Source organism: Sitophilus oryzae, unplaced genomic scaffold (genome assembly GCF_002938485.1).
Source record: "Sitophilus oryzae breed Bouriz unplaced genomic scaffold, Soryzae_2.0 scaffold_1658_pilon_pilon, whole genome shotgun sequence".
Lineage (NCBI taxonomy): Eukaryota > Metazoa > Arthropoda > Insecta > Coleoptera > Curculionidae > Sitophilus > Sitophilus oryzae.
Genome location: NW_022146345.1, coordinates 655,789 through 883,255, shown reverse-complemented (window position 1 = coordinate 883,255; position 227,467 = coordinate 655,789). Strand labels below are relative to the sequence as shown.

Genomic DNA, 227,467 nt, shown 5'->3' with positions numbered 1-227,467 from the left:
ATTATTTGGTACCACACAGTTGGTATTTCGAGTCAAACTGTCGTTAAAATTTAAGATGCAATTTTGGAAATGTCAAAAGTTATATTATACTATGTTATTCTATTCATAATGTCATTTTCTACCAAATGAAGTAAAAAAAATACCAAGGGTGTCATTTAAAAATCAAAAGTTGTAGTCATTTCCTGTGAAATAGGAAGTAACCGAAAATAATTGAATACGTCAATCAATCCCTAATTTATGTCATATACCAAATATCGATATTTTATCTGAAGTAATAAGAAAGTTATAGATGTGAGTCACTTTTGAGACGCACCCGGTATAATAAATTTTACCTATTATTCTTAATACATTGACAAATACATTGTTACATTTAAAGTAGTAAATAGCTAAATACTGATTGATTAAATTTTGAAAAACTCTAATAGTTTTAAATGAAAATTTAATTTAATTACAGGGTTATAAATAAAAAAGGAAGTAAAAATTAAAAAAAAATGTTTAACCGACTTACTGCCAAAACGGCTCTCATTTTTAAAGAAAATAACCTTAGGTTGAGTAATTAGAGAGAAAAATTTATACAGGGAGAGTGTCAAATGCAAATAGTTTCAGGGCTGGTACATCTCGATAAAAGAAACATATATGTTATCTACCGTTTTTCAATCAAGTCGAAAAAAATCGAGTCATTTTAATTTAAAATTAAAAAAAAATATTTTTTTTGCTTAAATTTTGAGAACCACTGGATCTTTTCTGGGTTTTCTTTCTTGTAAATTTAATCTACTACCTTCAACATTTAAAATGACAGCGATTTTCATTTCATAGCCATCGCTGACGCCAGTTTCTTTCAAGCATACGGTATTATATAATATAGGTACATATCTATACTAATATATAAAATCCTTAAGTAACTGACATACATTAATCACGATCCTGCTCAAACCACTCAACGTAAGAAGCTCAATTTTGGCATACAGGTTGATTCTCGGGTGTTAAGATCGGTTCAATAAGAAGGGATTTTTCGAAATTCCAGTTCCAAGGGGGTGAAACCTGAAATAATGTAAAATCTGAAATAATGTAATAATATAGAATTGAATTTTTTTTTGAATTGATTTGTATGGTATGACATTTTTTATTATTTGTATATTTGTTTTCGTGTTTTTTTGTTTTGTGAATGCTTTGTCGATGAAGCTGTTTTGGCTTTTTGTACAATAATGCGTAGTTTTTTTATGGAGGTGAACGCACAAAAATTTTACTTATTAGTAGATATACGAGTTAATCATATAAAAGCGCAATTCTGTTAAATTTATAAAACTTACATTATAAGACTAATTTTTTCTTTCTAATACATATTAAGACACTAACATCTAACATTTCGTTCATTGTTTACGCATAGAAATACGAAGGCAATTCTTCAGCCGTCCGGGAAATCCCCTTCGTGATTCAATCAGATCATATCGAGGATCATATGGATCAGATATGATCCATTCTTTTTTTTTCGACTTCGGACGAGTATTTTATTCATCCACGCATCGATAGGTGATACACTCAAAATAAGCAATTCGACGATCGTGAGCAGCCTCGGCCGTGGCCGATAATCTCGGCCTTTTTATGACGAGAACGAGACTGAGATATCGACCTGATTTTTAGCCGAGAATGTCTGTAACCGAGACCGAGACCGAGATCTCGGTCGGACCTTAATACACATGCCAAATTTGAACAATTTTTACAAGCCGATTTTAAATAATTTAAGAAAAACTGCACTATTTTTAAATTAAAACTGAACAGGTAATAATGCAAAACCAAGTACCTGAAGTTGTCATCCTATAATTTTGTAAACCAAATCACAAACAGTTTTAAATTACAAAAATACATTTCGGGGATACTAAGCGTACCTACTACATTATAGTACCTTAATGTGGTAGTGTAGACAGCACAACAAATTACATTTCACAATGATAAAATCATAGGTTGATAACTTAAGGTATGTTGACATTTTTGTATTGTTACCTGTTTAGTTTTAAATTAAAAATAGATGTAGTTTTTCCTAAAATTACGTAAAAAAGGCTTGTCCAAAATTGTTTAAATTTGGCATACGAAAAATATATCACCTAGATGGCTGGAAATCGATATAGATACTTGTGTGTAAAATTAAAAGAACACTTTTTATAATCATGTTATTTAAAAGTTGACCAGGAAATATATTTTTTAAATATTTATGTTATGCTCATCTCCTACTCAAGCAACAATTTTACAATTTTTATTTTTTTATATTTTTATGTACGCTCTGTCCAACGAGAGGATATAGTGGATTGCCTGGAGACTTTTACCTCGGAATTCAATTACTGTAAATATATTAATGTGAAACCTTCTGTATTGTGTTTTATAGATAAAATACTAAAATGTTTACCCATTTTTTTTCGTTGCTTTTAATTTTTTATTTTAGTAGTTTTAGTAAATTCTTAATTATTTCCTTCTTAATTTTTTGATTTTTTTAATTCTTTTTCTAAGTAAATTTATTGAAAAAAATAAATCTAATGCATAAGCTTTACCTATTCTGCTTATATTCTAATCATTGAAATTTTGATTGAAATCGAATTATACAGGGTAGCGCGTCATATACGACGCGGTTTTTGCAAGGAGAACAAAAGTTTGTATTGAAGTGAAATCTTGTGAGCTCATGTAAGTCAATTTAAAGCATATTCTAAAATTATGTAGAGTTATACAGGGTGTGCCCAAAAAAAGTTACACATCAAAGTTAGGTTTTTTGTAATGGAACATTCTATATATTAATTGATTTTTGGATTCTAGTAAAAAAATAAAAGTTTGTTTCATTAGAAAAGTATATGACTAAAATGTATAGTTTTTGAAATACATCCACCGGCACAAAAAATAGGCACCTTAAAACTTTGATGTATTTTAAAGGTTAATATATTTTGTTTTAATGGGCCGATTTTGATGATTTTTTAAGCAGTGTGTAGCCAAATTATTTGACTTTTTAGTATCTTTTTCTAAATTAAAAATGAAACTACCCATCTGTTGATTATACGAGGGAAAACAAAATGTTGATATTTTGGTGAAAGTTTGAAACACCCTGTGGAATATGTTAAAACAGCAAGAAATTTAAAAATAATTTTATCATCTAGATACATCCTTTCTCGATGGTCTATTTTTTGGTTCATCTCATTAGCTTTACTTTTGTTGGAAATATTCGCTTTTGAACATTTTTTCGTAATTTTTACATTAACACCATGCTTTTGATTTTGGACCTAGTCAACATATCTAGTAAGTTCTGGTCCCGAAGCAGGCCTGCTTGACATGAGATTTGCTTCATTTAATCTTCTTAGTTAATGTGTAGGTTCCTTAAGTGCAATTCATTATCAATTTGAAAAGCTGGCAAACGCCGGTATCTTAGCGATAAACTTACAAGAAGTCGATCGTTTCGATTAGAAATTCTCATACGAAGATTCCTGGACGTCTGGATTGATATCCTCATCGACGTAGTCATAATTCAAAAACCACTTAGTATACTCTATAGTATTAAGGTATTTTTGGGACCGGAATTTTATAGCAAATTCACTGAACTAAACAAATATAGATATATATTTCACTCACCCTGTATATCTATAAAAATATTTTTGAAATGTTAATGTAATGTTTGTAAAAGGCTTGGAGTGAAAATCTCAAATAGGAATCCTGATACAGAGCTTTTCCGGAATACGGAGCCATCTTGTATGTGTGCATTTGTATATGTGTGTTTATTTAAATACTAAAGTGAAAGCAACGAATTTAAATGGGTAAATTTTGTAATATATCATATTAATAATACAATGCAAAAAGTTTTATAAAAATTCGTTCACAGTAAATGAATTCCGAGGTTTGCATCCCGGAAAGGCTTAAAGCGCTTCACTAATATATGACGGTGACAGTTGTAAAATTTTATTTTCTGTCATTTTTTTTACATCGTCAATCAAAATTTTCTCTGTCATTACATGTGCTAAGCCACTATTACTAGTTACTAGAATGTATCAGTATCTACTTTTGTGACATCCCAAATGCATGTCTCAAGCCTCTAGCATTACGTTGGTTACGGTCCTTTTTAGGTACAAGGATGCGACTTATCGGTAGATAGCGAAACATATAAAATGTAATGTGTGTTCTCGGATAATAATGGGTAATGAAATTAGTTTTGTTCTAAATGTCGCAGCTTAATAAATTGTCGAAGGAGATGTGACAATAAGATTTGCACTAATATTATTTTTCAATGATTTTTATCCATATAAGTATGTGATAATGCATAAATCCTGTAAGAATAGCAGAAACTTCGAAGGGCAAAACAATTAGATATTTCTTAAAAGAAACTGATGGCTTTTGTTTTCTATATAAAGATGAGCTGGATTTAGAAATCTATAATAAATTTAATTATACTTTTTACTTTTTACATATTTTTGCTTATTTATTGTAAAAAATGTCTATACCTATGTGGCGGATTCATCTTTCATTTTATTTCTAAACCAAGTATTTCTGTTATTCGGTTAAATCAAGATTGCGATCTAACCTATAACTAATTTTTAACAATTAAAAAGAATTAACCTCTCGAGTATTTTTAATGACGTTCTCGATCGACAAGCAGAAAAATGTATAAAGTTTATATAAATTGGTCTAATTGAATAATCTAGATTCGACGCGCATCACTCCTGTACATCGCTAATTGACATTTTTCCGACCTTTTATAGATATTAAGTAATTATTGCGCTAGATCAACGAAGATTCGATTGATGGGTTCATTCTTCTAATTAAATTAATAGATTGTTGAGTAATCGAAAAGGATTCGAGCAGAATTCATTGATCCAATCAATTAATTTATTTGTTTCAATAACAAAATTAAAAAAGGAATTTACAGTTAAAACTGTCAGATTTAAGTCTATTGCTTGCATAGAGAAAAATATTTTTTGTATTAATATTGCTTATTTTTTATAGCATTGAAATACAATAATTGAACACCTGAAGTAAATACCGGGTGCGTCTCAAAAGTGGCTCACCCCCTATAACTTTTTTATTTTTTCAGAAAAAATAACGAGATTTGAGATTTAGTATGTTAGTATATGACATAAATTGGGATTGATTGACGTACTCAATTGTTTTCGGTCACTTCCGGTTTCACCGGAAATGACTACAACTTTTGATTTTTAAATGGCACCCTCGGTATTTTTTTACTTTATTGGATAGAAAATAACATTCCCAATCGAATGATATATCATATGTCAATTTTTGACCAAGTCACTCAAAAACAAATTCTATTTTAAATTCCAATCTAGAGTGCCAATTGTTTTTAGTGTCTTGTCCTGGCCGGTTAAAAGATGCCCAAATCGTATTTTTAATCATATCTCAATTTTTTCAAATGGAACGAGGGTGGCTCATTAGCATATTTGGAAAAGGCATTTTTTTACGAATAATTTGATACCATATTATTTTGAGTCAAATTGTCGTTATGAACCGCATGTTACAATTTCAAATAAACCATATGCCAAAATGTCAAAAGTTGACATATGATATGTCAATCGATTCAGAGTGTCATTTTCTATCGAATAAAGTAAAAAAATGCCGAGGATGCCATTTAAAAATCAAAAGTTGTAGTCATTTCCGGTGACACCGGAGTGTGAGCAATTGAATACGTCAATCAATCCCAACTTATGTCATATACTAACATACCTAATATCGCTGTTTTAACTAAAAAAATAAAAAAGTTATAGCGATGAGCCATTTTTGTGACGCACCCGGTATATTATCCGTGTTCTATGCAAAAACCTTCTTTGTTTATATTTTTATCAATGGAAACAATTTTATATGCGCAATTTATTTGTACCTATAATAATTATTATTTACATATTAAAAATAACATGTAAAACGTTTTATTCAAATATTGTGGTTATTTTTTAATATTGATATTTTTTTTCTGTCAAATGATAGACTTGGTTATCAAACCGTGTTCCAGTGGATTACCTAAATACCTACAAGTTTTGTAAAAAATAAAAACTAATGCACATTTTTTGAACAAAACAAAATAATATTAACTAAACAAAACTAGAAAAAGTTATTCTTACTATATCATAAGCAAATAAAAATTAATATTCTGCTAGTGTCATCATTCAGTCAAAATTCAAGATTTCTCTGGGGGGTGCCCAGCGATACGTGGGGTGGGCCCGGCACGCCCAGGTCCCCCTGTAGTTACGCAAATGAACAGAAGTAGCTTGCCAGTGGCTTTATTTAATTTTCTTAAGCAATTTTCCTAACGAAGATAAAATTCTTAACACAAAAACAATAAAAAAAATGTTTTAACCGTCTAAATATAACTACCTACTCAGAAAACACTTTTGGTTTTTGGCCAATCATGTCTATTAAAAACCGTTGACGAAACACTAACCCCGCCATAACATTCATTAGGTAATAACTTTTCTTCAACCATTGGTTTGGCAAAATTGCTAAAATGTTTTTAATATATTAATGCTGGATTGTCTGAGTGTATAGTATAGTCCTAAATAGTAGAAATTACTTCTAACTGCACTGCATAGATATTCATTAAAAATTGTTTACAATTTCTTAAACCTGTAAATCGTCTCTAATTGCTGCTGTTTTATTTAGCACTGTTTATGTACTGATTGTTGCTACATATTTTATTGTTTCTCCAATCTCGATACCCGATATCGTCGCGTACTGTGCGAATACTGATGATATTTCGCTCGTATCGGCATCAGAAAAAATCATATTGAGTAAAGCGTTCTATTTCCATACGATTACGATCATTTAGGTCGAACGAACCAAGAAACATTACCTAATTTTCGTTTTCGCCAAATGAAGATCTTCAATTCTCATAATATATGATACATAACTAGGTTTCGATATCAAAATTTTTTATTTTAGGCATTAATACATCTGTTTTGACATTTCTGTAAGATATATGACGAGGGGCTTGCGAAATTCAGTAAAAATTACTGCTAAAAATATATTAGTAATATAGTAAGTATTTTCTGGAAAAAGTGGGCATTTCGTTCCTGAAAAAAACTCTACAAAATAAAAAAAATGAAATGGTCATTTTTAGTACTAAAATCATCAATTTAAATAATATTTATCGTTTTAAGAAAGATGAGTATGTGTAATTATGTCAATAAAAATAATATTATTGAGAGTGAGAGGCTAAGGTAATTTTGTCACAGTAAACGATTGTGCAAACCAACACAAATATTTTTTTGGGCCTTGGGTTGCGATACAATTTGCAGAAAAAGAACATTCAAAAGGGGAAGATGGTCATCTGATGAGTTAAAGGCCACTCTTAATGTTGTTTATATGCAACAGTTGATAACAAAAGTTTCAAAGAGAATGTATATTAGCCAAACCACTTTTAATATTACTTTAAAAAATACTTTCGAAAAAGATGTCGACGATAACGACATTGTTATATGTGCATACCGCAATTTGATTAAATCTTATCACAAGAATTTAGAACCAAAATATAAAGCATCATATCTCAAATTCCTTTTTAAAACAGTTATAATATATTAAAAGCAGATAATTAATTTCAATTCATTCGGAAGTTTAATAACAAACAGTCTGGACGTTTTTGATTGATTTTGAAAATTCTCATAAACACAGTTTTTTTTCTGTTTCATTTCAATTATTTGCAGGCTTTTAATTCAGAAATTGCTGCAATATTAAGTTACCATGTATAAATATATATGTATTTATAAACTAACTATATTAATGTGCATAGTGTAAATAGTTTAGAATAATTACTGCAAATAAATATTTTCGTAACTATTAATTTTAAGGATCAGACCTACTAATAAATCACAATGGATAAAAAACATTTAAGTTGTGTAGTTTGTAAAAAATACACTAGTGATAAAGTGATTATTTCTGAAGGCAGACTAGAAAAATGCAAACAATTTTTAAAAGTGCGCCAACAACATGGCGTAAAATTCAATGAAGTGGTTTTACCAGAAAATGTATCCCCGACAAAAATTCCTGTAGCACTGTGTATGGTATACACAGTGCTACAGGAATTTTTCAGCTGTTATGAAGAAACAGACACTGAAATCTTTAAAGTACAATTCCTAAACCATCAACATCTTCATCAGGTAAAGTCCACTATTTTTCATTTGGTATTTATATATTAGAAATAATATAGACAACGCTTATTTTATAAGTTTTTAGTAAAACTGGAAGTGTTGAAAACAACGATCTGTATTTTAGGCGACCCTTTTTTTTCTTATCTGACTTCTGTGTTTTGTCAGACTTTTATTATACATTATTGTCACTATTTTATTATTCATTATTATGTTTATTATACAATAATTGGCACATTTTCTGTAATACTTATTTCTAACATATTAAAAAAGTTAACTGTAACAAAACAAATTAAAATAAAAGTAGTTCAAATTTTAGTTTTCTATTGATTTAAATTTGATTTTTTTTTGTGAATCAATAATTATTTGACTATAATTTATAAAATAACAATTAAAATTCAGATATTTGAATATGAATGTTAATATTGTAATTATGACGAAAATATTGTTTTTTTTAACTCGTAGGAGTTAGATGTTCACTCCTAGGAGGAAGAAAAAGAAATATCTTGTCCCCTCTACAACAAAAATTCCTATGTATAATTCCGCAATAAGTTACAGATTAACGGGACACAATAGATCTATAAGGTCGCGGTAAGCCCCCCTCCCACTCATTCTACATTCTGCAGTTAAAATTCAAATTTACCTGACCTAACCAAACCAATCCAAGTTTGTTCAAGTTCCAAATTAGTTCGGTAAAAAACAATGGAAAGTCGGTCTGCGTAATTATAAAATTGCCACCCTATATATAAAACTGATTTGAATACCCTCTATATACAACTGTTAACTATACTCATGTTGTACACATAGATATTTATAATTATTATAAGGTATACAGACACTTGATCCATTACGTGCATCAACGTGACATCGTATGTCATGAAACGACCTTGCCTTGCTAAGCAAAATGAAATCTAAAAAAAAATGTAACATAATCCGCTAGGTGACGTAGTTTCTCAATGGTGAAGAATCACGAACTATGCGTAGAGTTTACCTCAGTGCTGATTTTTATTTTTTATATTAGCAAATATCGATCGTTTATTCCATCGGAATTGTTTGTAAAGAATCGATGACGTTACAATGTTGCATCGACGATTAATAATAAATGACTTGTGGATTTAAATTGAAGATTCTCTTAATTTGTATTTTAATCACGATCAGAATTAGGTTTCGAATAAGGTATTGTTTAAAACAGTTATTTAAATGATCCTCGATATACTTTGAATTACTCCTTAAACTTGATATTAAGATGAATGTATTTTAACAGCATTCATTAATTTTAAGTTTGCTGTGATCACACCTTATTCATAACCAGCCTGTAGAGTTACGATTTTTCGCGGCTCTTAAATCATGCCTCATCAATATCTGGTTTATTACTGCTTTGGCGACAGAATATACAGGGTGTCCCAGGCTGAGCGTGCATTAGAACTTTCTAGAGAACTACAATATCTAGCTCGGAAATTTCTTGCACATCACAGTTTCACAACGAGATCTATCGATTAAAAATATTTTCAATATGGCGGTACTTCCGGAAATACCGGAAATTGACAGTAACTTTCTTATTTTAAATGGGTGTTCCCATTTTTTATTACATACTTAAATTATCTGTAAAATTTTATGAATGTTGATATTAAACACTCTATATCTAACATTGACCGTTTTTGAGAAAAAAAAATATTTAAAATTTTGAACGAAAAAAACTGTCTGTCAAAAATATGTGTATAGCCAAAACGTCAAATTTAGTGATTACCACAGCCACTGTGTCATAAAGAAATAACATGTGGCTATCTGTTTCAAAAATTAAATTGTTCGAATGTCATATAAGAATGGCCGCAGCTGTCATAGTATTGAGCGATTAAAAAATTATCGTACATCATTTTTTTCAAATGGAAACCCATTTTTTATTTCACTAGTGAAAAGGCTTTGCAATTCGTTACTTTTTGATTATACATGTTCCTATACCTAAAATAAATCGTTTTTTAAGTTATTTGAGATTTAGTTTTAAAGCGTATATTTTTCTTGGTTTTAACAAGTAGCCTATGACTTTAAACGTCAAGTGATGTAAAACAATAAATCTGGCCATGTCATATATTGTGACGCTTTGTTCAAAAAGCAGCATCATTTCCGAGCCAACTTTGCGCTGTTTTTTTTTCGATCATACGGAATATTATTAATAATATCAACTATTGGATATCACTAAACAGCGAAAATACGAGATATATTTTTATAAATACACTTTGTAAACTCTTAAGGCGGGCAGTATTTATAATATAGGAAATACAAATAATTTGTTTTCTGTCAGATGGAAAGAAATTGTCTGACCGTTTGACACTTAATGTCAAAAGAACCTAGGTAAAATCAAGAAAAATATACGTTTCCAAATTAAATCTTAATTAACTTAAAAACGATTTATTTTAGGTACAGGAACATGTATAGCTAAAAAGTAACGAATTGAAAAACATTTTTATTAATGAAATAAAAAAGGCGGCTTCCATTTGAAAAAAATGATTTATGATAATTTTTTAATCGCTCAATTCCATGACAGCTACCGCCACTATTATATGACAATTTAATTTTTTAAATAGATAGCCACATGTCTTCTCTTTATGTCAAGGTGGCTGTGGTAATCACTAAATTTGACTTTTAGGCTATACAAATTTTTTTGACAGGTAGTTTTTTTTCGTCCAAAAATTATAATTATTTTTTTTCTCAAAAACGGTTAATGTTAGGGATAGAGTGTTTTACATCAATATTCATAGAATTTTACAGAGAATTGAAATATGTAATAAAAGATAGGAGCACCCATTTAAAATAAGAAAGTTGCTGTCAACTTCCGGTATTTCCGGAAGCGCCGCCATATTGAAAATATTTTTAAGCGATAGATCTCGTTGTAAATCAATGTTGTGCAAAAAATCTCCGATCTAGATATTGTGATTCTCTAGAAACTTCTAATGCACTTAGGGACACTCTGCCTGGGACACCCTGTATATCCCTTGTGACTAAGTCCATCAAGAAGTACAGTAATAATCTAAAATGTATTTCAATAAAAAGTACCACGAGTGTTCGAGAAAATAATACATATCAAAAATTCTTTCTAGCTGTGCATATGTAGATGACTTATGAAAAGTAATGTTGTATGTCTTGAGGAAATGTAATTGATAATGTGTAATTTTTCCTCAAACTAGAGAATTTTTCCTTAAATTCCACATCCAGAGGTGTCTCACCGATGGAATTACATGTACATTTTCTTGGTAGTCGCTGGCAGTTGGCTATAGTTATATGGCAAACATGGGCAGTCTTCTTCGCAGTCATTGACAGTCGCTTGGCCGTAGAATTATATTTTGGCAGTTTATTTACTTTTTTTACCCAAGTGAGACACCCTTCGTTCATAGTTAAATATCACTTTACTTCTAAAAAAACCGATATATAATTTATTTTTGTTATTTTCAACGACAAACAAGGCAACATTGTTTAGACAAACAATGTTGCATAAACATTACCTCTGTATGGCTGTTCAAATTGTACCTGTACGATTTAGGGAAATAGCAGCTTTAATAGGATAGTGGAAGTGCAGCATTTAGTCTGTAGGCATATGTATATGTGTACATAAGCTGATTTGAGGTATAAGATTACCTGCAAGCAGAACTGATAGTAGTAGTCGTAAAAGCCTATAAAAATATTAACTAGGCAGATGAGTTGTTTATGGTAACCCTTTCGAACATATAGAGCAGTAGAAACTAGTTTATAGAAGTTGATTTATTTATAATAACTACGATTAATATTATGAATATTATTAGATCGGAGACTGAGATTCATATTCACAATTCTTTTCACAAGTAATTCACAATAAATTCACAATAAAAAAAGTTAAAAGTAATATGTTTAAATTGCTGACCTGGATATTATTTATTTGAATCTTTAAATTGGCTCGATTTTCCTTATGCAATTACCGCTAATCAGTATTGTTGCAATGAATATAATCAGATTAAATAGTTTAAAAAACCAGAGTCGTACTTGAAATATATTTTTTTGAAATAATGCTATAAAGAAACTATAAGAGATGTGGAATAGATCAAACTAACAGTAATTACACCCACCCAGTACGGAAAATGTTGTAAATTTTTTAACTTTTAGTTTATACTGCTCTCCCGTAATTATATAGATATTCTCTTATGTAGAAGTATAAGAAACAAAACGATTGAAACTGGTGCTCCACTACCGACATGTAGGCGAGGGTTTTGTAGATTACGAAGATAAAGTGAAGTTTAAATGTGTTTTATTGAAAAAGGGCAATTCTTTTGTAATAAGGATCTAACGTGTTAACTAAGTGTTATATTTATTTTGTTCTATTATGTGGAATTAATCCTGGACTTTCAAAGTTTCTAGAATGAGGAAAATCGAAGCCTTCAAAATCTAGTTATTTCCTCGGATGCTCAAGATATACTAAACAGAGTACACATCAAATCAATCCGTCTAACTTCACACGAACTTAGAGACAGAGAGAGAGCAAAAAAAGAAATCGGCATACTTTGAACATACTCTCAGGAGTGACTATCAACCAGGAATACCGCCTACTACACCTTAACGTCACAGATAAAATTGAAAGTAAGCGAGGTCCAGACACAAGACAGATGTCGTGGATGAAAGAGAAGACATTAAAGAATGGACTGCATTGAGTAACCAGCGAGGTAATCACACACTCGTTAGAACAGCGGAAAAACAGTCGGCAATATTCATCAAAAGAGGCACCTGAAGAAGAAGATCATAAAGTAAACAAACTTTTTTGACAATGGAAAGCTTTGTATACAGTTTATGGAAAATAAATGTTTTAAATTTGTGTATAATGCAAGAAATACTTATAAAACCAATTTTATAATTATGACAAGAAAGAGTAGTGCACAAGTACCCGTGTGCCTAGAGGTGTTTCAACTCTCGTCCAGCATTTTTACAGTCGTTTCTTCGACTGCTGCCGGCATTTGATCAAACGGTAATTTTTGATAAAAGTAAAACTAACTTGGGCACCTAGATCAACTCTGCCTGAAACCAGTAGGTAGATAGGATTCATAATCCTAAGGTAATAAGAGGCAGTTAAAGTGTAGTGCTAGCCACACCATTTTCCTAGTATATACAGGGTGTTTCAAAACAAATGCGAAAAACTTCAGGGGGTGATTCCTTGTTAAAAATAAAGGGTAGTTTGCTTTATAAACGTTGGGTCAAAAGTCAACCATTAGGGAGATATCGCGGTTCAAAGATGGCGGAAAAATAAAGTTTTTATTTTTATCTTGAAAACGAAAAGATATAGACTAATGAAAACTTATGGAAGCATTACTGTTATGAAAACATACTTTCTGGTAATTTTTCACTTTTTAAAATGAAAATTAATTAATTAATTTTTTCGCATATGTTTGATAAGATTTTTTTCTTTAAATTTCGTTAACAAGAATGATAGGGGTAGTTTATTTATACCCCTACCACTCATTTTGAAAAAGTGAGAAAATTACCAGAAAGTGTGTTTTCATAACAGTAATGCTTTCATAAAATTTCATTAGTCCATCGCTTGTCGTTTACAAGATAAAAAAATAAAAACATTACTTTTCCGCCATCTTTGTACCGCGATATCTCCCTTCTCTCCCTTCTCTCCCCTCGACTTTTGACCCAACGTTTATAAAGCAAACTACCCTTTATTTTGAACAAGGAATCACCCCCTGAAGTGTTTCGCATTTGTTTTGAAGCACCCTGTATACAGACGACTATATACAGTTATACAGATTATAGCAAGCTGTACCTTGCTAGTCCCAAGGCATGTAAACACTATATATGGAAGAATTATTATGAGAGGGCAAAAATAGTTAATCTTATTAAAAACATACATCGCAAATTCGAGAATGATTTTTTAAAAATAATGGCACTATTAAATGTTACGAAATTTATACAATAATCATTAACATGTCACACCCAAATAGCGTACCAAATTAATAAACAAATAAAAGACGACTAAACATGGCGGCGAACGATCGCGCCCTAATGCGCTTCCAATGACCAATTAACACATTTTTATGTAATTGGAGATTTTCAAACGGGCCATTAGAGAAGAACGCGTTTTTTGACATTTCGAACCGAAGAGCACCGTGCGACACATTCGGAGACATTGACCATACCATTCTGGTACACGATTGAAATAGTCCCGTACATGCCGTATATTGCAGGTTGCCGCAAGAAGAAGATCCATTTTTATTAGATGCCTTGGAATAAAAATTAGACTGTATCGATAGTCCGGGCAAAATAGACTTAATATCCATAATATGGCAGTTAATTATAATTTTTGTTACTTTTTTTTGCAGTCTTTTTTAATAAAAATAAAAAAAAGTTTGGTACCTAAGTCGACTCAGTCTTAAAACACAAGATTGATTATTTATTTAGATTTATAGCTTAGGATTCAACTTTAGGAATTCAAAGCTCCTATTTAAATACACAAAAAAAAGCAATGTCTTATGGCGCGCTCAGAGGACTGGCAGAGGAGGTTTACTTGGCAAACATTTGTTATTAGTATACAGAGTCTGGCAATAGTGCGACGGCCATCTATACAAAATTGCTAAATTATTTATTATACGAACTCCGACGCACTATCACCGGAACCTGTATGTCAATAAAAAATGTTTGCCAAGTACACGAGTCGTAAGAATGCGCAATAAAGGCCGTATTTCATTAAACGCAGTATTTCATTTTTTTTCTCAAGGAATCTTTATTTTAAGTTAACAATTTTAGTTTGATGTAATGTTTCCATTTAAAAATTGTATTACTCCCGATTAGAACAACAATTTCTATTTTAATATTAAATTCAATATATTAAATTAATATTTTTAATAATAATATATTAAATTAATATTTTTAAATAAATTAAATTTAATTTTGAAATAAAATTATGGAATCTTTATATTAAATAATGATTTCCTCAATTTTAAACTATAATTATATTTGGTTTAAAACGGTTGTGTGTTATTTCCAATGAAATATTATTCTAAATATAAGAATTTCGTTTATACCTTGGACGAAACTTCATACTGCCTTCGGCCACGCCGCATAATATTTGCATCATTGTCATCTGTTTAATAGAACACAAGGAAAGGTTGTGATCGTTAATAATAATAAATGATGGGTGATGGAATAGAAAGTGCCCTCAAAGAGAATGGGGTTGTTGTCAAAATATTATTGAAACATTTAACAGTTCTCTATATATTGGTCTATTTCCTATTAGCTGACCCTAAATTAAGAAATGCTTTAAAGAATATAGTATACCGAGCGCGTCTCAAAAGTCGCTCACATATATAACTTTTTTATTTTTTTACATAAAAAAACGAGATTTGGTAGGTATGTTATATAATGACATAAATTAGAATTGATTGAAGTATTCAATTGTTTTTGGACCCATCCTGTTTCACAATGACTATAACTTTAGATTTTTAAACGGCACCCTCGGTATTTTTTTACTTTATTCGATAGAAAATGACACTTTGTTTAGAATGACATATTATATGTCAACTTTGGACATTTTCGCTTTAAAAAAATTGTATTTTACATTTCACTCTAGAATGCCATGGCTGCGAAAAACACTACTTTTTAATCAACGAGCCTTGGAAAAATAGATTTGAGCCTCTAATGTTTTTATTGTCTTGTCCTGGCCGGCTAAAAGATGCTCAAATCGTATTTTTAATTATATCTCAATTTTTTTAAAAGGAACCAGGGTGCATATTAACTTGGGCTCATTAGCATATTTGAAAAAAGCATTTTTTTACGAATAATTTGGTACCACACACTTGATATTTCGAGTCAAATTGTCTTTATAAACCGCATGCTACAATTTCAAATAAACCATATGCGAAAACGTCAAAAGTTGCCATATGATATGGCATTCTATTCAGAGTGTCGTTCTATTCATAGTTTTCTGTGGAATACATTAAAAAAATACCGAGGGTGCCATTTAAAAATCAAAAGTTGTAGTCATTTCCTGTGAAACAGGAAGTGACCGTAAACAATTGAATACGTCAATCCATCCTAATTTATGTCGTATACTAACATACCAAATCTCGTTTTTTTATCTACAGAAATAAAAAAGTTATAGGGGTGAGTCACTTTTGAGACGCACCCGGTATATTATGTTTTTTAAGACAAAAATAGAGCTTAAGGTGAGTAAAAATGTAATTTTTCGTGAAATAAAAGAGAAAAATGTTCTAACCTCAAAATATTTTTTTGAGGTAAGATGCGGTTTTTTTTCTGTTAAAAATAAATGGTTATAGATACGTTGTTTTATTTATTATATTTATATATTTAAATTTCTGGTAAAAATGTAAATTTTAAGAATAAAGAGCACAAGATTATTATTTTTGCTATAATAATTGAGAAAAAAAAATCAACTGTATACTTGCTTTCAGAATATCTAATCTATCATTAAATAATATCGGACTTTTCGATTTATGCTCTGAAAATTCAAGTTAAATTTGCCAAACGCATACTTCATTACTATATCATTTTGGGGCAAGCAATTCCATTTCTCGAAATGATGTAGCCAGATCTTTTCGAGACAAAATATATATTTGATCAATTTAAGCAATTCTGATCAAGAATTCCATGCTCTACATTTAAAAAGATATCTATTTGAGTATATTCAAATCTAACATATGCTCAAGGTTAATAACATTAAAACATGTATTTTCTTTTTTGTATTTTCTTGCCTATGTAGGAACATGGAATTCCTAAAGTTGAACAGGAGCCTATATGAATAGGATCCAGTAAAGTTGAATAGGAATGTGTCACATAATAGAAATTCCTATTATGGTAATATCTATTTCAACTGCAAAGCGGTGACATACTAAACAATATTGAATAGAAATTGAAATTGAAATAATAGAAAACAATTTAGAAATATATTGAAATACAATAGAAAATACTATATCATAATAAAATTTACTGCATTATCACTGTTATTTTTTTTTTAATAATTAATTTAACTTAACCACAATGGTGTTATTTTAAAAAACGAAAATGTAATAGCAATACAGTGCTAGCATCTACAAATGCCTGAGCAATACATTTATTTATATTGTATTGGATAAGAAAAAGCATTTAATTTTCGGTTTGGGAGCCGATCGGTTCTTTCATAGTAATTTTTTCATAACTGATTTAAAAAAAAAATAAATAAATTACCAAGATTGAATCACATTTATTCAAAATACGCACCAAGAAATAATTCTAAATAAATTTTGAAACAGAAAAATAAGTATTTTTAGAGCAGTATTGAAATTTATTTTCCAAAAGTACCATACTAAACCGTGTGAAAGCAATAACGTATCGATTTCAATCGTATAGTACGCTGAGGTACCTTCCATACTCGCGAAATTCTCAAAGGGACGACAGATTCTTTCCCCCGCATTCATCCTCTAACGACAAAAATTATTGCACAAAAAAAATCGCCTCGACGTCTCTTCTGATCTAAATACATGATTGTGCATCACGACCGTCAATGTATATAAGAGGAGGATCGTCTTCCGAAGATTCATTCAGCGGTTGACAATTCTTTAGATACATACATACATTACATATAGTTAGTTAGTAGTTAGTGGTATATGGAATTAGCTTTATTCAATCTGGTATAGTGCAAAAATATAAGTGCAAAAGATGGAAAAAGTAAGTTCAACTTCTAAGAAGCTCCAAAAAAAACTTTAATGTCTTTTTTTTCTGCATAAGCATCTGTACTTTTTCATTATTTATTATATTAGAAAATAATTACAGTTAGAGGTTGGAACCTTTGGTGTTACAGCAAAATTAAACACTAATTTACCACAATATACAAAAACACTTTACTTTTGCACTGGAGACGCATTTCGCTAACTAAGTTAGAATTATCAGCAGATGACTAAAACTGAAGAAAAGTACTGAGATTTAATCATCTGCTGGTGATGCTAACATGGTTGACGAAATGCGCGTCTAGTGGAAGAGTAACAAATAATACCATAATATAGTCATTACAGCAGTTTCAAACATTAGTTGACAATGTACCTAGACAAATATTGTTTTTTTATGTTGTGTATATTACTTACTTTGAAGATGCAACTAAGTCCAGCTGGTATTAAAATTTTCAGCACAAAAATAGTTATTTCAAGTAGATTTAATATAAAAGCAACAACTTTTATATTTCCAACAACTTTGTCGTTTTAATAACCTACTTCAAATATATTCATTAATGTTATTTCTTCCACAAATCCTATAATTTCTAAAGATTGACATTAACTATAAAAAATGGTTTAACTTCAATTTCAAAACTTTACAATTTCCCAACTTCTTTATTGAAGTTTCTTTATTCTACTGTAACTTTTTTGCATCCAAATATTCTATATTGACTTGTATCTCAATCCAAGTAAAGCAACTAAGATATTTCCAGAATAACAAAAATAAAAAACACTTCAGTTATTTCTTATTCCAACTTACCAAAAGTAAATTTTCATTCCTGCATTCATTTTCTTACGACAAAAATTATTGCACAAAAAAATCGTATCAACGTCTCTTCTGATCTAAATACATGATTGTGCATCACGACCGTTAATGCATATAAGAGGAAGATCGGCTTCCAAAGCTTCATTCAGCGCTTGACGATTATTTAGATACATACACACATTGCAAATAGTTAGTTAGTAGTTAGTGGTAAATGGAATTAATTTACTCAATCTGGTATAGTGCAAAAACGTAACTTCAAAAGATGGAACAAGTAAGATGTACTTCTAAGAAACTAAATATACAAGAAAATCTTAAACTTGTTTTTTTGCTTACATTATCTAATACCATCACAGAGTCATTACAACAGTATCGAACATTAGTCGAGAATATAGACAAATATATTAATAATAATTATATTGTGAATATTACTTTCTTTGAAAATATAACTAGGTCCAGTTGGTACTAAATTTCCAGTATCCAGTAGTAATTTCAAGTATTATTATTTACTACAAAAGTTACCTTATTTAATTTGAATCAGGCTTTACATCTTAACAAACATAACCAAATAAAATTCTGATTTATTCTTTATTTTCTCATTATCACAAAGAGATAACATTATACAATATAAATAAAAAAAACTTAATAAAATAGCTCCCGCTATATAGCGTTAATGCCGTTGGAGTAAGGCAAGCATGCAGCTTGCCATGCAGAGCCGTTCGGTATACAGGAAGGTAATGTAGGCATAGCATTACGCTTCAACCGCCTATTTTATTACCTCAGGATTGTCACAATCCCAAGTACTCATTAAGGCTGAGTCGACCAAGTACCATGACTAAATTTATTTTATTAAAATAGTCTGCTGATGAAATACCGGCTGTAGGAGCCGGAAAACACTACAAACTTAGTAAGAGCTGATAAGCCTCCTACGCCCCGGGCACATATTTAAAAACTCCCATACTCATAAATTCGTTGAAATGTTTAAGTATTGTAACCTTTTCAATTAAATCATTTGAGCTAAACTGTAGATTCGATTTATTTCACAATTGGATTTTTTTTATGAAATAAAAAAGAAAAAACAATTTAAAAAAATATATACTATTACTGATACTATTTTTTCGTTATAGCCATTATTTAGTTAAAACATTATTAAATAATTACAAGTAAACTGTTCGCATAACAATGGTAGACGACATCTACAAATCACAGAACCCCCCCCGCACTCTATCTAAATAAATTGTCTCATAAAGACAATGATTCAGTGTAGTTAGCAAATATTAATCGTCTAATAGTACGACATACTCAAAATGGTATGCTAGTCATTGAGCTCTAATACCAACATTCGTAATAAGATACATAAATCGGATTAAGATAATATTTTTTAAATTAAGAATTTAATTAGAAAAAATTTGTATATGACCATAAGATCGAAAAAAAGATCGGTGAAAAGAAAGAAACTCAAAAATAATATAAAATATATAATAAAATTCACAACCCACATTTCAACCAAGCCAATTGGACGCGGTTTTTTTTTTTTTTTTTTTTTTTTTTTTTTTTTTTTTTTTTTTTTTATTTATAAAATAAACTTTATAATGAAAACTTTTTAACTGTTCTAACTTTAGCCATATATACATTAATACTTTTCTATGCCAATAGCTGATACCATGAAGAAATATCACTTGTTAAAAATAATTTCATATTTCAAATTCTGCAGATACTTATTAAGATTACAGTTGGGGAGTTTGGAACCTTGTGGTGTTAGAGACATCAAAATAAAACTAAATTTTAAACACGCCAAGTATTCTAGTTTAGTTCAAAAAAATCAAATCATGTAATCTTCAACACCTCTTATGCGTTATGTTTGGTACCCAGGGTGATAAGTTGCGATGGTAGGATGTTTCGCGCGTCCCAGGGAGTAAATCTAACAAAGGAATTAACGTAATCAGAATTTTAAATTTAAAATGGAAATTCTTTCTTCATTCATTTCTCGGCATTTTTTTTCTTTATTTTTAAATATTAAGTAGTAATACCTGTTGTATACGTTACATTACATCAAAAGAAAGGAATGTTGTTACAAGAGTTTACTTTAAATATCGCCTAATTTACGAATTGTTCTTCAGGAATATTATTGTACGGTATGCCACTAATCCTGATTTTATTTTACAAATCTCTGTTGCTAATGACATTTTAGCATAAAAAATATTAATCTAATTTAAACTTGTTAAAGTGTGGATTTTAAAAATGTTGTAACCTTAAATAAAGCAATTTAGAGATGTGCAGAAGAAAATTGTTAAATATTTTATCATAATAACAAAACAAGATTAAAAAAATGTCCACTGTATTCATAATAGCATATATTATAATTCTAGTAATCTTGTATATCAAATTAAATTTTATTAATAAAAAAAATTGTATATAACATTATTATTTTTTTCTAATTATACCCTGTCTTTTGTTGGTTTGGACCGCTGTCCGAAACAACACGAACCAAGTTAATTCATATTTAACCGCCAAACGACGGAAAGGAATGTGGAATGGAAACGGAAGTAAGATATAACAAATGTTGTGTTATCGCTGTATCTATTTTATTTTCTCCCTCTATTTACGAATAGATGGCGGCCCAAGCTCGAGATATGGACCACCAGGCTACCAACCAGGTATTCCATTGGGGAACGGAAATGGAAACGGCAACGGAAACGGAAATGGTAATGGATATAATGGAGGACCTCCGGCTCCTGTTTATGGAGCTCCAGCAAATGAAACGGTACGATATTTTAATGAAAAAAGGTATTAATGTTTTGTCTAAACGCTGGTTTTGTATTGATCACCGAGTTTAGCGACCCTAGACGATGGTGAAGTTTGAACTCTCACATCGTAGATCTGTTGTTTCCTATGTAAAAGTGTCAACTATATTTTGACACAATATCTATTCACACTGGTTAGAGGCCGTATGAGATCGATATTTTGAAAACTAAAATTTAAAATAAATAGAAAACAATCTTCGAGTGATTTACAACATTTAAACTCAAGAAACATCTGAACCGTAGTTTAAATGATCTCTTCATTCAAGAGCATTTGTTGTGGATCTTTTACCCTAAACAGAAAACTATTAAATTTATTTTAATTTACCTCTTTGGTATTTATACAGAAAATAAATTTAAATAGAATTTAATCCAGAAAAGATATCTGAAATGTATAAGAAAAATTGAATAGAAAGTCAACAATGACAAATAACAATAACTGTCAAGTCGATTGATCACAATCTATCCAGATTATTCGATCAATCTGTCATCCGTAGGTACCACAGAGTTTCTCAGACTCCTACAAAGTTCCCTTTTAAATAACTGATGATTTTTTTTATTTGTTTTTCAAATCCGTTTAATATCGAACTAATTTAAATTAAGAACACGTAAATGTTTAGACACAATATAGACTCATATCTTAAAAAGTTATACTTGTTTTAAAGTGTATATTGGTAATTTTAATTCTAAAAAATAAGTAACAACTAAAATCAAATATGCACTTAAAAATTAAGTCCAAACATTATTTCAGGAAATGGTAATGGCAACGGTAATGGTTATGACGTAGACAGTGATCAGCAGCCTGGTACCAGTTACCTTCCTCTGAAAAAAAAAAATGGAAAACTTTTTTTTTAATAAAAATAATTACTTACCACCAGCCATGAGCTATGAACCTTCTACATCATATGGCGTACCAAATGGTAAGTAAATGATTTTCGAATGTATACCACAAGAAGTTTCGGGATTACGAAAAAAATAGAAAAACTTTTTTTTACTGAAACAAAATGCGTTACCCGGCAACACTACCACTCCGAAGGAGGAGTAGTGTTGCCGATATCGTATTGAGTGTCAGGCAAAAGTATTATGTAATCCGGAATCATCAAGTTTTCAAAAGATTATACAACAATAAAGTACAAACATCCTTCCTTATTTAAAACATTTGCCAAATTTTGTAATAAGAATTGACGGGATATTTGTGGAACTGAATAGAATGATTCTGAATTAAATTTTCAAAAAAGATGACAATTACAGTATGGCCACCAAGCGATAATAACTTAAATTGAAATCACTTATTGCAATAACAATAACTTCTATATTATATACCAAGGGTGTTTCAAAACAAATGCGAAAAACTTCGGGGGGCGATCTTGTTCAAAATAAAAGTAGTTGCTTCATAAACGTTGGTCAAAAGTCAACCATTATACCAGGGAGATATCGCGGTACAAGATGGCGGAGAAAATAATGTTTGTCTATTTTTATCTGAAAACGAAAATAAATAGACCTAATGAAATTTTATGGAAGCAATTACTGGTATGAAAACACACTTACTTTTATTTTTTGTAATTTTTTTTTTTTTTTTTTTTTATCAAAAAAATACACAAGAGATAAAAAAGTTTCTAAACAAACTAAACTATCTAAATGATTTTTTTTGCATAAATTTTATAAGATTTTTTTAAATTTCGTTAACAAGAAATGATAGGGTAGTTTATCTTCAACCACTTCCATCATTTTTAAAAAAGTGAAAACATTAACAGAAAGTGTGTTTTTCATAACAGTAATGCTTCACTCAATTCATTAGTCTATCTCTTTTCGTTTCAAGATAAATAGATAAAAACAATTAATTTTTGCCGCTCTTTGTAGCGCGATATCTCCCTAATGTTTGACTTTTGACCCACGTTAATGAAATAAACTACCTTTTACTTTGAACAAGGAATCACCCCTGAAGTTTTTCCGCATTTGTTTTGAAAACACCCTGTAATATAGAAAAAATATACATAGAGTTGTGTATAAATCTTATTATTTTTACTAATTATTATTTAATTAAATCTATTTAATAGTAAAAATGAAATGGTAAACAATGGGCAACGGTAATGGCAAACGGTATACTCGAAGGAAATGGAAGAAATCATTGCCTCCCAAGGCATGGTAACGGTAACGGCAGATGCAAGGTAATGGCCGTCTAAACAACATAGAGTTCCCCGATGGTAAAAATGAAATGGAAATGGAAACGGAAACGGAAACGGAAACGGTATAACCATTTTCTTTGTTTTAATATAAATCGGTAAACTAGCTGACCTAATATATGATTTATAATAAATTATAATATTTATTTTTTTTTTTTTTTTTTTTTTTTTTTTTTTTTTTTTTTAGATATATTTTGGTTTAAATATTGTATATTTATTAGTACTGACATCTTTGCTAAAGAGTAAGTAATATGTATTCAGAAATGTATATAACATATGCGATCATTAGTTTTTGGCCAGTTCAGTATAGAGAATTTAAAAACAATATATAAAGATCAATTTAAAAATTTAGAAGTTTAAAAACAAGAAAAAAATATATACAAAAAATATTCCATTTTGATTTTGCCAACTCTACTTGCAAAATAATCATTTCAACTTCACTGATCTCAGTATATAAATAGTCTAGAGTAACCAAGGTTAAGTCAAAATGTTACCATTAATATCAGAAGTCGCAGTAAGAAAGCTGACCAGCTACAATCCGAAAAAGATAACTAATCTATCCAATGAATTAAATTAGTTAATCTAAAATATTATTAATATTTTCAAATTAAGATTTTAAAACACAATTTTTTTTATTTATATAGGTATGGCAAACACGCAAACCAGTATATGGTGTCCCTACAAATGGAAACGGCAACGGCAACGGAAACGGATACTCTAACGGCAACGGCAATGGCAACGGTAGTCAATAAATATATTAATAATTTAACCCAATAATTGAATTTTACATAATTTAATACAGGATATAGCAGACCAAGTTCAACATATGGTGTTCCAAACGGTAACGGAAATGGAAATGGCAATGGCAATGGTAAATATATAAAATCCTTTTTAAATAAAACCTAATTTTAATAAGGAATATAATACTAGGAAATGGAAAACCTAAACCAACATATGGAGTACCCAACGGAAACGGTAATGGAAACGGTTATGCCAATGGAAACGGCAACGGAAATGGATACGCTGCGAATGGAGGTTATGCTAATGGAGCGCCAGAAGAAAGTACTGTAAGTAATTTCTTTAAAACTTATGAATATTGTCCAAAGAATGCTTCTGCGTATTTCTATACTCGCACTGTAAGAAAATCAACAAAATAAAATAGCTTTTTCCATAGCAACTGTTAAAATTGTCTTATATCTATCAAAAATGGTAGATAAAATAGTACTTTAACCCCAAGTGTAAATAAAATGATACTTTAACAGCGAGGATAGATTAAAACTTTATTTCTTCTCGCACGTTTTTTAATTGCTTCCATTTTTTGAAAATTTTTGTATTCCTTTTCATAAGTTATTCGAGATTTAAATGGTCAGCCTGAATATCTGTTGGTAATTTACTTATTTCGTTTTGAGCCATTTTTGGCTCCAATTCAAGCAGCAATCGACACGAAAAAGAATTAAAAAATATTGACTCAAAACTAACAACTAAAGAGACAGCTTTATTTATTTGTCAAATTACATAGAAACCAACGCCAACCCAGCACAATCTTTTTTCTACTCGTAATAAATTCCTTGAAATAATAATTTCTGAATATTTTTTAAAACGTAACTCGCTATGGAAAAAAAAAATATTTTCTACACGACAATAAAATTGCATTATCGTCTTGTATAAAAAATAAGTATATTTTTGTTAATACCAGTGCATGACCAATGTTGACATGGGTATTTTACTAATAAAACAAATTTGCCTAACGAACAAAAAAATGCTTAACGTTTCAGGAGGTTATATCTCCTCCTGTCATGGGAAGCAAAAAAACAAAGAACAAAGAAACAATAACTTAAAATATCTAACTACCACTATTCAAGAACACTTTAGTTTTTTTTAACAGATACGTCTATTAAAAACCGCTGACGTTCTGTTAAAATTACATATTAAGTTCACTTCAAAATTAACAATTACCTACTACCTGATAACAATTAATTACTTAAGGTAAAACCAAAAAGCTTCAATCTTTCTGTATATGATATACCGTATGATCGAAAAAAAAAACGGCGTCAACGATGGCTATAAAATGTATATCGTTGTCATTTTATATATAAATTTATATAGGAAATGTCATCGATCGCCATTTCCCAGCCAACTGCACGCCGTTTTTTTTCGATCATACGGTAAGATGTTATGTTTATTAAAATTAAGGAGGCAGCGATAGCCATACAATTACTAACTTCTACAGCTGCCTGAGCGATACTTTTGTTTATATTAAACTGTATTAAAAAATCCTCATTTATTTTTCGCTTAGAGACTATCATCGTTAATAAAATTACCTCCAAAATAAACAATTACTACCTGGTAATAATTACTTTTACAATTACTTATTTTAGTTTGTATGAATATTGGTCTATATATTTTTTTCTAATTTAAAATATTTTTGTCTGGAAAGTAAACGATACAAATTCAAATTAGAATTTCTTTACATTGCATCTTAACTCTAATATTTTAACCCGTTAATTTGAAAGTATACAATTATTATTTAAATGTAATTTGTACTAAATAGGAACCTGCGAAATACCAATTCGAGTATCAAGTAAGCGATCCAGAATCAGGAAACGAATTTGGGCACAAGGAGGAAAGAGACGGAGATTTCACTACCGGCGAGTACAACGTCCTTCTTCCTGATGGTAGAAAGCAAATTGTAACGTACGAAGCCGACTTGGATGGGTACAAACCGGTAGTCACTTATGAAGGTAACTAATGAACTAAAATTGAACATACACTTAAACTTCAGCCGATATTATTTATGGCTTCAGTGTTAAAAAATTATGAATTGCTCTTTTTAAACTTACAACTTTCTTTTCATAAAGAAAAAAATCTCCAAATTAAGTTTTTACTTCTTTCCCTTCTTTCCAAGCTATTTGAACTAACACTTGGTTTTTAGTTTTCTAGACATATTCAGCTTTTAAAGTGTCAGAGCCATACAGTAAAATACTTAAAATACTTACTTTTTTGTTGTTTTATCTGCTAATGTACTAATTCTAATTTTTATTTTTAATATTTTTAATGTACATTTCTCTACTAAATGGGCTCAGTAGGTAGGTAGTTTTATACCGCATATTGCATGTGAATAATATATTTACTTCATATTATCCACTGTAAACATTCCTAAAAATAGCAAAAAGTCCTTAAGATAATTTATTGAATTGTTTTGCTATTACATTTCTTACTGTAAATATTCAGAGGTATTTTCCTCTATTCCTGTAATTACTAAACTCAAATTCGATTAGTAGTTTGCTTTAATTCATATCTTTTAATTAATCTTAATTTATATCTAGGCACTTAATTCATATCTTTTAATTATCTTAATTTATATCTAGGCACCTATATACTAGCAGCAGGTGCCTAGTAGTGCAGATACGATTGTTCTTCTCTGGTGCAGAGGTACAGCAGTCGTTTGAATATCCAGTCGAATCAACATTAAATAAATACTTGTTATATTCACAATTCTAAGATAACAATTATTGTTGGCTGAAGCGTAGTATTAGCAGTATCTACCTAATGTACTTACGGCTCTACTATATCAAGTTATACCTTGCTACTCCTAGTGCGTGTGAATAGTATACATATGAGAAACTACTATGACAAACAAATACTGCCTTTATCAATTTTTAACAACTTTTCGTAACCTTCTTATTGGTTTCAATAATACTATTTTGGAATCCAGATTAGAGTAACACTATTATGTTATTTCAACGATTTCAGAAGCTGCAATCTGAGGAATTTTGGTTTTTGACAAATTCTACTTTTCCATATTGGTTAAAAGTTAATCTGATTAAAATACCTGTTATTCTGATTATACTATTAAATGGTTTATTTTTTGAGTATTTCGCGTAAAATTAACTATCGGCAAAAATATCTTAGTTGCAACGTGGGACATTTTGATTTTTGACAAAATTTGCTGAGTATCTCTTCTATTTTTTTTTTCAAAAAAAAATATTTTGCTTCAATTAAAATATGTTGTAGTACTAACCGCCTACTTACTACGACTCATTTTCTGATTAACAGTGAGTACTAGAATTCTTATGTTTTTAATGTATATCTGTCTTAAAAATTTATAAAGATATTCTTGTACCAACAAAATAAACTTTAATGTAACTTAGAACAGTGGAATAAATTAGGCGTGGCGACCAAACCAACCAATATTTGATGGTGCTACCTACAGTTTTTATTACAGCTATTTATTTAAAAAAAAATTTGTTTGTTTCTTTTGTTTGTTTTTTAATATAATTCATATCTTCTAAGGTGGCAATGGAAATGGAAACGGTAATGGAAACGGATACTCCTATCCCAACGGCAATGGAAACGGTAACGGAAACGGATACTCTTATCCAAATGGCAATGGAAACGGAAATGGAAACGGATACAGCAACGGAAACGGCAATGGCGGTAATGGAAACGGCAATGGCAACGGATATCCCGGGAGTAACGGAAACGGATACTCGTACTGATTGCAGTTTATTTTCCAATCTAGTAATAAATATTGCAAAGGATGCGGGTATTTGTCTAATGGAGTGATGAGGACTGACAAATATATTAGTATCTTTTCCTAAAAATGCCAAGGATTTCAACTTAACTCTCACCTATATCTATAACTCTTACCTAGTCTTAAAAATATTATTTTTCAACAGATATGTACACAAATCGATATACTTACAATATATCTGTTTAAAAATAATTCTATTTGTCACCGCCACTAACTGCATTAGCGTTATACTTATTTAGTTTTTAATTTTTAATTTTGTATTATATTACTATAATTTCATTTATATGTGTTTAGTTTTAGTATTACTTTACACACATTTGTACTACGACCATTCTTTCAGTATTTATTTCATTTGTGTAATCATTTTATAGTGTTATTTGCCTATGATGTCAATCGACTGATGACGACTGCTATGATAAGGACCTGATCATTAAATCGTGTTCAATTATTATTTGCGGACACTGTATATATTCTGTAATGTAAAAGTAAATCTTTTACGTATCTAGTATTTATTTATTTTTAAATAAATGCTGTTTGTATGATATCTGAAGTTTTAATTTTTACTATTCAACTATTATTGGTATATCTAGCTGAAAAAATTTTAAACTTAAACTATAAACTGCCACAAATAACGATCATATTATAATTTAAAATAGGAAATTTGATATAATAATAATTTCTAATGTGATAAATTTTAACTTGAATGCCAATCATATACTCTACAGAGACATATGGGTGGTTAATTCATTTATGGCGAGTTTACAATATAAAATAAATTATCTGTGTATAAAAATACAAATCTGACTTGTGCATAGAATGGTATAATACTTTAATTAAAAAAATATATATATTTAATTGATGTATGAGAATATTATAAGTATAATTGGAAAACAAATTTGCACACTTATGCATTATGTTAAATATGGGAAAACATGTTATAATATAATCGAGAAACATTACTAATCAAATGATCAATAATTTGCGAAACATGTCTGTAAAATAAAGCAATTTACTGACAATTAGTTGAAACTAGAGCGGCTCATGTTTTTATTTGCATATGTTACATATTTAAAGATATTTTTAAGGATATTTAAGGATTTAAGGCGGTTTTATTTTATCCTTGGACATACTAAAAGTTCCTATCGTTTCTAGGAGCTTTGCAAATTTCCTAGGTTGTACTATATAATATGACCTGATCCTTTTAATATAGACTAGAATGGTCTGATTTGTATTAGGACATATTTGATTTGAAATGGCCTTATTGAACTATTTTGCATCTAGTGGTTTCAATAGACAATAATACTATTTCTGTTGATTCTACATCATGTATCATACCCCGTCTTGTAAAATATGACACAATTAACGTGGAAATAAACCTTTATGAAGAAAACGTTGGAAAGGGAAACTGAAACCTCGTCATGTGTAAATGTATTGACATATGATGATCAATATAGGAATTTCATTGATACAATAATTCAAAATGCCGCAAAACGAATTCTTGCTGAAACCAATAAATGTTGTTTAGTTGCTATCTTTTAATGAAAAAGTGCACCTTTTGTTTTATAAAAACTGCGTTATTTCTTAGGTAAAAATATTGCAATTCAGTTTACATCGAAGTTTACTCGTATTTATATCGAGGTAACTTTGACCTCGTAAAAATTGTGGATTTTGAAAAACTTTTTGCTTGGCTTTATCCTTCGACTTCTAAAACACATACAAATTTAAAATATCCATTTTTCAATACCAACTTGGCGTCAAATTTTTATTATTTAATACAAAATAGAGTGACTTCTGGTCTTCTGGGTTGAAGTTTTCCATAAAGCAGGTCAAATCTGATATTTCCTAAGACAAATCAGACCATTCTAGTTTGTCGTAAAAAGTATCAGGCCATACCAGTATGGCCTAGGAAATTTGCAAAGTTCCTATTAATATAGATAGGACGCTAAAAAGATGTTCAGTTCAGAGTTCACATTATCAAGTTCACTTAACGGTCAGTGATACTTCTGGCCGAAACGTTGTGTAAACATAATAAATAAAGACAATGAAAGTCCGAAAGTCTTTTTGTTTCAATACTGAATCATTGTCTACCACATTCAAAATAAATATAGATATGAATTGTTGGTAGGTCCTAGCCAACAAACTAAAACGGCTTAAAATCAGATATTTCCTAAAACATATAAAATGCGTGTTATACCTATATCTAATCCAAAATGGTTTCCAGCTTGGAACAAAAATTTAATTATTAATAAAATTATTCTAAATATTCTTGATTCGGTTGTGCGATAAAATAATTATCTGGATGGCATGGTGTAAATTTTACAAAAAGCTCCAGAACATGTAAAAATTAATAGGATAAGAAAACAGAATTATAAAATAAATTTGCGTTCACCTAAGACAAAAAAGCAGTCCTAATTTTAAGAGTTTTATTATTTCTGAGACCCATAAAAGCGTTAGTCAGAAAATAATGCCCTGAGGGTTACAAGAAACATCTCCTTTGGCTCCTCGCCTTTGGCCTAAGAGATATTTTTACACGATGAGCATTATCGTATTACTAACATTGGTAGTGCATGCAAAATTTCATAATTAAATATATTTCCATCCTTTTTGGATAATTTTTATTACAAAATCATTTAAGAAAATGATTAAAGCTGTACTATATTATGTATTATGTCTGTGCTTTGTTCTATCAAAGTTTGCCAGGGACTTTTATTATGCCCTGTGATATTGTCATAATGCCCATGTATTATATGTTTGCTTAAGTATTAGGAAGTTAATTATAATAATATTTCAAAAATAATAATTGTTAGATTATTATATACATAATTAATTTAACCATTATTATTAAGAAATTACGCATAAAGCTGAAATAGTGGAAAAGTAAAAAAGTATTATTCGAAAGAATCACATTCTTTTTTATATTTATAAAAAAAGCAAAGTGTAAATAATTCAGTTATTATTGGATTGTTTTTTTTTTATTTTTATATTTAGTATAATTATTATTAGTAATAATAGCTTTTAGTCATTTAAGTCATTTAGATTAAATTATTTCTTACTTCTTAATGTATTAAGCTCTTTTTTCGATGTTTTGATGTTTTTTATTAACTGGCAATTGACAACAATGGAGGGGGGGGGCTATTTATCTAAATTAAATCATAGATTCTATTTTTTTTTGTTAATTCTCTTTAAACCATTTTAATTCTATACAACAAAAAAAAAATAAACCGGTGCGCCATATTTAAAAAATCTGTTTTTAAATAATATTCCATATTATAAATATGTGACTGTGATTTGTGTGTAATAATTTAGTACAAACTTTTTTAAATAGGTAACAGTTTTGCTATAAGAATGAGTTATGTCTATTTTAACAGTTACGCTAATTATAAATACACTGGTGTAATATGTATTTCATTAGGATTTATGGAAGTAATATTATTTTTTATATTAACTTACTGTGCCCTGATCTTTGCATTACAAATAATCATTCATCATAATCTTATTAGTTAGAAAACTAACCAAGAGTGCAAGTAGCCAATATTTTAAAATTTGCATCAGAAATCAATCCAAATTTGTTTGGGATATTCTTGAATCGAATATGTATATAATAATGTGTGGATAAATGTTATATTTTGCACCATAAAAAATAGGTTGTTTAAAAGTATTGGTTAAAAATGAACAAGTTAAAATAAATATTATAATAACATTTATATCCAAGAGTTAAGCCATAAATGGTAATAAATAAAAAAAATATGTATAATATATAATATACTGGTTAAATAGTTTCAAAATCAAGAATTATGACGAAGAAGAATTTGTAATATATATTCCGCAAAATATGTGACACCGGGAGAACTATGTAATAATAAAAAGTTAGGATAGCTATAATGACCATCAACCTCCAAAGGAGATTACTGCAAAAAAAAAAGAATTCAATACCAAGCAAATTTGATTTTTTGTTGAAGAAGATACAATTTATTGTCACTGAGGCTTATTTCATATTTGAGACACTGGATATTAATAGATTGAAATCTATATAATAACGATTTATATACATATAATCTAACTAAGACAGAGAAGCAAAGTTTGTGTCATTCATATTAATATCTACAGACGCAGAATAAAAATTTTATAAATTTCTATTAAACAGAAATATTTTTGTTGTTCTTGTATCGTGTCCACCATTGAAAAGTGATTGAGCTAAAAAGTAAAAATATGTTTCTGATTTCTGTCAAAAAAAATTATTCATATATAGTTCGTTTAAAAAAGAAAAGCAAATATAAACAAAAATAAACAGTGCCTAACATAGTATTTAAAAATTGATATCTAAAGTTTAGAAGAAAAACTGCAGTATAATTTATTAAAAATTTAATATAATTTTTAATAGTTGACAAAGTTGATATTTAGAAGAAAATTAAAACTAGAGTTAACTAGAAAATATTGGTATTCATATTATATGTGTAAATAAATTAATAAAAGAACCAATATACCCCTATTGTTATAGTTTATCTATATTTAACTTCGTATTTAACAATAAAAATAGCAGTTCTAGTGCCAACTGTCGGTAAATGTTTAGACCTACTTTTTTCTAGTAAAACAGGTTTATTCTAAAAGATGTCGCTAGGTAACATTCAATGATTCAAAACAAAGAATATTTTAATTTTAAAAGCATGATTTATTTGGAGTATATTATTAATAAGAGACTAGTTCATTTTTGTTTCCTGGAAATATAAAGTTATACAGGGTCCGGCAATAGTGCGTCGTGCGTCGGGCATCTGTAGCTCCTAGAATAAAAAACTTGGGAATTTTGTTTAAGTGCATTACCCAAAGTTTGTACTAGGATGTATTTCAGGAAAATATTTTAACTTCTATAGGGTGGCTCAAAAAAATGTGAGTGGATCGGGATGATTTTTTTTAAACGGAACACCCTGTATATTTTTGCATTTTTGGCTTCCTTTCAGATAACTTCACATAATCCTAAGACATGAGTAAATATATTTCGATATTTTCAGAGCTATTAACAAATAAATAAAAATTATATATTTTTGAGCCCTTCTTAAAAAAATTATTAATAATACAAGAACTGTCCTGAAATCAAAACTGTTATAGATATTTACTTTAGATGGCCTGTTCTTACTTTGCTATAAATATGGTAATCGTAAATCATACAGGATGTTCAAAATTCGACGCCAAACTTTCTAAAATATAAAATAATTTTTCTTTGTTTTTTTAAATGGAACACCCTGTATATTATTTTTTCAATAAATGGATAATTAAAAAATGAAGTAGAGTATTTTAAAATTTTTAACGGTTTTACAGATATTCCCCGTTTTGTATTTCATTTGGCATTTTCCACAGTAAATTTTCATCAAAGCCACCCAATGATTTTTCTCTCGTATTTTACCATTGAAAGCGCCATATGAAATAATACTGCGTGTATCCGAAAAACTATTAAACATTTTGAAATACTTTAAATACAAAAAATGGTCATTTTTTAATTCTCAATCTAATAAGAAAATAATATACAGGGCGTTCCATTTAAAAAAACTAAGACAAATTATTTTATATTTTGACGAAAGTTTGACGTAAAATATTGAACATCCTGTATGCTTTACGATTACCATATTTATAGCAAAGTAAGAACAGACCATCTAAAGTAAATATCTAATATAGTTTTGATTTCAGAACAGTTCTTGTATTTTTAATATTTTTTTAAGGAGGATTGAAAAATATAATATTTTCGATTTATTTTTTAATATCTCTGAAAATATCGAAATAGATTTACTCATATCTTAGGATTATGTAAAGTGATCTGAAATGAAGCCAAAAATGCAATAATATACAGGGTGTCGCATTTAAAAAAAAATCCAGATCCACTCACACTTTTTTGAGCCACCGTATAGAAGTTAAAATATTTTCCAGAAATACATCCTGGTAAATACTTTAGGTTTGCACTTAAACAAAATTCTCAAGTTTTTTATTCTAGGAGCTACAGATGCCCGACGCACTTATTGCCGGACCCTGTATACGTAACCAGTGGTTCAAGTGTTCCAGAATGAGACACATTATTTGTATTACAATGTTTTGGTGCAGTTTAACTACAAACTCTAACTACAAAAAAGATAATTTTTTTATGAATGTGAAAATGAATAATAACCTTAAAATATTTTACAAAACAATATTTTGTTCATCATCTATAAAACAATCATATTTACACAGTGTAACTAATTAGAATAAAAAAGCATTTTCTTTTTCTGCGGTAGTGATTATTTTTAATATTTCATAAAAAATTACTATAATGATGTTTATAGAAATTAAGAAATGAAAAAAATTACAAAAATGAACTAGCACGTTTTGCTTTGGCTAAGATCAGTGATGGGCAAGTATACTGTATATTAAAATTTGGGTAAATACCCAAGTTTTTGCACTCGGTATATGTACAAACGGTCAATAAATGGTAGGTATATTGAATTTGAGTAAATACCAGTATACCCAGTATGTACCCAAGCATACTCACGTTAATTAATTCAAGGTATTCTAAAAATGTTAAAAACAATTTGTAGTTAAATTAAAATTAATGAATTACTAATATCGCTATTAAAAATATAGGGGTTAATGGTAAAAGGGTGAACATTTATGTTTGGTTGTATTTTAATGCCACATCATAAAACAAAAAAAATAAAAAATTTTGTCCAGAAAATAAAAAAAAATGGGGTCAATTAATAAAATCGATCAAGCCGTTTCAGAGAAGTATGGTACAAAAAAAAATAAAAAAAAAACTATTAAAAATAGGGGTTGATAGTAGAAGGATGAAAATTTAGGATGGTATGTATTTTTTAATGCTACATGAAAAAGAAATAAAAATAAAAAGTTATGTCGAGAAAGTAAAAAAAAATTGGGGGGACTACCTTTATCACTTAGGCGCGGTCTCTTCAGTTATAAATAAATAACTTTTATCTAACAAATAACCATCTAAAAGATAAACAATCTAGAGCCTGATATCTATAGGATATACATTTGGGTATTTTCATACAAAATAATCCAATAGATAACAATTTGGAGGACGGCCGCCTACGGACCGGTAGACACTCCGTAGAGAAAGTGTTGCCAATATAAGATATCTGAAAATGAGATGGTTATATATGAAAAGTCGATACAACAGACAGAGACAAAAACTCGGAATTTCAAATCGTAAGATTAAAAAGTGAGGTTATTGTTCAGTTGTCAAAAGATCGTCAAAATGAAAATAAAAACAATAAAACTCAACTAAAATATATTTTTTGTTCAACTCCAACTAGTCCTATTATGGTATAAGCTATTTAAATTTACCTTTATGGAAAAAGGGAAAGATAATTCAACTTCAGCAGTGGTGCTGGTGCAATAGATCTATTGATGGAATGCGATTTATAAGAAATTAAAACAAGAAGAAATAATCTGTAAGTAATTTATAGTTTAATTACATGATATTACTGTTATATTTATTATATTAACATTTTAGTACAATTGATAATAGAAAATATGGAAGAAGCTGGTGAAGTGCAAGCAGAGATTTATAAACCAATCCTAAAACCACCATCTGGTAAGTTATTAATATTGAAAATTAAAAATAGCATAAAACTGTTAGTAATAACAGATATGTTGTTCTAGGGCTTCTCATAGTAAAGAAATAGGTAGGATAGCACCAATGATAGTAATTAAGGTGAGTTTTTATTTTACAAAATAGATAAATGCACTTATACTTTTGTCTTAATAATAATAAATGAATAGTATCTATAATAATTGTTACATTTACACATTATATGTACAAATTAATTAATAAAAAAAATTAAATAAAAACAATTTTGTCATATTACTTTCATTTTTAAGAACTCAAAGTGATGGCCTAAAACTTCAAAAAAAAAAGAAAAAATAAAGGAAAAATCTTGTCTAAACAAAGTTGAACTAACTGGAATTCAAAGGACCACAATACAGATGTTTTAGTAAGGTTTAGTTAGAGAGTTACTTAAAAAACAGCATGGAGAAGATATGTACCGTATGATCGAAAAAAACGGCGTCAGCAATGGCTTTGAAATAAAGATTGCTGTTATTTCATATGTAAATTTATATGGGAAATATCATCGATCATCATTTCCCAGCCAACTGGACACCGTTTTTTTTTCGATCATACGGTATGAGGTAAAAAAATAATAACACAAAAGAAAATAAAAGCAAATGTGAGTTGAATAACAGGTTTGATAAGGTTCCTGTTATAATATTAATGAATTAAGATATGCGAATTAAAAAAGAAATAAATAGTTTGATTTAAAAAGTTTTATTTATTTTTTACCTACTTTAGAGATCAGGAAAAGAAATACTTTTTTTTTTTTAATTAAATGAAAAACAAAAAATCCGGCGACGACAGTTTTTAGAAGAGTCATTTAGCTATCTTTTAGTAAAAAAAGCAACTTTCTAGAGCAAGTCGTTACTTCAGTAGAGACGACACAGATAAACATTAGCATTTTATATAATATGTAGTAATGGTTTATAATTGAAAGGATTTAAATAAAATAATTTATAAATTACTGTTTTATCACTATTATCCTAACTTAATGTATTCTCTTCGTTCTGATGCTCTAACAGAACAGAGACTCTCTTTATTTTGTAACAGTCCTTATAAAGTCCGGCACTAGCAACAATAGTTTTTTGCACCATTTCAATGTGTTTATTGGTGTTTATACCCCATACGTTCTAAAATGATTATAGTCTACATACTCAGAATAAGTAAGTCTTTTCCAAATAATCTAAAATCGAATTTATTGGAATAAACGAAATCTTCAATAATAACAATGTCTTGGTTATGTTAAGCAATTTTGTCAAATATCAAATAAAATCAATATCTCCTCATGCCTTTGCTCATGCGTCAAATTTTTATCCGACAAATAAAGCACTATTTGGCAGTTCGGGCGCCAAATAGGATATCTGGGAGATAAGTTTAATTTATCTGATAGATACTGTTATCTATAGGTGAAGATACGCGTTTTTCTGCTATCCCTCAAATAAAATATATCTGGCAGATTATAACACGCTATCCGTACCTGAAAAAACCGGTGGTTAGGGGTATAAAAAATAGACAACAACCTATTCTCACACCTACACTGAATATACATATAAAAGTTCATCAAAATCGGTCAAGCCGTTTCGGAGGAGTACAGTCACTAAATCTGACAAGAGAATTTTATATATTAGATATACCAATATTTCGTATATACAATATACACGCGTAAACAAACCGTGGTAAATAAATTTATATTAATTAGGGAAATCTTAATCTTGTAACTGTTATATAAGGATGTCTAAAAGAGAACATATTTTCATTTTAATTAGGTACCATAAATTAAATAAAAAAAAGCGTATCCTATAGCTTGAACGTGTGAAGAAGAGATCTGTACAAATTGCCTACATACGTGCAAAACTTTTAACAAAGACCTTTGTTGGCACAAGCTTATCTAAATATTCCATGATGGGTCAAGTAAAAGTAAATAATGTACATTTGATTAAAATAATTTAACATTAACGAAAAAAGTAACATTAACTAAAAATATTTACAAAAAACCTTAATAGGTTTACTAACCTACAATGGCGTGCGATGAAAATTTTTTGGAAGGAGAAGCGATTCCATAAAGGTAATAATAAAATCTTCTTAACCTTTTATTATGAATTTTGTGGCTAAATTGTAAAGGATTCTTCAATGTGATAATATCCGAATGTTTTTTCGTTAACTGTAACAATAGATTGAAACTACCAAAAACTGGAAATAGCCATCTTATCCGATAGTCAAGCAGCACTGAAGGCGATCAACTCAGTAACCATCAATTCGAAGTTGGTCAAAGAATGCCTAGAGAAACTCAACAAATTAGGCAAAAAAAATAAAGTCCTCTTACTCTGGGGGTCTGCTCACCAAGTAATAGAAGGCAATGAACAAACAAATTATCTAGCTTGAAAAGGAGCGAACACTCCGCCAACTGGATCAAAACTGTTCTGCTTTCCAAGTGGAAATCAACTTAAAGCAGAACTGAAGAACCTGAAAGACTTCATCCGTAACCTGGAATGGGTGTCCTCCAACGGTCTAAGACACTCGAAAAGGTTCCCCAGAACTTACGACCGAGAAAAATCAAAGGTTTTCCTTGATTTAAGTAAAAATAATCTTCGGATTGTCACGAGATATCTAACAGGACACTGTCTCCTCCACGAACACCTCAGTAAGCTGAAGCTGATAAACAACGGCTAATGCAGATTCTGTGGGGAAAATGGGGAAACAACAGAAAGAGACTGTATAATGAGTAGTATATTTATGATAGTTATAACTAGTTATAACTCAAGAAAAGGGAATACACAATAGATCTGTAAGGTCGCAGCGATTAACTCTCCTCCTAAATATTCTACATTTCTACAACTGTAGCAATTAATGATATTTACTACTTAAATGCCGTTTTTTACACTTTTGTGAAAATTATTTAAATCTGTAGGTAATACCTGGAGAGATACAATATTAATTTATAGTAAAAGTTAAGCAAGGCTACTAAAATAATTTCGATACACTTTTGCAGCAAGTTAACCACTCTCAATACTTTTCATTAAACCCCACGTGAAAATACCTAGTAAACTTCTTTTAAATTAAATGTAAATTCTTTTAAAAAAATTAATACACACAGAGCAAATGCAGTTTTCTGTATTATTGTTGTTCACAAGCACAATAGGTGGTCCCTCCATTGTAAAAAATATATAGAAGAACTTTCCAGAAAATAAACTATTTAAATTTTAAGGAACAAATAAAAAAGAAAGGCGTCCAAACAAGGGATTCCATGGAACTGTTTTTTTCTGGGCATTATTTTGTCCTCTGCTTCGTAGCTATACAAGAGGCAGTGTTTATAATAATCTCAAAGCAAGTCTACTCCGTCTATTTCGAGTCACGATTCACGAAAAAAGGAGATAAAAAAACTATTTGGGCATCTTTTAATCGACCAAGAAAAGATACGAAAAACATTAGACGATCAAATCTATTTTTCCAAGACTCTATTAAATTTCCAAGGCTCTCAATTAAAAATTAGTGTTTTTAACACAGTCATGACCAGGGTCATGACACTCTAGATTGAAATTTAAAATACGATTTTGTTTAAGCGAGAATGTCAGAAGTTGACATATGATATGTCATTCTAATCAGTGTGTCATTTTTTATAAACTAAAGTAAAAAATACCGAGGGTACTATTTAAAAATCAAAAGTTCTAGTAATTTCCGGTGAAACAGGAAGTGACCGAAAACCATTGAATACGTAAATAAATCCTAATTTATGTCATATACTAACAAACAAAATCTCGTTTTTTGCCTAAAAAAATAAAAAATTTATAGGGGTTTGAGAGGCACCCGGTATTTTATGTATTACAATAGCAATAAAATATTTTTATATGTAATTATTGCAAAAAATAGTGTCATATTTTTTAATATTTCGAAATATATTTCTCAAATTTATCAATACGAATAATTAAGAAAACAATGTTAAAGAATCTAAAACAGATAGGATTTTACCTTTGCAATAATAGTAACAACTTAAATACGTAAAAATAACCTTGCATCACACCACATACCATCCGTATTTGGATCGGTATTCTTCTCTAATTTATTTCTCTGATTATTCATTTCACGTTATTACTCGCTCAGATGCCTTAAGATAAATTAACAATTTAACGAGTATTCATTAATAAAAAAATATACTTAACCTAAATAACAATCAATAATCAACGTATCAGTTTCCAATACTTTTATTTTTTTATTATTATTAATGGCTTAATACCATTTTTATAGTACCAATATACAAAGAGTAGAGTGTCATGTCAAGGATTTGGTTAATAAATTTACAGAAATTGTAAAATTTTGTAACTCAATTTATAGTAGGGCTAATAAATGTGGTTAATAATTCGTATACTTAGTATAAGTATTACTAATTAGTAAACAATTAATTATTTATTATTTAATGGTTTTAATGCCATTTTTATAACAACTATACAGTGTCCATTGCTGAGTTTGCAATAAAAGTTTATAACCAGATTACCAATATCTAGATCAGAATATATTTAGTCTCCCTCCAAAATATCTTCAATATTATGATGAATAAAAGCTAAATTCAATACGTCAATCAATCCTAATTTACGGCATATACTAACATATTAAATTTCTTTTTTTCATCTGAAAAAAAAAGTTATAGGGGTGAGCCACTTTTAAGACGCACCCGGTATATCATTTTATAGGTACCTAAAATGAATATTTATTAAGAAAAAAAACATTTTGGATCAAAAGAATTGTGTATTAATGAAATTATAAAAGTAGAACTTAAATGTTATATTATTCAAAACAAATATTTTTTCGTGTAGTTTTTAGTATACAACAATTAAGAATATTTTTGTTTCTTTACCTTAGATGTCTATGTATTTTTAAAATTAAAGCTTTGAAAAAGACTTTGGTAGCGAAAAATGTTCGTTAAATAATCGGTACAATAAAATAAGTAATAAACTCTGCCCCATAAAAAATAAAATATTTCGACAGAAAACTTTCCATATTTTTAATTATATTTTTATTTGGAATTTTGTTAAATGACTTGAAAAGAGGCAGTCTTCTTGCAGAAAGGTACAGAAAATATCGTCTTTATTTAATATGCCTAATTCTGATTAGGCTTTTTGCAAAACTTCTGAAAATAGATAAACTTTTAGTAAAAATTCCTTCTTTTGTGTAGAATGCCGGCGTTTTATAATATGCCTAGCCCTTTTAGAGAAAGCCGGATTATTCTATACCCCTGCAACATACAGACAGATTAGGAAAATATCATCCGCCAAATAATGGTCAACTAAATTGAAAAGGAAATTGCTCACATTAATGCACAGTTGTTTGAAGGGCTTTTTCATATAAAAAATTTTGATATCAACTATTCTTACAAAGTTATTTGGTTAAATAGGCTGACCCAAAAATCATAATATTATCCAATTATAATTTACAAACTGTTCGCACTTGGAAATTTGGTGTGTGGATGGCTACTAGTCAAACCAAGTTTTTAAACTGAATCATAGGTAACCTCGTAGGTAACATATTTTTATGTTATCTACTATAGAATTCTTATTTAAGAATATTATATTCAAACAGCTACTCGTCTTCGCGATATTGTATTTTTTTTATTCTACGACTAATTTTAAAATATTTTAGTATACAACAATTCAGGATATTTTTGTTTCTATACATTCTTTTATATACCGGGTGGTGCATCGTAGTTGGAAATATAGAAAATTGCATGCAAATTTCTATAAATATAAAGATCTCGATAAAATGACATATTTTCTCTATCATTTTTCAGATAAGTCCAAAATAACCGAGTTATTTAAGTTTGGTTTGGTTTGGTTTTAATTTAAAAAAAAAATGATTTTTTTTGAAAAAATGTTGAGAGCCACCGGATTTTTTCTGTATTTGCATCCCTTTTAGTGCCGTAACCATAGAGTAAAGCCGTAACTATGGTAATATCAGACTTACCAGAGATTAAGAAATTATACCGTGGGAAAATTTATGGTGAACAGGCAGCTCTAAAAAGTTTTCGAAAAATATACAGAGAAATTTAAAAGAAAGTGCACGATTTTCAACATCTTTTTTTGCGAAAAAAACCTCATAGACGTGTTCTTGGGGTCGAAATATACCACCCCTGAAAATATTTGCACTTATTTAAGACTCACCCTGTATAGTCTCAACCCTCTCTCACAATTTTGGGCAAACCGATTTTAAGTAATTGAAGAAAAAATGCATCTATTTTTAAATTAAAACTGAACAGGTAACAATACAAAACCAGGCAAATGCCAATGTACCTTAAATTGTTATCCTATAATTTTGTCAATGTCAGATTGTATTTTCTAAACGTTAGGCTCATAGATAATGGAAATAAATTTATATTGAAATGCCCGTCAAAATTTCGGGTCGCGAAATTGTTTTGGGTCGCGACCGTTGTACGCGATCTGGCGATGCTATAGCGGTTGCTAAGAACAACCGCAAACAAAAACAGAAGTAATTTTCTCTTGTCCATATCTCTTGTCAAAGTTAGAATCTTCAAAAGTTATAAAATCTTTCAAAATCTAAACCGCTCACATTGAAAAAATTCCGAAAATTGTTTAAAGACTCCACTTTCAAAGTAATTATTGCCATCTTGTGAGTTTAATTTAAGTTTTATTTGCCGAAACCCGTGATAAAGTGGCACTAAAAGCTTAAAAACTGTGCTGTGAACTGTGAACTGCAAAAACCGTCGTGAATCGTGGCATAACGTCGGTTTCCAATGTTTATAGGTATTCATACATGTCTTTATATAAAATAAAGTTTCTTATTTTCTAAATTTACGTCAGGAACACTAACAGTAGGTAGTATAACGTAGTAGTGTAGACAGCACAATAAAAATTATATTTGACAATGGTAAAATCATCGGTTTGCAACTTAAGGTATTGGACAACTTAAGGCTTATTAACATTGGACTGGTTTTGCCATTTGATAGGTTTGTTATTTGTTCAGATTTAATTTAAAAATAGATGCAGCTTTTCTTAAATTACTTAAAATCCGCTTGTCCAAAGTTGTTCAATTTTGGGATGTATATTCAGTATACGTAGACCTTTATAAAACCTATTTACGACCTTGCTGTAAAATTAATAGAGGAGCCAATATTAGGGCATTTTAAAATTTGCATGGGATTTCCTATGTTTCCAACGACGATGCACCACCCGGTATAAAGCAGTTAATAAGAAAAAAAAATATTACCAACATTTGCGTACCACCACAGACCTCTAAGATATCAGTGTGCAAAAGCTCAAGAATTGACAATTTTCACCCTCTATAATACACTCAGATGCAAAAAAATGCAACAGAAATTTTTGGTCAAATTTAAAGTGTTATATTTTTTTTTATTATTAGCCCTATTTTATGCATTTTTTAGCAAATTGTACATAATTATATCAACTTTAATTCGTAAACTCAATTTTTTGTAAACTTTAGTAAATGGCATATTATACAGGATTAATCGAGGGGTTGTTTTTTTATCCTAAGTTTAAGATACCCTGTGCAATAATTTCGTGTGTAAATTTTCCTAAAATATAATTGTACGGTAAGAACAATGTCTCCTGAGCATTTGGTTTTTTGGATCACGTCAATGCATGCTTTGGTTAATTTTTAAGAGCGAAATGAACTAATCACGATCAATTTGCAATTTTTTCAATTATCATTACTTTTGATGCAATTTTTTAAAAAGACGAGATGGTTTTGGTGACTATTGTCGTAACGTCATATTACGCTGCATAGTAGGGGAGAATGGGGCAAGTGCGGCACAGGGGGCAAGTGTGTCTTTCTAAATTAATCATACATTTGGCATCATAGCCGACATCAATCAGTAAAGTTTACGTACCTATCAACAAGTGCATAGTGTTCTTGAAAATCTAGCTGAAAATGGCTAAAATTAAGGTAAATATAAATATTTTTCGTATTCCTCATCATGTGATGTAATATTTAAGGCGAATTACCTGGATTTTTTTTTATAAATTAAGGGCAATATTTCGACATTTCTTTATGCTCATAACATCCCACTATCTCTGTAATAATGCCTGATATGTACAACGTTGCCAAATATACCTTTTTCTTTTTAAAGAAATATTCGAATTGTTAATGTCATCTTGGGGCAAGTGAGTCTTTTTCATGACTCACTTGTTCCACAATAGTTTAAATTATAAATAAATAATTCGTTCTTTTTCGCAGGTTGAAGATGGTTCGGAACTACGTGCGTAAGACACAAAGAGGGTCATATTCAGAGGATGCTCTGCACCGTGTTCTAGAAGCTGTTCATAATTAACAAATGTCATTAAGAGGAGCAAGTGCTGTGTTCAATATTCCGAGAACAACCATACAGTCAGGATTAACTCGTCTAGGGCTCAATAAAGTTAGAAACTTAGGCAGATTTAAACCCGTGTTCACTGCACAAATGGACATAAAACTGCGAATAATGGAAATAGAATAGAGCGACTTTGAAACGACTGAAAATATTCTTCAAAAAATCCAATCAAGAAAGCGACGCGGCCGATAATATTCTTCAAGAAGAATCCATTAATTCAAGAAGAGTGTCTATTGAGGTCATCCTTCAAAAGAACTCCATTCCGGAAAGTGTCAATTTGTCAATCATGTCCAAAAACTTAGCTAAGTCTGTGGATGGCTCACTTACCCCATACCTTGGGGCAAGTGAGTCATTTCACCATTTTAATTCATCACTTTAACCAAATATTTAATTTTTTGTTTATTTTTTTAAGATAGATTACTACTTATAGAGTTAAAGTTAGTATTTATGTAATAAACGTTTTTCTATATCTTAAAATAAAAAAATAGTACATAATTGAACGTTAAGGTGCCGCACTTGCCCCACTCTCCCCTATACTGTATACTAAATTAAAAAAAAAAACGTTAAAGACTAACGATACAGTCCGGGTTTTAATAAACATTAATAACGATAACAGAACTAACGATATTAAGGAAAACATCTGTAATACTGAACTGAAACTAAGCATACAAACAGAAAAAAAAATGGTAAAAAATACCAAACCCAAAAAAAATACCAAAACCAAACCAAACCCAAACCAAACCAAAACACTTTGTATTGCCTCCCCTGGCTGCTATAACTGCCTGTATACGTTTGTTCATACTGACATTGAGGCTGCATATATCATATTGCGTTATGTTTTCCCATTCTTCTTTAAAGACCAAGAGAAGTTCATTTAATGAAGCTGGTAACGCTTCGCGACCTCTAACCCTCCTTCCAAGCATTTCCCAAGCGTTGAACATGAGGGGCAGTTTATAGTAGTATATAGTTCACAATAATCTGCCTTGTAATATTGAAAAAAAAACTTCAAAAATAAATTATAATTTAAAAAATTGCAAATTGTTGATGGCAAGTTTATTTCGCTCTTAAAAATTAACCAAGGCATGTATTCACATGATCCAAAAAACCAAATTCTCAGGAGACATGGTTCTGACCCTAAAATTATATTTCAGGAAAATTTACACACGAAATTATTGCACAGGGTGTGTCAAAGTTAGGGTAAAAAAACAACCCCTCGATTAACCATGTATAATATGCCCAATACTATATTTTTATAAGAAACTAAGTTTACAAATTAAAGTTGATATAATTATATACAGTTTGCTAAAAAATTCTTCAAAATAGGTCTAAAAATAACAAAAATATAACACTTTAAATTTGACCAAAATTTTCTCCGTTGCGTTTTTTTTGCATCTGGGTGTATTAGAAACAACTCTCGATCAGTGAGTGAATAAAAAAAAGATTTATTTTATTTTTTTTGATCCATTTGAAATTTTAAGATATAAACAATCAATAAACAAAAAGTACTGTTTTGTATGGCAATAAGTATATTAACTCGTTACAATATGACTTTTACCTGAAGCTTGTATCGCTGGCGATCATCTTCTCATAAATATGATGACCAGCAGCATAAAATGTGGAAATCATTGCAGTAATTTTTTTATTAATATTGGTTTGCGTAACCGGCCAAGATCGAGATGAACATAAAAGAGAAAAAAAAAGAGTTAATTTTTATGTATCACCTCATCACGATTCAAGCTGCTTTGAATTGTTTGTGAAGTACTCGAAAGGAGGTTAGTGTTGTACAGGGTTATACAATATTTCCGATAATCCTCAAAATTTAATAAATAGAACTCTAATGGTTTAAATAATGAAGACTAGTAATAATTAAGAGGAAACGTGATATTGATCTAGAACGATTTGAGCTTAATATACAGTATGTCCCCGGATTGTCCTTACAAGAGGAAACACTTTTTTATTATTGACATTTTGAGAAGAATCATTTTTAAGTCCTTAAAATCAAAAGACGTTTCTACGGTAATATCAATCCGATTTTATTCTTTGATAGATGGTTATTATTATTTTTTTAGGACTGCGCTTTGATTTTTTGGACTGCAAAATTCAACTATATCTTCATGTTTTTTTTTATTTTCTCTAAAACAGTATGGAAATTTGGAAAAGTATAAAGGGAATTAATCATTTTAGAACAAGCAAAATTTTTTATGAAGAATGCATTTTTCTCAAAATGTCATAATTAAAGTTTTTCCTCTTGTATAGACAATCCGGGGACATACTGTAGATAATAAAAAATACACAATAAAATGAAACTATTTTTTCCTAGAAAATGATAAATCTATCTGAAAATTTAAATTGTCCAAGGGTTAAAAACACGGTCGTGCAAATACCGTTCCATGGCAAGTGTGTAAAATCTATCGACACACACATCGGTTTGAGGCCGATTGAGATCGGATATCTCGTAAGTAAGATGTATTGGATTTTGGATAAGCAAAGTAGGACCCGTCCAGACCCTTAGCAGGAAAAAGGAGGCGTTAACTAAACATTTAATTTTTTATTACCGGAAATAACATCGGCAATTATCAGAACAAAATCAGAAAATTAGAGCTATAACGTATTGAAGATAATTAAAAAAAACTGTTTCTATTTTAAAGTTTAACATCCTGTATATTTAAAAAACTGCATTTCCAGCTCAAGTGTATAGGTACTTTTTTCCACATTTTTTTATAAATAATCGCCCCCGTCTCCCACCTAAAATTTTGCCATGCATGCATTTTTCAAACACCATTAAAACATTTTAGTTGAAACTTAACTTTGTATTAACATTAGTTGCTATATTTCTGTAGTTGAATGTCTTTTTGAATGTTTACAAAATGAATGTTTTTTTTTACTGTAGTTTACGATGCTAGTTAACCTGGTTCTAAACAGAATACAGTAGTTCAAAGTGGTATTTAACATCTCTTTTTGCTTTATGCCTAATAAAATTACTTATTAGTAATTAATAAAGGTTACCATCTGATATACGGAACACACCTTAAATGTTCATACAGGGTGGTCCAAACTGTATTCCGGAAAATTCGGCAGCATATTCTGCACATAAAAATACGCAAAATAGCTCGTATAAATTTATGTTCTAAAATGCTTCGTTTCGGAGATACGGGGTGTAGAAGTTTCATTTTTATTTCGATTTTTCGAAATAGTTTTTGAACTAATGTCAATATTTAGATGAAAATTGTTTTGAAAAAAATATACATTTACGTCCTATTTTACGTAAAAAATGTTTAAATATATACAGGGTGGCCCATCGAAAACGTTCCGGAAGGCATACCGGCCAGGGTATTCTTTTTTTCAAAAAATCCAAAAACACGTCAATTTTGTTTGTAAAGGGGACAACTTTTGCCGCAAAAATGATTGCGAAATCTTCAACCCTCTGAGCGGGAGTGTCATCCCCCAACTTTTTCCCCGCCTCGTTTTTGCATGGATATGGTGTGCATCTATATTTCCCCGCCTCGTTTTTGAAAATCGGTCGAGTCATTGAGGAAATATGAAGGATTGAAATTTGAAAAGTTTATTTAAACATTTATCAGAGTAAATGATAAGGATAAATTCCTTCGATCAATTTGAGGTTTTTTCTTATTATTTCTAGATGATTACGCATTTTTCACTTGCCACAAGTTTGAACTATCAGGTGCGGTGTAGTTGCTAGATAGCTGTTCTAAGACTTGTGCGTTGAAGTTCTTCAATATCGTTAAACTGGACCTACAATAGAATTTCCAAAAATACCAGCCCACACGTTCAATTTCTAAGGGTTTTGTGTGTGCACCTCGTGAAAAACCCTGGGGTTGTTTTCAGCCCAGTACCGACAGTTGTACCGATTAACTACACCGTTCAAAAAAGTACACTCATCCAAAAACACACATTAAATAGAAATTATTATCATTCGCCTCTCGTTCACTCATAGTTTCACAAAATTGCAAGCGACGATCAAAATCGTCTCTTGAGTTCTTGTACCAACTGAATTCTGTACGGGTAGAACTTGCGTTTTATTAATATCCTTTGGACACTTGTACGATTCACGCCGGTCTTATTGGCTAATTTTCTTGTACTCACCGTACTATCCATGGCAACTTGGCCCAATACGAATACCTTCATAGCTTCATTTACTACAGGACTTTTCCTCTGCCTCTTTTTATTTATAACGGAACCAGTTTCGCGAAATTCTGCTACTAACTCGCGAACAATTTTGCTGTAAAAGTGGTTGTCAGGATGGCATTCATTGAATATCTGCGCAACCCGGGATTGCCAGATATTTTAAAAATAAAGTTCGATTATTTTACTTTTTCTGCAAGTGAGTATACTAATAATTGTTAAAAACTTTAACGTATTGAGAAGAACTTTCAACGCATAAGCCACAGAACAGCTATCTGTAGCAATTACCGCACCTGATCGTTCAACCTTGTGGCTAGTGAAAAAATGCGTAAACATCTAGTAAATAAGAAAAACAGCAAATTGGTCGACGGAATTTATCCTTATCATTTACTCTGATAAATGTTTAAATAAACTTCTCAAATTTTAATCCTTCATATTTCTCAATGACTCGACCGATTTTCAAAAACGAGGCGGGGAAATATAGAGAATAGAAAGCTCTTTCATTGCGGCGCCACTCGACCCCCCTTCCCATTTGAAAAAATTGGGGATGACACCCCTGCTTAGAGGGCTGAAGATTTTGCAATCATTTTGGGGCAAAAGTTGTCCCTCTCACAAAACAAAATTGACGTGTTTTGAATTTTCTGAAAAAAAAAATACCCTGGCCGTTATGCCTGCGGAACGTTTTCGATGGGTCACCCTGTATAGATTCTTAATAACCAATAACGACAAAATTAAACATGTTCATTAAACGAAACTCAATTAGAAACTCGAATTTCTGATATCAGTGTTCAACAGAGCTGTTTTTAAACCTAACCTAACTGTCAATTTTCTCCAAATTTCGAACACAACCTGTCTAATTATTTCAACATTTAAATTATCTCATTATGTCCTTTTTGGTACGTTTCTGCCAAAAAGGTTTTTTTGCCAAAGGCCTTTCTAGTCTTTAAACTAGTGTAATAATTTTGTTAGTAATATTATACAGGATGTAGAAATTTCATTTTTATTTCGATTTTTTCGAAATAGTTTTTGAACTAATGTCGATATTTGGATGAAAATTGGTATCTGGAAGTTTTTACGAGAAATTTTATTTCAATGCTAATATGACTCTTATTTCGGGATAGCCAACTACATGTTTATTACTGTTTTGGAGAGTAATGACTTTTTGTTCGTCCCCTAACTCACTAGTGAATTAAAAATATACATTTACGTCTTATCTTACGTAAAAATGTCTCTTTGGTAAAATCGTTGCGAGCAACCGTTCTCAAGATATTTAGATTTTAATAATCAATAGTGACAAAAATTAGACATGTTCACTAGATAGATATTTGAATAAATCCACTTCGAAACTCGATTAGAAACTCGAATTTTTGATATCTACGGTTCAACAGGATGCTGTTTTAAACCTAACTGTCAATTTTCCCCAAATTTCGAACAACTTGTCTGATTATTTCAACATTTAAATTATCTCATCGTGTTCTTTTTGGTAGGCTTTTGCCAAAAGCGTTTTTTTTGCTAAAAGTGTTTCTAGTCCTTAAACTAATGTAATAATTTTAGTTAGTAATATTATTTCTCATAAATAACTAAGGTAAATATGTGAAATTGTTCTGTAAAACACTTTAAAAAATGATTATAAAACCAGCCAAAATTAATTTCGATTTGATAGCCTTAGATATTATGTGCATTTTGAAAGGATTGTTTATATTTTTTTCACTAAAAACTGTTTGTTTTAACCTAAATACAATTTTTAAAAACAGTTTCAGTTGAATCTATGATACTAAAAATGAAAAATTCTCCCAGTATCTTGAGAACGGTTGCTCCCAGAGATTTTTACCAAAGACATTATCTACGTAGAAAAAGCCATAAATGTATATTCACTCAGGAGTGTAATACAGAGACGGACAAAAGTTTATTACTCTTCATATCAGTTAAAAAAAGATGTAGGTGGCGCCCCTTCAAGTAGGAGTCATCATAGATAAAGAAATAAATTTAACTAACGTTCTCCAACCCAGTGAGTACAGATCAACAAAAACCTTGAGGGGGCAGGAGACCCAAAAGCCTTTTTGAGTCCCTCAAGGCCGCAAATAAATTTAGATTGGAGATCCCGTCAAAATATATAATTGTTTTGGGTCGCGACCATTGAACGCGATCTGCGCTGCTATAGCGATTGCTGAAAACAACCGCCAAACAATAACAGAAATAATTTTCTATTGTCAAAGTCAGAATCTTCAAAAATAATAAAATCTTTCAAAATTTAAATCGCCCTCATTGAAAAAATATCGAAAAATGTTTAAAGCGTCCATTTTCAAAGTAATTATTGCTATTGTGAGTTTAATTCTAATTTTTTACTTAGTCAAACCCGTGATAATTCTGCAGTCGGCATTAAAAACTAAAAACTGTGTTGTGAATCAGAACTGCAAAACCATCGTGGATCGTGGCATAACGTCGGTTTCCAATGTTTCATTGATATTATTTAATATACAAAAATTACAGTTTAATTACAAACAATAAATAATATATTATTTTTATTTATAAAATAAAAAAAATAATAATAAATTTGAATAAACAATATTTGGCGACATAATTCGGAAAAGGCCGAACTGATCCGGAAATTGTTAAAAGCTTTGGGTCGCGACCGTTGCAAGAATAGAGCCAAATAGTGTTTACATTGTCCTTATAGGACTTTCCAATCTAAACTTGTTTCATTTATCTATTATCTATGGGAGTCACATTGACATCGAAATCAAATATCTCATGTTAAAAACAGATAGGATACTAATTTTCATCCAAATAATCGAATTAAGTTCAGAAATATTAGAAAAAATCGAAGAAAATGAAATTTCTACACCTGTATCTCAGAAACGAAGCATTTTAGGACACAGTTTATATGAAATTTTTACTTCTACTTTTATATGCAGAATATGCTGCTGAATTTCCGAATACAGTTGGGGACTACCCTGTATAATATAAATCTGAAATCACAATCTCTAAATTCTTAATAACTATTAGATCACTTAAAGCCAATAAACCATAGTTTTAATCAAAATCAAGTTGAAAAATTACCTATTTATTGCTGCGTTAGTCGATTATACATAATTACACTTATCTGAAGTCCTTTTTAAGCAATTTTATTCCTGACAGCTCTCAGTTTAGCACGAAACGTGTCAATTTTTTTCCATCCGTCAAAAAAGGATCAAAGCAATTTGCCTAATCACGACCCTAAACAATAAAACGTAATTGTCTGTCTACAATTAATCAGCCTATTCAAATATAAGCATAATTAATCTCAAATTTCGCCTAATGCGAATTCAAGTTTAACAATAATTGAGCTTCGAATGCGTAATGAATTGTTTTATATTATCTAATTAAAGCTGTTCTACATTGGCTAGACTTAAAAAAATGCAGAACATGAAACTGTGTCGTTGGTTTCATTAAGTGCGATGCGGATTGATGCTTTAATGGTCTAAATAAGTGTTTTAAAGAGATAATAAATTTGTGCAAACAGATAATAGAATTTTAGCTAATTAAAATAATAGGTATAGGATTTTTTAAACAAAACTAATTGATATTTTTTATGAAATCTGTAGTTTTGAATAGTAGTACCTACGGATTCTTTTGTACCACTTTTTTTTACAGTTATCAATTTCAAAAAATATCAAAACTAAATAAAATATTTGTAGAATGCAAAGCTAGTTAAAAACCCACAAGGTATTTTTTTCTTCTGAGTAAAGAGGGAGGTATACTTCTTGACAACACCAAGTATTTTTTGTTGGTTAGAAAAATTTAGGTACTGTGTTAACATTAAAAGAAAACGAAAAGAAGGAAAAAAAAACGACGGAAACATATAAACTTTCCGAAACGTTAAGCATTTTTTTGTTCGTTTGCAAATTTGTATATCTGTAAACCTAACTTCGGACAAGTAGTTTCCGTTTGGGATTAACGCAGAAGTGTTTACAAAAAATAACTATTTTATTTTGTAGATTTTCTTGCAGTGGCGAAATACCCATATAGGATTTTTGGAGAATGTGTTATCATTGTATTTTACATTTACTTAAAAAAACATTTTTCTTAGTTCAATACTTAACTAAACATACTAAAAATGTCTATACCTCTGTGACGGATTTATCTCTTCAAAAATCTCATATAATGTGTAAAACACTAAAAACATTAGACGATCAAATCTATTTTCCAAGGCTCCTTGAGTAAGAATTAGTGTCTTTAACATAGCCATGGTACTCTAGATTGAATTTTATAATACGATTTTTTCATGTCATTCAAAATGACATTCATTTCATGAATGTCATTTTCTATCGAATAAATTTAAAAAATACCGAGGGTGTTATTTAAAAAATCAAAAGATGGAAGTGACCAAAAACAATTGAATACGTCAATCTATCCTAATTTATGTCATATGCTGACAGACCAAATCTCGTTTTTTTTATTGTGAAAAAATATAAAGTTATAGGGGTGAGCCACTTTTGAGACGCACCCGGTATACTCTACTCAAAAAACAATTCCACTATAGAAATGGTCGTGAATCATTATTATTATTATTTTGAAGCAAAGGCCGTTTAGACAGAACATTTAAAAACAAAAATAAACAAATTAATAACAGATTTCAGAGCATTAAACAATTGGATTCTTGATTACTGTAAATTTCAATGTCTCATAATGTTCGCTCATTATGTAGTCTTTTTAAGCAGAAAACTGAAATAAGATGCAGGCCAACGTCATTATACTTACGACGTTTAAAACCATATGGTTTTCCCAAAAGTTTAAAGTTTAAGGGTATCTCGATTTATAGAATATAATTGCGTGAGACTCAATTTGCCGCAAAAACCCATCTTCGATCTGAATTCTACTGCAAATTTCAAAATAATATCGGCACCATATCAAGCGCAAAATAAAACGGATTATTGTACGAAATAGAAAATGTCAGTGAAAAACAATTAAGTCAATTAATTAATGAGTGATTAAATAAAGAACACCTGATCTTGGACGGGCTCGTCAAGATTTATAATGTTAAAGAGAAAGTGTATATGGGAAAAATTTAAATTTTTAATAATACTTTCATACTAAATTTTGAGTACATAACTTTTATAGAGTATATTTTAACAAATAATGTGATTTACATTAAAATAAAAATTTACATTAGTAGTATTTTCAAATAGTCAAATTATTTATTAGAATTATTTTAATACAACTTTTTTACGGCCGTTACAATAATTCATAAGTAATAAAAAGTATATTTATTCGAAACAAAATAGATTCAAAGTTACCAGATTATTTCTAACATGTCTGTTTTAGAGTAAAGTCCGTTCAACGACAAAATGCCTAACAGTTATAGATGTGTCTGTCAGTCTGTCATTTTAATTTCAAAGTAGTTTATTTTTATTTTACAAAGGAATAAGTTGATACAATGGAAAAACAGAAAATTAATATATTTGAGAATTTACTAACAAATGATTACTTCAAAATATTATTAAAAAACTGTATAAAACTGAAAAAATATAATAGAGTTGTTTTATTTCAATGTATATGTATATTAAACAAAACACCACATTCAAAAGTCTATAAAAATAACTATATCGTACTTTCAAACTTTAAGAAATTTCTTTCATTTATTATTATATTTATCAATGTAACTTATGTACAGGGTGGCTCGAATTCGACGCTCATCATTGGATTTTCGGAAACCGTAAGAGATACAGGATCGGTTAAATGGAGGCAAAGTTGCGCAATTTGATGCTCAATAAAATTCTGTATTGGATTTTGAAAAATTCCGAATCCTTTCGAAACGGAATTTTCAATTTTGTTTTCTATTGTTTCCTGGCTTTATTTGTTAAGATAACTTAAAGTGAAAAACGCATTTTCATGGCCACTTTTTCTGCTCTATAACTCTGTGTGATTAAATATTGAATCTGACGTTTCGGCTTCTGGCGACCATCATCAAATTATTATTTTAATACGGACCTGATTTTTTTTATTCTAAATAAATCCTTTCATCACTCTTAAAACACTATATATAGTCACTTTAATATTTGCCGACGCGACGTTTCGTACGGAAAATTCCATCACCAGAATATTTTATACAAAAAAAATAAAAAATAAAAATGCAATACGGCATTTTATTGAGCATCAAATTGCGCAACTTTGCCTCCATTTAACCGATCCTGTTTCTCTTACGGTTTCCGAAATACCAATGATGAGCGTCGAATTCGAGCCACCCTGTACAAATCATCATCATCAACCAAACACTGAAGTCCACTGGAAGTAGGCTTCCCTCGTTTGCTTCCATAAATCCCTATCTTGAGCTATCTGCATCCAGTTGCTGTGGGTACGCCTAAAATCGTCATGCGTTCTGGTTGGAGGACGGCCTCTGCTACTGAATGAATGCATCATATCTTGGTCTCCATTCTATTATTTTCTTCGTCCATCAGTAATCATTTAGCTTTGCAATGTGCACTGGCCAATTCCATTTTAAAGTAGTTATTTTCTTTATGGCATCAATTCTGCCTCCTACTTCGATATCCGGCACTTTGTCTTTCAGAGATAGCCCTAACATTGATCTTTACGAAAAGGAAAGATCTGTGTACAAATAAAAAAGTTTTAATGTTCCACAGAAATAAATAAAAACACACATAAATAACGTCACTAAAAACATCACAAAAAATGAATTAAAATGACAGACTACAACAACGCTTAGTCCACCTGGATGACCACCTATAAGATGGTATGAAAGCTGGTCTTCATCATTCCACAACTGTTCTTAGGGAACAATTGAAAAAAACACAGGACTTGGTCCTAACGTACGAAGAAGAGGACAACAACTGTCACTGTAAGGTATCCTCTAGTTGAACAAACTATTAATGGGGTTATTTTATATGTAAAGAAAACGTAGATTTATTCAATACTGCTTTATATTTTTGTAACACCAAAAAGCAAAGGGTAGGCCATTTCAAATCAAATAAGTGAGGCTATTTTATAAAAATATAATATAGCTTATAAATAAATGTATAAAAATTATAAATTATATTAGAGATTTAAACTCACACTTTAATAGGAACAAAGTGATTTCATCGAATGAAAAATTGTTATAATTTGGTTTGGTAGTCGATTAGAAAAATAATACAAAACATTTTGTTAATATTTCAAAGTACCAGCGTATAACCTCGAATACCAAAGAAATGGGTTGATTCACCATTAACAAATTATAAATACTAATTTTTACCTTTGTTAAATTGGTACATAAAATTATGAATAATTCGTAGAACGTGAGATACCATGAAAAAAAATGATGGTCTAATTTATAATCTGATATTCGGGATTTAAATTGCAGAATACATTTGTTTAGGTATATTGATGTATAATTAAGAACTATTTATTATAAAACTTAGTTATTAAAATTATTATTAATATGCGTTGCAGAAAATTTACAGACATTAAAATATTCGGTAGTCAGATGCTTAAACATAATATAGTACAAAAATAAAACCTACAAGTTGGCACTATATATATTATGTATTGTTAAAAGAGACTTATTATTAGCCTAAAATTTAGTTTTTATACCCTTAGAAATCAAATTTGTTATAAAGGTTAAAATATTGTTCATATCTTGGCAGCCGCCAATATAGGTGATTAGGTATAGTTACTGTTTTAACAGAGAAAGCATTCCTATTCGTGACGAGGGAACGTTTACGAATATACACGAATATTCAGGATCATGGTACGGGAATGTTCGTCTATAAGAGCATATATTAGCTCAAATGAACATGAGCTTTCAGAACAAAAATCGCTGTTATCAAGCTTAACTATACAAAAGCAAGATTGATGATAATGCCTATAAATTCGATATCTATTTAGTTCATTCCATAGTATGAGCGGCGTGGGAGGATTCCTTTGAAGTTCCTGGCCTTTCGATCTGTGGAATTTCTCTAGAAGTTTCCTGTTTTCCAGCTTTAGAAACCTGTTTTGTAGCCTTTGAGTTTTCATACCTTTCAGCTTTGATTACTATTTGGCCATGTGATTTTTTTGTACCTCTCAGATATATTATCCATTTTAGTGCCACGAGAAGCTGGTGAAAGTGAGTCCACCCCCGCAGATGGGGTACGACCTGTTGCCCCAAAAGAACAGTTCGTGACAACTATAACTCTAATGCCATCCAGCCGTTGCCACGGTATCAACGGTATCCACAACAGATTAGCTTGTGGGATGTTTATCGACCTCCCGGTCTAAATCCACTGAGTTAAATTTCGACAGAGCCACCACGTGAAGGATGTAATCAAGGACCAAGAATGACACACTCTCAATCATTGTTGGGAGTACCCAGCGGTCTAGGAAAGAGTCTTAGAAGATCGCACATTGAACCTTGGAGGTGAAGTGTTCTAATACCCTCCGTGCAGGAACCTATTCCTCTGGAACTAAGTCCCTAGGCCCCTAAATAACCTATACAATTGTACACACAAAATTTTCTTCGATAGGATAAAATAGATAGCATTTATTATCGAATTACCTAAAATGGGAAAAAGATATTAAAACTACATATAGAAAACTTAACATAATTTATTTGGCTAACTGTACGCTAATAGGCTTTTAAAAATAGTTTTAACATTAACATTTACATGACATTTTACTTAATTGCGAAGAAAAAAGGTTTCAAATATTTTTACACCTTATTTAATGATATTGTGCCATTATATAACTGATTTCGAGTTAAGGACAATAAATATGTAATAACATCACTATTTCCAAAATATTGTAGGTTTTCTTTTATATAAAATCTCACCAATCTAATATCAACGATGAAACAAAGTCACTTGAACTAATATTATAAATATTTGTGTATACAGATACGTTTGTTTAATTCTTTATTCATTAGTGTTACGCAAAACTGTGTTGCAATATTAGTCGTAAGCATCAACTTTTAATGGTTTGTTAAAGAAATGGTAAATGAGTTGTACTATCTTGGAGAGTAATCTTAATTGTATTTACTTATCGTCTAGTCAGAGACACGATCATCATCATTTAAATCAATTTATATTTAAATCGGTCGATTCGACTATTATGAACGTGGTACTATTTCAATGTAAATTGAAAATCACAATCATAATACCTATTTTAATTCTTCTAAAGAAAATAAAAATGCCATAAAAATGACATAATAACAAATTCATTTTTGTTTTGAAAAGAGAGAGATAAAATTACCTTACAAGCTTTCATGAAGTACCAGGATATACTGGTTTGCAAATGGACCAAAACAATTGTATGGCATTCCAATATAAGATGTCTATCCTGACGTTCTTACACTCAGAATATCTACGGTTTTATTAGACATGGTTCATTATTCTTTTTGCCCTTTTTCCTGACGACGGGGGTAGATAAATCCCCTGAAACGTTAAAGGATTTGTGTTGGTATGCTGATGTGGATTAAATTTTGCGAGTTGATGTAGAACCACTTCACCTGATGATTGGGATCAACCGGTGAAAAAGCAATATTACGGTATATGAGGCATATATAAGCGTTATCATAATACAGTGTCACATTTTGATACTACTTCTTCACGTTCGGTTGGGTACAAGTTTTGTATACTTGCGTATCTTCAGTCACAATGCGATATTATGGTACCTCGAAGCATATAGTGTTACTATAATATAGTACTATATTATGGTACCACTTCCTGAAGGTCGACTCAACCAGCTATCGTCAGGTCTCAATAAACTATCTTTCCCGTACCTATAAGCTACACATAAGAATTCGTCTGGCTATTAACACATATTTTTAATATTATTATCTAATAAACAAGCTATAAGAATTTTAAAATGCTTAAAGTATATTTTCCAGGAATAATTATCAAAAAATACTTTTGGAAGGATCAGTTTACACCTTAAAAATCCAAAAAATAATCTGGAATACTTATTTCTGGCTTAAATAGATATGCTAAAATTTAAGATTAAATAAATTTCTAGTTATCTAAAGGATCTTTTCCGGATTTTTATTTTTTACAAATGTCATAGTTTGCACAGTAGCGAAATAACCGCAAACCCTTTGCTTGACTTAGGGTTCTGTGTTGACCAGTTAATAAACTGTATTTTTTTTCTATTCTAAGTTGCTCAAAATGTGTTCGAATGTAGTTGGCCTTCCTACTATTAGGGTTTCCATACAAGTTTTTGTAAATTCCGGACAAGTGAGTTTGAATTCCGGAAAAAATCCAGACTTCGTCAAAAAATAAGTTATTACTTTATTTATATAATTTTTGTATAACGAAAGAATCCCCGACAGTGAGAGTTCTTCTCCCTCATTTTAATCCACAGGTAAATTGTATTTTACGCCATTTCTTCGCCCTTGATATAAGTAAGAATATCTTCGGTTTGTCACCGGGTTCTCTACCAGGACACTGTCTCCTCAAAGAACACCTTAGTATATTGAGGCTGAGAAACAACGGCGAATGCAGATTCTGTGGGGAAAACGGGGAAATACCAGAACACCTTATCTATGGCTTCAAGATATTCTTTCGTGGCTTGATGGACAGACGGACAGACTTTACATAAAAGGGTAAACTAAAGGCAGTTGAAAAAGTGTCAACAATACACTTTTACCTTTGTGAGCAGTACTATGATTTGTACTATACCATTCCATCAGAAGAAGGAAAATAGACAAATTGAAACCGCTTACTCTTCTTGGTGAGGCAATTCCGTTTGCGGACGAAGTTAAGTATCTAGCATTAAACCTGGACAAAAAACTTAGCTGGACCTCCCATCTCGAAAAAACCTCAAAAAAGACTTGTCATGCTCTATGGGCATGCCGCCGAATTTGCTGGGGATTAAACTTCAAAAATTTTACAGGCTATACGTGACAGCCATTAGACCTATTATCACGTATGGTGCAGCTGCCTGATGGCAGAAAGCCAACCAAACAACGGCAAAGAATAAAATTTCGAAATTACAACGACAAGCATGCTTAGCGGTGACTGGTGCCTTTCATTCCACGCCGTCAAAGGCTATGGAAACTCTACTCGACTTAACTCCTCTTCAAATTCTTTTAAAAAATATATGGCACCAGAATGCCAAGAAACAATCAAGTTCATGCAAAACCGACTAGTAGACGAACTATAGTTGTATGCCATTTTGGAAATAGTCTTAGATCTCACACCACCGACCGGTCCAACTCTTGACACGCACCTACAACGTCCTGTTTCCGAATAGAGACGAATGGGATAAGCCAAAAAAATGTTTATTACATGCGGAAATGTGTTGGTACACGGACGGATGCTAACCAACCATTTGATACTACCAAGAACGAAAAAGGACCAAGAACGAAAACGGGCACAGTTTTGGAAAACACACCACAATTTTCCTAACTGAGCTATATGCTATTGAAACCTGTGTGCAACGGCTGGTAGAACAGCAATACACCAGGAAGACAATAAGCATATTTTCGGATAGTCAAGCCGCGTTGAAAGCACTTTAGATAACAAAAAGCACGTCTATGACGATTCTTCATTGTAGGAAACTACTCAATATAATATTAGGAGATATGAACAAAGTATATCGCTAATATGGATACCGGGACATGTCGGCCTAGAGGGAAAGAAAAATGCTTATTCCCTCGCCAAAACTGGTACAGGTTGGCCATTCGTGGGCCCATAACCGACACTTATAGCGTTCCAAAAATTTCGTAAAAGACAGGCTCCGGGAATGGGTTAGGGATGCGATGTGTCGGGACTGGAATGACTGTCCCATAATATATAACATAATAACAACCACAATAATTATAAATTCTGTTTTTTTTTACTAACATTAGCTTGTGACCAAACGAAACAGTTAGTTTGTCCTGTCTTGGCGTAAAATTATGAATTTTTACTTCATACTGTTTCCATAAAAAAGTGTATAGCTTAATTTATAATATTTACAACAGTACGAAGCGTTACGGTATGTACATTACAACAAAAGCTGCTAACCGCTACCTCAGCTAACCGCAAACCGAGATGCGTTCGGTTTTTTCAAAGATCCTGTTGTTCGGATCGATTTAAAAACCCACAAGGTAGGCCGTGCATCGTAAAGAACCGTAAACGTTAATGAATTTCTCTTATTTCTCCAGCCACGCGATTACGCAAGCGACACTCATCGCAGGCATCATCTCTCGAAACGTCGCGACCTTGCTCCGCATGTTACATTTACTTTGCGCCGATAGCTGAAGCACTGCTGGCGCTGTAGCGACTGAAGAAAATGATTCATTATCGGCAATTCGCAGAAGTGGCTAGATACAATTAGATTTATTTACGTTTATATCATGCTGCTGCGATGGATGACAACAAAAATCACACCCGCTAACATTGTTTTTTATACAGCGTTTGATGGAATAGTTCGAATAGCATTGTAAAACAGGTTATTAGGTCTTGAACTGGTTCTTATATTTGAGAATATAAAACAAAGAGTGACACATGATTTAATACTTTGGGGGTGCTCAACATTAGAAAAAGAAATTGTTTCACGACAGAAGTCAATCCAACGCTGAAAATCGAAAAAGTCTTAAAAAGTAAAAACCCCATTGACTAAAATTCATTATCTTTAAACATTGTACGCTTATGCCATTCCATTAGTAGTTTATGTAGCCAAGTCCCAATCGGATGCTGCAATTCCATTAGCGACCTGCATTGGCATCAGAGTTGCACCTAGATTCCTATATGAAAAACTGCTGGAATCCGCTAGGGGCGATATTGAACTTCAAATTGTGTTTTTTTGCCTATTTTTGTGTGTGTGTGAACCTTTTATTAAGGCTTTCATCACCAGATAAGACGAATTTAAAGTGACTTCTAAGATCCTAGGCCTAGGTACTATAAGAATATATTTTATATGATTTAAACTTTTAGTTACGTAATCGAGGGCGCGATTTTTAAATTCATTGTTGCCAACCATGGACATATTCGGGGCAGTGGTGACTAACTAGAATTTAAATTTCGCGCTGGGAATTCAGGTGGTAGCTCTGCTGTAAAGAATGTCACGTTGCCGCATTTATTTATTTATTTCCGGACATTATCATTCGTTTTGACACACACAGTTTAGTATTACCACAAAACACCCCGCTTTAGAACTTTTTCTTTAATGGCCATAAGCGGGATGAGTAAAGGACCAACCGCCCGAACAAACACTAGAGGCGCCACCGGTCATCAGATGGTGTAAAATTGCGAAAATTTAATCATCTAATTTTGACACAAGTGGTCGCGCTTAACTTTTTCAATTTTAATTCAATATTCATTGTTTTCAAACTATATTATTAGACTTTGTTGTATTTTGTGAATGTATAAATGTTTTCTTAGTATAAAGTTGAATATTATAGTAATTTAAATTATATTACATACATATTTAAGATTCAAATATTATGACATATATGTCAGTTGCCGTCTAAAATATCATCTTGATAAAAAGTTAGTTATTGTCAAAAGTAGTTAAAATCATGTTAAAATATTAAAATTTACAAGTTATAATTAGATATTTTATATTATTTCAACAACAAACACATAATAGTACAGCGTAATATTAATATGCAGGTCCAAAACAAAAAGTGCCGTTATATTTTTCAGTTTTCGTTGTCAGCCACGGAAGTTTCAGTGATTTTAGTGTTGTCGGATATTTTTATTTGTGAAATAGAAATATTGCGTTTGGATTGCAAAACTAAAAGCGGAAGTTTTATTCCAATGTAAGTAAGCGTTCGTCCATTTTATATTTTACTTTTTTCATGCCTACGACAAATATACATACATACAGGGTATCCCAGAAATAAGTGCAAATATTTTAACTGGTAGTATAGTTCAACCCCAGAAACACGCCTATGAGGTTTTTTTCGCGAAAAAAAATTTGAAAATTCCAAATTTTTTGAAAAATTTTTTGGTTTGGTTTGGTTTGGTAGTACTATAAAAGTTTTTTAGATTAAAATTTTAGGTATATTTAAATATTATGTGATTATACCAATTAGTACCGTTTCACATAGAGCGGTCCTTCCGCGCTGATGGTCCCTGTTGTGCCGTTTCACATGGAGCGGACCGTCCGGTCCGTTTGTTGAACAAGTACCATGAGCGTATATGAATATTTTCACATAGGTGCGGATGATCCGTCCGACAAAGAGTCTGCGCGCCATCGGGCTTTATGATTAAAAACGTTGTTTAACATGCGCAGATTGGCTGCACAGGTGAAAGTACCCCGTAAAAATAAACACGATAGTCCGCGTCGAAAGACCGATTTAAAAACCGAAAAACTTTTTAAAACCGCCGAAAGTCAGAAATTACACCTGTAGACACCTTGCGGGAATAACTAATCAAGTGATAAATTAATCAGTTATCGACCCAGGGTTGAAAACTATTGAATTACTAATATCGCTATTAAAAATATGTAGGGGTTGATGGTTAGGTGGAAATTTAGGGTTGTATGTATTTCTTTGTTCCACATCATAAAAAATAAAACATTTTGACAAAAAAAATTGGGGTGGACCACTCTTATCACTTAGGGGTATAAAAAATAGATGACAACCTATTCTAAGACCTACTAGATATACCTAGATATACAATTTCATCAAAATCGGTCAAGCCGTTTCGGAAGAGTATAGTAATTAAAACTGTGTGTATATTCTATAAAACAACCGTTGTTATTTATCAATCATATTAACACTTATATCCAGTAATAAATTAAACATGATAGGTGTCAGATACCTACATTCAAGTGTCATATTTTAATGCATCTATTTATGTTCTAACCTTTTTAGAAATACAAGATTAGATCAATAAGATTTATTTGATAGATATGGGTTTAACTTCTGTTAAGCGTTCAATTTAATATTTGTGATCTAAAATTACCTTTCAATATGCACATTAATTTTGATGTGACATTAGTTCACTGTGGTTTTAGTAAATAGAAAATATAAAGGTTTCATTAAATAACCTTAAATACTTTTCTTCTAAATATAAAGGATAATACAAAGATGTCCTTGTTATATCAAAATTGGACATAGAGTACCGACAAATTTTAATCAACACAGTAAAAGAAACGATTTTATGAGTGTAAAACAATTAAATTTAAATGTTTATTTATTTAAAGTCCCAGGTCGCTCATATATGGTGTGCCTTATTTTTTTATGGTACATAATAATAATCCTACCGCTTGTAAAACAGCATGTTATTACTCAATGCTAAGATATTATGTGTGGGTTATAGCGAATCATTCTACAACACTTAACATCTTTAAATGAATACAAGCATCCATTATTGCATATAGGAGTGAATTTAAGCCAAATCGATTTATATTAGCACCGATCATTTTTGAAGTAAAATTACTGCCAAAATAAGAAGGTGGAGATGTTTTCGACATTGTTTCAGTTGGAAAATTTGGCTGTGTAATTTTAAAAGCATATTATGTAAAACGCAATGATGACTTACTCTTGAAACTAACAGTAACATGGTCAGTCCTTCTAATACAAGGTTTTTTTAGGCAATTGGTCCATTTAAAGAGTTTTAGGATTTAATTTAGATACAAATTCGAATATTTAAAATTAAAGGTAATTCAAAGTGTTCTGTCTTTAAAAGTTGAATTAAAATATATATTTTGCTGCTAAGGTTAATCTGGACAAGTCCTACTTTGTTTATGGGAAATCTGAACCGCAGACTTCGGTCATAATACACTAGCCGAAACAAAAAACGGATACCTTAAAATTTTAATATATTTTGTTGTAGTGAGCCGATTTTGATGATTTTTTATTAAGCAGTATGTAGCTAATTTTTTTTTACTTTTTAGTATTTCTTTTTAAATTAAAAATTAAAGTTCTCATGTGTCAATTATACGAGGGAAAAAAATTTCGATATTTTGGTAAAAGTTTGAAACATCCTATGGAATATGTTAAGACAGCAAGGAAATTAAAAATAATTTTATCATTCACATACATCCTTTCTAGATAGTTTGATTTTTGGTTCATCTCAGTAGCTTTATTGTAGTTAGAGATATTCGCTTTTGAAGTAGACATGCCTAGTCAACAGACCTAGTAAGTAAAGCCTAAAAAGTAGTTTTAGTAGTAAGCCTCCCGAAGCAGGCTTTCTTGACATAGGATGGCTCGCTTAATCTTCTTCTTACAGTCCGTTCACTTACATGTACGTTCCTCAAATACAATTCATTTTAAATTTGAAAAGCTGGCAAACGGCGCCGGTCGGCGGTTTCTTAGCCATAAACTTACAACAACGCGATCGTCTCATTCTGGTTTATGGATGTCTAAGCATATGAACTTATCTTGAGGAAATGACTGCATTGTACTTAGTACCCACCTAAATCTGTTAGCAACATAATTTTAATCTCTATCATTTTCAATATTAAAGTAACTATAACGGATACACCTTCTGGACTTAAAACCATCTCTGCTAGAGTAACTGCCCAGACAATAATAATATTATTTTTCAATAACTGTGACATTACATAAATCATAAACACTATTTCATAGATCTGTTGATTTGAACCAAAAAAAAGGCACGGTTGTAATGAAAAAATTACGAACAAATGTTAGTGTCTACAAAAAAATAAAGTTAACCAAAAAATAACCTATCGGCAAAAGATGCACATAGATGATAAAATGATTTTCAAGGTCCTTGCTTTTTTAACATATTCCACAGGGTTTTCTAAACTTTCACCAAATTATCAACATTTTGTGTTCCCTCATATAATTGACAGATGAGAAGTCAAATAATTTTGCTACAAATTGGGCTTAAAAGATCATCAAAATCGTCCAACACACTTTACTTTAAAACTTTAAAGTACATCAAACCAACTTTAAAGTACATCAAAATTTTAAGGTGCCTGTTTTTTGTGCCAGTTAATGTGACACCCCTTTCTCTACTTCCTAAGAGTCTTTTAGTTTATAAACTGCTGATGATGCTAACATGGTTAGCGAAACGCGCGTCCAGTGTAAAAGTAAAAGTGTTTTGCTGTATTGTGGTGATTTAGTGTTTTTATTTTACTTCTTAATCTTGATCAAGACTTGCGATCCTCAGTCATATAACCGATAACGGCTTATCGACTTAGCGAGTGTCTAAATCGACTTTTACGGAATATCCTATCTTATTCAGCCTTTAACAGGCACGAATGAGCATGTGTCTCAATAGATTTCGAATTTCCATCTCTTGCCATGAAACAACAGCATGCACGACAAAGTTTCCAGACGTTCACCCGTCCATACACTTATACCACCTAAAGTCGCTTAACTTTTGTGTTTCGAACGGTGTTTCGACGTAGTTAGGCCCTTGCCCGTGTTCTTTCTTTTTAAAATATATTCCACTTTCTGACAATTTTCGGCTTAACTTGGAGTGGCTACTATTTAGCTTATTTCAAATAGAATCATCTACTTTATTTTTGATTTTTAAATTTTACTTTTTATAATTGTAACCACATTTTGTGTTTAATGTCATACATGACATAAAGTTTATCCAATATCAAATATTTTCAATTTTTTTATTCCTTTTTTTTTTAAATCACCTTTCAGGGTTCTTGGAGAGATAGCCGGGTTATTTTAATCAAGGCAGTCTCTAGTTTGCGTAAAGGAACGATCTGACTATGCGTGCAGTTCCCAGAATTACAGCTTTTTGAGCGGTGGATAAAACATTTGGCGATAGTCCCAAATCTTTAGTATGTCGCACAGTTTGCTGATGTATTAAGCCATTGACGGATATCACTAGAGGTAAAATTTTTGTTTGTTTTAATTTGTATAACTGTCTAAGTTCATATGCCAGTTCTTCGTATTTTTGTTTCTTTTCTAAATATGCTTTTTGGACGTTTTCGTCTAATGGTGTTATAAAATCTATTATTGTGGCTTCCTCCTCTTTCTTCTTAAAATGCACCATATCAGGGCGATTATGCTGGACAGATCGGTCTGTAATAATTGTGATGTTCCAGTATAATTTATATTCAGCATTCTCCAGAATATCCTTTGGGTTATACCTGTACCATTCTATTCCTTCCTCCATTAGCCCAGTTCCCAGTGCTATAGCTTGATGATATATTTTTCCCATTTCATCATGGCGTGCCAGATACTGCCTTGGAGCTAAAATAGAACACCCTGCTGTTATATGTTGGATGCTCTTAGCTGTACGCCTGCATTTCCTACACAGATCACTTTCAACTCTCTCCTTCAAGACATATTTCCTATAGTTTAGTGTCGGGACAACTTAATCTTGTATTGCCAGTATACTTCCTTCGGTTTCTGGGAACAGGTAACCCGCTTTTAAGTAAGTATTTGAATCCAGCATACTAATTGTGGTATTTTTTAAATTTGCTCTATACCTGCCATGGAGAGTTTTACTGGCCCATTCTTCTTCCATTTCCGTCTAACTTCGTACAGTTGGGCTGTTGGGGTTCATCAAGTCAAGAGGGGAATAGTTTTGGTCAATATCTCGGAGGGTACGGTGAAGCGGTAAGTTGTTACTCAAGAAGTAGTTCCTCAGTTTCTGAACTTGTGTATTGTGGCAATTTTCTACATTTAGAAGGCCTCTTCCGCCTCTTGACCTTGGTATATACACGCGGTTCACACTGGACTTTGGGTGGTGATATCGATATTTTGTTAACAGAGTCCTGATTTTTGTGTCAATGCCCCTCAGGTCTGTTGGGGTCCATTTCAAAACACCAAATGAGCACACAATACTAGGTATAGCCCAGGTGTTTAGTGCCGTAAATAAATTCTTTGATGTGAGTTTAGATGCCAATATGATTCTGACACGTCTTATCAGTTCGTTCTTAAACTGTTCCTTGGTTTCCTTTTGGCTGATACCCAGTGATTGGTGAAAACCGAGCTATTTATACCCTTCCTCCTGTTTTATTGCTTCGAATGTTGTTCCATCCATCAGTACGGTGCTCAGCTCGTGGTTTACCACTCCTTTCTTTACATGTATTACTGAACATTTTTCTAGTCCCATTTCCATCTTGATTGCCGAGCTGAAGGATTTGACAACTTCTAGCTGGCTTTGTAGTTTTTCGGGATTGGGTGCATACAACTTTAAGTCATCCATATAAAATAAATGACTGATCTTAGCATTAGCTTGTTTGTTAAGCATATATCCCATCTCACTTTTGTTTAATAAGTAGCTAAGAAGGTTCAATGATAGACAGAACCATATGGGACTTAAGGAGTCTCCCTGAAAAATGCCACATTTTATTCTTATGTCTTCCGTGTTGTAAGATTTTGTTCCCGCCTGTATGTATAGTGTTGTTCTCCAGTGGTACATTAGTTGATGTAGGCACATTTTGACTGCCTGATTAATTTTATATATATCCAGTACCCTTAGAAGCCATGAGTGTGGCACACTATCAAAGGCCTTTTTATAGTTTATTATTATTATTGCATTATTTGTATACATTTAAGGCACTTAAAAAATATCTTACTCTACGTAAATTGTTATAATAGTTTATGAAATATTATACAGGGCGCTGATAAAAATGTTTCAAATGTTAAATCCAAACAACACTATATATACAACTATCAAAAAGTGATTTTATATAGAAATTAGCGTTTCTCTTCTTTAATTTTATTTGTCGTCAAAAATAAATACAATAGTTTCCTATAGTAAAATGCTATCTCTCTATTAGATCATAACTGAAACTATAACGGAAACATATTGTACTAACTTTTTTACAATAGTAGCTACTTCTTGTCAGGGCTTCCAAGTAACACATTACAATTACATAGGGTAACATTCAAAATAAAAAATAGTGAACGAGGGGTGTTAAAAAGCGCCACAGGCGAAACATTTTTTTAAACCTTGCCCAAATGTTGTCAAAAGTTATGTAACCATTATGCGGTTGGTGGGTTTTCCTTAATATATCGCCCAATATAAACCAAAACTTGTTAAACATAAAAAATAAACATTTTTATCGCCTCCGCTTCCTCAAAATATTTTTTGTACGTAAATATTTCTTTTCTGTGCGAAAACCTATAAATAGCAAAAGACAAACTGTTGCCAGATTAACAATTCCTTTAAACTTTATGCCGATAGACATATATTTTTTAGATTTTGTGTTTTGTTTGTAAAAAAGAAGACTTTTTCTATACGCGTTAGAAAAGTACTATCAAAACGAGGACTGTTCTCGAATAGAGAGAGAGAGAGACAGAACGGTTGGCAACCCTACAGTTACAATATTTTAAGACACTTCCACCACAGATTAGGTATCGTATAAGTATACAGATAAAAATCTTGTCCCTAATTCATGGTACGAAAATTATTTTTTATGACGATGAGCAAACGAGTAAATTTTCTTGTGCGCAAAAATAAACTCCCGTTTAAACAGCGTAACAACTAGGCCGGTCAGGCGCTGTGCACAATTTTAGAGGCCATAAGTGGGCGTGCTTGTGCGCAAACTAGTAACCTAACTAGTGCGCGACTCCAAAAATTGGAACCACGAAAAACAATGCTTTTGACGATAAGTTTATAATCTGTATGATCTGTGCTTCCACAGACATACTTATTTCCTTAACATTTCCATAGACTCCAGTAATTTTTGTACCATGACAGCTTATTCCCAAATCCGAATATATCTTTAATTATTTTTTAATGTAGCGTAATTATTTTATAATTATGCTACATTATAATAATCTAATAAATACATTTTAAATAATTTCCTTTCTCGCACAAACGCGTATCAAATTGTACCAAACCCAAAACAAATAAGAAACAAAGAATTGAAGATTATCTAATGACACCGTTAGAAGAACTATTTTTACTGCTTAAGGAAATTATATTTAACGCAACGAAAGTCTATCTCGATTCCATGGGCATTTTAGGCAGCAGAAAACAATATCCGGTCATATTTTTTGTTTTCAATTTGCCGTAGTTAGCGATGCGTAGCACTTGATTTGTTTATGGCCAGAGGCATCGATTTACGCATATTTATTTATACAAGGTCTGATCGTAAATTAATTATATCATAATAAATCTTCTTACACCTTCTAAAACTTCCTAGCATTAGGAAAATTAAATTTATTATTTTTGGTACTGTTTTTTATAATAGGTAACAACTAGAACGTTAAAATTAGTGGTAGGAATTTTTGAATTAGTAGAAAAAGTTAAGCTTCAGTCAGAATCTCGAAATCAGTGGAATAAATTAGTAGTTTCAATTAACCGTAGAAGTTTCTTCACCTAATTTTAATGTAAGCATTCAGAACGTCAAAATTAGTGGTAGTAATTTTCAATTAGTGGAAAAAGTTAAGAAAATTTTGACTTTTCCATTAATTATACTTCAAAATTTGTGAGGAATGTCATATTGGCCTTTGATTATCACCCGTCACGAAAAATTGTTAGAAATCAAAAGTATATTGTTTTATAAGGTAAATATTATGCTTTCTCTATGGATACATCAGACCGCCGCAAGCGGTTGCTAGGATATTTTATTAATTTTAATTGCGTTTTTTAGACATTGTGAATGATCGTAAACTGAAAAGTATAAAGTGTAATAGCAACCACTAATTTATTCCACTAATTGAGAGGTTCTGAAAGAAGCTTTACAAACCTTTTAACTTTTCCACTAATTATAGTTCAAAATTTGCGAGGAATGTCATTTTGGCCTTTGATTATTATCCGTCAAGGGAAGATGTGGTTAGGAAACAAAAGTTTATTGTTTTATAACCTAAATACCTATTGGGCTTTCTCTATGGATACAACTGATTACCACAAGCTGTTGCTAGGATATTCTATTAATTTTAATTGTGTTTTTTAGAAATTGTGAGTGATCGTAAACTAAACAGTGTGAAGTGTAATTGAAACCACCATTTATTCCACTAACTGCGAGGTCCTGAATGAAGCTTTACAGAAAATATAATGTACCTTGAATTTAAGTGACAGACAACAACTGAAACCACATGCTAATCAAAAAGACTTCAATAGGTGATAGGAGAAGTAACTCCCTTATTATTAGGCTTTACAGAAAATATAATGTATAGTCTGTCAAACGACAAAATCTTTGACAGTGATAGATGTGTCTGTGGTTTTAATTTCAAAGTAGTTTATTTTATTTTACAAAGAAATTAGTTGGTACAATTGAATTCCTATATTTAAAATTTGAGTGACAAATGATTACTTCAAAACATTATGAAAAAAAATGTATAAAATTTAAAAAATCTAATCGAGTTATTTAATTTAAAAAAATACCGTATGCGTACAAGCAAAATATATGTGTGCAAAACAAACAAGCATGTGTTTTAAACAAAACACCACATACCAAAAAAATATAAAAAAAACTATTTCTTACTTTCAAGCTTCAAGAAACTTCCTGCATTTATTATTATATTTATCAATATAACTTATATGTAAATAAAAAAAACATTAATATTGCATAGTAATAAATAAGACACAACATAAATAAAACAAAACATTTTATTAATAATAACACTTCTGAATTTTATATTTTAAAAGCTGATCAATTAACTTTAATCTTAATTTTTTAAACCAGTACCTTTTGACATTGTTTCTGCAGTACTAAAATCTATTATTTACCCACTGTGTGATGTTATTTTACTGGTACACCAGTTTTAGTACCATATACAAGATGGTATACAAACTTTACTGATGGTAACTTTATTTGTGTATAAAACTCTTCTGTTTGGGCATCGAATATTAACTATAAACTGTGCTTTGGGTCTACAGTTAAGTTTCCCTCGATTTTTCCTCTACAGAACTTCAAAAAACACAAAATACACAACTAATAACACGAACCAAAATGCAAAAGCAATTCGCAAATCGGTATTTGACATAATTTGACACAAAATTATAACCTATAATTTGGCAAGAGTTTGACACAAAGGTTTGACAAGCGTCAAAAATCTTAAGTCGAGTAAATCTTAAGTAATCTTAAATCATACGCATATGCGTGCGTATATCGTTTATCGTTGCGTCAATCCAATAATATTCAAAATATGATCTGTCGTTTTTGAAATAAACCAATAAAACTGGTTAAAAACAACAAGAGACGGATTTATATATAAACCCATCCATAGTTATATAGTTCCATAGTTTTTTTAATGAAATAAATAGATTGATATGGACGTCAACTGCTTATTTTCTGTCATCGTCTGTCGAAATCTTACCTGAGAAAAAAAAACAGAGTATACCTTGAATTTAAGTGACAGACAACAACTGAAACCACATGCTAATCAAAAAGACTTCAATAGTGATAGGAGAAGTAACTCCTTAACTGAGAAGTACGTACACTGTGTCCAACGCGTCGTGGGTCCATGACAATAACAATTGTGTCTGACATTTTAATTTACACATATATTGTATTTTTTGTCATTTTTGGTTGTCGTGCCTTTTTGTCACCAAAATATTTTAAAAATACACTTAGAAACTAAAAATATTCAAATTTGTATCAAAGTTATTAATTTAGTGATTTAAATAATAATTATATTAGATGCAAAAAACTTTTAATAAACCAGTTGCACTAAAATGATATTTTAACATAGAAAATATAATTTTTTTTCAACATAAATTAATAACATTGAATTTGACCCTTCTTTATTCAATTATAGTATAAAGCTATAAAGAAGTTACGCATTTGTTTATTTTTGGTGGTGAAAATCATGACAATCAAAACGCCTGAGAATGTTTCATATATTTCTCCCAAACCTCGTATAAGGAGACGTTTCAGTCTTAAGTCTATTTACATTTCAAACAATGAGCAATAAAGATAGACGAATTTAGGAAAATGGTGTAATTTTGAAATTATACCGGTTTTCCAACGTAAATAGCTATTTTAACGGCGCTCAACTTACTAAAAACAATATGTTAATATCATAAATAACCCTGTCCATTGCCTAACCTTAGATAATTTTGCCTAATTATATTTATAAGAGGCTCGAGAAAGAATACAAAAGAATATCAGCGCTTATTTTTATATATTTATCAAAAATGAAAGGTATAACTTTACTTTAAAAGGACAAATTTGTATAGAAAAATATAATTTCAGACTAATACCGGATAATTTAGTGTTATACGGGTCATTATTTTACCATAAAAAGCATTTTATGGAAATAATAACTTCATCAGCATTACATAACAGATAAATAACTATTATATACGAGATCCAGTGCAAATTCCGCAAGATCCTCCATTATTAAGTAACATTTAAAATTAGTTATTCTGATTTACCAGAAAATCGATAAAAATTGATGATGGTGAAGATGTTGAAGCCTGTCGATGGCCTGTCGATGTCGTACGACGCGACGCATCCAATTAAGCATGTATAGTCAATTTTGTCTATTTTCTCTGAATTGTTGAATTTTGTTTAATTTACTATAATTTTATCAAATATCTGTTGAACAACTGATATGTTGATAAAGTTATATTAAGTTAATGTCTATTTTCGGACAATCTTGATACGATACCTATTAGATACCTATTATATTATAGTGTTGTAACATTACTACAGTCAATCTGGCAATAAAAAAGGTCTAAACTCCCATCAAATTATCCCCGCTCTGATACTATGCCAGTCGTAAGAGGTCCACTGGAAAAGCTTAAATTCGAAAATTCATATCTCCCCACCCCACCGTTTTTGAGATACTCAAAAAATTTTGGATTTGATTTTCTGGCTAAACCGCAGATCCCACAGTAAGTAACAAACCTTAAAAACCCACGGGGGCAAAGTTAGGGGGCACCAAAGTCACTCAAACGTAGTTTTTTGCATTTTTTTCCGGGTGAAACCATTTTTTCACTGTCGCAAAGTTTTTAATAGTAAAGAGATGTGTAACTTTATTTTACGTTATACTATTTACAAGATTAATGCAATATATTCATTCCTACAATGTGTATGCAACTTTCATGAAATCAGTGACGGTCGATATTTAGGGTACTGCAAGTTACCTTCGCGGATTACGATGTTCACTCGAACTGAGGATCGTTATAACATTTTCTGATCGTTTTGAATTTTTCTTAGGTGCGCCGAAGGTAGCGTTTTTCAGAAAATCAAAAAAAAATGAATTCTATTTTCTGACTAAGAAAATGTTACAGGACATGACAATAGGCCGAAAGGCAGCTGCATCCTCGAATGCTTGCGCAGCAGCCCGCGACCGTTGATTGAAGAAATAAGAAAATGCGCAACCTTATGAACAATTTTGTGGCACAAAACCTGCCCGAGATGTAGCTGGCGTTACCGTCAGCCTGTCCGAGAATACCGAGATTTAGTTTAGCTCGGCGCCGCTGCGCGCTAATAGTAGTTTACAACGCAGAGAGTAAAAAATACTGTACCGTAGTTCTGCTGTGTAAACATTTGGGTTAGTCAGTTAGTCCTAACTCCTCAAAAAAGATTCACAGTGAATTTTAAGGTAAGTGGTGTTCTACCAGTAGATACATTAATAAGTACTATCTCTACTTTTCGGGGGTTCGTTTCTTGAAAAGAGCCTGGTTATTTTGCCACTGAACCAGAAAGTTAAAGAAACAGAAAGCTAGAGATTTTGCCAATAGCAATTAATTTTTGTACCTTATCACTAACGTAGAATCCTAACAATTACCAACTTGTCAGTGGCTTTTTACTCATAAACAAATTAGCCTATCAAACAGAAAATGCTGAGAGATATCAGAAGATACATCTCTCTTGCAGTACATTTATTTACTGTTCAATTTCCGAAGTTTGAAACTTTCGTCATAATTTTTGGCGCCATATTGTTTTTCGCTTGTTTCCTGACTTGGTCCATGAGTTCTATATTAACAATACCAAATTTAATAACAAAATATTAAACAATGACAAATTTATTGTAGCCTACCCGCTGTATAAAATGAATAAATACGTCCTCTAATAATATGTTCATGAATCTTATAAGCAGGAATTGTACGGGACAAACGAATGTTGTAACTTGTTTTGCTACGTGTTGTTCTTTATCTTTCACAATTCCTCTGGAACTTATTCTTTGCACAGTCGAGCATGAAATTCCTGAAGCCTCCGATGCTCTCTATAAAACACGTGAATATTATCGATTTAGTTACAAAATATTAACTCGGTGTTGTCCAAATACATCGTAAACAGCCGACCCAGGTAAAAGGGGTTTTCCAGCATCTTTTTCAAGTTTGAAATAGGTACTCGATAACTTTTAATATGAGCCGTTGTTCTTTTTCACTAAAACGGGACAGCATTTTAAACACAAATTAAATCACAAAAATAACTAAATAAACATAGAAAATCCCACAAAAATATCAAAAAGTGATAAAAATTCTATTCGGGAAACTATCGGAGTCGTTAAAATTTAACGACAACTTTGACAATCGGCGATCCGTATTGTTCGATTTCGGCGAATAATACAAATGCGATGTTTGCCTTTTTCTATTCGTGCACATTAGACAAGGAAGTACGATCCTTTATACACAATGGAGGTGATCCGTATGTAAAAAAAAAAAAAAATAATTGTACGATGTGAAATATAATGGACTTGGCGTTTTTGATGCAAAATTTCCATTTCAAGTGATAAACATGGATAAGAGAGAGAATGACAATCTGTGACGAAAGTTTCAAACTTCGCAAATTGAACAGTATATTTGATAGAGAAGAAAAGAATATTTCTCTATTATTGATTGTTTCCTTCCCAATCTCCAAAATTTTCTGAGGATAATCCTATTCTTTTTGCTCATACCAGGGTCATAATTTCATTCCCTGAGAAAACGTCAGATGCTTTGATATAGTTTAGACTAGGTATAACAGATTACATTAGATTATCTTAACTTAATTAACAAGTTTTTCGTTTTTCTGTGTTTATTTCCAAACAACGGGAACCAACCCAAAACACAACCTTCCCGAAGAATGTTCATTTACCTACTCTGTACGTATCTATAGACCATTTTAGTCCGCAAACGCGATGGCCCACTTCCTGGACATTGTTCGCTATATTTTTCGGTTATTAAGAATTCCGAGATGTATCTTTCTGTTTCGTCATGTCTCTCTACTTTTGCTCCGACGGACGGGACAATGCCTTTGTTTCCGAGAATTTGCGGCTATAGATCGGTTTTGGTTCATTTTCGTATTAATAGACCTTTGAATCTAAAATATATATGTATAAAGAATAATGTTAAAGAACCTTTATCTCGCATAATTTTAGGATTTTAAATAAAAAAAAACAGAAAGTACTATTTTTGCGAGACTGGCCTTAGCCTTGGTCTTGCATTTTTGCGAGACCAAAACCAAGACCAGCATTAAACTTGCAAGACCAAGACCGACAGTGCAAGTTTTATGAAAGACCAAGACCAGGAATGCAAGACTCTTGCGGTCTTGCTTAGTTTCGGAGATACAGGGTTTAGAAAGTTTCATTTTTATTTCGTTTTTTCCAAATAATTTATGAAGTAACGTCCATATTTCGATGAAAATTGGTGCATAGAAGTTTTTTGACATGAGGAATTTGATTTTCATGTCAATATGACTCCTATTTGTAGGGGGCGCCTCCTACATGTGTTTAAACTGTTTTGAAGAGTAATAACTTTTCGTCCTAGTAACTACTGAGTAAAAAATATACATTTACAACTTTTTTTACGTAAAAAAGGTCTCTTTGTAAAAATCGAGATATTTGGAATCGAAATTATCAATACCTCTCATTGACATAAATTAAACATGTTGACTAAATAGTTATTAGACTGAAATCATAAATTTGAAATGTTGTTGTGCCAAAAGTTCAACAAAAACTGTTTTATCATACCTACCATTTTTTCGCAGAAAAATTTATGATTAATTTAAAAAAATAAAATTTTTCCAAATCTACTCAACGTGTTTATTTTATGTCAGTAATGACATGTATTGACTATTTCCATTCTAAATATCTTGAGAACGGTTTCTCGTAGCAATGTTTACCAAGAGACATTATTTACTTCATACATTAGGTACGGACGTAAAATTATTACACTTCAGAACAGTTAAAACACATGTAGATGGCGCCCTCTACAAGTAGGAGTCATATTGACATCAAAATCAAATTTCTCATGTCAAAAAACTTCCAGATACCAATTTTCATACAAATATGGACGTTACTTCAGAAATTATTTAGAACAAATTGAAATAAAAATGAAACTTTTACACTGTGTATCTCCGAAACTAAACATTCTTTATACGAACTTTTTTACTTATTGTTATTTGCAGAATATGCTGCCGAAGTTTCCGGAATACAATTCGGACCACCCGGTTTATAAATTTAAATTGTGGTATATAGGTATCTGTAAAAAATATTTTCATCAGCTCTTTTATTTTATGGTGATCTACCGTTATCTTATAAACTTTTGAAATTGTACAGAATTACCAAAAATATGTTTTTCTGTTCTAGAAAACGATTATTATCTATTATAAAAAATAGATTATTATAATTTTTTATTTTTCTTTGAATTTGAAAAAAAATATATGGTATATATAGTACTTAAATGTAATTACTTTTAATATGTAATACATATATATTTTTTTAATATAGACCCATAAAATCAGTTATGTGTAATTACATATTAAGACAAAAAGTAAAATATGCTGGTTTAAATAAAATAGTTCTAATGTTAACGCGGCATTTAACTAACGATTTAATATTACACTGACAACGTGGCATTTAACTATAAACTATAAATACAAAAGATGATTCAATATTAGACCGAAAAACTTCAAGAAACTTTGATACCTAAACTAGATTTTTTTAAATTACTGTTTCAAAATATTAATATACCGTATGACCGAAAAAAAAACGGCGTCCAGTTGGCTTGGAATTTGTCGATCGATGACAGTACCCATACAATTTTACATATAAAATGACAGCGTACTTCATTTCATAGCCATCGCTGACGCCGTTTATATAATTTATAATACAATCATATTGTATTATAAATTATCGCTGTAGTACTAATACTTAATATTGAAAGACAGAAATTTTGATCAGACGAACACTGTTTCTTTGTTTAAAGAGTTATTAAATTAATTACTTTAAGTTACTTGAAAAACTATTTATTAAAGATTTTCTACTAGTAGAAATTACTTTCAGTTGAAATGCACACAAATGAACAATAGTGCAAGGCATGCAAGACCTGCAAGAATCGTGCAGCAAGGCCAAGATCATTCTTATCTGCAAGACCAAGATCAAGACCAAGGTGCAAGGTGAGTCTTGGTCTTGGTTTTGCATTTGGTCAACACTATTTTTGAGTATGTCGGCAGAGGTTACAGTTACAACTATAGTGGGAATCAATTATTGTAACTCGACAAGAAAAGAATGGATATAGTCTATCTAATGAGGGGTGACATAACAGTGACAGTTGAATCTGCCATTTTAATTCACAGTTAATTTGTATTTTCTGTCACATTTCAGAAGTCAACTGACGAAATCTTTCCTGGCAACGATATTTTAAAATGTTAATAAAAATTCTAATTTTTCTAATATAAAAATGTCCTAATTACATTAAATTTTTTAGTGATTTGAATGTCTAAAATGAACATTTTATACATTAAAAACAACGTTTAATTTTTAGCAGCATTAAAAGAAATCAATAAAGTTCTTTATGTGAGATTTAATAAAGGATTTATGTATAACTATATGTATAGGTTATCGCCATCATATATGACACAATTATAGTAATTAATATACACACTATTCCGCATTTTTTTACCTAAATATTCACAATACGATGTTGTCAAGTCAAGGGTACACGAGTGTTAACGGAGAGAACATCATAGAACGATTTTTTCCACATACTTCTCTGAACGAATTATGACAAATACTGCATCCATTGTTCTGTCTCAATGGCACCTCGTATCTTCTATTGGTGCTCCTAATTATTAGAAGAAAATGTAAGTCTCATTGGCGTACCTCCATTTTTTTCTAGCTCAAATTAAAATATACCTACTGTTAATTTTTTTTAGTCGTATTTATGTTGAGCTCTAAGGATGTAAGAAAATAAAATTAGACTTAATTGTTTTGGCAACAATAATTGTAGTATTACATATAGTCTGGATAAACTTGGAACTCTGGCAGAAAGAAACAAAATTAAATTATTCTGAGTTCCAGGCTATAGTGACTAGCAAGGCAAGGATCATCGGCACCATATCTTGGTTTAAAATTAGTTCAGTTTATAATCATCTGCTGATGATGCTAACATGGTTAGCGAAACGCGCGTCCAGTGTAAAAGAAAAAGTGTTTTGGTGTAATGTGGTGATTTAGTGTTTTTTTTTACTGTAAATACCTAATTCTATAACCAGTAGAGCTCAACTTTGGATCAAGAAAAATCTGACCGTGACAGAAACAAACAGAGACAAAGGCATACCAAAGTCTTCATCCAAAGATCGAATTCTAAAACCAAAAAGGAACTGCTAATGTTTAGCAGAAATAAAGTGTGGAATAAAATATATCTCTTGAGATGCCATATGACTGTCAGGTACACCTTTTTGCTGGAGACTTTGCAATAAAGATCCTAACATTAGAGCACATAATATATCAATGTAAGGCTCTGAGTCGCCAGCGACAGGTTTATTTTAGAAAGCAATGCTAGAACCAGCAGAACTATGCTCCCATCCTATCATATATGTTTCTATATACCTATATATGTACAAACTTGTGCGGGGTACAGAAATTGAGGATTGGGTGCAGGTATTTTTACCCTTCGTAACCAACTCTAAAACACTGCATTGCTTTGAGCATAAGACGGCGAGGAAAAAAGCAATTCTTAGAGTAGTCCTGTTTGCAACATCGCACTAGAGAAATTTCCGTAATATTTTGGAATGTCCTCAAAAGTTAAATAAGCTTTAACATGTTTGTTTTCAATATTATTGTGCAATGTGGCTACCTAGCATTTACTACCCGGAAAAAATGGCAACTTATTTATTGTCAATGTTGCTGCAAAAAATAAATGCTTGTTGGGAAAAATGGACAATCCCAATATATTTGACCTGTGAGGCCTATTGTGTGCCAAACCAAACCAAACCCATTCTCCTATACCTGTGCCCTGTACTAACTTATGCAGATCCTTGATAGGATGGGAGCATAGTTCCTCCGGTTTTAGCCTAGCTTTCCCAAATAAAAAGTGTCGCTTGCGATCTAGAGCCTTGCAGTGACATATTATATGCTCCTGTGTTTCAGGATCTTTATCGCAGAGTCTGCATCAAAAAATTCCTTGATACAGGTTGAGCTTGTTCAGGTAACACTTGACAGCCATGTGTCCTGTCAAGAGGCCTGTTGTAATCCGCACTTTATTCCTGCTAAGCATTAGTAGTTCTTTTGCGGTTTTAGAGCTAGGTCGTTGGATAAAGACCTTGCTGTGCCTGTGCCCCTGTCTGTTTCTCCAGTGGACATTCTGCTTTTCCTCGATCCAGAATTTTAGTGCATTACATATACAGGGTGCTACAAATTCGAGGTACGAGCATTGGTATCTCGGAAACCGTAATAGATACGAAGATGGTTAAATTGGGGCATGTTCACCAAGATGCCATCAAAAAAGTTTTAAAAATTTCAAGGATCGCTGAGTTTTTTTGGGAAAAACTGATTTTTTTGAAAATAAATTTTATTTTTTCCTGTCGTTACTTTTTAGACAATTAAAAAACTAATTGCACATTCTCATAGCCACTTTATTAGGGCTATCTGATAGTACTTTTATATTTTCAAGTTAGCTGATAATTTGTGAGATACAGAGACAAATTTATTTTTTTTTAAATACGGACCTGCATTTTTTTATTTCAAGTTTCGAAAGAACTCGGCCTCCTGAGTAAAATGCCACACTTCATACTCTTCTTTTGTTTTGGGTACCTTAACAACAACAAAACTATTTAATTATTATTTAAAATAATTTTAAGTCCGACTTTGTTTTTTTAAATTATTTAATCTGATTATATTCATCGCAATAATATTGATCAGCGCTAACTAAAATTGAATAAGGAAAATCAGGGAAAATCGAGAAAAATTGAAAGATTCAAATAAATAATATCCAGATCAGCAATTTAAAGATACTATTTTTAACTTTTCTCAATTTTTCAATAAATTTGAAATCTCAGTGTACGACCTAATAATATGCATAATATTAATCGTAGTTATTATAAATCAATCAACTTCTACAAACTATGTTCTACAACTTCTAATGCTCTACATGTTCGAAAGGGTTACAACCCTCTCTAATGGCACAAATTTATTTTTCGTTCAATCTTATTTAAAGCTCTTTGAATATATCTTCTTCTTATGCAGGACAGGAACATCGTCGCATATTACCACCATTACACAACCTCCAGACTATCTACCATTTCCAATCCATCTTCCGGCGAAATAATTTGATTGTTTATATTATATTTATATTATTTTTTATTATTTTATTGCATTTGATTTTTCGTATTTAATGTAAACCTAACCCCACGTCATTGTTAAGTTTGAAAGATTATCAGTATTGTAACGATGAATAGATTTAATATTAGAAAAAAACAGAGCCGGACTTGAAATTAGTTTAAATAAATTGTGTTCAAATGTCCGAAACATAAAAAATATTAAGTGTGGCATATCATTGTACTCAGGAGACCCAGTTATTTCAAAACCTCAAATAAAAAATGCAGGTCCGTATTTAAAAAAATCAAGTTGAGCTCTGTACCTCACAAATTATCAGCTAATTTGAAAATCTAAAAATACTATCAGATAGCCCTAATAAAGTGGCTATAAGAATGTGCAAATAGTTTTTTAATTTTCTAAAAAGTAACGACAGGAAAAAATAAAATTGATTTTCAAAAAAATCCGTTTTTCTTATAAAGATCATTAAAATTTTTGAAACTTCTTTTCTATCTATTACGGTTTCCGAGATACCAATGCTCGTACCTCGAATTTGTAACACCCTGTATATTTGGATATTCCCAGTACTGGCTCTGGACCAAGATAGAAGATCCCTTAAAAGCTGGAAATTATCGTCCGCATAAATTTAAAAATATAGAATATGATTTAGAAACTGCAATAGGCTTATAAAGAAGAAGAAAAAGTATGTAAAAAAAAGATTAAAAGTAGAAAAATAAAATAACATATAACACTCATATCTAACACTAGGTAACTAATTTCTAGAATAATTTAAATTGAATGTGATATTATTAGTTAGCCTAATTCCTTCTCTGATGATACACCAATGGTAATTAGCATCATCCAGATTTGGTCACAAGGTTAAGAGAGCAAGCACGGCGTTATGTTTAGTTTAAACGAGGAAAGAATGGTTTGATGGTCCACTTTGAGATTTTCTAAGTGTTTGCGTTTTGTTAGTTAAGTGAAGGATTAAAGTTTCAAAACGATTCCGTTTAAGAATAGTTCTTCGAATTTAATGAGTACGATATTTTTAAATTGAAGCATATGTTTATTTTAGCACACCGGTTATTTAGGAGGTGTTTAATTGGGGCTATTCATTTCAATTTCAATATTTATAAAGCATGAATCATATGATGAATGACTATCGTATATCAGTTAAAAATCTTTGTTTACATATTTTATTTGATTTGGAGCTATATTTTTTACTTGGACCTTTATAGATATATGTTAGTTTAAGGTACTTAGTTAACCTTAAATGTAGGCATGGACTTATCTAGGTTTTATCCTAGGGTGACTCTAAAAAATGATCAAAAGTCGGTACCAAAATATGTTTTAGTTATAGTTTGCTCAACAAAACAGTAACTTCCATTGTTTCCTATCTTAAAAGTAATATGTGAGGGCACTGGCAAAATCTTAACGAAATTTCGATTTCAAATTCATTTTTCCCTTCTTGAACCAATCTGGTTTTTGATGCTAGAAGACTTTAGCTATGATTATGTTAGAGCTGTGATAAATGATGTGACTCTTAAATTTGTTATAATACATGAGAACGTTTGCTAAATTTATTATAAAATGTATATTAGGTATCGTTCTTATCATTGTTTATTGTTATTTTTGACTTCCCATATTTCATAATTTGAAGAAAAAACTGGTTCCGTTTGGAATGTAAAGCAGTAGCATTTTACAAAAATATATTTCTTAGATTTCTGTTTAAGTGGCAAATTATCCAATTTTTTTTCAGGAATGGAGTCCCCACAAAGGCATTCCATTCGGTTGTAGTCAATTCAACATAATATGAAAAAAAATTATGTATTTTTTAGGCTTAGCTTTTAGAGATAAATATTTTTATTCTTGCTGTTGAATTTACTTTACTAGCAGTAATAGGATTTACATCGTTAAAAATTACAAATTATTCTAAATAAAAAAATCTATAAAAAGAACATTTTAATTAATGACAAGTTTAATTAATGGACCAAGGTTTGAAACACTTATTTTGCTTACATTATTGGATTAAAGTTGTTATTATAATTATTAAGCCTGCTCTTGTTCCAATTTTGAGAATAGAAATATATTGATTGTACTAAAATGAAATAAATATACCGGGTGCGTCTCAAAAGTGGCTCACCCCTATAGCTTTTTTATTTTTTCAGATAAAAAAACGAGATTTGGTATGTTAATATATAACAGATTAGGATTGATTGACGTATTCAATTGTTTTTGATCACTTCCTGTTTCACCGGAAATGACTACAAATTTTGATTTTTAAATGATATCCTCGGTATGTTTTTACATTATTCGATAGAAAATGATACCCTGAATAAAATAACATATCATATGTCAATTTTTGACATTTTCGCATATAGTTTATTTGAAATTGTAACATGCGGTTCATAATGACAATCTGACTCGAAATACCAAGTGTGTGGTACCAAATTATTCGTAAAAAAATGCCTTTTCCAAATATACTAATGAGCAACCCTTGTTTAATTTGAAAAATTTGAGATATATGATTAAAAATACGATTTGGGCATCTTATATGGGCCCGGACAAGACACGAAAATTATTAGACGCTCAAATTTATTTTTCCAAGGCTCGTTGATTAAAAATTAGTGTTTTTAACACATCCATGACACTCTAGATTGAAATTTAAAATACAATTTTTTTAAGCTAAATTGTCAAAAGGTGACATATGATATCTCATTCTACTCAAAATGTCATTTTCTATCGAATAAAGTAAAAATATACCGGGGGTGCCATTTAAAAATCAAAAATTGTTGTCATTTCCGGTGAAACACGAAGTGACCAAAGACAATAGGATACGTCAATCAATTGTAATTTATGTCATATCAGACCTAACAAATCTCGTTTTATTATCTCAAAAAATAAAAAAGTTATAGGGGTGAGCCACTTTTGAGACGCTCCCGGTATATGTATTATGTAATATGTCTGTTTTATATCGCATAATAGCACATACTTAGTGGCAAGCTAAAACAAAAATTGTTAACAAATTTATAATTTTTAAGTTCCTGTATATTATTAAAAAATATTGTTGGCTAAAAAATCTGAAATTTAATTTTTAGATAACTTTTTATTTTAGTTAGTTATTAATAGATTAATAAGAATATTTCAATTAGAGGAAACTTTTGTTAAGCACTGTACAGGTTTTCAGATATTTTTAGGGCAATACTGGCAGAGCTTGCCTATTGGAGGTAATAAACATCTTTAAATGTAAAACTGCCTCTGAAATAACCCGAAGTATGAGAGAATCGTGTATTTTTACACCTAACTTTGCCTCGCCTGGGCTTATTTTCATTATACGAGGAAACACGAAATAACCCTCTTTATCATTCGACTTTGACCTACTTCGAATACTTCGGCCTATTTTGCGAATAGTGTAGTGACCGTTTAAGGTTCTACTTGAATGAAAATAATTAAATAACGATCAGAATGTTATGAAAAATCTATAACTTAATAATTATATAACTTAATAATTTTTACCCCACTAAATATCTGACGACCCTCTACATACACTGAAAAAAATTCTAGAATTTTATTGAAAGAAATACCGTATGATCGAAAAAAAACGGCGTCCAGTTGGCTGGGAAATGACGATCAATGACATTTCCCATATAAATTTACATATAAAATGACAGCGATCTTCATTTCATAGCCATCGTTGACGCCGTTTATTCTCGATCATACGGTATTTAAATGCCTACAATGATTAAACCGACACAATTCGAAAACTATCACTCAATCTCATATATAAAAATCTCGTGTCACATTTTTCGTTACCATACTTCTCCGAAAGGGCTTGACCGATTTTGATGAAATTTAAATATATATTCAGTAGGTCTGAGAATAGGTTGTTATCTCTTTTTATACCCTAAGTAATAAGGGTTGTCCACCCCAAATTTTTATTTTATTTTTTAGACAATCTTTTTATTTTTGTTTTTTATGATGTGGCCTTAAAAAATACATACAACCCTAAATTTTTACTTTTCTACCATCAACCTCTATTTTTTAATAGCGATATTAGTAGTTCAATAATTTTCAACCCCAGTCGTCAATTATCTCTTGATCAGATACCCCGCTAAAATATTTATATGGCAAAAGAATATGTTTGCCGGTTCAACCTAGTAATTACATAAATAATAACTCCTCAATAATAGGCCTACTATAGTATATTGTTTTATTGGAGTAAAAATTACACTTTTTGTGGCAAGGCTGTACGTTTGACATTACAGGCGCGGCACAAAAAGTCATTTTTACTCCGAATAGAACATACTATTTTTTTCAAACGTCACAAATAATTTTTAAACAATTTCAAACGTTGCAAATTATATAAAAAATATTTACAATTAATATCTTGTAAGTAATTATATATCGAGAGACTATGGTTACGCTCGTTGAATTTGACCCTTTGTGTCAGTTTAATAATATATTTTCGTACTTTTGTGCTTAGGCGTAAAATGGTTCACTTTTATGCCTAGCCCATAAAATAACGTTTTTATATTGTCAATCATGTTGCAAAAATTAATACTTTTGTGACGTTTGAAAAAAAAACTATTATACCGGGTGCGTCTCAAAAGTGGCTCATCCCTATAACTTTTTTATTTTTTCAGTTAAAAAAACGAGATTTGGTATGTTCGTATATGACATAAATTAGGATTGACTCCCTGTTTCACTAGAAATGACTACTACTTTTGATTTTTAAATGACACTTTTGGTATTTTTTTACTTTATTCGATAGAAAATAACACTCTGAATAGAATGACATATCATACGTCAACTTTTGCATATGGTTTGTTTGAAACTATAACTTGCGTTTCGTAACGATAATTTGACTCGATTAAGAACCTAGATTGAATTTTAAAAACCTCGAACACCCTAGATTGAATTTTAAAATACGATTTTTTATTAAGCGAGAATTTCAGAAGTAGACATATGTTATGTCATTCTATCGGTCTCTATTTCATTCTATGTCTGTATATCTATCTATTCAGAATGTCATTTTCTATCGAATAAAGTAAAAAATTACCGAGGGTGCCGTTTAAAAATCAAAAGTTGTCATTTCCGGTGAAACAGAAAGTGACGAAAAACAATTGAATACGTCAATCAGTCCTACTTTATGTCATATACTAACATACCAAATCTCGTTTGTTTATCTGAAAAAATGAGAAAGTTATAGGGGTGAACCACTTTTGAGACGCACCCGGTATACCTCAAATCGGAAATGTGATAAAGTGATAAAAAAAGATCTTCCAAAAAACTAAATATAGGTACTTAAAAAAGCGAAGTTATGAATTTCTTTCTATTTTTTGATCGTCTTTGTTTATTTTTACCCGTTTACATTTAAAATTATTTACTACCCCCAATAAGTAGATATGCCTGCAGGTAAAACACTAAATATCTATGAAACCCCTGCAAATCGTACATGAGAGAAAAATTAATAAGATATTTCTTAAATCCGGCGGTAAGTCAGCTTCTTTTGTAATTTTTATCGTGTCTTAAACTATTACTTTAATTTTTTTTTTAAATAATAATGTCCATGTGACCATGGTAATTATCATTGGCGTAACTACAGGGATTCCGGGGGTGCCGGCCCCCACCCAGGTACTGCAGGGCACCCCCCAGAGAAATCCTGAATTATGACTCTTGTCTACGTATTAATTTTTATTTGCTTGTGATGGTAGTAAAAATGACGTTTTCTAGTTTTGTTTAGTTAATATTATTTTGTTGTGTTCAAAAAATGTGTTAATTTTCATTTTTTTAGAAAATTTGTAGGTATTTAAGTAATCTACGGGAACACGGTTTGATAACCAAGTCTATGAAATTTATTGATAGAGATTCAATCTACTCATGTAAACGTTTTATTCAAAAAATGTGTTTTTTAAAATTATTTTTCATTTAAAGAAAAACAAAAGCCTTAGGCCCCCCCTGGGCTCAACCCCAGGATCCCCCCAGGTCCACCCCACGATAAATTGCTAGATGGGAATTATTTTTCAAATACTTCAGTCTCGACTTCAGTATAGTATAAGTAAATTGTATAAATATCACAGAGTAACAACCGAAATGTTCAGATCTGGTGGACAACTTCTACTGCAGAAGATGACGGAAATTTTTAATAGATGCATTATGGAACAAAGAATACCAGAGCTATGACAAAACGCAACAATCACTCTCATTCACAAAAAGGGTGATAACACCAGACTCGACAATTATCGTCCCATCAGCCTGCTCTCGCACTTCTACAAAATATTCACAAAGGTGCTGACAAATCGCCTGTCAAACAAATTCGACTTCTATCAACCCCCGGAACAGGCAGGGTTTAGAAGTGGATATAGTACTGTGGATCACCTTCAGGCAGTCCGCACTCTCATAGAGAAAAGCACCGAATACAACTTCCCTATATATGTCGCCTTTGTGGATTATGAGAAGGCTTTCGACTCTATAGAACTACACGCCATCCTCGATGCCCTACAAAATGCCAGAATAGACTACAGATACTCGGGCATAATATCATCTATTTACAAATCAGCTACAATGACTATCAAACTGGATGACATAAATATCACAAATAATATTAAAATGGAAAGAGGAGTCCGACAGGGAGATACTATTTCTCCCAAACTTTTTACACTGGCCCTGGAGGACGTATTTAAGAAGCTGAACTGGGACAATAAGGGTATTAAGGTAGATGGTGGGATGCTTAACAACTTGCGCTTCGCTGATGATGTCGTTGTCCTGGCCTCATCGTTGGAAGAACTTCAAACAATGCTCGAACAACTTCACCACACATCTGCGCAAGTAGGTTTAAAAATAAATTTGTCTAAAACTAAAACCCTAAATGAAAATGAAGAGCAAGTTAATGTTAATGGACAAAGGATTGAGAACGTTAAAGAGTATATATATCTAGGTCATGCCATAAAACTCGGCAAGGAAAATCAAACAACCGAAATTTCTAGAAGGATCAAACTCGGATGGGCAGCTTTTGGTAAAACTTAACTTTATATTCAAAAGCAAAATCCCAAATAGCCTAAAATGAGACGTTTACAACAAATGCGTCTTGCCTGTCATGACCTATGGTTTGGAGACTATGACGATGACGGCACGAAGTGTGAACAGGTTGCGAGTGAGCCAAAGAGCTATGGAAAGAGCCATGATGGGTATCAGTCTTCGCGACCACATTAGAAATGAAGATATTCACCGACAGACGAGGATAACCGACATCGTAGAGAGGATAGCTAACTCTAAATGGTCTTGGGCAAGACACTTGGCCAGACAGTCCGAGGAAAGATGGGCAAAAAGACTTCTTTGCTGGAGGCCACGCCTAGCAAAACGCCCAGTCGGCCGACCTCCTAAAATATGGACTGATGATATCCAAACCGTAGCCGGTAAGAACTGGATGAGGAGAGCACAGAATCGAAACGATATTGGAAGAAACTGAGAGAGGCCTACATTCTGCAGTGGATGAGCAATGGCTGAGAAGAAGAAGAATAAATATCACCCTGCCCCTCAAAAAACAAAACTAAACGTGAGTGATAAGAAAATAATAAGACTTTCAGCTTATTTTAAGAAATTAATTTACTCGATTAGTCAACCCGTTCTTATTTCCTAAAGATTCTTTGGATTCGATTACAGAAAAGCAGTTACTCTGAATACCCGTAAGTATACCAAATATATGACGAAAATCGCCAATAATCCTCATAGGTACTATCACTTACGCGGCTAAACACGCGTTAAATGTGAAGCGTTTGCCGTTACACAACTCCGGCGAAAAATTTCTGCAAGAGTGGTACCTTTGACCGCAGAAGGGGGGCCGGCGCATCAAGGGGGAGGGCATCATCGGAGGGTCGTTTCTCAAACGCGTAAGAAAAGACGATGATGGCAAGGTTTTTCTGATGAAAGTAAATTAATTTGAAGATCCACCCACCAGACGATGTTTCAGTACCACCACGTATAAAAGCTTCCGCACTTGTTTTCAGTAATCAGATCATCTCGACGCATCTTTCAGTTAAGATTCGTTTTTCTTTTTCTTTGTAGTTTTCGAGTAGTATTTCTTCGATCTGTGATTTATAGTGCAATATGAAGGTAGGAAATAGGAATAACAATAGACATTTTTATTTTTGTTGACAGATTTTTTTCAAAACCTAATTCAAAATTTATTAAATATACAATAAACATAATTTCTTGATAATATGGCTATATAGGTAGTAGATTAAATTTACAAGAGAGAAAATCCAGAACAAATCTAGTGTTATTTTGGACTTGTTTGAAAAACAGTAAAGAGAAAATATGTTTCTTTTATTGAGATCTACCAGCCCTGAAAATATTTGCACTTATTTATTTGACTCACCCTGTATATCTTACAATAGAGATTTAAAACTATCTTGTAATAAATAGTATTTTTATCATCAATAATATTTTTGCTTTAAAATATTTTATTTTTTACTAAATAAAAAATAATACAAAAGATTGAAGCATAGTACCAAGAATATATACTTCTTGGTACCTAAAATTCTGCTATATTGAGAGAAAACGGATAGATTATACCGGGTGCGTCTCAAAAGTAGCCCACCTCTATAACTTTTTTATTTTTTTAGTTTAATAAACGAGATTTGGTATGATAGTATATGACATAAATTAGGATTGATTGATGTATTCAATTGTTTTCGGTCACTTCCGGTTTCACCGGAAACGACTACAACTTTTGATTTTTAAATGGCATCCCGGGATTTTTTACTTTATTCGCTAGAAAATGTCACTCTGAATATAATGGCTTGAAATACCAAGTGTGTAATATCAAATTATTCGTAAAAAAATGCTTTTTCTAAATATTCTAATGAGCCACCCTCGTTCCATTTGAATTAATTGAGATATGATTAAAAACCAAACCAAACTGGCCAGGAAAAGGCACTAAAACATTAGACCATCAAATCTCTTTTACCAAGGTTCCTTGATGAAGAATTAGTGTTTTTAACATAGCCATGGCACTCTAGGCTGAATTTTAAAATACAATTTTTTATTAAGCGATAATGTCAAAAGTTGACATATGATATGTCATTCTATTCAGAATATCATTTTCTATCGAATAAAGTAAAAAAACCGAGGGTGCCATTTAAAAATCAAAGTTGTAGTCATTTCCGGTGAAACAGGAAGTGACCAAAAACAATTGAATAATCAATCAATCCTAATTTATGTCATATACTAACATACCAAATTTCGTTTTTTTATCTAAAAAATAAAAAGCTATAGGGGTGTTGATAGGAGTGAGCCACTTTTAAGATGCACCCGGTATAGCTGATACGGCAGAAGTTGTTTTGCCATATAAATATTTTTTTACGGGACAACAGTCATGTTTTATTCACGGGGTTGAAAATTATTGAATTACTAATATCGCTATATTAAGAAATAGGGGTTGATGGTAGAAGGGTGAAAATTTAGGGTTGTATGTATTTTATTTTGTTGTTTCTTGCGTACCACGAGTACCATTCTTCTGAATTATCTAGTTTAACTTTTCTGATCTATAATTAACTTTCCATTATTTGCTATCTTTCATTTTCAGTTAAAATTATTTTACCTAATGCTTACCTATTCTTTACCTAATGCTTCAACACCTAGGTATGGTAAAAAAACATCCATAAAATAGAAATAGTTGTAATAGATTATATTTAGTTTAGATATATTATCATCATTTCAGTAGTACACATGGAAGTTTTTAAAATAGCTTATACTCTTTTCTACACACATTTTCCTACAAACGTAAAAAACCGGCAACTTTGTATGCCGCTTTTGATTCTGTCTCTCTGTCTATCAAGCGGTCATTTATACATATATTTCTCTGTCACACGCATTCAAATCCAGATCACATAAATTGGATGACCAGCAGGGTATATGACATTAAGCTCGTTGATAACTGGAATTGAGATGTGCATTTGCAATTTTTGGTTTGCATTTTTGGTTATATGAAAAACTTATTTTTCACAAATTTCTTCTCTATCAAATCACTTTCAGGTTTCAAAACAGATTAAAAAATAATTTGCGCCGGTTTTTATCATTGATTCTAAATAAAAAGGTAGAAAATTATTGTTACCTCACTACACAAAATGTTGAGCATTAATTTCAATATATTTGAATTTCATTTCTAACACCTTCCTTAAATGGACCGGCATAGAAACCTTCACTCTTCCTATAATAATTAATTAACTATTATACACATATTGAACAACGCTTTAAGCCGTGCTTTAAGCATACAATACATAAACATGCGTTTTTTCTCATCAAGATTGTTACGTTATAATTGGTGCCCCCTCAATTTTTGCCCATCCTATAAATTTGTGTGACGGCACAATCTAGAATAATGGTACCCACTGTAACAATTTAAGCTGCAGCTTTTGTAAGGTATTTGAAAGTAAACCGGTGCATCTGCATCAATCGATTATGCAAAATTATGCATAATACTTTTTTATAGTCCTGTACCATATTCGAGGTACAGAGGCATAAAAACGTAATAATATTGGGATTAAAATTACTGCATTCTTAAGGAACGCGTTTTTTTATTGCACTTTTTTTAATGTTTATTACAGAAGTTACACAAAGGTTTAACCCTGGATGACCTATTAAAATATTTAAAATTTTATAAAAGTATCCTAGCTTTTGAAAATTAAATAGTTAATTCTAAAAAAAAATTACGTTTGGGAACTTGTTGTAATATATTGAGCGTAACTTATATATAGTAGATATAGCCAACCACTAATAAAAAAAGAAACTGTTCAAATTTTAAAGCATTGACTATTAATAAAACTGGTACAAATTAAAATTATTATTTAGTACAAAAAGTATTTACTAAATGATGAACATATAATCTTATTATGAAAAATATTATCTATTTAAGGAATCCATTATACGGTCGATATACAGGGTGAGTCTTAAATAAGTGCAAATATTTTCAGGGCTGGTAGATCTCGATAAAAGAAACATATTTCCTCTTGTCGTTTTTCAAATAAGTCTAAAATAACCGAGTTATTTTACTTTGAAACTTAAAAAAAAAGATTTTTTGCTTAAATTTTGAGAACTACTGAATCTTTTCTGAGTTTATTTTTTTGTAAATTTAATCTATATATGTTGCCATATTATAAGGAAATTATATTTTTTAACTAAAAATTAAAAATTCAAAAAATTCCAAATTTTAAAAAAAACATTTTTTTCGCGAAAGAAATCTCATAATCGTATTTCTGGGGTCAAAATATACTACCCCTAAAAATATTTGCACTTATTTAAGACTCACCCTGTACGTTATCGTTTTTAAATATTCTTGCGTGGATGAAATGCTTCCTATAAAACACTTATATAATAAATTATTATTTCTTTTTTTCTTCTTACTAGTACCACACAGCTACTACTATTAATATATTAATGCTGACAGTTGCCAATAAAATGAACTGTTGATTTCCAAGTATCAGAACTAAGTATTAGAGGATATATATTATGCAGATTGTAAAATTATTTTGTTTTGGTGTTTCAAATAACCTTTTTTGTTCTAGTTCTTACTTATCATCGCATCCCTATCATTCGCTTTAGCAGAACCTCCAGTACCCTCAGGTCTGTACGGTACGCCCAACCGATACGTACCTCCCCAGAACGAATACCTACCACCCCAAAACCGATACATCCCACCCTCAGCGCCCACTGCTCCTCCCGCACCAAGATACATTCCACCATCCACGAATTATGGAGTTCCAGCCCAAACCACAGCTGTAGTGAAACCCAACACCGAATACGGCGCTCCAAGTACATCTTATGGGGCTCCAAGCTCATCTTATGGCGCACCAAGCACATCTTATGGCGCTCCAAGCACATCTTATGGCGCTCCAAGCTCTACGTATGGCGCACCATCCGGCGGATATGGTAGAGGAGGTCCTGATTACCCATCGGTAAGGATAATAGGATATAATTACATATTGGAATTCATAATTCTCTGAATAAACTTGAATGATTTTTTTTTCAAATGTCACAAAAGTATTGATTTTTGCGAAATAATTGTCAATATAAAAAGGTAACTTTAATATGATTTTAACGCCTAGGCATAAAAGTAAAGCACTTTTACGCCTCGGGGGCCCATGCACAACTTCTCATTTTCATTATAAAATACGATCCAAAAAAAGGTATGCGAGATGGCTTGGAAATGAAGATCTTTGTTAATTTATATGTAAAATTGTATGGAAAATGTCATTAGTCGTCATTTCCAAGCCAACTGGACGCCATTTTTTTTTCGATCATTCGGTATTATAACAGTTTTGTATGAGGATACCTTCGTTTTCAAAAAAATCATCAAAATATCTGTATTTAAAATATTTTACAGGAACCAGCCAACTACGAATTCGAATACCACGTTCAAGATGCCCAGTCTGGAAATGATTTCGGCCACAAAGAACAGAGACAGGGAGATGTTGCTCAAGGCAAATACTTCGTTCTCCTTCCAGACGGTAGACTGCAAACTGTTGAATATACAGCTGACCAAAATGGATACAAACCTAAAATTAGCTACCAGCAAGTAGGAGGAGGATATTCTGGAGGTGGATATTCTGGAGGTGGATACCCATCCAGCAACGGAGGATACCAATATTAAGAGAAAATTGCTTGAAAAGATAATTAAAATACGTTTTATCAGCTCTGATTTTTGTAAAAAGCCGATCATTTAATACGTATTTTAATGGAAACGAAAAATGTGCCTGATTTTAAAGTGAACTAATTTATGAAGAATCCTTTTGTGCAATTTAACTCTAACAGAAAGTTAGTTTTATTTTGCATTGTACACAAATACCTATAGCTTTAATATTTTTATAGATTTGTTTAAATACTAATTTGCAAACATATTGATGGATGATTACCGAATACGGATTACGAGATATTGTATATAAGTACACTTGAATCTAAAAATGCATATTTAAAAATATTAGCATTTTAAGATTTTTTAATTTATTTTTTTATATGCCATATATAGATAATAGTTTTTATATCAGATTATAAGATTTTTATATTTTTACAGAGCAATAAATATTAATTTTGCAACTTATTTTTTTTTAATTTATATATTTATGAAGTCCTATACCAATTTAAAAATATTTGATTTGGCAGGATTTAGTCATTGAACCTTATGCAACCAGTTAAATCTTAAATTTTTAATGATAGTGCCATCTATCGCTCACTGTCCTAAGTATACACTATAATTAAATAAGAGATTTCTTTTTGTCTATAGATATTTCTTTATCATTTTCTACATTACCGACCTGACAATGAGCTAAATGTCACTGTCAATATTGACATCATTGACATTAATATATTTAGATAATCTTCTATAAATAAAGTATTGACACTTGACTGTTTTCTGGCTCGTGAAGAAAAACAACAATATTTACATAAATACCCTTGAAATATGCGCAATTAAAGAAAATTTCCTAAAGCAGGTATGCCAGAATCTCCAGCAAATACCAAACATCAAGACAAATTACATACGTTCAAGTATTTGCCATTTTCAGTGTGTAGTGCAATCAATTATATGGTTTTTCAGTGTTGTATTATTTGCAGTTTGCTTAATTAGCCAGTATTTTGGAGCCCCTATTTTATTGCCAGCCGCTTCATATATAAATTTACAGCTATTTTGTGGACAAACATTTTCAAGAGAACTGATAATTGAGGCAAACATGATAGCAGCATCCTGTTTCTTTTATTATATGCATGGTTTGTTTTTTTGTTGGACTATGCATGAAGTGTAGTGCGATATTTGTTGGTTTTCTTTGAATTTAATCATATACAAATTTGTAACCATGCAGTCCTGTGTTGGATTAGAGGGCCGAAATATGGGCTCCGTTTGGAAGAGGCTGCAGAGGGTCAACAAGAGAGCTGCCAAGTTTCAGTTCACTGTATCCTATCATCAGCTGTCTGTTGATTTTACATCTAAATGGTGAGTGTAATGATTTATATTTATTTATGTTTCAAGACACTTTGTTTATATATCTTTCAATTACATAAACACAAGTACTTCTTTTAAAACACAAAAAGTCTTATTTGTTAAAGTACGATTTCCCAGGGTATTTTTATTAAAAATTTATAAGTCTTTTTAGGTAAATTATTTTTTAGCAATTTTTTTTAAGTACTTAACTAGGTATACTTAAATAATGAATGTAATAAAGTAAAAGAAAGTACCGCCCCAGCACCACTTTACTGATTCCAAAGATATTTACAAGGTTATTGGACAAATTAAACCACTTGTAATACCTATACCATTAAAGACATCAATTATTTGTACCTAAGGCCAGGTTACAAGACTCATAATTAGTCATTTTCCATAAAATGAATGCTATCAAGTTTTTCTCTTTAAAATGATATAAATACCTACTTAATTTTTAAATTACATCTTGGAAAAATAAAGTGATACTAGCAACTTGTAGATAAGAGAAAGACACAAAGAGTTATATATGTTTAATGTAAAATAGAAATATTAGGAAGGAAATACCTATTATCCTCTATTATATAAGGAAGGATAAATTTAAAATTAGTCCAAATTAAATTTAAAATTATTCATTTGAAAGTTTATTGGTTATTTTTTTAAACCTAGGGATATACCTAGATATCAATTTAAATTAGAACTTTAGTTTATTAGATTAAATGTATTTTGACTTTTGATAATAGTATTAGATAATAACTGTATGAATCCTTCTACACACTGTAATGATACAGCAGCTTAAATAATTTAATTTTGAATTTTTAAAAATGTTTAAATGATAATGGAAACGTCGAATAATATTTGTTGGTTAGACAATAAGGTTCACAGTATTTTTTTACTATTGATATTCATATTAAAATATGCAGAATGCAAAAAAAACAATAGTAGGTATACTCTTTTTACGTAGGCAAGTACAGCATATATTAGCATTATTCATTAGCCTATCATTAGCATAAAAATACTGCACGTCTAATTTATAATTTTAAATATTATGATATCCTTGCAAGGACAATATTTGAAAATTAATGATAATTATACGGGGTGTCTCACGCTGAGCGGGCATTAGGCCTAACCACCCTAACATAGCTGCACGCGTAGAGCAGAGCGGACAATAGAACGCCTCAATCGCCTGTATGTGGGGCCACTTCCATTTACTTCAATTTATTGAAACGCTTCGCGATCTTCTAAAAGAGAACTACAGTATCTAGATCTTAAATTTTTTGCACACCATTGTTTCACAAGGAGATCCATCAATTAAAAGTATTTTCGATATGGCGGCACTTCCGGAAATACGGAAAGTTGACAGGATATTTATTATTTTTTATTACTTAATTAAATTCTTTGTATAATTTTATGAATTCTGATATTAAACACTCTATAGCTGACAATATCCGTTTTTGAGAAAAAAAATACTTAAAATTTTTAGACAAAGAAACTGCTTGTTACAAAAATGGGTGTATATTCTCAAGAAGGGTTAAATGTTAGGTATAGAGTGTTTAATATTAAAATTCATAAAATTTTACAGAAATTTTAACTACGTAGGTAATTTAAATAATATGGTGATAAAAAGGGGGTACCCATTTAAAATAAGAAAGTTGGTGTCAACTGCCTCAGTCAACGATACTGCCGGAAGTGCCGCCATATTGAAAATATTTTTTGTTGTGAAACAATAATGTGCAAAAAATTTCCGGTATAGATGTTGTAGTTTTCTAGAAACTTCAAATGCACGTTCAGCCTGGTACAGCCTGTATATGTAATATTTATTTGAATTATATATCTACTTGCACATTGACATTACACAAGCGGTCATTTATATTTGATGAGAAGTCAAAATACTTTTTATACGCTTTGAATATCAGAAATTGTACAAATAGAACTTTAAGCAATAAATCGAGCAATAAATTAAAGACTGTTTACATTTTATCGTTGACCTACTAATATATGGAAATTTCTATCATGATCTGTTAATAATCTAAACCACAAACCAAAAGTTTGTCTGTACGTTTATCAAGGGTGAAGACAAACTAATTTATTTTAATCTACTATAATTTTGTCGCATTTTCCACAGTAAAAGGACGATGATCTCTTTACAACCGTGAAGTCAGAGCGTGCTGTAATGATGTATTCCTAGAGCTGGAATATTTCGTAATAAAATAATGCTTCTGAAAATAAAAAAAAAGTTTAGGATGTAAACCGAGATGTAAACTTATTTTTTACAAAAAATTTAACTGGAAGAGAAGGGATATTTTTTCGACGAATACTGACAAAGGAAATACAGTGTATTCTTACTTTTTGATGATTGAACAAGATTGGTGTTTGGCTAGATGAACTTTATTTCAAATAAATTCAGTTGCCTTTTGAAGGAAAAGATAAAAGCGAGGATAAAAGCTGTTATTAGAGGATGGGTTAACTAAAGAATTAAATCGTTCTCTCTTATTAGGAATCTTCCTTTCAGTGACGCTATTACGAAGAGACGAAGAAAAGTTGCACGTCCCTGCTGAATCTGTCGACATTTTTAGCTTTAAAATGTGTTGCACTTATAGTAGCTTTTACTTTTACCCTCACAATTTCATTTGAATCGCTAAAAGCGTCTGGAAAAAAAATATAATAAATCATAGAAAACTGAAGATTTGAACCCCCTGTAGCTACGAAACAAAGCAGAATAGGACATATATGTTGATATAAAAAAGGAATCGTATTTTTAAGTGAAGAATCTCCCCACGAGGGATGGCACATGTTTTTTGAAACACTGTATACTATATTAATATAATATTAACAAGTTCAGAGTTAATGCACTATTAGAAAAATTAATAATTTATTATATCAGATGTAGAAAAGATAATTAATTTTTAAGTAGTATTTTAATACTAAAAAATGCCGACAGATTCAGCAGCGCAAAATGTTCATGTCATTAACAGGCCAAAGTGTTTAATAAGTACTCTTCCTCAATTAAATCTTAAACATTTCAAGTTTTCTCCTTGTTTAAAGGGTTCTATCAACATGGGTGCCGAAATGCATAGTTTTGAATTTACAGGATGTTAAAACTTTAAAAAAATAGGTCTTTGTAATTTTCTTAAAAACCATTATTTTTTTTAATTACTGAAGTTAGCACTAAACAATAGTGTTATAAATTTATCAGTTAATTAATTAAATTATTAATATATTAATTAAAAATTAATATAATTAATGAAATTATTAATATACACTGCTGGCAAAGGAATATTAGCAATAGGAGGTTTTCAATGCGATAAAAAAAGATGGTAAGGCTGCAAAATACACTGCAGTGCAACAGAGACGGATAAAGTGTCTTTTCCCTATCATCGTATAGGGGAAGTGATCATAGAAGTGATACGACGAGAGAGCCCCTGCGAGAGGGGCGCCGGGCGGGTCTTAAGACGCTTGTGTGGGGGCTACCGCCTACTAATAGAACAGAATCGAAAAAATAGAAACAGGACGGACAGTGTTGCCATTCAATTAAATCGAAATTATGTTGGCTTGTCAAAATCCTAAATCTTCTAATCCCATTATCTTGCCTACTTAATGAAATATTAAATAAAGTACGAAACAATTTTAAGAATGTTTTCTCTAGGCACATAACTTCTTTCTAAAACGAAAAGTAACATGCAAAACTTTGAAATCATTTCTAAAATAGCAAGTGCAATTCTATGAAATGGCAATACTGTACGATCTTCCTAGCAGTCGCCCCGACACAGTCGGTCGGCGGCGGCGCTTGACAAAGCCGCGGCTGTGACAAAGGAATTAGGCCGAAAAAAACTTTATAAGGAGTAGCCGAACAGGGTTGCCGGGTTGGTTAGATTATAATTCCATACGAGAACAAAATTCTCGGTAGATCTTCAACAAAAATTAAAAGTACAGAAACGAAATAAAATATAATATTTAAGTCCAAAATTAGCATTCCTATGTGTCGTAATAATAGATCACTCAAATAAAATACAAATATAATAAATATAACAAGAATTAGAAATAGCTAGGTATATTATTTGATATTAAAAAAAATATTGAATTAAATAATATTAATATATTAATAAAAACATATAAAACTATAACAAGTAGGGATAGCAGTCACAAATTAGTGTAGCAGTCACTTTTTACCTTTGTACAAATTTTGATCAGTGATATCTAAAATTAATTTCATTTCAATGGGAAAGCTGTAGCAACTCTCAACTCTTTTTTTCATATTAATATATTTTTGACGGGAAAATCACTAAAATATTTGTCCGAATTTAGGTTGTTTCTTAACTTAAATTTTGTTTTTTGTTTACATTTTTTGGGGAAAATATGGGTTCAACTTTAGTAGATGAATGAAATAAAATCTTTTCAAAAGATATCAACTTCTTCGGGCATGTCGCCAATACCGCGCCTAATAAGGAGTAATAAGGAGTAATAAGGATTTTTAGGAATATCTCTGTAACTCTGCAACTAGACAGAACGATGACCTGTATGTGTGTTATTACTAAATAAAATTTAATGAAACAATAATAAAGTCAAATTATACAGATTCCAACACGGCAGTCGCTTAATTTTTAGTCAAATAAGTCAGCTTTTTATAAGTGCTTCTATTGTAAAAACTAAAGACGCAGTTGAATATATCGTTAGATTTTTCTTTAAATCGGTAGATCGGTAGCTTACAGACGAAACCGGTAGACCTGGCAACTCTGTGATGAACTGACGGGAGTCAGAATAGCGAGGTGCGGAGGCGCGGGAAGGGAAATAAAATAATGGCGATAAATAAAGGGCAGGGAGATGGGTATCATGAGTGGATGGGAGGTGGCGGAATTTCCAAAATTTGTTATCTTATTGGAGTTTGTCTAAGTAGACAGTCGTAGTGGAAGTGGAAACGGGGAAGTTGTTGTCCATCTCTGTTTAAGCATAGACTTTTTATAGGCGTTTCATTCCAATGCATGTAATTCCTATGCCTAGAGATCCATTGCCGGGCCTGTATATATATTTATTATTTTTATTTTAATCGCATTGTGATTAAAATAAAAATAAAACTTTATTACTTATGAAGCTTATGATAAAACAACAAAATGGTATATTTTTGTGGTAAAGCCGAGGGTAAAGTTTATCTGATAATATTAACAAACATCAAATTTTTATTCTTTTGTTTAATTTTAATTGTTATTTTGGTAGCTGTGTTTACATATATCCTAGCTTATATCAGTTTAAAATAGATTGAGAATGGTTTTGTAATAATATTTTTTTTAATTACTAATTTGGTTTCTCAATAGGGATGCGGCAAATACTATTACTTTTGATTTTCTTATGCATTTTCGACCTTTTCTTGTTCAAATTATATTTAATGTAGATGACGTATGATCGAAATAACGGCGTCAAATACAGCTGGGTCATTTACAAAAAATTAATATAAAACTTGTCAAAAAATTAGACAGGGATAGAACGTTTTTACACGAATCTATTTCTAAAAAAATATTTTTCTCGAATTTTAAACACTACGCCATTTAAAAATAATACAGCCCTCTTAAAGCCAACTGACACTAAGCGTCATTAAAAAATTAAGAAGAGTACGGGCCCTGTAAATGACGTCTACATCTTGACCTCGCCAAAATTATCATCGATTGTCATTCCCCAACCATCTTTGACGTATTTTTTTAGATCGTTTGTTAGATTAAAATCTGTACAGGACATTAATTATTATCTGAAACCTTTTTGGCTCGCTTTTTGACGTATTTGTATTTTTTTAAACGAATTAAATATACCTAAATATACATTTTTTTCAAATGAATAAATATTTCATAAACCAATATTTGTTGCACTTGTTTAAAAATTAGAATATATAAAATTTATTAAAAATGCGTTGATTGTAATGGATTATTTAGATTAATTTTATATTATAAGAGATTCTGGAATCAGAAAATTATTAACGAAACAGAACGTTTCATAAAAAACTGTATTCATTTATAATATGCAGGGTATTCTGTTAGACTGAAATAGTTAACACCTAGTTTTGTGTGTACGCACCCTGTATAGACGGATTAACCGTTCCAAAAAGCTCGATATGGGGTTTCCTTTGAAGATTTATCCTAATAGTTTTTTACAAACTATGCGGTCCTAGGTAGGCCACATTTAAAAAAAAATTGGCGCCGGGAGGCACGTATAGCCGCCCATACTAAAATATGTTAATATCTCGAAAACTGCGACTTTGACTGATTTAGATGTTATTACAAATTTTGTTGCAAATATTATTCCTAATCTTAATTTGAAAACCGCGTTTCGCTAGCTACTGTAATTTTGGAGTTACGATTTTTTTAATCCCCTCCCATACCCCCTTACCAACTCCCCAACCCCACCAAAAACTAATGGCCAAATTCTCGGGTGCCACAGTATTTTTGTGCCAAATTTGGTTAGAATCGGTTCAGCGGTTTTTGAGTTATCGTGTTACAGACGGCAGACAGAGACAGACAGACAGACACCATGAAAATATTTTGTATTTAGGTCATTTATGACCCAAATAACTCATTTTGAGTGAAATTAAAAAAACTTTTTTTTTGTCGATCTGAATAGCCTACCATACCTATTGGTATGGTCGGCTAAAAATCATAAATATACAGGAGGATTCAAATATATTTTTGCACTAAAGTTATAGTTTTTAAATGGAATGCTCTGTATTTTTTTGTGCCTCTAATGTCTACTTCATGACTACTATACATTTACAGTTACACCTTAGCATTTTTTCCTGAATTCACGAAATATGATAAATAAATCTTAGTAATAGTAAATTAAAAAAATAGTTTTTAGACAGATACCTACAACATATTATTTGTTTTTTAGTAATGTTTCGTTTTAGTTATAATTAAAAAAAAAAATTTTTAGAACTGGAGCATACAATTTTGGGGATAAAGGAACAATGGGTAATACAGCAATCCATTAATTCTATGACAGTTTTTGACAAATGCCGTAGCCTTCCTGCTATTATATTACAAAAATTTATAGGATCGCTCGATCAAAATTAAACAGCGTATTTACTACTGCTTTTGAAAATAAATCTATTTTTAAATAAAACTGAAAAACCTAGATCAATAACTTTATACGCTATCAAGAAATTAGCGTAAATTAGAACGTGCTCTACAAGTCTGCTATAGCTATGATGCAATGTCACAGCTTATTAAACACCAGCTCGTCATTTTTGCTTGTTTTTGAGTATCCGTTGTTACGCTTTACTGTTGTGTTATCTGCTACACTTGTTTGTATAAACAGGCCAGTACTTAAAAAGCGCCATTTTCGATCGGTTTTAGAGCAAAGAAGCTTCAATGGAGCTCAGAACCGAGCTCAGGACCCGAATTGTTACCTAAGATAAGTAATTATCTAGATAAGTACGCACGATCATAAATCGGCTAGTTGGTATGTTATGAATAGTCTGTGGTTCAACGGTCAAAATGCCATTTTAGAGTAACAGACACATCTGTTTGTCATTACTGATAAATAACAAAGTACCCAAAGCAACTTATAATAAAATTCGTCAACTATTATATTATTAGTTGGTTTGCGTGAGATTTAATTTTAAGATTATTAACTTTGATATTAAGCAGATAAATCTGATGTTCTCCTTCTTCTTCCTCAACCCGGATTCATCCACTCCTGGATATAGGTCTCTCCTACCCTACATATATAACGATTTTGTGTAGACAATGTCAAAAGTGAGAGTCTTAAAATATATATACATATATATTCTAACTAAATTCTCTTCTATTGTTAGAAAACGATTTTGATATTAAAAGATAAAAATTTAATACTTCAGTAGTCGAAATATACCTTGCAATATTCTTATAAATAAGGCAAAAAATCAAGCAGAAATATTAATATACAGGGTCGGCAAGGTCTGGCTTTGGGTGCAGATTTCCGTGTGTACGAAGATTAAAGTCAATACGCTCAGTACAATAAGATGTACTGAACAAAGAAAGGGGAGCAAGTATTTCCCCAAGTGCATGAAATATATTAGCGTAATATACACTTCGCATTTTACACTCTCAAGATCACCATAGCGATTCACTCCTAGACACGTAAATACCAACACAAGACTGTCTCATGCCGACGGTATGTTTTACCAACTGCTTTGTAACATTACGAACAATGATTACTTAAGTATTACTGGATTGATATGACTATAGAAACATTCTAAAATTGGTACTAACTGTCAAGATATGATAATGATTTTGAAATTCTTTTATTTTTTTTTATTTTCTCAAAATTCTCTTTGCAGTATTGTTCTGTTATTTTTTACTCATTTAATTTCGTTACTTATTATAATTCAATCATTTTAGCAATTACAACAACCAGAAATTGAAAAAAAAAAACATATATAAAACACTTACAATTAAGAAAGACTGGAATTTCTGGAGATATAGAGGCGATATTACATCTATATCTGTGGGTATTTCTATGTTAGGGTAATAATATGTTTTATTTTTTGTTTATATTTACTTAAATACTTACATATACATATATGTGTGTGTATTCATGATTAGGTATAATTATTTTAGGACCAACAAAACTTCGATAACTGCGGTCAAAATCCGATAAAAAAGACCAATGGTCTATAATTTAAATAAATACGGCACAATAAAAGTTAAAAACTTAATTACCAAGTAATTAGCGACTCCATTATCTGAGTAATGTATAAAGAAAAACCACAAGGGTCAGTAACTTTTGCTGGTAGTAGTTACACCTACCGCAAAATAAATAAGTGCGTTGCTTTGTTTTTTATTCTTTTGCTTAAGCTTAATTTGTAGGTTATTATCTTAGTTTTGTATGAATAAAAAAAATATTTAGGATTTTCGTTGCATTTGTTGTTAATCGCTTTCTATAACATACGTACCTACTTGCTATAATTTATGTTCCTTAAACTCTTCTATAATTCTTCAAGAGACGAGGTTATAAATCCCCACTTAGGGGCGCCTGTCGTAATACGAGTAGAAAATATGCAGCCAGAAAATGATTAAGAATTATTTTTTACCAACTGTTATACTTAGAATTATACATTTCCTTGAAAAAAAATAAACCCTTCCCTTTAATAACCTTGCTGTGCTGTCAGTTTCGTTCTTTTCTTAATTCCTGCGAATCCTGAGCATGCGCAGATTGCAAATCGACCTCTCTGATATTAGCCTCCTTAAAACCTCAAAAGTAAACTTAGTTAGACGCCTATACATGCATATAGAAATATGTACCTATCTTGAAACAGTTAGGGATCCTTATCAAAAATATTTATGATAAGAGTTGTCTAAATAAAAAAGACAAATATGATATTTTAAATTTCATAATAAAATATTGACTAAAAGGACGAAGACGTTAGGTATTAGGACCCCATTCGGGTACCTCTATCCACGTGCCGAGTTTGGTTCCAATCGACCTATAATTAAGAAAAATCGTGATGATTTCGTTCATTTAAAGCATTCGAAACGTCGAGGGCGTCATCCTGTAGCCCGTCCCCAATTATGCCGAAAACGACCCACATTTTTCTTCAAGTCCATTGTCCATCCTTAGTCCCACTCTCATGAAGAAGTAAACGAAACGTCGTATCCAACTTTGCATGATAGGACCGTGTGCACCGTCGCTCACATAGCCTACCCACCAAATTTGGTCGCTTTCGGACGACATCAACTTTTGACGTAAGAAACGTCAAAACTAATTCTCACAGTGACACGTGTCGTACACGGTTAAGTTGACCTTGGTCCAATTTATCGACATACCAAACTTCATTTAAATCGGATGATCTTTTGATTTGATTCATTGACGATGGGGTTTCGTAGTGCTCGAAACGTCGTCAAAATATCATGAAAAGGCTCGAAGAGCCCCATCTACATTCCGAGTTTCAGCCCCCTAGCTCACATAGGGCCCGAGTTACGACACTCCAAAGACTTCCCAACGTACGTTAAGAAGTTTCACTTCAAAAAAAAATGAAACCACTATTTTCTTTCTATATCTACAGGATTGTTCACCACATACGACACGGAGTATTGTAGCTCAACGATTAGATTTTTTCAAATTATAAGTTTTGGGTTCGTTGAAGGACTATTAGAGCTACAATTTAAAAATATTTTTACAAGATACAGAGTGTCCCAGATAAGTAAAAAATATTATAGTTGTATTTTTTTAAATAGAACACTCTGTATATTATTCTATTTTTGGATTCTGCGATTGAAATAAAGGTAAATTTGCTTTTAAAAAATATTTTCAATTTTACGAAATTGCAGTACAAATTTTAAGGCTTCATTTCTCCAAGGGTATCAAAGTTTTGAATACTAAATATTTACTGAAGATTATTTATTGATCAGATATTATGTAGCAATAATAAAAATTTTACTACCTTATACAGAGTGTCCATAAATTTATATTAAATAATTACTAGCTTTAAACGGCAATAACTTGTTTAATTTAACTGGAACACCCTGTATATTTTACGTGAATCATATGCACAATTTAATTGTCTATCAAATTTTATTATACCATTTTTTACCTATCTCTTCAAGTTTTCGTAGAAAATGCATTTTCTTATAATTTAGACCTCATTTATCACACAGATTTTTTTAAAGCAACATATATGTACAAAATGTACAGGTGGTAAATATTGCAAGCCTAATGGTATACAAAAAAACTATTTAAATCTTTGTAAAAGAGTATACCAATTAAATATACCACCATTATTTCCGACGAAAAATTAGTTAATTACATACTTTTTTGTTTTAATTAATAAAGTATTCTAAACAAATGTGGATTTGGCTCAGAGATCAATATAATAATAAGTTATGAAAATGAACGTCTCTGTTTTTATAAATAAGCATTCGTCAAAAAATGAAATAAAATTTATAAGGTGTTACTTTTTTCCACACTGTCTAATACACACTAATTTGTTACATTTTTAAAAATAATCTAAAATGTCAATATTCCATGGGTATAGGGATAAATGAGGTATAAATTATAAGAAAATGCATTTTCTACGAAAACTTGAAGAGATGAGTAAAAAATGGCATAATAGAATTTTATAGACAACTAAATCGTGCATATGATTCTCGTAAAATATACATGTTGTTCCATTTAAATTAAACAATTTATTGCCGTTTAAAGCTAGTAATTATTTAATATGAAATTTTGGACACTCTGTATAAGGTAGTAGAATTTTTATTATTGCAACACAATATCTCCTCAATAAATAATCTTCAGTAAATATTTAGTATTAAAAACTTTGATACCCTTGGAGAAATGAAGCATTAAAATTTGTACTACAATTTCGTAAAATTGAAAATATTTCAAGAACGGTAAGGTTTAAGTGTGATAAACCTTAATCAAATTTGCCTTTATTTTAATAGTAGAATCTAAAAATTGAATAATATACAGGGTGTTCCATTTAAAAAAACACAACTATAATATTTTTTACTTATTTAGGACACTCTGCATCTTGTAAAAATATCTTTAAATTGTAGCTCTAATAGTCCTTCAACGAACCCAAAACTTACAATTTGTAAAAATCTAATCGTTTAGCTACAATACTCCGTGTCGTATGTGGTGAACAACCCTGTATATTTGGCTTGATACTTGATGAAATACCAGAGCCACTTGTAACTTCAGACTACATGAAATAATCGTTAATTCTTATATTAAGTATTTTACTTTCTCTAACGAGGGAGATGTTACAACCTCGAGACGTTAAGAAATTTTTATTGGCTAGATGACTACTTGATTATATTGGAAACAAAGAAACATCATTCTGATCAAACCATTTTTGATAAATTTGTCTAAATAATTGTTATATGGTTTATTGTACTTTCTGAGATTACCACAAATCAAAATGTAACCGCAAATAAATATGTATTTTTCGAGGTATTTTTAAAATAAACTAAATTTTATGTGATGTAGCAAAGATATAATCCTGAATAATGTGTCATCCGTCATACATTTAGAAACGGAAGCAATATCATTAAATCTAACTTAAATAAGCTGGCACCCTATAAAATGGGCCGTATATCTAACTGCACTATGCGATAACTCAACTACTTCTAGACTTCCTGTTTCCCTAACAACTTCCACAGGCGTACAATATCTTTAAGAACCATTTATAATACCGTTTTACAGACACGCGGAGGGCATATCCTGAATACTAAGCAGTCGTCTGCATTAGTAAAGAGCCAATAGCGGTAATTACGATCAATTTGTGGTTAAATTATATATGGCAAAGTGTGGTAAATTTGACTGGAGAATTAAGCAATATTTGGTGTAAGAAGGTACTTTTGTATCGAATAAATATAAACGAAAGAAGAGTATTTATTTTTAATTATTTCATACAGTGGCAGAGGCGCATATACGGGGGTAATGAGGGTAATTACCCCTCCCAGAAAGAAAATTATAAATAAGCTAGGATGTGGTTTAAAGTCAAATTGTCACAAAAGTAATTAATAATAATCAATCGAAATCTCGATCGAAATAGAAAATTCAGACCCATCGAAGTTATTTTTCCCCCATAGTCACGATACATTTCACGGTAAAATTAATTTAAATCTAGTACTTTAACTTAAATACTGCCACTACCCCTCCCAGAGTCAATCTCTAGATGCGCCACTGTACAGTGGTGGATATAAAGGGGGGCTTGGGGGATCAGCGCCCCTCCCAATGGTCTTTCAATGGATGGAGATTGCCGTCCTAATTGGAGAATGAAAAAGAGCTTCAAAGTTGCTTTTGCTGGAACGAGAGAGACACAAAAAAATACTTATTTCAATATAAATGTTTAATGGTTATGTATTTCATTCCGACCGTCTCGACTATTTGAAAAAACTTAGTAGTACTAAGCAAAATTATTATAAGGCCGACTTGTTTCTGTACAGGGTGGCGCCTCTCATACGCCGCGGAGGCTCTAAGGAGAACGACAGTTTATATTGAAATGAAATTTTGTGAGCATATGTAGGTTAATTGTGGGTGCCCCCAAAAAAGTTACATATCAATGTTGTGTTTTTTGTAATGGAACACCCTATATATTAATTGATTTTCTGATTCTGGAAGAAAAATAAAGCTGAGTTTTATAACAGAAGTATATGACTAAAATGTAAGGTTTGTGACATATTTAACATTTTCTAGAAATAAAGAACAATTTTAAAATTACAATAAGAGCTACCTAAATTGGAATTTACCCGGTATAGCCCAATATGTAGTTAATTTAACTATTATACTTTAAATCAAATTAAAACTTGATCCAAAAAGTTATACAGGGTGAGACAAAATTAATATTGAACATTGATCATCTTTAAAAGCATGCTACTTTTTTCTTTTAAAGGGAACACCCAGTATATTATTCCGGTATTCAATGGAGAATTCATGTCTCTTCAAAATACTATTTAGGTTGCCTACCCCTCAAACAAAGATTTTCCTAGATATTTTCATTTACATGATTTGATCTGAGCAGATCTTTATATTTATTTGATAAAATCTAGGTGGCTGTGATATGTCATTACTTCAACATAGCTGTGTAATTAGTCCAACTTTTTAACAACTAGTTATTATTTTGTGTCAGTTAAAACAAAAAAATGTCTCAGAAATTTGCCGAAATGCAAACTTCAGAGAGAATTGATATGATTCTATTAGTTGCATCACAGTTTAAAGAATATAAATATATATTTATATTCTTTAAACTGTGGTTGCACATTGCATTCACCAATTAATAGAATACTTAAATGCTCCTCATTTTATCTAGTCTGTTTTTTTATGGGGATATGTTAAAGACAGTGTTTACAAAACTCGACCACCTATTGTCGAAAACATGAGAGAAATTATTGTAGCTGCTTTTCGAGGTACAACTCCACATATGCCTTTTAAAATGAAAAGATCCTTTTGAAAAAAGAATCACTTTATGCAGTTAACAGGAAAGGAAGCATTTTGAGCATTGGATTTCATCTAGCTAATTTTAGTCACATAATTACCGGTTTATATCTAGTTTTAATTTGTAATAATTAAAATATGTTTTAAACCTGTATCTTTTTATTATCGTTGAGTATTTTGCTCTACAATCTTTAATTTTTGTTAAATTAACAAAAGGTATATCACACAGCCACCTAGAGTTTTTCAAATAATAAAGATCTACTGACGCAAAATCATAAAAATTAAAATATCTACCAAGATCTTTGTCGGAGGGGTAGGTGACCTTAATAATATTTTGAAGATATATAAATTCCTTATTGAACACCGGAAAAATATACTGGGTGTTTTATTTAAAATAAAAGAGTAACTTGCTTTTAAAAGTTACTAATGTTCCATACTAATTTTGTTTCACCCTGTATAACTTTTCGGGTCAAATTTCAATTTGGTTTAACATACAATGGTTACTGAAATTAAATATCAGGCTATACAAAGTCAACTAAAATTTAGGTAGCTGTTACCGAAATTTAAAATTTACTTTTTAATGCCAAAGCAAATGGCGATAGTATAAAATTCCGTAACATGCCTGAAAGGATACTTTCTATTAGTATAGAGAGTACTACTGGTGGTAGTTTTTTCTATCCTTCTAGATACAGTAATTTTATCAAATGGTGTAAAAAGCTATATAGTACTTTTCTACGCAAAAAAGGTGCTCTTCGTTTAGTTCGATAGGGTGAACGGTTGTCAAGATATTTATTCAACATTTAGATCAGATATAAAAACATTACACCACAGATTAGGTATTCTATAAGTATATTACACCATCAAATCTTTTTTTTCCAAGACTCCTTGATTAAAAATTAGTGTTTTTAACACAACCATGACACTTTAGATTGAAATTTAAAATACGTCTTACCTGATTCTTTTAACTGACAGGTAAATCAATATGTCTAGACGGGTCTCAACTCAGAACACGTAATCTACTGCGTAATTCTTCTTAATGATTAAACCTTTTTAGATCATTATATTTTATACATTTTCTATTCGACAAGTATTTATTTTTTATTGTAAATATAGGGAACCACATCGGATATCACTAGTATGGTCGAGAAGATCGCGAAGAGTAGCTTCCAATCCAGTGGCATGGGAGCCTACCCTTCAGAACCCTTACAAGGCTATGGTGGTGTGGCCGGTACCAGAAAATCACCAGGTGGCTATTACGCTGTTCAAGGATCCAAGAACTCCTGAGCTAGAGGACAAGGAATGGACCTTCATCATAGAAGATGTAAGTTTGGAATTCATTGGGCGCATTTAGTATAAACGTACCGGTGGAGAAAAAACTTATAAAATATAGAGGTAGACCGCAAAAAGTTAAATATAAAAATTATAGGGTTTTTAAATATCTATTAGCGGTTCATAAATTTAAGTATACAGGGTCGGTCATAAAGTCGTGGCACATCAAAGTTTCATTTTTTAAATGGAACCCCCTGTATATTTTGGTTCTCCCTTCAATTCTAAGCAAAAATTCAGATACACACAGTGTACCTCAAACCAACCGTTTCCGAGTTATTGACTTTTGAAATATCACTTAAAATAATTAGATTTAATTAATTTCGATCTGTTCGGTTTCATCAAAGAATATTATAATTTTAAGAACGCTCTTGTCGAAGCTTTAGCGATCTGTCACACGGTGGCGCTTTTGAACATAATCGAAGCCTGAATTTACTAATATTTTAAATTTTGAGGACTACGCGCGGCGATATTTCGTACGGTGTTGCCAAAATATATTTTTTTTCTCGATATTTAAAAAAATATGTATTGATTATATATTTCGTATACATGAGGCATCCTAAGGCTATAAAAACGTAGCTATGAAAATAAAATTTTAGATTTTTAATTTTTCTGTACCTGCTAATATAAATTACTTCTATTCCAATAAAAAATTTGCTAGTGTTAGGAAACTGGAGTAAATACGGAGAATAATAATTCGTTCTCTAAGATGAGCACTACTATATAAAATAATTAATCGAGGGGTAAACCGCAGAGGGAAAAGTGTACACCGTAATTCCTTTTACTCAAATAATTCCTCAGAATTCCTCGTAATTCCTTCGGAATTCCTTGGAATTCCTGGTCTTCAAGGTCAAGGTCAATCATTCAAGGTCTTCCTTGGAATTCCTTGGTACGAACTCGGTAACTCTTTCAGTCTGAACCACGTTGCCACCTCGGTTTCGCAGTTCCGCTATGAATTTTCTGGTGATTTTTATAAATGTCTAATGTCTCTATAAGTACTAGATCTAACAATAAAAAGTACTATTACGAGATTTACGTTTTTTTAGTTAAATTTTAGTACCAATAGGGGATCATGAGGTAAAAATACTGGAAATATGTCGGCACTTACTTATTAAAATTAATTTTTCTCGGGATTTTTTGAAAATGAGAGGTACCTAGTTATACTCGTATCTATAGGAAAGGAAATTAATAAAACTTCAGTTGCACGTCATAATACGATCACCAGTAAATTCCATAAGATTACGCATGGTATCATTGATGAAGTGCACCTAAAGTTGTATTAATTTTCCTATAGTATATACCTAGGTATTATTCCGAGGAAATGAAAAAATCAACTTTACACTTTCTGGAGTACTGAATAAAAAAATCTTATGAGGATTTCTTTAAAATGGCGAAATCAGGGAACGTTATAACTAGATCTCTCGGGGGTGGTTCGGCCGTACTATTGGAAAATATTTTAGATATATAATCGAGGGTACAATATTAAATTAAAAGAATATCTAACCTGTAGATATTTGATATTGGGAAATTTTGGAAGCGAAAACGAAAAACGGATAGTAAAAAATCGCCTGCAAAACGTTTTTCTTTAAATTTAGTACTACCTATTATAGTATTCATGGTTTACTAATGTTCGTTAATTTTTTATAAAGTTGCTTGTAATTCCTCTTAATTCCTGTGGAATTCCTCTAAATTTCTAAGGAATTCCTTGGAATTCATTGGAATTCTTACGGAAATAATTGGAATTCCTAGTAATTCCTATGGAATTCCTTGGAATTCCTCGTAATTCCTTGGAATTCCTGTAGAATTCCTTCATAGTGTACACCATAATTCCTCTGCGGTTTACCCCTCGTAATTAATATTATATGTAAACTGCGGAGTGCGGAGAGCGGAAAGACTGATTATAGCAATAGATAAAATTTAAAACTATTCAAGAAAGTACACACAAAACAAGGCAACGCCGCGCGTCTATTCGTTCAATTCCGAGCAAAATAGCGAAGCTCCACGAAGTTGGGTTTGGTTTGGTTTGGCCCCATCGACAGGTCGGATTTTGATGCGAGACGAGACTTCTAGGGTATTAAGATCAAGAAGTCTTTGGTTTCATTTAACAATGCCATTCTGCGGAAACTGTGATACTTTAAAAATATTTGACATTAGTTTTCAAGTTAGCATTTAAAGATGTATATAAAATGAATATAATCTCATTTTATCTCAAGTTTGGAAATTACAAAATTTTCGTTTAGCATTTCAAAATCAAAACTTCATAATTCGGAAATTGTTGAATTTACGTTCATTATGTGTATTAAACTGTATACTTAAATTTATTACCCACTAATAGATATTTAAAAACCCTATAACTGTTACAAACCCTGTACTTTTTGCGGTACCTCTTATATTTTACCCTCGATTTTACCTAATAATCGACCATTCCCATACATATCAGCGACTCTGTATAGTGTGTTTAAACAGCTATTTATTGCGCTGGCAGTATTAAACTATATTTTTTATGCCCTTTCAAATTTTGAAATAAAAATTATTAAATAATAAAAAAATAGTAGAATAAAATTCTTGCTTTGAAGCTGCACACTAATTTTGTAAAAAACTTTGGTAGACGTCTATCAATATTTTCAACTACAACTAATTCGTTTATCAGTTTGTTTTTAGATGATAAATGAAAAAATCCCCGTTTTCTGTCTGAATCTTTTGATTTCGAGGTATTCGCCACATATCTTGACAAATTTAATTGTAGAATTGAACAAATATAGGAGGAGACTTGTGGATAGCACCGGTCGCGTGTTATTTTATATTTCTCACGTCTCTAGCTACACTTGTTAAGTTGTAAGTGAAAACGCTGAGATAAATTTATATGTCCTATAACTAAGGACAATGAGATAAGTTAATATATCAAGTCGCTATTGAAAGTCCCCTTATGTAACAATTATTTAGTAACTACTTCTTTATGTTGAGTACTCGCTGCTTTAGTAGAAGCTTCAATTTACTTTTAAGCTTAGGGTAACAGTGTTAGTTACCCTGATAGTATCGACTATACAGGGTGAGTCAACGATAGAGTAAAGTCCATTATCTCAATTGTTTCGAGGTTTACAAAAAAATATTAAATATAAAAGTTATAGGGACGGTTAAGATATACATTTTAAAATTATTATAGAGTATACAGGGTGCTTCAAAAATGGTTGGAATGGAACACCCTATTTTTTATTTTATTTTTAGATTCTGCGTAAAATTCCATAACTTTTTTATATATAATGTTTTCTACCTAAAATTAATAGTTTTTGTAATATTTAAATTTGTTTAAACAAATGTTAGATTGCAGTGTGATAAAAAATTGTCCGTGATGGTATTGTTTCTGAAGTTGGAGAACTAAAATTTGGTAGGAGAATTTTATAGAGATATAGAAAAAGACCTATGTAAAGATATTTTAGTTATATGCTACAGGGCGTTCAAAATATATTTATGAATTTCAACTACTTAAAATTAAGAAATTTCAAATTGCATACAAGTGCATTTCAGATGCAGACAATTTAATTGTCTATCAATTGTATTATACCATTTTTTACCTATCTCTTCAAGCTTCCGTAGAAAATGCATTTTCTTGTAATTTAGAACTCATTTATCAATATATCCATGGAATACTGACCTGTTAGATTATTTTTAAAGATGTACCAAATTTTTTAAGAGCACAGATACTAATATTGTCAATATAGTTCGTTTATTTCATTACAAAATAAAAAAACTGTTTAAATATTTGTTAAAGAGGACCAATTAATATGATTCCAGTATTCAAACTACATTAATTGACTGTTTGCGTTGATTAATAATAATTGCTCCAAATACTAAAAAACTGAATTATTTATATGTATTAAACAGTGTGGTTAAAAAACTAACACCTTAAAAATGATATTTCATTTTTTGACAAATGCTTATTTATAACAACAGAGACGTTCATTTTCATAACTTTTTATTATATATATTTCTGATTCAAATCCGCATTTATTTAGAATAATTTATTAACGAACACAATTAATGTAATTAATTAGTATTTGGGCGGAAATACTGGTGGTATATTTAATTAATGGTGTACTCTTTTATAAAGATTTAAATAGTTTTCTTTCTACATACAAATGCGCTAGTAATATCATCGTTTTACTAAAAACGATAATATTACTAGTCTGTATATTTTGTACATTTCTTGTTTTAAAAACAATCTAAAATGTCAATATTCCATGGGTATATTGATAAGTGAGGTCTAAATTATAAGAAAATGCATTTTCTACGAAAACTTGAAGCGATAGGTAAAAAGTGGTATAATACAATTTGATAGACATTTAAATTGTGCATCTGATTCTCATAAAATATACGGGGTATTCCATTTAAATTAAACAAGTTATTGCCGTTTAAAGCTAGTAATTATTTAAAATAAATTTTTAGACACTCTGTATAAGGTAGCATAATTTTTATTATTGCAACACAATAACTGATCAATAAATAAACTTCAGTAAATATTTAGTATTAAAAACTTTGATACCCTCGGAGAAATGAAGCCTTAAAATTTATACTGCAATTTTACAAAATTGAAATTTTGAAAATTGAAAGTGTAATAAACCGTAAACAAATTTACCTTTATTTTAACTACGATTAAAATAAAGGTAAATTATACTAAATATGCAATAATATGCAAAATGCGATAATATACAGGGTGTTCCATTTAAAAAAATACAACTTTGATATTTTTTATTTATTTGGGACACTCTGTATCTTGTGAAAATATTTTTAAATTGTAGCTCTAACAGTCCTTCAACGAACTCAAAACTTACAATTTGTAAAAATCTAATCGTTTAGCTACAATACTCCGTGTCGTATGTGGTGAACAACCCTGTAGAAATACACCAAGAAATTCACGACTGCGATTTTAGTTTATTTCAGTAAAGTTAATTAATTTAACTAATACCAGCAATTGTAACTAATTATTAAGCTACTTGTTAAAGATAAGTAATAAATAGTTTGTTTTGTCATGGTAACTATGATTTTATAGCGTAATTGTATTAAAAATATAGGTAAAAATAGAAATGGTGTCCCATTTAAAAAAAGTTGAGATTTTTTAATTTTAAGTAGTTGAAATTCATAAATATATTTTGAACACCCTGTATCATTTAACTAAAATATTATAATATATCTTTTTGTTCATCTTTATAAAACTCTCCTACCAAATTTTGGTACTCCAACTTCAGAAACAATGGCACCACTGACATTTTTTTACCACACTGCAATTTAACATTTGTTTAAACAAATTAAAATATTACAAAAACTATTAATTTTAGGTATATAACATTACATAAAAAAAGTTATGGAATTTTACGCAGAATCTAAAAATAAAATAAAAATATGGTGTTGCATTTAAAAAAAACATATATGTTGTATCCGCCACACTTTTTTGAAGCACCTTGTATACTCTATAATAATTTTAAAATGTATATATTATATTAAAAATATATATATTTTTTAAACCTCGAAAGAAATGAGATAATGTACTTTACTCTATCGTTGACTCACCCTGTACAGCAAATTGTATTAGGGAATTGTATTTTATCATGATTTTCTACTGACGCAAAATCATAAAGAATAAAATATCTACCAAGATCTTTGTCGGAGGGGTAGGTGACATAATAATATTTTGAAGATATATAAATTCCTTATTGAACACCGGAAAAATATACTGGGTGTTTATTTATAAAGAGTAACTTGCTTTTAAAAGTTACTAATGTTCCATATTAATTTTGTTTCACCCTGTATAACTTTTTGGGTCAAATTTCAATTTGGTTTAACATACAATGGTTACTGAAATTAAATATCAGGCTATACAAAGTCAACTAAAATTTAGGTAGCTGTTACCGAAATTTAAAATTTACTCTTCATTTTCACAAAATGTGAAATACTTCAAAATCCTTAGATTTTAGGTATATGCTTCTTTAATAATACTTACCTTAATTTTTTTCCTAGAATCCGAAAAAATTAATATTTAGGGTGTTCCATTAGAAAAAACACAACTTTGATGTGTAACTTTTTTTGGGGACACCCTGTATAATTCTATATATTTTTATAAAATGCTTTCGGTTAACCTACATATTCTGCCAAAATTTCATTTCGATATAAACTACCGTTCTCCTTAGAGCTTCCGAGGCGTATGAGAGGCGCCACCCTGTAGATACTGTGGAATGTTCAACTGAAACAAATGAAAGAAAATTTAGTATTTTAAAATTTCTGAAAATTTTTCAACTATCCACAATTACTGGGTGTCAAAAAATAGTGTATCTAACTTCGGTGGGTGATTCAACAGATAAAAATATAACAAAAAGTTCCTATGGATATGTATGCCCTAAAATGCTTCCCGAAGAAGTTACAGCCCTTGAAAGGGTTGGTAAACATAATAATATATTTTGTTTATTTCTTGTAAACCGTTTTTCTTGAAATTTGGTAATATTGCACACATTTTAATTTTTAATGCCAAAGCAAATGGCGATAGTATAAAATTCCGTAACATGCCTCAAAGGATAGTTCCCATTAGTATAGAGAGTACTACTGGTGGTACTTTTTTCTATCCTTCTAGATACAGTAATTTTATCAAATGATGTAAAAAGCTATATAGTACTTTTCTACGTAAAAAAGGTGCTCTTCGTTTAGTTCGATAGGGTGAACGGTTGTCAAGATATTTATTCAACATTTAGATCAGATATAAAAACATTACACCACAGATTAGGTATTCTATAAGTATATTACACCATCAAATCTTTTTTTTTTCCAAGACTCCTTGATTAAAAATTAGTGTTTTTAACACAACCATGACACTTTAGATTGAAATTTAAAATACGTCTTACCTGATTCTTTTAACTGACAGGTAAATCATTATGTCTAGACGGGTCTCAACTCAGAACACGTAATCTACTGCATAATTCTTCTTAATGATGAAACCTTTTTAGATCATTATATTTCATACATTTTCTATTCGACAAGTATTTATTGTTTATTGTAAATATAGGGAACCACATCGGATATCACTGGTATGGTCGAGAAGATCGCGAAGAGTAGCTTCCAATCCAGTGGCATGGGAGCCTACCCTTCAGAACCCTTACAAGGCTATGGTGGTGTGGCCGGTACCAGAAAATCACCAGGTGGCTATTACGCTGTTCAAGGATCCAAGAACTCCTGAGCTAGAGGACAAGGAATGGACCTTCATCATAGAAGATGTAAGTTTGGAATTCATTGGGCGCATTTAGTATAAACGTACCGGTGGAGAAAAAAATTATAAAATATAGAGGTATACCGCAAAAAGTTAAATATAAAAATTATAGGGTTTTTAAATATCTATTAGCGGTTAATAAAGTTAAGTATACAGGGTCGGTCATAAAGTCGTGGCACATCAAAGTTTCATTTTTTAAATGGAACCCCCTGTATATTTTGGTTCTCCCTTCAATTCTAAGCAAAAATTCAGATACACACAATGTACCTCAAACCAACCGTTTCTGAGTTATTGACTTTTGAAATATCACTTAAAATAATTAGATTTAATTAATTTCGATCTGTTCGGTTTCATCAAAGAATATTATAATTTTAAGAACGCTCTGTGGAAGCTTTAGCGATCTGTCACACGGTGGCGCTTTTGAACATAATCGAAGCCTGAATTTACTAATATTTTAAATTTTGAGGACTACGCGCGGCGATATTTCGTACGGTGTTGCCAAAATATTTTTTTTTCTCGATATTTAAAGAAATATGTATTATATATTTCGTATACATGAGGCATCCTAAGGCTATAAAAACGTAGCTATGAAAATAAAATTTTAGATTTTTAATTTTTCTGTACCTGCTAATATAAATTACTTCTATTCCAATAAAAAATTTGCTAGTATTAGGAAACTGGAGTAAATACGGAGAATAATAACTCGTTCTCTAAGATGAGCACTACTATATAAAATAATTAATATTATATGTAAACTGCGGAGTGCGGAGAGCGGAAAGACTGATTATAGCAATAGATAAATTTAAAACTATTCAAGAAAGTACACACAAAACAAGGCAACGCCGCGCGTCTATTCGTTCAATTCCGAGCAAAATAGCGAGGCTCCACGAAGTTGGGTTTGGTTTGGTTTGGTTTGGCCCCATCGACAGGTCGGATTTTGATGCGAGACGAGACTTCTAGGGTATTAAGAGATGAAGAAGTCTTTGGTTTCATTTAACAATGCCATTCTGCGGAAACTGTGATACTTTAAAAATATTTGACATTAGTTTTCAAGTTAGCATTTAAAGATGTATATAAAATGAATATAATCTCATTTTATCTCAAGTTTGGAAATTACAAAATTTTCGTTTAGCATTTCAAAATCAAAACTTCATAATTCGGAAATTGTTGAATTTACGTTCATTATGTGTATTAAACTGTATACTTAAATTTATTACCCACTAATAGATATTTAAAACCCTATAACTGTTACAAACCCTGTACTTTTGCGGTACCTCTTATATTTTACCCTCGATTTTACCTAATAATCGACCGCTCCCATACATATCAGCGACTCTGTATAGTGTGTTTAATCAGCTATTTATTGCGCTGGCAGTATTAAACTATATTTTTTATGTCCTTTCAAATTTTGAAATAAAAATTATTAAATAATAAAAAAATAGTAGAATAAAATTCTTGCAGAGAAGCAGCACACTAATTTTGTAAAAAACTTTGGTAGACGTCTATCAATATTTTCAACTACAACTAATTCGTTTATCAGTTTGTTTTTAGATGATAAATGAAAAAATCCCCGTTTTCTGTCTGAATCTTTTGATTTCGAGGTATTCGCCACATATCTTGACAAATTTAATTGTAGAGTTGAACAAATATAGGAGGAGACTTGTGGATAGCACCGGTCGCGTGTTATTTTATATTTCTCACGTCTCTAGCTATACTTGTTAAGTTGTAAGTGAAAACGCTGAGATAAATTTATATGTCCTATAACTAAGGACAATGAGATAAGTTAATATATCAAGTCGCTATTGAAAGTACCCTTATGTAACAATTATTTAGTAACTACTTCTTTATGTTGAGTACTCGCTGCTTTAGTAGAAGCTTCAATTTACTTTTAAGTTTAGGGTAACAGTATTAGTTACCCTGATAGTATCGACTATACAGGGTGAGTCAACGATAGAGTAAAGTCCATTATCTCAATTGTTTCGAGGTTTACAAAAAAATATTAAATATAAAAGTTATAGGGACGGTTAAGATATACATTTTAAAATTATTATAGAGTATACAGGGTGCTTCAAAAATGGATGGAATGGAACACCCTATTTTTTATTTTATTTTTAGATTCTGCGTAAAATTCCATAACTTTTTTATATATAATGTTTTCTACCTAAAATTAATAGTTTTTGTAATATTTAAATTTGTTTAAACAAATGTTAGATTGCAGTGTGATAAAAAATTGTCCGTGATGGTATTGTTTCTGAAGTTGGAGAACTAAAATTTGGTAGGAGAATTTTATAGAGATATAGAAAAAGACCTATGTAAAGATATTTTAGTTATATGCTACAGGGCGTTCAAAATATATTTATGAATTTCAACTACTTAAAATTAAGAAATTTCAAATTGCATACAAGTGCATTTCAGATGCAGACAATTTAATTGTCTATCAATTGTATTATACCATTTTTTACCTATCTCTTCAAGCTTCCGTAGAAAATGCATTTTCTTGTAATTTAGAACTCATTTATCAATATATCCATGGAATACTGACCTGTTAGATTATTTTTAAAGATGTACCAAATTTTTTAAGAGCACAGATACTAATATTGTCAATATAGTTCGTTTATTCATTAAAAAATAAAAAAAAACTGTTTAAATATTTGTTAAAGAGGACCTATTAATATGATTCCAGTATTCAAATTACATTAATTGACTGTTTGCGTTGATTAATAATAATTGCTCCAAATACTAAAAAAGTGAATTATGTATGTGTATTAGACAGTGTGGTAAAAAGTAATACCTTAAAAATGATATTTAATTTTTTGACAAATGCTTATTTTTAACAACAGAGACGTTCATTTTCATAACTTATTATTATATTGATTTCTGATTCAAATCCACATTTATTTAGAATAATTTATTAACGAACACAATTAAGTATGTAGTTAAATAGTATTTGGGCGGAAATACTGGTGGTATATTTAATTAATGGTATACTATTTTATCAAGATTTAGATAGTTTTCTTTTTGCATACAAATGGGCTAGTAATATTATCGTTTTACTAAACACGATAATATTACTAGCCTGTACATTTTTTACATTTGTTGTTTTAAAAACAATCTAAAATGTCAATATTCCATGGGTTTGGTTTGGGTCTAATGTCAAATAAAATAATAAATGAGGTCTAAATTATAAGAAAATGCATTTTCTACGAAAACTTGAAGCGATAGGTAAAAAGTGGTATAATACAATTTGATAGACATTTAAATTGTGCATTTGATTCTCATAAAATATACGGGGTATTCCATTTAAATTAAACAAGTTATTGCCGTTTAAAGCTAGTAATTATTTAAAATAAATTTTTAGATACTCTGTATAAGGTAGCATAATTTTTATTATTGCAACACCATAACTGATCAATAAATAAACTTCAGTAAATATTTAGTATTAAAAACTTTGATACCCTCGGAGAAATGAAGCCTTAAAATTTATACTGCAATTTTACAAAATTGAAATTTTGAAAATTGAAAGTGTAATAAACCGTAATCAAATTTACCTTTATTTTAACTACGATTAAAATAAAGGTAAATTATACTAAATATGCAATAATATGCAAAATGCGATAATATACAGGGTGTTCCCGAGGGGTAAACACATAGGGCAAAAAGTGTACACCTACATCCTCTATCCTTAGTACATCCCCTACATCCTCCAGTACATCCTCGGTACATCCCCTACATCCTCGGTACATCCCCTACATCCTCGTACATCCCCTAGTACATCCCCCTACATCCTCGGTACATCCACTACATCCTCGGTACATCCCGGTACATCCCCCTACATCCTCTAGTACATCCTCGGTACATCCCCAGGAAATCCTCTCATGTTTACGCCATACATTTAGAATAATTTTCGTGATGAACCGTTTTAGGTATCTAAAATACTTTTCGAGATATACGTATCTTGGACACACTGTATATATTTTTTTAAATTTTATTTGAATGGTAAAAAGGAAGTTAAAATTTTGAACGCTATTATCTCCGAAACTATTAAATATATAAAAAAAGATGAAGCACCATTTCGACTTACATTTACTAGAGGGATATTAAAATTTACAGGGTGTTTTTTATTTAAAATAACAAAATTAAGGTTAAGTTACTTACCACGAAACCGGAATTGTTATTTATGTTAGAGCGATCTCCCACTTTATTACGAGCTTTATTAAATGTATAACTACACAAAATTTCTCAAACCTCTACAATTTATTGGCTAGTAATATAGTTGACACCTAATATTTTTGTTGAATTCAAAAGGATAAAAAAAATCAAAACCATTTAAAAAAATTATATGGGGTCATCGAGAATCGAACTAAAGCGCGCCAACCCATATCAAATCTTGCCAGAGCTGTAACAATCTCGGCTACTATTGTGCCTACAACAATTCGCCGTTACTTTTATTATACAGGGTGAGTCTTAAATAGGTTGCAAATATTTTTCAGGGCTGGTAGATCTCGATAAAGAAACATATTTTTTCTTTACCATTTTTCAAATAAGTCCAAAATAACCGAGTTATTTAAGTTTGAAAATTTAAAAGAATTGATTTTTTTAATTTTGATAGCCACCTGATTTTTTCTGTATTTGCATCCCTTTTAGTGCCGTAACCATAGAGTAAAGCTGTAACTATGGTAATATCAGAGATTAAGAATTTATAACGTGGGAAAATTAGCGGTGAACAGGCAGTTCTAAAAAGTTTTCGAAAAATATATTCGAAAATTTATTATTAAAATATTATTATATCGAAATTTAAAAGAAAATGCACGATTTTCAACATATTTTATTTGTAAAAGAACATCATAGACGTGTTCCTGGGGTCAAAATATACCACCCCTGAAAATATTTGCACTTATTTAATGGTGGGTTCATACAGCCAAATAAAATAAAATAAGAATAAAATAAAATAAAATAAGAAAGTTGGTTATATGGGATACCGTACATGCGTTCATACAGCCAAATAAAATAAGAAGTCTTTATCTTTTAACTTCTTGTTTTATTTTTATGTGAAAAACAACTTTGCGCACGCTTAATTCTAACCTACAAATATTTTCAGTTTGGATTTAATTTATTTTATAATTTCACATAAGTAAAATGTATAATATAGTAGGCAACGAATAAATAAATATACTATAAATAGTAAAATTACTATAAACAATCGTAAAAGTTAACTTTTATCAGCCTCATCGTACTGCGCATGAGCAAATATATATTTCTTATTTTATTTTATTTGACTGTATGAACGCACACAAATAAGAATTCCTTATTTCTTATTTTATTTTATTCTTATTTTATTTTATTTGGCTGTATGAACCCACCATAAGACTTACCCTGTATAACAGCAGTTTATGCCTCGGTTTATGCAGTTTATGTCGGCGGAAAAAATAACTTAGTCATGCGTAAAGCCCTATATTATGTGCAAAGTTATCAATCTCGTGTTTTGAACCCAAAATAAAAATGAGATCTAGTAGCTACCGAGGATCTATTTTATAAAACAGACCTAAAAATAGGCAACGTTAAAGGCATTCGCATTTATGAACTTCGTTTTTGACATATAGAGGGTACAATAATAATTATTTACACACACTTCCCTTTAATTCATAACGCTTACGGCACTATGCAATAAGATATGAACACACATGCCAAACACATTTTTGCATAAACTTATACCAGAGATATGGAAAGGCTATATATCTGACTTATACATACATTTTGCGAGATATTTTGAGGTTATGAGTAGGGGTGAGCCACAAAGCCTTGAGTATCGATATTTTTATCGATATATCAAATAAAGGTCCATTTTCACTCCCATGAAATTTGTGCAAATCGGCTTGTGAAAATCGGCTTGTGCAAACTTTATTTAATAAATTCATTGAGAAAAACGGATGTGCACAAGCTAATTCACATACGTGAAAACCAAGTAACGATATATTGGTCCATAAATATCGATATAGCTATCGATATAACAGATACCGCTATATCTCTTTATGAATACTTCATATCGGAAATATCTATATCTATCTATATTCACAATATCGATATTCGATCTTATTTGATTTCGTACAGGGTGGTTGTAAAATATTGAATAAATATCAACATCTCGAGAACCACATTTTTTGGAAATCGCTCGGCCACATCAATTATTTTAATTTTTCCGGGGCAGATTATGCAAAAAATGAATATTATACAGGGTTTCTCAAAAATGCTATGTCCAAAACAATTTCTTTTAATGGCAACCCTCGTGGCAACATAATTATTATTTTTCTGCATTTTTGAATTGCTCTTAAAATTCTGAATATTTTCCATGTAAGTGCTATACCCAAATCCAAGCTTTTTGGAGTTATTCGCATTTAAAAATTAAAAAGTAAAAAAAAATATTAGAAAAAAACCTTTTTTAAGATGATACCGAAGAGGATACCTTATGGAAAATGTATTCAAAAGACAACCCACAAATTTGGATGACTTGAAACATCGCATTCGGCAAATTACGCCCCAAATAATTCGAAATACATCCCCGGTAGATCCTCGGTACATCCCCTACATCCTCTAGTACATCCTCGGTACATCCCCTACATCCTCGGTACATCCCCTACATCCTCTAGTACATCCTTGGTACATCCACTACATCCTCGGTACATCCACTACATCCTCGGTACATCCCCTGGAAATCCTCTCATGTGTACACCATAAATCCCCTAAGTGTTCACCCCTCGGGTGTTCCATTTAAAAAATACAACTTTGATATTTTTTATTTATTTGGGACACTCTGTATCTTGTGAAAATATTTTTAAATTGTAGCTCTAATAGTCCTTCAACGAACTCAAAACTTACAATTTGTAAAAATCTAATCGTTTAGCTACAATACTCCGTGTCGTATATGGTGAACAACCCTGTAGAAATACACCAAGAAATTCACGACTGCGATTTTAGTTTATTTCAGTAAAGTTAATTAATTTAACTAATACCAGCAATTGTAACTAATTATTAAGCTACTTGTTAAAGATAAGTAATAAATAGTTTGTTTTGTCATGGTAACTATGATTTTATAGCGTAATTGTATTAAAAATATAGGTAAAAATAGAAATGGTGTCCCATTTAAAAAAAATTGAGATTTCTTAATTTTAAGTAGTTGAAATTCATAAATATATTTTGAATACCTTGTATCATTTAACTAAAATATCTTTATATATATCTTTTTGTTCATCTTTATAAAACTCTCCTACCAAATTTTGGTACTCCAACTTCAGAAACAATGGCACCACTGACATTTTTTTACCACACTGCAATTTAACATTTGTTTAAACAAATTAAAATATTACAAAAATTATTAATTTTAGGTATATAACATTATATAAAAAAAGTTATGGAATTTTACGCAGAATCTAAAAATAAAATAAAAAATATGGTGTTGCATTTAAAAAAAACATATATGTTATATCCGCCACACTTTTTTGAAGCACCTTGTATACTCTATAATAATTTTAAAATGTATATATTATATTAAAAATATATATATTTTTTAAACCTCGAAAGAAATGAGATAATGTACTTTACTCTATCGTTGACTCACCCTGTACAGCAAATTGTATTAGGGAATTGTATTTTATCATGATTTCACGATTATTTCAAAAATTTTATAAGAATTAAGCAAAACTCTAGCGATAATGCGCTTTGAGATAAAAATGTATATCAAGGTACATATTACTAAAAATGTAATTTATATTTTCAGTAGAGATTGATTAGGATAAGTAGCTATAACATATGTACTACTTTTATATTTACTTCAATATTTTTGTCAAGTAATGCTGTCTAATGATTATATTTATAAAATAGAAAAAATATCTCTCTATAAGGTCGTTTAACATTATATTTTCTATTCAGTATATCCTAGACAGAAAGGTATCCAGTACATTTTGTATTGAATTTCTATTTATAAACTCTATATACATGCTATAGAAATTTATAAGCGTATTAGTGATTTTATTTTCGGTTCTGTATTATTTTACTTACATCACATGTCTATGCGTTGTGATCCTATATTAGGAGTTGTATATATTAGGAGTTGTATACAGTAATAATACATTTTCACTAATAATAAAGTAATTAATATAAGAAATAAAAATCAGAGTATATACTTGTTTACCATAACAATTAATTGTTTGTTATCTTTCCAATAACCAAACTACATATTACGTTATTTGAAAATGGCGTCATATCTCAAACATTTATACCGTATTTTTATTATCTATATGCATGGGTATCATAACAATACTATTATTCAAGAAGTTCTAATAAGACTAAGCTCCTTAAGGTGAAATGTATGCATCTAGTAAATAGAGCGTTTTTTTTAACGAAAAAAAACAAACTCGATAATTATAAATTAATGAAATGCTTTGTTACAAACATATTAATGAATGAGTAAAGGTTAATTACATAAAGCGCCGTGTGTTACCGAATCTATTATTTAATTATTTTGTTATCGGAAATTAATTTACTGGAGGCTATTTATATTTACCTATGTGTATTAATGTAGGTAAACAGATGTAGTATTAATATAGGTCCAATAAAGATTTTTTTTTCAATTGTTTCGGTATAGGTAATATGAATTTTGTAAATTTTGCAATTTTTTATCAGCGGCTCTATTCAATGAAATTGTGTCTTTAATCACAACATCTTATTTTTTGATACCCAACTTAAATAACACAGGGTTGTTTTAAATTATAGCCATTATATGATTTAATTAGGTATAACATTACCTAAAGGTAACACCATACAGGGTGTCCCAATATTACGTGGACATAGATCTACTATGTATTTTTCCACATAATATAACAATAAAGCATCAATCAAAAATAAACCTAAATAACCTTAACTCTTAATTTGACGAGACATATTTTTTGCAGTTAGCTTCTGAACAACTATGCAATGTGGCGTTTTTACAACAGATAAAAATGCAGTTAATACACATGCATTTTTTACGAAAAAAAATCAGTCGTCGGTGTCGTTGTAGTTGCCAAAACATTTCTATCTAGAATTTATGTAATGATAAGAGTGGTTTTCATCCTTCCTGTACCATTTCTAGTTTTTTGTGAAAGTTAAATGTTAAAGCGTCTAGTAAAACATAGACATCCCAAATCTCATTCAAATTGGAATATCGGTTTTTAAAATATCTTAAAAAATGTGTTTAATTTTAAAACTAAGCATTTTTGTATAGAGATAAAGTTTATCCAATTAACGTATTTTGATTCCAGTGATACATAGAAGTTCTATGTCCACAGAATATTGGAACACCCTGTATAAATAACAAGAGGTTTAGTGACAACAAATAACAACCTAACCTAACCAAATATATCAACCAATTAGAATGTCTTGAAATTCCAATTCTATTCCCTGCCTACTATTATTCCAACATCATTTGACCACCGGATCCGTTATACTGACCATCCTATCGCTGACCACTTCATGATCCACTCACCACTTTTTGATCCACTGACCATTTCATGATCCACTGACCAGTTCATGATCCACTGACCATTTCATGATCCACTGACCACTTCATGATCCACTGACCACTTCATAATCCACTGACCACTTCATGACACACAGACCACTTCATGACACACTGACCACTTCATGATCCACTGAGCACTTTATGGCCAATCGACTACTGCAAGATCGACTGACAACTTAATGATGACTACTTCAAATACTTAATTTCAAGATCCACTGACCACTTCATGATCACTGACAACTTCATAATCTCCTGATCACTTCATGATGCATTGACCACTTTATCCACTGATCACCTGGTCTACTGACCATTTTCTTCATTAACGCTATATAAAAAAAAACAAAAACAAAAATACATGTTAGGACAATAAAAAGGTCTATGATGACAAAAGTATTAATGATGTATTTAAATAAGTAAGTAAAATGATTACACTGATGTGCATTCCTTACTCATTTAGTTTAAGTCTGAGACCGAGATAATATTTTCTTAACTAACTTCTTCTCAGAAGATTATAGTTTATATTAAAATTATCAATTCTTTATGGAAAAAGGTACCTACGACAGGCAAGAGACGGCAACTTGCCACGGCACATCTAAATATGAAAAAATATGCCAGTGTAGAATCGTCACAAACAGAGCTCCAAATTGTTTTCAAGCCAACCACAAAGAAGATAACCGGTGCCAAACTCGACTTGACGCTTTCCTGTGTATTTTTAAGGGAAGGAAAAGCAACGTAAGTCTCTTAGTAGCTATTCAAATGACCTAGATAATAAATATACTGGCCGGCACGAAACACGGAGACTATAAAACGTTCATGTATTTATCATTCATGTACTTAAAGGATGATGTTAAAATAATGTGTAGCTAAATTATTTGACTTTGATTTGACTTTGATATTTTTCTAATTAAAAATTAAAATCCTCATCTGCCTATTAATGTGATGAAACACAAAATTGTATTACTGTTTATGGCAGTTATTCTAGCAGTGATGGTTTTAAATCCAGTAGTTATACAGGGTGCTACAAATTCGAGGTACGAGCATTGGTATCTCGGTAACCGTACGAACATGGTTAAATTCGGGCTCGGTATCCTGAGTACAATGATATGCCACACTTAATTTTTTTTTGTTTTGACATTTGAACACAATTTATTTAAACAAATTTTAAGTCCGGCTCTGTTTTATTTGAAATATTTAATCTATATTCATCGTTACAATATTGATAAGCTTTTAAACATTGACGTGGGGTAAAACATTGAATACGAAAAATGAAATGCAGTAAAATAATTAATATAAATATAATATAATATAAACAATCAAATCATTTTCCCGGAAGATGGATTGGAAATGGTAGAGCAGTATATGTCCAGCGAGTCCAATGAGGTCCTGGACCTATCGCTAAGGGGCTACATTACTTGTCATTTGCAAAAGTGTCAAATCAATTCATTTCAGCATTTACAATAAAGAGTACAAAATGCATTGGGAAGTATAAGAAAAGTTCAAAGAGCTATAAATAAAATTGAACGAAAAATAAATTTCTGCAATAGGGAGGGTGGTAACACTTTTGAACATGTAGAACATTAGAAACTAGTTTGTAGAAGTTGATTTATTTATAATAACTACGATTAATATTATGCATATTATTAGATCGATCACATAAATTTGTGACCTGGATATTATTTATTTGAACCTTCTAGTTGGCTCGATTTTCCTTATTCAATGTTAATTAGCGCTGATCAATATTGTTGCGATGAATATAATCAGATTAAATAATTTAAGAAACCAAAGTCGGACTTGGAATTATTTTAAATAATAATTAAATAGTTTTGTTGCTGTTAAGGTACCCAAAACGAAAAAAAAGTATAAAGTGTGGCATATCATTGTATTCAGGAGATCGAGTTCTTTCAAAACCTGAAATAAAAAATGCAGGTCCGTATTTAAAACAATTAAGTTGGCCTATGATGTATCTCACGAATTTTCAGCTAATTTAAAAATATAAAATTTTTATCAGATAGCCCTAATAAAGTGGCTATGAAAATGTGTAATTACTTTTGTGATTTTCTGAAAAGTAACGACCGAGGGGTGTCTCACTATTGGAATTACATGTACATTTTCTTGGCAGTCGCTGGCAGTCATTGGCAGTCTTATGGCAGTCGCCTATAATAATTACATGGCAGTCATAGGCAGTTTTCTTCGTAGTCATTGGCAGTCGCTTGACAGTGAAAGATTATTTTGGCAGTACGTGTCCATTTTTTACCCGAGTGAGACACCCCTCGGTAACGACAGGAAAAAATAAAATTGATTTTCAAAAAAATCAGTTTTTTGCCAAAAACTCAGCAATCCTTGAAATTTTTAAAACTTTTTTGATGGCATCTTGGTGAACATCCCAATACGGCAACTTTGCTCCAATTTAACCATGTCCGTATCTATTACGGTTACCGAGATATCAATGCTCGTACTTCGAATTTGTAGCACCCTGTATTGGCTGTTGCTTTAATTGAACATGATATAGCTAAACTTCTGGATTTTAAACCATTTCTGCTGGAGTAACTGCCAAGCAATGATAATAATATACCTTTTAAATGACAGTGGCATTACAAATTTTTAACCACTGATTCATAAGCTTGCTTAGTGCTAAAATTGTTGTAAGTCGTAAATATTTAAAAGAGAATATCTCCAATAAAAATATAACTATTAAGATGAATAAAAAACTGTCTAGAAAGATGCATCTTCATAGTGATGACGCTTTGGAACAGGATCTGTTATTTTCGAAACAGGTTTGTTTTGGAACTGGCTCGGAACAGGTTTATGTGCTATCCTATACCAGTTTCAGTTCCAACTGTTCCAGCTGTTTCAAAACACTGCAACTTAAATTAAATACTTAAAAAAATAAATTCTTGGAATTGTTTAAATTATGTTATCTACTGTATTTGTGATACTAGATTCTTAATAGTGTATTTTTCAATATTAGATAATTATATATTATATTGCATTTGGCAACATCGCCAGTACGTTTTTTTGATAGCAAGAAATTCTCTTCGCCTATTCTGTTTACATTAAAAAAAACTCTGCGCAAAAAATGTACAACAAAGGAACCGCTTGTTTTTATTATCTAGGAATGTAAATTGTTTTTATTTTATATATGTATTTTACTATTTTACATATATAAAATAGTAAATATTAGATATTCTTTTCTTTCTGTATTTTTAAATATTGATTTTCTATTTAAAATTCATAATAAAAATTTAGTTGAATTTTAATTAAATATATCAAATATCGGCAACGCTGCGAAAACCGTCACCCTTGTTTTTTTTTACATCTATGCACTATATTAGTGCACTCGCACTCAATCTCGGTAATATAACGCCAAGCGACCGCGTCGCTAAAGCGATATACTACCTCGTTTCTCAACTGAAACTATTTCTTTTTACTTAACTGTTCCAAGTCCCAAACTGTTCCAAGTCCCAAAAGGTTCCAAGTCCCTAACTGTTCCAAGCGCTAAACTGTTCCAAGCCGTAAACTGTTTCAAGTCCCAAACTGAACAGTGGGACTTGGAACAGTTTAACAGTTTGCTACCTGGAACAATTTAGGGCTTGGAACAGTTTAGCGCTTGGAACAGTTAGGGACTTGGAACTGTTTGAGACTTGGAACAGTTTGCGACCTGGAACAGTTTAGGGCTTGGAACAGTTAGGAACTTGGAACTGTTTGAAATAGTTAAGTAAAAAGAACTGGTTTGAGTTGATAATCGAGGTCGTATATCGGTTTCGCTCAATGTTTCGCTAGTCTAGCCAAGTCTAGCGGACGCGACCGTTCAGGTGTTATCTGTTATCGGGATACAGGGGCGTAAAAAACAAGTGTGGCTGTTGCCATTATTTAAAATATTTAATTAAAATTCAAGTAAATTCTTATAAATTTTAAATTTATAATAATTTTTTTTAAATATTTTATTTTTTTAATGTAAACAGAAACAGAATAGGTAAGAAACATTTTTTATTATAAAAAAATGCTGGCGATGTTGCCAAATGCAATATAAGTATCGCATTATAGTTTTTTTTGAAGAATACAGTGTAAGAACAGTCGGTTATTGTTTTGTATTATAAATATAGTAGATATTAAAAAAAATTAAGCTCTTCCAAAAATTTACTCTTTAAGTATATAACAAAATTATAAATCTATGTTTATTCATTAGTGCTTATACAGGGGAGGTCTTAAATAAGTGCACATATTTTTAGGGGTTGTATATTTCGATTCTAATGAGTTTTTTTCGAGAAAACATGTTTTTGAAAAGTTTATATTTTTCGAAAATTTGATAGTTTTTTTTAAATTTTTAGTTAAAAAACATTATATCTTGGTAATATAGCAACATAGATAGTAGATTAAATTTAGAGAAAACAGAAAAATCCCCAGTAGTTCTCATTATTTAAGCAAAAAATATTCTTTTATATAAATTTAAAAAGAGAAACCGAATTAGAATGACGCAAGTACGGTATTAATTTTCGTTTTGGAACAGTTTGGAACTGGAACAGGTTTCTTGGAACAGGTATCTTTTGCAACTGGAACAGCTTGTACCTGTTATTAAAAAATCGCTGTTCCGGCCATGACTACATCTTCATAATAAAGTGTCTTTTACATTTCTTGCTTTGTTAAACTATTCCACAGTGTGTTTCGTACTTTCGCGCAAATAACAAATATTTGTATTTCATCGTATAATAGTCAGATTAGAATCTTAATTTTTAATTTAATTAAGATAGGCGTTTAGATTCACATTTAGATACACAACTTCAAAATACATGAAAATTTTAAGATTTTATGCCGGACATATGGGAATAGTGCTAATTTAAATTTGACAAATTATGTAGAAATTCGATTTTAGTATCTAATGGATAAAAACATATTTTTCATCTATTTTTTTTTTCTGTCATTTTCGAGCCATGTTTTATCAAAAGTTATTAAAAAATCTAAACTACTTAAAATCATTTCGTTGATTTTTTCTTTTAGGGACGAAGATATGCAGTCGATGGCTTCCTTAATGTCAGTAAATAATAATAGTGACGATATCGCACCGTTAGAAGATGTGGAAGACGATGATTTCTCCCAAAACGATAGTTTAATTAAAAACAGCCTCCACGAAGTTACCCATAACTTGCAACAAATGACGAATTCTTTGAGCGGTTCGGATTTTGCAAGTACTCCTATTAGTAGTAAGTTCACTTAATATACCTGTTTTTTAACAGGATTAAGATTTCCTTACAAGAGTGATTTCAGATTTTATTTTTGGTTAATTAAGAATTAACACTTACTGATCAAAAAAATTATGAAATTATGTACAGGGTGAGTCAACGATAGAGTAAAGTCCATTACCTCATTTCTTTCGAAGTTTACAAAAAAATGTTCAGTATAAAAGTTATAGGGAAGGTTAACACATTTTAAAATTATTATTGTAGGGTGTACAGGGAGCTTCAAAAAAGTGTGGCGGATACTCGGGCGGATATAACATAATATGTTTTTTTAAATGCAACACCCCATTTTTTATTTTATTTTTAAATTCTCCTTAAAATTCCAACTTTTTATATATAACAAAAAAGTATATATAAACAAAACTTTTTTATATATAATTTTATATACCTAAAATTAATAGTTTTTGTGATATTTAAATTTGTTTAAACAAATGTTAAATTGCAGTGTGGTTAAAATTTTTCGGTGGTACCATTATTTCTGAAGTTGGAATACCAAAATTTGGTATGATAGTTTTATAAAGATGAAAAAAAAGATATATGTAAAGATATTTTAGTTAAATGCTACAGGGTGTTCAAAATATATTTATGAATTACAACTACTTAAAATTAAAAAATCTCAAAATTTTTAAATGGTACACCCTATATATTTTCATTTTTTCTGATAGATTTTGCCAAGCTCTTCAACTTTTATTAAGTATATCATATACTTATTTACAATAGTTTACAATTTATTCCAATTTTTTCTATTTTTACACTAATTTTTAATACTATTACGCTATAACATCATAGTTGCCGTGATAAAAAAAAAATATTTATTGCTTATCATTAACAAGTAGTTTAATAATTACTTACAATTGTTATTATTAGTTAAAATTAATTAACTTTACTCAAATAAACTAAAATCGTAGTCGTGAATTTCTTGGTGTATTTCTATATTATGAAAGATAACACTTGTATTTTCCGTCAGGTTAACTAGGTTACCTAATTGTTTACGACGACGACTACTGATATAGGAATTTTCTTCAACATACAGTAACTTTTTTTTTCTAGTTAGTATTCTGGCTTATTGTTAATTTCGTAAAGTCAATATTACTACAGCCGCGAAACCGTCCCCATTACACACTGAAAATAATATAATATAATATGAAAATGTTTTCTTGATAATCTACATCTGTTCTTATAGTACTTAGCAAAGTACTATACATATAATATATAGTGTACTGAACCAAAAAGTATGTTTATCTTGGTTTGTTCGTGTATCAGTCACATTGACTAATTCATTTTCAGGAAAATCTGTAACTATTATCTCTACCTCTACGATTTATACTTATTACAACAAATTAAACTGAAATTTATGTTTTGTTCTTAACTTGCTTAACAGACATGAAATTTGGATAATTATTATTTTTTGTCATGGCAAATATGATGTTATTGCGTACCTAATTGTATTAAAGATATGGGTAAAAATAGAAAAAATTGGAATAAATCGCAAACTATTAAAAAGAGGTATATGACATATTTAATAAATGTTGAAGAGCTTTGCAAAATCTATCAGAAAAAATAAAAATATATAGGGTGTACCATTTAAAAAAATTGAGATTTTTTAATTTTAAGTAGTTGAAATTCATAAATAAATTTTGAACACTCTGTAGCATACGTATATCTTCACATATATTTTTTTTTCATCTCTATGAAACTCTCATACCAAATTTTGGTATTCCAACTTTAGAAACAATGATACCACTGACAATTTTTTACCACACTGCAATTTAACATTTGTTTAAACAAATTTAGCGCTAGAAGCAATTCTGGACTTGCAATCAATCGACTGGCTCGTGAAGGATCTGGCCGCTAAGGGTACCCTAAGATTAAGGGAATCCAATCTGTGGAACCAGACCAACTACGGTCACTCGAGGATATTGCCAGTGATAGGAAAAATCATGGTGAACATGAGTCCACATCTGCTAGACCAGAAAACGGACTATATGCTCACCAAACATGATTTTGGAGAAAAGATAAGGATTCGCATCCTGACAAGAGATGAATGGGAAAGCAACCGAGTAATGAACACTCAAGAGATAGCAGTCTACACAGATGCTTCCGCAAACTCAGGGGGCACAGGTGTAGGCATCTTCTCAGAGAAACTATAGACATCCGACGATCTTTGAGGCTATCGGATGGCTGTAATGTTCTACAAGCAGAGGTTTACGCCATAAAGGAAGCGGCTAGATGTAAGAAAATTGCTGATAGACCAATAGGGGATATAGTGATATACTCTGACAGCTTGGCCGCTTTAAGAAGCATCACCATGCAATCAGTGAGATCGAAAACTGTGATGGACTGCCGAGAAGCACTGTCCTGGCTGCGTCGGGGCGGGGCTACTCTGTGCTGGGTGCCAGGCCACAGCAATGTGGTGGGCAATCTGGAAGCAGATAGACTCGCCAAAGACGGGGCCAGGGGAGAGGCCGTGGCAGATGATCCACCACTTGCGACGATCAACACACTGAAGGAGGCTATAGGAACTACCATCAAAGCCAAGCAGCAAGAGATGTGGCAACACCATGAGGACTGCGCTACAGCTCGAAGACTATGGCCAGTGGTAGATAGCAAAAAGACAAAACAACTACTAGTGCACAAAAAGAACCATACGAAGTACGCATAATTGTAGGTGTCGTCACTGGAAACTGTCCCACGAGGGTAAACCTCGTAAGATGGAAAGTTTCCGACGACGACTACTGCAGAGAATGCGGAGAGGAAGAAGAAACCATAGAGCACCTGCTGTGCCACTGTCCGGCACTGGAATACCGACGCTTTAAAACTTTAGGGCAAGGTTTTTTGGAGGGACTAGAGGAAGCAGCAGAAGCCAACATCAGCGACATCGGGAACTTTGCAAAGAGCTGGAAGTGCTTTAACGCAAAGAAAGAATGAGAGGAAGGTTTGGTAAAACAATACAGGGGTATCGCAATGGGCCCAAGGCCTCCGAGTGAGGGATCAAATATGATCCCAAACCCCAGCAACCTAACCTAACCTAACCTAAACAAATTTAAATATTACAAAAACTATTAATTTTAGGTATATAACATTATATGTAAAAAAATTATGGAATTTTACGCAGAATCAAAAAATATAATAAAAAATAGGGTGTTCCATTTAAAAAAAAACATGATGTTATGTCCGCCACACTTTTTTGAAACACCCTGTATACTCTATAATAATTTTAAAATGTGTATCTTAACCTTCCCCATAACTTTCATATTGAACATTTTTTTGTAAACCTCGAAACAAATGAGATAATGGACTTTACTCTATCGTTGACTCACCCTGTACAGTTTATTCAAAGTGAGATGCCACTAAATACTAACAAATACATGGGGATTGCACTTGAACATTAATACTACAGTTACAGTATAGTCTTTCGAATGAGAGAGTCCATGAAATCTTACCTGACTCGTTAGACAGACTACTGTCCGTCTACTGGATCTGTGTATATGAAAGGTATTTCAAGAATGCGACAAACCGACCTTGGAGAGCAGTGCAATCGCTTATCGGTAAAATAGTTGTGTAATTTTATTGATTTTTTATTGTTTTTCTTCTTAATTTTTCAATTTTTATACAGATTATGTCTCGTTTACGTAGAAAAACATGATTTTTACCCGATAGGCCAACTCGCGATAAGCTCCATTAAGAAATAAAGAAGAGTACGGGCTAAGCAAGTGACATCTAGGGCTTGACCTCGCCAATATTATCATCGATTGTCATTCCCGAGCCGTCTTTGACGCCGTTTTTTTTCGATCGTATGGTATTATATTACTTTAGTATTACTATTCACGTGCATTCCTCGTGTACTTGTTTTCGTTCGGAGCATTTTGGCGTAGAATAAAGCTTGATGCATCCGTTATCCGACGATACGATGATACGATATTAATTTTATTGGTTGAATTTAAAGACTTCGATTGGTTAGAAACGGTTAACCAATCTAAGCTTTTCAATTCAACCAATTAAATTAATATCGTCTCATCGTATCGTCGGACAACGAACGCATGAAAATCAAGCTTAAAGTGTATGCTTGTCCCTTGTATTAATATTCTTTTTTTTAGTAAACAGTATACAGTCTCTCTCGCGCGACGACAAGACGCCAACGGTGGAAATGTTTTCGCCCATCGCCGACAAATCTAAACTAGTCAAAAATTTCCCCGCCCCAAAGGTCACCGACTTTCCCGCAATCGATCGCGACATCTATTCGGAAGAATGTTCCGATCTCTTGGACAAACTGGACAATTTGGAGGAAGACGACTTGTTGGACAGGAAACCGACAACCGCACCGAAGATCGTCAGTGTCAGTACCAAACCGGAAGTAACGTTAACTAGCAAGCCCATCGCCGAAACCAATAACAAGAACGCCAGTCTAAAGTTACCGCCTCTGGATTTGAACAAAGATCACATAGAAACGCCGAAACATCAGCAGAAACTCACCACGCCAGGTAAAACTACCTATTAATATTAATAATAGTGAAAAATGGTATGTTGAGAAAAACTGTTGTGTCGTTATCTGACAAACGAATCTTAATTTAATTGCTTTTCGAACGATAACGAATGTTTTGACAAATTTAATTTAACCTTAATAAAAATATAATAGTACGAGATCTAGCAACGTCGCGTCGGGAAAACAAGAATTTTAAGAAAGCTGATTCTTTAATATATTGTTTGCTATGTTCTTCTCACCAAAGTGCGGGCTGTCTGGCTTCCGGTAGATGTTGCGTTTACTACTACGCAGCTACGCATCTATGTGTAGCATATTTAGTTTCATAAAAAAAGGAGCAAAGTGATGTAAAAACCGCATCATTGTATCTACTCATAAAGGAGAAATCCCATAAAACTTAACAAAATGGGACACCCTGTATCCTGTATATGCGATGCGCAGTAGTGAACACAGCGTTTACCAGCAGCCAGACGGTTCGCACTCTGTTTAGGAGAGCATAGCAAAAGATATATTAAAGAACCAGCTTTCGAAATAAAAATATAAAATGACACCAATCACAAGCAAATCGTATATCCGATATACTATTCATTTACATTTCACTTTACAGCGTTTTTCGACATTTCTTCCATACATAATTTCTAAGTTAGCGAAAACTCATTGCGTCATTTGTCAGTTTTTTGTGTTTGGTTGGTTTATGGTTGTTTGTATTTGATATCTATTCTTTGATTGTTTATTGATTCGATTTTAATAATAAAAATCGTGTATGTAATAGGACAGAAATATAACGCCAAGTAATAACTATACGGGGTGGTTTGAACTGTATTCCGGAAACTTCGGCAGCATATTCTGCAGATAAAAATAAGTAAAAAGTTTGCATAAATGAATGTCTTAGTTTCGGAGATTTCGGAGATACAGGGTGTAAAAGTTTAATTTTTATTTCGATTTTTTTCCAAATAATTTCTGAAGTAACGTAAAACGTTTCCGAAACTAAGCATTTTAGGACATTTATTTATACGAACTTTTTATTTATTTTTATCTGAAGAGTATGCTGCTGAAGTTTCCGGAATACAGTTCGGAGCACCCTGTATACAAATTTCATAAATATTTTTCTATTTCTGTCTTAGGTCAGGATTTAATGGAATGGTGTAAAGAAATGACTAAGGATTATTCTGGAGTTAAAGTTACCAACCTAACGACTAGTTGGAGAAACGGCATGGCGTTCTGTGCTCTTATTCACCATTTCAATCCGGAATTGATGTAAATATTTTTTTTATATTTCGGATTTGTTTTATTAATTTACAATATTTTAGCGAATTTGACTCTTTATCCCCCCATGATATTAAAGCTAATTGTAAAATAGCTTTTGATGCAGGTGATAAGCTGGGTATACCACGAGTTATAGAACCATCTGATATGCACATGTTAGCTGGTAAGTATTTTTTACAATATACACATATAGTTCAACATCTATTAAAGATATTTCATCAAGGCGTCATTTCTGTTACGAAAAATAACTCAATTTGAAAATATTTAAACTTTTACTATTTCAGTTCCTGACAAATTAGCTGTAATGACTTACCTCCATCAACTTAGAGCTCACTTCACTGGTCACCAGCTAGAAGTTCAGCAGATTGGTAGGACTGCTGAGGAGAGTAATTACGTCATAGGGAGGTTTAATACCGACAAGGATACCGATATTACTAAGCAAGTGTTTGGTCAAGAAATTATTAATTTGAGGATAGCCAAACAAACCAGGAAATCTACAGGTACTTATAGACGCGGTATTTTTTTCCTTCAGAATTTTGACACAAAAAAATTGTAGAAAGAGAGATGAATATAGTCAACAAAGAAAAAGGGGATGCATCAAAACTCACCTTGCCACTCAAAATAACCACGGAACCTTTACCTGTTAAAGAAAAATCACCTACTGTAGTGAAAGATGTAAAAGATATATTATTGAGCAGTTCTAAAAATATTATGAGCAAGGTTTGTATTACCACTTTAAGAATTGTACAGGGTGAGTGTTAAATAGGTGCAAATATTTGAGGGATGTTATATTTCGACCCAAGTAAAATGATAATTTTGTATTTTTCTGGCATTTTTCGTCAAGTCTTAAAATACTTTTGTGCTGTTGGTTCATTCTCCTGAAATTTCTTAATAAGTTATTTTTGATAACTCTACAGGGTGGTCCGAACTGTATTCCGGAAACTTCGGTAGCATATTCTGCAGATAAAAATAAGTAAAAAAGTCTTTATAAATGTATGTCCTAAAATGCTTAGTTTTGAAGATACAGGGTGTAGAAGTTTCATTTTTATTTCGTTTTTTTCCAAATAATTTATGAAGTAACGTCAATATTGGAATGAGAATTTGTGTCTGGTAGTTTATCGACATGAGAAATTTGAAGATAAATGAAAGAAGTTTAGATTGGAAAGTGCCCAAAAGGACAATGTAAACACTATTTGGTGCTATTCTTGCAACGGTCGCGACCCAAAGCTTTTGATAATTTCGGATCGGTGCGGCTTTTTCCGGAATTATGGTGCCAAATATTATTTATTCAAATTTATTATTATTTTCTTTTAATTTTATAAATAAAATACAGTGTGTTGCATACAAGAAACTTTATTTTATATAAGAACATATAATATGTGAAATATCTATGACACATTGAAAACCGATGTTATGCCACGATCCACGAGGGTTTTCACAGTTCACAACACAGTTTTTTAGTTTTTAATGCCACTTTTTCACAATTATCACAGGTTTGAGTAAATAAAATTTAAATTAAACTCACAAGATAGCAATAATTACTTTGAGACTGGACGCTTTAAACACTTTTCAGTATTTTTACAATGAGCGCGGTTTAAATTTTGAAAGATCTTATAATTTTTGAAGATTCTGACTTTGACAAAGAGAAAGTTATTTCCGTTATTGTTAGCGGTTGTTCTTAGCAACCGCTAGAGCAGCGCCAAATCGCGTACAACGGTCGCGACCCAAAACAATTATATATATTTTGACGGACTTTCCAATCTATATTTATTTCCTTTATGATTTGATTTTGATGTCAATATGACTCCTACTTGTAGAGGGTGCCACCTACATATTTTTAACTGGTTTGAAGACTAATAACGTGGGTAAAAAAACTATATCTAATCCGTAAATTTCGTCCGTACCTGTATAAAACTATACATTTACAATGGAAATTATTAATACCTGTCATCAGTGACATAAATTAAACATGTTGACTAAATAGTTATTATACTGAAATCATAAATTTGAAATGTTTTTGTGTCAAAAGTTCAACAGAAACTGTTTTATCATCATTTTTTCGCAGGAAAATTTAAGATTAAAAAAAAAATAAAAATTTCCCAAATTTATTATTTTAGTCAAATAACTATCTACTCAACGTGCTTATTTTTTGTTAATAATAACATGTATTGACTATTTCCGTTCTAAATATCTTTGCTCGTAGCTACTTTTACCAACATATATTTTTTACTCGGTTTTTTACGATTTAACAAAATACAGAAATGTATATTTTTTCACTCAGTAGTACAGGTAAGAACGAAAAGTTATTACTCTCTAAACTAAAACAGTTAAAACGAATTTAGGTGGCGATTCCTAGAAATAGGAATCATATTGACATCCAAATCAAATTTCTCATGTCAAAAAACCCCCAGACACCCATTTTCATCCAAATACTGACGTTACTTCAGAAATTATTTAGAAAAAATCATAATAAAAATGTAACTTCGACATCCTGTATCTTCGAAACTAAGCATTTCAGGACATACATTTATACGAACTTTTTTACTTATTTTTATCTGCAGAATATGATGTCGAAGTTTCCGGAATACAGTTCGAACCACCCTGTATACTATTTTGAAACTTTGTAATGTGACCACCTCGTAACTAGTATCCTCCTGAATAATTCGTTGGGTGATATGGAGTTTTTCATATAAAATCAATTATATTATTATACTAAATAATATATTTGAAATATATATAGAGTTAAAATCTTCACAAATATTATGAGCAAGGTTTGTATTACCACTTTAAGAATTGTACAGGGTGAGTGTTAAATAGGTGCAAATATTTGAGGGATGTTATATTTCGACCCAAGTAAAATGATAATTTTGTATTTTTCTGACATTTTTCGTCAAGTCTTAAAATACTTTTGTGCTGTTGGTTCATTCTCCTGAAATTTCTTGAGTTATTTTTGATAACTCTACAGGGTGGTCCGAATTGTATTCCGGAAACTTCGGTAGCATATTCTGCAGATAAAAATAAGTAAAAAAGGCTTTATAAATGTATGTCCTAAAATACTTAGTTTTGAAGATACAGGGTGTAGAAGTTTCATTTTTATTTCGTTTTTTTCCAAAAAATTTATGAAGTAACGTCAATATTGGAATGAAAATTTGTGTCTGGGAGTTTATCGACATGAGAAATTTGAAGATAAATGAAAGATGTTTAGATTGGAAAGTGCCCAAAAGGACAATGTAAACACTATTTGGTGCTATTCTTGCAACGGTCGCGACCCAAAGCTTTTGATAATTTCGGATCGGTGCGGCTTTTTCCGGAATTATGTCGCCAAATATTATTTATTCAAATTTATTATTATTTTCTTTTAATTTTATAAATAAAATACAGTGTGTTACATACAAGAAACTTTATTTTATATAAGAACATATATGTGAAATATTTATGACACATTGAAAACCGACGTTATGCCACGATCCACGAGGGTTTTCACAGTTCACAACACAGTTTTTTAGTTTTTAATGCCACTTTTTTAGAATTATCACAGGTTTGAGTAAATAAAATTTAAATTAAACTCACAAGATACCAATAATTACTTTGAGACTGGACGCTTTAAACACTTCGGTATTTTTACAATGAGCGCGGTTTAAATTTTGAAAGATCTTATAATTTTTGAAGATTCTGACTTTGACAAAGAGAAAGTTATTTCCGTTATTGTTAGCGGTTGTTCTTAGCAACCGCTAGAGCAGCGCCAAATCGCGTACAACGGTCGCGACCCAAAACAATTATATATATTTTGACGGACTTTCCAATCTATATTTATTTCCTTTATGATTTGATTTTGATGTCAATATGACTCCTACTTGTAGAGGGTGCCACCTACATATTTTTAACTGGTTTGAAGACTAATAACGTGCGTAAAAAAAACTATATCTAATCCGTAAATTTCGTCCGTACCTGTATAAAACTATACATTTACAATGGAAATTATTAATACCTGTCATCATTGACATAAATTAAACATGTTGACTAAATAGTTATTATACTGAAATCATAAATTTGAAATGTTTTTGTGCTAAAAGTTCAACAGAAACTGTTTTATCATCATTTTTTCGCAGGAAAATTTAAGATTAAAAAAAATAAAAATTTCCCAACTTTATTATTTTAGTCAAATAACTATCTACTCAACGTGCTTATTTTTTTGTTAATAATAACATGTATTGACTATTTCCGTTCTAAATATCTTTGCTCGTAGCTACTTTTACCAACATATATTTTTTACTCGATTTTTTACGATTTAACAAAATACTGAAATGTATATTTTTTCACTCAGTAGTACAGGTAAGTTATTACTCTCTAAATTACTCTCTAACGAAAAAAGTAAAAAAAATACTCTCTAACGAAAAGTTATTACTCTCTAAAACAGTTAAAACGCATTTAGGTGGCGATCCCTAGAAATAGGAATCATATTGACATCCAAATCAAATTTCTCATGTCAAAAAACCCCCAGACACCCATTTTCATCCAAATACTCACGTTACTTCAGAAATTATTTAGAAAAAATCATAATAAAAATGTAACTTCGACAACCTGTATCTTCGAAACTAAGCATTTCAGGACATACATTTATACGAACTTTTTTACTTATTTTTATCTGCAGAATATGCTGTCGAAGTTTCCGGAATACAGTTCGAACCACCCTGTATACTATTTTGAAACTTTGTAATGTGACCACCTCGTAACTAGTATCCTCCTGAATAATTCGTTGGGTGATATGGAGTTTTTCATATAAAAAATCAATTATATTATTATTCTACTAAATAATATATTGAAATATATATAGGTTAAATCTTCACCTGGCAAAGATAAGCAAACCAAGAAACAGGAAGAAAAGAAAATTGAACAAAAGAAACCATTATTGATGACGAGAAGAGAATTAACGGATCCTTTTGGATCGGACGACGAGGATGATCAGTCGACATTGACAGGACAACAAACAGGCAATCCACCAGATATTAATGGGGAAATACTCAACGGAATATCGGAAAATTCTGATAAAGATAAATCTGATGTATTTGCAGATTTACCCAAACCCAATCCAGTAAGTCCATTTCAAATTATTCTATTATAGCTTTTGTCACCTAATTGAGATAGTTTACTCGTCTTGGAACACAGATTTACAAAACTTAACTCATTATCAGGTAAACACCCACATAGACACATTTCTAAATACAGGGTTGTTCACCACATACGACACGGAGTATTGTAGCTAAATGATTAGATTTTTAGAAATTGTAAGTTTTGGGTTCGTTGAAGGACTATTAGAGCTACAATTTAAAAATATTGATACAGAGTGCCCAAAATAAATAAAAAATATCAAAGTTGTATTTTTTTAAATGGAACACCCTGTATATCATTACATTTTTAGTTTCTACGATTAAAATAAAGGTAAATTTGATTAAGGTTTATTACACTTAAACCTTACCGTTTTTGAAATATTTTCAATTTTGTGAAATTGCAGTAAAAATTTTAAGGCTTCATTTCTCCAAGAGTATCAAAGTTTTTAATACTAAATATTTACTGAAGTCTATTTATTGATCAGTTACTGTGTTGCAATAATAAAAATAATACTACCTCATACAGAGTGTCTAAAAATTTATTTTAAATTATTTCTAGCTTTAAACGGCAATAATTGATTTAATTTAAATGGAACGCCCTGAATATTTTAGGAGAATCAGATGCACAATTTAATTGTCTATCAAATTGTATTATACCATTTTTTATCTATCCCTTCAAGTTTTCGTAGAAAATACATTTTCTTATAATTTAGAACTCATTTATCAATATACCCCTGGAATATTAAAATTTTAGATTGTTTTTAAAGCAGCAAATGTACAAAATGTACAGGCTAGTTGTTGGGTTTTTGAAAGCCGTACGACGTACGATGCGTACAAGGCCTTAGCGCAGGACCTTGATCGCCGCCGGCGGGGAGCGCGGCGCTGGCAGAAGTCACGTAGGCCCACAGCGCAGCCGAAAAGCTTACAAAAACTTAGTATTGCCTGGCCTTTAAGGGGGAGTGCATCGCACTACCATTTTTCTGTTGTCGTGTTATTCAGTAAATTAGAAATAAAGACCATATTGACAAAGACACTCGATTTATTGTCTGTAGCTGTATATAAAAAGTAAACATCATTGAAAAAGACGCTCCACTAGTAACATTATTGTTTTTAGTAAAATGAGAATATTGCTAGCCCATTTGTATGCAAAAAGAATACTATATAAGTCTTTATAAAATAGTTTACCATTAATTAAATATACCACCATTATTTCCTCCCAAATACTAATTAATTACATACTTAATCGTTAATAAATTATTCTAAATAAATGTGGATTTGAATCAGAAATCCATATAATAATAAGTTATGAAAATGAATATCTTTGTTGTTACAAATAAACATTTGTCAAAAAATGAAATATCATTTTTAAGGTGTTACTTTTTACCACACTGTCTAATACACATACGAAATTCAGTTATTTAGTATTTGGAGCAATTATTATTAATCAACGCAAACAGTCAATTAATGTAGTTTGAATACTGGAATCATATTAATTGGTCCTTTTTAACAAATATTTAAACAGGTTTTTTTATTTTTTAATGAAATAAACAAACTATATCGACAATATTAGTATTTGTACTCTTTAAAAATTTGGTACATCTTTAAAAATAATCTAAAATGTCAATATTCCATGGGTATATTGATAAATGAGTTCTAAATTACAAGAAAATGCATTTTCTACGGAAACTTGAAAATATACGTAAAAAATGGTATAATACAATTTGATAGACAATTAAATTGTGCATCTGATTCTTATAAAATATACAGGGTGTTCCATTTAAATTAAACAAGTTATTGCCGTTTAAAGCTAGTAATTATTTAAAATAAAATTTTAGACACTCTGTATAAGGTAGCATAATTTTTATTATTGCAACACAATAACTGATCAATAAATAAACTTCAGTAAATATTTAGTATTAAAAACGTTGATACCCTTGGAGAAATGAAGCCTTAAAATTTTGACTGCAATTTCAGAAAATTGAAAATATTTCAAAAACGGTAAGGTTTAAGTGTGAATCAAATTTACCTTTATTTTAATCGTAGAAACTAAAAATGGAATAATATACAGGGTGTTCCATTTAAAAAAATACAACTTTGATATTTTTTATTTATTTGGGACACTCTGTATCTTGTAAAAATATTTTTAAATTGTAGTTATAATAGTCCTTCAACGAACCCAAAACTTACAATTTGTAAAAATTTAATCGTTTAGCTACAATACTTCGTGTCGTATGTGGTGAACAACCCTGTATATATTTTGTTTATAATATTGATTTAGACAAAATTCATAGAAAAAAAAACAAAGAATTAAAATGACATCAACTCATTGTCAAAATTCTTTTTCTTGATAGACTATATATTTATATGACAAAACTAAACATACAATAAAATAAATTATTAATTCTCTACAAAACTATACTTATGACACTTAATAATTACAAAAAAATAGTGGGCGATATCCCTAGAAAAGGAAACTATAATAAAACCACATAAACACGAAAGTAGAGACTTATCTAATCATTCCGGAGAGGTTTTTTCAGAAAAGCAAGGTTCAGTAGTTTTTAATTCGAGTTGATGATAATTTAAGTATATTTTTGATAAGGTTTGGCATAGAATTAAACTGTTTTTCATGCGTGTTGTGCAGCAAATTTTAATGCGCCACTCAGAGCAAAGAGAAAGGGCCAGAGTACTTCTAGAGCAAGCAAAGAGGGATAGTTCAAATCCAACGTCACCAACCAAGGTAAGCCAGCTTATGTATACAGGGTCGTGTCTCTTAAATAAGTGCAAGTATTTTACCTGGTGGTATATTTCGACCTCAGAAACACGCCCATGAGGTTTCTTTTGCAAAAAAAATTGAAAAAAAATACATTTTTCCTGGCAATTTTCATATTTTAAAAAAGTGTGCGTTTTTCGAGGTGTGTTGGAAATTAGTGATCCCAACATGATGAGAGTGTAGTGTAGTTAAGCTGAATATTGCAATTTTAGGTTAAAAATTATAATACTCCTTAAAACACTTTCATTTATTTAAGAGACACCCTATACGGGGCATGTGCTAACAAAAAAGCTTTTTAAGCTACTTTCAGTAATTTCAGTAACCATATTTTGCTTAACAAATTTAAAATACAATTTGTCTGGCGACAGAATATGTGATATATTATTGCTAATCACAAAAAAACTAAACAAAAATTAGTTTAATTTTAAATTGCAAAAATTCCCTTAGACAGAGAGAGAGAGAGAGATTTTAACTTTTGACCGAGCTTTTGACAGATAAGCATGTTGTTAAGGGATCGGGGGGTCCTTGTATGATAAAACCATTATTACACGACTAAAATTACTGTATCCCTACTTAATTATATGACAGAAATAATACAGTAACGATTAATTATTGATTTTGATCACTTTCGCTTGATCCCTTCCATTTTCACCGTATATTAATTCAAAGTCAGACTTTTCCCACCTTCGCTCTTTATATATTGGTAGATCTATAGCCATCTCTCAATCTCCCTAACTTCTATGTCTTTTCCGTGAAAATTTGATTAGGGGAATGTTCAAATTTCTTTTCCATTAGGGTTAAGCTTAATTTTCATGCATCCGTTGTCCGACGATACGATGATACGATATTAATTTTATTGGTTGAATTTAAAGGCTTCGATTGGTTAACCGTTTCTAACCAATCGAAGTCTTTATATTCAACCAATAAAATTAATATCGGACCATTGTATCAACGGATAACGGACGCATGAAAATTAAGCTTTAGTAGTTCCGTATATTATCGAGAGATGTTGCTAGACGGTAGCGGTGCGTGGAGTATCTTTTATTGTTCCACTTCATATTATCCCATTCACTTCGGAAGAACTATATCTCCTTTGACACAAACGATAAAGGCGGGTTGACACGGTCCCATAATTGTATTTGAACCAAGTGCTACCATATAACTGTGCTTATTGTAATCGCAAAACATTTTCCGATGCACGTCATCAATCATATCGATATTGACACTAAAGTCTATAAACCTGACTAAATGAAATTTTGGCAACAATGTTTAAATTTGTAGTATAATTTAAGATACTGAGCAGCTCTTCATTTTACTTTATAGAGCAAATTATTGTAACAGATCTTTTATTTAGATTAAAGCTGCTAAAATTAGTTTAAACCGAATTTTATTATCGCTATGTTGGTTACATTGCGCCGTGTTCAGCAGATTTGTCCTTTATTATTTGACAATTATTCTAGTGCCCAAGCAGCATTTGGACGTCGGGACAACTTTGTGTCACGCGACCAAACGTCGGGGCGCAACGTCGTGCCAACCCTAGTCTGCACTAGTTTGGAGAATAATTTTTGGATCGAAACGACGTTGGATACCGACGTTGGCTAGAAGCCTAATTTAGTACAAACTGCAACGTTGTTTAAAATCCTAATTCACAGAAATACAAAACTAATATGGCGTCTAAGTCGCGTTTTATCCTAAATTGGGATAATTATAGTAAAAATATTATTTTTATGATTTAGTTAGAGACATATGTCAGATGGCAGTGAAGGAAAACAAAACAAAAGTATTTAAGTGTGGAGGATGTTTGAAGATCATAATTATTCAACACTTTAACCGACTCTGTAACTCGTTACCCAAGGCAAAAAAGTTAAACGCAAACAACTTTACTGATAAATGTATTGTTTCTATTTTGAAAAATACTAATGGGCCTTAAAATTAAAGAAGTTTTAAAAATTTTCTTTAATTTTTTTTTTTAGTAAAATGAGAATAATTTATTCGCAGTCGAAAAAATTGTTTCCGCGTGTTTTTTAGGGTCAAATATTTCAAGTTAATGTATTCAAAAAGCAGTAATTGCTATTTTAGAAACGAAACATTTTCTTATTTAACAACATGACGGCTTTCACTTTGTTGTTTTGGAGATTAAGATGGAGTAGTTCGAGTAGTCGCATACTGGACTAATAAAGTCGCAGTTCGGCCTTAACAGGTAGTATACTAGTCGCAAGATTGCCTAATTTAGTCATCCTAGAGTCTAGCTTGTGCCGCCCTCTATAATCTAAATAAACGAGGGAGTGGATAAACTATCGGTAATATATGTCGATGTATATTTAAATTTAGTTTTATATGTACCTTTCTTATGTCCCATTTTAATTAAGTTTTTTTTTTTATAAAAACAAAAACAGCACTGAACTGTCTGACTGAACAGAACAACGAAGTGAAAATTTAAGATTTAAGGTTATGGTTCAATACAGTTGCAAAAAGGTAGTGACTCGTTAGAATAAGGAAATACGTAGTGAACGTAAGAATAAGGAAATTTAAACAACGTTGGAATTAGTAAAACAGACGACGTTTGCATAACGTTGGAATAGGTCCTGAAACTGACGTCGGAAAACTCTATATTGTCCAACGTTGTAACTACGTTGTCCGAATCACCTAAAGATCACTTAAGCAAAAAGGTTACAAGACAACGTTTATTCGACGTCGCAGAAGCTTCTACTTTGCTGTAGTACTAGTCCAACGTCGGCACAACGTTATAAAAACGTTTAAATTTATTTTAATACCCAAGGTAGGGAGCTAACTATTTTTTGTAACTAATCCAACGTTGTGTTTAGTAAACATGTGGTCGCAAGTCGTGAAAATGCTACTTGGGTGTCAGTCATTATTTTGTATAATATCGTGTTGTGAATCTTTATGAGTAATTCTCTTTTTTTTTGCCTATTTTCATAGTCTTCTTTTAAAAATTGCACTTTTAAGCACAAACAGTTCTTTTAAATACTAAATTTTCGAATTTTTGTATTGCATTTCTTGAAATTGTGTGTTGAAAGTAAAGAAAGCATTTAAGCATTTAAACAGTCGAAGCAAAGAGCTTCTAGCTTCCCTGTTTTTTTTACTATTTTGAACGAGAACGTGACAATAAAGATCCTTTATTACCCTTGACTGCAGTCAGAAAAGTAAGTTTGATTCATAAGCACATTATACCACTTAAAAGTTAGAAAGTTAGTTTTTATTAAATTCTGTGATTATTAGTTTTGCAATAATAGCACCCTCTTACTTGTTATTACCACTTATTGCGTTGTAAGATGTACATCAATAAATAAATAACCCATAATAACGCTTATAATATTCTTCATAATGGACTAGTTTTTGCCAATATGTAATAAGTAAAATAAGCTATAAAACAAATAAATCAATTAATCACTAAAATATTAGTTATTTAATTAAAAATAAAACGTAAAACTATTTAAACTTTAAAAAATTATATAATAAATATGTTGTTTGTCAATTTTAAATTAAGATTCATCTCATAAATCCATCACAATCTGGCAGCGCTGTCACCATCGCTTGTCACTCAAAGTTGATCACGTGCATCGGAAATTGTTTTGCGATTACCATATAATAATATCTTATGCTTATAATAATTACACTTGTCGCTGCTTGTATTATATCAACTGTCTTAACCAAGTCAAGAAGGTTTCCTAACATTCAAGTAAGTAAGCTGGCTGCCAATTTTCTTGATTGTTACGAAGCCTTCTAACTCGACTTGGTTAAAACAGTTGATACGATAGAAGTACAAGTGTACTTGGCTCAAGTACTATCGGACCCTGTCAATCGGGCTCAGTAGAGGTGGAACTTGCAGTAACTATTGATTAATATTTAATTAACATCTCTATAATCCATATTTTTCGGTTATGTAAGTTACATTCTGTCGCTTGTCAAACTATATCTCCATCCCATTAGATACACATAATATTCTTAGTAGAATTAGCTAAGAGCCATTTTATTTTCTTTATTGGTACAGTCAGAGGAAGAGCGGCAAAATCAGCTTCGTGAACGCGCGAGGCGGATGCTTGCTGATGCAAGACGAGGTTCAGGACCGACAACAGAAATTATTCGAGTAAGCCCGGATTCTTACAAGCCCTATATAGAGTCGGAGGATTTGAATTTTGAAAAGCACCCAAGCACAGGTTAGTTTTAAAAAGAATTTATAGTTGCAAGTACTGAAAAAAATAAAACTTATTAGACTCGGAGAGAAATGGAAATATATACTCGCAAAATAAAGGAGACGAATACTCAAGGAAGCAGAGTCCGATCGACAGTGTGGATAAGTTCGAGAGAATTACTCCAGACAAACTACCTGACGATCTAGGACTAAAGGAGGTATATATTTGTCTTGTTATATTTTTACTAGAAACGAAACTCATTTATTTTTATCATACAATGAACGCATTGAGTTGCTTTTGGTGTACTAGGCCTACTCATAGCTAGATTAGGGTTACTAGTTAATTTAGTTAATATACGAGTATGTATGTACTACAGTTAACTATTCCAAAACCTACTTTATCATCATATAATTTTGAATGAATTTATATATAATAAACACCATAATACTTATCCGTATGATTGAAAAAAAAACAAGTTGGGTGGGAAGTGACGATCGATAACATTTCCCATATAAATTTACATATAAAATGACAACGATTTTCATTTCATAGCCATCGCTGACGCCGTTTTTTTTTCGATCGTACGGTAATACTAGTTTTGCAAAATAGCCTAGTTTTGAAAAATATCTCTTTTGCAAAACTCTTTGTCTACATGCAGTTAGACATGATATTAGACAGATATACAGGGTATTCCAGGCAAAGAACTACAGTATCTAGATCGGAGATTATTTGTACATCGTTTCACAATGAGATCTATTGATTAAAAATATTTTCAATATGGCGGCACTTAATATCGGAAATATCGGAAGTTGATAAAATTGTGTAGGCTTTCACGACCGGTATTATGACTAATAACGGTTTTGCGGGCTGTTAGGCCGTGGTCAAGAGTCGTATCGGAAGTTGACAGCAACTTTCTTATCTTAAATGGGTGCCCCCATTTTTTTACATATTTAAATTCTCTTTAAAATTTTATGAATTTTGATATTAAACACTCTATACCCAACATTAACCGTTATTGAGAAAAAAATATTTAAAATTTTTGGACGAAAAAAACTGCCTGTCAAAAATATGTGTATAACCTTAACGTCAAATTTAGTGACAGATAGACTTAGACTATACAATTTTTTTTTCTTAATACAAACCTTCCAGTATGTCCGGAAATGCCGTCATATTGAAAATATTTTTAATCGATAGATCTCGTAAAATAATGATGTGCAAAAAATCTCCGATCTAGATATTGTGGTTCTCAAGAAACTTCTAATGCACGCTCAGCCTGGGACACCCTGTATACAAGGTTATTTGTAGATGTAGAGGATAGGCATAGACTTTCTCACTTAATAAGCCGCTACAAGATATTTACTTGTAGTAGCACAGATTAGGTATACTGTATGTATACAGATAAAAATCTTGCCCCTTAAGCTTGATTTTCATGCATCCGTTGTCCGACGATACGTTGATACGATATTAATTTCATTGGTTGTATTTAAACGCTTGGATTGGTTAACCGTTTCTAACCAATCGAAGTCTTTAAATTCAACCAATAAAATTAATATCGTATCATCGTATCGTCGGACAACGGATGCATGAAAATCAAGCTTAATTCGTGGTACGAAAATTGTTTTTTATGACGATGAGCAAACGAGTAAAATTTCCTGTGCGCAAAAATAAACTCGCGTTTAAACAGCGTAATAATTGGGCCAGTCAGGCACTGTGCACAATTTTAGTGGTCATAAGTGGGCGTGCTATGTGCGCAAACTAGTAATCTAACTAGTGCGCGTCTTGATTATATTGAGGGAGTAAAAAAAACTCCAAAACAAATCACGTGAATGGACGCCCCCTAAGCTGTGCCCCAAGTGTACTACTAATTCAGCTACAGATATATTTTTATTTCTTTTTGTAATTTTAGATGGGAATAGACGTTCATTCTCTGATAGACAAAGAAATGGAAGACCTAGAAAGGGAACAGCGCGCGATAGACGAACAGGCGGCCATTTTAGAAAAGAAACTCAGAGACGTTATGGAATCCAACAACAGTAATGGCGAAGAAGAGTCGTTAATGGCGCAGTGGTTCATGTTGGTGAATAAAAAGAACGCGCTCTTACGGCGACAGATGCAACTTAATATTTTGTAATACTAATAAAAAACGGCGATAGCCATATGTTTCATTAAAATTTCAATATTATAGAGAAAAGGAAGCCGACTACGAGACACGATACAAAGCTTTAAACGAGGAACTTCGAGAAATCGCGTCTATAGAGGATTGGAAAAAGACAGATGAACAAAGAAGTAGGGAACAAGTCCTTTTGGATGAATTAGTGCAGATTGTTAACAAAAGGGACGAATTGGTGCATCATTTAGACAGTCAGGAAAAAGCGTAAGTTTAATTCATTGTGTTATTATTGAACTTAAGTTAGTATTTTTAAATTTCATGTTGTGTAGTGAGTCCAGCGAGAGAATATTTGATTCTGACAGATTGGTATTGAAAAAACTAAAAAAAAGATAATGTACTTTTGAAATAAAATGATAAATAGTTGTTGTCATATATTCTTTTGATGGGCATACTATAGTTTTTTTTTATATTTAAATACCTGTGGTTACATGGAATTACGTTGTTAACTAATAATTTGTAAAACAATTTTAGCTATCATCTTTTCTTACTTCAGTGTCTTCAACCTGTAACCACCGATATGATTATAATACAGGGTGTCCCAGAAATAAGTGCAAGTTTTTTAAGGGGTGGTATGTCTCGATAAAAGAAACATATTTTCTCTTTATCGTTTTTTAATTAAGTCCAAAATAACGGAGTTATTGTACTTTGAAAATTTAAAAAAAAATATATTTTTTGCTAAAATTTTGAGAACCACTGGATCTTTTCTGGATTTTCTTTCTTGTAAATTTAATCTACTACCTATGTTGCCATATTATTAAGAAATTATGTTTTTTAAATAAAAACTAAAAAAAATTCCAAAAAATTCTGAAAAAAATGCGAAAAAAAACCTCATAGGCGTGTTTCTGGGGTTGAACTAAAATACTTGCACTTATTTCTAGGACACCCTGTATAATAATCCATAAATTTGTAGTTATGTTAAGGAAAGTATAATAATTTCTTTTAGTTTATACTTAAAATTATGGACCATTACCAATAAATTTATTCAATTTAATATTTTCTTTGCAGTATTGAAGATGACGAAATTATCGAACAAGATCTTTCACAAATAGAATTACCGGCTAAGGATACCAATTGTGTTATATCCTAAAACCACTAAACACATCGTGAAATTGCGCAATTTTCCAAGGAATCATACTCGAATGACGTCTTATACTTCTAACTGATGTGGTGCTTCTTGTGATATTTATTCATAATTTATTAGTTTCTATGAGAGTTGAACTTTTTGTTTTCCATATAATGGGAAATTGTGCATTTTCCTATCCTACTTCAGAGTTTTACTTTATTGAGGAAATTTATTTATTTTGGTGAAACAGCTAACGTCTATAAAAGCGATTAATTCATTAACAAGAACTTCTTACACGGTTCTATATTGTCGTATTTAGTAGATTATTATTAAGGCCGTGAAATCATGATTTGGTCTCATATTTGTTTATTTTGTTGCCAATCAGTCATAAAGTTTTGCTTGACAGTGATAGTTGACTGTTAAATTATTTTTTGAATTTCACAAGAAATAGATCTAATGTCAGTTTGGTTAGATTACAACCATGATCACATTTTTTATTCTCAGTTTACGGGTTTTGACTAGTAATATAATATACACCTCACTAAAACTAAATTGTATTGCTGTAACTAAAACTATACTTAATTTTTTTAATACATTAACACTAAATTATTAAACTAATATGGCTACATAAAACATTCAAGAGAAGCACAAAGTGGGGCGCTCATTTTTTTCAATTCGACTGTTAGCTGTAACGCTAGAATCTCGCAGTCTGAATGACGAACTCCAAATGAAACACTCCACATGCTGCCAACAATCTGCCAAATTTTATTGGCTGGCGGAGAATATCTGGTAGTGACGCCACTAGTTTTTCTAGTATCAATATCAAAGATGCTATAGCAGGGTGCACCAATTTTTTTTTAAATTTTAGTTACCGTGAAAATATTGCTCACGATGACAAAAAAAATTCTGGTTAAGTTTGAGCTTTTAATATGAATATTAAGAGGTCTCTTCGTGATTTTCTGGTTCCCATTTAAATAACACAGGAAATTTTATATTACTTTCTAACAAATCAGCCTGTTGTGAACGTCAATACATATTCTTGTAGGAAATTGAACGATCTTCAAAAAAAAGTCTGATATGATTTTTCATTTAATTGACTCGTTTGAAAGTTATTGGAGGTGTAGCAGATTTAGTTAATAAAAAAAATATTATCTAAAAAGCTATTGTCCCATGCGTCGGCAGCTTTTCATCAATGGAGCAGTCATGGGTTCGTTTGTATTTCATTGGAGAAAAATAATACAATTACAAATTACACTAAAAGTATTGGGCGCCAGCCAACATACAAAAAACACAGTCGTAGTTAAAAATAAATGACTGATCAGGATGATTCCTAATTGTTGTAATTAGCGATAATTAATGAATGATTATTGTAATTTCAATGTGTTACCAAAGAACACTTGACGAACTTTACGAAAAATAAGATATTTTATGTTTTTGCGCTATTAAAATATAAAAAAAATTACGGAAGTTATCATATAAAATTTCAAAAAATAAAAATAAAAAAAAATCCCCATGTTATTTATGTGGGAAATATAAAATCACGACCTCTTACAGCGCTTTCAGATGGAGCAGACCGTCGGCGACTTCGAGCAAGTACCATGAGAAATTATTCATATAAAATGAAGAATTTCACATGGGCGCGTATGCTTCGTCCGAGGGCTATCTTGAAAAAAAAAAACACGGCGGATGGTCCGCTCCATCTAAAAGCGCTGTTAATGTTATTAAGATCACAAACTTTACCAGAAGTTGATAACCGTGAATGATATTTCCACGGTAATAAAAAGAAAAAAAAAATTGTGCTCCTTTTACTATACAGTCAGTTGTCACTGTTAATAAAATGGCGGTGGATTGATAACAACAAAAAACAGTTAAAATCAAACTGTGATTTCAAAACAGGCTTAATACTATATATTATGATCTATAAAACACTTAATATATCATGAACCTGATCACCGAATTATTCGAAATTTTTACAACAATGTTGGCTGTAAACGTAAGCCATCCACGCGTAGTGCAATATTATTTCATATCCTGAGTGAAGCCAATTTTTGCCAAAAAAAATCGCTTTAGTTTTCGCAGACAAATTAGTACCTTAGCATATATATGTATAAGTTCTTCAACAATGATATATTTGGTCTTCCAACCAATTGAAAAACTACACGATTTGTTGAGAAGCGGTAGATTTTACAGGGTGTTATATATCTTCTTTTATATATATCGTTTAGTCCCCTGTTATACAAGAAACTAGAATCGCAATGTGTTATGTAAGCTTTACTTCGGTTGTAATTTTGATGTGACTTAGTTTTAGCTAGGAAAATAAAAAATAAGGATTACAGAATTTTTACAACGCCAACTCTATTTTTGCTTGTGATCCGACAACCTGTGCAACTGCAGAAAGTAAATATATTATATAATATATATATAGTATGTCGCAAAAACGTCACTTCTTTAATTACATTTTTTATTTGGTTATATTAAGAACAATTTTTAATTTCATAGTTTTTGATACATGCTGTATATCTCCGCAGTTGTACTCTAATGTAGTTTCCTAACCAATAAAAGAAATAAATGTAATTATAGAATAGAAAAATTTGTGTTGAAACCAAATTAAAAGTATATTTCTGATACATCTTGATCTTTTGATGTTGTCAAGCTAAGCTTTATGTGGTTTCTGTGTAATATAATGTTTTTTATATGTCTGTATATTTAATTTTCTGTTAAGTTAAACGACCTGGTACCTAAATGTAAATAAACTGTATATCTGATCATACTAAAATGGTTTTTTTTAATAGGCCTAAAAAACCAATAAAAAATAAATTATTAAATAAGTTGTATTAAGAATTAAAAGTGGTTTGTTAATTTATGGATGTCACTTAAATCTTCAAGTAGTTCTTCCAGTTTTGTTCCAGTTTTTTTTGATATCTGAAAAGAAATAAATTTATGGTTAGTGACGCATATGATCAAGAAAAAAACTTGGATTGGAAATGAGGATCATTGACATTTGCCGCATATTTTTAGATATAAAATTACAGCGATTTTCATTTCAATGCAACCCTGACGTCGTTTATTTCGATCTACGAAACGGTCTTTTTTCATATTTTAAAAATACATCTATACAGAGTGCGTCTCAAAAGTGGCCCCTATAACTTTTTTATTTTCTTAGATAAAAAAAAACAGATTTGGTATGTTAGTATATGACATAAATTAGGAATGATTGACGTATACATTTCTTTTCGACCACTTCCCCTTTCACGGGAAATAACTAAAATTTAAAATTTTTAAATTACGCCCTCTATATCTTTTTTACATTATTTGATAGAAAATGACACTATCTATCATTCTATCATATGTCAACTTTTGACTTTTTCGCTTAAAACAAAATTGTATTTTAAATGTCAATCTAGAGTGCCATGGTTGTGTTAAAAACACTAATTTTTAATCAAGCTCAGAGAAAATAGATTTGATCCTCTAACGTTTTTAGCGTCTTGACCCAGGGGGGTGACAGTGAAATAGGAAAATTGGAAACAGTCATTAGTGTCATTCCTGTTATCTGCTGACGACAAGTATGGCCGCCTAGACAAGGACAGCAATGTTTCTGTCTAACTATTGTCTAACTTCACAGTTTAGAATTGACAGATTTCAGAGACAACTTCAGATTTGTTCTAGAACAAGTTTCGACGCCATTTTAATTTTCTCCGTTTTGTTTTGTAAATTCGATTTGATATTTCGGCAGAAATTTATAAATATAAAGGTAATAAAGCATATAAAATATATATTACATGAAAAATCCTGGATAAAAAGATGTTTCTGCATTACTAGGTATGTCCCGTATATATTAAAAATAGGTAGTAAATAAACACTATTTCTGTATTTTTTAGATGCAAGAAAATTTTGTTATGTTTATGATCGGCGATTTTTTTGAAAATGGAAACAATTTACAGCAAGGTAAGATCATTTTTAACTATAGCCAACATTAGTTATCTCCAGTATGTGCGATTTATTGTCAATAAAGCAATAAATCTAACTGATACAATCTGACTGTTATCCGACTAAAAGACTCTTTTTGCTTCTTTTTGATTTATAAACCAGGTCTCTTTGGGAATAATGGACGCTTTTTTAAACAGTATATTTATATTTTATACCTATTGATATTTTTACATTGTTAATTTTAGTATCAAAAAATTGTTTTTCTGTTTTCAGGTTTTTGTATAAGGCTCCTGTTTTCATGTTCCTGTCCCTGATGGCTGTGAATACGTATATTTATTTACAAATTACTGTAAGTCATGCTTATACCTTACTAATTTACGTTAAAATTGCATATAGTTAAGTAATTGCGGTAGAAATCATTCAATTTTTTATTTTTTATTATTTAGTCACGTTGTCTCATATTTCAAATAAATATGTTTGACATAGAATAAATTTTTAGTAGAATGATTGTAAAGAACAATGATGAACATGATTTTTAATCATTTCTATTATTATTAACTATTAACTTATTGATACTTTTCTTGTGGTTCTAGAAAACTTTTTCAGAATAAATTTGTAGTTCTTTTCATAAAATTAATAATATTTTTTTATTTATAAACTAAAATAAATATTTACAGCTTACATTGTAGACATAGTGCAAAAGCCAAATTTAACGTTAACGGTGTAACGCTAACATGAATACAATAGCTCCCTACTAATAGCGATAGCACCTTAAATGTTTACATCTATGGATCAACTCAGGAAATACGTGAAAACCAATATGGCGCCGAAAAAGATGACGAAAGTGCCTAAGCTCCCGAATTGAAATATACTTGGGGTTTCGTGTCAAATTGTGAATATGAACAGCATATTGCAATTTCAAATAAACCATATTCGAAAATGTCAAAAGTTGACATATGATATGTCATTATATTCAAAGTGTCATTTTCTATCGAATAAAGTAACAAAATACCGAGAGTGTCATTTAAAAATCAAAAGTTGTAGTCATCTCCGGTGAAACAAATTTCTGTAAATTTCAGCCAAATAACTCAGTAATGAACATTAAATCAATTTATTGCGATATTTTGACACTATATTTTACTATTTTTTGTTCTCTTTCTGCTTTCAAAAAACATCTATACAACACACACAGACACATTATTTTTTCTTACCTCTATTTTTTCAGTTATAGAAAGCTGAATAAAGCTCCACACTAAGTCCCCATCTATGATACTTCTTGCAGGATTCGAAGATATTTTTCTGTAACTCTTGAAAGTTCTAAAATAATACGTACATATTATCAATAAACTAAATTAATATTAAAAAATTATGAATAGTCTACCTAAAAGCTTTTGGATTTAAGCCAGCTAAATGGGCACCATGCGATACCATAACATTTTGTAACATAAGTAACCTTCTGTAAGTTTTTTCAGGTACTGGCATTAAATAGCCCATCCCCCCATCCAGTGTCGCTATAAAAAAAAGTTAATAAAGCAAAAGATAAAAGATAAACTTATTTCTCTTACCAAACATAGTAATATGTCTCCTATCAGCGCCGCTCATATGTTTTTTGTTTTCGCCTAATTCTCCTAATTTACATTTTATCCTAAAGAAAGTCGTTACTGCCTGACCCAAATGAAAATCAGCCTTTTTTAAGAGCCTCTGCCCTAAAATTTACCATACCTGTAGAAATGATAAATAACAAAAAAAAAAAAGTATATTACCTCCTAAAGATTCTCTGGCTTCAGGTTGATACATGCATATAGCTAGGTTCTTTTCTTTATCAGACATTAAGAACCCTAGATTTGAGTTATCAATCATATACTCTGTTGCATATACTTCACAAGCTCTAAAATCCTGAAATAGTTCATTTTGATTACTTTGGTCATAATAAAACATTTTTTTTGTATTATTTATGCAATGCTTACTAGTAGAAATATATTAAAGGTAATTTTAACTTTAAAACATGAAAGAACTATATGTCTGTTTAGTTATTTATAGATTTATGTATAGTCTGTCTGGCGAAAGAATATATCTGATACAGACATAAAAATAACACACAATTGTCACTCTCATATTTATATATTCTATCGTTGGACAGACTGCTTTCACACAAAAGACAACTATTATTATATCATTCTTTTGTTCAGTAGACCCCATGATACAAAGAATACAAGGTATGATATTGCGCAGGTTGGTCAATACACAATCGTCACAGGTGATTAAACGGCACCATTGGTCGGCAAGCTCTGCGCGCCAATTCAAATTGTCAAACAGATTGTGTCATCTGTGAAATTTGATTGTGTCAAAATGTGAAAATAATTTTTCAAATGTCAAGCTCGATGTCAAAACATAACTTTTGGGGTTATGTCCTAATTCTTCCCTATTTTAGGTATTTTTTTATTAGTAGCAATTGAACAATATGGATATATTTGTTTGATGATAGGTAATAATCTGATAGCAATGATGATAGGTATTGATAATTTCGATTCCAAATATCTCGAGAACCATTACTCGTAGCGATTTTTACCAAGAGACCTTTTTTACGTAGAAAACTTCGTAAATGTAATAATTTTTTTACCTGGCTGATTTATACAGGTATGGACGAAAAGTTATTACTCTTCAAACCAGTTAAAAAAATATTTAGGTGGCGCCCTCTACAATTGACATCGAAATCAAATTTCTCATATCAAAAAACCTAGACACCAATTTTCATCCAAATATTGACGTTACTTCATAAATTATTTGGAAAAAATCGAAATAAAAATGAAACTTCTACACCCTGCATTTCCGAAACTAAGCATTTTAGGACATACATTTATATGAACTTTTTTACTTATTTTGATCTGCAGAATATGCTGCCGAAGTTTCCAGAATACAATTCGGACCACCCTGTATAGTACAAAAATTGTGTGTGCACTATGTGCGCATATCTGAAGTGAAACTTCTTACTAACAGCTATTAAATTGGAGGATTTAAAGGACATGTTTGAAAAACTGTAGTTTGAAATGTTGAAAAAGTAATAAATTAAAAAAATAACAAATAATTTGATTCACTTTCATAAAATTTGTATTAAAATGACCGTCTGAGGACTTCAATCGGGTACCTCTATCCACGTGCGGAGTTTTATTCCAATCGACCTATAATTATGAAAAATTCTGATAATTTCGTCCATTTAGACGCATCGCATTGGTTCGAAGCGTCGTATACAACTTTACAGGGTGGGACCGTGTGCACAATCAATTTTCTATGTTTCTTACGTCAAAACGAACTGTCAGTGACACTTGTCGTGCACGGTCAAGTTGGTCTTGGTCTAATCTATCGACATATCAAACTTCATTTAAATTGGACGATTTTTTTACGCCATAGATTGTACCTTTTTTACTGCCAGCGTGCGTAAAGAAGTTTCACTTCAAAAAATTAATTGGTGAAATTATAATGATTGCAATGTTATTTGTATAAGTTTTGAACATTTATATTAGTAGAAAGTTATAACAATAATTACTTACACGTGATACCATTGATAATGTTCTATACTCTTCTTGAAATCTTAACAAGGAAATTGACTGATACACATCAGATATGAGCAATAAGCTCTTAATAGTCAAAATTTGATGAGTGTAAACTTGGGTGTCTATGAAAGCTACTCCTATTAAATCATTATCTTTCAATTGCCAGATATATATCTAAAAAAAGTGTTTCTTACAAACAAACATTAAAAATAATAGTAGACTCACCTTTTGGCCTACAGCAGATACCAGAAAACCTTTGACTTGTGACAATGCTGTGACAGGGCCTTTTTGGTCCTTTGCATATATTTCTTTAAATTTATTTTTAGTCAGTGGCTGTCCAGGTTCTGGAACTACTTCAATCACATCATATATCAATATCTAAAATATATTTTTATAGATTTAAATTCGTTGTATTTTAGTGACATACCCTTCCTCTTGAAGTTATATCCTCTCCATAGTTATAATTTGTACCCACAGCTATATAACCCCTTAAACCTGACCTAGTTCCTTCATATTCCAAAGCAACATTTCTTAAACAAGTGACGTGCTCCCATTCATCCAAATCTATTTTGGTATTTGGAATAACATCCCATGAAACCGGTGAAAATAGTGTCAGAGTAAATTTTTCTTGATGAGGATATGGAAATCTAAATAAAGAAAATAATTATTCTATAGCTTCTTAAGTGGGCTCTTAATTCCTAAAAAATGCCTATACATATGTGGCGAATTCATCTCTCCAAAAAAAAATCCAATATGGGTATTTCGCCACTGCACTGCAAGAAAATCTACAAAATAAAATACTTATTTTTTGTAAACACTTCATACGTCTACAAGAAACGTCAACGGTTTCTTGTAGACGTATCTGTTTTTATAAAACCAAAGTGTTCTCGAATAGTTGAATTTAAATTATTTTAAACAGTTTTTTTCTTTATTCTTTGTATTTTTTTTGCTTCCGACGACGGAAAGAGATAAACTTTCCGAAACGTTAAGCATTTTTTTCTTTGTTAGGCAAATTTGTATAACTGTAAAATAACTTGTGACAAGCAGTTTCTGTTTAGGTTTAACGCAGAAGTGTTTACAAAAAATAACTATTTTATTTTGTAGATTTTCTTGCAGTGCAGTGGCGAAATACCCATATTGGACTTTTTATTCCTATTTTTAATATTCTATCTTAGTGTGTTTCTTTTTTGTAAAAAGAAACACAGTGTCTAATTTTTGTTGGTATTAAAACAAAAGTCGTAAAAATATTTAAACTGAAAAATATCAAAAAATGAGTTACGCCACTTTGTGATATCTATGGTGATACAGCAACGTTATTCGAGCTACATTGCTTTCGGTTTGCAGCAAGAACCGGACACATTTATACATTCCGTACATGTATACGGCACCTAGCACAATCCCATTGGTCAGATTTGAATTTTAAAGCAATTAAACTCTGAGTGCCATACCGAGTATGGAATGTAAGACAGTGCCAAGCGCACTTACGGAATGTACCTGGTAATTATGCTTGCAGCAGAAAGTAACCCCTGGCTATAGCTAATCTAGCAAGAGTAGCTGTGGCTCCGTGACTGAGGCCATCGCTTCGTGAACGAAAGATCCGTGATGGTTCAAATCTCACGCCAGACCATAACATTTTTTATTTTTTTTTACAACTGTTTTTATTTTTTTTAATAGCAATCAAAATACGGATTGCGTTGGTTTCACTCTTTTTAGTGGGATTAGACTGATTATTTGGTGGAGTTAGTTGCGTTGGTTAAGATGGTTATTTGGTGGGGTTGATTGCGTTGGTTAGGTTAGCTATTTGGAAGGGGTTGATTTGGATTTGGTTGGAATGCTCTCTAACAGAGCGTTAAAAGTAATGTCTAAGGTACATTCCGTAAGTGCATATGTCACTGTCCTACATTCCATACTCGCGTATGGCACTCGGAGTTTAATTGGTTTAAAATTCAAATCTGACCAATGGGATTGCTAGGTGCCGTATACATGTACGGAATGTATAAATGCGAACCGGACAGTTCTTAGCGCGGCCACCTCTTCAATTGTTTTTACATGCTGTAAAAAACTTTAGTCGGCTGCGACGTTCGGGATTTTTTGCAACAATTCGGTCATATTCATAGGCACAACTCTAAAGGTAGGCGGCCTCTAAAGCGAAACTAAACTACGCTAAGAATATAAAGAAAAACGGTAACTAAACGAAAATAAGTCTTATCGGCCACTGGAAACGATTTTTGCTGAGTAGTCAGCTAAGTTAGTTGCGTTTTCGTATTGTCTCTGCTATCATAGAATTCATTGCTGCGAAAAATTCGCTGGAACCTGTAACGAACTAAAACGAGCGAAACTAAACTGCGATTTGAATCTTCGTTCATATATTTTCGTTTAATTTCGCTCAAGTGACCGCTGTTGCATTTAAAAGTATGGAAGCTGATTTTTACAAATCTTATCTCCGCCTTAAATGCGCGTCGCGAAAAGATCATAGAATAATTTAACCATTACCTGTCTCCTTTATCTTCATGTGTTAATTCTTTATCTTCTCCATTGAATTTGTAATAAGAACTTGAAGGCTCAGCAATACTGGTGACCAGACAATAAGTCTTCGACTCTAAATGGTACGTAATGAAGTGAGGAGTGCATCTTAAAGGGACCTTCCTCACTGGCCAAGGTGCATCATAACTCAAGTGAGTTGGTAAAATACCTATCCTTAATTCAGACTAAAACAAAATACAGAGTGTCAAAAATAAATTATAAAAAATCAAAGTAAACTTACTTTTTGGTTGAAGTAAAGAAACCCTTCTGGACAATTAATATTATTAAATGGAGCAAAATTTATCACTTCACCATCTATAATCATCGGATGTACACGAAGTTCACCACGCTTTGTTAAAAATATCCAATATGGATTAGCACCACATATAAAAACACCACTATAACCTAAAATTGAATAGAAAAAAATCATTGAATTTATAAGAAAATATTTTATAGAAAAAAAAATTATAGAAATTCTACTGTCCAGTATAGTACCAACCTGCAATATTATCAAAATATCTCAGTTTAGAAATTCTATCTTGTACACTACTGTAATCCGTATTTTCATCACCCGTTTTCTCAATTATATTTGATTCATAAAAAATTTCATGTCTAACTCTTCTGAATCTAAGCTTCAAGTGACCTTTATGATATCTGAATACTTCATAGATATAAAGATCTTTCTCCAGTCGCACGAAAAATAAGGGTCTAGAACCGTTGTTTCCTAAACCAATCTGTAAAATAATAATGAATAAAAAAAAAGGAATTTACAGTTTTTTTTCAATTTTTAATATTATTAATTTAATTCTCTGAGAAACAACAAGAAATGCCCTTGAATCAGGGTTGGCATGATTTAAATCAAATGATTTAAATCAAATCATAATTTAAATCATGATTTAAATTGTGATTTAAATCAAGTGATTTTTTAAATTTTAATCATGTGATTTAAATAAAAAAATCAACTTTTTTAGAACTTTACAATATATCGAAAAATAACTGTAAAAGTTATAAAAATGTGTCCTAGAAAACTATAAAAAATATTTCTATAACATATATATCCTCTATCCATTCGTTAAATAAAATGTTACACTTGCTATTGTAACGTTTAAATACGTTTAATAAATCGAAAACAAATTGTAAATGTTATAAAACTATATAAAAAATGATTTGTATAACACATATACCTTAAAATGTTGGACCGATTTTTGAAGTAATTTCGTGTGATCCATTAGACTTCTAAATGGCAGGGATTTATTTTGAAATTTATGTACAAGTGACAAAAAAATGCTGTTCGAATACATTTCATTCGCAACCTCTAGTGCAGAAAAAGGTTCTTTTGATGTTAGGCTATATCTTCAAATCATTGTCAGAAAATATGCTGTTTTATATCTTTTTATTTTACACTTTGACAATAGATAATACTAATTTCATTCTCGACTTAAGACTATTTCCGAACAATAGTGTATTGTGAAGTAGTAAAAATTATACTTTTTTTGACCAAGTTGTACGTTTGACGGACTAGCGTAAACAGGGAGGCACAAAAGTACATTTTTACTCCGAGTAGAATATGTTATATTTTTACAAATTAAACGTTACAAATAATTTTTTAATCAATTCCAAACGTTGCAAATAATATAAAAAGTAATGCCTTGTAAGTAATCGAGTAACAATTTGTACCCTCGTTGAAATTGACGCTTAATATCAGTTTAATAATATATTTTTGTACTTTTATTGCTTAGACGAAAAAATTGCTTTACTTTTATGCCTAAGCGTTGAAATTACAAAAATTAATACCCTTGTGGTATTTCAAAAAACATTCTTTTGATCTGAAGCGAGCCACTTTTTTTGCAGAATATATTGGTGACCGATGTCTGGGAAAATGACACGCGCCGTAGAATTGTTAATGTTGTCAGTATTGGGCAGAGTTATGAAGATTTAGCCATTTAGGATAGGAATTTAATTGGAATTAAGTCCTAATTATTTGAAAAACCGATTTTAATAGTTTTCTATTAAAATCAAAAAAATCTGATTTAAATCAAAAAAATCTATTTTTTTTTATTTTTTAAAAACAATCATGATTTTTTCCAACCCTGCCTTGAATGGAACCCACAGGGACAACGGAAAAGAGAACGTGGGAAACAAACATGGTGCAGGACCGTAATGAATGAACTAACGAAGACAAAAACATCATGGCCGGCCGAGGGGTAAACCGCAGAGGAATTATGGTGTACACTATGAAGGAATTCTACAGGAATTCCAAGGAATTCCATAGGAATTACTAAGAATTCCATAGGAATTACTAAGAATTCCAATTATTTCCGTAAGAATTCCAATGAATTCCAAGGAATTCCTTAGAAATTTAGAGGAATTCCACAGGAATTAAGAGGAATTACAAGCAACTTTATAAAAAATTAACGAACATTAGTAAACCATGAATACTATAATAGGTAGTACTAAATTTAAAGAAAAACGTTTTGCAGGCGATTTTTTACTATCCGTTTTTCGTTTTCGCTTCCAAAATTTCCCAATATCAAATATCTACAGGTTAGATATTCTTTTAATTTAATATTGTACCCTCGATTATATATCTAAAATATTTTCCAATAGTACGGCCGAACCACCCCCGAGAGATCTACTTATAACGTTCCCTGATTTCGCCATTTTAAAGAAACCCTCATAAGATTTTTTTATTCAGTACTCCAGAAAGTGTAAAGTTGATTTTTTCATTTCCTCGGAATAATACCTAGGTATATACTATAGGGAAATTAATACAACTTTAGGTGCACTTCATCAATGATACCATGCGTAATCTTATGGAATTTACTGGTGATCGTATTATGACGTGCAACTGAAGTTTTATTAATTTCCTTTCCTATAGATACGAGTATAACTAGGTACCTATCATTTTCAAAAAATCCCGAGAAAATTAATTTTAATAAGTAAGTGCCGACATATTTCCAGTATTTTTACCTCATGATCCCCTATTGGTACTAAAATTTAACTAAAAAAACGTAAATCTCGTAATAGTACTTTTTATTGTTAGATCTAGTACTTATAGAGACATTAGACATTTATAAAAATCACCAGAAAATTCATAGCGGAACTGCGAAACCGAGGTGGCAACGCTGGTTCAGACTGAAAGAGTTAACGAGTTCGTACCAAGGAATTCCAAGGAAGACCTTGAATGATTGACCTTGACCTTGAAGACAAGGAATTCCAAGGAATTCCGAATGAATTACGAGGAATTCTGAGGAATTATTTGAGTTAAAGGAATTACGGTGTACACTTTTCCCTCTGCGGTTTACCCCTCGTGGCCGGCTAAGCTAAGAAAATTGCGGAAAACAGAACAAGATGGAAGGTTTTCACTGAATCATTCATTCGTTGATATTCATTTACTCTTTCATCGACGAACTAAACATGAACAACAAAAATTGATTTTTCATGTTTGTTTTGCAATTAGAACAGACCGCTTCCCGATAATATATCACTGTTATTCATTCCTATGGTCGAGAATACTTACAAATATATTTATATACACATATAATATACCGAGTGCGTCTCAAAAGTGGCTCACCCCCTATAACTTTTTTATTTTTTCAGATAAAAAAATGAGACTTATAATTTTGTATGTTACTATATGACATAAATTAGGATTGATTGACAATTATGGTATTAAATTGGTTTCGGTCACTTCCTGTTTCACCAGAAATGACTACAACTTTTGATTTTTAAATGGCACCCTGGGTATTTTTTTTACTGTATTCCATAGAAAATAACACTCTGAATAGAATGACATATCATTTTAACTTTTGACATTCTCGCTTAATTAAAAATCGTATTTTAAATTTCAATCTAGAAGTGCCATGGCTATGTTAAAAAAAATAGTTTTTATCAAGGAGCGTTGGAAAATAGATTTGATCGTCTAATGTTTTTAGTGTCTTGTCCTGGCTGGTTAAAAGGTGTCCAAATCCTATTTTTAATTATATTTCAATTTTTTCAAATGGAACGAGGGTGGCCCATTAGCGTATTTGGAAAAAGCATTTTTTACGAATAATTTGAGACCAGTCACTTAATATATTATATTACACAAATTACAAATTTTCGTTACGAACCGCAAGTTATAATTTCAAATAAACCATATGCGAAAATGTCAAAAGTTGACATATGATATGTCATTCTATTCAGAGTGTTATTTTCTATCGAATAAAGTAAAAAATACCGAGGGTGCCATTTAAAAATCACAAGTTGTAGTCATTTCCGGTGAAACAGGAAGTGACCGAAAACAACTGAATACGTCAATTAATCATAATTTATGTCATATACTAACATACAGAACGTTTTTTAACTGAAAAAATAAAAAAATTATAGGGGTGAGCCACTTTAGAGACGCACCCGGTATAGTATATTTTCTTTGATTTAGGTACCTATTTAGTTATTTTTGATTTTTGTTTTGTTGGATTAGTCTTTTACTTTATATTTTATTGTTTTTATATTTGCTATATTTATAGCGTTCTGCTTGGTTATAGATAGAAGTGGAAGAATGGCCGTAGGTTAAACTTCGCCCGCCAAAAATATATATACATATACATATATTGTATATTTATATTTCAATGTACGCTACTTTACAATAAAGACGTTTATTATTATTATTACTTACCATTGCAATTTCTTTAACTTCGTTATCTCGCTGAATCTGCGCCTCGTTTACATGTGGTATAGCATTCAACATCACCGATTCCAGAGCGTCAATAATTACTTTATGTCCGAAACACAAATTTTGCACGTAAAAACTAAGTTTGAAGTCGGGCAGAGAATAAATTTCCAAATTCGAATTCTCTCGCACCACAAATAACCAGTACGTCGATTTGTACGGAGTTAGATATTTCTTCCACCAGTTGTAAAATACTTTCGGTTTAGGTTGATGAAGGGCTGTAGGCATCTTAAAATCGCTATCTCCATATAATAAGTCGTCTTCGTTTTCCGTCTCCGTTTTCAGATCTTTTCCTTCGTGGATATAGTGCTGTGGTATATGAGTAAAATCGTCTGGTATTTTGTTGGTAAAGATACCCGAGGTATCTTTATACATGCATATCGTCGACACAGCTGGCGACTTAAAAATAAATCAATTATTAATACTCACACTCTATTGTATGAAAAGGTCTTACATTTGAAAGAGTGGATTTACTAATAACCAGTTTTGCAGCCCCGCGAGTTTCTCGTAGCATAAGAGTAATAACTTGTCCATCTGATGTCATTAAGGATATATAGGGATCGGCACTAAAATGTAAATGAAAAAAAATCGTAATATAGAAAAAGTTTAAACTCATAAAACGCTCCAATGCAGGTATTCTCAGTGGACAACCTCATGTTTGACTGCACCCACCCAACTCTAGTATATAACCACTTGATAATGGTCGGTGATACTTCTGACCGAAAAGTTGTGTAAGCAAAATAAATAAAGACAATGGAAGTTCGAAATTCTTTTAGTTTTAATACTGAATCATTGTCTACCACATTCAAACTAATTTGTATTTACCTTGAAACATGTACAATCGGTGAACCTAAATCCATAGGAACATGTTGTAGCTGTATAACACCTTGCAATAATCTGACTGACAAAGTAGTAACTTGAACTATAAATCTATTGTTGCCTAAATTTCCTGCAAACACAGTGGGATGTTGTGTGGTGAATCCAGTATTGTCTATTTCATTAATTTCTTGTCCAGTTTGCAGAACCTATAGAAATATCAAAGAAAAATAGTTAGGGTTAGGTTAAGTTAGGTTAGTATGTTTAACCCTTAACTGGTCCGGTAATAGATATGTATCATAAACGGTCCGGCGTAGTCTGTAGGACTACGCCTTCTAAAAAGTTTATTATATATTATATTATGTATTATTGTACTAATATAGACAAAAATTGGTTCAATTAATATAAACTTTAAGAAAATATAGTACAAAATAAAATAACATACATATAAATTCGAAAAAAATCAATTAGGTTTTTACTAAGCTCTAAAAAATAAAACCAAATTATTAACAGTCATTACAATATAGAAAGAAGTTTTTAATACTATATATATAAAAAATAAGTTGTAAAACTTGAGTTAAAAAAAAGTTTTTAGTTACAGCATGAGGCAAAGTTCAATGTTTTCCTAAACATGTTTTACAAAATGGATTCGTACATTCTAGGCATTAAAAATAATTAACTAGGACATAACATTGTCTTTAACTAGGATAAGAACTATAGGATAAGAATACCCAAGTAACATTTTAAGTTCCTTTAGGTTATATATTCTCAAGGTTAGTTATATAAAGGTTTAATAAATGTCTCATTGGTATCTTACAGTGTTTTGATTTATATAAGTGTAGCGTTGGTTACTTACATGCCCTAGACATTAAAGTACAGGTTTCTAATTTATATTATGAAGATGACATGACAGTCTCTATGTTAACTACTGTCTATGGTCTAGTTTATGTCTAGTTGACAGAATGTTGGTGATCCGTCAAGTTATTTTTAAATCATTATTTAAATAATTATTAATTCAGATATCCCAGATATTCCAGATTTGTCGGAAAGTTCAGTGATTTGTGTTTATAGTTTGTGTTTTTATTAGTTTGTGCATTCTGATACTTACAGTCGATCATCATTTTCGTGTTAGATACTAAACTTTTTTATTAAAGTCATTTTGACATTTTAGAAATAATAATTTATAAACCAAATAAAAAAATAGTTTAATCATAAATAACTAAGTACATAGTTGGTAATATATAGTATTTTTTAGTAACAGTTAATAGTAGTCTATAATATTTTTACTATATTATAATTTAGTTGTTAAATCAAAAAAAATAGGTGCTATGTGATCTATTGTTAGTGTTTAAAATGTATGTATTCATAATTTTAATTTTGTTTTAATTATGTTACACTTCTAGTGGTCTAATAAAATATAAAATGCGGTAAAAAAGTCTATATTTATTATTTTATATTTTACAAGGAATAATTTTGCGCTTGAATAACGTTACCGTTTTAATTAGCGTTAATAAGTAACGGAACGCTAAAATTATGTTATGCCAAAACTCTCCATTAGTTTCTTCCGGATCACCAGGTGGCTCTAAATGACGGACCCATTTGTTTTATATCAGTGTCCAATCTATCTCTAGTACGTGACATTAGTCTATGATTACTTATCACTAATAGTAACCTTAAAATGTTGTTTATCACTTTTCTTATAAAACTAGAGGTTCTTGTTACTAAAGGTTTCATAGTAAGGTTTTATAAAGGTGTTCACATCTATTTTATATAACTTCTGGTATTAGGAGTTAGAAAGGTACGCAAGATATACACTATACAATTAAAGGTGTTATTAAGAACCATTATGTAACCAATAACACTACAAGTTATATAATTGTTCCCTCAAATCGTTTATTTGCACCTTTCAAATGGTTGCATGCTTTATATAACCTGTAGTTGCCGAATATCAAACCTAATGACATAACCTCAAATTTTTAATATAATCAAAACAAATAATATAGTAGCAAGCAAAGCAATTCGGTATTATAATAAATAATAAAAAAAATAAACTGGACAAAACACAAAAATACATCTACGTTCAAAAGAAAGGTTCTTCAGAGTTTAAAAAAAATAGGAATAATCCAAACCTCATTTAAACAACATTTACCAATATTGAAAGCCAATATGCAAATTTACCATCCACAAGCAGAGATCAGGATCAACCTGAGGTATTTTTGTTGCCAAAACGGTCAAGAACAGGAATATGCCCGGTTAAGGCATTAAAGAATGCATAACATAAAAGAATGAGCTTTGCGCTTTAACATTACACATTCTGCACTTAAAGAGCTTTTTTCTATAGTCAATTCATTCATAACTGTTCTACCAAAGTAGCAAAGGACCCTAGAACTCGTTTGAAAATTCCTACCACTTTAAATACAGATCAAATTGAACCAAAACAGCAGAGACAGTATTATTTCAATTTTATGAGGTAATGTTTTGTTTTCTGCACATTTTCTGTCAAATTGCTGTAATGTCCAACTTCATTCGCAGGCAGTCGCTACAGTCAACACCTCGGGTTACATAAAGGTTTTCTGGGTGACTAAAAGTAGCCATAAACACCCCGGCATTTCTAATGGTGATTTGTATCACCTTTAGTTGTATAAAACACTAAAATTGGTGTTTTAAATAACCCAAACTCATTTACGCAACCTTAAGTAACCAAATTTATATAATGGTTGATGAGTATGTTATAGACCCTAAAGTAATATATAGCGCTTTAAATATAATGGACGCCATTATTATTGATGTCTTCATTTTTGGCTACAATGAGTATTTCTAAGATAACGTTGAAAAATGGTACAAAACTATATTTTGGCCAGTTGCCAGTTATTTCTATGTATTAAAAAAGTCGTATGTTCTATTATTTATATTAATAAATTTGACTTTCATTACAAAAATTTTACCATATTTTTTTTGTTTATAAAAAAATCTATTAAATAATTCTGCTTTTGGGGGCGTATGTATTTTTCGGAGGTAAAATTGATTTTCACACAGTAAATTTAATATCGCATATGTATTTAGTACTCTGGATAGGCACAATAGTTGTTATTAAGCCAGTAATTTCTATAGTCATTTGCATAACACAAACGCTTTTGTAGGCTATGACAGGGATGGCGTCATTTTGTCTCTTATGTTTCTGGTCTGGATTATCTCCGTAGGACAACTTGGAGCAATAAGATCATATCTGCTTTTTATGTTAAAAAAAGAGGCAAATATTAAAGTAGTTAGTCAGAAAGAAACAAGTATATTTTCAAAAAAAAGCGCATGCGCGATATTTCTATAGAGGTAGTCTCTGGGAACCTTCTCAACACCACTATATAACTATTATATACCCTTTTTCAGTTTTATAGCGGTAACTCGATAGGATATATAAAGGTGTTGAGAAAGTTTTCAGGACTTTGGTTGCACACTTTGAGTGTTAAGGGTTACCATAGGAACAGTTATAAAATGGACCGTTTAGGGCATATAAGTGTTATATAATGGTTACCAATAACTCACGACAACCATTCTAGATACGTTTAGGTTGTATAATATGGTGTTGGGAAGTTTCCTAACACACTTATAAAACAAAAAATGCTTCTTGGGTATCTCCGTGGGCATGTTCTGGTTGTACAGGAATTAGAAGTATTCTACCAATTGTAAAATGTATCTCTTATGGAATATTTGACATTGTCAAACGTATTTGTCTGGCAGATTATACTGTCACTGTCGCAGTCGTCATCATATCATTTTAATAGAGTTTCTTCATAACTAGAGTCGCACTCTTTTCGACGGTCCGGCCATATTTTACAAGAGTTTGTCACACACAAAATCTTACACAAACGATCCGGCGTCGTCTGAGAGACTACGGCTTAAGTAACTTCTGCCAGAACTTCTAAAAAACTAATCCAGTTTGGGTATAAATATGGCTATCAGTTGTTGACCGAGAGGGGGAGGATTAGCTGGAACGCCGATCCTGTAGGCGCTCCCAGTAACTAATGAGAATGAGTTAATTATTTGGCGTTGTCTGTCAGACGACGCCGGACCAGTTAAGGGTTAAACATTCCGCATAAACTTTTCAATAACTCAATGCCATAAAAATTCCCATTCCTAGCGAATTTATTTTACACTGTGCAGAAAATATACTATATCAATATCTACTCACCATGGTACTATCTTCTTGGCTCAGTATCAAAAATGCATGCCTCTCTTCCCCACTGCGAATCGTCCACATATTGGAACAACCAGGTAAAGTAAATGTGGTGACAATTTGCGGTTTAATAGACCTCTGTAGTACACACAATGCTCCATTCTTACCATATCCAGCAGTGGTAACTAATTCCAAATTTAAGTCAGGATTATTATTGAATTCCTCACTTAAAAACGCAGGCTCTCCCACAGATATGTTACCGCAAGGTCCAATGTTTAATAAAGAATCACATACTTCAAAAATATAGCTTGTGATTTGCACACCAGCTTGTTTCTGGTTACCATATACTTCTAGTTCTTCAGGATCTCTGATATCTATAATAAATAGTGATGTTGGTAGCGAATATTTCCACTCGAATTTTGCAGGAAATTTCAGAAATTTCCGAAATATTCAGTCCCAAAATCGCAAAAATCGCAAAAATCCGAATTTTGCAAGAAATTTCTTTTCAAAATTCAAGACATTGAGCAAAAATTTAACGAAAGTGTATCAAGTATGCCGATTCTTAAGTCAGAAGAAAAAGAATGCTTCTCCGCCTTACAAAATAAAAAACCTATGGCTTTTGAACCAATGCATTTTGCCGGGAATCTCTTGGACCCCTGTTTCCTGGGAGAGAACCTTAACAATGAAGAACACATAGCCACTATGGAATTTATCAACAATATCACCAACAATCATCCTCAATTTGTCAATAATAAGCCATTTTTACAGATGTAACAAATTATTGCGCCAAATCGGGTTTATGGGCTCTCGACTACGTTTGGATGTCAGTTAAAAATATAGACTGTCTAAGTTGGTGGCAAGCAATGTGTAAAAATACTCAATTGAAATATTTAGCTGTTGCTCTGCTGTCTTTACCAACGTCATCTGCAGCCACAGAGAGAAGTTTCAGTACTTACAGTTTTATCCATACTAAAAAAAGGAATCGCTTAACTGCACAAAGAGCCGGTAAAATAATGTTCGTAGCTCACATCAATAAATTATTACTACAAAAACAAAAAGTGGATATGGAGCATGATATTCAACATGAAATTCCTCCCGAACCACTAGAACTCGTGGAGGTAGATGTCCATCCTTCAGAATCAGAACCAGGTGATACATCAAATATATGTATCTGATTTGGAAATAGAAACTGACGAAGATAGTACTACTACTACTATAATTCCCTATGAAGATGGGACCAGTTCGGCGCCTGATATTCCGGAATAGAATAATTCAGTTATTTATGTTTTACGTTTTTTAAATTTATATTTCGTGCTTTTTTGTTTTTTTTTTAAATTCATAGTCATAGTTCGTGGTTTATCAAATGGCTATCTAATTTATTTCTTTATTGTATTGACAAAAAATATGTAAAATTATAAAATTTCCTAATATTTCATAAATTTCCGAAAGTTTCAGAAATTTCCTGCAACAATCAAAAATTTCTGAAATATTAACATCACTAATAATAAATTAGTCATTATTAAGTAGTGTTACTTTTAAAACTTCTAGAATAGAAAAAAAGGAAATAACGATTTTCTATCTTATTTTTTGTCTTATGTTTTAATGTAGGATGCTCCAAAGTAAAGAATAGACCAGGACTGCAGAGCAAACGGCCCTGTTTTGCGAATCGACGGTTCAGTTGATCCATGAGGACGAGTTTAGATACTTGCAATCTCTAATGCTATAAAATAATATTTCGAACTATTTCGAGCAGCACTGCATTACGCCGAGGAGGCGTTTACCGGCAAAATATTGATGACGCTCCTCGCCTTTTTTTTAGTTGTGACTATCTATACTAGATAGTAGACTAGACCCTGTCCCCCCTACAACAGGAAGATCTCCATGTATGATGAGTTATAGACTGTATGATGAGTTATAACTCAAGAAACGGGGACACAATAGATTTACTTTGAGTGTTGAACTTAGTTGTTAGAATGCTTAAGAACTTATTTTGGAAATGAACGAAAATTTACAATCAGTAACTTTTTTAAATTGCATTCTGAATTTGCTCTTTTTTCTTACTGCTCTCGAGAAAATGATGAATTTTAGGAACAAAAAGAAACAAATTGAGAACAAACTGGTATTCAGAACAAGTTATCCTTCTTTTTTTGAGCATATTTAGACTAAAAAAGTATCTATCCACACGACATACTGCAATCTGCAAATTATGGCAAATGGGTAGCGGTAGCTAAATCTAAATAACAAAGGTATATATTACTACTACCTATTATCCCTACATAGAATACTGTAGGGAATCCCCAAAATGGGGAATCAAATGTATTAAAAGGAGATAAAAGTTGGGTTGATACCATGTTGATATATTTCTTTTATGCGTTGTTGCCGGATTTTGCATCAAAATTTCAAACCGTATAAGTAGGCATTTACAAAAAATGTTGCATCTAGGGTTATACTTTATATAGAAACTCTAAAATTTCATAAAAACTCTAACTCTGTCTACAAATTCATTTACCCAATATGTATGTATAAAAAACATTTTAAAAACTCGTGTCTTAATAGTTGCTTAGTAAAAATTATTTTTTTTTAAAAAGGTACCTACGATTTTTGCTATATTTCTGAAACTAGAATTTCATAAACATTTCATAAACTACGTCTACAAATTGATTGATCCAATAATATGCATAAAAAACATTTACAATTAAATATACATATTTACAGTTAAATATAAAGAATCACTTTATTGTACTTCGTAATATCACACGTTTGAACTCATACATGCTCTTAAAAGGGAACATTCTCTCATCGCAGATGTAAACATTCTTTCTATTACACTACTATTTTCAAGTAAAGTAGCATCTACACCTATAATACCGGGTGCGTCTCAAAAGTGGTTCACCCCTATAACTTTTTATTTTTTTAGTTAAAAGAACGAGATTTGGTATGTTAGTATATGACATAAATTAGGATTAGGGAATGCAATCCCGCAAATGCTGGATCCCGCTGCGATTCCGCGGCATCAAAGTTGCGGGATTTACCGTGCGGGATCTGCGGGATTGACACATTATTACTGGGTAACGGAATACTTAAATCCCCTTACGCCTTGGCCATTAAAAGTAAGTGAAACAAACACGTTAGTTGTTAGATTTCTTTCTGGCGTATGTGCGTAAGCAGCGTAAGTGAAGAAAAGTGTTTAACTAGTACTTGTGGACAATTTCGTCAAATAAACTGCCGGACATAATTATCGGGACAAGCAAAATTTTAAGGTAAATTTAAAGTTGAATATCTCTTGAACTAAAAAAGATTTTGGGATGTGGTTGGGACCAGGTTTTAAATGCATCTATTATGACTAAGATGCTATGTGGTTTTCGAAAATATATTTAGCGGAATTATCGTATACAGGGTGTTTTACAAGAGTGTGAAAATTAGGTCAAGAATCTTTTTTTCCGCAAATTTACAATTCTTAAAAAATTGAAATTTTTACCAAGTACGACAGTACGACTAATCTGTATTGAAATTAGAAAAAAAAATACGACGTTTTTTCGAATATGCATTTTTAGTCATACGTATGGTCCTAAATGGTACAAAAAGCTTTGTACATTCTGCATATGCCAAAAAATTATTGATATAGAGTGTATCTAAAAGCAGATAACTAACACAAGTTAAAAAAAAACTTCAACATCAGAATAATATTTTTATTTATAAAATAAGTAGATAAGTTATAATAAATAAGTTTATTTAATATTAAATATATTCTTTGAACACCTTGTATACATCAGTCCAAATTTCTGTACAGCTAGTATAAGATACACGCTATATCAATATATTGTGGGCCTATGCAAAATGTACAATGCCTTTTGTACCATTTAGGACCAAATATATGACTATAAATGCATATTTTTCGAAAAAACCTCGTATTATCCTTAAAACAAAAATTTAAAAAAAAAGACCAAATTGTTTTTTTTCCAATTTCAATACAGAATAGTCGTACATAGTTAAAATTTCGATTAATTGCATAAAACCATTATATTAGCAAGTTTAATAGGTTAAGTACAAAGAGGAGCATTTATTGTTTACAATCCCGCAATTTTGCGGATCCCGCGGGATTGATTGCTTTAATCCCGCGGGTTTGCGGGATTGAGATTTTGGTGCGGGATTGCATTCCCTAATTAGGATTGATTGACGTATTCAATTGTTTTCGGTCACTTCCGGTTTCACCGGAAATGACTACAACATTTGATTTTTACATGGCACCCGCCCCCGTATTTTTTTACTTTATTCCATAGAAAATGTCACTCTGAAATGAATGACATATCATATGTCAACTTTTGACACTTTTGTGTGGTATCAAATTATTCGTAAAAAAATGCTTTTTCCAAATATGCTAATGAGCCACCCTCGTTCCATTTGAAAAAATTGAGATATGATTAAAAATACGACTTGAGCATTTTCTAACTGGCCAGGACAAGACACTAAAAACATTAGATGATCAAATCTATTTTTCCAAGGCTCCTTGATGAAGAATTAGTCTTTTTAACTTTGCCATGACCCTCTATATTGAATTTTAAAATACAATTTTTTATTAAGCGAGAATGTCAAAAGTTGACATATGATATGTCATTCTATTCAGAATGTTATTTTCTATCGAATAAAGTAGAAAAATTCCGAGAGTGCTATTTAAAAATCAAAAGTTGTAGTCATTTCCGGTGAAACAGGAAGTGACCAAAAACAATTGAATACCCCAATCAATCCTAATTTATGTCATATAATAACATACCAATTTTCGTTTTTTTATCTGAAAAAATAAAAAAGTTATAGGGGTGTGCCACTTTTGATACGCACCCGGTATAGTTGTAATAAATTCATAAAAACACATAATATGCACCTTAAATAAAACATATAAGACATTTTTGTAAACATACCCATTACATCACTCGCAATGCAATCAGTCAAAGAATCTAATACTTTTTCTCCTTTCTCAGTAAGTGCATCAGTTCTGGCTTTTTTTGATAACGGTTCCTCTGACTCATCTAAACTTATAACCTCATTAGCTTTTTCAGTAAATCTCAACAATAAGGAATTTCCTAAACGTGAACCCAAAAACAAAAAGTTATTTTCACATATACACACCTAGAAAAAATATATTTACTATATATATATAATCAGCAAAGAAATTCTACATACACATGTTGTCAATACACTGGCCGCAGCTTTTTCAAAATGAAAATTTCGTACATATCTCATATTATCAGCTAAGAGAGTTAGAACATATAACTCTCCACCTCTTAGTGATAAAACTAAAGTATCATCTTCTAAAAATCCAATTTGGGCACAATCAAAAGTTATTTTTACATCATCTTGTGGTTCTAAAAGACACAAGCAATTTTTTATAATTCTAAAAAGAAAATATTTATCAACAACTTACTGAGCGGAAAGTTTGAACAACTTTCAGCAATACTGTTTACTGATACACCATACGGAGGTATACTTTGATTTAGATATATTAAAGCATTAACTGAAAATATCAAAGTACCTCCCAGAGGTTTCTTAATCGGTACTGCTTTAGTACAATCAAAAGGTAAATTAGCTACACTCCAAATAATAGGATGAACTTTTTGCTGTAAATTTAATGAGATTGCTGCCATTGCACATGTATCAGTTCTAACAGCAACTCTCCTGTAATTGGTATATAAGTATCGATAAAACATATGTCTTAAATAATAAATGATGAAACATACCCTGAAAAAGTTTTCAGAGGTTCATATAAAATAAGCAATGTTGGTTCATAATAGCCATCCAAAAATTGTATATCTATAATATTATCAATTTTGTCTATAAAATCTTTTAATAAAATCATATACGAAGCTAAAATAGGAGATTTTCCAGATGAATTTGAAGTGATCATTGGTTTAATATCAGTATCAGTATCATCAATTGATGTTTCTCTACGAAATGGTAATACGACTAGCTTCTTCCCAAAAACAGTCATAATAGCACACCTATTCTCTGGATCAGCCCGCACTAAAGGTACATGATGAAAATGAGTCCACCCATCCTTGAACAAATAAAAGTAAATTTAAAAAACAAAAAAATATTAATGTACCTACCTTCATCTCCTCTTCTTCAAAATAATGTAGACTTAATGTTTTAAGTTCATGGAGTTCTGGATCATATTCTACGACTGATAATTTTGCATCACAAAATGCTAAGAGCAAGGAATCTCTAGCTGAATTTGCTAACGTTACACTTTGTAAAGAGACTATATTCCCAAATAACTGATACTGGGCCACACACTCAAGTTTCGATTTTGGAGGAAAAAATTCTAAAAGTTAACACGTTATATGCAGATTCAATTATTTTACATATTCTAAACTAACCTGAATATTTCTCATGTTTCGACTTAGCCTCAACATCGGGAATTAATCTAAAAACTTTAAGAATGTTTGCTCCTGCCGTAACAAGACTTTTCTCAGTTTTATTGAAGAAAAAACAACTAATTGCGTGTTCAACACCGGTAGCCTGATGAGTCTGTTTACAAATTGAAAACATGATAATAGCACCGCGTAAACAAGCAATTAAACAACTAGAACATAATATAGATCACTATTACTATATTATAATCAAAAATATTTTATTTAATTATAAGGATTTTAACTTTTCAAAACAGTTCACTTTCCATAACCTTAATCAAACAATTTATTTACTTCCTACTTGCCACAGAACACCGAGTTAAGGATATGACATAGAATAAATATTTAGTTTGTTTGAATCATAGATATCGAATCTCTGGTTTTTGCTTTCTTTATTTAAGCCTTGATTTAAGCCTAGAGCTATTCTTTGAGCTATCATACTCCTTCCCTAATTTGGTAATACCCCTAATTTTTATATTTAAAGGGGGTACCTTCACCATTCAACGATATTCTTTTCAAAGTTTTATTAAAGATTTTTTTAAATGGCTAAAGAATACAAGGACGCGTAACGCTGTAAAATTGGCTGTAAATATGTGATGCAGAGATATAGAGGTAATGTCTATATCTCTGATGTGATGTTAAAGGACGCCATTTTTTTGGTGCCATACAAAGAGTCACGAAGAGTTGAAGAACAATTTTAGCTATAATATTTTAAATACATAGGTTATTGTAATGTACTGGTGTACTAAACTTTGTAATTTTGTATACACTTTAACTGTTCTTGGTATAAGCTTTTATTACAATGCTGGGTATACCCAATGCTGATTTGTCCACAAGTAAGTACAGTTTTTTAAATGTGGAACATAAAAAAACTTGTATACCTATTACCTTTTATCATTAGCCCTGTATATTATTGCATTTTTGGCTTCCTCGCCACTTTACATAATCCTATGATATTATTAAATATGTTTCGATAGATTCAGAGATATTAATAAATAAATTTAAAAAAAAGTCGTGTTTTCATCCTTTCCAAAAAATATTAAAAATACAACAAATGTTCTGAAATCTAAATATATATATACTATACTAAATATTTACTATTGTTGTTCTGTACATACTTTGCTATAAATAACTACACAGGGTGTTCCAAAATTCTATGCCAAACTTTCTAAAATATAAAATAATTTTCCTTGGTTTGTTAAATTGAACACCCTCTATCCTGTATATTATTCCTTTGTTAGATGGAGAATTGAAAAATTAATATTTTTCAAAATTTAAGTAGGTACTTAAATTTTTTAACGGTTTGGCAAATATTCGCGTTTTGTTACATATGACTCTTTCAACGATGAAATATCAGACTAATATCAACACAAGATACACATATTTTGAAATATTTTAAATATAAAAAATGTGCATCTGTTAATTCTCCATCTAACAATGAACATACAGGATGTTCTATTAAAAAAAATAAAGAAAACTTATTTTATATTTCAGAAACTTTGGCATAGAATTTTGAACACCCTGTTTAGTTCAAGATTGCGATATTTATAGCAAAGTAAGTACAGACCAATAATAGTAAATATTTAGTATAGTTTTGATTTTAGAACATATTTCTTGTGTTTTTAATATTTTTTTTTTAAATATACTTCTTTTTTTTATTTATTATTTATTAATATTTTTGAAACTATCGAAACATAATATCTTTAGGATTAACCCAATCTATAATAATAATATCTTAGGTAAAGTGATCAGAAAGAAAGCCAAAAATACAGGGTGTTATTCCATTTAAAAAGAATCATCCCGATTTACCCACACTTTTTTAAGCCACCCTGTAGAGTTAGAATGATAACAGCACAGCCATTTGAATTCTTTTCTACTGTCAATAATATATGAAAAAACTTGTAATCAACTTAGAAATTCATATTATATAATATATCCTGTGTTCTTAAAACTAAAAAAAACCTTTCTTGATATTACAGGGTTGGTATAGAAATCAGTGCGACTCCCTGCAAATAAAGGGCTATTTCAAAAAAAGGGCAGATTTGGGAAAGCTGATTTTTTTATACGTGTATCAACATATCTTAGAGATTTTAATTTTAATAAATTAAAAGCGGAACTCCGTGGAACTCCCCACCAAGCAAAAAACCTCACATTACATTTGTAACATTGCAGTCAATCCCCAAACAGTTTGCTATGTAATGTTAATTTCTAAACGTTGTGTTGTGATTGATGAAACCTTGCTACAGAAACATTGTCTTTGAATGGTGATTAAAACGTTTTTTTCTGCAACATTGCAACAAAGATTCAAATGAAAGATCCGCGCAAGTTAATAATAATTAATAATATAACAAATATACTATAAGATAAAAGAAAAAAACGGCGTCTAGTTGGCTTGGAAATGAATATCGATGACATTCCCCATATAATTTTACATATAAAATATATAAAATGACAGCGATTTTCTTTTCATAGCCATCGTTGACGCATTTTTTTGATCATACGGTATAAGTTAGAAGTTAGGTTAGGTTAATGCAGTTGTTTTTTTTTCATATACGTATTACTTTTTACAAATATACTCAGGGTTCCCTATTTAACCCCATGTACAATTTCTGTGCCGTAAGAAAAAGACAACATAACCCAACTCCATATTAAAACTGCATAAGTCTATTTCACCCGGATATGGATTGAACTGCGATTGCGCCAAACTCCGATTGATTGTTGTTTTAGTTCTGTTTGGATTACTTTTTATTTGTGCGCGTAAAAGTGTGGTTTTGTTTAGTTTATTGTTTCCAACTATTTTTTGATATTTTTCCAACTCCCATGATAATGTGTTATAAATAATAAAAATATAAATAAAATTGAAGGTTAGCGCACAGAATATACTAACGAAAAGAAACCCAAGTTCCTTGTAATAAATCGGTTCCATTTTCGTAACGCCATCTCTCGACATAGCTGACATTATAAGGGCTTGCCAAGGGGTGCGGGGAATTGGGAAATACACTTTTTATTTTAATTATATTTTATTCCCTATTTGCAATTTTATTTTTTAAAACATATTATGTGAAACAAATCCGCATAATATGTCTTAAAATAAAATTACAAACTTGAAACTAAAAGAATTAAATAATCTGAAAATCTACAAAGTTTATTGATAAAAAAAAGTTAGGCTATGCAAATTGATAAATATATTAAATATAACATCTTTGGTTCATAACATTGTTAAACAAACATTAACAAATCATAACATATCAGATCATAGAACTAAAAAGTTACTATTACATTAAAACAGGTGATACAATACTTCAAAATTAATTTTAACATAATATCAAAATCGAAAATCAAACTGCAAACACAACCACACTTATCACGTAAGAAATTAACACACACTTCCACGGCAAAATGTCCAAGAAAGACTGCATAATCATTCACCTGATTGGTCCTGGTGAACTGTCGTAGCTCAACGTCGTATTGTCGGTAAGCAAAATCCCTTTCCAAAAACTTTTGACGATCAGCGCCGCGTCCGTCATAATTGGGAAAGTTTTTGCTGGAACCATTTTTCGATATTTTTCCAACTCCCATGATAATGTTATAAATAATAAAAATATAAATAAAATGAAGGTTAGGGAAATGTCAGTCAACCACTTCCTTTAAAAACATCGACCAATGAAAACTTCTTCAGGTGAGGCATGCTCAGTTAAATGAATATCCGGGTGAAATAGACTTATGCAGAATTCCATATTGTTCTTTCACTGTTTGGGCTTCACTTTTTGGAGATTAGGCTGAGTATATTTGTAAAAAGTAATACGTATATGTTTTTTTACGTTTTTGGTATCACGTTTTATGCTTTTCGAATGATATTTTAATGAATGTAAATGTAAGTATAATTTTATTATCATGTGTGTTTTAATAATGCTTAGCTATGAATAAGTATAACAAATTTTGTTTAGTTTGTTTATAAGCTAAATTTTGCTTTAGGTTAGCTTTTAGCCAACTGAAAATTGAAGTAGATAAAACCAGGATACGAGTATATCAATCTAATGATAAAATCACAAATAATATTCAGTATTAATTATTCTCAATAATATTTTTTAATGATGTTTTAAGGATATGACATAGAATAAATATTTAGTTTGTTTGAATCATAGATATCGAATCTCTGGTTTTTGCTTTCTTTATTAAGCCTAGAGCTATTCTTTGAGCTATCATACTCCTTCGCCATTCAACGATATTTTTTTCAAAGTTCTATTAAAGATTTTTTTTAAATGGCTAAAGAATACAAGGACGCGTAACGCTGTAAATATGTGATGCAGAGATATAGAGGTAATGTCTATATCTCTGATGTGATGTTAAAGGACGCCATTTTAATGCACGTATGTATAATTTGATTATCATGAGATAATAGTGTTTTAATAATGCTTAGCTATGAATAAGTATAACAAATTTTGTTTAGTTTGTTTATAAGCTAAATTTTGCTTTAGGTTAGCTTTTAGCCAACTGAAAATTGAAGTAGATAAAACCAGGATACGAGTATATCAATCTAATGATAAAATCACAAATAATATTCAGTATTAATTATTCTCAATAATATTTTTTAATGATCATTTGAGATTTTTAAAATAAGGACATAAAGGGGCCTCAAAGATTACTGTCACAAGAGGTAAGTTACTCATTGTTTTATTTATTACAACTGATTGTATTTATTTTTACTACTTTAGAAATGATTGGATATAGATTTCAAAACTTTACCGAAGAGGAATTTGAAACCATGAATAAGACAATTCAACATGCGAAGGCAAAATATGAAAGATTCAAAAAATCAATTAAAATATAAGTTTGCCTTTTTACTTTATTTGTACATATATTTAATGTTATACTTTCCTTTTGTATTTTATAATAAGAAATATATATGTTTATACTGTACCTATATATATTTTGTATTATTTCAGACATTCAACTTTAAGATTTTTTTAGAAATTCGACTCAGAGGTCGGAGTTGTGTAATTCCTTATTTAATGAGCAACCGAAAAGATCAGTAAGTTCTCAGTACTCGACTGTATTTTTGATATTTTTGAAACAAGTAAGTGATAAACATTGCCTGGAAACTTATATGGTGAAATTTTGAGTGGTAGGAAAAATAATTTTTAGAGGTTACTAGTTTATTTGGTTGCCTGTGATATGCATATACAGGGTGTTTTCTAATTAATCTAAAAAATAAAAAATCGTTAGAAAACGGCTTAAGGCAGGCTCTTAATAAATATATTTATTTTTTTTCTCGGCAACCGTTTGATGAACAAGAAAAACTCAAAAGATCAATTTTGTTGAAAAAGGATGACCAGTCAAGAAAAAAATATATTTTCTTTAAAAAAGCAGTAGTGTACCATTTGTGTTAAGCAAAATATCGATTTTTTTTTTAATTTTTAACACCCTGTAGATCAGAAAGGAAGTACTTTAGACCTAATGGTTATATCAAAATTGTTTTAAGAACAAATGAGAAATCACACCACAATTTTTTAGACTAATTAGAAAACACCCTGTATATTGTCAACTTGACAATGATTGTTGATAAATCAAAAAATACCTTTTCTGTGAAAAAAGCTCGATTTTCGCAGGAAAATTTTTGGTTTTTATTGAATTTGGGCCTGCGTCTGCAAATATCGGTATGTTTTTTAATATTCTATCTATCCAAATTTTAAATATCATAGTCAGAAATAGTTTTATTATTTATTAACTGTAAAAATGGTATACTTATAAGTTTTATCAAATATTGTGATTTACTTCTACCTTGTAGTCAAAATTTATATTTAATAAACTGTAAAATATATATATTCCTATGTTTTATTAAAATTAGTTACTCTGATATACTAATATATCAGTGTAACTTTAAAACTAAATCCGCTGAAATCAAAATATAAACATAAAAAATATTTACAGCAGAAAAGGCGAAGGCGCTGGGTTAAACGTAGTCTCTACTAAGAACACGGAGGGGCGCTTTGACCAAAAATTTTACTATTAAGTTTCATATCTATCTTAATAGAAGATTATTTTCTTTTATATATGGTGATAAATTTCCAATTTTTATTTGTTTTTTTCTTTGAAGTGACACTATCGCGATTTATCGAAAAAGATTCTAAAATAGTTGGTTGTGTAGCGTGCGGTAGATCTCGGCAAAAATTGAGTGAAATAATGGAACAACTTTTCGCTAGTAAGTGACTGTATAATATACATACCTACGTGTAGTAAACCGATCATTTATGAAATTCGCTTAAATTAACTAAATTATATATTTTTCTTGCATTTTAGCTTTTATTTATTACTTGTCAAAGATTAGATGTCAAAGAATTTAGATCCGTTAATTTGACTTACCTGCTTCAGTAGCGTATCGGATGTTTGTGTTAATAAATACTTATTATAACTTATCTATTTTGATTAGAATTATATATTTTTATAACAATTTTAATAACTACCAACATTTATTCACAACGTAAAATAAAACAACAAATTATTGAGTCTACCTCACGTCTACCCTACATCATAGTTTTACATTTTTTAAATAAAATTAGAACGACACTGATAAACCGGAATTAAAGTCGGCCATATTTGAGGCCCATCGCGGTGTACCTAAGATTTTTGATATGCTCCTTCCTAAGTCTTCTTATTCAAAGGTTTTTTTTCAATTTGCTTGACAAATTCGACTTTCTTGGTAGGGATATATTTACACCGAGCATTTTTAATTTTTCTAAGTCAATGGATATAGAGATATGCATATTTTTATCAATATTGTTTGTTTTTCGTCAATACAATATTAATAAAAGTATATTATACCTATCTGAAAGTCTACAATTTAATACCCATTAATGTTTCTGTTGATTATAACCTATTACTGATGTATTATTTTTAACATAAAATTGCTAATGTTCGTAAAAAAACTTTTTCATTAATTGATAAGTAAATATTAAAAAATCATTTCTATGTATACTCTCCTATAAATGAAATGTTTTTTATTTCGAACATTATCTATTTTTTGCTATATTATTTTGACAATAAGTCAGTTAATAAGTTATAACAAAATAGAAAGTTTAATGGACCATAAGTTTTGAAACATAGGTACAATATAATTTTACCAATATTGTATTGACGTAAAATTAATAATATTGCTAATAAATCTCAAATTAGTACTTTCTTGAACGTTACATTAGCAACGTTTCAATAATATTGTGAAATCTTCTCACGAGGTTGTGACAAGGTTTCAATAAACTTGCATCAACATTTTTTTCAACCTTGCACTGCAATGTTATTTGGCGGAAGATTAAGCTAACCTGCCACCTTGCATAAACCTCCCTACAATGAAAAAAGCAATGTTACACCTTGCTTTGCGAAGTTTTGGCAATGTTCCAGCAATACATTTTGCTTGTTGGGTTATTACTATATAACTCATTATGAAAAGAAAATTGAGACAGTGAGTGGATGAACATTCGAAAAAAAAATTGTAATTTCGATTTTCTTCAAGCTAAACATAGCATTTTGCCGTGTGTGCGATGGCTATCTTCTCCGCTCCATCAGAAAGCGCTGCGCTGTAAACGTGCGAATGCTATTTCATGTTTTCATCAAAGCCGAGCGAGTGCTATGGCGGAATCTGGAAAACCTGGGTACCTATTTTTATTACTAGCGGTTATTTATTTACTTTGTGAAAGGAATAGTTTAGGTCTGTAAAAATTAATAACTATTACATAATATGTCGTTTATTTCAGTTTTTATTTACTTTTACTATTTTTCACATAATAATATCATGGTCTTGTAATTTCCATAATAAAGGTACGAATGTCGCTGGGATTTAATGTTATTTCTAGATTATTTATATCATCTTTGATAGTTGCCTTTGTATTATCGCTTCTCTCGTCAATCCAGGCGTTTTTAACTACACCTGCATATTTGGAATTAGTACTGTCATGTTTAATAAGCAATTCTTCCAAAGTACTGTTGGTATTGAATTTTAGACGATTACTGTCTTTCAACCATTGGTTTCCACCCAAAGTGGTTTCTTCTAACGACACTATTTGGAATCCAGTAAAGAGATCCTAAAAAATGCAATGAAAATATATGTATATTGACAATGTATCAGCTATATATTTTCCTTGTTTAATTCATATAAAATTACTTCAGATCGACTTATTTATACACAAATCGAATTTAAAAATTGATCTGGTAATCTAAAAGCATATCTTAGGGCACTACCCTATAATGATTTTAGATTACGAAAGTAACCTTAACCATATCGCGCACTTATGCGAAGCGCGGCGCGGCGAAGTGCGGCGAAAAACCGTGCAGCGGAATAAATTTATGTTATACAGGGTGTCCCAGAAATAAGTGCAAGTATTTTAAGGGGTGGTAGATCTCGATAAAAGAAACATATTTTCTCTTTATCGTTTTTCAAATAACGGAGTTATTTTACTTTGAAAATTTCCAAAGAAAAATATTTTTTGCTAAAATTTTGAAAACCACTGGATATTTTCTGGATTTTCTTTCTTGTAAATTTAATCTAATACCTATGTTGCCATATTATCAAGAAATTATGTTTTTTAACTAAAAACTAAAAAATTTTCGCGAAAAAAACTCATAGACGTTTTTCTGGGACTGAACTATACTACCAGTTAAAATACTTGCACTTATTTCTGGGACACCCTGTATAATATGTGCGTCCGCTGACTCAAGCGAAGCAACCGCTTGCTCCAGCCGACGAGAGTTCAAACCATCTCCTCAAATCTTTTAGCCATGAGTTCTGGCGTATTCCTACTGATCTTTTCCCTTGCACTTTGCCCTCTATTATGAGGCGCAGTATTTTGTATCTATCACCTCTCATCACATGACCCAGGTATTGCATTTTTCTTTCCTTGATGGTGTTCCGTGTCTCTTTTTGTTTCTGCATGCGCTGCAGTACTTCATCGTTGGTGATCCTTTGTACCCATGAGATTCGCAGCTTCCGTCTGTACACATACATTTCGAAGGCTTCTATTCTCTTTTCGGTCTGTGAATTTAGCGTCCAGCTCTCACATCCATTAGTAAGTAATCACATCCCAGTAATGAGAAGACTTAAGCATTTGACCATTCGAGATCTGAGATCCGCACGAGGTCTCGTCTTGTAAAAAATTATTTCATACTCACGAAGATTTTTCTCGCTTGCTCAATTCTTGAAAATATTTCTCTTTTCGGGTCGCACTGACTATTGATGTTAGCTCCTAAATACTTTATTGAGGTCACTTGTTCGATTGTTTGTCTCTTGACACGCAGGTGTGCATTTATTGGAGTCTTAGAAAAGACCAATAGTTTGGTCTTGGAGACATTGAGATGCAGTCCAAACATCTCACTATAGTGGACTACGGAATCTATTATGCTTTGCAGTTCTTGTATATCGTTGGCTATTATAACCGTATCATCGGCATATCTGATATTGTTTATTGGGATTCCATTGAACTTGATTTCCGCCCTGGATTCGATCCAGTGCTTCTCTAAATATAGTCTCCGATTACAGGTTAAACAGGAGCGGAGACAAAACGCAACCCTGTCGAACACCCCGTCTGATTTGTATATCTTCCGATGTTGACTGTTTCATCTCAACTACCGTAGTTTGATGTCAATGAAGTTCTGATATGAAACGTAGGTCTTGTTCATCAACTCCGGTTGTTCTTAAAATTTTGATCTGATGATTAACACAGTCGAACGCCTTACGATAGTCTATGAAGCATGCAAATTCATTCATATTCATGTCTCTACACCTCTGTGTCATTACATTTAGGGAGAAGAGTGCTTCACGCGTTCCGAGTCCGTTTCTGAAGAACTGGGTGTTGTCCATCTGATTTTCGCACTTCTTGTAGATTCGCGTGTGAATGATTCTAAGAAAGGTTTTGAGGACATGGAACATAAGGCTTATCATCCGATAGTCATCACATTGTGAGGCGTTGGCTTTCTTTGGCAGGGTTACGAATGCTGATTTAAGCCAATCTGACGGTATTTTGCTTGAGCTATATATAATTTGTTAAATAATAATGATTCTACGATTAATGTATTACTAATTGGAATTTATAATAATGATTCTACGATTAATGTAGTACTGATTGGAATTTATGATGTGTTTAGTCAAGAACCAGTTTGTTTTTTTTTGAATTTGTTTCTTGAAATTTAATTATTGAGATCATGGATGATGAAACATTAATTTTGATTATACAGCAAACATTTCTACCAATGTACAAACTACTTAATTTAGAATAAAGAAAAGATATACCCATTTAAGGAAACATGCATTACATAAAATAATATTCTCTATTTCTCTATTAATTATTCTCTATTAATTTTATTTAGACACTATTAAAAACTTGCCTGAGACAAACTCAAAGTCTTTTCTTAACGCCAATTGGGCAGCGAAATCTAGAAGTTTGACGCTCTATATTTGGTTTTAACAAAAAAAGAAGTTCAGCAAATTTTTCGTGGGCCGTTCTATAATACTTGAAAAATTTTCTTTCGCCTTCCTGTTTTCGTGTTCCTCACATCTGAATGAAGGTGTATTTTCCATACGTATTTCTTTTTATATTAATGTTATTAATCCAAGATTTTCTCTTTTTGTTCTCACGCATTTCTTTTTCTTTAGCTATTGTATATAAAATAAGAAAATCTCGCTCTGAATTGTTGCTGGAACTTGAGGACATAATGAAGTTTTAATACACCTTTCTCAAACCGTTACAGAGATAATACTAAAATTGAAAGGGTCAGCTCAAAACAACTTTAAATACCAACCGCGTACGAAAAAACCTAAGCGCATAAATTAGCGCGCCTATCAAAAATTCGCTGCGCTTGGTCGCACCGCGCTTCGCACAAGTGCAAGACATGCTTTAGGCAACCTTAGAGTAAAATAGCGGATTATTTAGAGTTTAAATGGAGTAGCTGCATCTAAAGAAGCCACTGTGTCATTAATCTGAAAGATGGTGAACACCTTTTCTTGAAGTTCTGAGACGTTCCGCGCAAAATAATTTCGAAAAATGATTTATAGCGTTAGACGATCTAGTGGCTCTATTCGTGACCACAGCTAGCATCTTCAAATGTTACTCGCTACCCCGAGAAAAATCTATACGCAAAGTTGCAAATGATGTTGAGAATAGGTACACAGCTACGTCGAAACACCGGAACAAACATAGATTCTTTTTTGTAATTTTTGTGTATGTCGTTTCTCAAAATCATATCTGATATCCGCTGGACACAATGTAAAGTGTGAGTTGAAATTGTTGAATCTGTTTTTTCTTCTTATACCTTAAGTTTTACAAGAACTGGCTGTGATAAAGCAACGTCTTCGTCATTATCAAAGACATGCTCAATTCTGAGAAGAAACGTTGAATCTCTCCATGGTTCCAAAGTGAGTATTTGAACGTTTTTAGGCAGTCCACTGGTTAACCCAGAATACTAAAACAAAGAAATATTTTTAACTCTATACATCGAGTTTAATACTCCCTTTATACCTCCATAACATATTTAGATTTGTAATCGTCAGAACTGCCTTCCAGTGGTGTAACAAATGTCCAGGTGTCAAGTAATCTTCTTTGTGCAATATCTTTTTCTATTGCAGAAACTGAATCGCCTAAAACATGTTAAATAAATGTATTAATAAAAGAAAATTGGAATATGTTCATATTTATGTTGACATCATGTTGAGGCAGATAAAGCTTTATCGCCGAAAATATAAAGTAGGAGTAGGCGTCAAACTCGTATTTATATGTTTTAAGCAACTTGGTTTCTGATACACAAGGCGTTTTAATTTTTTTCAAAAAATAATAAAAATGTGTTTTTTACTCACCATTTTCGTTATTTATATATCCCACTGTTACAAAGTGTGAACCTCTAATTACTAAACCAGCATCAAACGCAGTTTCATTTAAAGCTTCTCCAACTCCAAATGAGTCATCATGCAAACAGTTTCTATGAATCTGAAGAAGATAATTGGATTATATTACGCAATGTATGTTATACAATTATAAAAGTTTTTTTATTATACAGGGCCCGGCAATAGTGCGTCGGGCATCTGTAGCTCCTAGAATAAAAAACTTGAGAATTTTGTTTAAGTGCAAACCTAAAGTATGTACCAGGATGTATTTCAGGATAATATTTCAACTTCTATAGGGTGGCTCAAAAAAGTGTGAGTGGATCTGGATGATTTTTTTTAAATGGAACACCCTGTATATTATTGCATTTTTGGCTTCCTTTCAGATCACTTTACATAACCCTAAGATATGAATAAATATATTTCGATAGTTTCAGAGATATTAAAAAATAAATCAAAAATATATTTTTTTCAGCCCTTCTTAAAAAAAACTATTAAAAACACAGGAACTGTTCTGAAATCAAAACTATATTAGGCATTTACTTTAGATGGTTTGTTCTTACTTTGCTATACATATGGTAATCGGAAATCACACAGGATGTTCAATATTCTACGCCAAACTTTCTAAAATATAAAATATTTTTTCTTTGTTTTTTTAAATGGAACACCCTGTATATTATTTTTTTATTAGATGGAGAGTTAAAAAATGAACATTTTTTGTATTTAGAGTATTTCAAAATGTTTAACGGTTTCGCAGATACACGCAGTATTATTTCATATGGCGCTTTCAATGGTAAAATACTAGAGAAAAATCATTGGGTGGCTTTGATAAAAATTTACTGTAGAAAATGCCATATGAAATATAAAACCGCAAATATCTGCGAAACCGTTAAAAATTTTGAAATACTCTAAATACAAAAAATGTTCATTTTTAATTTCTTCGTGTATTGAAAAAATAATATACAGGGTGTTCCATTAAAAAAAAACGAAGAAAAATTATTTTATATTTTAGAAAGTTTGGCGTAGAATTTTGAACATCCTATATGATTTACGATCTTCATATCTATAGCAAAGTAAGTACAGACCATCTAAAGTAAATACCTAATATAGTTTTGATTTCACAACAGTTCTTGTATTTTTAATAATTTTTTTTAAGAAGGGCTGAAAAATATATATTTTTGATTTGTTTTTTAATATCTCTGAAACTATCAAAATATATTTATTCATATCTTAGGGTTATGTAAAGTGATCTGTAAGGAAGCCAAAAATGCAATAATATACATGGTGTTCCATTTAAAAAAAAATCATCCAGGTCCACTCACACTTTTTTGAGCCACCCTATAGAAGTTAAAATATTTTCCTGATATACATCCTGGTACATACTTTAGGTTCGCACTTAAACAAAATTCTCAAGTTTTTTATTCTAGGAGCTACAGATGCCCGACGCACTACTGCCGGACCCTGTATTCCTCTATATTTGTTACATAATGCAGTTTACCATTATTTCAATTTCTCCATTATTTAAACTACTTCCTCCTTGTGCTCTGTCAGTTAAAACAGCAAGTTCGATCCCCTGGTCCTCATCTCTGATAGAAATTTTTGACGTAATCGGATAGTAATTTCCCGAAGCAAATTCTGAATTGTTTAATTGCCAAGTAGGTCTAAAATCTCTAACGCGCTTCAACATCTCTTTACCATTGGAATCTGTATAGAATGTTCCATTGGTAGGTATACTGGTGCTGTATCTTGATACAACTTCAATTCCATTTGTTCCACTAAAACGTTAATTTATTTTATTTGTTAATTTCTTATAATTTTATTACCATATCTTTGAACTTAAAATTTAAATTGACTTGAGAAATATGGTTAAAGGACTTTATATCCTCATAATATCGTCGCATCTATCTACATAATAGTGGAGAATTTTTTATTTTCATAATTTTATGCAATGGAGGATAATCGATACACAGTATGATAGAATAAGATTAACATTCAAGTGTTTTATAAAGTATAGTAGTGGGCTATGGACAGAGTTAACAATCCTAATATAACTTTTCCTTCTGATAGAGTGCTAGGATTGAGATACAATCTAATACTATATCGGGTGTTCCATTTAAAATAAATAATCAATCTATTAATACTGTGTAAAATTTCACTAAGTTAATACTGTCCTAAATTTTCAGTGATTTTCTAGATATACTTTTTCATATTGCTAATTGCTATATCAATTTCAGTAAGCAGGATTGATTGACATATTGAATTAAGAACTAGTTTCGGTCACTTCCTCTTTTACCGGAAATGATACAACTTTTATCTAGAGTTCAATAACAACAGTAAACGTAGCGAAATATTGACTCGAAATTCAAGTATGTGTTACCAAAATTATGTGAAAAACATGTTTTTTTGGAAGTTAGTGGCTAATGAGCCACTAATAAGACACAATAAACATCATACGATCAAATATATTTTTGTAAAGGCCCACATTAAAAATTGGTGGTTTCAACACTCATTAAAAATGGCAAAAAATTGGCACACACTGAAATTTAAAATACCATTTTTTTGTAATTGAAAATGTCAAAGTTGACATATCATATGCCATTCTATTCAGAATGTCACTTTCTCTAAAATAAAAAAAATATCGAAGGTATCATTTGAAAATAAAAAGTTGTAGTCCTTTCCGTTCATACAGAATATGTCAATTAATTCTGATTTATGTCATATACTAAGATATAGTATTTTCGAAGTCAATTGAAGGGGTGGCTGCAATAACCAGGCAGCTCCATTTTTTTTGTGGGAAATCGAAAAAGAGCTATTCGGTTCTTACTGCAAACACAGAGCAGGGCAGCTCTAACTAACGTCGCCATTTATGTACTGTTATATTGAGAGAACGGATTGTTGCAGGAAACGATCGGCCAATTTTTTTAAAGGGTAATTCATTAAAAATCACATTTTGGAAAAAAGTGGAGCTGCCTGGTTATTGCAGCCATCCCTTCAATTGGAAATACTAGTGGCAACAATGGTACAGTAGTGTCAACAAAGACCGTGCCGACAGAGACAGTGCCGCCATTAAGAGTCATAATCTATTCCACCTGACTTCAGAACGACTATGCCAAATACTTTTTTTATCTGAAAGAATAAAAAAGATAATATAGGGGTGAGCCAGTTACGAAAAACCGGGATATGATGAGTAGTAGTGATAGTAGTGAGTAGTAAGTACTTACTTGGTGGGTATCGGTCCAATAACCCAATCAAATTCAATATAGTTTTCCACTTTGTTGATTCTAATTATCTGGCTCACATACTCGTTAAATATTTGTCTAGCCTCGGAAACCAGAGCCCCTTGGTAGAAGACAACAGAAGCGTTTTCCGAAACTGTCGTAATGTTACCGTCAGGCCTGAAGACGTAGGCTCCAGATGATCTGTTTTCCGACTTACCGTTGTTGCCAACAAAGCCGCTATAGTAATAGAAATTTTGGCTGAGGTAAAGTGTTACGTTGTTTAAAATTAGTTTCGTGATAAGGCCTGAATCCGCATCGACAGAGAAAGAGCCATTAGTTGCCTAAAAAGAATTTAAATTTAAGAATTAGTGTAGTTGGTGACATACCGCATGCTAAAATTAAACATATTCATTTAATAGGTCTTTAAGAATATATTAATGAATAGACACAAAATTAGACTATTGACTTCAGTGATGCATGGTATGAATTTTTTGTTTGAATATTTGTTTGTATCTAGAATGCTCTTGGAGGATATTGTTATAGTTATTTAACCTTTAACGGCTAACGTGCAATGGGAACATAAGGACAAAAATAAGTATTTTTATCAGAAGCATTTATTCATAAATTACTTAGAGGATAAAGAAACTGAAAAAAAGGAACACATATTAATAAATATATTCTAGGAAATGTAAACCTTTTGCTTATTAGACACCCGAGCTGGTTTAAACTCTCTGTTCCCTTTCCCCTGGTTCTCAAAACCTACAATATTACACGACCACTATTATAAAATAAATTGAACTTGATATTCATATCATCAATACATAGAACACAATATCGATTAAGTTCATCCGGTTCATCGAAACTTTCAACTTTTCTTTTTCTAGAGTCTCAAATACACTAAGATTTTCTAAGCCATATTTGATATCGATGTCATATTCATTTTCTTAATATCTCTTGGTCTCTGGACGTGGAAGGCAAAATAGATTTGTCAAGAGCGTCTTGTATATCTTTGGCCCGGGAAAGTATATCGCCAAACATTTATATTTAAATTCATCAGTTACTTTTCTTCCTTTAGCTGATTTGTTAATTTGTGCAATTTGAATAACAAAATTTGCTACGTAGATAAATCCATTGATGGACATAATTTGTACGTATGTACAAATACATGTGTATATTGTTCAATAGATATTTTATTATTTAGTTCAATAGATATTTATACTTTATTAGGTAGGGTATTTCTTTACTTCTTGTTTGTAACTCCTGGCATGTTTTTTAATTTTAATTGTCTATTCTCTACAGTTAAATGTTTAATTGATTTTTTCATTTTTACTTTTCGAGGAGTATGTGCGGTTAACGATTCATTTTTGTTTAGACAAAAGTATTGTGTAAATAAAATTGAGTTTCAGTCAATTACAGTATTTTTTTAATACGACCCTGTCTATCAATAGTTTATGTTCTGTGAAATTTTTTGATACGTTTTAATCCGGCCCTGTCTCGGCATCCATAATGTTGTTGTCAAGGTAAAATTTTATAGAAATTTTAAACCATGGGATCTAGGCAGAGTTAGCCTGCCGTGTGATTTATATGCCGTGTCAATACAGTGTATACTCTGTACCTATGCTGTTATACATCGTTCTATCTTGTGATATGAATCATACCTAATGGCTATGAGCAGAACTTATGACTGAGAAAAATCAAAGATTTCACTTGATTTAAATAAGAACAATCCTCGGATTGTCATGGGGTTTTTAACAGGACACTGTCTCCTCAACGAACACCTCAGTAGAGTGAAGCTGAGAAACAAAGGCGAATGCAGGTTCTGTGGGCAAAATAGGGAAACATCAGAACACGTCATACTAGCGCCGAGACGACAACCGTTCGTGCCATAAACGGCTGATGTCGGAGATGGAGAACTGGCGTCTGTGGAGCTGTCTCAGATACTGGCTTTTGTCAAAGCCCTGAGATTGTATGATGAGTTATAACTCGTTATTACTCAAGAAAGGGGGCACACAGTAGATCTGTAAGATTGCGGTGATTAATCCTTTCCCAAATATTTTACATTCTTCTTCCACAATAGCTATGGATTTGAGCTATGGGCATATAGGTTGGTTTGCGTATTGGATATTCTAACGATGAAGCTGAACTAATGATATTAATTAAATAATAAATTATTTACAACTACTTTTATTATACTATATTGCTAGTGATCATGACAAATTTTATCATAAACTTTATAAGTGGCAGTTATAGGCGCAAACATCTATAATCAGGAAATGAAAATGGAAATTGTAAATAATGCCAATCTATACACAAATTTAAACACTTTTATCGTCTACTGAATGTTAATAGAATTTTTAAAGTTTAAAGAAATAATATTTGATAGACAATGGTTTGTGTTCTGCAATGTCCATGTATATTTATTTGTAATTTTAATGACGTAAATTTTTTTGAATTGATTTGTATTGTATGATATTTTTTTATTATTTGTATATTTTTTGTGCTTTTGTTTCTTTTGTAAATGCTTTGTCGATGAAGCTATTTTGGCTTTTTGTACAATAAAGCAAAATTATTTATTTATTATCTTACGTGAATGGTAGATGCACCAGTGCGGATTTTGGATGCTACAATTCTCGAGTCGGACGAATTATCTAAAGTTACTATGAACGATTTCCATCCTAATGGCGGAATGTTACTTGCAACGAAATACAGATCGTTTGTGGCATTGCTATCTCTTCCAGGAATATTCTTTACAAAATCAGCAACTTCTAACAGTTCATAGTCATACGAATTCCCTGCAAATTTGTTAGGTACCATAAAAAATGAAAATACTGCGAGTAATCTTAAATTACCTTCTTTGTCGACAATACTGTAAGCGTTTCCTCTGACTGGTAAATTTACGAGTTTGTCTACAGATCTGCTTAGGGGATTGTAAACAGTAACGACAAAATTGTCAGAGTTTTCAGTTACTGCGCATTGACTTATGTTAGCTAATGGACATGTGGTCAATGGTAGAAAGGTTTCTTGGTCTTCAGTGGGTTGGATTAGTTTACTTAAAAAAACAAGTAGCAGTTAGTAAAGAATCCAGTATCTATACAAAATACCTACTTATTAGGTATGTTTATCTTATATATCGTGTGTTTAAACTCTGGTTATTTATTATTCTTCGATGGTTCTAAAATTTGCTTGTCTTCTGTACAAAAAATACTTAAATACTATTTTAATCAAAATTTATTTAAGAAAAAAGGTCAAAATTAAGAATACATTAAGTCATATAATTTCAAAATTTTAAGTTTCTTTATTTGTAGTTGTATGTTATATATGTAGGTAACAACCTCTATCTTAATATCAGTTTATACTTTATGATGAAATTAGTTTTTGCAAACCTACTGGAAGAAAATTTTGATAGAAAAACTGCTACTTTGATAACATCTTCTCTACTTTTATCATAAAAGTACAACATCTTTTGTATTGTAATTGGGAAAGTATCTACAAAATCCAGGACAATAATTACTTATAGTTGTAATCAACTTTGCGGATCTCGCACCCTTCAAATAAGGACATCCTCAACATGTTGGATACGCAATGGAATCTGTTGAATACTGTAAAGAGCAGAAATGCATTGTACTACATCACAAAATACAGGAAAAAGTGGAAGGCTTTAACTATCCTGGATACGCAGTATCAGATAATGGTCTAATCTCACGTTGAAGAAATATTTCGTACGGCAGCCGATAAAGAAAGGTTCCAACAGATCGTAAACATGACGATAACTGACATCTGAAGACAGACAAGGCACCAGAAGAAGAAGAAATATATAATCAGTATACAGCGATTTGTGGTATGATTGAATCTTTAAGCTAGATATTTCCCTATGAAAGCTTTAAATGACCAATTTATCTAAAACATTGAATGAACTGTCTTTATATTTGAGAACAGAATACATATACAATTCCTATACACCTATACAGTACGGTATCATGTTATAAAAAGAAATAAATTGCATTGACAACATTGACTTAAATATAACTTTCAGCTTCACTTCAATGAAGAGATACATGAAATAAAATATCTTCTTGAACTGATATTGTGTTAAATTTCCATAATTGAAGTTCGAACTACTTTAAAATTTAAAACGGTTGTGCTTATATTGCAGACCAAGGCATTCACCGGTGCCGGAATGATGAAGACAAACTTGTGAATACTTGTGGACAACCCGGGCTTTCGACCACTCAATGATTTGTTGCTAAATTGGTATACGTATTTATAGTAATATCTTTTATTTTTCGTTTCTTTAAACTTACTTTAGTGCTGAATAAGTTATTTCTTCGCATCCACTGATAGCCCTTTCCAACTGTCTTGAATAATCATTTGCCACATGCTGTTTTTCTGTGCCAGCAACGGCATCGTGATGTTGCATAATGCCCATCACTTCTCTCAAGTTATCTAAGCTTTTATTATCATCCGCTCCTAAACCAGCCAACGAATATAGTTGTTTACATACCTACAAATAAAATTCTGTAAATACGAGCTGTTATTTTATTATAATTGGTACATACTTGCAAGAAATTGTTTCCTATTCTTTCGTAACGTTTTATTGCTGGTCTGGAGATGAAGTAGCCGGTCCAGTAAGAGTGTTCGTCAGAGGCGTAAGGGAAGAAGTCGTCTTGCTTCAACAGCCAGGTTCTGTCCTTGGTTTCGTCGTTGATGGCTTTGACGTAGCAGGACGGAGTTGAATATATTAAGTTATACAGAGATCCGTTTTCTTGACGTTTATTTACATAACTAAAAGTAAGTCAAAACAAAATTTATGAAAGTTGGGACAGGAAATGCGAAACACGAAGTATATGGGCGGAACAAAAGTATCAGAGGCGTGGAAAACGATTAAAAATATTCGACGAGAAAACAAGCAATCTGCTCATATAGATATGATAAATATGGAAAAATGGCAAGATTATGATAAGACCTAATTCACAGAAGACAGAGAACACTTCAAAGAACCAACAGAAGAAATTAAAATACAGGTGGGTACAGAAAACATAAATATAAGTGAAACAGAAAAAGCTGTTAGGAATATGAAATGTGGCAAAGCCTCGGAACCAGAAAACATATTTACAACAAATCATACTACTTTAACAGATGACTCATACAAGGAGATAATATTCCTACAAACTGGAAGATATCATATATTAGTTCCATCCATAAAAAAGGAGATGTATGTGGAAATTACAGAGTTATTAGTGTCACAAATGCAATGGGAAGGTTGTATGGTAGAATTCTGAAATCGAGAATTGAAATGGAGAGCCAAGAACTAGAGAAGCAAAGTGGTTTGCGCGCAGGAAGATTGAGCTTAGATAATATTTTCACCTTGCAACAAGTCATTGAAAAGAGAAAGAGCTCGAAATTTACCCACCCATCTGATTTTTATCGATATTCAAAAAGCATACGTTACGGTACCCATAGCAAAACTTTTTAAAACTCTGACGAAAATCCGCCTAAACAAGGTATACATCTGCGAAATCCATAACATTTATAAAAAGGTAACAAATGCCGTAAAAATTGGCAAAAATATATCAGAACCCTTTAATATCTCGAAAAGACTTAACTTCGGTCGTTGCTTGTCGCCCAATTTGTTTAAAATCTATAGCAAGGAGGCTCTGGATATATGGAGACGTAAGTGCTCAGGAATGGGGATACAGCTTCGTAATAATTGCTTAACAACCTTGTTGTTCGCCGATGATCAGGTTATAGTTGCTAATGATGAGGAAGATATTAACTATATGCTCAGAAAATTGGAGTACGCAGAATGGGGATTGAAAATGAACATGACAAAAACAGAACATCTAAAAATGGTTGACGATGGACAAATTAACCGGAACTTAGAACTTAGCAATATAAAACAATGCGAAGAGTACAAATATTTAGGAACTATAATATCTCAAAAAGGAACATCTAACAGGGACATTCAACATAGAACACAGCAAGGGCAGAAATGTATCCGAATTCTAAGTTCAGTATTTTGGTCGAATAAAATAAAATTAAAAACAAAAATGACAATCTACAAATTGATAGTAGAGCCAATTTATCGTAAAGGTCAGATTATGCTGGCAATTAATAAAAAAAACAGCAAAAGAGTGGACATTGTGGAAATGGATTTCTTGAGAAGAGCGTGTCAGATATCAAGAACAGAACATATTCGAAATGAAGATAAAAAAAGGAAGACAGGAAAGGTATACACAACTATCGAAGATCATAGAAACAAGACAACTTCTCTGGTATGGACATGTGTTGAAAGCTGAATGGAGGAAGACCAATGATATCATGGGAAGAAGGAACTAGAAGAATAATGAGTGATAGGACCATTAGAGATGACGAAAAGGACAGAGAAAAATAACGATCGAAATGCGGGATGCGGCAGAGGCTGTAGGACCACCGCTATATATATATATATATATATATATATATATATATATATATATATATATATATATATATATATATATATATATATATATATATATATATATATATATATATATATATATATATATATATATACAATATAAGTCAAAACAAAATTGGGACATTTATAACTGATGATGCTATAGAGAATGATTTTGACTGGAACGGGCAGACTAATTAGATGATAACATGCTGAAATTCTTGGTAGAGAATAGTTGTGTAATGTGTAAGAAATTATTTGAATTAGTACTGTCTATTAAGTGTTTCTGATTTGGTAGCCCGTTCGATTCTACAAATTTCTGGAGCTACAAATAAACAAAAACAAAATGCTTTGGAAAGAAAATAGATATATAGAAGGCTACTGGGTATAGTTCAAATTCCTCTGAAGCTTTTGAATTATATTCCAATGAACATATTCATTGAAGAAATTTGTCTCCATTTATTATAACCCTGATGGTTCTAATATACAATTTTAATTTTTCGTTTTTAGTAGTAATAATCTTCAGAGATCTTCTTTCAGAAAATATTTAGATTCGATATGTTAGAAGTTACATTATCAGTTAATTGCTTCATTTCGGGTATCGACTATTGATAAATTAAGAAACCAAAGTATTAGTACAGTTCTACAGTTTATTCAGTACCCAGCGGGATAAGTATCTGCATATTTTCAATAGTTCGTGTAGTATCTGCTGAGAAGTATCTACTTTTCAAATTTATGTACATTTGACAAGAATATTTATACTTCAAAGTAAGTCGCTGAAAAATATCTGCCGAAATGGGTATTGAATATTCCGTAAAATTGGTTCAGTTTCCTTATTCAGTTCAATCTTTCTTCTATTTATCAATTTATTATTTCCTTACTATATCAGTTTATCCAAGTTTATAAACCAGGCTTCTGCATCTTGATAATTAAAATCATCACCCATAGTAATCAGAATGTTACTAGTGTTATAAATTTGAGTTGCCCCATCTACGTATTTGATGAAGTCATTCACCTTAAAAGAGAAATAATTATTGTTTTTTGATATTAATTTCTATATAGATTTATTACAATTTTTTAGGTATACATATGTTTGACAATTCTGTTGTATCTGTTCATGTTTATATCACCTTTTTTGGTTAATATTTAAGTAGCCTTTGAAGCTTATTGAAAATGTATGTGACACCTTGAATTTTATCACGTTATAAAAAACTATTTTTAAGAATATTTTTTTGTAAACATAATTGCAATAAATCTAAACCATATTTCAGCTCAGAAAGTGCTTCTATATTTGCAGAGAATATAATATTTTTATACTATTAATTTAATATATCAAATCTATGTAAAAATATTATTATCATTATTTAAACAAATATTATTATGTTTGTTTAATCATTCAACATTTTTGTTTATTTAGTCATTCAGTAATTCATTTATTCACATATTTTTTAATATCTTTTATTTGAAATTTAAAGAAGGTATCCATTTTTCTCAAAGAGACCTAATTTGTAAATTATAAAGAAAAAAGACTCAAAGTCTCGGTCTAATGTACACTTAAGACCCAGCTTGAGACTGAGTATTTTATTATTTTAATCTTTTATTTGCCTTTTAAGTTTATCTATAGGCTAATCATTAGATACCTAGATGAATAATAAATTTATGTGTGAGTATTAATAAATTAAATTATGAATATGTAAAGTTTATAAGTATTTCTATTTTTTAAGTAAGCTTTTTATTTTTATTTTTATTTTTTAAAAAGGTCTTTTGTACTAAACCATCACTCTTACGGAAACTGTCTGTAGGTATTATACTGCAATAAAATTTAGGTCATAACAAAGTATTGAGGTAGTTCTATATATGCAAATCTAACATGGAGTTGGAGAGATTTAGTAGCCCTATATGTACTACCAAGGTACTACTATTGTAAATAAACTAGATTAATACTACAAAATCTAGAGAGCAGTTTTGACAATCTATAGATAATTAATATTTTTATGTTTCAAGACTGTTTGGTCAAACTTGGTCTAAAATTGATATATTAAAGGCTTATAAATAAACATACCCTGTCATCAACATTATATTCAAAACTGTCTGGATCATCAATAAAAGGCAAGTCAGAACACAATAAATCGAAACAAAAGCCTGGAGGAGGACTGTATCTGTTGTATAAAACACCAGTGAAAATATCAGAAGACTCTCCTGAAAAATATTATCACAACAATAAAATTAAAGCAAATTTACACAGGTTACCATACAATCTCACATTTTACACCAAAACACCTTATTTCGAACTCTGGATGCAAGTTTCAAGGTTCGATGATGATGCTAGTTAGCGATATGGTTAGCGAAACGTGAGTCCATATTTCAAAATATGGTGTTTTGGTGTATTGGGGTTAATTAGTGTTATTTTGCTGTTTTGATACCAAAGGTCCAACCTAAACTGAATTAATAGAAACCATAGTTAAATGTAAGTTCTGTACCTAAACTTTTGCTGCCTCTCCATACAAATTCGGGTGATTTAGTTTTCCATCGGAAAGCTTTGTCTTGGTAGTCGATTCTTCCTAGGAGGAACCCGTCGAAACCTAGTTGAGCGAAAATATTGGCCATTTCTTTGCTGTGACCAAATGGATCAATCTGCCAACCAATTTTAGGCCTTCCACAGGCTCCAAAAGTGTCATTAAGTTTTCTAAAATAAAGAAATACTTGTTATTGGCAGCAAGAACAGCTATTGAATCATCAGTATGAAGAAGAAATTATTTAACAGGTTAAAGGAGGATGAGCACTGAATCGACTCGGACCGGTCGACTCAGTTAAGAGTTGTCGGCAGGTTTTGGTATGCATAGAAATAAATGTAATCTATCGCACTGCATCGAACCAGTCTTACTATTATTGACATACAGCTTTGCATTCACGTACTTTGTATATTTAAAAATCGCAATTGGGTGAGTAAAATGAAATAAAACCCTTAAGCTGCTTGAAACACAAAATGTAAATATTCCACTAATACAATTAAATGAAATCATAAATAACGAAAAAACAATGTGTCGAAGATCTACTTAGTCATTATAATTCAATATAATGAAAATCTATGAAATAAAGTGGACAGGTTTAGGGACCAAGAAAAGAAAAAATCTTAATGTTTGAAAGGTTACAGACAAGGATCAATACCAGGGACTCAGATAACCAGCAATCTTAACCGCATGCGAACTTTAGTTGAAAATAGCCATAAAAAGACGAAAATTTATACAAAAACATCAGTAACTTTTCAAAACAAACAGTTTTTAATTTCTATTTCCTAAACCTGCAAAAGTAATTTCATATCTATCATAAGGACGCAAATCAACCACAGTAATAACTAGAATAATACTACTAAGTAAAAACGCAAAAAGGTTATAGAAAATCGACAAAGATAAAAGGGACCAACACTAAAAACAGTATAGGACCTAATAAACTGGCTAACGTTTATAGAAACAACAACCTCTACAGCCATATTGGCGTAGAATGTAGAACGTAGAGTTAAATCTTTACAAAAATGACTTGACTTGAAATAAAATGACTTAAGTCGGAGACTTAAGACTAAAATCATTTGAACTTTATGTCGAATTTGACTTAAGATTTAAATTTTAAAAACGACTTAAAACTTAAGTCTTTTTAAAACTGACTTGTTGCAGCTCTTTCGTCTGATCGCGACCAAATTTGGTAGGTAGGTTACGTTACGTGAGTTGGATACGACGTTTTGTTTACATCTCCATCAGGGTGGGACTAAGGATTTGATATTGAAGAAAAATGTGGGTCTATTTCGGCATAATTGTGGACGGGCTACAGGATGACGCCCTCGACGTTTCGAACCGATGCCTCTAGATGGACGAAATCAGGATTCTTCTTAATTATGGGTCGATTGGAACTAATCTTGGCACGTGGATAAAGGTACTCGAATGGAGTCCTCAGACGGACAGATAGACAGGAGGACACACGGTCATTTTAATACAAATTTTGTGAATGTGAATCAAATTTTTTATTAGTTTTTAATTTATTATCTTTTCAACATTTCAAACTGCACTTTTTCAAACGTTCGTTCGTTTTTTCATCATTCAAATCCTTCAATTTTATAACTGTTAGTAAGAAGTTTTACTTCAAATATGCTCATATAGTACACACACAATTTTTTTAATAAATTTTGTTAGTTGAATTTGATTTAATTATCCACACGGAACACATCAAAAACGCAACACTATTATAGCATTACCTTAATCCCCACGCCATTTGGTCTATGATTGAGTGGTAGTGAGTAGCAGCTTCGTCGTTCATACTCCATCCACCACCGATAAACTCTAGACAACCATGGTTGACGTAATTTTTGACTTCTTCCTGCATACTCTCGCTTTGCTTGATCCACCATTTCCAGAAAAATGCAGTTTCCACGTAGATAAACCTGCAAGTACGTACTAGAAGCTAATGGTTTATTAAATACCATTGTGTTACCTTCTATCTTTGTTTCTCTTCAATGAGTCCATTACAGTTTCTATAATATATTGCACACCAGCTTTTTGTGTATTAGAGTTGCCTGAAATAAATTATCTTAGTCAGTAATTATACTATCAATGAGTAAGTGTACTTTTTGTTTCTCACCTTTAAAATAAATTACCTATTATTATATTACTGTTCTAAATCGAGATAAAAGTGTATTTGAAAAAACATATATATATATTAGTTTGAAACAAAACTAATTTTTTAAGGTATGGGTAACGAGTTTGAAACTGAAACTAATACCAGAAATATATTGATATAAAATATTAGGCAGTATAAATTATCATTCATTGATCTTTTATCTCCCAGAGCCTCAAAAAAAATGAGCCTATTCAAAATCAGTTTTGTACCTTATTGTTAGTAAAATTTCTACCCCAATGGAACACCGTCCAAATTTGCAAAATGTGATTTTCTTTTATATTCCATCATGTGCAATTCTAGACTTTAAATTGTTTCATTTTCTAATAAACTTACTTCCATAATAATACTGATCAACTGTTTTTAGCCAACCAACATCGTCGTGAGTGTGAGGAACAATGTGAACGTTTATAAAACCGTCTTTGACTGGATGACAAGACTGAAACAAAGTATTGAAGTTGATATTCTATTTAGAACTTATAATATTATATTTATACCTCATATCCACATATTGCTTCTGATACAGGATCATAGTTTTTTGATGGAAAACTGTACAGTCCCACGAATAATAGGAGTACATTAAATAATATTAGTTGGAAATGCATCTTTAAGTAGACCTGTAAAATATTATTAACAGTGACATATTGTTGGTTCTTTTTATATTTTGTGTTGAGCTAATATTTATTTAACTTTAAACAAAACTATTTTAAACTCATGGTATTAATATCACCGTAAATTCTCAACAGAGTTTTTAATTTTTATCATTAAATTTTTTAAGTATAGCTGCTTCAATAAAATGCATAGTAGTCCAGAAAATAAGAACACGAAAAGACTCAAGTCTCAAGTTTTAGGCTGATTGTACCTTTTGCGAGTTTTGGGTTTTTATCCAAAGAGGACTCCGCATCACTGAGAGATGGTGCAGGACTGTCGGGCTGAGTATTAACTAGATAAAACCGCGGTAGTGCCATTCTCCAGAGAGCAAAGTTTGAAAAACTTGAAAAGAATCCATCTAGATGGAAAGGAAATACTGCCATCACAGAAAGTGAAATATCTGGGAATAACCCTGGATCGGAAACTTCTCTGAAACAGGCATATTAAGAACATTACCAGCAAAGCCACAAAGGCTCTCATGATATGCAGAAGACTGGCGGGAAATAGGTGGAGCTGCTCCCATAACACTTTGCGCTGGATGTATACCATGATAGTAAGACCCATGATTACTTATGGAGCAGTTGCTTGGTATACAAAACTAGAGCAACGTACAGCAAGGCAAAACCTGTGCAAAATACAGAGACTGGCATGTGTCTGCATCACAGGTGCTATGAGAACATGTCCAACAGCGGCAATGGAGGTCATTCTAGACCTAACACCACTGCATATTGTCGTCGGTAGTTATGCCAATGCGACAGTGATTAGAATGGTCATTGACGGAAACAGTAATGGGAGAATTTTCAGGTCTGGAACACCCTCAAAAAGAAAATTCCACTTCTCCTACTGCCAGTGGATGAGATACAAAGAATTTACAACTTTGAGAAACACCTCACTGTAGTATTGAGTAACAAAAAGATTGGAAGAAAGAAACGCTTACTCAGCATATAAAAGACCATACCATAACGTGGTATACTGATGCTTCCAAAACCAAAGCAGGGAGAGGGATAGGAGTATTTGGGTCGAAAACTAAATATTCCGAACCAATGGGCACCTATCCCAGTATCCCTCAGGCAGAAATTTACGCTATCGAAAGATGCGTACAATTTATCTTAGATAGAAACTATCGAAAACAGGAAATTGCCATCCTATCCGATAATCAAGCAGCACTTAACGCTATCAACTCGGTAACCATCAATTCGAAGTTGGTCAAAGAATGCCTAGAGAAGCTCAACAAATTAGGCAAAGAAAATAAAGTCCTCCTACTTTGGGTGCCTGCTCACCAAGGGATAGAAAGGCAGTTCGCAACCAGAACTGTTCTGATTTCCAAACGGGAACCAACTGAAAGCGGAACTGAAGAATCTGGAAGACTCCATCCGTAACTTAGAATGAGTGTCCTCCAACGGTCTAAGACACTCGAAAATGTTCCTCAGAACTTACGACAGAGAAAAATCAAAGGTTTTCCTTGATTTAAGTAAAAACAATCTTCGGATTGTCACGGGATTTCTAACAGGACACTGTCTCCTCAACGAATACCTCAGTAGGCTGAAGCTGAGAAACAACGGCGAATGCAGATTCTGTGGGGAAAATGGAGAAACACCAGAACACCTTATCACTGAGTGCGCCGAGACGACGACCATTCGTGCCATGAACTTAGGTACGAATATGGAGAGCGGGCCTCTGTGTAGCCCTCTCAGATACTGGCTTTTGTAAAGGCCCGGAGACTGTATGATGAGTTATAACTCAAGAAAGGGGAACACACAATAGATCTATAAGGTCGCGGTGATTAACTTTCCTCCTAAACATTCTACATTCTACGGCTAAATATGGCTCGAAAGGTCCTCAGCCCAAAAATGTTCAGATTTTTACAAACTTGTCAAGATTTTTTTAAAGTTGTTTTTAGAATCCCTTTAAGCAACTCCGAAAGTTTGAAGTATTTATTTAAGCTTAAGCACATTTTAATAAAAAAAACTTTCGTGAATGTATTTTTTTCCGCTTTTTTGGAATTTCCGGAAAGTGTCATAAGCAATAGAAAATTGCATAATAACCTTACAAGTAACAAACATCAATGACGAGTTAGAAATCAATGATAAAAGTTCAAAATTACTTGAAATATCACTTCGTTTGAAATATCAGCATCCAAGGGACATCCTACGCCTCTTGATGGTCTAGGGGCTGTGGAACATGATTTATAAAATTGTATATGGCAATGCTTGCGATACCTGGCACCCGCACAAAAAAAAATTGACAAATAAGCTATTATTAGTGAATACGTTTGTAAAAATTTGAAAATTTTTGGATCAAGGAATGGTTTGCCGGGTTTTTTATTATTATAAAATATGACAAAATTCAAACAACTTCCAAAACGTGATAGCTGTTGCTTCTACCTTGAAATGAACTTCGTATTGTCAAAAAATATTAAATTTTAGCCGAGTTATTAAAATATTTGTCCTATCAATCAATGATACGCTTATTATGAAATCTAAATCCGGAGCGTTAAGACTTGGAGAGAAAATTCAGGGATCTTTGAGGTGTAATATCCCGAAAACTACCAGTCCTACGTAAAAAATGATAAGGACCATTTTTGTATGTTATTATTTACATTTTTTACTCCAAGAAAAAAATTGCAAATTGTATATTTTGGCAGATATTGGCAAAAAACTGATTTTTTTGGCTAAAGCTGGCCGAGTACAGTATTACAACTTTTTCCCTAAAACTACTCCCCAGAAGGTACACAATCCGCCTGAAAAGTCCCGGTCGACTGTGGTTTCAACCTTCCTTTACTGGACTATAGTTTCAAGCATTTTTAAAGTGTAATTATTAAATAATAATTAACAACAGAATATCCGCTATTAGTAAACAGTAAATAATGCTAAATGGGGACTATAAATAATGCTAAATGTCAAGTAGAAATAAGTCAAAATCTGCAAGGCAGTAAAGTAAATAAAATAAATATTGACATAAATGCATTAAAATTATTCATTCACCATAATTTTTTACATTTAAATGTATTTTTCCTTTTACAATTTTATACTTACATGAATGAATTCAAGTATTTAATGAAACAACTACTTTGTAGCTAAATTAGACAAACAGGTGCTGATTTTGTTCTGAACAATCCTTAAATAATTTTTAAAACACTTGAAAAGTTTATCAGTCAATTAGACTACAGAAGATCATGTTGATTGATGAACATTTAAATACTACAAAAATATTGTTGTTTATATTTCATTCAGAATAAAATCCCCTTATGTTTATCTATTCATCTTTGTTACGTAGAATATATATTGACTCTGATTAAAAACGGATTTTGTCTTTTATTGAGTGTTTGTATCTAGGGACCGCTACAATCTTGATTAAACTCATTTTTAATGTATGTATGATTTAAATAAACTATAGAAATAAAAAAAACGAGTTTTAAACCAGCAACATTTATTTAATAAACAACTTATATTATAAAAGAGAAACTTTGAATTTATCTATACCGGATGCGTCTCAAAAGTGATTAGGTTTTGAGATGCCCCTATAACTTTTTTATTTTTTCAGATAAAAAAATGAGATTTAGTATGTTAATATATGACATAAATTAGTATTGATTGATGTTTTGGTCACTTTGTTTTGTCACACAATTGTTTTTGGTCACTTACCGGAAATGGCTACAACTTTTGATTTTTAAATGACACCCTCGGTATTTCTTTACTTTATTCGATAGAAAATGACACTCTGAATATAATGACATATCATATGCTTTTGACATTTTCGCTTACAAAAAAATTGTATTTTAAATTTCAATCTAGAGCGCCATGGCTATGTTAAAAACACCAATTTTTAATCAAGGAACCTTGGGAAAATAGATTTGATCATCTAATGTTTTTCGTGTCTTGTCCTAGCCGGTTAAAAAATGCCCAAATCGTTGTTTTAATCATATCTCGGTATTTCGAGTCAAATTTTCGTTATGAAATGCATGTTACAATTTCAAATAAACCATATGCGAAAATGTCAAAAGTTGACATATGTCATTCTATTTAGAGAGTACCCATTTGAAAATCAATAGTTGTAGTAATTCTTAAACAGAAAGTGACCAAAAACAAATGAATACGTCAATCATTCCTAATTTATGTCATATACTAACATACCAAATCTCGTTGTTTTATCTGAAAAAATAAAAAAACTTATAGGGGTGAGCCACTTTCAAGACGCACCCGGTATATACTACTTCCTGTAATTCAAGCCTTTAATTTTTATCTCTAATATTATTTTTTAATTTAATTAGATAGTTTATACGGAGTAAAAGACGAAAGAGTCTAATAAAGAAAACTATCTTAATCGAATAAATATTTTAGGTTATACATATTTATTTATGTTTATTTATATTTTTTATATTTTTATAAATATTTAATGCTATGATATATTTCAGTTAATTATCTATTTTTGATATATAAAATGATTTGTTCTGTCTTGCAGCGTAATGAACGAAAATTGAGAGATTTAATGAGAAAATTAATATTGCATTATTTTCTCTTTACATTATATTATATTATTGATTGTTTCGTTGTTTCCTGATTTTTACTTTAGTTGAACTTTTCCTACTTCTTGTCTTCATTTTCACAAATTTCTTTATTTTTTGAATTAAGATAGGTATAGAAATAGTATCATAAAAATTGAATATGTTAAATGATATGAGGTGTTGTCTAATGTGCGTTAATTTGCATTGTTTTTGTTTTTAATATAATAAACGTTTCAAGAGTTGATAAGTAAAACACCTGATTTGATTTTTAATATGCATTTATAATTCTATGCCGTAGTTACACAATTCAAAATCTTCTAATACCAATAATAAAAGTACGAATATCACTAGGATTCAAAGTTATTTCGAGCCCGTCTAAGTTATCTTTTAATGTCGACTTTTGTTTGATTTTTGGTGTTTCTATCCATGTATTCTTAACAACATTTGCATATTCAATATTCGTATTATAATCTTCATAAAGGAGTTGCTCCAATGTGCTGTTGGTTCTAAATTTCAATCGATCACTATCTTTAAGCCATTGATTTGCACCTAAAGTTGTTTCCTCCAAAGATACAATGTCGAAACCTGTAAACAATTCCTGAAATTGTCGTTTAGAAATATGAATATAGGAATTACAAGTTTAAGTAGATATCACGGCGCTTACCGTTAAGTTTACCAAAGCGGGTTGAGATAGAAGGGAATCTTCGTCATAATCAAATAAGTGTTCTAACCTAAAAAGGAAAGTAGAGTCCTTCCACGGTTCTAGAGTGAGTATTTGGACATTTTTAGGTAACGCACTACGTAATCCAGAGTACTAGAATCAAACAATAGAAATATATGTCTATTTAAACTTTTTTTTTATTAAAAAACCCTTTACCTCCATAATATATTTGGATTTATATTCATCTGCGTTACCCTCAAGAGGTGTAACAAAAGTCCAGGTATCTAATAGCTTCCTTTGTGCAATATCTTTGGCTATTGCCGAAATTGAGTTACCTGCATCAAAATTAGTTGCAAAAAGTAATTATTATAATTATATACCACAAGTTACCGTTTTGGTCGTTCAAGTTACCCACAGTAAGAAAATGGGATCCTCTGATAACTAATCCTTTATCGAAAGCTGTTTCATTTAAAGCTTCTCCAACGCCAAATCCGTCATCGTGAAGACAGTTTCTATGAATCTAAAAATTTTATAGGAATATTATTTTTGTCATCTAAAGGTGCGTCCACACCGGCTGCGCAAATCATTTTTTTAACATATACTTTTGTGAGCGCTAAAAAAATACACTTCAAAAGTAGCGGCGCAGCCAGTATGAAAGCACCTTTACACAATAGGCAATATAGGACAAATAATATTGTTTAAAAAATGCGTCCATCGATCCCAAAAAGACCTGGTTTATAAATATAAAAGCCAAAGCAACAAGACTCTAGAAATATAGACCGAGACTTAGAGTCTTATTGCTAGGGCTTTTATATAAATAATATTATGCTGGATACTGATTGTTATGGTTCTGAACACACGTATTATATTAAAAATTTATCTGACCAGTCAGAGTTAGTCGAAACGTTGTCTTAAAATAATATATCTTAGAAAATTATTATTTTTGGCTAATGTAGCTACTTATAAACTACACAATTCTTCAGATTTTATTCCTCAGGTTACTGTCTTTATTAAGAAACAAAAATTTTTTATACAGTAAGCAACGTATTTTATGTTTTCTAAACTGTTTCTGACAGCTTTTGCTAAATGTACATATTTTATTTTGTAAGTAAATGCTCACTAGCCCTTTACCTACAAAGACATTTACCTAATCTACAACTTTTATTAAAATATTTTCATATAATTATTATTATACCATTATTTCGATTTCTCCATCATTCAAACTGCCTCCTCCTTGAGCTCTGTCATTTAGTACTGCTAATTCTATACCTTGCACCTCATCTCTAATAGCGATTTTTGCTGTTATTGGGTAATAATTACCAGCCGCTGGTTCTGAATTGTTCAGTTGCCAGGTTGGTCTGTAATCTCTGACTCTTTTCAGCATTTCCTTTCCGTTTGAGTCAGTGTAAAAGACAGAATCCGTTGCTAACTTAGTTGAGTATCTCGTTACTACTTCTATTCCATTGGGACCACTAAAATATTATATTTGATGGTATACTCTTTAGTTAAAATCTGTTTCATAATACCTAGCAGGTATCGGTCCAATAACCCAATCGAACTCAATGTAGTTTTCAATTTTGTTGACTCTGACGGTTTGACTGATGTACTCGTTAAAATTCTGCCTTGCTTCTGATACTAGGGAACCTTCAAATAAATTAAGTTCGGCTGTATCATTAGTTTTGTTAATGTTCCCGTCAGGCCTGAAAACGTAAGCTCCCGATGATCTTTTTTCAGAATCTCCATTATCTGCCACGAAGCCCTTGTAATAGTAGAAGTTTTGATTTAGAGCAACTGATATATTATTTAGTGACATTTTTTCTACTAATCCTGTGTCATCATTAATAACGAATGATGCGGTGGAATCCTAGAAAATTAAGAACACATATTTTAATAATCTGCTTAAAAAAATAAACAGGTACTTACATCAACTGTTAGAAAACTAGCTGATTTAGTTGAGTGTACTGGTTTTAAACTAGACGAATTGTCTAAGGAAATTATAAAGGATTTCCATCCAAGAGCAGGTACATTTTTTGCCACAAAATAGAGATCGTAATTTGCACTGCTGTTTCTGCCGGGAATATTCTTTACAAAATCTGGTATTGGTAAAAGTTCATTTACGTATGTATTTCCTAAATGAAGTAAATATTTTAAATCAAATTTTATGGTTTATTAAAAATTTTACCTTGTTTATCTGTTACATTATAGCCTTCTCCCTTTACAGGTAACTTTACTAATTTATCTACAGATCTGCTTAAAGGATTATAAAGAGTAACCACAAAGATATCAGCATTTTCTGTTGTAACACATTGACTTATATTTGCTAACGGGCAAGTTTTTAATGGAACTGTATTAGTATATCCACTTTCTGATTTCGATGTTTCATTATTGAATAATTTACTACAAAATATACAAAGTTCAGTTTGAAATTGATATTAATATATTTTCTTTACTTTAATGCAGTATTTGTTATGTTTTCACATCCGTCGATTGCTCTTTGCAACTGTCTAGCATAATCCTTGGCAACGTGTTGTTTCTCTGTTCCAGACACAGCATCGTGATGTTGCAACACACCCATTACTTCCCTCAAGTTGTCTAAGCTTGTGCTCTCACCTACGTTTGCTAAGGCAGAAAGTTGTTTACAAACCTAAAAACCAAAAACGTAACTGACGTAACTAACGAACGACGACTAAGAAATACTTGAAGGAAATTGTTGCCGAGTCTTTCAAATCGTTTGACAGCTGGTCTAGATGTAAAATATCCGGTCCAATATGAGTGCTTGTCTGATCCGTATGGGAAAAAATCGTCATCTTTAAGTACCCAGTTTTTGTCCTGAGTTTCGTTGTTTACAGCTTTTACATAACACGATGGAGTGGAATATATTAAATTGAATTTTGATCCGCTCTCTTGGCGTTTGTTAACGTAACTGAAATAATGAAATTCGTTTATTAAAAAGTTTTTACATAAATAATGGTTTTTACTAGATAAGTTTGTCCAAATTGACGAACCAAGCTTCTGCATCTTGGTAATTAAAGTCGCCACCCATGGTCATAATGTAGTTGCTTGTAGTATAAATTTGAGTGGAATCATTTACGTATTTAAGAAATTCATCAACCTAGAATTAATTGATCATTTATTTTGTAAAGTATAATTTTACGAATATGATATTGATTTTATTTTGTTCTTTTCCATAAAACAGTATAGTTTTAAATCTGTCGCTACAAACAATAAATTAAGAAATCAAGATAGTTGTGTCAAAATAGGATAAACATGTTTTGTTATTTTCTAATTTCTTTATAAAGAACTCCTTTAGCAGAACGAAAAATGTCACGAATATCATTGAAAAAATGCTCAGAAGAATCTTTTCTCTAAGATGTATAGAAGATATCTTTTCAGTTGGTGTGGTGAGTAGATAAATTTTGTACTCATTTTGTTTGTGTGTCCAATACACGAACTGGAATATAATAAACCTGATATGTACCCTGTCGTCTACGTTATATTCGAAGCTGTCTGGATCGTCGATGAAGGGCAAATCGTTACAAAGAATGTCAAAGCAGAATCCTGAAGGAGGCCCATATTCTTTGTATAAAACACCAGTGAAGATATCGCTTGATTCGCCTAGAAAATAATAACAAGTAATTTTTTGGTAAATATTTGATTATCTCTATCTTTCTGCATCTATTTCGTTTAATATTTAATTATAATGTAGATTGTTTAATATCGTATGCTTAAATTATACTCTTCAATTATGGATGGATTTAATACAACAAGTATTTCAAATTATGCTGGAGATTTTGTTTTTGTGTTAGGTAACATTCATTGGTCTTACCTAAACTTTTACTACCTCTCCAAACTACTTCGGGTGTTTTAGTTTTCCATCTGTATTCTTTGTCTTGATAATCGATTCTACCTACAAGGTAACCGTCAAAACCCAGCTGGGCAAAAATATTAGCCATTTCTTTGCTGTGGCCGAATGGATCAATCTGCCATCCGATTTTCGGTCTTCCACATGAACCAAAAGTGTCATTAAGTCTCCTATTGTATTACAAAAAAAATTAAAAGAAAATTATTAGCATTAAAATTTTAGGATGCATTACTATGTAATGCGGAGTTGCGCCAATTATGGATATTTTAACAACGAAATCTTGATAGAATAATTCCGTTATGGTATTATTTTTATTTATCATCTTATTACCTTAGACCCCAAGTCATTTGGTCGATAATAGAATGATAATGTGTAGCAGCTTCATCGTTCATACTCCATCCTCCACTAATAAATTCCAGTTGTCCATTATTAACGTAATTTATGACTTCTTGTTTCATGCTGTCACTTTGTTTAATCCACCATTTCCAGAAAAATGCAGTTTCTACATAGATAAACCTTAAAAAATATTTAAAATTAGTACAATTTTTAAATTTTTCGGCTCTAATACTTTCTATCAGCATTTCTCTTTAACGAATCCATTACAGTTTGTAGAATATACTGGACACCAGCTTTTTGGGTATTCGAGTTACCTAAACATTATTTGAATCATTGTTTATATAATTAATAAAATTGATTTGTACAGAAACAATAACTACTCACTCCCATAGTAATACTGATCAACTGTTTTTAACCAACCAACGTCATCGTGGGTGTGTGCTACTATATGAATATTAGTGTAACCTTCTTTAACTGGTGTGCATGACTAAAAATATGTTTTCAAGTTTTAGCTGAATTACTACTTACTATGAAGTTAATAAAGGCAGTTACCTGGTATCCACAGTTTGCTTCAGAGAGCTTTCGATTGTTTTCAGATGGAAAACCTTCTGTTCCTGCTAATAGCAGGACAAATGTAATTATTGCTGGTTTGTCATACATTATTAAAGTACCCTACAAAGATATATATTTAATTTAGGCTCTCATCACTCTAATAATATTTTAATAATCAAATAATGCCAATAAGTTAGAATCTCTTATAAAAAAAACCGCGTCAATTTTGACTAGGTCAATCTTTAAACGTTATTTACTGAAAATTGACTAAAAACTCTTGTAAAAATTAACACTAATTATAAAAATATTAAAAAAGGTTCGAACGTATCCAGATACAGAAATCTATTTCCAAAAAGAAAAAAATTAATAATTTTAGTCTAAACAATTAAAATTCTTTTTTACTCGATATGAAAATAAATAACAATCATCTTAAGGCTACTGTCAATTTAAGCGCCCTTAATAACTAAAGAAGAATATGGGCCAAGTAATGATGTCGAGGGCTTGACCTCCCCAAAATTACCATCGATTTTTATTCCCCAGCCGTCTTTCACGGCGTTTATTTTTTCGACGTATTTGTTGAGTATTTTAGAATCTTAATAGTGACTTTGGCCAAAAGAAACGAAAAAAAAAATTTTTTTTTTAGATTCGAATAAAAACAAAAATCTTTAATATAGTTTAATTACTTACATGCAGAAATAATATATTATAAATAACTGATTAGTGTCCCGTCTATATATCAAGTACGATCGATTTAAAATATTTTCAAGATTATTTGGATAGCTTTCTACCTATCTAGAAAAAAAACACTTGAGTAGTAATCGAGACTCCTGACCAACAAAATGTGGTATTGATTGATGGTGTTATTTTTTTCATAATCACATTGCAATGAATAAATTGAATTCTTTATTTAGATAAGTAATAGTATTTGCTTTTTTTAGATAATATATTATGTATGACTATATTTCATTGATATTTCTGTATATCGTTATCTCATCATAATTCATTTTAATTTTTTATAATAACTGACTTTAAGAAAAATAAACTTAAATTATGACGACATTTAAAACAGATTTATTTATTTAGATTTGAAATGTATTAGGTTCTAGGTATGGTTCTAGGCATATTGAAAAGAACATTTCTACAAGCGTCAGTAAAAATGTAATTTTTAACGCATGCTGTCAGTGCCTAAAATGTGACATTATGTCACTGATGGTAAAAGTCATTTACTTTTAGCACTGGTGCTAAAAGTAAGTCACGTGATTTACTTTTAACACTGAAGCGATAACAATTACCCTTGCAACCATAAACTTCATAATTAATTTGATTTCAGAATGACATATTATGAATTATTCATTAACGTAAAAAGTAATAATATCTTGATATATCCGAGCATAAACTTGTTTGTAGAAAAATAGTGTATGATATGTGTGCTAAAAGTGATTTTATATTGTTCGAAGGGATGGAACCCTCCGCCATCGGCATCGTGTTCCGAGCTTCCCTTCTCACAAAATAAAATAACAATTTTAACAATTATATCATAAATAACTATTAAGTTTATTGGACGGGGACTTTAATATTAATGCATTAGTTTACGAATACAAAGAAAGCAGGTTGCCTGCTTGCTGGTAACAATAAGCGTTTATAAGCGCCAACGCGCCAATAATTAAATGCGCTTTTAAACACACCCGCACACAGAGAAAACTGATCGGCGCTTGTTGTCAAATGAATTTTTAATTCTTGGTCCCTGGTTGTCGCTGCCGAGTGTGCATTCTTTCGCATTGATAATAGATATAGAATTATTAATTTCAGTCATTTTGCAATGAAACGCAGGTTTTGCCTAATCGCAATTTAATTTTTCCCAAGATATAGTTGAATATCAGAAAGGCCATTCTCATGTATTGAAAAAAACGCTCTTGTAGTTGCGCTTGAAATAAATGGTGATATTCACCTTAAACTTTTCGTTATCAATTCATTGGATGGATATCTTGATTCGTACCATTCTTATTGCAAATTTATTTTCCAATAATAAAAACTCTTCATCTGAAGATGCAGCAGATGTCTTTGTAATGTAGAAGTTGTTTCTAAACTGGCCGAAAACCAGCGTTCATTGTGTCCTATTGAGATGACTTGTAGGCGCTGGTTTTCGGCGCCAGAAATAAACGCTGATTAACCAGCTTTTTTTGTTTGAAACCGAAACCATAATATGCACACCCAGCGCAGACAATAAGCGACCAAGAATTTCGTTCCGGTAAAAAGTCGGCGCTGGCAACAAGTTTTTTCTTTGTACCGGTGTGTTTAAAAGCGCATTTAATTATTGGTGCTTTTTTTACATTCATTGGGTACTATTTAGACGACTTGTAGGCGCTGGTTTTCGGCTCTGGTAATAAGCACTTATAACCAGCTTTCTTTGTATTCGTACTCCTAGGCTTCACTCACAGTGGACGAAGATACGCGCGGTGTCCGAATGTGCAACCTTGCTTATACCTGCGTTGAGATCGCATAGTGACTGGGATAAAAAGTTGGGAGCAGCAGTTGCAGGAATAGTTCAAATGTCGGTTCAGGACATATTTTCTCTAGAAAATACTTTTTTACGACCGTGGATCATTTGCAAAAGAAGAATGAGGGTATGAGTGAATGATATACTAAAAAAAGGAATTAATTTGGTGAATTTCAACATACCATAAACACATTCAATTCCGTTCACGAACTCATCCCTATCCATTATCATTTTAAAGAGAAACCCATCAAGAAATGTGTGAAAATGTCGCAAATGTATGCTTGTATACCCGTGAATCAACCTGCAGCTACTGTGATAATTGCATTGAAATAAGTGGTTTGCAAAGGTTGCCCAAAGACGCGTGTCCTACAACTCGTATGTTGACGCTTCTACTGTGCGGCCGGCTTTATATGTATAGCGATCTGTTATATCAGAGGACGTCTGATATTTAAATGAAAGAACATTTCTACTTTACTATAAGCTGAAAGTATTTTTAATGAATTAAATTTTACTATTTAGTTTCTTGTATACCATTAGATAATCATTTTTCTATTTTTATAAATAATAAGCATAAAAAAATAAAAACAAATGATTCATTGCTTCATTATTAACTTCTTCACATAACTCAAAGCAGGAACATAAATTTAAATATATTGTACATACAGATTTGAATTGTGAGCCATCACGCACTTAGCTAGTAGACCGTGTATTCAATTTTATTCTTAAACCTTCAGTTTATGTTCCAGTTGATTGTTTTTAGAATAATAATTCTTTATCTTATTTTAATTAAGTAAATATTGTTTTCAATTGTCTGTATAGGTTTAAGACTAGTTTTTATTTTTATTATTTTAAGATTTAAAAATGATATCGAAAATATGAGTTACAATCATTTTGATATAAGTTAATATTTCCAGTATGTTTTAGATTATTTAATTCCTTTAATTCTGTGTATAAATATACAAAGATTACTTGATAGAGGATTACTGTTTTATGCTGAACAAAAAAATAGACAGTAAGGATTAACTGAAATGATTTGGACTTGGTACAAATGTCATGCTTGTCATTGTGCATGTTTTTTTAGAATGAGCAAAAATCGCAATATTAAGCTTCGAACTGCCTTTTCGTATAACTTAATAAAACATGTGTGATAAATAAAACAGTAGAGTGTATTTCTATTATGCATTTATAATAATTTTATGCCAGTGTTTCAATTCAACCTAATTCAAAATCTTTTAATACCAATAATAAAAGTACGAATATCACTAGGATTCAAAGAAATTTCGAGCTCGTCCAAATTATCTTTTAATGTGGGCTGTGGTTTGGTTTTTGATCCCTCTATCCATGCGTTCTTCACAACGGTTGCATACTCAATATTAGTATTATAATCTTCATTAAGGAGCTGTTCCAATGTGCTGTTGGTTTTAAATTTCAACCGATCGCTATCTTTTAGCCACTGATTTGCACCTAAAGTTGTTTCCTCCAAAGACACAATTTCAAAACCTGTAAACAAGTCCTAAAAGTGTCGAGTTAATATGGTAGTTATGGGATTAAGTTAATATCACTGCGCTTACTGTTAAGTTTACTAAGGCCGATTGAGATAGTACGGAATCCTCGTCATAATCAAATAAATGTTCTAACCTAAGAAGGAAAGTAGAGTCCTTCCAGGGTTCTAGAGTGAGTATTTGGACATTTTTAGGTAATGCTTTACCTAATCCAGAGTACTAGAAAAAAATAAACAAAATTTAGATTTATTTAAATATCCGTTTATTAAGAAACCTTTACCTCCATAATATATTTAGATTTATATTCATCAGCATTACCTTCAAGAGGTGTAACAAAAGTCCAGGAATCTAATAGCTTCTTTTGAGCAATATCTTTTGCAATTGCCGATATTGAGTTACCTGTATCGAAATAAATGTAAAAAGTTATTATCATAAAAATATAAGAATATTACCGTTTTGATCGTTTATGTTGCCGACAGTAAGAAAATGGGAACCTCTGATAACTAACCCTTTGTCGAAAGCTGTTTCGTTTAAAGATTCTCCAACACCAAATCCGTCATCGTGAAGACAGTTTCTATGTATCTGAAAATTATATATTATTTTTGTTATCCAATATGATAAGTTACATAGTTTTATTATGAGGGATACTGATTGTGGTTCTCACTGATAAACTCATTATTAATATATTAAAGTTTTATCTGGCCATGCATTTATTGGCGAAATACCCATAGGACTTTTAGGAATCCGCCACATAGGTATAGATATTTTTCATGCATATTTAAACGTTGTCTTAAATTAAAATAGTGCCATTTAAACAATGAAGCTATCTACGAACTATCAGCATTTTTTAGAATTAGTTACTGTCTTTGTTAAAAAGCAAATTAGCCTCTGCAAGCAATGTACAATATATTTTCTGTATTATTTCTGCTAACATCTTTAAAAATTGATGCATATTGTAAAATATCTCTGTCTTCAAAAGTCATAGATAAATTCCCCACTTTCATACATTACTAAAATATTTACTTCTAGGTAATAGATATATAGGGTGTTTCAAAAAACATGTGCCATCTCTCGTGGGGAAATTCCTCACGTAAAAATAAGATTTATTTTTCATATCAACATAGGTCCGATTCTACTTTGTTTCGTAGCTACAGGGTGTTAAAGTCTTAATAATCTTTCGATATATTATAATTTTCTTCCAAGTACTTTCAGTGATTCGAATGAAATTTTGAGGGTAAAAGTTACTATAAGTGCAACATATTTTAATGCTGAAAAAGTGTCAATAAATTTATCAGGGACGTGCATATGGGTTATCACTGGAATATTTTTCCAAAAAAAAATGTGCGCCACTGACTTTTTTTCTTTTGATATCAAGATTGTGTAGGCCGTTTAATACCAATTAAAAATTATCTCTTAATATTTTGTCGAAATTTGATGATATAAACGCAATTTTATTAATCACAATTTAATAAAATTAAAATCAAAATAAAATTAATAAATTATATATTTTACCCAGTTTATTATTAAATATTATTATTATTAGTTATTATTAGGTACTATTAGTCCAACCTACAACAATTTCAAATAAAAAATTAATGGTATTTAAGATATTACAAAAAAACTATTTTTTTTTAACTTCCTGTAATTATAAAACTATACATTTCCATTCCCATGTTTATAAGAACTCATGTTTATAAGAACTTTTTTTCGTATTTTTTGACGAGGAATCAATGAGTATTTATTTAAAGCTTTCACAAGTTAATGATATTAACATTTTTTAAAGGTTGCTATTAGACCTGAATCCAGGTAAATTAATAAAATTGCGTTTATCTCATTAAGGAGATCGAAATCGCCAAAATATCAAGAGACAACTTTTAATCGGCATTAAACTGTTTACAATATTTAGTTAAAAAGAGAAACGAAAGCAAGTGGCGTACATGATTTTTTTAGAAAAATATTGCAGGGATAACCCTGATATGCACGTCCCTGGTGAATATGTCGACACTTTTTTAGCTTTGAAATATGTCGTATTTATAGTAACATTTACCCTTAACATTTCATTGGAATCACTAAAAGCATTTGGAAGAAAACTAGAATAAACCGAAAAAATATTAAGACTTTAACACCCTGTAGCTACGAAACAAAGCAGAATCGGACCTATATTGATATGAAAAATAAATCCTATTTTTACGTGAGGAATATCCCCACGAGAGATGGCACATGTTTTTTGAAACACCCTGTATATCATATAATTCATTTATTATAGAGATTTCATTTTGTGTTTCATGAAGATTTTAGAATTAACCATTATAGTACCATTATTTCGATTTCCCCATCGTTTAAGCTGCTTCCTCCTTGAGCTCTGTCATTTAGTACTGCTACTTCTATACCTTGCACTTCATCTCTAATAGCAATTTTCGATGTTATTGGGTAATAATTACCAGACGCTGGCTCTGAATTATCCAGTTCCCATGTCGGCCTGTAATCTCTCACTCTTTTCAGCATTTCCTTTCCATTTGAATCAGTGTAAAATACAGAATCCGTTGCTAACTTTGTTGAATATTTTGTTACTACTTCTATGCCATTTGGACCACTAAAACATTATATTTGATGACATACGCTTTTAAAATGCAATCTCTTTATTTTATAATATTACCTAGTAGGTATCGGGCCAACGACCCACTCGAACTCTATATAGTTTTCAATTTTGTTGACTCTAACAGTTTGACTGATGTACTCGTTAAAATTCTGTCTTGCTTCTGACAATAGAGAACCTTCAAATATAGCAACTTCAGCTGTATCATTAGTTATTTTAATACTCCCGTCAGGTCTGAAAATGTAAGCTCCTGATGATCTTCTATCAGAATTACCATTATCTGCCACGAAGCCTTTGTAATGGAAGAAGTTTTGAGCTAGAGCAACTGACAAGTTATTTATTGATACTTCCTCTACTAACCCTGTGTCATCATTAACAACGAATGATGTGGTGGAACCCTAAATAATTAGGAATATATACCTTAGTTATCTGAGTAGAATACTATAAATATTCTTACGTTAACTTTTAAAGAACCAGGAGATTTAGTGGAGTGTAATGGTTTTAAACTTGAAGAATTGTCTAAGGAAATTATAAAGGATTTCCATCCAAGTGCAGGTAAATTTTCTGCTACAAAGTACAGATCGTTAGTTGCACTGCTGTTTCTGCCAGGAATATTTTTAACAAAATCGGGAATTGGTAAAAGTTCGTTGACATACGAATTTCCTAAATAAACAAAATACTTGCTATTAAGAGTATTGGTTCAATAACAATGTTACCTTCTTTATCAGTTACATTGTAGCCTTCTCCTTTTACGGGGAGCCTTACTAATTTATCTACAGGTCTGCTCAAAGGATTATAAACGGTCACTACAAAATTATCTGCGTTTTCTGTTGTAGCACACTGACTTACATTTGCTAACGGGCAAGTTTTTAATGGAACTGAATTAGTATAAATACTCTCTGATTCTAAGGTTTCATTATTAATTAGCTTACTGTAAAATATACATACAGTTATGTTCGATGTTTATACCGAATGATCTTAAAAAAAACGGCTGGGCCGGTTAGCTGCGAAGTGACGATCAATGACATCTGCCATATAAAATGACAGCGATCTTCAATTCATAGCCATCGCTGACGCCGTTTTTCTTTTCGATCATATCAATAGATATATATTTTTTTACTTTAAAGCGGTATATGTTACATTTTCACATTCATCAATTGCTTTTTGCAACTGTCTAGCGTAATCCTTGGTAACGTGCTGTTTCTCGGTTCCAGACACAGCATCGTGATGCTGCAATACACCCATTATTTCTCTCAAATTGTCTAAACTTTTGCTCTCGCCTAAGCCTGCTAATGCCGAAAGCTGTTTGCAAACCTAAGGACCGAGAACAACGAGTATTATATACAGTTCAAATGTTATGTGACAAGACATCATGTATAAATACCTGAAGAAAATTGTTCCCGAGTCTTTCAAATCGCTTGAGAGCTGGTCTAGAAGTAAAATATCCCGTCCAATAAGAATGCTTGTCTGATCCATATGGAAAAAAATCGTCATCTTTTAGAACCCATTCTCTGTCTTGGGTTTCGTTGTTTACTGCTTTTACATAACACGATGGAGTGGAATAAATTAAATTGAATTTTGACCCACTTTCTTGGCGTTTGTTAACATAACTAAATATTAAAATATGTTTACTAGAAATGACTCACATAAATAAACTATAGTCTCGTACTAGATAAGTTTGTCCAAGTTAATGAACCAATTTTCTGCGTTTTGGTAATAGAAGTCAGCACCCATGGGCATAATATAGTTGCTTGTAGTGTAAATTTGAGTGGACTGGTTTACATATTTAAGAAAGTCATCTACCTGAAATATATTTAAAAAAAAATATTTTTATGAACAATATCAACCAAGTACAAGTAAAGCAAGCTTGTTTTGTTACAACACTCTCTTTGATTTAATATTCTCCTAGGTCAGATCTCTATCAAAAACTCGCTATTAAGAGCTAAATATTAGATCTTTTGGATTTGTATTCTACCCTGAATCACTATCTTTATTATATTATATAAAGAATATTATTGAAAACCTGTTGAGAAACGTGTTTTTAAAAAAATATCTGGAAGATCTATTTTATGTTCTTTGATTGCAGACACAAACTGAAAATATAATAATTAATCTGTACCCTATCATCCACGTTGTATTCGAAGCTATCTGGATCATCAATGAAGGGTGTGTCATTACAGAGAATGTCGAAGCAGAATCCTGAAGGGGCTTTATATCCATTGTATAAGACACCAGTAAATATATCGCTGGATTCTCCTACAAAATAATAACTGACAAGAAGTAATTTTTAGAGAATCTCTTTTGTCTTTCTGCCGATTTGGTTTTATGGTTTAACTAATATTTAAATTTTAGTGTAGTTTTTTTTTAATATAATTCTGTTGTAAGTTTTGAGGTTTTATATTATATTGATTCATCTTACCTAAACTTTTGCTACCTCTCCAAACGACTTCCGGTGTTTTAGTTTTCCATCTGTATTCCTTGTCTTGATAATCGATTCTACCTACAAGGTAACCATCAAATCCCAGCTGGGCGAAAATATTAGCCATCTCTTTGCTGTGACCGAATGGATCGATCTGCCATCCGATTTTAGGCCTTCCACAAGCACCGAAAGTATCATTAAGTCTCCTATAATATTATTTAAAAAAACGTGAATAGTTTTACGTAAACTGTAAAAGACGCTTAACTTGGTGATTCTATTTAGGTATGTTTTTCTTCTAGTATATGATTATAAAATGATTAAACGCTCAGTTTAGGTTTCGAAAAGGGCTGGCTTATTTTAAACGCCAAATTTTAATTTCTGAATTGAACAATCTAATAAAATTTTGAACTTGGTTTAAACCTGGACCCACCCTGAACCGGGTATGAACAACCTTAGTGCATTATTACATAATACAGACTTGTGCCAAGTTAACACTGCTATTTTAAAAAAGTAGGCTCTGTTAGGCGAAGCAAGGCAATGTAACATAATGTATGTTTTGTACGCAGATGTTTATGTTGAAACGAGTGAAACGATACTTTCTGCGTACAAATTCGTTAAGTTTGTTGGTAATACCATTGCTTTTATCGTTTATCACAGCTCCGACATAAATTTACCAATTTAATTTTAACAAAATAAGGCATTTTTATTATGTTATTTTCGTTTTTAAAACTCGTTACCTTAGACCCCAAGTCATTTGGTCGATAATAGAATGATAATGTGTAGCAGCTTCATCGTTCATACTCCATCCTCCACTTATAAATTCCAGCTGTCCATTATTAACGTAATCTATGACTTCTTGTTTCATGTTGTCACTTTGTTTGATCCACCATTTCCAGAAAAATGCGGTTTCTACATAAATAAATCTTGAAAAAATATTTCTCCAGTTAGATTATCATATTTATTAAACGAGAAATGTATAGGATTTATTACTTTCTATTCGAATTTCTGTTCAGTGAATCCATTACAGTAGGTAGGATATACTGAGCACCGGCTTTTTGGGTATTGGAGTTACCTAAAAATTATTTCAATTATTTTTTGTATATAACTAATGTGTAACTACTCACTTCCATAGTAAGACTGATCAACTGTTTTTAACCAACCAACATCATCATGGGTGTGTGCTACTATATGAATATTAGTATAACCATTTTTAATTGGTGTACATGACTAAAATATGTTTACGTGTTTTAGTTGAATTATTATAAAATTTAAAAAAAAGTTACCTCGTAACCACAGTTTGCTTCAGAGAGTTTTGGATTGTTTTCAGACGGAAAACCTTCTGTTCCTGCCAATAGCAGGAAAAGAGCAAAAATTCTTTGTCTTTGTTTTTCATACATTATTAAACAATCCTACAAAGCCAAATCTATACTCACTCTAATACATTATAATCTCAATAGCGACTTTAGCTAAAAGAAGAGGAACAAAGTTAGTTAAATAAATTGTAAGATTACTGAATATTTGAATTAAGCTTAATTACTCACTTGCAGAAATAATATGTTATAAATAACTGATTAGTATCCGTCTATATATCAAGTATGTCAATTTCAAAACATGTTTAAGATGATTTGAATAGATTTTTAATATCTAGAAAAAAAAACACTTAAGTGATCGAGACTCCTGACCAACAAATCCTGTTGATTGATGGTGTTTTTTTATCCAAACTTTTATATTGCAATAAATAAATTAATTGAGTTTTTATATTTAGATAAATAATATTGTTTGCTTTCTATCAGATAAGTATTTGTATATTTCATTAATGTTTTCTGTATATTGTTATCTCAACTTAATTCAGGTTTATTTTTCTATTACTTATTTAAGGCTGTATATGGAGTGATTTGACATTGCTTTATTATTATAAGGGTTCAACTTTCGTTGAGCTGAAATCTGTTATATAAAAAATGACTTTATATATACGTTCTAGAAGGCGTTAGGAGTACAAATATACAAAAATTTTCCTGCGGAAATGCGTCATTTTCATTTTTCAGACTTTAGTATAGCCGAAATCTGTTACATCAAAACTAGTCTTCGGGGTGTGTTTTTGACATTTTTCTAAACATAAAAACACAAAAAAGTGTCTAACGGAAATTTTTTATCTTTATTTTACATAAAAAAAAATCTTTGACTTTAGAATATCCGAAATCAGTTACATGAAAAATGAACTTATATTTGTTTTATACGAACCTTTACGAGCAAAGAAATACAAAAAAAATTCTGCGGAAATGTGTTAATGTCATTTTTGTGCACTTTGTTTTTCATACATTTTTCAATTTATATAGAAGCTTACGGGACCCGGGAGCGAATAGGGGTGCTGGGTGGGGAAAACATCTTTCGGAGGAATAACAATTCTTGTAGAATAGATAACATAGGTTCTTGTAAACTATAAGTACCTCGGAATGTTGCACTTATTCTTGTTTTTTATTAAAGCGTTACGTAAATAGGGCTGATTCAAAACAAAAAATCATTGGATCATGCAGTTTTCTTTTATATTTTAATAATTAACTGTGATTTTGCAAAAGTATTATTAGATTGGTTAGGATTTGGGTTGCTTTGGTTAGCTTTTCTTTGTGGAAGCTGTGGTTTTTATATTTTAATAATTAACTATGATTTTGTAAAAATATTATTAGATTTATTATTATATCCATTGGTTAGCATTTTAGACACTTTTAAATTATTTTTTTTTTGGTTCAAAAGTGCTTCATCCAAGGATTTTTTTCTTTTAAACTGTTCTATAAGCATAGGACTTTCTGGCAAAAATTTATTTGCTAAATTCGTGGGTACTTGTACTTTACCAGACCCGATAATAAAATAAGGAACAAACAGAAAATGAAGCATTTCCGCAGGAAATTTTTTATTTTCCTGAGTTTGTAAAAAAAAAA

At 31.1% G+C, this 227,467-nt stretch overlaps 7 protein-coding genes and 1 long non-coding RNA gene across 12 annotated transcripts; 4 read left to right on the top strand and 4 right to left on the bottom strand.

Moving 5' to 3' along the window:
- Positions 1 to 21,123: 21,123 nt before the first annotated feature.
- On the top strand, positions 21,124 to 28,220 carry LOC115880793 (pro-resilin-like). Its single transcript, XM_030898079.1, has 7 exons — positions 21,124 to 21,142; positions 21,209 to 21,360; positions 24,225 to 24,321; positions 24,383 to 24,451; positions 24,511 to 24,647; positions 26,132 to 26,321; positions 27,874 to 28,220. The coding sequence occupies exons 1-7, from the start codon at positions 21,124 to 21,126 to the stop codon at positions 28,077 to 28,079; spliced, it is 870 nt and encodes a 289-aa protein (XP_030753939.1). The 3' UTR covers positions 28,080 to 28,220.
- Positions 28,221 to 65,668: 37,448 nt separating this feature from the next.
- LOC115880795 lies at positions 65,669 to 69,994 on the top strand. Its single transcript, XR_004049940.1, has 2 exons — positions 65,669 to 65,881; positions 69,907 to 69,994. It is a non-coding gene; the product is annotated as an uncharacterized LOC115880795 (long non-coding RNA).
- Positions 69,995 to 88,445: 18,451 nt separating this feature from the next.
- LOC115880784 (pro-resilin-like) lies at positions 88,446 to 93,422 on the top strand. Its single transcript, XM_030898065.1, has 3 exons — positions 88,446 to 88,534; positions 91,987 to 92,376; positions 92,805 to 93,422. Exons 1-3 carry the CDS (start codon positions 88,529 to 88,531, stop codon positions 93,069 to 93,071), a joined length of 663 nt encoding a protein of 220 aa, XP_030753925.1. The 5' UTR covers positions 88,446 to 88,528; the 3' UTR covers positions 93,072 to 93,422.
- Positions 93,423 to 93,781: 359 nt separating this feature from the next.
- On the top strand, positions 93,782 to 154,761 carry LOC115880786 (EH domain-binding protein 1). Of its 5 annotated transcripts, none has more exons than XM_030898070.1 (17): positions 93,782 to 93,909; positions 94,276 to 94,406; positions 116,665 to 116,872; positions 126,969 to 127,150; positions 131,414 to 131,616; positions 135,750 to 136,133; positions 137,257 to 137,389; positions 137,443 to 137,561; positions 137,683 to 137,898; positions 137,955 to 138,118; positions 142,233 to 142,490; positions 145,151 to 145,246; positions 149,292 to 149,457; positions 149,514 to 149,650; positions 151,340 to 151,560; positions 151,619 to 151,807; positions 152,609 to 154,761. In XM_030898070.1, the coding sequence occupies exons 2-17, from the start codon at positions 94,303 to 94,305 to the stop codon at positions 152,688 to 152,690; spliced, it is 2,862 nt and encodes a 953-aa protein (XP_030753930.1). In that variant the 5' UTR covers positions 93,782 to 93,909; positions 94,276 to 94,302; the 3' UTR covers positions 152,691 to 154,761. The 5 variants fall into 5 exon arrangements, with proteins under 5 accessions (XP_030753930.1, XP_030753929.1, XP_030753932.1 ...); XM_030898069.1 differs by adding an exon at positions 140,156 to 140,169 and having other exon boundaries at positions 93,788 to 94,406; positions 137,955 to 138,104; XM_030898071.1 differs by having other exon boundaries at positions 93,789 to 93,909; positions 94,292 to 94,406.
- LOC115880785 (cleavage and polyadenylation specificity factor subunit 1) lies at positions 153,527 to 179,067 on the bottom strand. The gene is made up of 21 exons (XM_030898066.1): positions 178,737 to 179,067; positions 178,467 to 178,681; positions 178,098 to 178,414; positions 177,785 to 178,035; positions 177,544 to 177,725; positions 177,282 to 177,489; positions 172,381 to 172,739; positions 168,204 to 168,403; positions 167,833 to 167,944; positions 167,325 to 167,777; positions 163,167 to 163,401; positions 162,909 to 163,072; positions 162,638 to 162,852; positions 160,572 to 160,791; positions 160,370 to 160,522; positions 160,142 to 160,318; positions 158,357 to 158,489; positions 158,159 to 158,299; positions 157,975 to 158,104; positions 157,805 to 157,910; positions 153,527 to 155,588 (listed from the first exon to the last, which is right to left on the bottom strand). Exons 1-21 carry the CDS (start codon positions 178,906 to 178,908, stop codon positions 155,508 to 155,510), a joined length of 4,224 nt encoding a protein of 1,407 aa, XP_030753926.1. The 5' UTR covers positions 178,909 to 179,067; the 3' UTR covers positions 153,527 to 155,507.
- A 7,421-nt stretch (positions 179,068 to 186,488) lies between these two features.
- LOC115880779 (lysosomal alpha-mannosidase-like) lies at positions 186,489 to 208,759 on the bottom strand. The gene is made up of 18 exons (XM_030898061.1): positions 208,638 to 208,759; positions 205,449 to 205,568; positions 205,288 to 205,390; positions 204,769 to 204,850; positions 204,533 to 204,718; positions 202,767 to 202,972; positions 202,349 to 202,485; positions 201,168 to 201,301; positions 198,404 to 198,629; positions 198,149 to 198,348; positions 196,697 to 196,896; positions 196,434 to 196,639; positions 193,851 to 194,188; positions 192,128 to 192,404; positions 190,606 to 190,735; positions 190,271 to 190,389; positions 190,065 to 190,214; positions 186,489 to 186,844 (listed from the first exon to the last, which is right to left on the bottom strand). Exons 2-18 carry the CDS (start codon positions 205,554 to 205,556, stop codon positions 186,554 to 186,556), a joined length of 3,093 nt encoding a protein of 1,030 aa, XP_030753921.1. The 5' UTR covers positions 205,557 to 205,568; positions 208,638 to 208,759; the 3' UTR covers positions 186,489 to 186,553.
- A 1,604-nt stretch (positions 208,760 to 210,363) lies between these two features.
- LOC115880782 (lysosomal alpha-mannosidase-like) lies at positions 210,364 to 216,303 on the bottom strand. Its single transcript, XM_030898064.1, has 18 exons — positions 216,205 to 216,303; positions 215,518 to 215,637; positions 215,350 to 215,452; positions 215,198 to 215,279; positions 214,960 to 215,145; positions 214,594 to 214,799; positions 214,246 to 214,382; positions 213,746 to 213,879; positions 213,465 to 213,690; positions 213,218 to 213,411; positions 212,950 to 213,164; positions 212,691 to 212,896; positions 212,294 to 212,631; positions 211,963 to 212,239; positions 211,158 to 211,287; positions 210,984 to 211,102; positions 210,771 to 210,920; positions 210,364 to 210,704 (listed from the first exon to the last, which is right to left on the bottom strand). The coding sequence occupies exons 2-18, from the start codon at positions 215,623 to 215,625 to the stop codon at positions 210,414 to 210,416; spliced, it is 3,102 nt and encodes a 1,033-aa protein (XP_030753924.1). The 5' UTR covers positions 215,626 to 215,637; positions 216,205 to 216,303; the 3' UTR covers positions 210,364 to 210,413.
- A 2,861-nt stretch (positions 216,304 to 219,164) lies between these two features.
- Positions 219,165 to 226,182, bottom strand: LOC115880773 (lysosomal alpha-mannosidase-like). The gene is made up of 18 exons (XM_030898055.1): positions 226,073 to 226,182; positions 225,815 to 225,997; positions 225,656 to 225,758; positions 225,522 to 225,603; positions 225,269 to 225,454; positions 224,532 to 224,737; positions 224,232 to 224,368; positions 223,782 to 223,915; positions 223,497 to 223,722; positions 223,233 to 223,426; positions 222,829 to 223,043; positions 222,570 to 222,775; positions 222,173 to 222,510; positions 221,833 to 222,109; positions 219,969 to 220,098; positions 219,797 to 219,915; positions 219,586 to 219,735; positions 219,165 to 219,527 (listed from the first exon to the last, which is right to left on the bottom strand). Exons 2-18 carry the CDS (start codon positions 225,926 to 225,928, stop codon positions 219,237 to 219,239), a joined length of 3,108 nt encoding a protein of 1,035 aa, XP_030753915.1. The 5' UTR covers positions 225,929 to 225,997; positions 226,073 to 226,182; the 3' UTR covers positions 219,165 to 219,236.
- Positions 226,183 to 227,467: the final 1,285 nt, after the last annotated feature.

Coding starts and splice junctions, on each gene's coding strand:
- LOC115880773 (XM_030898055.1), bottom strand. CDS start 225,928: ATGTATGAAAAACAAAGACAAAGAATTTTTGCTCTTTTCCTGCTATTG. Junction 225,759..225,814: donor AAGCAAACTGTGGTTACGAG/GTAACTTTTTTT, acceptor AACATATTTTAG/TCATGTACACCAATTAAAAA. Junction 225,604..225,655: donor TGATCAGTCTTACTATGGAA/GTGAGTAGTTAC, acceptor AATAATTTTTAG/GTAACTCCAATACCCAAAAA.
- LOC115880785 (XM_030898066.1), bottom strand. CDS start 178,908: ATGTTTTCAATTTGTAAACAGACTCATCAGGCTACCGGTGTTGAACAC. Junction 177,490..177,543: donor CCAGTGTATTGACAACATGT/GTATGTAGAATT, acceptor TATTTTTTCTAG/GTGTGTATATGTGAAAATAA. Junction 160,792..162,637: donor CATGAAGATAAAGGAGACAG/GTAATGGTTAAA, acceptor TTCTTTATTTAG/ATTTCCATATCCTCATCAAG.
- LOC115880793 (XM_030898079.1), top strand. Junction 24,322..24,382: donor CGGCAACGGCAATGGCAACG/GTAGTCAATAAA, acceptor AATTTAATACAG/GATATAGCAGACCAAGTTCA. Junction 26,322..27,873: donor ACCGGTAGTCACTTATGAAG/GTAACTAATGAA, acceptor ATATCTTCTAAG/GTGGCAATGGAAATGGAAAC.
- LOC115880786 (XM_030898069.1), top strand. CDS start 94,270: ATGCAGTCCTGTGTTGGATTAGAGGGCCGAAATATGGGCTCCGTTTGG. Junction 136,134..137,256: donor GCAGAAACTCACCACGCCAG/GTAAAACTACCT, acceptor TTTCTGTCTTAG/GTCAGGATTTAATGGAATGG. Junction 151,561..151,618: donor CAGATGCAACTTAATATTTT/GTAATACTAATA, acceptor TCAATATTATAG/AGAAAAGGAAGCCGACTACG.
- LOC115880784 (XM_030898065.1), top strand. Junction 92,377..92,804: donor GAGGTCCTGATTACCCATCG/GTAAGGATAATA, acceptor AATATTTTACAG/GAACCAGCCAACTACGAATT.
- LOC115880782 (XM_030898064.1), bottom strand. CDS start 215,625: ATGTATGACAAACCAGCAATAATTACATTTGTCCTGCTATTAGCAGGA. Junction 213,880..214,245: donor AATATAACGTAGACGACAGG/GTACATATCAGG, acceptor AATTAATTCTAG/GTTGATGAATTTCTTAAATA. Junction 213,691..213,745: donor AATTTGGACAAACTTATCTA/GTAAAAACCATT, acceptor TCATTATTTCAG/TTACGTTAACAAACGCCAAG.
- LOC115880779 (XM_030898061.1), bottom strand. CDS start 205,556: ATGCATTTCCAACTAATATTATTTAATGTACTCCTATTATTCGTGGGA. Junction 204,719..204,768: donor AAGAGAAACAAAGATAGAAG/GTAACACAATGG, acceptor ACGTACTTGCAG/GTTTATCTACGTGGAAACTG. Junction 190,736..192,127: donor ATGGAGAAATTGAAATAATG/GTAAACTGCATT, acceptor TATCTTCTTCAG/ATTCATAGAAACTGTTTGCA.